Source organism: Balaenoptera musculus, chromosome 7, assembly GCF_009873245.2.
Source record: "Balaenoptera musculus isolate JJ_BM4_2016_0621 chromosome 7, mBalMus1.pri.v3, whole genome shotgun sequence".
NCBI lineage: Eukaryota > Metazoa > Chordata > Mammalia > Artiodactyla > Balaenopteridae > Balaenoptera > Balaenoptera musculus.
This window is the reverse complement of record NC_045791.1, coordinates 5640111-5879217: the sequence shown is the minus strand read 5'-3', so window position 1 is coordinate 5879217 and position 239107 is coordinate 5640111. Positions and strand designations below refer to the sequence as shown.

At 41.6% G+C, this 239107-nt stretch overlaps 4 protein-coding genes and 1 non-coding gene across 16 annotated transcripts; 2 read left to right on the top strand and 3 right to left on the bottom strand.

The window, feature by feature from the left end:
• The first annotated feature begins 19081 nt into the window (after positions 1–19081).
• Positions 19082–22431, top strand: SFT2D3 (SFT2 domain containing 3). The gene has a single exon (XM_036856930.1). It carries the CDS (start codon positions 19502–19504, stop codon positions 20156–20158), a length of 657 nt encoding a protein of 218 aa, XP_036712825.1. The 5' UTR covers positions 19082–19501; the 3' UTR covers positions 20159–22431.
• Positions 22432–23414: 983 nt separating this feature from the next.
• Positions 23415–122819, bottom strand: WDR33 (WD repeat domain 33). 7 transcript variants are annotated; one of them, XM_036858587.1, is made up of 23 exons: positions 122655–122794; positions 85363–85446; positions 82660–82886; positions 81342–81410; positions 80654–80758; positions 78320–78415; positions 77981–78132; positions 76212–76309; positions 43206–43332; positions 41794–41948; positions 41622–41700; positions 41084–41194; positions 40626–40720; positions 40326–40412; positions 39955–40094; positions 39159–39311; positions 37438–38523; positions 34205–34313; positions 30786–31224; positions 26213–26376; positions 26012–26104; positions 24834–25049; positions 23415–24066 (listed from the first exon to the last, which is right to left on the bottom strand). In XM_036858587.1, exons 3-23 carry the CDS (start codon positions 82861–82863, stop codon positions 23837–23839), a joined length of 4008 nt encoding a protein of 1335 aa, XP_036714482.1. In that variant the 5' UTR covers positions 82864–82886; positions 85363–85446; positions 122655–122794; the 3' UTR covers positions 23415–23836. The 7 variants fall into 7 exon arrangements, with proteins under 7 accessions (XP_036714482.1, XP_036714481.1, XP_036714483.1 ...); XM_036858586.1 differs by lacking the exon at positions 85363–85446 and having other exon boundaries at positions 122655–122807; XM_036858588.1 differs by lacking the exons at positions 26012–26104; positions 85363–85446.
• A 39621-nt stretch (positions 122820–162440) lies between these two features.
• POLR2D (RNA polymerase II subunit D) lies at positions 162441–172156 on the bottom strand. Its single transcript, XM_036858736.1, has 4 exons — positions 172048–172156; positions 169754–169934; positions 164765–164860; positions 162441–163636 (listed from the first exon to the last, which is right to left on the bottom strand). Exons 1-4 carry the CDS (start codon positions 172118–172120, stop codon positions 163558–163560), a joined length of 429 nt encoding a protein of 142 aa, XP_036714631.1. The 5' UTR covers positions 172121–172156; the 3' UTR covers positions 162441–163557.
• A 3211-nt stretch (positions 172157–175367) lies between these two features.
• Positions 175368–195924, bottom strand: AMMECR1L (AMMECR1 like). Of its 6 annotated transcripts, none has more exons than XR_005020638.1 (9): positions 195115–195401; positions 193493–193602; positions 185593–186037; positions 183438–183548; positions 183020–183134; positions 182255–182345; positions 180645–180741; positions 179442–179578; positions 178849–178960 (listed from the first exon to the last, which is right to left on the bottom strand). XR_005020638.1 is itself a non-coding variant. In XM_036858274.1 (9 exons), exons 3-8 carry the CDS (start codon positions 185997–185999, stop codon positions 179700–179702), a joined length of 849 nt encoding a protein of 282 aa, XP_036714169.1. In that variant the 5' UTR covers positions 186000–186037; positions 193493–193602; positions 195115–195401; the 3' UTR covers positions 178870–178960; positions 179674–179699. The 6 variants fall into 6 exon arrangements, 5 of the variants coding, with proteins under 5 accessions (XP_036714167.1, XP_036714166.1, XP_036714168.1 ...); XM_036858274.1 differs by lacking the exon at positions 179442–179578 and adding an exon at positions 179674–179727 and having other exon boundaries at positions 178870–178960; XM_036858272.1 differs by lacking the exons at positions 179442–179578; positions 195115–195401 and adding an exon at positions 195900–195924 and having other exon boundaries at positions 175368–178960.
• Positions 195925–207177: 11253 nt separating this feature from the next.
• Positions 207178–207250, top strand: TRNAG-CCC. The gene has a single exon. It is a non-coding gene; the product is annotated as a tRNA-Gly (tRNA).
• Positions 207251–239107: the final 31857 nt, after the last annotated feature.

The following is a 239107-nucleotide window of genomic DNA, read 5'->3' as shown; positions in this document are numbered from 1 at the left end:
AAGTGAACAGTGATTGCCCCAGCTTACTGCCTCAAGAGCGCTCCCAGGCCCGAGCCTGGAGAAAAGGAACCCAGGCAGAGCTGAGAGAACTCCCTTAAAGAGATGGAGCAGACGGGCTTCCCTGGTGGCGCAGTGGTTGAGAATCTGCCTGCCAGTGCAGGGGACGCGGGTTCGAGCCCTGGTCTGGGAAGATCCCACATGCCGCGGAGCAACTAGGCCCGTGAGCCATAACTACTGAGCCTGCGCATCTGGAGCCTGTGCTCCGCAACAAGAGAGGCCGCGATAGTGAGAGGCCCGCACACCGCGATGAAGAGTGACCCCCGCTTGCTGCAACTAGAGAAAGCCCTCGCACAGAAACGAAGACCCAACACAGCCAAAACTAACTAATTAATTAAAAAAAAAAAAAAGAGATGGAGCAGAGAGCCCAGGGAGACAGAGGCAGCTGGACTTCATGGGACTGGATCCTGGGAAGGAGAAGGTTGCACAGAGAGAGAACTCCGAAGACCAGAGGGTCCGCCTCAAGTACTCAGCTGAGTGTTGACAAGCACGTGCACGTGAGAAACTACTCCCTCAGGGAAATAGTGCGAGGAAACAGTGTCTGGCACCTTCACGGGGCCAAGAATAATGCCTATTTCCACCAGCCAGATTGAGAAATCCCAGGATGGAGGAACGTAAACTACCCAAACTGAACACAGAGGGATAGACTGAAAAAAATGTAGAGAACCCCAGGAACTTGTAACACTATTACAAAATGGTAAAATGTCGACACTAGTAGACTGTGCATAAGTTATGTATATATGACTTTTTAGAGCAAGTACTAAAAAATCTATACAAAGAGGTACACCAAAAAACGCTACAGGTAAATCAAAGTGGAATTCTAAAAATATGTTCAAGCGTAACATGGGGAGGCAGAATAAAAAGGAATGATACACACACAGCTTGGACATATCTCGAGAGTATTATGCTGAGTGAAAAAAAAAAGCCAGTCTTAAAGGATGACATCCTATGCAATTCATATAACATCTTTGAAATAACAAAGTTATGTCATAGAGAAGGAAAACAGTTTAGTGGTTGCCAGGGGTTAGGAATGGTTGGAGAGGGGGTAAGTGTGACTCTAAAGGAGTTTTCTGATCCATTAACATGGGTTGTCTCTCCATTTATTTAGATTTTATTTAATTTCACTGAACAATGTTTTGTAGTTTCCAGTGTACAAGCCTTGCCCTACTTTAGATAGTTTATTCCCAAGTATTTTATTCTTTTGGGTGTGATTGTAAATGCACTTGCTTTCTTAATTTCCTTTTCAGATATTTCCTTGTTAGTGTATAGAAATACAATTAAAATTTGTACACTGATCTTGTATCCGATAACCCTGTTGAACTTGTTTATTAATTCTAATAGTTTCATAGGGGATTCCTTAAGTTTTTCCACATAACAGATGTCATCTGCAAATATAGTTTAACTTCTTCCCTTCCAAACTTGATGCTTTTTATTTATTTTTCTTGCCTATTTTCCCTGGCTGGAACCTCCAGTACACTGTTGAATAGGAATCTTGTTCTTGCTCTTAGCCTGAAAGTATAGTCTTTCACCATTAAATATATTAGCTGTGTTTTGTAGACCTCTTTTATCATGCTGAGGAATTTCCCTGTCTTGTTTGGTTGTTATATATGTTTTATCGTGAAAGGGTGTTAGATTTTGTCAAATGCTTTTCTTGTATCTATTGAAAGGATCATGTTACTTTTGTCCTGTATTCTATTACTGTGGTGTGTTACATTGTTTGGTGTTCATATATTATTCCAATCTTGCATTCCTGGGATAAATCCTAGGGTAATGGTGTGTAATCCTCTGTACATGTTGCTAGATTTGGTTTGCTAGTAATCAGCTGAGGATTTTTGTGTATATTCATAAGATGTTTGTCTGTAGTTTTCTTTGTTTTTGTAATGTCTTTCTCTGGTTTTGATATCAAGTACCTGATCTCACAGTATGAGCTGGGAAGTGTCCCCTCCTCTTCTATTTTTGGAAGAGTTTTTGAAGGATTGGTGTTAATTCTTTAAACGTTTGGTAGAATTCCCCTGTAAAACTTCTGGTCCTGGGTTTTCCTTTGTGGGTAGCTTTTAAATTACTAATTCAATCTCTTTATTTGTTATGAGTCTTTTCAGATTTTCTATATTTCCTTGAGTTAGTTTTGGTAGTTTGTGTTTCTATGAACTTGTCCATTTCATCTAGATTATCTAATTTATTGGTATAGAACTGTTCATAGTATTCTTTTTTTAAATATTTATTTATTTGGTTGTGTGGGGTCTTAGTTGCGGCATGTGGGCTCCTTAGTTGAGGCTCACTGGCTCCTTACTTGCGGCTCACTGGCTCCTTAGTTGTGGCACGCAGGCTTCTTAGTTGTGGCATGCGAACTCTTAGTTGCGACATGAATGTGGGATCTAGTTCCCTGATCAGCAATCGAACCCGGGCCCCCTGCATTGGGAGCATGGAGTCTTATCCACTGCACCACCAGGGAAGTCCCCAGAGTATTCTCTCATAATCCTTTTATTTCTGTTAGCTTGATAGTGATTCCTTTCTCTCTTTTTTTTTTTTTTTTTTTAGTTGTGGCATGCAGACTCTTAGTTGCAGCCTACGGACTTTCTTAGTTGTGGCATGTGGACTTCTCAGTTGTGGCATGCATGTGGGATCTAGTTCCCTGACCAGGGATCAAACCCAGGCCCCCTGCATTGGGAGCATGGAGTCTTACCCACTGGACCACCAGAGAAGTCTTGTGATTCCTTTGTTTCATTTCTGATTTTAGTCATTTGTGTGTGCATGTGTGTGTGTGTGTGTGACAGTTTAGCTAAAGGTTTATCAGTTTTGCTGATCTTTGTAAAGAACCAGCTTTTGGTTTCATTGATTTTTTTTCCATTCTCTATTTATTTCCACTTTGCTTTATTTTGTTTCCTTCCTTCTGCTTGCATTGGGTTTAGTTTTCTCATCTGTTTCTAATTTCTTAAGGTGAAAAGATAGGTTATTGATTTCAGATCTTTCTTCTTTTTTAATGTACACTTTAACAGGTATAAATCTCCCTCTGAGCACTGCTTTTCCTTCATCCCATAAGTTTTTGTATATTTGTCTTCATTTTCATTCATCTCAATGTATTTTCTAATTTCCTTTGTGATCTATTCTTTGACCCTTTTGTTCTTTAGGACTATGTTAATTTCCACATATTTGTATATTTCCCAAATTTCCTTCTGTTATTGATTTCTAATTTCATTCCATGTCATCAGAGAACATATTTTGTATGATATTAGTCATCTTAGATATTTTGAGGTTTGTTTTATTGGCCTAGCATATGATCTATCCTGGAGAATGTTTCATGTGCCCACGAGAAGAATGTATATTTTGCTTTTTTTTTTTTTTGGCCACACCATGCAGCATGTGGGATCTTAGTTCCCTGACCAGTGATCAAACCCACACTCCTTGCATTGGAAGTGTGGAGTCTAAACCACTGGACTGCCAGGGAAACCCCTGTATTTTGCTTTTGTTAGGTGGAGTGGTCTGTAGATGTTTCCTTCCCTTCTCTGTGTTATTGTTATACATATTACATCCATATATATTATAAACCCAACAATAAATTCCTTACTTTACATAATCCTATGTCTTTTAAAGATTCTGTGAGAAGAAAGTGGAGTAATTATATATTCATAAAATTATACTAAACTTTTTTTAGCATTTCTGATTCTATTTTTCTTGTGGATTTGAGTTACCATCTGGTGTCATTACCTTATTCCAAAACAGCTTTGTTCCCACCTCCCTCCTCAGTGCTGTTATTGTCAGATAACATTTTGACAAAATGTTGACACATATTTCTATAAGTGAAAAGCCTAAGAATACAGTTATATACATATATCCTAGGTAATTACTTTTTAAACAAGAGAAGAAGGGAAATATGCAATTATACTGTCTTTTGAAATTATCCATCTTTACTGACACTTTGTTTTTCACATGGATTTGAATTACTATCTTGTGTCATTTGTTTTCAGTCTGAAGAACTTATTTTAGTATTTCTTATGTCAGGCTTGCTAGCAATATATTTTTTCAGCTTCCCTTAATTTTGAAATATTTTATGTTTTGAAAGACAGTTTTGCTGGATATAGAATTCTTGGTTGACAGGTTTTTAAGCATTTTGAATAACGTCTTCTGGCCTCCATTGTTTCTGATGAGATGTCAGCTGTCAATCTTATATGTGATGAATTGTTTTCCTCTTGCTGTTTTTTAAGATTTTCTCTTTATCTTTGACTTTCAATGTTGTGACTATGATATATCTCAACGTGGATCTCTTTATGTTTATCCTACTTGAAGTTCATTGTGCTTCTTGGATATACAGATTAATGCCTATGATCAAATTTGGGAAAATTTCAGCCATGACTCCTAATAATTTTTATGCCCCCTTTTCTCTCTTTTCTCCATTATGCATATGTTGGTGCACTTAATAGTGTCTCACATTAGTCTGAGGCTCTGATTATTTTTCTTGTTTTTCAGATTGCATTATCTCTATTGAATCCATCTTCAAGTTCACTGGTTCTTTCTTCTGACAACTCACATCTGTAGAAAACCCCAGTGAATTTTTCATTTTGGTTATTGTACCAGAATTTTCATCTCCAGAATTTTTATTTGGTTCTTCTATATAATTTCTCTTTATTGGTATTCTCTATCTGATGAGACATTGTCATCAAGTCTTCTTCTTCTTTCTTTTCTTTCTTTTTTTTTTGGCCATGCCACACGGCTTGTGGGATCTTAGTTCCTGGACCAGGGATTGAACCCAGGCCATGACAGTGAAAGAGCTGGGTCCTAGGGACTTCCCTGGTAGTCCAGTGGGTAAGACTCTGCACTCTGAATGCAGGGGGCCCGGCGTCGATCCCTGATCAGGGAACTAGATCCCACATGTATGCCGCAACTAAGAGTTTGCATGCCACAACTAAAGGTCCCGCGTGCCTCAACTAAGGAGCCTGCATGCTGCAACTAAGACCCAGCACAGCCTAAATAAATAAATAAATAAAAACCTGAGTCCTAATCACTGGACTGCCATTGAATTCCCAAGTCTTCTTTTAATTCTTTAAGCATGGTTTCCTTTAGTTCTTTGAAAATATTTATAATGGTTGCTTCTTTTCCTATGTATGGGTCACACTTTACTGTTTTTTGTGTGTGTCAAATAGTTTTTGTTGAAAACTGGATGTTTTAGATATTATACTAGCAACTCTGGATACCAATTCTCTCCATCCCCCAGGAATTGATGCTGTTCTTTGCTTGGTCATTTATTTGTTTAGTGACTTGCTGAACTAACTCTGTGAAGTCTATTTCCCCTGCAGTGTGAAGCTTCTGATGTCCCTACTCAGATTTTGTCTTGCTTTTATATTTTAGCCTGGCTTCCCAGGGGTCACCCCTGGGTCAGCATAAGCCACTTATTGGTCAATGGGTGTGCTTAAGCCCCCTTGAACAGTTATATTTTTTACCCTTTACCATTGGATCTATGTGTGGTTTGGATGCTGCTATCACAGCTTGAGGATTTTTTTTTTCTTGGCCTATGTTCAGCCAGAGACCAGTAGCTTGGATTGTCCCCCTCTGATCCCTCCTAAGAATGTTCAGCCTTGGCCATGCACACAGTCTTCCAAACTCCTTTAACTTCTATGTTAAAGCCTGACTTCCTAGGCATTGCCTCTGCATAAGAGTAGCTTATTGTTCAACTAGTGCTTGGTCAGAAGTTCTTCTTAAGGCCCTTGTGCCAATGAGGCTTCCACACTGTGCTGAGCTTTTGTGCAGACTGGAAAGTGTTTCCAAGACTGCTCACATCCTGCTGTGATTGCTCCTAAGCGGGTGAAGCCTAATGCTTGTATACAGACTTCCTGACACCCATGGTTGACTGTGATCCCTGGAGAATTTTTCTTGGCTGTCTCTTTCCCTGGTTTTCTCTATCAAACTTCTGGTTGCTCTGCCATTTTGCTTGTTGCTACTAGTATCATGGAGCTATGAGTGCCTTCTTAATCTCTCTCAACCAAAATCTCCCTTGTTTTCAACAACACCCTTAGCATGAAATTTTCCACCCTCTCCTCCAAATAAAATCAGTCCCCCTCGGACAGAGCTGGGAGCTCTTAGTCCTTATGGTCTGACTCTCCCCTGGAGAGAAACTCTGCACCACCGCACAGGATCTAGGCTTAGGGACAGCAACCCACTTATCCTAAACTGAACATGTCTTCTCTAAAAGTGGGCTGTGGGCTAAAAGTAGCTCCTGGTCTTCTTGGCTTGCCCCTCTTGGTGTGGAAGCTCCCCCCATAAGCAGTCTGGGGTGGGGATTGGGGGTGGCGATTGAGGTCCCAGGATTCTCAGCCTGTGCAGCTGGAGTAGAGCCTCTGCTCTACAGGGAGGGTCTGGGGGGAAGCCCTCCTCTTCTTGGTTGCACCAAGTAGGGTGCCTGGAATAGAGTTTCTGTAAGATGGAGCTGACAGAGGAGGGAGTGGGTTGTAGCTCAGTTGCCAAAGAAATCTTATTGAGATTTAGGTTTTCTTGAATGAATGTTTCTCCATTTGCTGTATGCCCTTAGGACAATTTCCAGAGACTTTTAATTATTGTTTTTAATAATTTTCTCCAGTTAAATGGTTGTTTTGTTGGGGGAAGAGTCCACCATGCCCTTCACTCCAACATTCCAGAAATAGATTCACTTCTGTGATTTTTTTTACTCTATTTTCATCCAGCAATGTTGAATGCATAGGCTTTATTGGTCTCTCAGCTATTGTGTGTATTTCTCTAGTCAAGACTGCCTGATAACTCAACCTGTAAGATGTCCTAGCAGTTTTTTCATATCTAATTTTAAAAGCTGGGAGAAATAAATCGTCTTCCAAATATTTAAATCATTCAATTCCTTTAAATTCAGAATTATCAGTCTTAAAGTGATAATGCAACTTAAGTGGCACAGTACTATTGAAAATGTTCTATTGCATAAGATACAACAAACTAAAGTAAGATTTTAACACTGTGGAAGACAAAATGCACTGGACAATTAAGGAGATGATTCTATTCAGCCTATTGCACTAGGGAAAAGGGTTCAAAGAAGTGGAAGGGGGTCTGGGACTTTATAGAGGCAGATAAACAAGGGAGTCATGAAAAAGGGTGGAGGCAGGTCCAATCTGCAAGCACAGGGTGATCCTTCACAATTAGCCATCTCCCAGAACGTCAGCGGGTCAATGTGGTTATTCCCCTCAAATTTCAGTTGTTGCTGAACTCAGAGGCAATCATAAACCTCCTGTGTAGGTGAAGAAGGGTCTAAGTGTTTATGTCTCAGGCATTCTTGTTGGTGTTTTGTAAAACCATTTGAACCATCTGTTGGAAGGTGGTGGCGAAGGTCAGTTCTTTTAGGGTCCTAGAGATCAGACTTCTTAAAAGAGGGAAACCTAAATGAAAAAGGGATAACATAAAAGCTGGATGAAAGTAAGAGCCCCAGACTGAACGCTGAAAGTACCTAGTCCAGCAGATTCTAAGAGGTCAGTGGAGGGAAATCTTTCAGCTATGCAGCGCACTGCTTATTGAGCTTCTTAAAGCCCCCTTGCTAGATGTCAATGCTTTTGGTGATGCTGTTCACAGTCTTGATTGCCTTCCACACAGGACATGTGTGACCCGAGCCTTTGGCCCACCTATCCAGAAATCCAGCTCATGAAATGTCTGCTGCAGCAATAACTCCTTCCAGGTTTGTAACAAGTCACCAGGTTTCTCCAGATCCTGGGGAAATGGCCAGGCAATCCAGAGACCCAACAGGGATCTGGCTGGTCAGGCTTCAGCCTTAGTGATGCCAAGTTGGGTGGGAAGGAGGAAAACTGGAAACATTCATTTGGAGGGTTGTTGCCAGATGCTGACACAAACTGGAAACACTGAAAATTTAGTAAGGTTTGACAATTTGGGAAAGGTAGCAGGGTCCAGTTCAATGTGCAAGTAGGTACCAAAACCGATTCTTCCAGTGGCAAGGAAGTCAATTAAATCTCTACCAGATAAGGGCTTCCCTGGTGGCACAGTGATTACAAATCCACCTGACAATGCAGGGGACACAGGTTCGAGCCCTGGTGTGGGAAGATTCCCACATGCTGTGGAGCAACTAAGCCCGTGCGCCACAACTACTGAGCCTGCGCTCTAGAGCCCATGAGCCACAACTACTGAACCCACATGCCACAACTACTGAAGCCCACGTGCCTAGAGCCCATGCTCTGCAACGAGAAGTCACCACAATGAGAAGCCTGCGCACCTCAAGGAAGAGTAGCCCCCGCTTGCCGCAACTAGAGAAAGCCCACGCACAGCAATAAAGACCCAACACAGCCAAAATAAATAAATAAATAAAATAATTTTTTTTAAAAAGACCTTTACCAGTTAAGACAAAGTTTGCACCTCCATCAGTTACCTACAATTTACAAAGGAAGTGCAAAGTGGCTCAAAGACAATGAACAGGGCTGGAATCTGAATACCTAGAAGAATGCGCAGTGCATAGTTTTCTACTGAAACACAATTTTTGCTCTCAGGTCTCTAATCTCAAAGATACACTAATCTTGCCTGCAAAATAAATCTGGTCTCATTAGATCTGTCCTGGTGTTTTCATAGATGCAGCAAAAATGGTAATTTACCTTAGGCCTTCCTAAGTTCGCTTTACTCGAAGTCTTCCTAAGGAATCTCAGAGTGCACTTTTTTTTTTGGCTGAGCTGGGTCTTTGTTGCTGTGCGTGGGCTTTCTCTAGTTGTGGCAAGCGGGGGTTACTCCTCATTGCAGTGCGCGGGCTTCTCACTGAGGTGGCTGCTCTTGTTGCGGAGAGTGGGTTTTAGTGGTTGCAGTACGCAGGGGCTCAGTAGTTGCAGCGCAGGGGCCCTAGGGCACGTGGGCTTCAGTAGTTGCAGCACGCGGGCTCAGTACTTGTGGTGCACGGGCTCAGTTGCTCCACACGGCATGTGGAATCTTCCCAGATCAGGGATCGAACCTGTGTCCCCTGAATTGGCAGGCGGATTCTTAACCTCTGCACCACCAGGGAAGTCCTCAGACTGCACTTTTAAAAAAGCTTCTTGAGGCTAGGAAACCAAGCAAAGAACTGCCACCAGATCTCACTGCAGTACCTATAGACTTAGGTGAATTCCTCTCTTCTCAAGGTTCCCAAGATACCTTAAGGTTCCTGGGCCTGCCAGGAAGCGACCTTCCTTACTCACCTGTAAGGCTAGGAGACCCGTAAGCCAGGAAACAGGCTGGTGTTCCAAAGAGGGTTTTGTAAGCATTGGCTCCATAAAGTCAACCTTAGCTTCTTAAAAGTGTCTGGTCATATCTGGTTAAATGATCATCATGCTCAAATACGATATTCCAGGCAAGGCTTTGGTTCCATAACCAATATTTCCAGCTACATCCATTAACAAGGAAGACAATCTTGCTGAATTTATGATAATAACTTATATTGCTATGAAAATAAGAGAACTCAGTAAGAGTTCCTACAGGTAGGAGTTCCTACCTGTATGGCTCAGGTAGGAAAAATAAGATATCATTTTATAAATTGCACATTTCTGTTTATAAAATCATAGTCTACTATATTGTTATGAGTTGCAGATAACTTCAAAGAACAGAGGAAGGAGTTCCTTATATATCCAAATAATTTTCAAAAGTTAAAGACTGGATGAGAGTTCATTACAAGAATAGTGCAATTGACAAGGAAATCTGGTTATTTCTGCAGCATGCAAAACAAGATAATTAAGTCAACCCCCCCAATTTAGATAAAATAATTATATACATAATTAGCCCTATTTTCAAAGAAGAATAAACAAGAACAAATGCTTTGTGATTTTCCAGGTATCCTCGGGGAAATTCAAAGACAGTTTTAGGTGTAAAAGATATCCTGAAGGAACATCATTCTCAAATACGACATTCCAGGTGAGATCTTGGAATTTTGTTATTTTATTATACATTTAGGATTCAATATGAGAACATAAAAATCAAAGTTATCAGATTTAAGATAGGAATCAAATCATGGGTGCCTGAGAAACAATATTTGGCTATTCATTTCAAAGTGACAATAAAACATTTAAAGAAAATAGACGGTAATATGATTGCAAAGAACCTTAGCCCATTCTTAAATGAGAAACTCTGTTTTCTATTATAAATAATCAAAGACATAATAAATGAATATAAACCAAAGAAGGCTATTCTGGTAAGATACAGAATTTTTGTTGTCTAGATAGATTAAATAACAGAATAAATGATCCTTTATGTTGTAGGTGAAGGTAATAAACAGTAAACCAAGGAAACAAGCCTATCAAATTAAGCAAACTTTGCCAAGATTTTAACTTTTCAAATTCAGGTATTATAAATCAAGGTGAATAAAATTCATTTCCAAACTTTGTCTTTCACTGCACTCTTTCATATTCTGGGACAAATGGACACTGTACTCTAGACCAATCTCAAGGTGTCTTAGCTCATTCAGGCTGCTATAACAAAATACCACAGACTACGTGGCTTACAAACAACAGGAATGTGTTTCTCACAGTTCTAGAGGCTGGAAGTCCAAGATCAAGCGCCAGTGTGGCATGGCGAGGGCCTTCGTCCGGGTGGCAGATTTCTCCTTACACATGCACATGACTGAAAAGGGTAGGGAGCTCCCTGGAGCCTCTTTTGTAAGAGCACTAATCCCACTCATGAGTTAAGCACCTCCCAAAGGCCCTACCTGCTAACACCATCATCTCTGGAGGACAGGATTTCAACATATGAATTCTAGGGGGGCATTTTCAGACCATAGCACTGGGGGTCCACATGGTCAGAACTAATTCTATAATATTACTAAGATATTAACGTGCAATGTGTTCATTGTTCCTACTGTCAAATGAATCAATGAGTAAGCATTTCAAAGTTTTCTCAGTTTCTGCTTCCAATATAGTAAATGTCAATAGTTACAACCACAGAGAAAGCTTTTCTCGGTCCTCAATAAGCTTGAAGAGTGCAGAAAGGGGAGGGAGACTAAAAAAAAAAAAAAAATCACTTCTTTAGGACAAAACTACTGTTTCCCTTGAAAAACAGATACATGAACTCAGTTGTGTTTCTCCAAAATTCTTTCTACTTAGTCTAAACCACATATTAATGATACTTTTTTTTTTTTCCTAATCCTTCATGGGTTAGGTTTTTTTTTTTTTTAAAGAGCTCCTGACTTTTTATTTATTTATTTATTTAATTTTTTTGGCTGTGTTGGGTCTTCGTTTCTGTGCGAGGGCTTTCTCTAGTTGTGGCAAGCGGGGGCCACTCTTCATCACGGTGCGCGGGCCTCTCACTATCGCGGCCTCTCTTGTTGCGGAGCACAGGCTCCAGACGCACAGGCTCAGTAGTTGTGGCTCACGGGCCTAGTTGCTCCGCGGCATGTGGGATCTTCCCAGACCAGGGCTCGAACCCGTGTCCCCTGCATTGGCAGGCAGATTCTCAACCACTGCGCCACCAGGGAAGCCCATATTAATGATACTTTTTACCAAAGTAACTAACTCCCAGTTGAGAGATAACAGGGCGGACAATTGTGCACTGTCTTGTCACACAGCAGCTCTTTATCGCAGACTAGCAGCGCTCATGAAGACACACACGACAGCTGTGTGTGGCCTTACACCTTACAGAATGAAAGAAATGAGCGGAAATGAGCATGTTCATTACAGACCCAAAGATCCAGCCCTCTGTAGCAAATAAAAATAAGAAGCAAAATTTAGGGAATTCCCTGGTGGTCCAGTGGTTAGGACTCGGCACTTTCACTGCCAGGGCCTGGGTTTGATCCCTGGTCAGGGAACTAAGGCAAGCTGTGTAGCAAATAAATAAATAAATAAATAACTTATGCTTAGTAACAATGTTTCAGCATTCTCTTACTTGGAGATGATCTAGGTATTTTTGCTTAATTAACTCAATTAAGGATTAAGTTACCTAAACATCTTGGCAATTATCTTCAAGAAAAGTAATTACTGTTGAAATAAAGTTTGTCAGAATAATGATTTGATTTGGTTAGATACAAACAGGTGTTTCATAATCTTCAACAGTTAGTGTAAGTAATGCTAGCTTATTTGATCACTAAACCTGCATAAATTTAAGAAGAATATACCCAAGTAGAATAAAAATGTAAGCACTTAATGGTCAGAGAAGACATAGCTGTTTTTATTAAACCAAAAATATTAAGCTAGTCTCATTTGCCTAAATAATGTGAACTTATTCTTAAAACATTTCTGAGTTAATTTCTGTAAGAATGTATTTTTTCTTTCTGTTCTTTGAAAGTATTAGAAGTTCAGTTTCCTTAACTTCTGGAAATTTTAAGAATATTGCATTTATAAGGTGCTTATTTCTAAGTCGATGAAAATAGAGCTCCTTTAATTTAAGCAATTTCATAATCTGATTTGGCAATACCACCCAGAGGTAGGAAAACATCACACACTCACATAATGAGAGGTAAAGGCCTTTCTGAATGACAGTCACAGACCAAGAGCTTATAGCTCCAATTCTAAAGTTTCAGCCCAGGGCAGCAGTCAACAGAGATGAACAGAATTCACTAGTCCACGTCAAAGAGCTGTTCTCTTCCCAGTGGATGCAAATCTTTAATTGATGAGTTCAGAGTAGATGAACTCGTCTTCTTTTACCCAACAGAGACCTGATCTCTATAACCCAAATGGTCAGACCGTGAAAGCAGGTGAGCGCTCAACAAGAATCAAAATAAAATCCTTCCTGGGCTACTGATGGACACAGTCCAGAGTACAGGAGCACAAGTCAGACATACCCTCGGTCCCAAATCTGCAGTCAGGAATGAAGAGGCTCCCCATGAGGGTGGAGGAGGCAGGGATCCAAGCACAGGCTTTGTTCCTGAACAAGTCACGGCACCAAAATGCACTGACAACTAAGGAGGTGGTTTCGCTCGGGCTGCGGTGCTGGGGAGACTGTTCGTTAATGAGCAATGTCTCAAACAGGAAGGAAGGGGTCTAGGGTGTTACAGAGGCAAGTGGAGAAGGGGTCATGGGGCTGAGGGGTGGGAGGGGGCCCTATCCCAGACACAAAGACTGGATCTGAGACACGGGGACCTCTCCACTGTCACTGCTCCCAGGAGCACAGGGCTCAGACAACGCTCAACGTGGTCAACATCCATAAAGCCGACGAAAAGGGAGCTTTTGTCATATTTTCTTTGCTAATGTATAGTTTTGCCCAGTTCTATGGAGTTGACTCCTGTCTTCCAGAGAACAACTCTGCTATACGTCAGTTTCCCTTTTCTGGGATTTTTTTTTTTTTGGCCGTACCGCGCGGCATACAGGATGTCAGTTCCCTGACCAGGGATTGAACCCGGGCCACCGCAGTGAAAGCCCAGAATCCTAACCACTCAAAAAGAAGGGAACTCCCTTTTTCAGCATCTTTAGATGTAGATGGTGCAACTGTAGGTTGAGAAAGCATGCCTTCTATTTTACAGTCAAAAATCCATCTTAAAATAAAAAAATCAGTATAAATACATTTTGTTTACTTGAGCATAAAATGTTAAATTCTAAATTAGTAACAGTTTTAGATAAAATGTAAATGTACAAAGGTTTTTGACACAATTTTTTTCAATAATACTGCAAAATAAGAAAACAATTTGCATGTACTTGTTGTTTTCACTTAAGTTCAAGGAAAACGTCAGGATTTCACAGGCTATTAATTGGACAATAATGAGATTACAGAGCTTGTGGCTGGTATACCAGAAGAGGCCTAGGAAGAGCACAGTACAAGTACTGAGACGAACTGAATTAACTGCTCCACAGTCACACATTCACACGCCCAAGGCCCTCCCTCAGCAAGTCCTAGAACACACACAAACACACACCTCCCGAGCGCCCCGCCCAGGGCCGCCTCCCGAGCGCTGGCCGCGCAGCCCACTGGGCTCTCCTCTGCTCCGGGCTGGCCATGCCTCTGGCAGCTCGGCGCCCCGGGGCTGTCCCAGCCGGGCCACGCCAACAGCCACACTGTCACGTCTCCTGCTCCCGTGTCCTGTCGGTGGGGGGCTGTGCTCCTGGTCCCCCGGCATCCTGTGATCTCAGGCCCCCACACAGATCACCCTGTTTCCTCCGTGCCCACCGAGCCTGGGGCAGAGGGAGAACTGTGGGCCCCTTCCAGGTGACCAGGTCCCACCTCCACCCTGGGGCTCTGAGTGGGAAACGACCCCCAAGGCCCAGTCTTTGGGATCAGTGGGCGGAGGGACAGGTGGGGAAGGTTAAACCAGCACCCTGACCACCGCCCCTCTGAGCCCTCTGCTGGGCTGCAGTCAGACCAAGCTGCAAGTGGCAAATAAGACGTCCTGATGAATCCTTTGACAGCAGCAAGAAGTGCGGCGCACCAGGGCAGCTATGGTCACGGCGGGGCCACAGAAAGGGCCCTCACCTCAGCCTGAGTCTCCCCTCAGCCCTCCTCTGGGACTCGGCAGTGCCAGCTTGCTGCCCCATGACACCCAACGAGGGCGCCGGTGCCCAGAGTGGCTACCCAAGGAAACAGCACAAGGATGTCTCTCAGGTTAAGCGTGCTGGACACACAAAGCCCTGCTCAACAGTGAGACACGCTGTGACGGGCCCTCATTACGCACGAGGAACTCCTGTGTACGACAGCCTGCTTCCCTGGTTTCCCCCAGGGGAGGGCCCCGACTTAGGTAGCCCTGCCATGGGGCAGGCAGTGAGGTCTGCAGAGCTGAGCTGAGAAAACACGGTTCTCAGATCAGACTGCTCTGCCAGAACCCCTGTGGAGGAACAAGCCATCCCAGCCCAGACACTGACTTTCACCAAAGCCTGACATTGCAGGCACTGTGGAACAAATGCCTCCGGTGCCCGCTGGTCACGGTGATAACCAAAATGCCCATGTTTCCAACGTGCTCCAAGCTGTGCTGTCGCTCCAAGCTGTGCTGTCCAATACAGAAGCCACTGGCCACATGTGGCTCTTATCAATTTGATCATATAATGATGCTATGTTATAATAAATTATATTTTATAAATTATGTTGATAATATAAGTTATAGTATAAATATAATTCATTATAAATAATGAATTAATTAAAATTTAAAATGAAGTTCTTCCAACTCACCAGCCACCTTTCAGATTGCTCAAACTACATGTGGCTAGTGGCTACAGAGCTGAACATTCACCAAGAATCTCTCCCCATCAAATTGCCAGTGGCATTTTTCACAGAACAAAAAATTATACAATTTGTATGGAAACACAAAAGACCCCGAATAGCCAAAGCAATCTTGAGAAAGAAAAACGGAGCTGGAAGAATCAGGCTCCCCAACTTCAGACTATATTACAAAGCTACAGTAATGAAGACAGTATGGTACTGGCACACAAACAGAAATATAAATCAATGGTACAAGACAGAAAGCCCAGAGACAAAACTACACACCTATGGTCACCTAATCTATGACAAAGGAGACAAAAATATACAATGGAGACAAGACAGCCTCTTCAATAAATGGTGTTGGGAAAACTGGACAACATGTAAATGAATGAAATTAGAACACTCCCTAACACCATACACAAAAGTAAACTCAAAGTGGATTAAAAACCTAAATGTAAGACTGGACACTATAAAACTCTTAGAGGAAAACATAGGCAGAACACTCAATGACATAAATCACAGCAAGATCTTTTATGACCCACCTCCTAGAGTAATGAAAATAAAAACAAAAATAAGCAAATGGGACCTAATGAAACTTAAAAGCTTTTGCAAAGCAAAGGAAACCAAAAACAAGATGAAAAGACAACCCACAGAATGGGAGAAAATATTTGCAAATGAAGAAAAGGACAAAGAATTAATCTCCAAAATATACAAACAGCTCATGCAGCTCAGTATCAAAAAACAAACAACCCAATCAAAAAATGGGCAGAAGACCTAAATAGACATTTCAGCAAAGAAGACATACAGATGGCCAAGAGGCACATGAAAAGATGCTCAACATCACTAATTATTAGAGAAATGCAAATCAAAACTACAATGAGGTATCACCTCACACGAGTTAGAATGGGCATCATCAGAAAATCTACAAACAATAAATGCTGGAGAGGGTGCGAAGAAAAGGGAACCCTCTTGCACTGTTGGTGGGAATGTAAGTTGGTACAGCCACTATGGAGAACAGTACGGAGGTTCCTTAAAAAAACTAAAAATAGAACTACCATATGATCCAGCAATTCCACTACTGGGCATATACCCTGAGAAAACCATAATTTAAAAAGACACATGTACCCCAATGTTCACTGCAGCACTATTTACAATAGCCAGGACGTGGAAACAATCTAAATGTCCATCGACAGATGAATGGATAAAGAAGATGTGGTACATATATATAATGGAATATTACTCAGCCATAAAGGGAAATGAAATTGGGTCATTTGTAGAGATGTGGATGAACCTAGTCTGTCATACAAAGTGAAGTCAGTCAGAAAGAGAAAAACAAATATCATATATTAACACATATATGTGGAATCTAGAAAAATGGTACAGATGAACCTATTTGCAGGGCAGGAATAGAAAGGCAGATGTAGAGAACAGACGTGTGGACATGGGAAGGGGAAAGGGGAGGGTGGGATGAATTGGGAGATTAGATTTGACATAAATATACTACCATGTGTAAAACAGATAGCTAGTGGGAACCTGCTGTATAGCACAGGGAGTTCAGCTCAGTGCTCTGTGATGACCTAGATGGGTGGGATGGGGGGTGGGAGGGAGGTCCAAGAGGTAGGGGAGATATGTATACATACAGCTGATTCACTTCACTGCACAGCAGAAACTAACACAACATTGTAAAGCAATTATACTCCAATTAAAAAAAAAAAACTCTCCCCATCCTCAAGCCAAACTTACTGCTTGGACTCTGGCTAGACTCCCTGCTCTAGGCACTCCTTGCCCATAAACACAGCCCAGCCCAAAACTCAACGGACTCCCTTGTTGCTGCTACAGTTTGCTTTTCCCGAAATGCAATGCCTCTGCTATTCCCGAATAAGTTCAATTTCTGGTAACTTAAGCTTGCCTCGGTTTACCCCTTTATTTAGGGTGATACACGTGAGATAACAAATTGGAATGTATTTTGAAAAAGCATACTGAAACCAAGCAGGACTCTTCCAGGGAGAGACCTCCCCACGTCTCCACTTCTTGTTTGTAGAAAAGCTTTAGCCTCCTAGGTGTTCCCCAAGTTCCAAAGAGCAAAGTGAGAAAATGAAGAAACAAAAGAAAGCAGTCAAGCCAGACAAAATAATAACAGTTTAGCCATAAAACAAAGTTGACGACCTTTAGTTCCTTCTCAAGGGCTGTAGATAATATCCTGAACCATACCCTTGAGCTGTTTTGCAGACACTAAAACATCCACTAGGTGGAGGAAGTTAACTGCATGCTCACCACCAGCACGTAGACCCCAGACCGGTTGGAACCAGAAGGTTGATGACTTGAGATTCCTGAAACATCACCCTCTTAACCTCACCATCAACCAGTCAGAGAACTGTGCACAAGCTGATCATACACCCTGTGACCCTCTCCCTCCCACTGTCTTTAAAAGCTCTTCCCTGAAAGCCACTGGGGAGTGCGGGTCCTCTGAGCATGGTGCTGGGCGCCCTGCAATAAACGCTGCGCTTTCCTCCACCACAATCCAGTGTCAGTGGATTGGCTTTGCTCATATCAGGCAAGTGGAACCAAGTTTGGTTCAGGATCAACAGTAACTGCCAAGATCCAACCAGGAAAACAGAAAGTATTAAGGGGAATTTAATGCGGGAAACAGGTTACACAGGTAACAGGGAGACTGAAAAGTCAGAGATGACAACAGCAGAAAGCCATTAATACCAACCTTTTCATAGAGGAGAGAACAAAGGGGTGTTACCAGCCCATCAGCAGGAGTTGCCCAGGGGAAGCCAGTACAGCCAAAAGCGGCAGACACGGGGGAAATACCCTGGGTTCACCTCCTGCAGTGCCTCCAAAGCCAGGGATACTGGAAACAGCCTAGAGAGGTCAGCCCTGCCTTCCACTCCCAGTACTTCTGGGGCAAGTAAGCCAAAGACTTGTACAAGAGTAGACTGCTGTATTACTTAACTGTATTGCACTTTACAGTACAAAAGGACTTCCACGCCACCATGTTCACGTTCACAACAGGCATTTATAAAGTCTAGCAAAATAGGTTTTTCAAACAATGGCTTCTACATCTACAAAAGAAGTATCTACAGGGGACTTCCCTGGTGGTGCAGTGGTTAAGACTCCACGCTCCCAAAGCAGGGGGCCCAGGTTCAATCCCTGGTCGGGGAGCTAGATCCCACACGCATGCCGCAATTAAGAGTTCGCAGGCCACAACTAAGGGGCCAGCAAGGGAGCCTGCAAGCCACAACTAACGAGCCCGACTGCTACAACTAAGACTCGGCACAACCAAATAAATAAAATATTTTTTTAAAAAAAGAAGTATCTACAAAGCCTTTCGGGCAGCTTTACTGTACACAAATTGACAGCTGTGTCAATCTGGTCAACATCTGTTTGTGTGCCTCTGCAGCAGCCTTGCAGGCCCCAGGAAAAGGGAGATGGAAGAGAACCTGTCTTCAAGTTGCTGGCACTGCCTTAAACCAATAAACTTTCACAACTAGGATAGATGAGAACTCAGAAAGAGTGCACCTAAGCGGGATAGGAGTAAATAGCAGGAAGTGCAGCTTGATCCAACGTCCGGGAATGGGAATTAGGTAGACACCAGAGGGGGCTGAAGCCCTGGCAGAGACCCGGAAAGTTGTGACCTACGTGACCACAGGCTGAGGACCTTCAAGGAGGCTCTGAAAAAGAGCAGGGCTGTGGGAGTCACCTCAGAACACCCAGAAGTGCGAGGAGCATGGAAAGGTGGGCCAAGGATACATGATAAGGGGCTTGAAAGACTCAAGAATATTGCCAGGCCTCTGCTGAAACGGGGAAGAGAAAAGAAGCCAATTGGTGGGAGTGGGGGGTTAACTCTTCTTCATCTCTGTAGCTTTCCCAAAGAAACCACCTAAGACCTGCAGTCTGAGCTTCTAAAAACATTAAATTTATTGACATAGATTGGTATGGTTTTAAGAAATATGTAGATCCCGTGTACCCTTTCCCCATTTTCCCCCAATAGCAACATCTTGAAAAGCTATAACACAGTATCACAAGATACTGACATCCATAAGATCAATACACGTTAACTTTCCTTCAAGTTCTATTATAACCACACCGACTCACGCCCCCCAACTAACTTTTAATGCTGCCATGATTTATCCAGGCCCTCACAGAGCCTACACCGGACACAGGACAAGGTCCGGGGCTAGCAGGGTAAACGCACAGGGACCAGCAGAGCCCCCAGCCCCGGCGCCAGCTGAGGCAGCTGCAGCCGCGGAGCCGCAGGCCCCGCCCCTTCCGCCGAAGCCGACCAACAGCCGACCGAGGGCCGAGCCGTCTTCCAACGGCGACCGAGCAAAACCGGAAGTGGGCGGCAGCCCTCCCCTCCCCAGAGCCCCCGCCCAAGATGGCGGACCTCCACCGCCAACTGCAGGAGTATCTGGCGCAGGGGAAAGCGGGCGGGCAGGGGGCCGCGGAGCCGCTGCTCGCCGCGGGAGAGGCGGAGGAGCCCACGACCGGGGCCGGGCCGGCGGGGGCGTGGCTCGGCCGCGCGGGCCTGCGCTGGACATGGGCGCGGAGCTCCGCGGAGCCGGCGACGGCGGCGGGACCGACGTGCATGCCGAGCGTGACGCGCTTTCAGCGGCTGGCGGCGAGCGGCGTGTGCCTGCTGCTGGCCGCGCTCTGCTTCGGCCTGGCCGCACTCTACGCGCCCGTGTTGCTGCTGCGCGCCCGCAAGTTCGCGCTGCTGTGGTCGCTGGGCTCGGCGCTGGCGCTAGCGGGCGGCACGCTCCTGCGAGGCGGTGCGGCGTGCGGACGCCTGCTGCGCGGCGAGGAGGCGCCGTCGCGGCCCGCGCTGCTCTACGTGGCCGCGCTGGGCGCTACGCTGTACGCGGCGCTGGGTCTGCGCAGCACGTTACTCACGGCGCTGGGCGCCTGCGCGCAGGTGGCCGCGCTGCTCGCCGTGCTGTTGGGACTGCTCCCCCGCGGCGCGGGCACCGCGCTGCGCCTGACGCTCGGGCGCCTGGGCCCGGGCGCCACTCTCGCCAAGGCGCTCCCCGTGTGAGAGGCCCGGGGCCCGCGCCGTCGGAAAGGACGCAGAGGCCGCCCCCGGGACGCGCCGTCGGGAAACCACACGCAGCCGGCCCAGGGGCCCTTCGCTCGCCAGGCCAAGGACTGCGCCCGCCGTTCCCAGAGCGCGCGGGGCAAAGGCTGCTCTTTTACTGTGCCAGCGAAATCTGTAAACTGAGCAGCTGTTGGAAAACTGAGACATGAGCTGTTTCGGAAGCTCCTCAAGTTCAGCGTTTTGTGCTATACTCGGCAGCAGGTGCTATGAGAACTAAATTTTGTCCTTGAGTTGGTGACATACTGTGAAGCATTTATGATAAATTGCTTTTGCGTTAACCGTGGTCTTAGATTACCCTCTGCTGAAAAAGAAAAAGAACACTAGCTCTTCCGTTTTAGTTAACTGCCCTTATTACTTTTCTCAGACTTCTGTTCCACGTTTTGTCACTTTAAAAAATCCAGTGGTAGACTGTAGTAGCTACAGTAAACTTGTTCTCTTCGGTTCTTGGAAATTATTTTTCCGTATTCTTCAATGTGAGTGGATCCATAAGAGTTATCAAAATAAATACCGACTTTAGCCACCGGAATTTTTAAAAGTACTTTAGTTAAGACGGTTTATCTCAGTTTTTTCTACTTTCAGTGGAGTTGTAAACATGGTGCCTTATAAAATTAAAGGAAAATTGGTTCTGTATTAGATGAGGAAAGCGATGGACCAAGAAGCATCCAGTAAGAAGTACCCAGTAAGGTGCATGTAAATGCTGTGAGAGGTCCGTGGGCAGAACCGAGCTAGGGGACTCCTGGGAGACAGACGATTCTACGTGCGGTTTCCCTATTTGATTGAAACCATGGATTTCTACAAGGCCTAATTTTTCATTCCTAATTTTATGATCTGCTTTTTAACTATAATTTACACTTTACAGTCTGATCTTCATGCAATGCAAGGTGCTTTTCATATCGTAATTGCCAAATTTCCTTCATTTTAGGTTTAGCACTTAACTTTTGTTTAGGACCTTATTACTTACCTTAATTTATTGCCAGCAAGTATGGGCTCAATATTCTGATGAGTCCAGAAAACTACACGTTTTCTCACTAGCTGTATATTAACTAGGAAGTGAACTATTTAAAATGTTTAAATCCTATGCCAGTGGTTCTCCGTTCACATGAGAATTACTTGAGGACTCAAACCTCAGATCAACTCAGTCTGTCTCTGCGGGGGTGGGGGTGGGAGCCAGGCATCAGCATTTTTTCTGAGCTCTCCAGATGATTCCTTTTCCAGCTAAGGTTGTGAACCACTTTTCTGTATGTTGGATTGCATGATTTGAAAATAACTGTCTCCTGGGGCTGGATTCCAGTGTTGCCGAAACTGGCTGTCAGGCAGCAGTAGAGCCTTGCCCCTTTGTCCGACCTCAAAATTTAGATTTTTATCAGTGTCCTAAGCCCTGTTCCAAGAAGTGGACACTAAAGTGACCAACATCCACACTGTAGACTTACCCCAGCCCCCCATATTCTCTAAGAATGCTGCCTTGTTCCCCTCTCAGTAAATAGGTTTACCTACCTCAAGAGGAACAACCAAGGGGGTGTTTGTAAAAGCAAATCCACTGTTTTCGGGGAGTGATTTATTTTTTGACTGGAAAACTTGTACCATTGGCTGCTCTTTCTACCCCCCTGTTAAATCTGCATTCTAGTTCTAAATTTCTCTACAGTTTGCATGGCTGAAGATTTCACAGTGTTGACTTTTATGTTCATGCTACTGTATTTTTAAAAATTGTTTTCCCAACATTTTTTCAAGAATTCACTGTTTGTTTGGAAATCTAAGCTTTTATAAAATTCAAAGCACAACATCTTGTATGTATTTTGACAGTGATACTTTAAAATGCATCACTTACTAAGTAATGCATTGAGTTTTCAGTTTTCTCTAAATGAATTCATCCTCAAAATGTGATCTGGTTATCTGCTTACTGAGGTACTGTGTTTTTCAAGTTAAAGCCTTGGAATGTTACGATAAAGTTCTTACCACATAAATCTCAGAAAAAAGGAGCCTAAATCTCTGTATGGGTTTGCTCTCTGGATCCCTTTTTAGCTTCTTAGAATTTGATTACAACTTCTTTTTAAGATATGCCAGTGGAGGGCAAATAAAGAATATCCTCAAACCTAAAGCAATCCTGAGTCTCCTAAACATGTGTTTAGAGCAAAGTGCTGATCAATAGGATGTTTTAAATCGCAAAGTAAAGAGAAAATCTCTTGTAGTCTCTAGGTTCTAACACCCTAAAAAAGCAGTGTGTGTGTGGTCAACATTTTATCTGCAGAGATAACTTAGCACTTACCATTTTTTAAATTAATGGAGAATCAGTTAGGAATTTTTTATATACTCTCCAACTGTGTCAGTATCCCTTTCCTAAGCAACTACTGACACTTTCCAGCACCACTAAATCTGTCAAGGAAACTTTTCTCCTATGCCAAACTGAAGCTGGCAAAGTAATGAGACGTTAGGGTGGCCACAGGACAGTCCTTTGAATAATAAAAGCTTTCTTTTTATAAAAACAAAGTAAGCGGTCAGTATACAAAGTATGCTGGGGTTATCTCAAACTGAACTTTTGGCTTTCAATTCAAACTGGGCCAAATGTTCCATTTATTTAAAACTAAAGGAATTTGTTGTGGATGAGAACTTCCTGGCTTTAAGTTGGAACAATCCTCTGCCTTAAAGATTGGTGTTTCCACATAGCTAGTGTGGAAGAGGAAGAAATTATTTAAGTTTTGCAAAACTGTTTTAAGAGATATTTTGATCCATTCCTTTTCAACTTAGAACAATTTGTGAAATGATTTACAGTATTCAGAAGGTATGTGTAGTTGATTTCTGGTTTATGTCAAGTTCCTCTCATCAGAAAAAGGCAATTCAAGTCTAAGGTGTGATTACTAGGAGATGCAGCCAAGGAAGACCCCTACTTGGACATCCAGATTTTTTTTCTCCGGTGTATAATTTTCCATCTGCCACAGTAGATCTAACTAATAATAAGGCTTTGAATCTCCTTCAAACCTTGTTATAGTTTTGAAGTATTTTTCACTCTACTACAAAAATATGTGTGACAGAATGGCTAGATAAGAATTTGTTTAAAAACAAAAAGTTCACAGATGACTTTAGATGACTTAGAGATTCCCATCAAGTATGCTCACAAATATAAGCAATAATTGTACACCCCTCAGCAGACCGGATGCAATGGAAGCTAAGGGTTTCCTTAAGGCAAGCACTTGACGACTAGTTGTTTTCTGTTAATTCTTGCGTAAATCACATTCTGTATTCATACAAAAACAACTTTTTCTCTGACAAACTGTACATATAGAAACAAATTTCCAATTGGACATGAACTTAAATTTGTGGAGGTTCCATGTCTTGTGACACTTTAAAAAAAAAAACAAAAAATTCCAGCTCTTATCTTCACAAGCCCACGTGGGATTTAGGGCAATTTGGGCGGACAGGACAAAACAAGGCCAGCTACTCTGGGTAGCCAGCTACTCTGGCAGCAGTCTCTTCACCTTGAAGACATCAGGGGCTCCTGGGATTCAGCTGCTCCAGAAAGAGTTCAGGGCTACACGGTGCAGGTTTCCTTTTGTTTCTCTTGGAAAGTCCACAGAAGTTCTTAAATACTGTCCAGAGAGGCCAAGGGGTATTGAGCCCCAACTTCTACCGACCCCTTCCACCCCCCCTTGAAGCTCCTCGCCTTGGCGGGCCAGAGTTCATGTTACTCCCTCTACCCCAGTTACTGCCACTCCGGCCCCCTCTAGAAGGGGTACCACTGCCTGGAGGGCCCCCAAAAGGTTCATCTCTGTGGTATCCATCATGGTGATCTCCATCCAAGGAGCTGGAACGTCCGGACTTTGGCACTCTCTGAGAAGGTCCAGGGCCCCCTCGGCCTGAAATGAAACAGTGGTTTTACATGTGACTTTTTTTTCCATCAGAGACTGTTAACAACTCCTGGTACAAACTTTTACTCTATGATGACAGACAGTGGAACACTTCTTTTTTTTAAAAAACAGAGTTCTGAGGACATGAGCACAGCCCTCAGAGCACTGAAAGCTGTGCCTCTGCTTTTCTGCACCACCATCTCACTCCTGCCCCCCCTGAAAAGAAAACCCTTTCCAGACCATACTCCCCAAAGTCTTTGTGACTCTGGGCATAAGCCGAATTCCTCCTGGGTTCAGACTAAAAAAAAAAAACCACAGAACCTGAGAGAGGACAATTCTTGCTGCCACTGGGGACACCCTTCAAGGGATCAGAGCAGCCACTACCAGAGAGCACATTTGCCAGTTAGAGCAAGAGTCTCACAGATCAGCAGAGAAAGCACCGGGGCAATATGAAAGAGCGCTGGAGTGGAAAATGCGAACAAACCAGAGATTCCTGGAAGCAAGGGGAGGAGAACTGCCTAGAGGCTCAGCTTGCAGTCACCCACCGAGAGCTCCCACTGGCTGTACCGCAGCTGGGAGCACGTGCCTTTGCACAGTCGAAGCCCTGGAGGGTAGAGTGGAGAAAGGACCCCCAGTACCCCAGTCGGGGACAGACAGAACAGGCACACACTGGGATGGGGCTGGCCTGGAGATGAGGCTTCCCGTGACCCCTGCAGCCTTCTCGGCAGGGCTGTGGCATCCGTAGATCCTGAGCTGAAATCACCGGCCTCACTTACCTTTGCCTCCTCGATCCTCAGAAGGACCCCCTGGGGCTTCCATTTCTCTATGCTCAGAGGTTCCTGGCCCATCATGCCAGGGGCGCTTTCGGGGTGGTAGGGATGCCATGTCCATGCCTTGGAGAGAAGAGGACCGCTCTCTGCTAGCCGGGGAATGCCCGTCGTGAGGGGGATGATCAGGGCGGGGAGCATCACGGAAGTGTTCATGACCTGGCCCTAATACAGAAAACACAGACCCAGAGGGCTAAGAGTCTGACCATCTCATTCTATTAAAGCACAGTGTGACTAAAAGCAGACAGGAATTATACTGTTAAGAATAAGTGGCAACCCGAAAACCAATATTCACTCATGCAAGAAACATTTCCTGAATACCTAGTCACGTCATGAGTACACAAAAAGGGTCAAGATTAGAAACCAACGTACCTCCTGAAACAAGAGGAGGCAGGGAAGGGCCAGAAAAGTGGTTCTCAGACTTTTTAGTTTCAGAGTGTCTTTACACTCTTAAAAATTATTGAGGATCGCAAAGAGAATTCATTTATGAGAGTTCTAACTACATTTGCCATGTCAGAAATGAAGACTGAGAAAACTTTAGTTCATTTAACTATATTTTCCAAAAACAAAACAATTTAGTGAAAAGAGTGGTATTTAGACAAATCTCTTTAATATCTGGCTCAGTAGGAGAAAGCTGGGTTCTCCCATCTGCTCCTGCATTCAGTCTACACTGTGGGTTGAAGATGTGGGTTGAAGACAATCCAGCCTGCCACGGAGAGGTGAGTCGCTAAAGAGAGAACCCAGGGGCTTCCCTGGTGGCGCAGTGGTTGAGAATCCGCCTGCCAATGCAGGGAACACGGGTTCGAGCCCCGGTCTGGGAAGATCCCACATGCCGCGGAGCAACTAGGCCCGTGAGCCATAACTACTGAGCCTGCGCGTCTGGAGCCTGTGCTCCGCAACAAGGGAGGCCGCGATAGTGACAGGCCCGCGCACCGCGATGAAGAGTGGCCCCCGCTTGCCACAACTAGAGAAAGCCCTCGCACAGAAACGAAGACCCAACACAGCCATAAATTAATTAATTAATTTAAAAAAAAAAAAGAGAGAACCCAGTGGAGCCCTGGGAGAGTCCTCAGACCACACTCTGTGAACTGTGGGACCCAAAGCCACAAGCAGCTCTGCTGCCTTACCTGGCTCTCTATTTCCATCCCAGGAGTCTGGTTTCCGACCTCCTTCAAAGCGAGGGAACTCATCAGGAGTGGGAAGTAAACCCTTCCTTCCTCCTACACAATAGAACACAGCAACGCCGCACTCACAGACTATTTCAGGGGTGTCCACAACAACCCACCTCTCCACCCCTGTCCTTCCCAGACCCGGGGTTCTCAGCTCACCTCGTGGGGTACCCCGACCTCGACCTCTGAGATCTCTTCCTCGGGCTGTTTCATCAGAAGCATCAAAATTCTCTTCTGGTCCAAAGTCTTCGGGACCAGGAAAACCATCCCTTCCTCTGGGGGGAGCACGGCCCTCATGTCTCGGGGGGGCTCCTCGTCTGAAGCTGTTAGGGAAAAACAACAGAATATCCACCTAATGGAACACCTTGTAGTCCTCAGTTCATGTTTCAAAGAAGCATAATGATGTGAGAAAATATGATACAATGTTAAATGGGAGAAAAACAAAATAAAAGTATGTATTTTTTTAAGTACCCATTTTACAATCCCAATATGGCACGTGAAAACAGGCAAGAGGGAAAAGTACCAGAATGTAGGGTTATTTTAACTTTGTTTTAGGCTTTTAGGAATAATAGCAGTGAGCATTTTTTAGGTGCTTATATCATGCCAAGTGCTTTACATGTATTATTTCATTTCATTTTATCCTCACAACCACCTTATGAAGCTGACACTATTACTTCCCTGGCAGTCCAGTGGTTAAGACTCCGTGCTTCCATGGCAGGGGGCATGGGTTCGATCCCTGGTCAGGGAACTAAGATCCCGCATGCCATGCAGCACACCAAAAAATGGAAAGAAAAAAAAAAAAAGAAAAGAAACTGACACTACTATTCTACCCATGTGTACATTGGGGCTCAGAGAGGTTAAGTCATTTACTTAAGGACACACAGTAAGTGTTGGGATTTGAACTCAGCCAGTCTTGACACCCAGCCCAGGCTCTTTACCATTGCCTCCCAAATACTTTTCATATTACCATTTATGTTTTTATAATGACTATTACTTATATAATCAGAAAAAAGGGGGGCACAGATTCATGCCTGCTAACTGTACCCAACTTGTTTTGGGGCATCTGCTCTGCCATCTGCCCCGACCCACCTCTACTCAGGGGCAGGCCTGGTGGCCATGAACTTCACCAATGGCCCCAGACCACAGCTGACTGGTGTACTGGTAGGGCCTCTGGCTTATGGGTAGCCCACCCGCTGGCAAGCTGGCAACCTGGTGCCTGGGCTGGTGGACAATTTCACCACCTCTCAGAAATCCTGGAACTGGGAAACTAAGTCAGCCAGGAGTGTTACTGAAGCAGGACCATTAATGAGGGGGTGCCAGAGCTGTAGCAGAAGCCTGTGGGGAAGCAGGAACAGGGGCCTGCCAGCAGGAAAGGTGCGTGAACACCCAAGAGATGCCATGGAAACGAGAAAGGATCAGAAGGGGGAAAGGGCCTGGGCCATCTGCATGAACTGCCTGCTCGTGGCTTCCTCTCAGGCCAGGCCTTCTGCTTTTTCCTGAGTTTCCACTCAGTTATATTTCACTCCAACATTTTATTTCGAAAAATTTCAAACTTAACAGTAAAGATGGAAGTATAGAGCAACAAATGCCCATACATCCTTCACTGCGATTAATTAATCAGTTCTTAAGATTCTGCCACATGAGCCTTTGTCTTTTCTCTATCCATCTATTTATAAATTCATTTTCTAAACCATTTCAAAACCAGTTGTGACGTGATGCTTCACCCCTAAATCCTTCAGTAAATTTCTTCTAAGAACAAGGACTTTCTCCTACATAATAACACTACCATCACTCTAAATAACATGTAATATTATTTAATATACAGTCCAACTTGAATTTCTCTTAAATTTCTCCAATTGTCCTCAAAACGTCCTTTTACAGTTGTCTTTATAGATTTCAGTCATCATCACACACTATTATTTAGTGGTCACGTCTCTGGTCTACCTTAATCTACAACTGTCCCCCTCCTGTGTTTTATCTTTCATGACCTCGACTTTACTTATTTTTTTTTTTTTAATTTTTACTGAGATAGGCCCCAACATTTTTGAAGGACCCATCCTTCGAAATGGATCGTTTTACAGAACGTTCCACAATGTGAATTCACGTGATTGCTTCCTCATGATTAGATTCCAGGTGAAACACTTCTCGCAAAACGTCTTATACCTTCACAGGGATGCCAGTCTGTCCCATTGTTTATGATGCAAAAGTGGTGTGGCAACAAAACTTCATTGTTGCAAAGGTACACTTCCTCCTTTGCAATTAAGTAATCTGTAGGGTGATACTTTGGCAGCATGGGAATATCCTGATTCTCCACAAATCTTTTGACTCAGTGGCTTTTAGCATCCACTGATGATCCTTGCCTGGATCAATTATGACACTGGGTGCTTAAAAGAAGTGGTTTTCTAATTCTATCGCCCCTCCTCCATTTATAACTTGGTGTTTTACTGTAAAAAGAGCTTTCCTTTTTTCACTCCACCGTTCCAGCTACTAGCTACCTTTTTAATACCCTTCTTGTCCTGAGGTAACTTAATGAGCCATGCTCCTGCAAGCAAAGGGGGTGTGACCCAGACGCTGGCTGAAATAACCACCTAAGGTGAGCGTGGAACTGACATGGGGAGGTAAGTGGGGCAGGAAGAGTATCCGCAGAGGGCACTACTGCCCTGAGACAGATTCGGGGAAGACTCCCCAAACACGGCAGGACTCTTTTCTTGTCCAGGCAGCCACTATACGACTGCCCTAGCTACAAAAGGACAGGGGGACTCTCATGTGCCCTCATTAGAAAACAGTTCCTGTTACGGACTGAACGTTTGCGTCCCCTGCACCAAATTCGTATGTTGAAGCCCTCTCCCCCGAGGTGGCTTTGGAAACGGGCCTTTGAGAGCTACTTAGGTTAGATGAGGTTCTGAGCCTGGGGCCCCAGGGTGGGCTTAGCGCCCTTGTAAGAAGAGATGCCGGCAAGAGCTTGCTCACTCTCTTTCCGTCATGCAAGGACAGAGGGAGACGGTGGCTGTCTGCAAGCCAGGAAGAGGAGCCCCACCAGAAACCCACCCTGCTGGGCCTGGATCTGGGACTTCCAACCTCCAGTACTGTGAGCAAATTGCTAGGCCTGGATCTGGGACTTCTAGCCTCCAGTACTGTGAGCAAATTGACTTCTGTTGTCTAAGCCCCCCAGTCCGTGGTATTTGTTACGGCAGCCCAAGCTGAGCAGCACACCTCCTAATGAACTGACCCCTGTCAAATACATCTCCCCCTTTAACAGATTCAATTTATTCAGCAGCTACTGAGCACCTACAGGGCGTCACCACTACTGCTCTAGTTTCTGAGGACCTGCCTTCAGGAAGCTACCGTGCTTCTGGGAGATACAAGTAATACAGAAATAAGTATACCACTTAATGTCAGGCAGTGCTAAGTGCTATGCAGAAATATAAAGCAGGGCAAAATAAAGGAACAGGAGGAGAGACCTAAGTGGAGTGAGCCACAAACATCTGGGAGACTGCGCTCCAGGCAAAGGAAAAAGCAAGCACAACGTGGACAGGACATGTTTGGCACATCTGAAGAGGAGCACAAGCTGGAAACAGCATACGAGTCTAGGTGTGGGTCTGTCACTGACAGATGAAATACGACAAACTGAAGCACAGTAAAATCTGAAACTTTGCACAAGATACAGAGATTCAAGAACTCAATGAAAGTTATGTTGATGCCAAAGCCATTGGAAACGAGGTTCCTACAGACTTGTGAACACTTGGATGTCACTGAGAGAGCTCTTAAATCTTTTTATTAAAAACTCCCCTCTGACAGCTGCTTCCTTTAACCCCTCTACCTCACCCTCCCTGGCCATTTCATCAGCCACTCTTTTCTAACACACACCGTGAGAACGGAGATTGCCAACCCTTACCTCAATGACCTGCAAGCGACAGGCATGAGAAGTATGACGGGAAAAGACACAGGAGAGAGGACTGAGGCAGGAAAGGCAGGAGTGCTGGACAGCACAGCTTGGGCACTGCAGTCGGACGGCCCAGGCCCGAAGCTGCTCTTCCACTTACCACCTATGGGGCCTTCCAAAGTCAAGAAACTGCTCTGACTCTCCGTGTCATCCCTTATCTGTAAATGCTGACGGTAACACCTGTCTCACAACTCACTCTAACAGTTAAATGAAGTAACATCTGGCACAAGGTAAATACTCAATTATTATCTCATTGATTATTCTGAGTCTCACTTGAGATTTCACTAATTCTTGTTTTTTTCCCCCTACTTCTATTCCTTTTGTTACCCCAAGCAAGTTGAGTGTTCAAGCCTGACCTCAACCTAATTTAATAGCAAGATTATTTTCCAGTTTAATTGGATTTTGTTAAGATCTTTAGGCAATTACACAGAAACTATCTACTCAATAATTCCTTTATTCTCAATCTAGATATCTGTCTCATATTTCGTCATTCTAACCAAGAGAACCTGGAGATTTCTATTCAAATCCAAGAAACTCTACAGTACACTGCCCACCTATCTGTTTAAAAGGACCAAGAAATAAGCAAAAAGAAAAAAGATTTCTGAATTGTAGAGACAAAAAAGAACCACATAAATGTTAAAGGCATATATATATTTTTAAGTCTAAACACAAAACCTAGAGGAGGGAGGGTACTCTCTCCCCAAGTGAGAGAGGAAAGAGACTTTTGTGGAGAGAACAGGTGGAAAGCTCCAGGGAAGAAGAAACGGACCCACGAAGTATCCATCCCACCTTTCTTCTCTGCGCCCTCGAAACCGTGGGTCCTCAGGATCCCGGGGGAAGCGTTCGTCTCCAGGTCTGCGGCCTTCCCACGCCCCTGGAGGGCCCCGGGCCGCGCCCCGGCCATCCCCCTCACTGAACTCCCTGTGATCAGGAGGAAACGGAGGCCCAGGGCCCCCACGCCTCCACTTCTCTTCTTGCGGTAAAGGTCCTCCTCGCCCCTCAAATTCACGTAACCGGTGGCCAAAGCGCTTGTCGGGGTGGAAGTCATCTGGTCTGCTGAAGTCATCGGGGAAGTCGGGGTGAGGGCCGCGCCTATCAGGGGGACCCCTGCAGTCCTGGCCGCCCCGGAAAGGACCCCTCTCGGGACCATGCTCGGGCCCGCTGCTCTGCTCGTGCCGTCTCTCTGACATTGGGCCCATGTGATGGTTCGGAGGACCACGTGAGTCACCTAAAGGAAACAAAAAACTGATTTTTACCTTATCTTCCAGGAATCCTGCCAACGTAGATCTGATTTTCAGCATCTTAAAATTTCAGAATGCATTCTTTTATTGAGAATGTTTTCCCTCTTTGGTTCCCAGCATACTTAGGAGACAAACGTCCCTAAGGCATCATATGATGAAAAGAACAAGGGCTCTGGGGGTGCAGATTTCATCACTCATTAGCTAAGCAACTCGACCTAGGGCAAATTATTAATCTCAAATGAGATCAGCAACTCAGTTGATGTGAAGATTCATTTAGCAAACACAAGAGAGCCTCACAGGCATAAGAACGAGCTTCCCTTCCTGCCCCCATTCCTTCAGTGTTTTTGTTGGGCCCACTCCCCATACCCAGGGAGAAGGCAACAGGGAAAATTCATGCTGAAAGTCGGGAAGCCAAGTACAAGGAATTCACCTCTGCATTTGTAAAAGCCCGCAAGCTCACCACAGGGCCACAGGCCTACACTGCCATGATGTCTCTCCTTTAACTCCTAGTTCATTTAACTTGATTTGTTAACTCATACTTTGATTCTTAACAAAATCCTCTGTAAGGTACATGGGAGCATGGGCCTCTCTAATAACAGCTTGGTGACCAAACAGCCTTGCTGTACTTCAGTTTCAGGGTTTATATAAACACTTTTTCTGTCCCTTTCTGTGAATGATATCCCTCGTCTATAATATCATCACCATTCTTTGCAGATAAGAGTTTGGAAACCCACTAAAGATTTTTTAAAAATATTTTAATATATGTAATATATTCAGAGTACTGAATAAAAATGGAAAGCGGCCAATTGCACTTAGTTTACTTTGAAGGGATTTGTTTTCCTGGCTACTGAATGATTATTGCAGCCATTGTAAATGTACACCTATTTTCTGTCAACATACAATTTAAATCAAATATTTTTTTTAAAGTAGATAGCAAAGGGACACTCTTGCTTCTAAAACAACTAACTTTTAAAAATGAAATTCCTCCACTTGCCCAGCTCATGCCTTTTACTGCGTTTCCCTGGCAATCAAGACGAACTTCCTTTCCTTACAGCACAGTCGGCCATAATCTTTACCCTTCTAACATCCTTCCTCTCTCATTTTTACTCATTTCTCATTTCAATTCCTCCTCACCATTCAACATGTTCAAAAAACTTGCAACTCTTAGTATAAAAATACACCACTAGAAGGACTCTCTCTTCTTTTAAGCTTTCTCTGTCCCCTCTACCTTCCCTTCTTTCCTTCCATTAAACCAGTCCTCTCCATGCTGAGGAAAGCGCCTTCGAAGTTGCCTCTTTGTTCAAATACCCCAGGCTTCTTTCCTCCTGGTAAACAGCCCCTCACTTCTCAGTGTGATCCTGCCGCTGATGGCTCCTTCTCTGACTTCATGTGGCTTGGACTTTGTGTGACCTCAGACACAGCAGACCTTTGACCTGAGGAAGCTGAACACATTCCATTCGAACTTACCTATGAATAATAATCCTCCCATTACCTCTATCTGCTTAAAAGTACCCTGGCTCCTCCAAAGAAAGAAACCCACCACTACAAATTAGAAGGGATGTGGCCCCTGGTGATGGGCGGCAGCATTGGTTAATCCAGTAAGGATGGCAGGGCCAGTTTCTCGGCTCTCCCTTCTCCCTTTGGTCCCTGGGAGGAGAAAGGAGGAATGTGGGGGGGGGGGGATGGTGAAGAGAAAAGGGGAAAAGCAAGGAAGAGAGGGAAGTAGGTGGAGACAGATACAAGGTCGGGGAGAGGGAGAGAGGCAGGCTCTCGGTTTGCTGATGTCTGTACCTTGTGGGAAACAGACTTCTTTTCTTAGGGTCCCCAAATCCAGAGCTTGGTTCTTGACGCTTTCTTTCTCTTTTTCCCTGTTGGCCACCACTTCCATACGATGAGACTAAAATAAACATTCTCCTAATTCCTTTACCTCTCCCTTTCCTACCTCTAGTAACTCATGTAAATTCAGGACTAAGCTTTAAATTCCCAAAGTCCGAGGGCTGAAAATGCTGACAAGGACTTTTCTTAGTCTGATCAAATGGGGGCAAGAAACCTAACATGTACCACAAGGTGCTGTGGGCTTAGCCAATTAAAAATGAAAAGGGGTCTAGTTCTTTGTAGTGACGTCTCCACAACGCTCATGATTCTCTGGCTTGCTCCCCCGTGAAAAGGCGCACTGAACGTACAACTCCATCCATCCATCCACACTCCCTCCCAGTCCCGCCCTGTAACTCTCCACCCAGTAGCTGCCCACTCACCACACTCCTGCTCCAGCTCCTCCTGCGCGTGTGAGAGCTGAACACCTCGGCAGAGCAGGGACTGCGGCTCCTGCGCGTGCCCCCTTCCAACCCTCAGGGGTGACTCAACTTCCACAGAGCCTCATATCTCAACACTGACAAGTCTCACCTCTGTGCTTGTCATACTATCAACAACCTGAGGCACAACACACTGGTACATGGCTTTCTTCTTTTCAAAGGGTACGGAACAATGTAACCAGCTAAAGAATGCAATATATGACACAATTTGAGGGGAGGAGGGGGTGATATTAAAAACACCGTCAAAATCTCTGAATTCTTTATCCCATCAAAAATTTAAACTGAGACAGTTCAGCTCTCTGGGAGGCTAAAAACATACGCTTGCGTTCCGTTAGCACACTGGGAACCACTCCCACTCCCAGGAGACGGACAAGGCCGGCCTGTGGCTCAGGCCCTGCTCTTGGTGGCTGTCCAGGGGTCTCACCGCCCACTTGTGGTGGCGAGGAGCTGCTTCCTCTGGGCAGGATCTGGGCTATAACTAAAGCGAGTCTACGAAAACGACATAAGACAAAGCTATGACCTGAGGTAACTAGGCTCTTAGTTTCCCTAGAGGTTCCAATGACCATTCTATCAATTACTTACCAGCAAAACCATTGTTAAGATTTACCCAAAGGAGATAGAAGATGACCTCCTTTTCAGCCAAGCAGATATTTACCTTTGTGAGGGCCAGGTCCTTGTCCAGGGTTAAGAGGGGGGAGGCGACCTTGTGCTCCCTGCTGCCCTAGGCCTGGTATCAGGGGTGGGGGGCCTGCGTTCTGTCCTTCCTGAAAAGATGTTTTTAAAGCGGGGGTGTGAAATCAAAGGCTTGTGCTTCATGAACAGCAATTGTATCATAATGTGACAAGCTAAAAACACTAGGTTGCCCCAAAACTTCCACGAGTAAATATATACCTAGTGACATTATAGCAAAATTGTCATTAAATTGGGGGAAAGGAGATACTTCTCTGACCATAATAAAAGGAAACACTTATATTTTAAACCTGCTGATAAGTTTTATTTAAAGCTAGATCTTTACTTGTAATGCCAAGCAAGAACCTCAGTGGAAAATCAGAAATCATAACATAAAACAACCACACTCTGCACAAAGGCGGAACTTCTAGCAAAAGTAAAGACCTGGAAACCCGCCAGGACAGGTAAACTCTGCTCTCGCATCCATGACCCCTTTCCAGCTATAGAAAATATCCATCCTCTCAAGAGGTTATGGGCAGGTTTAAAAGGCGGGGAGCAGGAGAATAAGAAAGGGGTTCCTGATGAGCAAGGTGTTCACACACTGCTTTCTCCTTTCACTCCCTAACCTCTACCGTCTAACTCCCCCGTGCTCAGCACCCACTGCTCTTTCCCAGCTACGTTACCCGGGACGTGGGTTCGTGGGCTCTTGCAGCTTCTGTCTGACGCAAACCTGCTGCTCTGCAACCCCAGCTTGTCCCCAGTCCTAATATTCTGTATTTTTACCTAGCCGTGTCTAAATTCAGATTCCCCACACTGCCCAGTGACCTTGGATCTGGTCTCCTGACAAACAAACAAATAATCAAATATATATCTAGTCATTCCTTCATATAAAAAATGCATTTAGTGACTGGACCTACCATGAGAATAGCAGAGTTTCAAAACCATCAACAGCAAAAGTGCTTTCACATTCCAAACTAGCTACAAGAAAGAGCAGCGTTGATCGGACTCATTTACAGCACTGCAGTTATAAATTGCCGTCATTAACTCAATACCAGTAATTTCCATATTCCTTTGTTTCTTGTCCCTTTTACTCAAGGGCAGCTCTTATCAACATCTTTCATGCTATTACTGTAACACCTGAAGGCAATTCCATTAAATTTAACCAATTAAAACAACTGGTTTAAAATAACTGACCTGGGGGACTTCCCTGGTGGCTCAGTGGTTAAGAATCTGCCTGCCAATGCAGGGGACACGGGGTCAGCCCTGGTCTGGGAAGATCCCACATGCCGCGGAGCAGCTAAGCCCTCACCACAACTGCTAAGCCTGCGCTCTAGAGACCGCGAGCCACAACTACCGAGCCCGCGTGCCACAACTACTGAAGCCCGCGCGCCTAGAGCCCGTGCTCCGCAACAAGAGAAGCCACCTCAATGAGAAGCCCGTGCACCGCAACAAGGAGTAGCCCCCGCTCGCTGCAGCTAGAGAAAGCCTGTGCACAGCAACGAAGACCCAAGGCAGCCAAAAATAATATATAAATAAATAAATAAATAAATAAATGAATGAATAAATAGCTGACCTGGTCAAAGTGAAGAAAGTCAGATATCAGTGTAAGAAATATAAGCAAAAAAAAGAAAAATACAAGCAAAGCTTTTTATCAGACAACTTCTGAGATGTGAAATGCCCTATAATATATTAATCCTCCATTCTCATGCCACCAATATTTCTATAGGTCAATTAAATTTTTAGAGCCATTTTGCTTTTCATGTATAAAATCTTTTACTATATGACACAATAAAAACTTATTAAATTGTCCCCAACAGACCTGTCCTCTGGAATATGACATGTTTATATAATTTCAGTCACAAGGTGATAGCTAAAGTTCATTATGTTTTTATCCTCCAAAATGAAAACTGTTCATTCACCAACATAAGGTTAGGTAGGTAACTATTACAAACACACACAAATATACTCTGTATTAATAAAACATATATTACTTTTAAGTCTTAGGACAGTTCTGGATGGTAAACCTAGATTTATTAAACATCCTAGATTCTGAAAAGTGCCCAATAAGCTCTGGAAATAAACTCAGATGCCATCAGATTCTTCATTGGTATGACATTTTTAAGTTCTGCTGAAGAGGAACATATAATCTAGTTATTTTAATTCAGTGAATCCAATGGCCACCTTCCCATTACAGACTCTCGGAGGTGTTGTGTGTTCTACACACAGCATCCACAGCAGGCCCTTCCACAGGAATCGAGTGCCTTGCAACACCAGCTCACTCAGTCACTCACTTACTTTTGGTCCACGACTGACTTCAAGGACACAAACCCAGTTGTTCATACCCAAATAATGCTTTCAGACTATGAAATTCAGAAAAATGTAAACACCACAGAGCCAAACAGTGTTCAATCCACTCACGCCCATGCAGTCTTCTGTAATTCAGCCCAAGCAAACTGAACTCTCATCATACCACCTCTCAAGCACAGCTCAGAAAATGGGTAAAAAAACTTGGCTGACAGTAACAGAATCCTCTAAAAAGGGCCAAGAAAATTTCTACAGAAATACTCCCTCCTGTAAATACTTTTAGATGTGAGCTAAAAAAACCAACTTGAACAGAACTTCATCCAAAGGGTCACCATTTGAAAATGCACAATTCTGGACTCAAGAGATCTCTAAAAGCATTCACTGAAATGAAAATAGTGAGACCATAGTCTGCAGTATACTCATGAGTTAAACAGCCCGCACTATCTTAGAAGTAGAGCCGGCAGGCAGATCCGCAGGCAGACAGGAGGTGGCTCAGTTGTCTGGCAAGCCCATGAAACACCAGCCTACGAAGGCAACAGCCCAGAAAACGGAGCAGGACAGGATCAGAGCCACCCATGCTCCCTCCTCACCCTCCTCAGGGCCACAGCTCTTTTGGGGCCCTGGGACAATTATGAACTGTATTCAACAGGGAGTTCACCTTTTCTGGAAGAACCTCTATTAAAAAAACATAGGTTGAGAAGTAAAGATTCATATTGCGATGTATTTGGTGTCTACTTAATTACTTTAAGTACTTAATTTCTTTCTTCAGCCATGATGCTATTCTCAAGCCACCATCACTACTTGAGAGATATCTATACCAGCTGTGACTGCCTTTCTCAGCATTTGGAAGTGCCACCTCAGTGCAGAGTGTATTTCCCCAAAGTGTAATGCCTACAAGTTGGAAAGAAATAATACCTGGTTGAAGGGGGCCCGGGGCCCATCACCTAGCAGAGCTGTTTTCTGCTGCTGGAATGGTATTGGCCCTTGAGATGGATGTGGCCCTCTTGCCGGGTTCTGCTGTCCCTGAGGTCCAGGGGGCCCTTGCATGCCACCCTGGGGTGGAGGTCCCAAAGAGCCCTGGGGCGGCCCCTGCTGACCTTGTGAGCCTGGAGGCCCTCGCAATTCCTGGGGAGGGCCCAGCATTGATCCTTGGGGCGGAGGCCCCTGCATGCCTCGCATCTCCTGAGGACCTCGCATCTCCTGAGGGCCATGTCCCAGCAGTCCACTTGGAGGATGAGGTCCTCTCATCTCTTGAGGCGGGTGGCCCAGCATCATCCCTTGGGGAGCAGGACCCTGGTTCTCTCGGGGGCCTGGAGGACCCTGCATTCCTCTTGGATTCAATCCCATCAGAGGTCCCTGAGACACAGGACCTTGGATCCCTTGAGACCCTGGCCCACCTTGCATCCCATGAGGATGGGGAGGTCCTTGCATTCCTCTGGGACCAGGTGGTCCCTGCATACCTTGAGTACCAGGTCCCTGAGGGCCCAAGTGACCCTGGGGACCAGGTGGGCCTTGGGGGCCTATGTGACCTTGTGGGCCAGGTGGGCCCTGAGGACCCATATGGCCTTGAGGACCAGAACTGCCCTGTGGTCCAGGTGGTCCTTGAGGTCCCAAAGGGCCATGAGGTCCAGGATGCCTTTGCATTCCTTGGGGCCCATGCATGTCCTGAGGCCTCGGCAACCCCTGGGGTGGGCCCTGGGGCCCTTGTGGTCCCATGAATCCTTGTGGCCCCCCACCTCCCTGATGCAGTGGAGGACCTTGTGGTCCCATTTGTCCTTGGGGTCCAGGGGGTCTAAACTGTCCCTGTGGACCTGGAGGCCCCATTTGAGCCATGTTCATTGGCATCTGCTGAGATGGATGAGGCTGTTGAAAACCTTGAGGGATCTGAGACATTGGACCTTGTCCTGGAAAGGGCTGGGGTCCCAGGAGAGGGGTGCCAGATGAAGGAGGAGGCTGAATTTGCTCAGCCTGTTTCTGTGCAAGTCTTTCAATTTTAAGTTGCTGGAAAGAAAGGAAGAAAAAGCATGCTGATAAAAATGCCAGAGCCCTTAAAGATGACAATATTGCTATCACTTATTTCGTTAGGGGAGCCTCAAAACAAACATAAGGTATTGATTGACCTCTAGAGTCCATATGATATTCAGATGTTCTGAAGGTACTCAGGCTTCCAGACTCTAGAATGCTTCTTTTTAGGTGCTGGGAAACAGCAGTCAGGACTATTTATATCCATCTTGATCAGGGAAAGCCCAACAATTTACTAGTGTTTTATCATTCTTGGTAGCTGCCAAAGGTAGGGAAAATAAGAACAAACCACCTGCTCTAGAGCTGACAGAAAAAAATTTTTTATCCATGGATAAGTAAGTGAATCCAAATTAAAACTATGTTGGTTTTATCTTGTCTATTAAAAAACGTATATTCAACTTAGTTCTACTTGCTGCTTGACTGATCTGGTTTTAAAAGTCTAAGAAACAGGATTCTTTTAGAAACTAGCTTCCTAATGCAGCAATAAGAAATGATATTGCTCATCAGACCCATCTGAGAGTCCCTTCCCTTCTCCTTAAGAGCATATCAATAAAAAAAACGTTAATCACTACTTTCTTAGATCATCTCGAATCCCCCAAAAGAGCGTCACACACCTCCAGAAGCTGTGGGTTAGTATACTGTAATGTGGCCATCTCTTGTTCGATTTCTGCTTGTGTTTTTTTCTTCTCTTCCAATTTAATGTCTTCTTTTCTGTCATTCAATACCTCATTCGGAGCAGGAATTGGAACTTTATTTTGCATCCAAGCCTTGGGAAAGAAGAGAATATTAAAGTATACTCTAAGTGTGTAAATTACAACGACAGAATGAGAAAGCCATTCTATAATGTCGTTGGCTCATTCCAATCTGGTGAATAACAAGTCGGCTCAGCTGGTAAACTATCTTTATTTCTAATACTAATTCTTAGTGACACAGGAATGGAGTCAGGCAAGCACATCACTAGGTAGAAATTGTTAAGCTGATAAAAGCTGCAAGATCTCACATGTTGTTAAGATGCAACACCTGCCTGCCTCTTCAAAAGGACACGTGTACTCTCTGTTGAGGGAACAAAGTGGAAGACAGACAGAATATGTTGAAGAGGGTCAACATACTCTCCCTGCTCCATGTCTCTTTTTTCCTTCTTCTGATAGCTTGGAATGCTAACAAGGAGGTGAGAATAAAAGAAGACCTAGAGAAGATTCATGACAAACTCAGGACTCACTGCAAAGCAACAGATGGGAACTATGTCTAATAATGCCTGAAATATGTGAAGAATGCTCAAAAAGTATCTGTAGTACAGAAATACCTTCAACAGATGAGATAATCCAAGAGAAACCTATTTCTGCACTTCAGTTAGACTTACCAAGCAGAGTCTCCCACCAAGTGGGCAGGGGCGCACTTCTAGTTACTCACCTGCTGAAACTGAGCAGGAATAGGTTTTGCATAAGGAACTTTCTTCTGAGGTACTTTTTTCTGATCCTTTTGCATCACCTCCTCCATTCCCCAATCTAAACCTGGAATTGTCATTTCAATTTCGTTTGATTCATCTTTCCCTGAAACCATAAAGAGAAGGAGTTAGCCAAGGAAATAAAAGAAAGTGGTCACTTCATCAATGAACACATTTTTGGAAGAACAGATTCTAAATATCATGCAGTTTACATCACTTTTATCAACAATTCTCAACATACATCCTTTTGGCATTTTCAACATAATTTAATATCATGATTATAAGAAATAGGTAAAATTACAGAAAAAGTAAAATTTATAGGTACAACTTCTCTTACCCATCTGTTCTTGTTCCATAGCTAATTTTAGTTGTTCTGGTATTCCCATCCCTGGAATTACTGCCAGGCTATTAGGTTCAAGGTCATCTATACATAGGAATACAGCCATTGTCAACAGAGATTTTATAAATGTATCACGCCAATAAAATTAACACTTTATAAAAATGAAAATTATTGCTGGCGATTTATAAATCCATAAACTATAAAACTAAAATTCGTTTTGCAAAATCTTCTCAACACCTAACAGTTTTATAACAGAATATCAGATTTCAAAGCCGGATAAACATGCAGGAACCTCACCGTATTCCACTCCATCTTCAGACATTCCAGGCAACAGGTTTAGATTGTATCGATCTCGCATTTTATCACCTGGTCGGTTTCGGGTCCAAAATTTGCTGTCAAAATAAAAGTATTTGGAGGGGGGAGGAGAGGAGCATGGTTTCGGTGTATTTCTGGGCACTTAACAGTACTTAGCAGTCCTCTGGCAAAAACAACAAAGTTTTACAAGGCCTTATTCTAAACATTTTTAATGTAGAAAGATATTTTTTAAATTAGAAGGCAAAACAAAATTCAAATAACAAAGTCATATTCAATACCCAATCTCCTTGTAAAATATGTATTTATAAACCACGACAAACATGTCCTTAAGAGTAAGTTAGAAAACAAATTAATACATTCCTATATGAATAAAATATACATTTATCTCCTGCTGCTCCATAAATACAGTAATTCCTTGTTATTTTTGACATAAAGCTTACCTAGTATGGTCATTTGAGCCTGAGCAGAGAATATGTCCAAGAGGATGCCAAGCCAGACTCCAAATCATTCCTTCATGGGCCATCTCCATCCCACCCACTTCTTTCTCTACCCTGTAATGGCACCACAGAAAGTAGTCTTTTTCACAAAAGTTACCCAACCCCTCCCCCACCAAAAAAGACATTTTCTTTTAGTGCAACACAAAGCTACCAAAGTCTGTTACTTTGAATCTGGTCAATTCCACATGTTTCAGAGGTACTGATTTGTCATCAGTAATATAGTCTTTTATCCAGAGAGTGCCTCAGAGGGGAAATGCTCCAGAAATGACCGCACCACAAGAAACAAGGAAGTTGGGTCATACTCTCCCTTCATGACTTCCATAGCCAAAAAGAGAGATGCTAAGTTTTCTATCCCAAACTGGGTTTACAGATACAGGACATATGAACACTCAGAAAAAATACAAAACACTATCATTTTTTTCAAGTTCAGGTGCTCTCTTCATAAAATTTACAATTTCTTTACATAGTAAGTGCCACATACCCGACATGCCAGAATAACAAAGAGCCATCAGACCCTCCACTGGCAAAAAGTCCTTCATGAACAGGATGCCAGGCCACAGCTGTAAACAAAAACACGGAGAAGGACAAAACTATTAGGATCTCGGAACACTACAGGTAATAGTCAAAATGAGAAGCATATCATAGCCGCTGACCTGTAGCTTCTTTCTTATGACCTCGGAAGACTTGAAGCTCTTCTTTCAGGTTTCGGATGTCGAAAAGTTTACAGAGGTGGTCACGTGATGCTGTGAGTAGCCAGTTACCGTTGAGATTTAATTTCACTTCCATTACTGTGTTTTTATGGGCATGACTACAAACAAAGTACCAAGAAAATAATCTGTCAGAATTCAAAACAAGTATAAATCAATATAATGGCCATTTTTCTTGAAAAGCACATGGCAGTCAAGATGGCAAGAAGTTTGGCCTAGAAGTAATAAAGCACGTAACATTATAGGACCATGGTTAAAAGTACACGTGAAAGAAATAGGTCAAAGACAGAAAGAAATAATGTTCATTATCTAAGCACAGCTTTCATTAACTAGTTAAAATAGTAGAACTTCAACTGGATAGAAAAGTGTATCTGTGAAGCAGGGGAAGCACCTGAACACATAAGTTAATATTCGATAAAGCTCATTAAATTTTAAAAATTCAATGAAGCTGCTCTCATTAAGTCAAAGCATTTCTAAGAAGGACACAAGATAGTCTGAGGGTTGATTTGAACTAAAGGCCCTGCAACCGCTGAGGCCTGCACAAGGCGCGTCTCGGAGGAGCACCCTTCACAAGGCGTTCTGCTTGGCTGTGGCCATTGGACTTGCGCAACAAGGCAGCCTGGCTCCGACCAGCTCACTCTGGGTATGGCTCAGTTCCCAAGCAGAGGGACCAGGATACAGCTGCTTAGTCAAAAAAAACGTTAACAACATATTCACAGAACTGTGAATGTTTACAGATAATTCAAAGAGAAAATTTTTTATGATGTGGCTGCATCATAACTAAATACCTCAGACAAAAAATGAGAACTGATTCAAATATGAAGGGAAAATTTCTCTATAAATAGATGTAGTGAGATGGAGAAAGCTGGCCTGTGTCTAACAAATGGCACACACGTCGGGACTTCCCTGGTGGTCCAGTGGTTAAGACTCCGCGCTTCCAAGGCAGGGGGCGCGGGTTTGATCCCTGGTCGGGGAATACGATCCCACGTGCCGCGCGGCCAAAAGTTAAAAAAAAAAAAAAAAAAAAAATGGCACACATATCAATTCCATACAGTGCCAAAATGTATTACGATGAGGAAACAGCAAGCTAGAACGGTAGTGATAACCACCTCCCCCACCCCCATGATTCCCAAATTAAATTTAGATGTATGTGGCAGAACAAACATCAAGCCTTATTTTATTAGGAATTTAGAGAGAAATCATATTTAATAAATAAGAAGCCTCTAGGGATAAGTCCATCTGTTGTCTACACTACTTTTTCAGGAATACATGAGAGGAAAAAAAAGCTAAAAGTTAAAGAATACAGGCAGCTTTGCTTCCCTTGGTTTAGGGACCAAGGTGGGGTTCCTATCACTTACAGTGTTGCAAGACTCTGCCCAGTCTTGGGATCCCAGAACTTGATTGGCTGTTGACTATCTTTACTTCCTGAAACAACTAACCCTTTTGTTGGATGCCAGTCTACACACTTCACATCAGCACCGTGCCCTGTCGGAAACAAGTTAAGATAAAAACCTAATCAGCATAGATATTTAAAACAGGACTCCATTCTAATTTAAACCAAAGTAGAGAAACCTATTAAATGTTTTGATCCTAGTACTCAGTCCTCTTAAACTTTCAAAAAAAATTCTCTTTGGTCTTTGTGTCTGGAAGACTTCCGGGTACAGCAACCCCTCCTCCTATGCCACAACGCACAGGGACCATTCCTCCTCTCCTGGAACTAAGCTCACCTTCTCACCTACTTGCTGGTAGGCCGGTCAAGATTTCTGGAAGCCCCTGTATATAAAGCTTTGCAAACTTTTCATGATCTTCTATGTATTGTCCTAATTATTAGAAACAACGCTTGTCATTCACTTTAGCTTTCCTGCTTTGAAGTAGTCCCTATAGATCAAAAGTCCTAAATTCAGATTCAGACACCACCACTTTCTAGATGTGACAATACGAAAAGTGTTCCATCTTTCTGATCCCATTTACTGAAATGCAGAATGGGAAAAATAATCCCTGCTTCACTCACACATATGTCAGATGAGATGACAATAAAAGCTCGTCTATCGAGTGCTCACTATATGACAGGCAGTGTATCGAGCACTTATAAGCACCACCTCTTTAAATCCTCTCAAAATCCTGAGAGAAGCTAGTCAACAATAACAGGAGCTGGAATCTGAACCCTGTCTGTAGGAATAGAGATAGTTCTCTTAACCACTGTGCTAGAGCATGAGGTTGCTTCAAAAACGCAACAGATTAACCGTTACTAAAAATTACTAAAGTGAAAATCAGAATTTACAAAACTGAAAAAAATGAGCATGATTTTCGAAAACTTGTTGCGGTACAAAAAGAGCCTCAAGAGTATTTTATATAGCAAACGCACTACGAAGCAGGTGAAGAGGGAGGTAAACGGCATTTGAAACAGCTCCTTCTCTAACCAGGATCAAATCCAGCTTCCATGGAGTATGAGGTGGGAAGCAGGAAGGATACAGAAGAATAGGAAAATAGGGAAGTAGGGAAGAAGGAAGAGATGGTTCTAGAGGCGCTGGAGAGTGAACGTGCACCACGCAGAAGGGAAATTCGCATCTCAAGTAGGCAAGGACTTATCTAAAGCTCATCCCAGTGCTGGCGCTCGCGAGATACCAACTCGCTGGAGAAGTTTGGCAACGTGTATTAAAAGCATGGAAAAAGTACATATCCTGCAACCCAGTAACTCCACATCTCAGAACTGATCATCAGGATACAATGGGTGTCCAAAAAAGATTGGCATATAACGATGTTGACGGATATAGTTTATTTTTAAATGCTCTTGAATAGGAAATATACTACAGAATAAATTTCAGCATGGCGTATGTGCTCAATGGAATATGATGCACCTATTATAAATGCTTCTATAGATAATTTAATGGCATGATTAAAATGTTCATGATACTAAGTTTATTAAAAAAAAACAAACACCAGTGTGTACAGCATTCCTGATGCCATCACTGTAGAAGGCAAACAAATTAATAACGAGTGACTGTGTGTGCACATCTATATAGAGAAAAAAAGGCAGGAAGTCTAGACACCAAGCTGTTATAATATTAAGCTGGATAGCAATTTTAAGGTGATTCTTATTTCTCTGTGTGTCTTCTGTTTTTATATTTCCTACAATAAATATATATTATTTTGTAACTAGGATCTGAAGGTGGGAAAGGGGAAAGAGGTCTCGTTGTTGCCTTAATTTTTTATTAAGAACTGAGGATGGAAAAATTGGACAGAAATATAATTCAGTCCCCCAGCCCCTTGCTTGCCTTAAGAACTTTTAATGTTATTAACCATTTTATCCTTAAAAGATATGGCCAGGGAATTTTAAAACTTTATGGGCCACTATCACCTGAAATTAAATATTATGTATAGATACGTATGTATTTTTACCAAATTTGAGTACAAAGTGCGTGAGAAAGTATTTTTAAAATGTGATGCACTATGCAAAAATGTTCATATTCTTAGCTGCCACCTCTACCCTCACCTTCTCCGGGACACTTTTATTACATAATGAAAGCTGAGCTTAGTTTAAAGAAGTATATGCAAGAACAAGAAAACTATCAACCCATAAGAAAGGAACAACAAAATGTATTTTAGCGGCTTCACTTTTGTTTTCGGAAGTTTTCTAAACTATTTAAGTAGAATTCAAACAAGTGAAAAATCCCATCCATCCCTTTCTGTTAAATGAATTTACCCATATCCATATATATCACTAATATACATCAAACTGATTGGAACTGATTCTTGGATGTTATTTTATTGGTCCCTGTCCCTAATAATAAAAATACTACTAGCAAACACATATACTCCTTATGTATGGTACTATTCTAAGCAAAGAATGTATACTGAGTCATCATTTTACATATGATTACAAAGCACAGAAAGGTTAAAAAAGTTGCCCACGATTATACAGATGATATGTGGCAGAGCAGACACCTGAATGCAGGGAACCGGCCCCGAGCCACTGCTCTTAATGCCTATTCTATACTGCCTGATTACATGTGAAAGGTTACTTTGAGAGTTACAGAAGGAAAACAAAAATATGTACCTTCCTATTTGCTTCTCTATGCATAAAGACTCACCAAAGGACGGTACATTGCAGACAGGGTACTGAAATAGAAGGGGGACTATTCAAACCTTTACATTATTTTACTTTTGAAAAATGTACATGTATTATCTACTTTAAAAAAATTAAATACAAATAAAATAATCTAAGAAAATATGTACAAAAAAGTATGTGCAGCTTGCTAACATTTGTGGCTTAAAAAGAGAGAGACACACAAACATACACAGAGCACACAATACATTTGCTTAAAAATGCATAAAATATGTCTGAAAGAATATGAAAGAATCTGATAATATTGACTGCCACCAAGAAGGGGAACTGGTACCCTTGTACCCTGGGAACAAGGGTAAGGAGAGTTCACTGTATATTATTTGGTAATTTTAAAATATTGAAACACATGAAATGATCTATTGAGAAAAAAATTCAATTAAAAAATTTTATTTACTAGATAACAGATTGATTACCTGTATGAAATCTTTACAAGCAGCATATGTCACTTCCGTAATTTATCATGAAAAAGAATAAACAGATTAAGCTGGCATAGAAGCAAATTGATATGCAACTGCTACCTTCTCCAGGGAAAAAAGTTACTGAATTCCCAATGAAGTGACAAAAACTATTTCAAATAATAAAATTCTACCCTCTCATGTCAATATGATACATTTAGATCCAGAAGAATCAGACTGATAGAAATCTCTCCTAAGAAAATAATTTTCAAGGATTTTTAAAAACTTTTATTTTTAAAATATGGTATTTGAAGCCTTGTTCGTAACAGTTAAAAAGTATAAAAAATTTTAGAAGTGGAATGACTAAATGAACTGTGCCACAGTCCCAAAACAAAAGAAACATACAACTACTACAATGAAGATTCTGGGAACAAAGAAAAACATGCTCATGAAATAAAGGGAACTTTTACAAGCAAACAACACAGGCACAACCTGTGCATATGCTATGAGAATGACTATAAAAATGTACACATATATTTGTAAAAACGTAGATACGAATAAGCAGGAAATGAAAAACATATTGGGATAGTGAGAACAAAGGTACAATTTTTCTATCCACATTTCCTCTAATGTTATACTGTGGTTTTAAGCATAAATAACATGGGTTAGATTTTTGTGTGTGTGTGTGAACTTTTTGATATGTTTTTAAAATGAGAAAAAAATGCAAGTTACTTAGCTAGGTAATGTCTTATCCGTCAAATTACCAAAAATTAATTTCGGTGACACCCAGTGTAAGTAAGTTACAGACACTCTTACACATAACTGGTTGGAAAGTAAATCAGTACGACTTTGCAGGGAGGCTTTTGGCCCTATCAAAATGTTAAGTGCTCACAACCTTTAATTCTGTAATCCCTCTGCTAGGAATTTACCCTATGTTTGTAGCTGTAAAAGCACACCAAGATTTATATACAAAGGTATTTATTACACCGTGTTTGAATTGTAAAACTGGAAACAACCTAAATATAAATCAATGAGGGGATATTTAGAAAAATTAAGATAAATCCATATAATTGAACCATATGGGTGTTAAAACTGAAGCTGAAACGGAATCTGGAGTGACAGAAGTGTTTTATGTCTTGATTATGGTGGTGGTTTCAAAAATGAAGCAGTGAGAAGGAACTTTCTGGAGGGACTGAAATGTTATATATCTTGATTATGGTGTATATATTTGTCAAAATTCATAGAACTGTACACCTAAAAAAAGGTAAATGTTACCATATGTAACTTACGCCTCAATAAACCTGACTTCTAAATAGTATAAGCAGAAAAGCAAGGTGTAATTTAGCCCCATTTGGAAAAAAGAAAACTTAAGCTGTTAAAAGTTTTTTAAGGAGAAGAAATGGTATGGGAATAAGAAGAAGGCATTTACTCTTCTGTACTGCTTGAAGTTTTTAACATGCACTTTTATTACTTTACTTAATGTCAACAGACTTTGGTTTCCCTCTATTCAAAACTCAAGGGACTGACTGACATCAATTAGCGCCTGTGTTTGTCAATACAGAACTAACCGGTGCCTGTGGTCCCGGGAAGATGTGCTTCAGAACCTCAGTGGGAATGAAAGTTTTCGTTGAAAGCTCTTGGACTTGCTATGGCTGAATTAAGTTTCAAGGATAATATGGGTTTTGTGACCTGGCATGCTATATATAAAAACTTAATCTTATATAAATTATTATCTCATAGAAAAATGACTGAGTCCCAAACACATGGCTTATCAATTTCAACCATTAACCCTAAAGAACACCTTTACAATAATTTTTATCATTTCAAAGGTCCAGAATTTCAGGATAGAACCATTCAAAGTTCTTTGTTATCCCCAAACATGAAAATTTCAAGACTGTAGTATTTGCAGTGCTGAAGCAATTAATACAGACTTAATGGAAAATTCATTCACGTGACAACTGTTTTTTATTGGCCTACTGACCTAGATATTTTAGTACTAAAAACATCTTGCTAATGGCTCAAGATTTTAGGACTGAAAACTTCTTGCCAATGAAAGACCAAGTATTTTTTAAAGTGGCATTTAAATGTTTCAGAATCAAGCCCATAAAAAATACAAAGATAAAACTCTCAACAACACCAAACCTCCTCCAGATACTATAGAGCCTAACACAGGAAAACGTGGAGCCCTGCAGGAGACTGACAGGAGTCTAAAGGTAGATTGTAGTAAACACATACAATCCTTAGTAGGATGGCAGAGCTTTAAGAAGCCAGAGACGTGGGCACAGAGTTACCAAGTAAAAACTCTAGGATCCCCAGGAAAGGTAACAAGTAGCTCGGCCATACTGCAACTAGAAATGGAGGCTATGCTTAAAGAAAGATTTCAGTATTGAGACTTGGAGGTACAACTACCAAATTCTAAAATATCCCAGTTGCAAATCATCAAATAAAAAACAAGACTGTCATGATATAGCTACACGTGACATTCCCTTTGAATGCTTATAAATATTTAAGAACTTAACCTTCGCTGTTCAATATAGTAGCTATTAGCCACCTGTGGCTATTTAAATGTTTTAATTTAGATTAAAAATTAGGTCGCTCTCAACAGCCACCTGTGACTAACAGCTAGCATACTGGACAGCAGAAACACAGAATATTTCCATCATCTCAAGAAGTCCTATTGGACAACACTGATTCAGACTGTAATTAGACATTTTTAAGAAAGTTTCTCCTTGAATTTCCATAATCATATTATTTTTATTCCCTATCTCAGTTACACAATGAATAGCAACAACAAAAAAATTACCTTCAATTAATACTTGAGCTAGGGAAGACCTACAAAGTTATACAGCCTTGTAATTTTTACAAGAGAAAACTGAGGCCTAAAAGGGTTTAGGCCAGTGGCCAGAGGTGGCCGGGACTGCCTTCTTCCCATTCCAATCTTCCCTTCACCTCACTAAATATAACATCCAAATGAAGCGGCAGAAGAGGTCCTTTTGTTTTGTTTCACTTATCAGTCAAATTTTGCTTGCTCAAATGTAACTGAGGAGGGTGTAGAAGGCAAACTTCTACACACCTTTCCATCTCTCAGAACTGTACAAGAAGAGAATTTAGGGGTAAAATCTAAAGATAAACACATAAAAAAGAATTACTTTTTAACTATCTGAGAAGTAACCAGATTGACTTCGAAGACCAGGGTCCTGTTAAATGTGGCAACCATGACCCAACTCCACCCAAAGAAATTCCAAATTAATCTAACCATACTGGGTTACTCTCAGAGCTTAAGCTTTGAGGGCAATGAGTTCTGCATCATTTCTTTGCTAGCTAAACATTCCCTCAGGGTCCTAGCTAAATGAATAGTGACAGAATTAGCATCTCTGGGAGACTGGTGGCACTGCTTTGGGGATTAACCTGTGTCTGACATGCCAGAATTGTTTAGCTTATTACTTCATAATAATTATTTGCAGAAAGCAACCATTAATTGTGCATTAGAATTTATACCAAATGGGGAGGTAAACAGTAATTTTACTTATTCCACTTGATTATACTTTCACACATTCATCTGTCTTTCACTTGTTCACTAATTCAAAATAAGTGTGCTCAATAGCAACATTTATTGGGTTCCTATTACGGGTGCTCAACCTCTAAAATATGTGATCACCAAATGAAATAGAATTGAACACTGGGGAAGTATCTGTGCAATCACACAGTCCAGGTACAATAACTTTCAAGAAAGTTAATACTTAGAATAAAAAAGTTTTCTGAATATAGACTGAAATTAAGCCAGCAAACAATGCAGGTTTTTTAGAGACCCTCTCCACAAAATAAAAACAGAAAAAAAACCTCTTTTAAAAACAATGTCACATGACTAAGCTTGAAATAGGAAGGTGCAGAATGCAAAAAAAAAAGATTTTTCCTAATGACAAAATGCTTAATGTGTTGCTGTTTTTAAAGGAGATCCTAGAAATATAATGCAGAGACTCCTTAATAAACCCTACAATTCTAAGAATAACAGGATAGATGGTTAGGTCCTTCGCTGTTTGGTGAACAGCTCTAGACTTACTTTTGTAGAAAGTGGAGTCTTCCTGTTGATTGATAATTTCCAATCTCAGAATCGTACAGTGCAGTGCAGTGAGGCTAGGAGCCAACAAGGGAACAAGGTCTGTTTTTGTACTCTTCCCTTATGGGGGGAGATCCCCTGGCCTCTGTGAAATTGTATGTAAACTCTGTGCCCCTGTGCATTTCTCAAGGACCTCATCTCTCCTCCACAACCTCGCCAGATCCCAAGGGACCTATTATCCTACACAGGTAAACAGCCCTGCCTTAAGACAATGCATATGCCCCCAAGGCTCGGGTGAACAGTCTGAAAATCAAGATACAGAGTTTTATTTGAAGGTCAGAAATAGTGTCCATTTTCCCATTTTATTTTTCCTGGATCAGACCATTATATGAACAAATCTTAAGGAAAATTTCTTTTATACATAGCTTACAAAAAGCACCAAGATTTTCTAATACAGGAAGGAAAAAAAGCAAACAAAATTTAAGCACCACCTTGTACAACATTAACAGCTGAAGAACTGTTATTCAAGAAAGTGTGTCAAACATTAACAAACTCAAGCTACTTCCAGCCACAAGAACATAAAATGTAACAGATCAGTTCAAGGCAAAGGGTATGTGTAGCCATGGTCCACAGCCAAACACTTCAGTAGGTCAGCGGAATCAAGAATTTAAAAAATTAAGGAGCATAAGTAACTTGTATGTTGGTCAATGAAGATGCAGTTTATTAACATTTTTACCTTCCTTTTTTGCAGAATGATTTTAAACTTGATCCAACACTGAACATCAACTGGAAGTAATTACTATCTTTGTCATTTAAATCTAGAAAGTTACATTAGTAAAAAACTATAAAATTAAATGGAAAATAAATTTTGGAAAGAGTACACCTCTAGGCAGTGTTTACACAAAGCATAGTCCAAGCAACAACAGCGCACAGAATCATGGGTGAAGGGTTTCGCTGGTCAAATAGCTGGGCAATGCTGAATTTTAAAAATTGACAAGTTTCTTTTCATGTCTGAGAGTTTTCAGTGCTTTCAATATGTATTACAAATCTGTAGGTGAAAATTTGACCACAAGCCTTTTTTTTCTCAGAATACTTCCAAGTCCCTCAAAAGACCAATCTGCGAAATTTTGAAATGCTAGCTTAGTATGTGGTCTGGCAATGATGAACCTAAATTCAGGTCAGCAGACACCTCTGGAGCAGGAGAGGAGCAACTAAAGGGACCTTTAACCATATCTGTAATGTGTGTAATGTGTACTTCTTTTTAAAATTCAGAAATAAGTATGGCAAAATGTAAGGATTTGACAGAGCCGAATGGTAACACAGAAAAGTGTTATGAAAAACAGTTAAACATACGGTGTCAGAAAAGCATCCAGTAGACAAATAAAAACAAACTCAAATGGCATAGGGGGTAGACACATCATAAATTTGCCCATCTTCTACTTAACTTAACATATTTAATTTGCGTATGCAAGTAAAATGGTTTCTATTTATTTGTACCATGTATTTACATGGTACTGACAAAGGCTGACCTAAATGAAATTGTCAAGTAGGTTAAAAATTGAAATTAAACATACATCTCATAAGATTAATGCCATGTAACTACTTCTGGCATAAAGTGAAAAGAATTATGAATATATGACTAAGTATATAATTTCTGAGTCCAATTAAAAATTTAAAGTATTCAAAAAAAGTACAAGGCTATTTTGTTGAATATTTATCCAAGCAGATTAAAGCAAAGGAATGCAACAACCAACTATTTTTTCAGCCTCATTGCTGTTGTACTCCCCCAGTTGCTGGATGTTAACAATCAATGTATCAAAGCACTTCAGCCATTTGTCTGCGATGGGAGATACTTGGTGTCCCACACAACGCAGAAACCAGCCACAAAGTCCTTTGTAAGAAAGGGTACACTGGTGTGTGCATGTGTGCGCATGTGTATGTGTCTGTGTGAGCACGTGCGTAATTAGTCAAAGTTCTCTAGTAAACATTTCTGCACACATTCATATTTCAATAGTAATATACAGATGATACAATATTCTTTTAAAGGATCAAGAAGAAAAGCATAGAGCCATTGCTTGAAAAATTAGAAAGAAAATGTAAACCCAAAAACTCCTTTAAAAGAATGAGCAGGGCTACCAGCAAGTGCAGTACCTCTGCGACATTAATAGTAAAGTCATTTAGTGCCAGCAGGTACCTTGGCCAAGAATGAAGAGAAGTCATGACTGAAACTCTAATAAAGAAAAAGCAAAACCACTTAGAATGATACTTTAGGGTACTTCTAGAGTAAGCCTTCCTTCTGAAAACAAGGTAAAAAATATGGTTCACCCAGTTGGCCATCTTAAGGAGACTTTTTCTAAGTTGAAGTTTAGATACATAAAAGCAACACATAATCTTGGTCAAAGTAGAATTAATTAACCCCATGGCAATCATGGCCATGCACAGCATCAACTGTACTTTGAATCTCTGAGTTTTGCCAGACTATTCTTGGGTATATCTGCACACTTGTGGTAAATGTGGTTCCCTATATAATCCTCTCCATCTACTACTATTCACCTCTTGGAAGAAAGGAAGGTAACAATGGCAAGGTTATAGAAATTTACCTGTACCAGAACAAAAGGGTTATGGGAACCCCTAAATACTGCTGGGGGTAAGTATATATCACATGATTCCCAGCACATTGTATAATTTCTACCTATAACTAAAACTTTTCCTACAAATGAATATTCTGATATGGCATTACACTCCAATTGGATCTTGATAATTATCTTCAATTCTGTTTCAAAGCAGAAATAAGATAATGGAGAAAACCTCAACTGGGAGCTGGTCCTATTGTCTAGTTTCCATCATAGTGAAAACATATTCCAATAAAATATTCATTAGCCCATAGTGATCTAAATAAATAATAAATAAGAGGGGGAGAAGAGCTGAATTTCTCATACGTGAAAATTCCAAATAACTTAGGTTCACCCTCAAGGACGTGGAGCATAATTCCCAACCCCTTTGGTGTGGGCTGTGCTTCACGACTTCCTTTCAGAGAGAACTGTATGGAGAGGGGGAGAAAGAGTAGCCTTTCACTGGAGAACTGTGACAAACACTGCTTCAACCTGCTGCCCAAAGTCAACCTCAAGTCATGTTGACAGTATACACCCTCTTGCTCTGACGTGATAAAAATGGCACTTCACCTCTGTGATCTACCTCCCCAAATCCCATAAAACCAAAACCAATCATGAGAAAAATATCAGCTAAAACCCAACTGAGGGCCATTCCACAACTACCATAATACTTCTCATCAAAACACTGGCAGCAAGAAGACAGAGGAACAAAATCTTGATAGTGCTAACATGGGGGAGAAACTTTGAATCTAGAATTCTGAATCCAGCCAAAGCCTCATTATAAATGAAATGAAGACGTATAATAAATTTTCAAAATTTTGCCCATAGATCTCAGAAAGAAAAAAAATTTTTGACCATTCTAGAAATGTGGAAACCAAGTAATACTGATTAGGAAATGTGAAAATCCAAGCCAGCTCAAATTAAACTTAACATATTATAAAGAATGCCATTATTTCCTCGTGGAGGTGTTTTAAAATCTGCCATCTTCTTGTACTTTGTTGAATGAATGAATGAATGTATGATGAAAAGCCCAGAGAAAAAAAAACAAAAAACCAAAACTGTGTCCTTAGGAAAAACAGATCAGTGTTTTATTTTGCCCTCCTCTCTGAGCAGCGTCGTGAAATCACAAAAATTCTCATCTCCACCTGCAATCTACTATATACTTCCTTCCCTCTGGAAGAAATAACCACAAGATAAAGTGAGCTTTGTCCAACAGGCGCATAGGTACAGTGTCAGAACAGTTTTATTTGGAATCAAGGAAAGGATATGTTAAATATAATTTAATTCACGTAGGTACTATGTTTAGTGCTCATGTGCTATACAGTGGCTATTAGTAAAAAGATTTGAAGTGAACTTGATCTGTTTAAACCTCAAATGTCATTTACCATCTTATATAATTTACTTAACCCTTGCTAAGCCTTTATATTTCCATGTGTAAAATGGACTACTCAATTATTGGGTTGTTTCAGGAATTAAATGAAATGTATGAAGCACTTAGCATCATGCCTAGCACACATTTTGAATAGTCAAATTTTAAAAAGTCTTATTTTGATCCAATCTCTGCCCTGAAAAAGCTCACCATAAGGACAGAGATTTCCATGTAGAACTAGTTATTCAGCAAGAGCTGTCACTACCATGAACAGAGTATGGGAAAGCAGAAAATGGCTCGATTTGAAAGTACTTCCCACAAGTGAGCCTTCTTAAGATTTCGCTAAATTTCAGTCTTCAAGTGACCCAAGAAAAAAAGAACACGGAGTTCTAATTACCAACATCCAACCTAAGTATTAGACTTGATCTAATGCCATTTCTCTCTGAGAACTGGAAAACCTACAATGGGGGCCATCATTGCCTTTATTATATTATTTTGACTGTGTTTTAAGTAACTAAGAAAGACAGGTAATACTTTTGATGACAGACGATACTGTTAATTCCACTAGACTAAATGGCAGTCTCCAATACTGAGATAAAACCAATCACTTTTTTAAAATATTTATTAAGTAAATATTTGAAAATTCTCTCTACATTTTTTTCTATTTTTATTAATATTAACACAATTCTAGGAAAAAAGAAACCTACGGGAAAAATACTAGGTTTAACTCAAGTGTCTTTCAGTTATTTTAATTGATCACTTACCTCTAAATTCCCCCAAATGCCATGGATTACCTTAAACTAGAAATACATGATTAAAAACTTAAATGTATAATATTTCTTAAGAAATGGAGAAATGATAGAAGTAGGAAGAATACCAGGAGGGATGTAAGGGAAACTGTCTCAAGGTCACTAATGTGAAGAAGGAATTGAGTCTTGGAATAAATCATGATTTTACTACTAAGTTAAATTATGTACGCAAGCCCCTTCCTAAATTACTTTGAAAGATTTACAGTGGATGCACTTATTTCCCACGACGGTCGCTGACCACAAACGTTATGAAAATTTCAAAAAACTTCAACCTAAATGTAGGCAATTCTCCAAAAATAGATGGGGCTCAGTGATGAATGAACCATAGCACAGAAATAAAACACAAAATACACAAAGGACTGCTGGGGCCTTAAAGACTCTAGGCTCCAGGACAGCTCAGTGACAAAGGCTGTGATGCTGTAATGAGGGTAATTACAGAACTCTCCACAGAGCAACTTGTCCAGGCCCCTCCTCCTGCCTTCCCATTTATATAGAACAGCTGCACTCAGCTAAAGCCAGACAACGGCTTTCTAAAACAAAGCAATAGTACGTCTGGGAAGAAATCCCAGAACAGGACTTAAGGCTGGAGGGAAAAGCAGCACAAAGCTTGTGCCAATGCCATACTCTGACCCTGGAGGAAGGAAAGGAGAAGGGAGAGGAGAGAAAGAAGGAAAGAGGAGGGGAGATGAGACAGGAGAGGAGGAGGAAAGGGGAGGGGGAAAGGGGAGAAAGAAAGGTAGTTCCATCCACCCAAGGGTGAAATAAACTGAGCACTGAATCTCAGAATACAACACACTTACTTTCTTACTTTGGCAATTGTGGCAGTTGCCCGTTTACTCCAAGACTGTCCTTCCCCACACAGCTCACTACACACGCGCTCACACACAAACACACACGCGCGCACACGTGCGCACACAGAGTCCACGGTGAGGTCTATCATCGAGCAGAGAGTCCTTTGGGCCAGTGGACTTACTCAACTGCAAAAGAAATGAAAAACAGCCACTTATACTAACCAACACAAATCTTCATTCAAATATTTGGCCAACCAAGGATCACTGGACATTTGAGAAAAATCAAACAGGAGGAAAGAGAAAGACCAGGAAAAAGAAACAGATTAAGTGATTCTAGGGAAAACAAATAGGAACAGACCCAACCAAACTAAACACACATACATACACACACACCTCGATTACTATGCTAAAAGTTTTAAAGGGTATATGCATTTCAAAAAAACAAACAAAACAGGCCACCATGAAAAATGAAAAGACCAGAGAACCACTAGGGGTCCTGGAAATTAAACACGGCAGTGGATAAAATAAAAATTTCATCAGAAGGGCTGAATAACAGATTGGGCATGATTGAAGATCATATTCTGGAAGATAAAATAGAAGAAATCTCCCAATACTTGGAGCAAAAGATGGAAACAGAAAATATGAAAGAGGTAATACACGGTAGATAGCTCCAAGAGGTCCAACATTCATATATCAAGTTCCATAATACAAGCAGAGACAGTACGAAATGATAATCAAAGAAGAAAAACCCTTTGACTAGAATAAAGATTTGAGATTGTAGATCAAAGTGAGCCAATGAAGATGAAGTTTAAAATCTTATACCTATACCCACAGTAAAAAAATAATAATAATAATAAAATAAGTCCACAGAAAAAAAGAGATCATTTAAAAAACATTCAGAAGGGAAAACTAGGTTACATACAAAATAATGAGAACTGGAATAGCATATGACTTCTCATCAGCAGAACTGACAGAACATAGTGGAAGCCTTCAAAATCCTGAGGGAAAAGAATTTCAAACCTAGAATCTGAAACCCAAACTATGAGTCAAGTATGATGGCAAATTATAGACCTCTCCAGACATCAGAATTTTGAAATTTACCTCTCAAGCACTGTTTCAGGGGGGTGGGGAGGGGGGGAGTATATTTTTAACTAAATTGAAAAACAAAAACAAAAACAAAACAGAGTGGACTTAACAGGGGAAGGCAAAGAAATCCCAGTATGACTGCAGTCACAGGCACAGAAGACAATCAGTCCAAATTAGAGTAGGAAGTCAGAGAACCAGGTGAAGAATATCTTCAAAAATAAAAATAAAATGCATTTACTATAATTGCAAAATTAAAATTTAAAAACTTGCTATGATAAAGGCTTTTAGTGCCATTAAGAAAGAAGGGAAAGTAATTACAAATTGTAAGAAAAACTAAAGCAAACTTAATTATGGCATTACTTTCAACAGTTTGTAGGACAACCGATTTAAGAAAACAGAGTCTCACTTGATCTTGATAATCTTCAAGTAGGACAACTTTTAACTGCCACAGAGTTTTATAAACCTGCTTGTACTACTTGTTTCTGAGATCAACAGGCTCATTCATATTCACAATTCTACTTATTGGTTTCATTTTTTTTTTAGAACTGAAACCTTGGTTAAAAATCCTTGGAGAGATAAAAGGGAGGTAAGTAGAAAAGATATTGAGGGGCACAGATTTCCTTAGGTAACATAATGGTGAGTCAAGGAACGCTGCCTAAAGTTGGTGGCCCCCAAAAATAAAGAACTAAGAACATTTAACGCTATATGGGAAACTATCAAAACAACTACAATTCATAACAAAGCCCAGAATGTAGAAGGCAAGGCTGGTGGTGTAAGTACTTGAAATTCTTCACCTTTCATGATAGGTAGTAAAGAGACACTGTGTCAGGTAGATATACCATGAAATATTTTAAATTCTGATGGTAACCACAGGAATAAACAAATTAGTTTAGAAGGATTATCCACATTCCATCCCTCTATGGTGCTGGAGAAAAGATTTTACCATATGTGCATTTTATTTATAAATTTTAAAAAATAAGCTTACATTTTTAAATGGTGGAAATTGCCTCAAATGTTAAGCCTACAGTATCTCTAGAATTTTTGGCTGGATCACAACATTCTTAAAGTTTATCGTTAATGACTCCAGGATGGTGAGGACAACTCAGAAGTATCTTCCAAAAGTTTGAATGGTCATGCTCTGATCCATCAAGTTTACTGCTAGGATTCTATCCTAAAGGAAAATTTACTTAAGTGGGAACAAATATAAAGGTACAATGAAGCTTAGTGCACAACTTTGTCTTTGTAAAACTTCTTGCAAATCCTAAATGTCTGTCATTGAGAATGGTAAAATAAGCTATGGTAGATACATGCTATGTAATATTATAGAGCAGTTACTTTAAAAAGACTGGAATAGTAATGAGACGGAAGAATGATCATGATATACTGTGTTGTGAGAAAAGCAAACAGCAGAAGAATATATGTAGTATAATCCCGTTTCAGTAGTTTTTTTTTTTAAAATATCTTTTTGTATATGCGTAAGAGTTGTAGAAACATTCACACCAAACTATTAATGGAATAGTGATGACCTCTGAATGTGAGATTGGAAACAGGGAGGGCAAGACACTGACTTGTTACTTCTAAGTGTTTGAACTTTTTATGAATGTTTATTACCCTTGTAAAAGGCAGAAAATTCTCAAGAAAACATCTTCAACATTAATCCTACCCAATTCTTTCCTTACCTTTCCACCCCTCCATTCCCCCAACACTGATGCATCATAATAGATCTCAGCCTTCCATATGGCACATGGTAGGAATGTGTGAATCCAGACATTACAATTCTCTCCAAATCTCACTTCCACGTGATACACAGAATATACTTGTCGTCATGCATGACTGATGAAAAAAAATGCATCTTAAAATGTTGCATGTGGTCTTCAGCTTGGTTGGTTAGGAAATGGTGCTGCTAATAAAGCCAAGGTTGCAAGTGATATCCACATATAGGTCAGTAATTGTTATGAAGTCAGCCTGCATTTGTACTCATCATCTGTCATCTTTCTGGTGACAGGACAAGGTGTGGAAAAATCAACATAAACCCATTTTAACTAGTGAGAACGCTTCTTAAAAGATACATACTGATAGTGGGCTTCAGTCTCTTGGTTGTATTCTGAACACAGCTGTGTACACGTATGACCGCAGTTTATACATTTCTTTGCCAGTCAACCACACTAAGTTGTGTCATCAGTGTTTCCCAGAGAGAGAATGCCGGTTAACCAGGTATCTGCAGCAACACCGCCTGTCTGTGCTCTGTGGGACCAATGTGATGTTGGGGTGTGTGGGACCACAAAGGTCTCAGTTTCTGGTCTTTAATTCTCATCTTCAGCCATCATTCCAAACACAAAATCAAAGTAATGTGGCAGAGTGAAGGTTTCTCAACCTTAACTGTGCTTGAAGAATGATTTTTCTTTTACTACTCATGTTTAGAAAAGGCAACTATATAAGGAGAAAATCAAAGACTGAAGAAAAACAGAATAAGAACTTATAATGTGACTGCATTGCTAGAAATGGAGTATGTGATTTGATCTAACTTGTCTATTTAAAATGCCCAAATAACGCACACCGCAGAGATATATCATTTTTTTGGCCATTATATCCTTTCAAGATATTATAAACCTAGTAAAAAGTAGCAATGGAAAGAAAATTCTGCTGCATCTATAGAATAACTTAGTATATCTTATATTCACCAAATAAGAATTTACCTAACTAGAACTCAAAAAAACAGCTAGTGATTCTCAGGAAAGATTCAAATGTATTATCTATTCAAAAACCAAACAAGCAAGCAACCAAAAAAAGGAACAGAACTTTGGGGACAGTGCATGGGGAATGGTGGGAGTGAATTATTGCCTTAAGGTAATGCTGTGATTCTGAGATGACAGTGGAAATAAAGTATGAGGACTTATATAAATAAAGCTTTAAAAAATAAGTCATAGTTCCATTTCAATATAATGTTATTTATTTAAATGTGGCTTACAATACAATTAATTTTATCAATGACACATCTAAACCTAAGAATCACTACTGAAATAGGATAATCATATATGACAATCCATCCCAATTCTTGATCTAGTAATCTCCTCTTAAATAAACCCTTTATAATATCTTTCCTAATCAATTCCGACTTCCTCTTAAACCAAATTAACTTAAATGTGTTACTTTCTTTACACCCTCCATGCTTTCTGCATCTTTCCTAGCACATATATGACTTAAGCAACATTTACTTCATGCCTGCAACATGAGAAGTGCCTTCTTCTGCGTACTTCTGGGACCCTCACAACAACCCTGTGAGGTAGGTACCATGAGCTCCGCTTTACAGAGGAGGAAGCGCATACTGAGAGAGACTGACCTGCCCAATAGCAGAGCTGGGATTCAAAGCCAGACCTGCTGCTCTCAGGTGAGTAATGTTTAAAGTACCCCAGACGAAAAAACAAAGATTGCCCAAGTAGAAACTATGACTGCAGCCAGAATTTTGGAGCAGCTGGAGAAGAGGTTCGACAACATTAATGATTTCTTCTTCCTTGTCACTTAACCACTGTAAACAGCAATTACACTATATTCTCCTATACTTTATTTTATTTTAAAAAAAAATTTTTTTTGGCCGTGCCACGTGGCATGCGGGATCTTAGTTCCCCAACCAGGGATTGAACCCGTGCCCCCTGCAGTGGAAGCACAGAGTCCTAACCACTGGACCACCAGGGAATTCCTGTATTCTATATTTTAAAGGTAGCAATACACAGAGAATTTACCCCTCCCTTTTTTATAGAAAAAAAAAATGACACATTACAAACAGACTTGCACTCATCATTGACTATAAAAAGACATAGTAAACTGGTACTATTTCACAACAACCCTTATGGTAAGTGGATAGTTACAAAGAAAACATAGATGCAAATCTACTGATTATAGTAAATAACAGGAAAAGTGAGTTTTGTGGGGATCATGAAAATGGGTTGCTGCCCAGATAGATTTAATTTCAAATTACAAAACCTTATCTGGGCACTTTAAATCAAGAGAATGTACCACAAACCTTTGTGCCTAAATTACATGAAGATGTATTCTGGCATCTACATTTGGCCCAAATCAACCATATTCTAATGCTACTACTGCTCTACTAAAAGCATCAAGAGTTCAAAAGTTTTGCAATCTAAATCCTTTCTTAAAGGTTTTTGAGATTCTCATAAACATTCAAAGCTATCATGAAGATTTCAATGACAAAATATGATTATATTCTTTATTTCTATAGGAAAATTCTATAGACCAATGGCAAAACTAGTAGTACCACATAAAGAGACTGGTTTGCCTATAGTGTGTCTTGCTTGTCTAATGGAGCTAGACATTTTGAATTCTCTAATCATGTGACACTATCCTAATGTGCTCTATACTTTTAATAAGTACCTATAGTCAAGTCTTAATTACAAACCTAAATTTTCTAGTATTAAAACTTACTCAGTTTTTACCAAATGACATAAAGATTCAGTATTAAGAATACTCCCAGTTTATTATTCAAGGTAAAGATTCAACAGAAGAAGCCTATCTTGCAGTTTCCTAGGAGACAAATTTTGTTCTGAAGACCTTCACATTAAAAAAAAATTATCTCCAGACTTGCATGAGCAGATGCTCCACAAATACATGATTTTTAAAAGCTACCACTTTCAAAATCACAAAAATGGTAAGAACTACCTCATTAATCATAGGGATATTTTTCTATGCACTATAATACAATAATACAGTGCTTACTTTAGTATATGAAATTAAGATACCATTAAAAGTGATGCTTTTAAACCAAAAATCTCCAACTATCACTTGTATTGCTCATGAAGACAAGAATAAGTGCTTGAATCCCCCCTCCATACCCAGGGCCTGGCACCTAGCTTGGCACACAGTGCACAGCAATTACTTAAATAAATGAATAAATATACATTTCTTTTCAGTGATCTTTGATGCACATGAATAAACTACAGAGTGGAGTTTCAAAACATGGTCCTTTTTTTTTGCCTTAAGTCAACCTGAGAGTTCATAAAGAATTTTACAATTATTATAATTATTAATTGTAAGGCTTTTTTAAACAGTGTTCATAAGTCTTAAAAACCTTTAAAATCCCTTTGGTGTACACTGCTATGTATTATATTAACAAAGACAACAGAGAAAATAAACAGTTGACTCTTCCCAGATCTAAAGAACTCCTAACGTATGAAAAACTAATTCCTAGACACTAAATTTAGTAAAATAAACCCTAAGCTCCCCAGAGAGATTAATGCAGCAAAACTGACTCATCTTATTTCTTAAAAAGGACATGGTTTTACCCACTAAAGGTACTCCGTGCTTTTCCAAAGTTTGCTTTACACCACTTCGCTTTTATGAAAGATCTACATTAGTACAGGCATACCTCCAAGGTATTGTGGGTTCGGTTCCAGACCACCACAATAAAGCAAATATTGCAATAAAGCAATTCACATGAATTTCTGGTTCCCCAGTACTTAAGCTATATTTACACATACTGTATCTATTAAGTGTGCAATAACAGTATGTCTTAAAAAAATGTACCTACCTTAAATAAAAAATAATGCTATTGGAAAATGGCGCTAATAGGCTTGCTTGAAACAGGATTGCCACAAACGTTCAATTTGTGAAAAATGCACTATCCGTGAAGTGCAACAAAACGAAGTACAATAAAACAAGGTATGCTTGTACCTGTTTTTGCTAACAGAAAGAAATCCAAAGAGAATTTCTGCTTTTACAAAAAAAGGCAAAAAGCATCTGTTTTGCAGCAAAACCGAGATAGAGGCAGTGGACACCCTGAGCAACAAGAGTGGCGCCACCAAGCGCCTTCCCTAGGAACTACACTCAGCATCTCAGCAGCAAGCCATGGTAGCCTGCGAGCACCTGCGCTTTATTTTGTGCATCCGCTGGCAAGCTGAGTCCTACTTTAGGATAGTGGGGGAAACCTGTAATTACTTCTAGCCAGCTGAAGACTGGCATGATTCCCAATTTCTCTGCTTTGTAAAAATATACCTGTCAGTATCACCGCAGCTTGTTCAAGTGACAGACCCAACAGGTCACTGCTATTAAATCCTGACCTCCCCCAGCTGGTCCCTACATAGTGAGAAGCCAGTTGGACTTAAATGCTATTGGGGGGCGGTGGGGGGGAAGCAGTTGCTGATCTCTGAGAACTAATCTGATGCTCACAGCTAAGCCTCCATGTTATTAAAAACTGATCCGACACTTACAGCTAAACCATTTTGTTCTCCTGTTGGACAATCTCACTAAACATCTGTATCAAATTAAGTCATTCTGAGATCACGATGACGTGAAACAAAAACAAGGTCCTGCACAACCTACAAAATACCAAACATCTCTCTTATGCTAAAAGAGTGATAGCCCTCACTTCTTTGAACCCTTACCTCAATTACCCAAAGTCCAAATCCTATAATATAATCTTTATAACATCCTCTTACTGAGATACCCCGTGGTTCCCTATAGTCTGTGTTCTTTGCTTAAGATGAGTAATAAATCCAATTTGTTCAACTACAGGTATGCTCCTGGTGGTCTCTGACGACAGGTACTTACACTTGTCAATACTAATGGTAGAATAAAATAGACTAAGTGTTCTGGGGTTACAAAATGACTCTAAAACATGCCTTATTAATACACATCTCGTAATTCACAGGGAGGGCAGCTTTGGATGATTTTGGTATAAGATTTCTTCCCTTTTGCTTTCAATGTCAAAACCATGCTAATATGTGTTGAAGAGTTCAGATAAAATAAAAAGCATTATTGCCAATCATACTGAGAAGGCATAGGAGAAGCCTATCTAGCCAAGATGATTCGGAGAATGAGCAGGAGTTCATCAAGAGTCAGTTCAATTGAAGGTATGCTCAAGTATCTGGGCTACACCCAGTTCAGAAGGATTTTTAAAAAAGGGTTCCAGGAAAATACTCAGCAATAATAAAACCAAAGGTATGTAAGGAAAAGGTGGAAGAAAATAACTCTTAAAAAAAAAAAAGTGCTCACCATAACTACTGGAAAATCTAGATAATAGGTTAGTATGAGAAGAAAATGAAGATTTTCATATGCACTTTTCCACTGAAAGATTTTTTTAGATGTGCAAAAAAATCTCCCACTTTACAGCTGAACATTACTTTTGTAAGAATTAATCACATCCAGACAGAGGTTAAAAAAACCAAGAATGCCAACTTAAAACAAACAAGTTTCTATAACACAAACAAATCTACTAGACACTAAAATCAGCATTTTGTCAAAAAAAATTTTTTTTAAAGCTAATCTATTCATAACTATATGTTTAACAGAAAAGTTAAAAACCAGAAGTCTTAAAGAACCTGAGGATAATAATTTTTAAAAAGCCCCTCTGGCCCAAAGAAAAAACAGAAAACATCTTTTAACTTGTCAACTATAAAATCCACTTTAAAAGAAAGAAAGAAAAAAAAAGAACTATGAAAAAAAAATCACCCATTCCTTACCTTCCAGATGTAACCGGAAGATTTTCATGTCTAAGGTTGGGGACATGGGTGAATGTATGCCTGTTCCCCTAGTGCCTACTGTGTCCTTCCAGGCCACAGAAGATGTAAGTTTGGAGTCTGAGATCCCAAACATGAAAGTCACTGTCTTCAAAGGCACATCATTTCCTAGGAACCTGCACTGTGGGGACACTTTGGGTGAGAGAAAACATTTTCACCACCACTGCCCTCTAACATGTAGCACACCAAGTGCTGCATATATTACAACCTGACTTCCCTTGTTATATAGGCATTACCATTCACTTTTTATGGATCATGAAAACCTGGTTATTCAACAAGTAGAAGGAGCAATGACTTAAACTCATCTTCTGATGCCATCATGCAGTTGAAAACCATGACTTCAATATATCAATAAAAAATGTTTAAAAGTTTGTTCAAAGACAATATATATTATACCATGTAATGTCTGTGTAATTTACAGTAGGAAAAGGAAGTCTGTGGTAAATGAGGTAATAAAAGACTTTAGGGAACAACGGGCTAAATATTCATAAGTTACATTTTACAGTAACCTCCTCCGTAAATCTCTTCTAAATTTATTTTTTTCAAGAAATGCAAATTTATTGCCTGCTGGATTTTAGCACATTTAATTCAAATGTGATTGTAAAATAACGATGAAGGAAACATCACAATATTGACTACTCTCTCTTTACAGTCCAGACCTTAACAACAGTGCCAAGCCTTGTCCTTCACAATCATCACAGTCCTTGGTGAGCCTCCTCCAGGACTGAAACTCTCCTCTACCCAACTGAGCCTTTCAAGCACCTATCATCTCACGGGCTTCAATCTCTAATATCCAATTCCCAAATCAGAACTGTGTCAGCATCTTATTTCCTCATGGTGGAAGGATAGCAGATTTTCCTTTTTTTAAAAAAAGTACAAAAGCAATTATACCCCTAAAAAAAAAAAAGGTACAAAATATAAAGTAAAAAACTACATTTAAAACACTTAATTCAAAAAGTTAAAGTATTTTATAGTAACATTTAATGATTTTTCTGCTAGAATTTAATAAACCAAACAAAATGCCTAGTGTACTCTTGAATCTTTGTTTTAATAAAGATTTTATTTTTACCCAGAAGACCCTTGGTGATTTACATTTGCATGGCACATTAAAACATTAAATCTGTAAAACTAAAAATGTCCTCAAAAGTTAGACTAAGCCACTTGAAAAAGATGTAAATGGAATAGTTTCCATAAATCTCTGAAAACTCAATTAAATGATCTGATTTGACCATTACAAAAAATATGTAAAATATTAATAACACCAAACTTCTGAAGTATTTCAAGACATTGAGGGCCTACAGAAAGAACATTAGAAGCGGGTGGTGTACTATATGACCTCAAGAAAGCAGCAGGATTTATGTTCAGAAATCATCAAACTTACAATGAATGCTCTTTAACTTCTAATACCTCCTGTAATAGCATCCTGTTTGCTCCTAGAATCACTTTATCAGTCGGGCCCATATCTGCTACATCCTATGTCAGGATCTAGATCCCACCCTGTAACAAACTCCACCAAAGACTTCTGGGCTAGAATAGGCTACACGCCCAGCCAGTCGGCTGTCAGCTGGCAAGCTGGATGCGATGGGGACAGAGGATGATCAGGAGGCTGAAACGGTTGATACTAGATTTCTATATTTAAGTCCTGTCTATTGTGACAAAAAATACGTGGAATACACTTTCCCCAAAACTCCTAACTTACTGCTTATCACATTCCTCATCAAAGATGACAAACAGAAATGACATTTTACCAGAGTTATCTATCACTAGCTCACCCAACTTTATTATATTGCTAAATGGAGTCTGAAGTTTAAAACTGTGATCAAATTCAGTCAATAGGGAAAAAAAACCTGTTCTTTCCTCAGAGAAAAATAAATGCTGTCCCAAGGAATCAGTCTAGACACCAATTACCACAATCTGCTGCAGTGTGATAAGCTGTGAAGACTGCTGGATTTCAGTTATTCAGCACTATGCTCACCATGGTACTAGGCCAATTTACAAACATGTGAAGAAATGAAAGAACTAGGGAACTGCTGAAAATGCTGCTTAAGGGACAAGATAATGCCTTGTAAATATATCAGCAAAAGAATCAAGCACAGCGTCTTGACCAGTAGGGAATCATTAAATATTCAATTCATCTAACAATTAAGATAGAATCTTTAAATGTTTCCACATGAGATCTTAAGATCTAAATTTCCCTTTACTCTTTGCCCAATTCTAAGCGCTGAATTTTTTATACCTGAAAACATTAGAAAATCATGACAACTCTGTTTAAACAAGTGCTCGTATTTATGGACTACCTGTAAATAAAAACTTGTACTACTGTAAAAACTAATGACAATGGCTGAAAAATATTTAAATGAGAAAAGTAGAATACACTTCTGAAATAACCATTTTAATCCTTAAATAGGCAGAGACAGGGAAACAGGCTCTGAAATTAGCTTTAGAAATGACATAATAGCTGGCATCCACTGAACACTCTTTTTTATGGCACTAGTTAAGTGCTTCTTATGAATTAACCCATTTATTTCTTGCAACTTAGTAGGTTGGTACTATTATTAATCCCCATTATACACATGAGGACACAACCACAGTAATGTGACTTACATAGCTGCTAACAGCTAAAACTGTGAATCACATTCAGATTGTGATTGTAGTAATACACAATACTATCTCTTTATACACTAACTTCTGTTATGTAGCAGGAAACTGGTAAAAGAAGCTAATCAGAAAAAATACTAAAACATTATTTTCAAAAGAGTACAGAAGCAAATCAAGGAAAGGAAATTAAGAAAGCTCCACACAAGGGAAAGTGAGATGATAGAAACCACAAAATGACAAAATAAAGAACAGTAGAAAAAAAGGAAAAATAACTTAATGAAAATATCTCTGGAAGTCTAAACTACCTAATAGAAGGCTTAGGTGGAAAAGAGGCAGGAAGGAATCTTTAGAGTGCTGAAAACACTCTGTATCTTGATCTAAGAGGTGGTTAGATGAGTGTGTAAATATGTAAAAATACATCATACCGTACACTTAGGATCTGTGTACTTTACTGTATATGTATATGTATAATATGATCTAAAAGTATAAATATTTTAAAATATTTTTTATAAGATTAGGTGGCTTTGAGGCTCCATTTATTACTTCAAGCAATAGGATTAATTAAATTATCTAATGTCTCACCAAAAATATTTTTAGAACAGAAGGTGGCAGTATCTCCTCATGGGATAATATCCCATCCACTTAACCCTTTGTAATGAATGTATCCACATGCTTGACTTTCAGGCTTTTGGGTCTGCCTTAAAACATGAAACTACAGTTAACAGACAACCTAATCCAGGTTAATTATTATCAAACAGAACCATCCTTCTGAAAAAGGAGTGCATTCTATAATCTCCGTAACAGTTGGCAAAGCTAAACATGGCACAACTTGAGCAAAGGAAAGCCTAACAGCTCACAGAATAGCCCATTCTCTTTTCAACAAAAAAATTCCATAATTAAATCCAAATATGATGTCCCCTTTATTCTAGACATATGTACAATAAATCCAATCCTACTTCCATACAAAAGCCTTTAAATATTTGAAAATGACAAAACTTTTCTTCAATCTCTCTTATCCAAGTTGAATCCTAAACTTCCCTTTACTCTTCCTCATGATTTCCAGATCCTTCTCCATTCTAATCATCTCCCGTCAATAATTAAGCCCCATCATTTTGAACATCACTTTTACAAATAGGGGAAGGCATGACACCTCAAGAATTCACACTTATCATCTAAAACCCATGATCGTTTTTATATGAACTCTCATAAACCAGTCTAATAAACTCCAGAATTGAGGTTGAAAACCTAAATACAGAACTTTACATTCATCTCTATTTAAAATTTAACATACTTTTCTATTAAGTTTAACATCACACTATCTTCTTGAATCCTGATGAGATTCAAGAAGTTCTCTCTAGATGAGAATTTCTGCTTGTAATTTTGAATTACCTGTAAATTTGCAAAGCAAGCCATCTTTAATAAAAAAATGTTAAAACAGGACAGAGGCCAAGTAAAGGATCTTGCAGCACTCTCTGCATAATTGCCTCACAGATAACAAACACCTAATGAAACTTTTTTGGAAATGACCAATCATGTAGCTATAAAGCCATGATCCTCTACCATGACTCACAGATGAATTCAAAAGACTGACTACGGTTTGACTACAGTTTCCTTGACCCCCTCCGGTAATTCTAGAAAAATAGGGTTGTATTAGCATGACCTCTTCCAAACCACCAGTTTTCAATGGAAGCAGTAATGTCCCTTAATGAGCATTTTGTAAACTTTTCTTCTCAGAGCCTGTATGCGTGTGCACTGGTGCCTTTTTAAAAAAGTTTTATGTGTAGCAGTTATTATCAATGAAGTTCATTTCAGAAGAGTAAGAGTTAAAACTATTTATTAGAAAAAGCAATTAATAGGCTTTACAGGACCAAGACCAGCTACTCTAACCTTTGATGACTCCTGGTATCAAAAATTACTTTTGTTTAATAATACATAAAAAGTTTCCGCCGCAGATAAAATATTGAGCTCCCAGGTATGAAGTTTCTTGGACTCACCTTTGTACTTTGGTTCTGCACTCATGTTGATTTCCCTCAGTATTTCCTAATTGTTTTACTGTGGTAGAATACTTATGGTTTCCACCTTTGACAAAACAAACCTGGAAACTGAGTGGGGATTCCCACAAGCTGTCAAAGGGAGATGCCAGGTGCAGAAAATACTCAAGGTTTAACTCTTGAACAGATAATTTAAAAAGGAGAAAAAAATACATACACAGCCTGAAAACAGCAACAACTTGGCCACTTTTAAAGCCACATATCCTAAACTGGATCTCTACATGATGTCCGCACTTTTGCCCACTCAGAACTATAGACAAAGGGGCATGCATGTGCCAGGGGAGGGCTCTAATAAAGCAGCACACTGGGCTATGGAGAAGCTCTACCTACCCCTGCTCAAAGGCACCTTGTGGTGGCTGGGCCTTCCTTGGGGTTCCCTAGAACCAGTGCAATAGTTAAAAACATCAAGTTAAAGCAGATACAGTTCACTGGGCTAACGCAAGTAACATGGTATTCTAAAATCATGCTAAGAAGGTAAACTTCTCTCAAAGAGAACTATATTAAATTATATTCAGCAGAAAAAAACATAAAGAGGCCTCAGCAGATTGATTTTGAGACATAATAGTGTGTTCTGGACAAATTAAGACTATTTTATGACACAATCTGTAAAAAAGGATAAATGACCAAGAAACTACCATTTCTTCCTTTAAATAGAAATTCTTCTTCTAGTCTCTTTATAACTAAAGAGATCACAGCATGGTAGGTGTTTCTTAGAAATTCCTGAGATATGATTTAAATCAAATTTTAAGATGGTTTTCAGATATATAATAAAAAAGTGAGTAAAGGGAAAAAAATGACTATGAAAAAAACAGTATTTGTTTTGGTACTTAATGCCCCTCATTGGCAAATAACTTGTTTGTGGTGATACCATATTTTAATCATATACTTTTATTAAAGGATCTACCCACTGAAAATGAAGAAGCCAAAAGGGTATTATATATTTATCTACTTTTATCAGCTCTTTCCAAAGCTCTGAATTTTAACTTTAAAAACTATCAAAAACTTGATTAGCTGAGAAGCTCTATAAGAGGGTAACTAATTCCTCGGCAAACAAATTTAAGCCTCACTCAAAATAAACTGAAGCAGACAATTACAGAATATTTACTAAATGCAAAGATGAAAACTGACTGCCTAGATTACAAGTCAGAGTGATTTGTTGCTGTCAAAAAACTGGAATCTTTATACACAAAAGAATGTCTGGAAATTACTCGACTCTTAATTATAACAGTGAATAAGACAGTAACAGTGTGTAGCACTGGCATCCCAAGAAAGCTAACATCTATTTTCAACAAGTTTTTGCCACATTTGTGCAATATCTTAAGTGTAGAGTTAGAAAGGACAAAGCCCAGCATAAAAATCTAAAACAATTCCTGTAAAACTGTGAATGGACTATATAAAATGAATATTTCAGGACACTACTACACTAATTTCTTCAAATAATTTGCTTTAGAAGTAAATATTAAGTCTTCTTCCCTCTCATGATATACCCAGATAGTTATTTATCAATACATAGGAGAACCTACCATGATCCAGTCTGTTCAGGAGAGCAGAGGGAAAAGAGCCTTAAATAAACGCTTCCTCAAAATAAGGAATCACAGATAAGAGAAAACAGGTGTCAATCAATATATATATATATGGGCCCACATGATTGTATGGATGATTATATAAGATGTGCCTGAAGTACTTTTAATATTAAAACATGCTATGTTAGTGGAAGGAGTTATTCTGCTATAGGCTATTTATTTTAAAGGAAGCTGGGTGTTTTGTTTTTTGTCTTGGAGAGAACAGAAAGGATTTTGTGGAATGTTCTGTACAAATACATTAGGTCCATTAATCATAAACTTCATGGTTTGCCAATTTTACTTTAAATAAGTAAAATTATTTCCAATGAAAAGCATCAGAGGGGACTTCCCTGGTGGTCCAGTGGCCCGCACTTCCAATGCAGGGGGCATGGATTCGATTCCTGGTAGGGGAACTACGATTCCACATGCCGCACAGCACGGCCAAAGAAAGAAAAAAAAAAAAATCAGAGATTTTTTTGAACACTCAGACTTTGTAAACATGTCTTTACACAGTTCAAAAACACACTTTTTGAACCAAAAGATCTTTGCAGAGGAGTTTCTCTCATTAAGAACCACAGCCAAATACAATCAGGCATGGATACACAGAGACTTAGTAAAAATACTAATAGTATTCTTTTTCATAAGCTGTGTGTACTCAGGGGTTCATTTCCTCTCCATGAGTGCTATATTTTAAAACTGAAAACAGATCTTACCTCCTGAGTAAGTCTCAGTACAGCTCCTTATGTCCATGTTCTATTTATATAACCTAGCTTATAACTCATTTGCAGTTTGAACTATTCATTCAGGTTTAATTTTTTTTGTTGTTAAATATACATTGAAAACCTATAGCCTATATGGACAGCTTTAAAGAAGAATGGTAAAATAAACTTGAGTACCTAAATTCTCTCTACCCACACTTCTCTCCTTTCCCCCCAAAAAACTCCACAATTCTGTCATCACAGCTCAGGAAGACATTATTACATCCATGCTGATGATATTTTTAAAACATAAAAGAGGCAGTTTAACATAATAAGAGCATGAACTCTGGAGTGAAATAACATGGGTTCAAATCTGAGCCTCACCTCTTACAAGTTATATTACCTTGGGGAGGTTTACTTAACTTTCCTGTACCTTGGTTACTGATTTGTAAACTGTGGAATAAACAGTATTTATCTCATAGGGTTACTGGTAAGATTAAATGAAGTACCAGTTACTGGTAAGATTAAACGAAGTACTTAAAATATGCCTGATACATAGTAAGTGTAATGTGTCAGCTATTGTTAAAACCAAGAAGGTAAAACAAAACTAAAGCATGCTAAAGCTGGTAAACTGGATTCTTTTTAAGTTATATATAATATACATGTTATATAACATATAATATATAATTATGCTTCTCATTAAAATTTACTCCGTATTCTTACTGATTCTACATTTTCAATGTTTCACATTTTCATTTTAGTCACAAGTGATCTGCTTCTAACTTTACACTGATAAAACTACACTTTTTTTTTTTTTTTAAACTACACTTCTAATACTCTCATGACTCTTCTCCCCTAATATCCAACAATATTGTTTGTGACAATATCTTACCTTTCCTACTAAACTTTAAGAAGCAGGAGGGGGGGCTTCCCTGGTGGCACAGTGGTTGAGAATCTGCCTGCCAATGCAGGGGACACGGGTTTGAGCCCTGGTCTGGGAAGATCCCACATGCCACGGAGCAACTAGGCCCGTGAGCCACAATTACTGAGCCTGCGCATCTGGAGCCTGTGCTCCGCAACAAGGGAGGCCGCGACAGTGAGAGGCACGCGCACCGCGATGAAGAGTGGCCCCCGCTTGCCACAACTAGAGAAAGCCCTCGCACAGTAACGAAGACCCAACACAGCCAAAAATAAATAAATAAAAATAAATAAATTAAAAAAAAAAAAAAAGCAGCAGGAGGGTAGGAGGTCATCATACTTTATTTTCTTTTAAATTTCTTCTACCTATGATAGCATGCATATAATATATGCTAATTAAATAAATGGATTTTAATGCCTCTATTTCTCTTGGAGTCAAGTGCATAAACACCTAGAGGCTCATTTAGACTCATGTATTCCTGGTGCTTAAATGTTATTTTAATCCCAGTCCATAATTTGAGTGCTGCAATTCATACTAGGAAAGGATAAATGTGTATAAATTATGCTGATTTGCATATGCTTTGGAAATGGGTGGACATATACATGGTGCTTCTCAATGTTGCAGTATATTCAATTTCACAAGTGTTTCCTTTTCCCATCTATGGACCAAACATTACAACTTCAAAATAGCAAATCTGGCAATAGATCGATGCTCATTTTTTGTTAAAAATACTGATTATTTTCTCTTGTGTAACTTCTTCTTTTTCCAAGAAGCATAAGAACAATCTCAGTAAGGACACTAAAAAGCAACTGTAAATTCTGCACTCACAGGGAACCTGTAAGCTTATAGCTGAAAGACTGCATTAAGAAGACATGAGAGCTGTCTTCAAATACTTAAAAGGGCTGCTTGCTACGTAGAAGAGTACAGACTTGATTTTTTGTGTTCCAGAAGGCAGGACAAGTTATAAGAAAGTGGGTTTCTGATATAAAGAAAGAACTTTCTGAAAATTAGAGCTACCTAAAATTGAAAAAGAGATTCATGTGCGGTAGGGAATACTGTATCACTAAAAATGTTTTGTGAGTAGAAAACTGGTTTTGGGGAATGATGTAGAAAAGTATCAGATAAAGAGTTGGACTACATGATCACAAACATTCCCTTCAATCAACATGTTCTTGGATTTTCTTAACTTAATCCCAAGTGATGGTCTGATGCACAACACTAACATGCCTCAGGAATATGCCTACCCGCCTGGCGTCACGCAGCCTATGTAGGCTACGTGAACATCACCCCCTTTCTATAGGGCAACTGACATTTTAGAGGCCGCCCTATTTGCTTAACTATGTGATCCACCTTTCTCTCTACGAACAGAACTAAATTAAGTTCACTTCAAATTTTATTTGAGGAATTTCATATCAACCCTTGAGACAAGTGGAGTTCCATCATCCCCTGATCCCCAAGCCACCAAGTGAAGAATAGGAAAATTATAACAACATTGGTTTCATTATTTTATAATCATCTCTAAAGTTCAGAAAATTTAGAAAAATGAGGAATGACAGAAAATGGATAATTGGAAAAACCCGTCTACTATACCAGATCCACTATCAGAACTACTACTTGGGTGGTATAATTAACTTGGCTTACTATATTTATACTTCTCATATACTCATTGAGGTACAAAGAAAAAAATCATGACCATAAAGCAAGTAGAATACTGTTTAAAGGAAGTAAAAAACATGAATAAGCTAGAATACAAATCCTAAAAGTACATGCAAGTTCATTATACTCTTGTGCATGTTCGAAATTTTCAGAGTGAAAACTTAAAAAGAACACCCACATAAAAAATAAAATTTAACTCTCAGTATACACATGATATTGGTGTATTTTTTAAGCTATAAGAAGAACAGGTAATGATTCAGCATCCACATTATCCAAATCCACCTGGACTCAAATCTGAAAATATTTAACTGCTAACTAATAACTCATGTACACTAAATTTCAGAAGAAAAGTTCTTAAGCACTATTTAGAAACTGAATATAACACTTCATTGGAGCTTGGGATTGAAAATGCTATTTTAGAGCAGCTTTTCTTCTTCTTCTTTATTTAATGCAAGATGCAGAGTGGTTTTGTATCAGACTTCACAGTTATTGTAGTCCTAGGTCACTGTAAAATTAATGGTTTTGATCCTTTAGAATTACTTTCAATAAATAAAATTATTTGGTTTCCTCTATATTTCTTAGGATTTTCAAAGCCTAGAAAAAGTTGCTTCCCTTATCACTGTTTAGTAGCTAAGACTTCCACTAATAGTGAGGAAAGATGCGACATTAGTGTAGCATTAGGCTCGTTGTCAAGTGACAGGATGCTAGTCCTGGCTCTGAACTTCTTTTACCTTGAACACGTCACTTAAGCCTTCTGGGTCATGGTGCTCATCCATATAGTAACTCAGATTAGATGATTTCAAAGGCTCCATCTAGTTCTGAAGCTGTACAATATTATGACCTCATTGTGAGGACACCCCTTCACTATGACAGGTGAAGGTACTATATCCTTACGCTAGCTATCACAATACATTGCTGTGGATAAAACCCACACAAAATGTGCAAAGCCAGGAATGTTCAAAAATTGTGATTAAAAAAAAAATACTGGCTTGAAATATGGGTTAAATATCAAGAATACTTAACTTCTTGTCTAGAAAGCATCGACACTATATGCTGTAAATAAAGCTCTGAAAAAGGTGTAAAAAACTTATAAGTCAACCAAGATAACTAACTCTGCCGACTCTTGAACAAAAAGGGCAATCTCTGAATAGTAATTGCTTGACACCCAATGTCTGTGGCACCCATTCTCCCACCCTGCATTTATGTGTCAGAGGAAGATGTTACGTTTATGGCATATTGGAATCAAGAGTATGCAACAGAATGTACGCCTTGTTAAATCAGTATAGGTTCAAATTAAGCACTTGAGAAAACTACCTTCCCAATTAATAATAATGAGATTTAGTTAAAAGTGTAAATGTTTTTTGTTTCAATGTTTGTACTGAATATATAAAACACACAGTTAATTTCCTTAACTTACTTTAACAGCACTGAATTCACATAAACGGTGTTGATGTACTGTGAGTATTTCAACAGCCCCACCTTAGGAAGTCTAAAACTAAGTTAATCCAAGTGAAAATACGGATTTCTTTTCTAGAATAGAGTAATTCATAGATGTTAGTTTATAATTATGAAATCAATAAAAGTAAGTAAAAATCCCTCCAAAGCTTAGTAACAAGTGGGCCATGTAGTACAAATGTGGTATACTGAAAAACCACCTCCTTTCAGAAATACCAATACTGAGAAGTGTAGCTAGTGAGACCTTGGTTAATGCATATTGTAAAAGGCCTGCCAGGAGAATGTGAGCTATATAAATAAAATTATCATGTCAGTATGTTGGTGAAAGCTATCCTGGGTACAAGGCAGGAAAAGGAATATAGCCCTAACGGATGCATACAGATAAGTAAGTAATTGGGAGGAGAGGGGAGAAGAAGGGGAACATGTGTATTTAATTTATAGTTCAAAGAATTCAAAGGTAATATTAGTAGTAAAAATCTACAAAAATGATTGTGAACCAGAGTTCAGTTTTCTTTAAAGAGCCTGACTGAGAGGGTGTATATGTAAAACAGTTGAATGAAGATGTAAGCTGGTATTGTGGTATTGTGATGATTTAAACCACAAATGCCTTCCCTATTTAAATATTCCAATCAGTACTGTTAGTACACGTACCTCGGAGAATTCTTTCCTCATGGCAACGAAGAAAGTCCCAGATTCTAACAGTGCCGTCATCAGAGCATGTAGCAAATTTATTATCCGTGGGTGAGAAACTGTTACATGAAGACACACAGCAGGGGAAAGAAGTCAGCATTTAACAGATTATCTGTGCTTCTCAGACAGGGAAAAATAAAAACACTGTGCTGCGTTATAAACAGGAGAGGGAAGTATCCACAGTGAAGAAGCCCTTAAAGAGAATGTTGTCAGCTAACAAATGTATCTCATCAAAAGAAGAATTCAACAGAGTAGCTGCTTCTTAGTTTTCAATCATCAATATTCAGAGAACTTTATGAGTGTATTATTAGTACTATTGTTACCCACACTCCCCAGTATAGTATTTCCTATGGTACCAACAGAAAACATGGAGCTGATTTAAGTGTAGAAACTAAACAAATTCTATCTTTGCAATATTCCTGTAAAGTCTCTTAAATCACATAGGAATACTGCTCAAAAAATTAGCATCAGCTTCTGCTTCAAACTCCATAGAAGTTTCAGACAGGCTGTTTAAAGACTGGTTGCTACACATCCCTACGTATGATGTTTCTGATTTATGTAAAAGGTCTGTGGAAAACGTTCACACCTTCTTCCAGGCAAGCTATCCCATGAATGTTGCACTTTTTGAAGAAAACTAACATGGGGACCTTCTGACTGTTTAAAGCCAAAGAATATGCTTGCAAAGGAGGAATCCATTTTTTTCCTCCCTGTAAAAGACCATCAAGTTTCTCATCTAAGAACTCCCCTGAACTTCTGAACCCTTTGCCTAAGAAAGGACCAACTGTGAAAACTCAACGTATGGTCAGGACAATAAGGCAAAGTCTTTGCAGAAGCGTGTTTATCCAATAACTTTTGTTAAGATTCTGAAAGTAGAAACAAGTGACTGCAGTGGATGATGTTTCTATAAAGATGTCAACCTCCTCCCACACGTGGGTGGCACAACCGTAAAGAATGCTGCTTAGCTTTATTCTGAGGCTGCAGCAATTCTTCAGGCTTGTTTTTGAAACTTTTTTTTTCCATTTCTACTATACATATCTCACTGATATGTAAAAATATACAACTCACTGAAAATATTTTAAACTCCCACTTATGATACATTTGCATTACTGATGTTATCAACAGTGAATCAGAAGGAAAGTCTTCTTGACATTGGTCTGCTTACAGTTTCAAAGCTTGAAAGAACCCACTCATTAATCCATTAATGTTTGCCACATCCAGAGTTACTTGTGAGAGTTTTTAGTCCTACTATACTTTCCTTTTGAAGTCGTGGCATAACCAAGCCAACCAGGTCTTCACTTAAGCCTTTTTTATCTTGCATTTTGTGTGAACTCTGAAGGTGTTTTCTGTAGGCTTTAGATTTTATTCAGTTGTATAATTAAAGACTGAATTCTTTATTTGGAATGAAATATTCTTGTCTTACATAGTAGGTAATAAAAATGAATAACGTATACACATTATTAACCATAAACGCAAAGAGAAAACCAGTGCAAAATGCGGCAGACAATACATCTCTAACATATTGCAAAGGCTGATACCGGGACAACACTACTTCAGAAAAGTGCCAGCAAAATGGTGAGTGTGTGAAAACAAAGAAAAATATTGTGTTTATAGGGTGCAGAAAGTTTCCCAGAATCTGACAGAGCCCATGCATCTCTGCACCCAGAATACACTTAGAGAATAATTTAACCATGACAATAGGGACTACAGAAAATGGTATATTGTGTATAAACCTGGCCTCTCTAATCGCCTCCTTATGTGCCTGGAACATCTTGACGTTGTTCATGTTCGACTGCCAATATTTCACATATCCTCCGTGGTCCGCTGTCAACATCCACATGTCATTATGTGACCAAGTCATGGCTCTCACTGGGCTATCGTGAGCCTGTGAAAACATAAAACATTTGTAAACATTATACAAAAGAATATATGACGGAAGCCTTTACAGGAGCATATATTAACTCATAACAATAATCTGTCCAATTTTAAGTTTAAAATGCCAAGACAGTAACTCTATATCAAGTTCTTTACAGTAACACAGGATGATGCTACCATCTGATGATTACTGTTACCTGTAATATTGTTTCAAAATTGAAAGTGAGTCCATTCCACAAGGTGAACTCTCCACTAGAGGCTCCAGTGACTAACCGTCTTCCTTCTGGAGTCCACTGGGGGGGAAAAAAAGACATTATACAAGGTCACGAATCCTCAACCTTAATTTTTAAAACACTTAGAAAGTCTTTATTTATAAAATATCCAATAATTGACATTAAGTGGACAATACTGACTTTCACTTAAGACTATAGCTCAGATTTATAAGCAAGTACTTTGTCAGAAAAGAACTTGTATTAACACAGTGCAAGGAAAGCTCTAGCACTTTAGCTCATTAAGTAAAAATAATAAGTGCATTTTAAATACCTGTTAAGTTACACACACCTAGGCACTCTAAACAGCATTTCAAAACAAAATACGCAAAGACCTAATTTTTCTAGAATACATGGCAGACCAACATAAATAAGATGGTCAGTCACCAGAAAAACTCAAAGACTAAATGTATAAAGGATTTGGTTTATTACAGCTGCTAGTGAACCAATTCAGGCAAAAAAGTTACCAGTGTCTTATGAAAAAACAGTATTACATTTAAGGACATCAAGGCTATCAAACTTTTCCTGGAAACTAAACGTACAATATATACATGTATATATATTTTTTTAAGTTCTTCGTTCACAGTATCAGGCAGTGACAGGTCTTATGCTAATCTAGTCTCCAAGAAAATGTAATACAACAGAGGCATGACAAACAGTACCCCAATATTTCAATGTCACAATTTGCACACTGAAGGGAATCTGTGATATATGCTTATCAACTCAAAATGCAACATATTTTTTCTTACTTTTATTTTCAAGTTTCTATGATAGATTACACGTTCATTTTCCTTAGATGTAAATACATGAAATATCAATACAACAATCCTATTAGTAAAAAGTGTGACACAGAGTTGAAAAATACAAGTGTGTTTATAGGATGAGATACATGAAATGAAGTCTGGTAAATTTCACAGATATATATGACAAGCCAGCCTTTTACTGTTTACCTGCAGATCATGATTTTGATTATTATTAATAAAATCCTCCTACTTTCCTAGTTTCTGTTATCTGCTATGGATCCCAACCCAGTAAATACTACAAGCAATCAAACTGTAGACACAGGACCCACAGTCTTTATGTCTTTAATACCTTGTAATTTGGACTTGCCTCTACTATGTGCAAATTTCTTAAGACCTTATAGCTTGATTCCCAAATGAGAAATTTACCCATCTAACAAGATACAGGACACAGAATGCTCAGATATTACTCATTCCAAAAAGGTTTTGTGTTATGCTAACAAGATATTAAAATTAGCTGCCATCATACTCCTTTTGCCAAATTCCCTGGCAAACAAAATTACACTACCTACTGGTTGGCTCTCCTAATACAAAAGCTATTCAAATAATGTTTCTTTACTAATGGTTTCTACTGTAATAGGCCTCTGAAGCAAACAGGAGGCCTGAGACTGACTACCACATTTGTATGGAGCTCAAGCCAGAGTCTCTTCCAGCCCCTCTCAGTTCTCCCGGCTGTCTATCACAACTCTCTAATAAGAAGACCTGCTTATTTTGCTCATTTGCCACAATGTTTGCCATGACTGTCTTTTCTCTGTCCCATTACTTTTTTCAATTCTTATTTGCTCCACTTTGACTATTAACTTTCCTACATTTCTGGACTTGATACACTGCTAACCAGCAAGTGCATTCTTACTAGCAAACCACAAAAAAATGATTATATCATTATCTATGGAAATATTAACAGGACGCCTGGGAGACAGAGATGGGAAGACTTTTTTTATTGCAAACCCCTTCAAATTTTAATAATTTGAACCATGTTAATATATTCTTTATTTTTAAATTATATTTTAAAAATTTTCGTGAAAATGTATAGAGTACCTACAATGTACCTTCATGGAGCTGACAATTATGGTCTACCACTGGTCTTCAGCTCTTCTTAGGTGTTTTCCTTCCTAGTAACCCTAAGAGTTTTCATTCGCCTTGAGATGCTGCTCTCTAAACAGTAACAAAACATTCCTATTCAAGAGCAAGTCAGACACCTGCTGCAATATATATATCCATGGCCAGCTCAGAGAGAACTCTATGGAAATTGCAACATGAAGAAAAGCAATCCAAAAGTACTACCTTACTAAATGCGGATATAGTGGATAAATGATTGGATATTTCAAAATAAAAATACAAGCAATACACTGATTTTTATCCCAGATATACATTTAAAATAATGTTTAATTTTCTTTGCAAATATATTTGCAGGCTAACTCAAGAGTTAATTTTTCCAAAAAATATCAAACAGAATACTTACCCTAACAACAAATACTGGACACTTTACTTTATTTGTTGACGTTCGAACAAACTTTGTTGTTACTGCATTCATAGGATTATTCAGCATCCCAATAGGTGGAACCAGCTACAAAAAAAGAAAATTGGGTTTAAAGATCACAAACAGGGCATAAACCAGGGACATGACAAGGTAATTACTTCAACATTTAAAGACAAATTCAGGACCACATAGGACTTTCAAAACACTATTATAATAGATTACAATTAGTCTATAGTAATTAAATGAAGAAAATGGAGATACAGGAAAGTTAAATGCCCATAATTACTAAATAAACAATAAAATCAAGTGCCAGATTTCCCCCAATTACTTCTCAAAGTTAACACAATTAAACACATTCATAACAAGCCAAGTTTAAAATTAACTTTCCTGTTACAGAGACTCTGAGGCAGTGCAATCTTTTGCTGGACACTGCTTTAAACCCCAAATCAAAAGTTCATCCGTCATCAGATTAAAAGGAAAATTTAAATTGAGATTTTAAAAAAAAAAACCCATGGTTTACACAGATATGTTATATTATCCCTTTAGGAATGTTTTATTTTAATTATAAAAATGTAAAAAGAAAAGTCCATGTTTGAATTAGAGATCCCATAGTTCAAATGTCCAAGCAAAGAGGTTTCTATTAAGCTAGCATGACATATCTTATACTTACATCATTATAATAACCGGCATCAGGCTGAATTGCCCGCATATCTCTCTGGTCTCTTTGCCATATTCTATTCTGTTAAAAATAAATAAATTAATCAATCAATCAATTAATATATGGTCTAATTATACTCAATTTGAAACGTAAGTAAATATTTACAAAATGCAAGCTGTCGTTAAATGGGGAAAAAAGAAGACTAAAACTTTTTCATTATGTTCTAAAACATAGATAATAGTGTGTATCTTAAGAGATTTCCCCTCTTATGACACTGACATTGCTTAGAATTTCCCTCCTTTCTTTACTCATATTATGCCCAACCAATCATCCAAGATGCTGCTGACCCCAACACATTCTCACTGACCATACCTCAGTAAACGGAAAAAGGGCAAGGGGTAGACAGACTTTCCCAATTCCTTCAAAATTCTCAGCACAAAACAATTCCTCTTATCTTGGTGTTGGTTTTCTTAATTCCTCCCAAACTTTCCTAGTCTAGTTTTCCAACTGAAACACCTGAAAAAGCCTAAATCTGTCTTTACCTCCGAATGAATATTTTTGCTATGTGCCTGCAACATACTAATTATGCCCAATATGCATACAGGTCTTTTAACAACTTGTCTCAGGTAATGAAAAGCAGACAAATTTTCTTCACAGGAGGCAGAGCAGACCAAAACCTGATTAACGTGGAGTTAGCAATGAAAAAAACAAATCACAGAGGCTTAAGACAAGAAAGGTTAAGACAAGTAAATAAAGAACTCAAAGGGGAGATATGTCAAGCTGACACAGGTTTAGGCAGACCCCTACACTGCCTTTCTTTGCCATGTCAGAGTTAGTTTCACCCTGTAAGACTATAGTAGGCGCTCAACCCTCTAAGTAAATACAGCCCTTTTCCCTGAGGGGCTTGGAGAGTCGTGTTCTGATGCCAGTGTCTTGGACATGCAAGTCACTATTCTGAACACATGTTCTAATACAAATATTCCTATGTTGGTAGTCTCTTAACATTTCATATACACTGTGGGTTTAACAAGTGTTTTAAAGTTGGCCTAGTTGGACAAAAGTACCCTCTTCTGAAATACAGTGTGAACCTTTAGAACAAAATCTATTTTTAAGTTGGAGTCTAATAATTTTTGAGATTATTCATGTACGCAAAGAGCAAAAAAAAAAAAAAAGTACTCTTTTTTTATTGAGGTGATTGGCCTCATTTGAAATTCTACTTCATCCTACTAATTCAAAAAACACAGGTATACTCATTACCCTGCATTATAAAAACTTTCTTCTTTTTAAGAAACCAAAGTTTGGTCATCTGAAGTACATTAACTGGACTTACCTCCAAATACTTAATTACAGATGGATTATAGTCTATGGTTTTTCGGTTTACTGCTTTTCTCATTCGTTTTCCATCAAAGGTAAGCTGTTGCATTGCTTGCTGCTGTGCAAAATCAGGTCGCTTATAAAATAGCTGTCGAGGTGCCTGGTGTTGGAACCTTGGCATATGGAAAAAACGAGGAGGAGAACCAATTTCTGTAGCCATGGTGATGTTTTCCTTCTAGGACACTAGGGTAAGGAAAAAGTACTGTCACTACAAATATATCAGCACTGTAACACTGCCTGAAAATATTTTTAAATGAACATTTTTTTACACTTCTTTTCCTTTTCCTAATATGCACCATTTTTAGCTTTTAGTCAACCTATTTCCAAAATGAACTATTAAATCTAATGGCAGAGACCAGTTACATATTTGAAAAAGGTCAATTCACAGAATAAATGCTAATAAGTATTTGTTGTAAAATTTAGCCTGACGGAAGGAAAAATCACTGTTTATAACAGCTTGGGGCAATTGTGTTGTGCACGTGTGGGGTGGGTAAATTGTGGAGGGTAAGGAAGGTAAAATCACTGAGAACTGTTCACATTTTTAAAATGAAGTTTTCATTAGATGTTTGATAGTAAAACACATCATTTTATCGTAAGACCCCCATTTTATACAAGAGTAACTAAAAAATTTTAAAACCTGACATTTTGTCCTTTTAAATTTCCTAGGACTAGTGTTGTAAAGTGGAATAAACTATCTTACTTCATATGAATGCTAAAAGTATGTATATCTAATTTCAGGCTCAAAGTAACTACCACAGAAACTTATTTCTCAGTATGTGGATTTACATATTTATAAGGCAATATTAAGCTAACATCTGAAGGAAAAAAACGTTAAGAGCTTACAGTTTTTCAACTTTAGTGTTCTCCAATTAAACTTACATTCCAAAAATACAAATATGCATGATTTAAAACCACATTTTCAAGCATATTTTAAAAATCAGACCATGGGAAAAAAAAAATCAGACCATGAAAAAACACATAAAGGGTGTTATAACCATTTTGGTATTTTTCTTTGAAAAAGAGGAATGATTACACTCTCCATTATTTTTCTATATTCTTACATTTGCCTTTCTTCATTCAAGACACTAAATAAAGGACCTGAAAATAAATCTGTGATTTCCTCTGGATGAAAATATTCTTAGTACTAGCTAATTCACCCATGTCCCTTTAGTATCTCCTGAAACCATTTAATAATAACAGAAAGGAAATGGGGCAGGAGGAGGGGTGGGGGTGGGGAGATAAGTCCTGACTCCCACAACACCAAAAGTAAACAGTGCAATTAAACCTGCATCTAATACATATTACTGCCACTACTCTGGAGCAATCCCAGAAGACTCCTGACAAATGTTCATCTGTAATGAGATGAGACACATTCTCAGTCTGTGTGTATATTAAATTAGAATGCATTTGCCTCAATAAGGTTGGTGAAGGAATCTGTTTATTCAGCTATCCCACGAATCCAACTAAGTTTCAGCATGCAGATTTCAATTAACGGCTTTAATTCAGATATCTACGCCAGTAATTCTAAAAGGATGCAGCTTTGAAAAGTGTATTTTAAAATTTCTATTTTTTTCACTTTATAATCATCAAATTTCTAATTTTATTAGAATAAAGTTATCCTAATAGTCTAGTTTCTAATATCATTGATACCAAATGAGAATAAAGATTTTTACATGTATCAAAAGAGGCTTAAAAATTATTCAGCCAAAAAAACAAGGGAATGAAGTGCTGACACATGCTACAACATGGATGAATCTCAAAAACACTACTCAAGGGGCTTCCCTGGTGGCGCAGTGGTTAAGAATCCGCCTGCCAATGCAGGGAACATGGGTTCGAGCTCTGGTCTGGGAAGATCCCACATGCCGTGGAGCAACTAAGCCCATGCGCCACAACTACTAGAGCTTGTGCTCTAGAGCCCGCAAGCCACAACTACTAAGCCTGAGTGCTGCAACTACTGAAGCCAGCGCGCCTAGAGCCCGTGCTCTGTAACAAGAGAAGCCACCGCAATGAGAAGCCTGCGCACCGCAACGAAGAGTAGCCCCCGCTCGCCGCAACTAGAGAAAGCCTGCGCACAGCAACAAAGACCCAACGCAGGCAAAAAAAAAAAAAAAAATTAAAAAGGTCCAGCATGAAGAAAATGAAAAAAAAATATTCTAAATCAAAATCCAGCCCTAAAACAAGAAAACCTCCTGACAATAACCAGTCTTCATAAATGCCTTACACACTTCAGCTTCACTTCTGCAAACCACTGTAATTTGTCCAAAGTCAAAACAGAGCCTCTTAGTGGCTGTTATGAGCTGAACTGTGTCCCCCCACAAATTCGTATGTTGAAGTCCTAACTTCCAGTACCTCAGAATGTGACTGCACTTGGAGATAAAGCCCTAACCCTTGTGACTGATATCCCAATAAGAGAAGGATATTAGGATGCAGGCATGCACAAAAGGAAGGCCATGTGAAAACATGGGAAGACGAAAGCCATCTACAAGCCAAGAAGAGAGGTCTCAGAAGAAACCAACCCCCTGCTCACACCTTAATCTCAGATTTCTAACTTCCAAAACTGTGAGAAAATTAATTTCTGTTGTTTAAGCCACCCAGTCTGTGGCACTTTGTCATGGCAACCCCAGCAAACCAACACAGAGGCAGAGGCAGAGCAAAATACCTGGACCTCCTGACTCTTCTTCAACTCTTCTTCCTTTGGGTTGCCAAAAGATTTCAGCAATAATGATATAACAGCTTTCGATGACTGAAACAGCAGAAAACTTGATATATGAGGTTGAAAAATGAATGACCCAGATAGAAAAACCATTAATAAAATCATTAAAACTATCCTTTTCAGGTTTCACTCAGGACTATACTTCAAGGAACTATATATATAACCAAATACAGAAAAAGAAATAAGAGCTTTATCTTTCATAAAAATAATTACTGTAATTTCTACTCACTGAAGTACTCACACTTGAGCTACACTAACAGAAGACAACAATTTAAACCACAGCATTTGTCCCCACATTAAATGTCCCCACAGCATATTCATCTCATATCTGGGGTAGAGTGGGAGGGAGGGAGATAGACGGGATGGGGTGGGGAGAAGGGTGCTGTAGGCAAGACAGAAACTGAGGCAGAATGAGCATAAGTAATTTGCGTATGATTATTAAATACATACTAACAACAGAACCAAATTGCTAAGGAAAAAAATCACCTGAAACATTGAATTCATCATGTCTTTCTCATACACACAAACCTTCAATGTTTCAAGAAATCAGCACAATTTTATCAAGTGCCTACTTTTTATTACACCTAGCATAGGGTACAACATATTGTCGTGATTCACTGAATATCACTTCTAAGGTCATAGAATAGATTTCATACTTTGTGTTTTTTGGTCCCCATCTCTATTTTTGGCAAATACAAAGACTCCTGAAGTCACAAAAGTCTGCAGCATATTCTTAGCCTTCAAGCTTGCAACTACTCTCCAAAATTGGGCAGGTCATGCCACTTCTCTGCATCTGTTTTTTCAACCTGGACGACAAGTCTAATGTAGATAACTTCAAAGATCCTTTTTGCTCAAAGATATTATTTTGTATGAAATATATTATTCTTTTAGCCAATGTACTGACTAGTCTGTTGAACAAACTGGAATACCCAGACGCGTTTGTGTATGCAAATCCATACAAGCATTATAATTCTGCTTCTTGTCCCAACTATTACAAAATAACCTTTTATAATCTTAGTCATGTGATACTACCAAGGTTATAAATGAAGATAGGGAAAAAACCACAAATGCTTTTTTTTTTTTAACAGCTTTACTGGGATGTAATTTACATACCATAATTTCAACGCTTTAATGTATACAATTCAGTGGTTCTTAGTGTAACCACTAAAAGACTTGTGTAACCATCACAACATCCAATTTTAGATTTCTGTCCCCCCACAAAAAAAACCCATTACACATTAACAATGTTTTCTCATTCTCCTCAACCCTCTCAGTCCTAGGCAATCACCAATCTACTTTCTGTCTCTACAGATTTGCTCTTCTGGGCATTTCATATAAATGGGACCATACAATATGTGATCTTTTGTGAGTGGCTGCTTTTACTTTACATAATGCTTTCATGGTTCATCCATGTTGTAACATGGATCAATATTTCATTCCTTTTTATAGCTGAGTGCTATTCTATTGTACAGATATTCCACATTTTGTTTATTCATTTGTCAGACTGACATTTGAATTTTTTCCACCTTTTGTTTGTATAAACATGCTTCTGTGAACATTCACGTACAAGCTTTTGTGCAGACCTAAGTTTTTATTTCTGTTAGGTATATATTTAGTAGTAGAACTGCTGGGTCATAGGGTAACTCTACGTTTAACATTTGGAGGAACTGTCAAGCTGTTTTGCAAAATGGCCACCCATTTTACATTCCCACCAACAATGTATGTGGGTTTCAATCTCTTGTCTTTTAGCCTAGCATGTCATCTATGCTGGAAAACATGTAGTTGAGAAGATGAGTATTTTACTGTTCAGCTGAGTGTTCTGTAGACATTTATTAGGTCTTGATAATTCACAGTGTTGTCCAAGTCTTCTATATCCTTGTTGATCTTCTGCCTAATTGTTCTATCCATTATTGACCGTGGAGTACTGAAGCCTCTACTTAATGTTGTGGAATTACCTATTTCTTCCTTCAATTCTTCGTGTATTTTGCTATTTTCTTCTCCATGTATTTTGGTTTTATCTTATTCAGGACACATATGTTAATAATTTTTGTATCTTCCCTTTTTTATCATAAAATGTCCCTTTTCATATCTAGTAATTTTTTGTTTGTTTTAAAGTCTATTTTTTCTGGTATTAGTATAGCCACTTCAGCATGCTTATGGTTGCTATTTGCATGATGTATATTTTTTCATCCTTTTACTTTGTACACATTAGACCTGTGAATCCAAGGAGCGTCTCCTACAGAAAACATTTTTTTAAACCCAGTTTGACAATATATGACTTTTGATTGTATTGTTTAATTCATTACATTTAGTTTTTATTATTGATACAGTAGGATTTATTTATGTTTAACATTTTACCTTTGGTTTTCTACGTCTCATGTTTTTGTTTTTTGTTATTGTTGTTGTTCCTCCATTTTCCTTTTTTTTTTTACATCATATTAATTTTATGATTAATAACATGATTGTCATGTTCTACCAAATAAACAAACAGACAACTTTTACATATGAATTGCCATTACAGCAAATCTCTAGATCACTTTGGGAAGAATTGATATATTTAAAATATTGATAGTCATTATTTACAAAGATATCTTTTTTTTAACATCTTTATTGGAGTATAATTGCTTTACAATGGTGTGTTAGTTTCTGCTTTATAACAAAGTGAATCAGTTATATATATACATATGTTCCCGTATCTCTTCCCTCTTGCATCTCCCTCCCTTCCACCCTCCCTATCCCACCCCTCTAGGTGGTCACAAAGCACCAAGCTGATCTTCCTGTGCTATGCGGCTGCTTCCCACTAGCTATCTATTTTACGTTTGGTAGTGTATATATGTCCATGCCACTCTCTCTGTCACAGCTTACCCTTCCCCCTCCCCATATCCTCAAGTCCATTCTCTAGTAGGTCTGTGTCTTTATTCCCGTCTTGCCCCTAGGTTCTTCATGACCTTTTTTTTTTTTTTTTCTTAGATTCCAAATATATGTGTTAGCATACTGTATTTGTTTTTCTCTTTCTGACTTACTTCACTCTGTATGACAGTCTCTAGGTCCATCCACCTCACTACAAATAACTCCATTTTGTTTCTTTTTATAGCTGAGTAATATTCCATTGTATACATGTGCCACATCTTCTTTATCCATTCATCTGTTGATGGACACTTAGGTTGCTTCCATGTCCTGGCTCTTGTAAACAGAGCTGCAATCAACATTTTGGTACATGACTCTTTTTGAATTATGGTTTTCTCAGGGTATATGCCCAGTAGTGCGATTGCTGGGTCGTATGGTAGCTCTATTTTTAGTTTTTTAAGGAACCTCCATACTGTTCTCCATAGTGGCTGTATCAATTTACATTCCCACCAACAGTGCAAGAGGGTTCCCTTTTTTCCACACCCTCTCCAGCATTTATTGTTTGTAGATTCTTTGATGATGGCCATTCTGACCAGTGAACCACAAATGCTTTTCTTAAAGAAAAGTCATTACAAGTTTCACATTGTAGAATTGTGCTAAACAATAACTCATTTTATTGAACCTAACTTCTAATTAAAGTAATAAAAACTCTATACTAGTAGTAACACAAGCTCAAAAATTAGAACAATAGCAGAATGAACAGAAAGAGATTTATGAGAGATGTAAGACTTAAATTGAAAATTATATAGCAAAACTTATTAATAATGAGCAGGCACCACCAAATTCACTGAGGCAGTTACTAGTTACTAGCTATGAATACATAAACTTAGGAACTGTTGAATTTGTTGAAAAATCCCTGTGACATGGGGAAGCATAACAAGAAATGTAATTCATTTCAAGAAGTAATCAGTGAGCACTAACTACTTGACAGGCTAAAGACAGAGACACACATAAAGTCTGTCCTCAAGACTGACAGTTTATCAGAACAGAAGAGCTCATAAAGAAAGCAATGTGAGAATACTACTACATTGAGAATCTACTATACTTGTTTACCAGGAACTATTCATAGGCAATAGGGATATAACACAGGATGCTTACTGCACAATTCAGCCTCAAGAAGTTTAAATTCAGGGTGGGGTGGGGGAAGGTTGGAGGAAAAGACAGGAAAGAAACAACAATAAGTAACATTCATTCATTCAGCACACCACATCCCGAATAATCTTTTCCCCAACCAAACATAATCCAAAATAATCTTCCCCAAGCAAACATTTCTGACTCCCTGAGAAAAATTTTACCATCACAGCCAATCTCCAAATAAAACACAGGGGGAAAGGTGTACAGTTGACTCTTGAACAATGCGGGGTTAACCTGAGTATAACTTATAGTCAGCCCTCCATATCCACGGTCCTTCGCAACTTCAGAGTCAACCATCAAATGGACCATGCAGTACTGTAGTATTTACTATTGAAAATCATTTGCGTCTAAGTGGACCTGCACAGATCAAACCCACATTGGTCAAGGGTCAAATGTATTTTTTATTGGAAAATAACACTGCTAAACCTTAACTAATTCCACAAATTCAATCCAAAATGAATTTACTAAATGCTTCACACAATTGAATAAAAATATCTTTACGATTCAGGAGGGTAGAACTGAAAAGAAACCTCCATGGCCTGAAAGTTCATCAATTGCTCTGAAGTAGTGCTTTTCCTTTAAACCAGAAGTCATATCCTATTGGTGGTTCCTGAAATCAATGTGGCTGACAACTAGCATTACTTTAATAATTTAAAAAATAGAACAGACAAGATTGAACCACACATTTTAAAGGAAAGAACTGCTTCTTAAAACTTGTTTTGGTTGTACATGTGTGTACACTAGGTCACAATGTAAAAAAGTATTTCCTTCCTGTTAATTTGTCAAAAGTGAAAGCAAATGGCTTAATGTTAACAAACCGTTCAGTGAAAACCAGAGTTTCTTATTTATGCTATCTTCTGCTTATGATGACTTAATTTCTGCTGCCACTGAGAATCCATAGCCAAAGAAGTTCAAATACAGCATCTGTCTAGTGTAGGTACAATGCCTGGCTACAGTAGCTATGGCACCAGAATCTGGTCGGACTATGAAATATAACAATTCTTACCGTGTCAACCACTAATCAGAGCTTTCTGATCAGAACATGAAAGCTTGTTTCCCCAAACTGAGAGGAAAGAATTCTAACCGAAAGCAAACTACTGATGCATTAAATAGCTAGGATAGCAAGTACAATTACTGAAGGGCTTTTAAAAATAACAGAAGATTTTAAGATCACCACCCTCATTAACACAAACCTGGTCCCCTAGGTCAGAACCTCAGCCTAGGAACCTCTACTGAAGATTATCACCAGACCATTAGGCCCTGAGATGGATAATCTACCCTAAAAGAGATCTGATACCTAATCTGCCATAGAACTTTGAGGGGATCTACACAAGTGGTAAAAAAGGCCAATAACAAAGTGATCAATATGTTCTCTCTTCAATGTCCAATCACTGATAAATATGAATCCTGAACAAATCAGGAGACATTATGTTGAGACCATTCCATCTTTTAAAGAATAAACTAGAAGGCAATTGTTTAAATAAGTAGTTTTTAAAAGTTCACGATTCTGTATCTTGTTGATGACTACATCTGACATTAAAGATCAACTTTACTTAACTCTCAGTGTAGGAGTTTTCCAACTTTTATTGCTTTCAGCCTCAGATTTACCTGCGTAATTCTTTGTAACTTGCGGTAAGCAGCTTTGGTTGTATACTTAGGTACAAGGGTACTGAAACATTTTAGTGGACACTGCACTCAACCAGTTTAATACATGTTACCTGATACTGTATTTGGGCTTTTACACTCAGTTTTCTGTGCCATTTCAAAAGCTAACTTTAATATTTAATGGACATGTGACCACAAATCTGACTGTCTACTCAATTGGAAAGTAACAACTCAATATTTCAAAAGTGTGATTCTGGGATAAGGAACCTGTACCATCAACGGTTTTCAATGGAGATAAAGTCAGTGGTTATTGGATATGTTTATTTCCCCTTGTCATTAGCATACAAAGAGGGTTTTCCATTCTTACACTTTTCAAACTTCATTGTAATTTATCAACTGTCTAAACCAATAAAAACTGGACAAACCAATTCTCACTGGATTAGTGAACTGCCTTTGTAAAAGTAAACAAAAACCAAGCCCCATTTAGATAAGGTAAGTAATCATAAAGTGACCTCCTAAATTAAAGATAAGGAATTCAAAGATTCAAGTGTGAGTTGAAGTCAGCAGTTCCTAAGGCCAGACTTTAAGGGTCTCATCTTCATTCTGATTTAACAGTACGGGATATGAACTGGGCAGCAGAGAGTTTTAAAAGCTCCCAGGTGATACCTTAGTGTGGCAAATTTTGGGAACCACTGGACAAAGTAACTTGGATAGCTTACTTCTGAAACAGTTTTTTTTTTTTTTTTTTTAGCTGCACCCTGCGGCTTGTGGGATCTTAGTTCCCCGACCAGGGATCGAACCCCGGCCACAGCAGTGAAAGCACCATGTCCTAACCACTGGACCACCAAGGAATTCAATGGAAGAGTTTCTTTATAGCAGCAAATTCTTAAACTTTTTATTTCAGGACCCCTTTACTCTTAAAAATTGAGGATTTCCCCCCAATTTTTGTTAATTGTGGTATTTATATCCATAGATACTTGCCATATTAGAAATTAAAACAGAAAAATCCAAAGTATTTATTAATTTAATTTAGAATGATGATAAACCTATTATAATAACTATTTTCCCTTCATCAGAAACAACTAGTGAGAGACTGGCATTGTTTTTTACATTTTTGCAAATCTCCTTAATGTCTAGCTTAACTGAAAACAGCTGGATTCTCATGTCTGCTTCTGCATTCAATCTGCCGCAATATGTTATTATTTAGGTTAGAGTACATGAAAAATATCTGGACCCACAGAGATATACATTCGGAAAAAGGAAGATTATTTTAATAGCCTCAGAAAATTAGGGGTATTCTTTGATATTCCAACAAAACTTGACAAGTGATAGTTTATTAAATATTAACTGTAATGCAGCCTCTGAAATCACATCAATAAGCTTTCTGTACTCTATTATATTAAAATACACTGGTTTATTTTGCACTTTGGAACTTTAAACCATGATTTTTCAACACCATGCACTGATCACTTGGAAAACACTGGTTCCACAAAATCAGGCATTTCATCTGTCACACTTCTTATAAAACATGTAATAATCACTTTGATTAAAATCAGCATTGATCTCATCATAAATACTATTAATTACTGGGAAACTCAACCTCACAGACACAAGTTTTCCAAAACTCTAATTCTTGCTTGAAAACTCAATTTTTATCACTGGCAACAAACACTAACAGTTGCTTTCCTTGAAGCAACAGTCTACTTACATTCATCTTCAAGAAAAATATTTAACATATACTCAAGAAGTCTGAATGCCATAGCTTGTCATTCTTTTCATTTAAATTTATTTAATATTTTTATATACTTTTAAAAATTACAGTTGATTTACAATATTGTGTTAACTTCTGCTGTAGAGCAAAGTGATTGAGTTATACATATGTATACATTTTTTTGTATATTCTTTTCCATTATGGTTTATCACAAGATATTGAATCTAGTTCTCTGTGCTATACTGTAGGACCTTGTTGTTTGTCAGTTCTACATGTAATGGTTTGCATATGCTAACCCCAAACTCCCACTCCATCTCTCCCCTTCCCCTCCTCCCCCTCTGGCAACCACAAGTCTGTTCTCTATGTCTGTGAATCTTTTTCTGTTTCATAGATAAGTTCATTTGTGTCATACTTTAGATTCCACACACGATAACATATGGTGTTTGTCTTCCTCTGTCTGATTTACTTCACTTAATATGATCATCTCTAAGTCCATCCATGTTGCTGCAAATGGCATTATTTCATTCTTTTTATGGCTGAGTAGCATTCCACTGTATATATGTACCACATCATCTTCATCCATTCATCTGTCGATGGACATTTAGGTTGTTTCCATGTCTTGGCTATTGTGAATAGTGCTGCTATGAACATAAGGGTGCATGTTACCTTTTGAATTATAATTTTAACTGGATACATGCTGAGGGGTGGGATTGCTGGATCATATGGCAACTCTATTTTTAGTTTTTTGAGGAACCTCCATACTGTTTTCCATAGTGGCTGCACCAATTTACATTCCCACCAAAGGTGTAGGAGGATTCCCTTTTCTCCACACTCTCCAGCATTTGTTATTTGTAGACGTTTTAATGATGGCCATTCTGACCGGTGTGAGGTGATATCTCATTGTAGTTTTGATTTGCATTTCTCTAATAATTAGCGATGTTGAGCATCTTTTCATGTGCCTGTTGGCCGTCTGTATGTCTTCTTTGGAGAAATGTCTATTTAAGTTTTCTGCCCATTTTTCAATTGGGTTTCTTTTTGTTGTTGAGTTGTATGAGCTGTTTGTATATTTTGGAAATTAATCCCTTGTCGGTCACATAGTTTACAAATATTTTCTCCCATTCCATAGGTTGTCTTTTTGTTTTGTTTCCTTTGCTGTGCAAAAGCTTGTAAGTTTGATGAGGTCACATTTGTTTATTTTGCTTTTATTTCTATTGCCTTGGGTGACTGACCTAAGAGAACACTGATACAATTTATGTTGAAGAATGTTTTGCCTATGTTCTCTTTTAGGAGATTACGGTGCCATGTCTTATACTTAAGGCTTTAAGCCATTTTGAATTTATTTTTGTGTATGGTGTGAGGGTGTGTTCTAACTTTATTCACTTACATGCAGCTGTCTGACTTTCCCAACACCACTTGCTGTAGAGACTATCTTTCTCCCATTGTATGTACTTGCCTCCTCTGACGAAAATTAACTGACCTTAGTTGTGTGGGTTTGTTTCTGAGTGGTCTTTTCTGTTTCATTGATCCAGATATCTGTTTTTGTGCCAATACCATGCTGTTTTGATTGCTGTAGCTTTTTAGTAGTCTCTGAAGTCTGGGAGGGTTATCCCTCCTGCCTTGTTCTTTTTCCTCAGGATTGCTTTGGCAATTCTGGGTCTTTTATGGTTCCATATAAACTTTAGGATTATTTGTTCTAGTTCTGTGAAAATGTAATGGGTAATTTGATAGGGATCACACTGAATCTGCAGATTGCTTTGGGCAGTATGGCCATTTTAACAATATTAATTCTTCCAATCCAAGAGCATGGGCTATCTTTCCATTTCTTTGAATCATCTTCAATTTCCTTTATTAGTTTTATAGTCCTCAGCATATAAGTCGTTCACCTCCTTGGGCAGGTTTATTCCTATACACTTTTATCTTCTAAAGCAGTTCTAGGTCCACAGCAAAAGTGAGCAGAAGGCACAGAGTTCCTGCGCACAGTCCCCCTCCCTCACAACATTCAGCATCAGACTGAAAGTTAAAATCAGTGTACCAATATTAACGCATCACCATCACCCAAAGCCCAAAGTTTATGTAAGGGTTCACTCTCGGTGTTGTACATCCTATGGGTTTTGAAAAATGTATTCAGATTGACTTCTTTCACACAGCAGTATGTATTTAAAGTCCCTCCAGGTCTTTTCCACAATAGCTTAGCTCATTTCTTTTTAGCACTGACTAACATTCCATTGTCTGGATGTACCACTCTTTGTTTATCCACTCACCTATAAAGTATATCTTGGTTACCTAAGTTTTGGCAATTAGTAATAAAGTTACTATAAACATTCACATGCAGGTTTTTTCTATGAATTTATTTTCAACTAATTTGGTTAAACACCAAGAAGTGCGATTACTGGATCCTCTGGTAAGAGTACACTTCATTTTGGGACTTCCCTGGTGGTCCAGTGGTTAAGACTCCACACTTCCAGTAGGGGACCTGGGTTCGATCCCTGGTCAGGGAACTAGATCCCACATGCCACAACTAAGGCCCAGCACAGCCAAATAAATAAATAAATATTTTTAGAAAAGAGTATACTTCATTTTGTAAAAAACTAACAAACTGTCCAAAGTGGCTGCACCATTTTGCATTTCCACCAGCAATGAATGAGACTTTGTGTTGCTCCACAGCCTCACCAGCATTTGGTGATGTCAGTGTTTTGGATTTTAGACATTCTAACAGGTGTGCAGTGGTATCTCGTTGCTTTAATTTGCAATTCCCTAATGATGTATGATGCTGGGCATCTTTCCATATTCGTATTTGTCACCTGTATATCTTCCTTGGAGAGGTGTCTGTTCAGATCTTTTGCCCGTTTTTTAAACTGAGTTCTACATTTTCTTATTGTTAAGTTTTAAGAGTTCTCTGCATATCCTGGGTAACAGTCTTTTATCAGATATGTCTTCTGCAAATATCTTCTCTCAGTCTGTGGCTTATCTTCTCATACTCTTGATTAATTTATTTTTAAAGTTACATGCAAGGGACTTCCCTGGTGGTTCAGTGGTTAAGAATCCGCCTGCCAATGCAGGGGACATGGGTTCGAGCCCTGCTCCGGGAAGACCCCACATGCCACGGAGCAACTAAGTCCGTGTGCCACAACTACTAAAGCCCGTGCTCTAGAGCCAGCGTGCCAAACTATTGAAGGCTGAGCACCTAGAGCCTATGCTCCACAACAAGAGAAACCACCGAAGTGAGAAGCCCACGCACCACAACAAAGAGTAGCCCCCGCTCGCCGCAACTAGAGAAAGCCCACGCACAGCAACGAAGACCCAACGCAGCCAAAAATAAATTTATTTAAAAAATAAAATAAAATAAATAAAATATACCTGTAAAAAAAAAAAGCTAAGTGCAGCAAAATTCACTTTTTGGTATACGTTTCTAAGTTTTAACAAATGCATAGAATCATGGAACAATCAAGATGTAGAACAGTTCCACCACCCCCATATACTTCTTCACACTGGCCCGCTGTTACAGATCTCCTACCACTACTCCTAGCCCTTGGCAACCATTGATCTGTTTCCTATCCCTGTACCTGTGTGTTGTTGTTGTTGTTTTTGGCCGCTAGGTACGGCATGCAGGATCTAACCTGCGACCCCTGCAGTGGAAGCATGGAGTCTTAACCACTGGACCACCAGGGAAGTCCCCTCATCATTGTAGTTTCTGTCTTTTACAGAATGTCATATAAATAGAATCATACATTGTATATAGACTTTTACGTCTGGCATTTTCTATTCAGCATAATACTTTAGAGATTTGCCAACGCTATTGCAAATTCCTTTTTTTACTGTTGAATTCTATAGACATACCACAACTGTTTATCCATTTACCAATTCAGGAACATTTGGATTTTTTGCCGTGCTTGGCAATTTGAACAAAATTGCTATAAACATTCACATGTAGTTTTTGTGTGACGTAACTTTTCATTTTTCATGGGTAAATATCTAGGATTGAAACTGCTGCGTCATGTTAAGTTTATGTTTAACTTTATGGAAAGCAGCCAAACTGTTTCCCAAAGTGGCTGTACCATTTTGCATTCCCAACAGCAATGCATAAAAGTTCCAGTTGCTCTACATCCTCACTTATACTTGGTATAGTCTACTAGGCGGAGGACATGGTTGTTTGTTTTGCTTTTCAGTCATTCTAATAGTAGAGAAGTAGTATCTTGTTGAGGTTTAATTTGCATTTCCCTAGTGACTAATGATGTAGAAGTCTTTTCAGATATTTATTTGTCACACATGTATCTTTGCCAGCAAAGCTTCTTTTCAAATCTTTTGCCTATTTTTAAATTGGATTTTCGTTTTTTGGGCCATGCCACATGGCTCACGGGATCTTAGTTCCCTGACCAGGGATTGAACCGAAGCCCTTGGCATTGAGAGCGTGGAGCCCTAATCACTGGACTGCCAGGGAACTCCCTCTGGTTATTTTCTTACTGTTGCGTTCTGAGAGTTCCTTCCATAATCTACACACAAAATCTTTATCAGATATGTGATTTGCAAACATTTTCTCTCAGTCTGTCACTTCTTTTCATTCTCTTCACCATTTCTTTCAGAGTAGAAGTTTTTCATCTTAATGCAATCAAACTTATCAACTGATTTCCTGCTTTCGATTATATCTAAGAAGTCTCTATCTAAGCCAAGGCTACAAAGACTTTCTCCTGTCTTCTCCTCTGTCAATTTTATTGTTTTACATTTTCCAATTGTACTGTAAATAATTATAAAAAAGACTCATCTTTTTTCTATTGAATTGTCTTTCACATTTTGTGGGGGGTCTACCTCAATATCTTGATTACCGTAACTGTAAAGAATATCTTGAAATCAGCCAGATCTCACATCAGATTCTCCAACTATGTTGTTTTTTATCAAGTGTTTTAGCAATCTGTGCTCCTTTGCCATTCTCTGATTTTTAAAAGCAGCTTATCATTGATTACCTACAAAAAATCTTTCTGGGATTCTGATCTGGTAGATCAATTTGAGGAGAAATAACACCTTAATGTTTAGTCTTCAAAACCACAAAAAGGTAAATTCTCTACAATTCCTTGGGCCTTCCTTAATTTCTTTAATCAGTTTTGTAGTTTTTGGCTCACACATCCTGTACACATTTTGCTAGACTTATATCTATTTTTTGGTGCTTTTTAAATGGTACCATTTTTTACATATTTCCATTGCTGTAATTCCAATTAATTGTATTTCCATACTGAAATACAATTAATTGTATACATTGTCTATATAACCTGAAATCTTGCTAAACTCACTTATTATTTCTAGAAGCTTTCCTGTAGACTTCTTGGGGTTTTCTGCACAATCATGTTATTTGCAAATAGGGGCAATTTTATTTCTTCCTTTCTGTTCTAAAAGCCCTTTGTATTTCTTTTTCTTGCCTTATTGCAGTGTTCTTAATTTTAGGGGAAAAAGCATTGTCTTTCACTATTAAGTATTCACTATTAAATATGACATTAGCTATAGACTTTTATAGATGCCCTTCATGAGTGAAAGAAAATCCCTTCCATTCCTAGTTTGTAAGAATTTTTAGCATGAAAGTATGAAGAACTGTATCAAATGCTTATTCTCTATCTACAAAGACTAGTATATTAATATGGTAAATTACACCAACTGATTTTCAAATGTTGAACAGCCTTTCATTTCCAGAATAAACCGCATTTATTGTGACGTATTATATACATTTTATAATTAGCTGTATTTGATACAGTCACTAATATTTTGTAACTCTTCCATCCATGTTCGTGAGGAGTATTGGTATAGTTTTACTTTCTTGTATATCTTTATCTGGTTTTGTATCAAGCCTCATATACTGAGTTGAGAAGTATTTCTTCTAATATCTCCTGGAAGAGACTATACAGAACTTGCATTATTTCCTCTTTTTTTTTGGCTGAGCAGCATGTGGGATCTTAGTTCCCTGACCAGGGATCAAACCCATGTCCCCTGCAGTGGAAGCACGGAGACTTAACCACTGGACCGCCAGGGAACTCCCATGTATTATTTCCTCCTTACGTGTTTGGTAAACGTCACCTGTGAACATCAAGTTTCTTCTTCTGAAAGGATTTTAACTATGAAATCAGTTTCTTTAAAAGATATAGGACTGGGACTTCCCTGGCGGTCCAGTGGTTAAGACTCTGTGCTTCCAATGCAGGGGGCGCAGGTTCAATCCCTGGTCAGGGAACTAGGATCCCACATGCCACGGAGCCAAAAAAAAAAAAAAAAGAGAGGGACTTCCCTAGTGGTCCAGTGGTAAATAGTCCACCTGCCAATGCAGGAGACACAGGTTCAACCCCTGGTTGGGGAACTAAGATCCCACATGTCGTGGGGGCAATTAAGCCTGCACACCACAATGAAGAGCCCTCACCGCAATGAAAGATCCCGTGTGCCTCAACAAAGATCCCGCATGCCACAACTAAGACCTGACACAGCCAAAAAAAAAAAAAAAACGAGCGAGAGAGAGACAGGACTATTCAGGTTATCTATTTCTTCTTGAGTGACTTTTAGTAGTTTGTGTTGTTGCAGGAATTGTTCATTTTCACTCAAGTTATTAAATTTTAGAGCACAGAATTTTCATATTATTCCCTTATTATAATTTTAATGTCTGTAAGCTGTGTAGTGATAGCCCTTCTTTCATTCCTGATGGTTAATTTGGGCGCCTCCTTCTCTATACTCTCCCCACCTCTCTCTGAACAGTCTGTCATTCTTTTAAGTAAAAAATGGGTTCCATAAAAATAAGTGAGTATTATCATTACATAATTGTCCCTCAAGAGAAATGACATACTTTTGTAAGTGAGAAAAAGCACTTTATCTACACTTCCCATTTCATCACACAGTACGTATTTGTCTCCTCAGGCTGCCGTAACAAACTATCACAGACTGAAAGACTGATTAAACAACAGAAATTTATTTTCTCACAGTTCTAGAAGCTGAAAATCTGAAATCACGGTACCAGCATAGTCAAGTTCTGGTGAGAGCTCTCTTCCTGGCTTGCCGATGTCCACCTTCTTGCTGTGTCCTCATAGGGCAGACAGAAAGAAACAGCAAGTTCTCTGGTGTCTCTTCTTATAAAGACACTAATCCCATCATGAAGACCCTACCTTCATGATTTCATCTAAACCTAATTGTCTCCCAAAGGCCCCATCTCCAAATCCTATCACTGGGAGTTAGTGTTCCAACATACAATTCTCACAGGGACACAATTCTGTCCACAGTACACTACACTGTATTTTAAAACACACATTCAAGTTTTAACATTTAAATAAATTAATTATTTTTACTGCTTGTCAATGACATTCTTTTTTTTTTTAATAAACAGATATTAATTTTTAATTATTTATTTATTTTTTATTTTTGGCTGTGTTGGGTCTTCGTTTCTGTGCAAGGGCTTTCTCTAGTTGCAGCAAGCGGGGGCCACTCTTCATCGCGGTGTGCGGGCCTCTCACTGTCGTGGCCTCTCTTGTTGCGGAGCACAGGCTCCAGACGCGCAGGCTCAGTAGTTGTGGCTCACGGGCCTAGTTGCTCCGCGGCATGTGGGATCTTCCCAGACCAGGGCTCAAACCCGTGTCCCCTGCATCAGCAGGCAGATTCTCAACCACTGCACCACCAGGGAAGCCCCAATGACATTCTTAAGTAAAATGCTTTTTTCATTTTAACTACCAGTGTGAGGTGACAGTAAACATACAATGACTACTAACACAGTTGGTACTACTGCCTTGAATCATGTTAAGGAGCCAGCATTTTTATCCATTATTGCTTTTACACCATAAGTGCAAATGTCAACACAGTAAAAAAGCCTAATAATATCTTAGCATTATTATAAAAATAGTCCTGGTCTCACCTTGAGAATTCACCACTGTCTTACAAAGTTAAGTTCAAATAACTACCACAGAAAAAATTTTTACAAACTGCAAAATTTATTAGGAATTTAAGATATTCACATAGTATTCACAATAGATACAACTAATGTTAAAAACTTGATCCATTCCTAAATCTTCCAAATTCACTGATGAAAATAATCAAGCTATGCTTTCATTTGATGAAGTAAACCTTAGAAGGAAATATAAAGTTCTATAGGATCTAAAAAAGAAGAAACTACCTTGGTTGGCTATCTTGGTTGTGATAAAACAAACAAAAAAAATAAATAAAGCAGGCCATTTGTAAGCTATAAGCACACTCATGTTTTTATAGGATTATATTAGTTACAGACAGATACACCAGAAATATTACCAGTGATGACCTCAGAAAGGGAATTAGATGACTTAGGACAAGAAATTTAGTTTATGTTCTCTTCCAGTTGTATAGAGTCATGTCTTATATTTAGATCTTTAAGCCATTTTTAGTTTATTTGTGTATATGATGTGATGGAATGTTCTAATTTCATTGTTTCACACATAGCTGTCCAGCTTTCCCAACACCACTTGAAGAGACTGTCTTTTCTCCATTGTATAGTCTAGCCTCCTTTGTCATAGATTAATTGACCACAGATGCATGTGTTTATTTCTCGGCTCTATTCTGTTCCATTGACCTATGTATGTGTTTTGGTGCCAATACCATGCTGTTTTGATTATTGTAGCTTTGTAACATAGTCTTAAGTCTGGAAAAGTTAGACCTCTAGCTTTGTTCTTTTTTCTCAGGATGACTTTGGCAATTCTGGGTCTTTTGTGGTCCCATATAATAATCCCATCTAGGATCATTTGTTCTAGTCCTGTGGAAAATGTCACTGATATTCTGATAGGGATTACACTAAATCTGTAGATTGCTTTGGGTAGTATGGCCATTTTAACAATATTAATTCTTCCAATCCAAGAACAAAGAATATCTTTCCATTTCTTTGAATCATCTTCAATTTCCTTCAACAGTGTTTTATAGTTTTTGGCATATAAGTCTTTCACCTCCTTCGTTAAATCTATTCCTAGGTGTTTAAGTTTTCTGACACAATTTTAAACAGGATTGGGTTTTTTTTTTCTTTCTGACATTTCATTATTAGTCTACAGAAACGCAACAGACTTCTGTATATTAGTCTTACGTCCCATTACCTTGTTGAACTCATTTATTAGTTCTAATAGTTTTTGTGTGGAGACCTTAGAATTCTCTATATAGAGTATCATGTCATCTGCAAATACTGACAGTTTTACTTCTTCCCTTCCAATTTGGATACCTTTTATTTCTTTTTCTTGTCTGATTGCTGTGGCTAGGACTTCCAACACTACGTTAAATAGAAGTGATAAGAGTGGGCATCCTTGTCTTGTTCCTGAATTTAGCAGGAAGACTAAACTCCTAGAAGAAAATATAGGCAAAACATTCTTTGACACAAATCGTAGCAATATTTTCTTCGATCAGTCTCCCACAGCAAAAGAAATAAAAGCAAAAATAAACAAATGGGACCTAATCAAACTTACAAACTTTTGCTCAGCAAAGGAAACCATCAAGAGCTTCCCTGGTGGCGCAGTGGTTGAGAATCTGCCTGCTAATGCAGGGGACACGCGTTCGAGCCCTGGTCTGGGAGGATCCCACATGCCTCGGAGCAACTGGGCCCGTGAGCCACAACTCCTGAGCCTGCGCGTCTGGAGCCTGTGCTCCGCAACAAGAGAGGCCACGATAGTGAGAGGCCCGTGCACCGCGATGAAGAGTGGCCCCCGCTTGCCACAACTAGAGGAAGCCCTCGCACAGAAACGAAGACCCAACACAGCCAAATAAATAAATAAATAAATAATAATTAAAGGTGCTAATAATTAAAAAAAAAAAAAAAAAAGGAAACCATCAACAAAGCAAAAAGACAACCTAGGAATGGGAGAAAATATTTACAACCCATGCGACCAACAAGGGATTAATTTCCAAAATATACAAACAGGTCATACAACTCAATATTGAAAACAAACAACCCCATCAAAAAAAATGGGCAGAAGATCTAAATAAACATTTCTCCAAAGAAGACATAGATGGCCAACAGGCACATGAAAAGATGCTCAACACTGCTAATTATTAGAGAAAAGCAAATCAAAACCATAATGAGGGGCTTCCCTGGTGGCACAGTGGTTAAGAATCTGCCTACCAATGCAGGAAACACAAGTTTGAGCCCTGGTCCAGGAAGATCTCACATGCTGCGGAACAACTAAGCCCGTGCGCCACAACTACTGAGCCTGCGCTCTAGAGCCCACAAGCCACAACTACTGAGCCCACGAGCCACAACCACTGAAGCCCACATGCCTAGAGCCTGTGCTCCGCAACGAGAAGCCACCACAATGAGAAGCCTGCACGTCGCGACCAAGAGTAGCCCCCGCTTGCCACAACTAGAGAAAGCCCGTGCGCAGCAATGAAGACCCAATGCAGCCAAAAATAAATAAATAAATAAATTTATTTTTTTAAAAAAACCCACAATGAGGTATCACCTCACACTGATCAGAATGGCCATCATCAAAAAGTCTACCAGAAAAAAAATCCTGGAGAGGATGTGGAGAAAAGGGATCCCTCCTACACTGTTGGTGGGAATGTAAATTGGTGCAGTCACTATAGAAAACAGTATGGAGGTTCCTTTCAAAACTAAAAACAGAGCTACCATATGATCCAGCAATTCCATTCTTGGGTATACATCTGGAAAAAATGAAAATTCTAATTCGAAAAGATACATGCCCCCCAATGTTCACAGCAGCACTATTTACAATAACCAAAACGTGGGTGCAACCCAAGTGCCCATCAACAGACAACTGGCTTAAGATGTGATAGAGTGCTCAATCATAAAAAAAAGAATGAAATATTGCCACTTGTAGTAACGTGGATGGACCTAAAAAATATTATGCTTAGTAAAATAAGTCAGATAAAGACAAATTCTGTATGATACACTTATATGTGGAATCTAAAAAGTAATACAAATGAATCTATATACTAAACAGAAATAGACTCAGACACAGAAAACAAATTTATGATTACCGAATTTATGGTTACCAAAGGGAGACGGGAAGGGACAAATTAGGAGTATGGGATTAACAGATACAAACTACTGTACATAAAATAGGTAAGCAATAAGGATTACTATATAGCATAGGGAATTATACCCAATATCTTGTAATAACCTATAATGGAATATTATCTGTGAAAAAAATTGAATTATTATGCTGTACACCTGAAACTAACACAATATTGTAAATCAGTTAAAAAAAAAGAAATTTAGTTAACACCTTTTGAATTTCAGACTATCTATATGTATTACCCCAAAAGTAAATGAAATTTGTTTCACAGTTAATATATAATGATTTCGTACATTAGAAACTCAATTTAAAACACTGTAAAATTTCACCCCCTCACTCAACTTGGGAAATAGAAGCCAGAATTGTTTTGTTTTTAAGAAAATCTTTTTCTATTCCATAGATGGTATGTGTATAATTTTTTTAAAGCAATAGGGGTCTGACTGGATCTCCTTTAATGACTGGATAGTATCAATTTATAAGTGACAAAAATATAAATTCAGTTGCTTATTCTATGTTGGATTAAGTTTTCAATCAAAAACCTGAGATAGTTCTCAGCTGGAAGGTCTGTTAAGACTGAAAGACAACATACATGTCATATATGTGATCAGTCCCTCCAAATGGAGAATTCAGTCCAGTATATTTCTGGAGAACTGACAATCAGCTTCATCATAACATTATTTTAAACAAATGAATAAGACACAAATCTAATATCTAGAGTCCATCTGAAACACTTTTAACCAAAATTAACTTAAAACAGGAAATACAACTTTCAAAACAACAGCTGTCCTTTCACATGTGCTTTAGCAATACTTTCTATTCCCAAACTGCAAGCTACTAATAATTTAAAAGCCTCTGGAGATTGATGGCTATCAGTACAAGGGGAGTAAGCTATAAAACACTGTGGAGGTTTCCCCCAAAATTAAAAACAGAATTACCATACGATCCAGCAATTCCACTTCTAGGTATTTATCCAAAGAAAACAAAAATACTAACTCACAAAGATATATGCACCCCACGTTCACTGCATTATTTATAACAGACAAGATACGGAAACAATGTGTCTATATATGTGTATACATTATAGACACATATATATGTATCAAAATTATTCTCAGCCATCAAAAAGAATGAAATCTTGCCATGTGTGACAACATGCATGAACCTTGAGGGCATCATGCTAAGTGAAATAAGTCAAAGACAAATATGTATGATCTCACTTACATGTGGAATCTAAAATACAAACAAACAAAAAACAGAACTCATGCAGAAAACAGATTGGTGGTTGCCAGAGGAGGGGGGTGTGCAGTAGGTGAAATGAGTGAAACGGGTCAAAAGGTACAAACTTCCAGTTATAAATGTCATGGGAATGTAATGAGTAACATGGTGACTACATTTAATAATACTATATTGCATACTTGAACGTTGCTAAGAGAGTAGATCTTAAAAGTTCTCATCATAAGAACAATAATTTGTAACTATGTAAGGTGACAGACATTAACTAGACTTATCTGGTGATAACTCTGCAATGTATACATAAATCAAATCATTATGTTGCACACCTGAAACTAATAAAATGCTATACGTCAATGATACCTCAACTTTTTCAGAGTTCAGAAAAAAAACAAAACAAAACTGAATAAGTGAAAACCATGCTGTACACAGTTTAACCTCTCCTTAATGACTATTAGAAGGCACTTGAAGATCCTGTTCCACCTCAGTGTCACGTTAATACGGACACTAATGATATTATATATACTGTGAGCCAAATCTGTATTACCTATTCATAATTTGCAGTTTTTAAGCCTTGGTCCACTGTGAAAACAATACATGGTAATGATAGATATCTGGGAAAAGAGGAGAAAGTAAAGAGAAGAGGGAGCAAGTAAATATAGTCAGCCCTCCATATCCACAGGTTCTACATCTGCAGACTCAACCAACTGTGGATGGGAATAAACCTTTTTTAATTCCAGAAAATTTCAAAAAACCTGAATTTGCCACACACCAATAACTATTTGCATAGCATTTTTCTTGCATTTACAACTATTCACACAGCATTTACATTGTATTAGTTATAAGTAATCTAGAGATAATTTAAATGTGTGTAGGTTATATGCAAATACTATGCCTTTTTATATTAGAGACCCCCACCTCCTCCAGGGGTCCTGGAACCAATCCCCCATAGATAGTGAGGGACAACTATATAGTACCATTGTTACTTGTTAATTGTATGTGAAATCATGGACTATACCTAAATTTTTACTCTTTTTTCCCCCCGTTAATAATTACAGCTTAAGAGTTTTGCATGTTACAAAACTATCTGCAAGTGTTTTTAACAACTTCCTAAATGTTCCATTAAATATAAGATGATTTACTTAAAATAGTAAAAATGTAGAAAGACCAAGCTGGTTTCTTGGGTACCAGTTTCTTAAGCAGTCCAAATCTAAGCTTAGAAGAAAAGTTTAGCATTAAGCACCTTTACCTTCATGGATAAGTTCCAGCTTGCTCTTGCCAAGAGAAGAGTGCTTGAGTTACAGAAAGCATAATTAGTTTGAAGAATTCAGCCTCACATATCAAAATAGATTTTGATATATAAATGAGTTTTGTGAGATGACGGCTGCCTCTATTCCTATAACCATTTCACCTGGACTGTCTAATCAGTCCTATGAATATATACCTAAACGTGGTTTTTTTGAAAACCAAATAGCTGCCTCATGACAATTAAGTACATGTTATTTATGGAGGAAAAAATATTAAATTTTGAATTGAGCATGTACGCTCCCTAGTCAATGACTTTAACTTAAATTGTATGTGTTTATAAAGCGTTCATTGTCCTACATCAGACTTATATTAAATAATTCCATCCACTTATGGAGGAGAGGATGTAGAAGAGGTAGAAGCTGGGCACTAGTTCATGTGCCTATGAGTCAGTAAAGATGGAAATAATGTCCAAGGTGGAGTTGGTTATTTTGAAATATAAAGATTATCATTGAGGTAAAAATTCTATTAACTGGAAGATCACAGGATATATCCATCATATTTTTCAAGACAGGTAGTTTTTCATGTGGGGCAAATAGGTAAAAATTATACTGTATGGTAATTGCAGTAAGGTTCTAAAGAAAGAAAAAACTGCAGAGAAATCTATGCAATAAATAATTTGTCCAGATTGGTTTTCATTTGGGCAAAGAAGTTCTGAAAAATCTGCAATGCAGTTTACTCATCAATTGAAAGTCCTCCAAAAACAGAACTATTGGGAAACCGTGGTATGTGGGGATGGAAAAGAAAAGCTCCCTTAGTTTTTTGGAGAGAATAACTTTAAAAAATACTTAAACACCTAAGTTTACTCGGTTCAGTTAAGATTAAAACTTGTTGATTTTAACACTGCTGTTACATCTAAAACAAACTTATGTAATATTCTGGGTAGAAAAAAAAAATTTATATATATATATATAATACAAACATGATTTACTCAGATGTCCCACTGTTGGACATTTGAATTGTTTTTAAGATATATCCTACTAAAATACAATACAAATGAACATATCTACGAAACAGAAACAGACTCAAAGACACAGACAACAGACTTGTGGTTGCCAGGGGGGAGGGGGTGGGGGAGGGAAAGATTGGGAGTTTGGGATTAGCAGATGCAAACTAGTATGTGTAGGATGGATAAACAACAACGTCTTATTGTATAACACTGGGAACTATATTCAATATCCTGTAATAAACCATAATGGAAGAGAATATATATGCACATATGTATGTATAACTGAGTCACTTTGCTGTACAGAAGAAATTAACACAACACGGTAAATCAACTATACTTCAATAAAATTAAAAAATAAAATAAAATACATCCTACTAAAATTCAAATCACACTGATCATCTTTGTACATAAAGCTTTTTCTGTAGAACCATTTATTTCCATCATAAGCAAGAGGAACTACTGAAGTCACTTTTTTTGATACTTTAGGTTTAAAAAAGAAAAATCACTTTTTCTTGGTTGTTTCTTTTTTAGTTTTCCTGATCATTAATAAGTTGAATACTTTTCCAGTTTTCAATTTTATTAACCAGTTTTTACTCCCACCAGTGTAAAACTCCCAGTTTTTAAAACCAGTGTAAAACTCCCAGTTTTACACTGTCTTTTCATGTCTTTCAAATACCATTTTGGGGAATAAATCTACATTTAGGTCTTTGTCGTTTGTCTCCTACATGATTAGGTTCAGGGAAAAAACTTTCAGTATGCATTTTAGTTGTTTGGATTCTGAACTTAAAAGGCATACTTTTTATACCTCTGGAGTTATTATTGTTTCCCTGTGCTCAAACTAGAGTGGATCCTCATTATTCAAAGATTCGGCATTTGCAAATTTGCCTAATAGTTAACTTTTTCTGTAGCCCCAAAATCGACATTTGTAGTCTTTGGCGGTCATTTGTACATCATATGCAGAGTTGAATCACCCAGAACTCAAGTTCCCAGCTGAGGTATAATCAGGCAATGCTCTGCCTTCTTGTTTCAGTTATCATACTGTAAACAAGTCTCCTTTTTGCAATCTATTGAGTGTCATGGTTTCCACATTTTTGTGCTTTTTGTTGATTTTGCTGCTTAAAATGCTCTCCATCCCCTCCCCGTCCCCAAGTGTTGTGCTTAAGTGCTGTCTAGTGTTCCTGAGTGCAAGAAAGCTGTGATGTGCCTTATGGATTAAATGCAGTTAGATACTAAAGCTGTAAACAACTAATGCTGTTCACCATGAGAACAATGTTAATGGATCAGCAATATACATTAACTAAGGCATCTTTTTTTTTTTTGGCTGTGTTGGGTCTTCGTTTCTGTGTGAGGGCTTTCTCCAGTTGCGGCGAGTGGGGGCCACTCTTCATTGCGGTAAGGCATCTTTAAACAGAAACACAGGGCTTCCCTGGTGGCTCAGTGGTTAAGAATCTGCCTGCCTATGCAGGGGCATGGGTTCGAGCCCTGCTCCGGGAAGATCCCACATGCTGCGGAGCAACTAGGCCCGTGCGCCACAACTACTGAGCCTGTGCTCTAGAGCCCGTGAGCCGCAACTACTGAGCCCACGTGCCACAACTACTTAAGCCCATGTGCCATAACTACTGAAGCTCACGCACCTAGAGCCCATGCTCTGCAACAAGAGAAGCCACCGCCAATGAGAAGCCTGTGCACCGCAAGGAAGAGAAGCTCCCGCTCGCCACTACTCGAGAAAGCCTACGCGCAGCAACGAAGACCCAACGCAGCCAAAAATAAATTAATCATAAAAAAAAAAATAACTATCCTTAAAAAAAAAAAAAAAAAGAAACACACATAAAATAAGGTTATGTTTTGGCTGACTGACTCAAATACTGTCACAGAGGCTAACAGGAATCTAAATTTTCTAGGAGCAATGGTTCAGTATTTGCTAGTTCAGTGTTTGTGGCAACTTTATAGAACATAACTACCAGGAATAACAAGAATCAACTGGAGTTGGCAGCACTTACTATGTGCCACGCAGGATCTTAGTTTCCCAACCAGGAACTGAACCCGGGCCCTCGGCAGTGAAAGCACAGAGTCCTAACCACTGGACCGCCAGGGAATTCCCTCTCATTCTCTCCTTTTAACTCTCCTTCAACTGAAGAACTCCTTCTTCAAGCTACATCTTAAAAGTAAGTTCAAGATAGACTGCAAAGTTGCACCACTCTAATACTATTCACAACTCCTCCACAGAACCCCTAAACCTTGGGGGAAGGGGATACTGAATCATTAGAGTGCAAAGAACAACAAACTATGGAATCTAGGACTCTATTTAAGGCTCTCCCATCCTGGAGAAATTTTTGACACCTCTGGGTCTTTGTTTCCTAGATCTCTAAAATGAAGAAACAGGATTAAGAACCATTAATACCACTCAATACTTAAAATGTGTAAAACACAAAGAGTGATTATGACTTATAATCTTATATTTGATATTCAAGGAAACTTCTGCAATTTTTAAACCATGTTACAACTAGCTGTGATTTCCAGAAATACCTTTATATGTTTATAAATTTCAGAGAACCATTCTATGATTTAATAGAGATCTACGTGGGCAACTAAAAAATCCTGTCTTGCAAAAAAGTCTTTCAGTTCAGTTCACAAGCATAACAGGCAACCAGAGAGGAATGACTAAATTACTTCTGCGTATTTATATCACGAAATTTTATATAATTAAAAATGTTTGAAATATTTTAAACAAATTGCACATGATCTAATACTAAGTGGAAAAATCAGATTATGAAAAAATTACAATTATCTTAAAAGAACTATACACTTTTGCTCAAAAGCCAAAAAATGGGAAGGAAAACATAACGAAGGTAATAAGAGCATGGACTTATGGTAATATTTTGTTGACTTTTTTTTTTTTTTATTTTTGGCTGCGTTGGGTCTTCATTGCTGCGCATGGGCTTTCTCTAGTTGCAGTGAGCAAGGGCTATGCTTCGTTGCGGTGCATGGGCTTCTCATTGCAGTGGCTTCTCTTGTTGAGGAGCACTGGCTCTAGGCACGTGGGCTTCAGTAGTTGTGGCACAAGGGCTCAGTACTTGTGGCTCGCAGGCTCTAGAGCACAAGGCTCAGTAGTTGTGGCGCACGGGCTCAGTTGCTCCGCAACATGTGGGATATTCCCGGACCAGGGATCGAACCCGTGTCCCCTGCACTAGCAGGCAAATTCTTAACCACTGTGCCACCAGGGAAGTCCCTTGTTGTCTTCTTTACACGGTGGGTTTTTCCAAGTTGTCCACAACAGACAAGAAGGTCTGTATAAGGAGCTAGGAGTAGTGTTTTTTTGTTTTTTGTTTTGAATGCTATTCTGAAATCTCTAAGTTTGCCAAACACTCTCACAACCTTTGTTGGCATATTCCTATACCAGTGTTCTTAATTACTTTTGTAAATTTATGCTTATTTATTACACTCAATTTATTCAGCAGTCTGCACTTCTAAAGTATATTATGCATAATCATGGAAAAGCATGTATCATACTGGTAAAAACCACGTATCTGCCTTTCTGTCTAAACTATAAATTCCTTGTAGGCAAGGACTGAATGTTTTTAATCTCTATATTCTCAGTGCCTTGCATACAGCCTAGCAGACATGAAAATGGTAATAAATATATGTTAAAATATATGCTAACAGAAAATCATCATCGGAACACCCATTAATAGTTGCTACAGACAGGGTCTACCAATGGATGCTAAAAATTTGAGAACGAACAGTATATTTACACAGTTTCCAAGGTACTTATTAACTACAAAAGAAAAAATATTAACTATACAGTGGAGAAGTACAGCGAACACAGTATTTGGTCATAGAACAAACAATAATTTTTGTGTTTCTGTATTACAGGTAATGAGCTAAGAGAATTTTCACCAAATTAAAAGGGTCTGTTTGCAATGGTCTAATTTAAAATACAGAATGTGTAGCATACACAAAATAAACATTTAGAGGTGAGAGAGCAACCCTTGAGACGTACAAAGATAAAGTCCATTCTCCAGAACAACTATAACAGAGAAAATGTAACAGCCCTCTTAACTGTCCACCAAGAGACATGCCTTCTGTATTAAGACTCTTCGACAGAGAAAGCAAATGGTGGTTTCAGCTAGTCTTAATCAGGTTGGCAGAGCACAGAGGCTTGATCTGCAACTGCGACACTGTAAGTCTCAAAAAAAAAAAAAGTATATATATAAGAAATAAAAGAGCAAAAAGACTGCTCCAGTTAAACATGTCCAAGGAGACAACCAAATGATTGTCTGGTTTGGGGAAAAAAAAAACAGCTATTAAAGACTGTTTGAATGTGGACCATATATTACATAATATTAGGAAATTATGGCTAATTTTCTTAGATGTGTTACTGCATGTTGATACTGCATGCTGAAGCGTCATTTGTCATGTATGCAATTACTCTCAAATGTATGTCTGTATGTATATAGAGACAGACTGTTACTGGTTGAATTACATCCCCTCAAAATTCACATGGTAAAGTCTTCACCACTACCACCACCCCGTACCTTACTGGGTAACAGGGTCGTTGCAGATATCATTAGTTAAGATGAAGTCATACCGGAGGTAGGGTGGGCCAGTAATTCAATATGATTGGTGTCTTTATAAAAAGGGGAAATTTGGACACATGTAAAGATTGGAGTTATGCTGGCACAGGCCAAGGAACTACCAAAAACTAGGTAAGAAAGGTCTGGAACAGATCTGTCCCTAGCACCTTCAGAGGGACCATGGCCCTGCTGACACCTTGATCTCAGACACCTAACCTCTAGAACTGTGAGACAATGAATGTCTATTGTTTAAGCCACTCAGTCTGTGGTATTTTGATATATCAGCCCTAGCAAGAAAATACAGCAAAACTATAACAAATGTTGAATTTAGGAGGCAAATAAATGGTATTCTCTTCAACTTTGTGTATATCTAAAATGTTTAATACTGTAGGGTAATGCCTTAGAATTATGTGAATATTCTGTTCTCTAGTAACCATTCATTTAACAGGCATTGATGAAACTTATCTGACCAAAAGGAGCTTTGTTTGTTTATCAACATTCACAAAATGACTTGCTGGGATTTTGATTGGGAGCATGTTCAATCTACAGATCAAGCTGGGAAGAACTGACATCTTGACAATATTGAATCTTCCTATCCACGTACTTTACATATTTTGCTATGAGAGAGAATGCCATGGGAAGAAACAAGAATGAGTTGGGGAGCACTGATGTGAAACAAAAGTTTCAAATCAACTAACTTATAAGGGTAATAAAAGAAAGTATACACCAAGTGGAGAAGGGGAAGAGGAGCAATTCCAGGCAGAGGAAACAGTAAGTAGAAGTAAAAGAGAACTACTTTTTGGGTTTTTGTTTTGAGATATAATTGACATACTGGGTTGGCCAAGAAGTTCGTTCAGGGTTTTTCCGTAACATCTGATGGGAAAACCTGAACGAACTTTTTTGGCCAACCCCACAACATTGCATTAGTTTTATTAGGTGTACTCAAGTTTTTAAAAAATGGTTCAAGGACAGGGTAGTGGGGAGAGGGAGCAGCAGAGGAAGAAGCTGAAAACCTGAGTTCGTATAGTGGGGCTAGATTCTGAAATGTCCATTATGCCAATCTACACACAAGAGTTTATATGTATCAAATAAAGCAGGAAGCCTTAACTGGAGTCTATGGATACATAAATGGGCAAAAGGATTTAAATGACCTCTCCACCTCACAATTCCATGCAGAATTCTAATATGGATATTCACATTTTTGATAATGGGAAGAAGTATAAAACTTTCATAAGATTCCTATGGGGTCCAAAAAGGACAGAAACCACTATTATAGGCAATGGTGAATCATCCCCAAATTAGTGATTTTAAATTCTTGTTGCTACTCATGCTACAGAATGACTCATCATTTACTGAGAAGCAACAAAACTCAAGAAGACAAAAACTATGATAAGGCTTCCCTGGTGGCACAGTGGTCAGGAATCCTCCTGCCAATGCAGGGGACGCAGGTTCGAGCCCTGGTGCGGGAGAATCCCACATGCCGCGGAGCAGCTAGGCCCATGTGCTGCAGCTGCTGAGCCTGCGCTCTAGAGCCGGTAAGCCACGGCTGCTGAGCCCGCATGCCACAACTACTGAGCCCGCGTGCCACAGCTGCTGAAGTTCACGTGCCTGGAGCTCATGCTCCGCAACAGGAGAGGCCACCGCAATGAGAGGCCCAGGTGCCGCGGCAAGGAGTGGCCCCTGCTCACCGCGGCTGGAGAGGGCCTGCAATCAGCAGTGAAGACCCAACGCAGCCAAAAACAAATAAATTTATTAAAAATTTTTAAAAAACTATAATAATGCAAGTGGTGGTTTGGTGTGAGAGAAACCACCATATTCACACACTAATACTGCACCTACTTTGACCAAGCAATCCCACTTCCATGAATTTATCCCTACACATGTGCTCACACAGGCACAAACACATATGCATAAGGTTATTCAATGGAGCACTGCTTTTAATAACAAAAGACGGGAAACCACCCATGTCTATTAAGTAGAGGACTAGTTAATCGTGGAATACCCATACTATATATATAAATTTTTAAACAGTTTGGCAGTTTTTTTTTTAATGTTGCGTATTTTATTTATTTTTTATTTATTTGTTTTGGCTGCATTGAGTCTTCGTTGCTGCGCGCGGGCTTTCTCTAGTTGTGGTGAGCGGGGGCACTCTTCCTTGCGGTGTGCGGGCTTCTCATTACGGTGGCTTCTTTCATTGCAGAGCACGGGCTCTAGGCACGTGGGCTTCAGTAACTGTGGCACTCGGGCTCAGTAATTGTAGCTCGCAGGCTCTACAGCACAGGCTCAGCAGTTGTGGTGCACGGGCTTAGTTGCTTCGCGGCATGTGGGATCTTCCCGGACCAGGGATCAAACCCGTGTCCCCTGCATTGGCAGGCGGATTCCTAACCACTGCGCCACCAGGGAAGTCCCCCCATACAATGTATATTATGCAACTACTGATACTATCAAGAAGGTAGTTCTATTTAGGATCTCCAAGATATACTGTTAAGTGAAAAAAAGTACAAAACAGTGTATAGACTACAATTGTGTAAGTGAAAAGCAACAAAAAAGGGACACATACACATCTGTAGTAAATACATTTGCTATATAGAACCCAAAACATCTATGGAAGAATTTACAACGAACTGATAACTACAGCTACTGGATATATGAAAAAGGATTAGAGAATAGCCATAGGGAAGAGATAGATCACTGTATATCCCCTTGTACTTTGTACTTTTTTTTTCTTTTTTGGTAATTTGTTTATAAATAAATGAATGAATAAATGCATAAAAATAAAACAACTTATAGAAGTAATGCTACTAAGTAGTGTTATGAACATAGGCACAGAACTAGAAATGACTACTCTGGGCACAAAACTGCTGTAAAAAACATAGTTGCAAATAAGCATTGTGGGTGGAAAATGTGGGTGAAAAAAAAACTCCCTCATACTATCAACTATAATTTGAGTACATAAAACACATGAGGGAGGCACCTTGCTACACACTTGGGCTGTGGTATGTGTGGATAAAATCTACCAAGAGGGAATTCCCTGGTGGTCCAGTGGTTAGGACTCCACGCTTCCCCTGCAGGGGGCACGGGTTCGATCCCTGGTCGGCGAACTAAGATCCCACAAGCCTTGCGGCGCGACCTGACTAATTAATTTTTTAAAAATCTACCAAGAAATATTCTGCCAAATCCTATGATTATCTGGCAGAGTTAAAGGCTGAAATCATTAGGTTACTAAAATAGAAACATACCAAAGTCCCAGTTTGATAATCAATTTTGAACAAAGCTAGATATGTCAAGTTCAGAACCACAAAATAATGTCACCACTTACTAACTGATGGAAGATTTCCCTATTTCAGACTTCTCTGGCTATGCAAACTTATAATTTTAGCTCTCTCCCAAAGACGCTGAACCAAAAAACTCTCCCAAGTTACACTATGAAATGTTCGGGGGTTTGTTTTTTGTTTGGTTTTTTTGTAAAGGTGGAGAAAAGAACACTAAACTGGTACTCAGGTGACCTGGATTCTTCCACTAACTGTGTGATTATGAACAAATTTAATCTCCCCAATCCTGTCTCTTTAAGGGTCTAGATCTGATGACTTCCAGAAGTAAAATAATTCTAAAATTTCAAGATTATACAGGGAGTAAGCAATGATTTTCCAGTTTCTTTCAGCTCATTTTAAAACTTGGCTTAACAACTAAATTGAATGTAAAAGCATTTAACAAAATACATAATCATTACCAAAGGAAGAATCCTAAAGAGATGGTCTTGAATATTTCAAATTTGTCAACAGCAAGATGAAACTGACAAACTTAAGACTCTGAGTGCCTCTTGATTTTGGAACAGTGGTTCTCAGTTTCTGGTTTTATTACCCACACTGGCCTAAAAGCCTAACTAGTTCCTCAGTCTTTGGCATTTGTGTCTTTACCCTATGACACATACTATCTTAGTTTGGTATTTCCCTCCAAACAAGTCAGTCTGGATTTCAAAAGTACAGTCAGTGATTATTAAAGATACAATCAGTGAGACTTAACCAAATACCTAAAAGTGAAATTTAAAAAATTTAACCAATGAAACATATATCTTTTTTTTTTTTAAGCAAAGGCTTTTTTTTTTTTTTTAACATTTTATTTATTTATTTATTTTATTTTTTGGCTGCGCCATGTGTTAGTTGTGGCACGCAGGATCTTTGTTGAGGCGTGCGGGATCTTTCGTTGCTTCGTGCAGGCTTTCTCTAGTTGTGGCGAGTGGGGGTTACTCTTTGTTGTGGTGTGTGGGCTTCTCATTGCAGTGGCTTCTCTTGTTGCAGAGCACGTGCTCTAGGCGCGTGGGCTTCAGTAGTTGTGGCACACGGGCTCAGTAGTTGTGGCGTACGAGCTCAGTTGCTCCGCAGCATGTGGGATCTTCCCAGACCAGGGATCGAACCCGTGTCCCCTGCATTGGCAGGCGGATTCTTAACCACTGCGCCACCAGGGAAGTCCCCTGGAATGATTTCTTGGATATATTGTTAGGAAAAAACAAAGTTCCCACACACGTAAATGGGACTAGATCAATCTTAAAAACTTTCGTGCAGTAAAGGACACAATCAACAGAATGAAAAGACAACCTACAGAATGGGAGAAAATATTTGCAAATCTGGTAAGGATTTATCAGATTTTATCAGAATATATAAAGAACTCCTACAACTCAGCAACAAAAAAAATCAAATAACTCACTTAAAATTTGGGCAAAGCGCTTGAAGAGACATTTCTCCAAAGATGATATACAAATGGCCAACAAGCATATGAAAAAGATGCTCAACATCATTAATCATCAGAGAAATGCAAATTGAAACCACAATGAAGTACTGTAACTTTTGAACACAGTTCTCTGTTCATTTTTAGTAGAATACATTCTAAGGAAAAAAAGGACTGAAAAGAAATCAACTGCACTCAGCAGGATGTAAACTGAAACTACTTTCTTTGTAGCAAATCCCAATAATAACGTTATAATATAAACTGATGATTTTTGAAAACACGTTTCCTAGCTCTGGCCACTGAAAGGAGCCTAGAAGCAAAGACACTCTAGTAACAGCACATATACTACCTAGCACCCAAATTTTAATTTATAAATATCATTCTCCATCAAAAGAAAGCAGAGTTTTTTGGAGAAATAGAAAAATATAAAAAACAAGAAGAAAGGAAAATACAAGAAAGACCTGGGTTATTCTGTTTTGCAAAAACCAAGAAAGCCCTCAGAGATTAATCAGGCTCAGTCAAAAAGAACATAAGAGGGAATTCCCTGGCGGTCCAATGTTTAGGACTCTGCACTTCTACTGCAAGGGCCAGGGACACAAGAACCAGCTCGAAGAGGGACTCACACTGGCCAAATCTGGAACAACTTAAGCATCAAAAACAATAACAGGGGCTTCCCCGGTGGCGCAGTGGTTAAGAATCCGCCTGCCAATGCAGGGGACACGGGTTCCAGCCCTGGTCCGGGAAGATCCCACATGCCACGGAGCAACTGAGCCCATGCTCCACAACTACGGAGCCTGCACTCTAGAGCCCAAGAGCCACAACTACTGAGCCCACGCGCCACAACTACTGAAGCCCACACACCTAGAACCCGTGCTCCACAACAAGAGAAGCCCCCGCAATGAGAAGCCCGTGCACTGCAACGAAGAGTAGCCCCTGCTCACCGCAACTAGAGAAAGCCCACGTGCAGCAACGAAGACCCAACGCAGCCAAACTTAAATAAACTTTTTAAAAAAACAGTAACAACTACAACATACCAAAAAACAGTATTAGTAATTCTCCAAAAACGAAAACAAAACTAATAGACTATACTCTAAAAAAAAGTCAGTCATTAAAGAAAAAAAGACCACAGAACTGGTCTTTATTAAAAACTAAAGAAATATGACAATCAAATACAATGTTCAATTTTAGGTTGGATCCTAAATGACAGGGGAGAAAAAACTCTGTAAGGGATGTTATTGAGACAACTGGAGAAACTGGAATATGAAATTTGAATATCAAATATTGTATCAATGTTAAGTGTGTAGAATTTGTTAATACTGTGGGTATTTAAGAGAATGGTGTTCTTAGGGGAAAGATGCATGGTGTCTGTGAAGGACTCCAGATGGTTCAGAAAAAATACATGGGCTGGCGGGAATTCCCAGGTAGCCCAGTGGTTAGGACTAGGTGCTTTCATTGCCGTGGCCTGGGTTCAATCCCTGGTTGGGGAACTAAGATCCCGCAAGCTGCTCAGCACGGCCAAAAAACACCAAAAACATGGGATGGGGAGAAAGAAGGGATGGAGGGAAGGAGGGATAAAGCAAATGTGACAGAAAGTTAACAAGTGGTGAACAGGGATGAAAAAGTATATGAGAGTTCTTTGTACTAATATTCCAACTCTTCTGTAAGTTCGTATTTATTTCAAAATTTAAAAGTTTAAGCAGAGGGACTTCCCTAGTGGCGCAGTGGATAAGACTCCGCGCTCCCAATGCAGGGGACCTGGGTTCAATCCCTGGTCAGGGAACTAGATCCCACATGCATGCCACAACTAAGAGTTAGCGTGCCGCTACTAAGGAGCCCACGTGCTGCAATTAAGGAGTTGGTGAGCGGCAACTAAGAAGTCCTCCTGCCGCAACTAAGACCCAGTGCAACCAAATAAATAAATAAATATTTTTTTGAAAGTTTAAAACATGAAAGAGGGGGAAGCTCTTTTTTTTTTTTTTACAGAAAACAGCTAATAAATGTAAAGAAATAACAGAGCCATGAGGAGAATTTTTGTAGAAAGTTCACTCATTTAATTTTTATAACCTCCAATTAAATAAATGACTAGGCCAACAATCATCAACCACCAGATGACAGGGAAAATGTATCTTTTCAATGAAGAAACCTGATGGACACCACACTAACCAAGTAAACAGCAGAGTAAACAATGGGGCAAACTAACATCTGGTAATCCTCACCACCTTATTGATCATAGAAACAGGAGAACCAGACATTCTGTCCTTCCTGATGTAATACAATGTAAATTACATATCATCATCTATGAAGTATTTTTGCCAAAAATATCTGACCCAAATTTAATCAAACCTCTCTAGATCTAACGTCCAGTTTATAGGAAATTTTTAAAATAGAGAAATAAGTTAAATGACATTTTAATCATTTAATCAGAAAATCCCAAATGTGGAACATTCTTTAAAAAGTCCATGCCAGAGACTTAATGCTAACTGTCTTAAGCATAATAATGGTTATTGTTTTTATACAGTCTTAGCGGGAGGCTAGTTTGCAATAAAAATACATAAAGTGTAGAAAAATGGCATTATTTTAAAGAGATCCATCCTGAGGTATTCAGGGGACAAACAGCATGATATCTGCGTTTAATTTCAATTGGTTGTTGAGGGGAGAGGTATACTGAGAACTAAAGCAAAATGGTTAAATGTTAGTAACAGATAAATCTAAATGAAAGGCAACAGGTGTTCACTGTGTTACTCTTTCAACTTTTCTGGATATTTGCAGTTTCTCCTAACATAAAAAGATACGAAAAAAGTTACCAGATTATCCCACATACAAATAAAGGGAATTTGCTCCTTAAAAGTATCTTACTAAGTGGGACAATAAATAGAGCAAGTGCCTATAACAAAGTCAGCCTTCAAGCACAGTTAGGCATTTGTCAACCCATCCAAGGATCTGTTCAAAACCGTTAAGGCATAGTGGCCGGTACTACACAAAGTAATGGAAGGCAGTCACGCAGACCTTAGGTTAACCGGAGAGACAGCTGTAAATAAATACATACTCACTGAAGACCTCATTAATGGGAAGAGATTTAGTTGGATGTTGAGGAATGGACAAGATATGCATAGTCTGAAAGAGGTCACCAGTAAGGGCCAAGAAGCAGAATAATAAACCAGGTCTGTGTGAAATATGGATCCCAGCAGAGTCATGAAGAAAATTTTTGTAGAAAAATCAATCATTCCTCCATTTTTATAATGCTTAGGCTTCATGAATACAAAAAATATATAAGGCTTTGAAGCATCTGCCTTCAAAGAGCTGACAAAGTAATGGAAAAGATACTGCTTCAATCAAAATACATTAAATAGAGATATACACAAAATTCTTTAACAACACAGGGAAAGGAGTAATTAGTTTACCAGCGGAATGAGATTATCAGTAAGTTTTCAATAAAGATATCTGAGTTAGTTTTTAAACAGTGAAAATGGGGAAGGTAGGAATGGGCAAGATGGATGAAGGGGAGCCAAAAGGTACAAACTTCCAATTCTAAAATAAATAAGTTATAAGGATGTAACATATGACATCCTGACTACAGTTAATAACACTATACTGCATATTTAAAAGTTTCTGAGTAGATCTTAAAAGTTCTCATCACAAGAAAACAAAATTGTAATTATGTATGGTGATGGACTTATTGCGATGATCATTTTGCAATATACACTAATAGCTAATCATTATGTTGTACACCTGAAACTAATACCTCAATTAAAAAAAAAGTGACCTCATCAATTAAAGTCACAAAGAAAAATGCCAAAAATTACTGAATGCTTACTATGTACTAGACACTTTTTTACCTTTGAAATAAGTACTATAATTAACATTTTCATATATAAGAAAACTGAAGTTCAGAGAGTGTAAATGACCAAATGTAGAAAAGCTAGTTAGTGGTGAGCCTGGCATTCAAACCTAGGTTTGTCTACTGCTAAAACCGTGGCCTTTACAATACTACCCAGCTCTGGGAATTTACAAGCACTCAAGTTATGAACATAAGGTACAATACAAACGTTATAAAGTCAGTCACTACCAGAAAATACTAAAATGTTCTAGGGCCAGAAAGGATGAGAGTAATGTACAGATTTTCCAATACTATACATATTTAAGAGTCTCAGAAAAACTTCCACTATTCCAAAAGAAAAAGTTTCAGCACAAGCAAAAGTTTCAACACAAATAAAATCCTGGAATAATGTTTGGCAGAAAACTAGGACAATCTGGAATCTTAAACAACAAATCTGGAATGCTTAAACAACTGGTAAGTTTATGACATTTAATTAAACATACTTTGATAATGAAGATTTCTAATCTGCAGGCTCTAGCTAATTAATACTACTTTATCTAAAAGTCCTTTTTTTTTTTTTTTTTTTTTTAAGCAAGCTCAAAAGGATTACATAAATAGATTCTTAAGTGAAAAGCTTTCACTGATATCTTTGTCAATATATTTGTTACACTTAAAAAGCTTTACTTTACCTTACCTTCTTCTTTCTTATTCTGAAATATGAAACAGTTCGAACTTCAGCAATAATCAAATAGCACGTTTTTCCCAAAGTAGTGTGAAAAATATACGAACTTATTACTTAGCAAAGAGAGCTTTGAATAAGCACCTTAAATGGTTACTAAAAGTATAATTAAAGCCTTAGGTCGGGGTAAAACTGTGATGGCAAAATCCGTCGTTTTAGTATTTTTCACCAACCTAAGAATGCAGGTTAAGCCATCAACTTCAGGGATAAGTATTTATTTTTTTCCTAAAGCACTGTGATGTAAGGCCAACTTTCTATGAAAATTCTTCCCCCATATACACAAAGATAAAAATTTTCCCTAAACTTCAAGAAAAAAGGCCAAATACGGAACTAGACGCCTCAACACAAACTCAAACCGATACAGTATTTTGCCGCCTTCTAGGCAAGGAGACCAATTAAAAAGTGCAAAGGTTATGGTTATAAAAGACAGGCGTCAAAAGCAATTAAGATTAGGAACAGAAAAATGCCATCAGGGGAAGAATGAACATGTTTCCTTTTAACTAACAGTCTCTAATAAAAGTTTTGTTTAAACAGATCTACCACTGCATCACGTTCACAGGCAAAAAATGCTGCGTGTACTGAATCTCCAGAGTGTACTTGAAAGTCAACTCAGTGCTCCCAAGAGGTATTCCTTTTAACATAGGCTTTTTGTTCATACTCGTCTTCGAAAGTTCCCAAACAGTCAACTTCATGTCATCTGTGTGGGAATTACTTCAAAACATTCTTGACAGTCTTTCTACAAATAATCCGTGCTTTTCTGACTTGATTTAAACAGGTCCAATTACGGAATTCCCTATCGACCCGCCTCCTTCTCCTTTCTCCGGAAGGACCACCAACCACTAGGGTTTACAACCAAGTAACCACAGTTTTTTCCTTTCCGTAAAAAAAAGAGAATGCCTTCTAAGAACCTAAATATCTAGTTGCCAGAAGTCTTAAAATCGGAGACGTGCATGGAGTTCTTAAGAGACACTTGCAGGGACCATGATCTAAACCAAACAAAATACAAATGTAGATATTCCAAAGGAGCAGGGGATTTTTGCCTGTCAAGCTGTGAACTTATCCCTGTTAAAATACCGACTTCCAGCCACGATAATAACGAGGCTAAACCTTCCGCCGTTTTACAGGTTTCGCATTAACTAACTTCCCATGACCCCTTCACCCAACCACTCAAAACCACACTCCATTCCACTCTCGGCCCAACCCCTTCCACTCCCGCCCCAAATTCCAGTTTTAACGCGCTTCCCTCCTCCAAACTTCCCAGTTTTCTCCGTGGCCTTACCCTACCTACGTCTTCTCGTCGCCACCGGTCCCCAGTCAGGGCCTTAGTCCTACCATGCCCGCCTTTCCCGGTCTGCCTCAAGCCTCTAGCCCCGTCCCCTAAGGCCCGAACCCGCCTCAAAGAGCCCTCGGGAGATCGATCCTCCCAGCTCTTCCAACCCATCCCCAGGCACCCCCCCAGGCCCCCAAAGCACGCAACGGCCGAGCTTGAAAATGGCGGAGAGTGCCGCCGCCTGCTGCAGGCGAGCGGTCCCGTGCCGCCGCCGCACTCACCCTGTGGCGCTGAGCAGAGCTCCTAATGACTAGCGAGCGAAATGTTCGTCTTCACAGTCAGGAATGTCTCTCCTGTCTGCCCTCCTCCCTCCCCTCTCAATCCCACTCCTCCAAAAGAGCAGCCGCCATCTTCCCCTATGAGCCACCGAGCGCACGCGCTGCGTCATCACGCACCGGCGTACGCTTCTACGTCACGCGCGCCGGGGCCGCCGGGCTCCCTAGGGCTCAATCTGCGCCTGTGCATAGGTGAGAGGCGGGGCCTGACCGGAACCCCACGCGGCTTCGCTGAGCGACTCCTTTGTTCCAGCTGAGACGAGGTCGGCGCCGCCGCCGGAGGAGGGACCGGGAGAGGGTGGCGCTGCCGTACTTTTTTCACATTGTGAGCTAACCCTGATGCTCTCAGAAGTACCCTGTTTTCGAAAATTTGAATGAGAAATTTGTTCGGGGGCGGTGCTGCAGTTGCTAACTCTGTTTATTCATCCGTGGAATTGGGGGTCCGGCCTGACAGTATCTTAAGAATTTGAAGGAAAGCGCCGAGCTGAGTCAAGCTCACAGAGTTCGCGCGTTCCCAGCGCCTCTGAGTTATCGCCTTTCCTCACTGAGAGTGGAGACCAAGTTATAAAAACTGAGCCCTAGGGTGCGACCACTTTGGTAAACTGTTTCCAGTACTAACACTAAGCATACCCTCCCCTTGAGACTCAGCAGTTCCCTTCCAAGAGGACTGAGTGCATGCGTCCACCAAAGGCTTGCACGGGAACGTTCATAGCAGCTTTTTTTGTGATAACCAAACACTGGTAACCCCAATGTCCATCAGCAGTTGTACTGGTAAATAAATTGTGGTGTGGTCATGCAGTGGGCTACTACGTAGCGACAGGAAATTCAGGCATACCTCGGAGGTACTGCGTGTTCAGTTCCAGACCACCGTAATAAAGCCAATATTGCAGTAAAGTGAGTCACGATTTTTTTTTGATTTCTCAGTGCATATAAGTTTATGTTTGCACTGTACTGTAGTCTATTAAGTGTGCAATAGCACTAAGTCTAAAAGATATACCTTAATTTCAAAATGCTTTATTGCTGAAATATGCTAACCATCATCTGACAATGCAGGGTTGCCACGAACCTTCAATTTGTAGGAAAAAAATGCAATATCTGTGAAGCGCAATAAAACAAGTTATGCCTGTAGTTACTGATAAATGCAACAAACCGGATGAATATCACAGATACTGTTAAATCAGGCACAAAAGAGGACACGGATGATTCCACTTATATGAAGTTCAGAATACAACTTCAAAACAAGTTGTCTTCTAACTTTAGGAAAGTAATTCGGCAGTATGAATCAAGAATCTTAAAATATTTATTACTTTTGCCTCTAATTCCTCTTCTAAGAATCTATTCTAAGGATAGTCTCAGAAGTGTGAAATATATATATATACAAAACTTCATTTAAGTATTATTGATGATAGGAAAAAAAAAAGGAAGCAACTTAAATTTCCGATAGCAGGGAATGGCTAAATAATAGCAGAGTATCTGTACATTACAGAGTATCTATACAAAGTTTTTATGATGATATCAGAAATGCTTATTATCTGACTTTAGTGGAACATGAATATGAAGAACTGTAAGTATGTGTATGTAATGAGAAATAACCTAAGGAAATAATATGGTGGGATTAAGGATGACTATTTTCTTCAAATACATGTGTTCTGTTTTTGTAATCACTGAGGGGGAAAGGGTGTGTTTTTTTACAGCAGTAACAGGTTACTGACATGGTATGTTAAATTATTATTAAATGCATCTATTTGTTAACAATTACAGTTTACAAATTCCTGTTGATTGATTAACATCATACGTCATTTAGGAATTCTTTCTCTTTCCATTTTTTGGACTAGATTTGGAAGTTCACTGGGCATTATTAACAAATATCAGAACCCCACACCTCCCCAGGTGCCAAGAGTTTAATCTTCATTCCTTCAATTCCAGGGAGGCAGGGATTATCATAAACTTGGAAGCAACAAGCAAAGATTTAGGAAAGGAAGGATTTTATTCCAGGGTAGTGTTAAAAAACAAAATTCGACTGAGTAAATTTTAAAGATCTTATTGGCTTTGTTCAATGATTCATGAATCAGGCAGCATCCAATCTAACAGATGGAAAGGAGCTCCAAGGAGAGTATAGGCAGAAGGGTGCAGGAGCAAGGAAGTTCTACTAGCAAAAAGTAGATTGGTCACTTTGCTTTAAGGGCTGGGGTTATCAGGCAGGTTACTTAACTAGAGCTGATTACGAGATTCCTGATTGACTGGTTTAAGATTGCATTTCTGGGAGAGCCGAAACTGTAATTAAGTCTCAGTTTGATGAGGTGGGGCTTAGCATAAGTGACTCCTTTTGGGGCCTGTTGTCGTGTTTTTATCAATTCCCCCCACACACTTTTTTATTTTCTTTTTCTTGGCCATGCCATGTGACTTATAAATATATGTATGTAATGAGAAATAACCTCTTAATTCCCTGACCAGAGATCAAACCCATGTCCCCTGCTTTGGGAGCACAGAGTCTTAACGCCTGGACCTCCTGGACCTCTCTGTGGTGTTTACAGGTCATTACATTGGGTTCACGTTATTTAAGTCAGTCATTCTCTTTGTTCCTTTTCTGATGTTCTAGTTTTAGGTAGATCTTTTGCTCTCTGGTTAGTGATTGCAAACATGCATTTGAAGGTTTTGAGAGAATACCAAGCCCCAGGAAGACTACTGTGATTATCATAAGCAGGATAATACCCAATATCTGGCATGTACTTTGGAGCCATGGTCCCCAAGACCCAAATCAATCAGAATCAAATAAGTCAGAGAAAGACCCCATTGAAGGAGTCACTCTCTTAAGACAACTGGCTTGTTCGCTGATCTTATGTAGCTGAGTCTCAGCTTCTTCAGAAGTGTCAATCCAAGTGTAACAAGTGGTGTTAGCCATAGCACAAACACCTCCTTGCTCAGTTAAAAGATAACCAAGGGTTATTCTATTATCAAAAACAACTTCAGCCAGAGAGTCTAGGGATTTTTGTTGGGCAGCTATTGCTTTAGCAGCAGATTTTACAGTACAAGAGTTAAGGAGGGGCTTCCCTGGTGGCGCAGTGGTTGGGAATCTGCCTGCCAATGCAAGGGACACAGGTTCGAGCCCTGGCCCGGGAAGATCCCACATGCCACGGAGCGACTAAGCCCGTGTGCCGCAACTGCTGAGCCTGAGCTCTAGAGCCTGCAAGCCACAACTACTGAGCCCACGTGCCACAACTGCTGAAGCCTATGCACCTGGAGCCCGTGGTCCGCAACAAGGAGTGGCCCCTGCTCACTGCAACTGGAGAAAAGCCCGCGCAAAGCAACGAAGACCCAAAAGTAAATAAAATAAATAAAAAACAAAAAAAACCCTCCCCCCAAAAAAAAAAGTTAATGAAAGGTTCCTGATCACAGCCTCATTTGCACTTACTCCTAATCAAGGGAGTAGGGACCTGCCAAAGGAAGTGAATTTTGAATCATAAATGCCTCCTGGTAATTCCATTTGGGTCTGTGGCTCAAGACTGAAAAGGTGATAGCCATGGAGCTCAGTAAAATTTAAGCGTCTGTAAACTACACAGGCAGTTCTCTTAATCCATTCTGATGATCTCTGTCTTGTAATTGATGTTTTAAGGCCATCCATATTTAAAGTGATTATTGAGATAGTTGGATTAACATATACCATATTTCTAACTATTTTCTATCCTTTGCCCCTGTTCTTTTTTTTGTCTTCCACTCTTTTAAACTATTTTTTGCCTCTCTGGTTTTAATCAAAATGTGATTCCATTTTTTCTCTTCTCTTAGCATATCAGTAGTACTTCTTTTAAAATTTTTTAAATGGTTTTCCTAGAATTAACAATCTAAATTTACAACTAGGGCTTCCCTGGTGGCGCAGTGGTTGGGAGTCTGCCTGCCAATGCAGGGGACACGGGTTCGAGCCCTGGTCTGGGAAGATCCCACATGCCGCGGAGCAACTAGGCCCCTGAGCCACAATTACTGAGCCTGCGCGTCTGGAGCCTGTGCTCTGCAACGGGAGAGGCCGCGATACTGAGAGGCCCGCGCACTGCGATGAAGAGCGGCCCCCGTTTGCCGCAACTAGAGAAAGCCCTCGCACAGAAACGAAGACCCAACACAGCCATAAATAAATTAATTAATTAGTTAAATTTAAAAATAAATAAATAAGTAAATATACAACTAACCTAAACTCACTTTCAAATAACACTGTATTTCTTTTTCTTTTTTAATATTTATTTATTCATTTGGCTGTGCTGGGTCTTAGCTGCGGCAGGCGGGATCTTCGTTGCCACGTGCGGGATCTTTTGATCTTTAGTTTCAGCGTGCAGGAACACCAGTTGTGTCATGCAGGATCCAGTTCCCTGACTAGGGATTGAACCCAGGCCCCCTGCATTGGGAGCGTGGAGCCTTAGCCAGTGGACCACCAGGGAAGTCCCAACACTGTATTTCTTCATGGTTATGTAGGTATCTTATAACAGAGTTTTCCCAGTTCCTCCCTTCCATCCCTTATAAAATTTCTCTCATACATTTCACTTATCCATAAACTATTATCACCAAATGTATTTTTGCAATTATTAATTTGAACACAGTGAATCTTTTAGATAAATTAAGAATAAGAAAAGTAAAAACTAAAAAATATTTTATTTTGGGACTTCCCTGGCGGTCCAGTGGTTAGGACTGCACACTTCCACTGCAAGGGGCACGGATTCAATCCCTGGTCGGGGAACTAAGATCCCACATAGCCACAAGGCGCTGCCAAAAAAAAAAATTTTTATTTTACCTTCATTTATACCTTCTCTAACACTCTTCCTTTCTTTATGTAGCCCTAGGTTCCTGACCTACATCATTTTCTTTCTCAGAAGAACTTCCTTTAACATTTCTTGCAAGGCAGGTCTACTGGAGACAAATTCAGTTTCTATTTATCTTAGAGTCTGTATTTCATCATCACTTTTGAAAGAAAAATTTGATAGATACAGAATTCTAGGTTGGTGGGACTTCCCTGGTGGCGCAGTGGTTAAGAACCCGCCTGCCAATGCAGGGGACACGGGTTCAAGCCCTAGGCTGGGAAGATCCCACATGCCACGGAGCAACTAAGCCCATGTGCCACAACTACTGAGCCTGCGCTCTAGAGCCCGCAAGCCACAACTACTGAGCCCACGTGCCACAGCTACTGAAGCCTGCACGCCTAGAGCCCATGCTCCGCAACAAAGACAAGCCACCGCAATGAGTAGCCCGTGCACTGCATGAAAAGTAGCTCCTGCTCGCCACAACTAGAGAAAGCCCACGGGCAGCAACAAAAACCCAATGCAGCCAAAAATAAATAAATAAATAAATGTATTAAAAGAATTCTAGGTTGGTGGGGTGTTTTTTTCTTTCAACACTTTAAATATTTCACTCCACTCTGCTTGCTTGCATGGTTTCTGAAGAGAAATTCAATATATTTCTTATACTAGTTTCTCTACACGTAAGATTTTTTCCTTCTGCCTTCTTTCAGGGTTTTCTTTTTGTCTTTGATTTTCTTAAGTTTGAATACGATATACAAAGGTATTGATCACTTGGTGTTTATTCTGCTTGGTGTTCTCTGGGATTCCTGTGGTTTGATGTATGTTAAATAAAAGTTTCCAGCCGTTATCAAGTATTTCTTTTCTTTCTTTCTTTCCTTCTTTATTGTTTTATTTCTTTCTTCTTGTATCCCCTTTACACAGATGTTACCCCTTTTATAATTGTCCCACAGTTCCTGGATATTCTTTTCTACTTTATTCAGTCTTTTCTCTCTCTCACTCTCTTTTTTTTTTTAGTTTGAAAAGTTTCTATTGATACATCTTCAAGCTCACTGATTCTTTCCTCAGTCATATCTAGCCTATTCATGAGTTCATCAAAACATTCTCCATTTCTGTTAGTGTTTTTTATTTCTACCGTTTCCTCTTAGAATTTCCATCTCCTTGCTTACACTGCCCATCATGTTCTTGCATGTTGTTCAATTTTCCGTTGGAGCTCTTAGCATATGAATTACACTCATTTTATTGTTTACTTTTAATTTATTTATTTACTTATTTTTGGCTGTGTTGGGTCTTTGTTGCTGCATGTGGGCTTTCTCTAGTTGCAGGGAGCGGGGGCTACTCTTCGTTGTGGTGCGCAGGCTTCTCATTGCGGTGGCTTCTCTTGTTGCGGAGCACAGGCTCTAGGCATGCAGGCTTCAGTAGTTGTGGCTCGCGGGCTCTAGGGCACAGGCTCAGTAGTTGTGGTGCCCGGGCTTAGTTGCCCTGCAGCATGTGGGATCTTCCTGGACCAGGGCTGGAACCCGTGTCCCCTGCATTGGCAGGCAGATTCTTAACCACTGTGTCACCAGGGAAGCGCAAATTACACTTACTTTAAATTTCCAGTCTAATATTCCGGAATCTCTGTCATATTCCAGTCTGCTTCTGATGCTTGCTCTGTCCCTTCAAATTGTCGGGGGAGAAGGTGGTTGCCTTTTAGTATGCCTTGTAATTTTTGGTTGAAAGCTGGACATGATTAGTGTATTGGGTAAAAAATACACCAAACTGAGGTAAATAGGGCTTTAATGTAAGTTTTTTATGTTCTAGGAGTTAAACCATGTTTACTCTTTGCTGCTAGTCATAGGTGTCAGAAGCAATCATTTTCTCTGGGGTGCTTTGTTTTTTGCAGGTTTTTGTTGTTGTTGTTGTTTATTTTGTCTTCCCTGTTCTTTTTGTGATGATAGTTTGCCCCATGACCTCACCTCTATGATGGATTTAGGAAGAATTGTTGATTTTCAGTTTGTTCAGCTTCTCTTCTTCTTGTGATGGCAGGCGTAATGATCTCTAATCTCCATACATATTGGACCACAAACTGGAAGTCTTTTAATCTTTTATAATTAAAATGAACTAATTTTAGCTTCTTTCCCCTTCATCCCTATTTTTGGAAAACCAAAGAGATGTAATTCAGGGAGTCGTTTTACTTTTTTAAAGCAGGATGTCACAAACTGCTCAGGGATATGTCACATCCTAGAAATAAAGCTTTCCTTGCTTGTGCTGGCTCAGAAGCTTTAATGCCAGGCCCATTCCCTTTAGGTGAGATTTGTATGTAGGTAATTTGCCTAGGACTTTAAAAGCAAAAAAGTAAAAAAAGAAATTGCTACATTAGAAAAGACTAAACGTGTAGGGTGTGGACTCCTGGTGTATCTTCAGGATGATCCAGGCCCTCCAGGTCAGAAAGGGGGGTGACAATTCCAACAGGCAACAATGAGCCTCTCTCTTTATCCCCCCCACCCCCGCCCCCGGCCTGTCTTATCCTGGACTTGCACTGAGCTTTAAACTCAAAGTACACTTTTTTCTCTTTTTTTGCTGCACCACACGACTTGCGGGACCTTAGTTCCCCGACCAGGGATCAAACCCGGCTCCCAGGCAGTGGAAGCCCAGAGTCCTAACCACTGGACCACCGGGGAATTCCCAAAATGTACTTTTAATATTCAGAAATTGGTCAGTCTTTCTAGTCATCAAGTTGTGCCACTCTCCACACCTGCTGAGCTGGGCCACAAGAAACTTTAAACAGGTCTGACTTCCCGATCATGACTCATACAAGTCAGTGCTTTCCACACGGTCTACAGAGTACAGACATGTGAGAATTATGCAAAGCAACAAGACTAAGGCTTAATTATAAGTTTCAGAGAAGACCCAAGGGTTCTGGGAGAAAAATGGTGAGGGGAGGAATCTACTGTAGGCAGTAGGAGGGGTCCCGCCTGCTCCGTGGCTGGAGGGGACAGGACAGGACAAGGACCTCTTACAGACAACAGCCTCAAACTACCCACCTTAGGGGAAAACTGCAGAGTACGGGATGGGAATGCTGTTTCTCTGGGCACCCAGTTTGTTCCAGGATCACAGAGGTCAGGCCTACATGTGTGTATCACATTGAAATGGGGCCCATACGAGGTCCAGCCTGGGAGGAAGGCAGACACTGACTACTTCTCCAGGAAGCTATTCAGTCAGGCCAGCGTTCGCCTCTTAGACCCCAAGGGAGTGACTGGATCCCGACCTGGAGGAAAATGATTTGGCTGGCCCAATGGTTTTGTGTCCCACCCTGGACAGGTGATAAGGGAGCCATAACAGCAAGGTTGCCCGTCCTTGTGCCCACTGCGGAGGCAGGGCTCCTAGGGGTTGAGACCGGGATGGACCTGTCCCTAAAGGCAACCTTGCTGGCAGTGGTACTGGGCCCTTGGCTGGAAGGATGGCGGCTCTACTGGGGCATGCCCCTGGGAATGTGACTTAAGATAGGGGCAGTAGTGCCTCCAAACGCAGGGCTATTCCTAGTGCTGGGTCCTGGGCTCACCATGGGTGCTCTGACCAGGGGGCCCCAGGCATTCAGTCCCACACTTCCCCCATAGCAGTGTGTTGTAGCCAGCAACCCTCCACCCCTCGCCTTGTCTCTGCTATAGTGCTGAGTGCTCCAAAGGGGCAGCTTAGATCTGGGGTAAAGCCCGTAGGTGCTACTGAAACCCTCAACCTGAAGGGAGCCGGGCTTGTGATGCCAAACTCCCGGCAGGTGCTGGCCCCCAGTGCCTGGGTGGGGCTGAGGGGCAGAGTCTGCCCAGGTAATTGACCATAGAGCACTTGGGGGCCTGCTTCTGGGACACAGCTTGGGAATATGTGAGCCAAGAATGGGCGTGGGTGCACGGAACCGGCCGGCGCAAAGGTCCTGGAGGGATGGCTTCTGTGCAGAGGACGCACGAGGACCTGAGGCAGCACAGGTGCAGATTCACCTCGGACCCTCTGGCGCTTCCCAGGCCTGGGGTCTGAGGGTTGGAGGTGTTTTTCTTGAGGGTGATGAGCTTATTGACAGGGCAGTGGCCCCTTCTCCCCTAGCCGGGCCCCAGAGCTGTCAGGGAACTAACTGTACAGGACAGAGTCCCCGGTCCCCACCTAGTAGAGGGGGAACTCTGGAAAGCAGGGTTCCTGGTTTAGCAGCTCCTACCCGAGGTGGCAGCTTTGGGATCAGCAACTCTGTCCTCCTGCCCTTTCCCTTGGTGCCCATACCACCCATATCCTGCTGCGGGGGGCAGCTGAAGTGGCATCCAGGGCAGGCTGGGAGGGACATATATACCATATATATTTCCCAGTGTCTGTGGGAGGGTAGGAGCCTGACTTTGATGGTTACTAAATAGCACACACAGATGTCCTAATCACAGAGAAAAACCACTGCCAACTCAGGAAAAACTCAATGTGCTGGACACACCCCATAGATCAACCTCACCTCACACTTAAAACTCTCCTCCTCCTGCCTTTGGGTTCAGAGAAGCTGAGCTCAGACTGAGTTCTGGTCTCTCTTCCTTATTGCAGTAGTCTTGAGTAACATCTTCCTTGCCTGTTTAACATTCTTGGGTGCAATTTTTGTTTTGACAAAAGTAAAATGTAAGCCTTACAGCAATATAGATTCTTTTACTCTTTGTTTTTTATGTTATAGTTGTTGTATTACATCAACACGAATTGGACCCCACCCTCTGAGATTCTGGTATAATTTTTAAATTCAGAAGTCATGCATATATTACAAGAATTTAAGAAGAGAAAAAAAATAGACTGTCTCATTCATCCAGATACTACCGCTTCTGTTGCTTTTCCTTTATCCCTGAAGTTCCAACTTCACAAACTCTTGTGTCATTTCACTTCAGCCTGAAGAAATTTCTTTCACATCATTTTATATCTAGTTAATCATCAGATATGATTAACGCTTCTAGTTTTCTTTCACGTTCATCAGCCTTTGTTTTGCCTTCAGTGGTAAGGATATCTTTGCTGCATATAATGTCCTGGGTTGGTAGTTTTTTCTTTCAGTACTTTAAAGATATTATTACAATCTTTCCTGGCCTCTGTTTTCTGATAAGAAATTACAGGCCTTTGAATTGATATTCTTTTATGGATAATGTGTCATTTTTCTCTGACTGCTTTCAAGATTTTTTCTTCACCTTTGATTTTTAGCAGATTGACTATGTGTTAGAGTGAAGGTTTTCTGAGCTTCCTAGATCTCTGTTTTACATATTTGTGAAGTTTTTTTTGCCATTTTCCCCTCATATATTTTCTTCTGCACTAACTTCCTTCCTCCAGGAACTCCAGTGGAATGGAAATTATAACTTATTTTCTAAATGAAGTACAGTCGATTTATAGTGTTACATCTGTTTCAGGTGTACAGCATAGTGATTCAGGTCTGGGTTTTTTTTTTTGCAGATTATATTCAATTATAGGTTATTACAAGATATTGGGTATTAATTCCCTGTGCTATACAGTAAATCCTTGTTGTTCATCTATTTTACATACAGTAGTTTGTATCTGTTAATCCCATTACTCCTAATTAGTTCTCCCCCCTGGCTTGCGTAACCATAAGTTTGTTTTCTATGTCTGTGAGTCTGTTTCTGTTTTGTATATAGATTCATTTGTATTATTTTTTAAATTCCATGTATAAGCGATATCATATAGAATTTGTCTTTCTCTGACTTATTTCATTAAGCATAATATTCTCTAGGTCCATCCATGTTGCTGCAAATGGCAATATTCATTCTTTTTTATAGCTTTATATATATTTATGTATGCCATATAAATTTATATGCCATATAAATTTATTTATTTTATTTTTATTTTTGGCTGCATTGGGTCTTTGTTGCTGCGTGTGGGCTTTCTCTCGTTGCGGAGAGCAGGGGCCACTCTTCATTGCAGTGCATGGGCCTCTCATTGCGGTGGCTTCTCCCGTTGCAGAGCACGGGCTCCAGGCGCGCGGGCTTCAGTAGTTGTGGCTCGCAGGCTCTAGAGCACAGGCTCAGTAGTTGTGGCGCAGGGGCTTAGCTGCTCCGCGGTATGTGGGATCTTCCCAGACCAGGGCTCGAACCCATGTCCGCTTCATTGGCAGGTGGATTCCTAACCACTGTGCCACCAAGGAAGCCCACACCATATCTTCTTAAGCCAATCGTCTGTTGATAAGCACTTTGGTTGTTTCCATGTCTTGGCTGTTGTAAATTGTGCTGCTATGAACATTGAGGTGCATGTGTCTGTTTGAATTAGAGTGTTCCATTTTTCTGATATATACCCAGTAGTGGGATTGCTGGATCACATGGTAAATCTATTTTTAGTTTTATAAGGAACCTCCATACTGTTCTCCATAGTGGCTGTATCAATTTACACTCCCACCAACAGTGTAAGAGGGTTCCCTTTTCTCCACACCCTCTCCAGCATTTATTATTTGTAGACTGTTTGATGACGGCCATTCTGACGGGTGTATGGTGATACCTCACTGTGGTTTTGATTTGCATTTCTCTAATAATTAGCAATGTTGAGCGTCTTTTCATGTGCCTGTTGGCCATCTGTATGTATGTCTTCTTTGGTGAAATGTCTATTTAGGTCTTCTGCCCAATTTTTGATGGGGTTGTTTGTTTTTTTGATATTGAGTTGTATGAGCTGTTTGTATATTTTGGAAATTAATCCCTTATCAGTTGCATCATTTGCAAATATTTTCTCCTATTCTGTAGGGTGTCTTCATTTTGTTTATGGTTTCCTTTGCTGTGCAAAAGCTTTTAGGTTGATTAGGTCCCATTTGTTTATTTTTGCTTTTATTTCTTTTGCCTTGGGAGACTGATCTAAGAAAATATTGCTAATGATTTGTGTCAGAGAATGTTTTGCCTATGTTCTCTTCTAGGAGTTTTATGGTGTCATGTCTTATATTTAAGTCTTTAAGCCATTTTGAGTTTATTTTTGTGCATGGTGTGAGGGTGTGTTCTAACTTCATTGGTTTACATGCAGCTGTCCAGCTTTCCCAACACCACTTGCTGAAGAGACTGTCTTCTCAACTGTCCCTTTTCTCATAAGTCAAATAAATACAGTTCTTCCACAACTACTGAAGCCCGCACGCCTAGAGCCCGTGCTCCACAACAAGAGAAGCCACCGCAATGAGAAGCCCGCACACGGCAATGAAGAGTAGCCCCCCTCGCCGCAACTAGAGAAAGCCCGCACAGCAACAGAGACCCGACGCAGCCAAAAACAAAGTAAGAAATAAATAAATGTATATAAAAAAATACAGTTCTAGATTATTTTCTTGTATATGATCAATCAAAATGCCATGAGGGGAATGTAAAAGTCTACTCAGAGTTGAGACTTATTTCTAGTAAAGTGATTGTTGTCCCAGAAATAGGGATTGTGAAACAGTTTTGTCCATTTAGAACTCTGTGTGAACATTTTTTTGATAGCGATGGTATTTTTTCCTGGCTTCTTGAGGTATATTTAGCATACAGTACTGCGCATATTTGAAGTTTATGATTTGATCAATTTTGACATACGTACTGCAGTATAATAATGATTATATCTGATCTCTGGCCCTGGTTTCTGGCACAGAACTTCAGAAATCCTTGGAATTTCCTGAGTGGTGGGATTGCCTTTGTTTTGCCCATGAGGTGGCTCACTGTGGGTCCCTAGATAGCTTCAGGCTGGGAGTGTAAGAAAAAAACTTGTGCACTATTAGATGCAGTTGGTATGAGCCAAACTTTGGGCGAAACTGACTTCCGGGGAGGGGAGGGGGCTGGAGATTGAGTTCAGTCACTCGGCCAATGATTTAATTAATCATGCCTCCATAATGAAACCCCAGCAAAACCTCTGGGCACCGTGCTCAGTGGAACATCCAAGTGGTGAGCCCATTGATGTGCTGGGAGGGTGATGGTAGGACTCCACAGGGAGAGGGCACGGGAGCTCTGCCTTCAGAAGCCTTGTAGGCCTTACCTATGTGCATCCTTCCTAAGAAAGTGCCATTGTAAGTACAGTATAGTGCTTTCTTTAGTTCTATGAATTATTTCCAGGGAATCATTGAACCTGCAGGGTTATGGGAACCCCTAAGTACACAGCCAGTCAGTCAGAAGCATGGGGGGCCTAGAGATCCCCAAATTGCATCTGGTGCTTGATGTTAGAACGGTCTTATGGACCTGGTGCTCACTCCGTGTGGTGAGCAACAGAATCACGTGCTGTCCACCCAGCTGAGGGAAACAGAGCACTTGGGCTCAGAAATGTGGGAGTCCCTAGAAGGACCCTGACTCACTGAAACATGTGTTTTGGGAAGAACAAGGATGAAAGGTGGGGAATGAGGATCCTTTGATTCCTGGGTGGCCCAATGTCACTTGTGGTTAGAATGGCCAGTGTGCTACAAGTTAACAGTAGAATTTAGAGATGAAGGACTCAGCTCCTGGGGTTTTGGCTCACTGGATGCATAAGGAATTGTAAGAGAATAAGAAAAAAGCTAAGTATCCAGTCCCTTCATTATTGTCATTTGTAATAGCTAAAATGAAATTAAAATAGAGCGCTGGGTCAGGTCTGGATGCCGGCCAAGCTCAGGTTTCAGCCGGTCTGACCTACAGCCACTGGCCTCAGAGCTTTCCCAAAAGGAAGAATTAGGCTTGGACAACAGACAGTACCTCTGAGACCTCTGGTCATGCAAATGTAGTCCAAGTTGGGGAGATGGCCAAACCAATAAATTAGTGGAACCAGGAGGTAAGAGTGTGAAGGAGTTGTCTCATTGTGTGGATTGGTATCGCCAGCTTCCCGAAGAACCCCTGTTGAAATGGAATGTGAGAGGGACTGATTTGGGGGCTGCGTCTTTGGTTTTGAGTACTGCAGAGTGGAAGAGAGTGTTTGGGTTGATACAGGACCCACGTATCACCATGGAGCCATCACAGACGGCTGTGCGTGATTCAGACACACCACAGGTTATTCCTGAGAAAACAGCTCGCCTGGTGGACTGGATAAAAGCCACTGTAAAAATGTGCTGACCCTGAGAAGGGGGACTATCTGACTCCTCCTGCGAATGCCAAGTGGTCCATCTCAGATGAAGGAGCTGATATGCTTTGCATACACGCCATGCTGGACTGGCTTTATGATAATCAGGATTTGAATGCACAGAATATGCCCCTTATGCAGGGCGTTGGCCAGTGCTGTGATTAAAGGGCCCCTTCTGCATGGGCCCACTGTGGAGACTTACTGCTGCAAAATCGAACAATGGCCCCACTGGTCCTCTGGGGGAACTAGGAGGATGCAGGTGAACTTTTGGTACATTGGTGGGCCTGCTCATGCATTACTTTTACCCAGCTATGCAAGGGAGCGTTTGGACGCCAGGCTAATAACCAGTGTTCCAATGAACTCTTATTTGTCTCTACGTTTTGTATCTCCCACGATTTGAGCATTTCTAGGGCTTGTGGTGATAATGATGTCAAATAGCACTAAACTATCTCCTCAGTTCTTACTTGTTTTGGACCAGACGCTAAGGAATAGTCCCAGCAGTGGCAGAGGTTGACGAAGTTGCCCTTCTTCTTGCCTCTAAACTCTCAGAATCTGCCAACTGACCGGAAGCATCTAAACTTTCTATGTGCTTTTTGCACATTCCCAGAATGACTGATGTGAAAAATTCAGAAAATACCAATTGTGGATGAGGCTGGGCAGCAATCAAACCAATCAAATGCTCTTCCACAGCCAGTGTGAGCATCAGGTATGCACTCCATCTGGAAAGCTCTTGATCAGTATCCACTAAGGGTGAACATAAGCATCCCTGTGTCCTGGATACCAGCAGAAATGCACACATATGTTCCCAGAAGACATTTACAGGAAGGTACTTAGCAGCATGATTCTTACATTTCCCAAAGGTGTAAACTACCCAAACCCTCGTAACCGTAGAATGTGTAAACCAGTTCTAGCATATTTCAGCAAGCATATGCTATACCTTCATAGGGAAAAATGATCCTTAAAATAGACAATTATATGAGTGAATCTCACAAAATGTACAGCAAGTGAAGCCAGACACAAAAGGAATCAGGATTTCCTTTATTTGCACGTGGTTGACAATGGTGACCCTGGGGGAAGAGGTTCATAAATGCATTGAGCTGTACAATCATGTTATGAAAGATTTTTTGGTATGTTTATAATACTTCAATTAAAAGTTTAAAAAACAATATGTTGGGGCTTCCCTGGTGGCGCAGTAGTTGAGAATATGCCCGCCAATGCAGGGGACACGGGTTCGAGCCCTGGTCTGGGAGGATCCCACATGCCACGGAGCAACTAAGCCCGTGCGCCACAACTACTGAGGCTGCGCGTCTGGAGCCTGTGCTCCGCAACAAGAGAGGCCGCAACAGTGAGAGGCCTGCGCACTGCGATGAAGAGTGGCCCCCGCTCGCCGAAACTGGAGAAAACCCTCGCACAGAAACGAAGACCCAACACAGCCAAAAATAAATAAATACATAAATAAATTTATTAAAAAAAATATGTTTCAAACATACTATGAAAATCTCATCAGTGACACCTTTGATTAGGTCCCATTTGTTTATTTTGGCTTTTATTTATATTGCCTTGGGAGACTGACCTAAGAAAACATTGATACAATTTATGTCAGAGAATGTTTTACCTATGTTCTCTTCTAGGAGCTTTATGGTGTCTTGTCTTATATTTAGGTCTTTAAGCCATTTTGAGTTTATTTTTGTGTATGGGGTGAGGGTGTGTTCTAACTTCACTGATTTACATGCAGCTCTCCAACTTTCCCGACACCACTTGCTGAAGAGACTTTCTTTTACCCATCGTATATTCTTGCCTCCTTTGTCAAAGACTAATTGTCCATAGGTGTGTGGGTTTATTTCTGGACTTTCTATTCTGTTCCATTGATCTATATGTCTGTTTTTGTGCCAGTACCACACTATTTTAATTACTGTAGCTTTGTAGTATTGTCTGAAGTCTGGGAGGTTTATGCCTCCTGCTTTGTACTGTTTACTCAGGATTGCTTTGGCAATTCTTGGTCTTTTATGGTTCCATATAAATTTTAGCATTATTTGTTCTAGTTCTGTGAAAAATGTAATGGGTAATTTGATAGGGATTGCATTAAATCTGTAGATTGCTTTGGGTAGTATGGACATTTTAACAATATTAATTCTTCCAATCCAAGAGCGTGGGATATCTTTCCATTTCTTTGAATCATCTTCAGTTTCCTTTATTAATGTTTTATAGTTCTCAGCATATGTCTTTCACCTCCTTGGTGAGGTTTATTCCTAAGGTTTGTTTGTTTGTTTGTTTGTTTCGGGGAGGTGAAGTAGAAAAGGATAGCTTTATTACTTTGTCAGGCAAAGGGGGACACAGTGGGCTCCTGCCTCGAAAAACTATGTGTCCCCTAAGTATTTTTTTATGCAGTTTTAAAAGGGATTGTTTGTTTACATTCCCTTTCTGATATTTCATTGCTAGTATAAAGAAATGAAACTGATTTCTATATGTTAATCTTGTATCCTGTTACCTTGCTGAATTTGTTTATCAGTTCTAGTAGTTTTTGTGTGGAGTCTTTAGGATTTTCTGTATATATTATCATGTCATCTGTGTATAATGAAAATTTTACCTCTTCCCTTCCAATTTGGCAACACTTTATTTCTTTTTCTTGTCTGATTGCTGTGGCTAGGACTTCCAATACTATGTTGAATAGAAGTGGTGACAGTAGGCATCCTTGTCTTGTTCCAGAATTTAGCAGGAAGGCTTTCAGCTTTTCACCATTGAGTATTATGTTGGCTGTGTGTTTGTCATAAATGGCTTTTATTGTGTTGAGATATGTTCCCTCTATACCCACTTTGGTGAGAGTTTTTATCATGAATGCTTTTTCTGCATCTATTGAGATGATCATGTGGTTTTTGTCTTTTCTTTTGTTGATGTGGTAGAAAGCATTCTTTTCTTTATGCATCATGTTTGCTAATGTCCCAGTGGCCAGAGCAAGTCACATGATCAAAGCTGGAGTTAGTGTGGGAGGGCAACACCACAGGGCACAGCTAGTTGGAGGAGTATAATTTACAGACAGTTTTTACAATCTGCTATTGTATCCCTGGCAGAGATACAGGGAAGAGCAAATGCAAAGTGATGAGGTTCGTAATAGTAGTAGTAGTAGTAGTGGTAGCAAACAATTATTTGCACATAATAGGAGATCAAAACATGTGATATTAAAAATTCTCATTATATAGATGAGGTTCAGAGAAGTTGATTAAGTTACCCAGGGTCACACAGCTAATTAGTAGAAGAGCAAGAATTTGCACCCAATGCTGTCTGATTCCAAAGCTCATTTTCATGGCTGCGATCCTCTTCAGGCTTGCCAGGACAGGTTATTAGTTCTACCAATACAGATTGATAGGAGCCTTAATTTGCATTGCAAGCCCTGTTTTTTCCCTTCGTGCGTCCCCTCATTGTTGTGAGACAATGAGAATGCCTGGCCACGTTTTAAAAGCTAGCCAACTATTCTTATTCTCACTCGTATCCCAGATTGAGGGCAACTGAGTCAGGCACAAAGTAGAAATCATAATTTGTTCAAATAAGATACCCACCCACATCAATAAAGACCAGGTGGAGAGTCTCAGCTTCCACAATGGTCAGGCTGTAATGGGGCGCCCCTAAACCCCTTCTGGTGGGGAGGCAGTTGGTCGTTGTGTCAGAGGGACTCAGAACTTTCATCACTGCCAGGAAATGAGGAAGCCCTCCATTCCCTGACGTCAGTAGAGTTTGGAGAGAGCCCGGATTTCTACCCCCACCCAGCAGTAAAAAGATGGGCCACCCTCTCCCCACTAGGGTGGTGTCAGAGGAGGCTTTCACCACCACAGGGTGGCAATGAGGCCACTCTCTCTACCCTTGGTGTCAGTGGAGGTCACATGGGGAACACTCATGGAGTGATCACACATGGAGATACTCATACACATCCCTATCACTGGAGCCCTAACGGGTAGCTGGAACCCCACCCACCCCTTCCACACTGGCCAGCAGTAAGGAAAACCTTGGCATTTGGGGGTTAGTGGAGGCCAAGTGGGAAACCTGGTGTCCACACTCACTGGCAGTAATGAGGCAGGACCCTTTCCTCCTTGATCAGGGTCAGAAAATCCAGCTAAAACAGAACATTTAAATAAGATCCGGAGTTTCATTACATAATACTCAAAATGTCCAGGTTTCAGCACATAATTACTCATCACACCAAGAACCAGGAAGATCTCAAATGGACTGAACAATGACAATCAATAGATGCCATCCCCAGACTTCCCTGGTGGCCCAGTGGTTAAGACTCCGCACTTCCACTGCAGGGGCCGCGGGTTCAATACCTGGTCAGGGAAGTTCCGCATGCTACAGGGTGCGTCCCTCCCCCCAAAAAATAGATGCCATCCCTGATATGACAGGGGTGTTGAATTAGCTGACAAAATTTTACATCAGCCATCGTAAAAATGTTCAAAAGAGCAATTAAGACTATGCTTGACATTATATTCTAGAGACTGAGGCATTTTCTCAGGAGTTTCTTCCTTCTTTGTATAGCCGAATCCAGTTAGCTGCAGTGTTAATTCTTTCACGGCAACAGATACACACATGCCCATCGCTTTCAAATCACTAGTAATGTACATACTGGCACATATGGTGAAAAGAAAGCAGACTTTGGACCACTCTCACAGCTATTTTGAATTTAATGGGCAGAATATGTCATAAAATAAAGATACTAGAAAATCAATTTGATGGAGAAACACTTGGGCCAGATAAACTTTGCCACATATGTACACTACAGATACCAAATTTTTTCTATTACTTATGAATAAACCAAATTATAAAATTTTAGGGAATTCCCTGGTGTTCCAGTGGTTAGGACTCCGTGCAGTAACTGCTGAGGTTCAATCCCTGGTTGGGGAACTAAGGTCCCGCAAGCCTGGAGGCACAGCCAAAAAGGAAAAAAAAAATTTTTTTTAATTTCTAAATGACAACAATAAAAAACAACATGCTTGAAACAAATGAAAAAAAAAGTCTCAGCAAAGAAAGAGAAGATATAATGAAGAACCAAATGGAGATTTTAGAACTAAAAAATATAATAATGAAAAAAAATTAATGGATGGGCTCAAGAGCAGGATAAAGGGGACAGAAGAATATGTCAATGAACTTGAAGACAGAGCAATAGAAATTATTCAATCAGAATAACAGAAAGGAGACTAAACAAAAATGAACAGAGCCTCAGGGACCTGTGGGACTGTAACAAGATTTAATGTTCACACCATCAGAGTCTAGGAAGGGGAAAAGAAAGAAGGCAGGGCTGAAAAAGTACTAATATAATAATAATAATGGCTGAAAATTTCCCGTATTTAAAAAGACACAAACCTATAGATCCAAAAAGTTCAGTGAAGTTCAAGCTGAACAATCCAAAGAAACCCACACCAAGACACATCACAGTCAAATTTCTGAGAACTAATGACAGAGAAAATATTCTGGAAAGAGAAATTACACGTTACCTATGGGGGAAAACAATTAGAGGGACAGTGAATTTCTCATCAAAAATTATGGAAACCAGAAGAAAGTGTCACACCATTTGTTAAGTACTACTAAAAGAAAAGAATGGTCAACCCATAATCCTAATCCAGTGAAATATCCTTCAGGAATGTAGGGGAAGTGGAGACATTCTCAGATGAAGGAAAGGAAGAATAAAAGTGCTTTATTCGCAGATGATGTGATTCTCCCTCTCTCTCTCCTCCCAAATTTCTCTCCCAAATTTCTATGTCCATGGTTTCTCCTTTATTCTCCTCTTTCCCATTCTGTAATAATCAGCCTTACTTTAGAACAAACTTACTTTCTTTTCCCTTAGCAAAAATGCATCTCCATTCCTAATACCTTTTCTTACCAATACATTCTGCTTTCATCTTGCACACAGAGATGTTTCCTTTGTTATTTCTAGTAGTTTTAACTACATATATTAGAGTATTTTTGCCCTTAAAAACCTTTATTTCTAGTGACAATTAAGAAGTAAACATTGTGAACTGTTACTGGCTAGTTTATGAATACATGTCATAATTTCTAGAACTATATTCTTTCTCATAGTAAATTCTCCAGTGTCGCACAAAACATGCTTAATGATAAACCCAAATATCATTAGTTCTTCTGTAATATGAAAACAAAAGTGAATAAACCTATGTTCAGTAATTAATGTTTCAGTATTTTATGTTATTTGAAAATGATCTTGGGACTTCCCTGGCAGTCCAGTGGTTAAGACTCCGCACTTGCACTGCAGGGGGTGCAGGTTCGACCCCTGGTCAGGTAACTAAGATCCCACATGTCGTGTGGTACGGCCAAAAAAAAAAAAAAAAAAAAAAAAGAAAATAATCTAGATATTCAATGAATATCCATCATTTAACTTATCTCAGTATAACCTTAAGGTTTCAAGTAATCAAAAACTTTTTGGAAACTATTTTTAAGTATGCATATCATAAAGCACAATTATTGTTGCAAAATTCATTTATAAACTTCTACCTACATCTATTTAATCCACTTGTTCTTAACAATTATGTTTAGATTATTCATGAAACTGTCATAAGACATTAAACAGCTAACTATCATCTTGTTATCTTTCTTTTTTTAAAAATATTTATTCATTTATTTGGTTGCGCTGGGTCTTAGTTGCAGCTCGCTGGATCTTCATTGCCGCGCTTGGGATCTTTGTTGTGGCATGTGGGATCTTTTAGTTGCAGCATGTGGACACTTAGTTGCAGCATGTGGGATCTAGTTCCCTGACTGGGGCTCGAACCTGGGTCCCCTGCATTGGGAGCGGGGAGCCTTAGCCACTGGACCACCAGGGAAGTCCCTTAAGTTATCTTTCTTACTGACAAATTCTGTAACATAAATAACATGAGCTTATTTAACTTTTGGTAAACCTAGGTAGAATGAAAGTATTATATTTAATGCTGATAACTCTTAAGGATATGCCTGTTTTAATTAAACCAACAAACGTAACTTTTATTTATTAAAGATTTATCCTATGTGAAATAAAATTCATATTTTACGGCAAGACAAGAAAGATTTAACCATAGATATTTTCTCTGCCTTTTGGCCTCCTCTCTCCCCACTGTTGTGCATTGTGTACCTGCATTGTACAGGTACAATGTGCATCGACCAGACCTCCCCATTGGCCGGAATACCTGCTTAACCATAAAGAACATTCTCCTAGCATCAACAAGACAACTCCTTAAAAGATAACACTCCTTCTTGATCTTGTAATGGGCCATGATGACGCTTAGATCTGGATTGTGTAAGCTATTAATAATATGTCATTTAGGCGGCTTCCCTGGTGGCGCAGTGGTTGGGAGTCTGCCTGCCAATGCAGGGGACACAGGTTCGATCCCTGGTCCGGTAAGGTCCCACGTGCCGTGGAGCAACTAAGCCCGTGCACCACAACTTCTGAGCCTGCGCTCTAGAGCCCGCAAGCCACAACTACTGAGCCCGCGTGCCACAACTTCTGAAGCCCGCACACCTAGAGCCCGTGCTCCGCAACAAGAGAAGCCACTGCGGTGAGAAGCCTGCACAACACAACGAAGAGTAGCCCCCGATCGCCACAACTAGAGAAAGCCCGCGCACAGCAACTAAGAGCCAACAACGAAGACCCAATGCAGCCATAAATAAATAAATAAATAAATTTATTTTTTAAAAAAATATGTCATTTAAAGTACAGACCTCTGTCTCAAAAAACTTATATAACTGTGCTTTGGTTTCTAATGGGCAGGACAGTTCTCAGAGCTTTCTGAGATGCTAGTCCCGGGTTATAATCCTCAATATGGCTCTAATAAAATTTTCCATTTCTTTCTTACATTGACTGATTAATTTTTTGTCGACACCTGGGTCACGTGAACTTGAAAAAAAGCCCATTTGGATTAGGTTTTGTATTTCTGAGTGTATATTTGATTTACATAGGGTTTGTTTGTTTTTAAGCTAATTAAATAGAGCTCTTTACCAATTAACTTTAGTGTTTCCATTAGAAGGTAGAAAAACATCATACATCTATAACATATACATATACAGACATACATAAACATACAGACAGAAACAGAGATCTTAGAGTTTAAAAAACTTAGCCATGAGATAGGAATAACAATGCAAAACTCACTAGTTTATAAAAGAATAGTTGGATCCAAATTGTGTCTCTGGTCGGTGGAATAAGTTAAGGTTACTTACTCAGATGACTTAAATTTTTTACTAATGATTGTGGACAAGATACTTCAGATTTTTCATTTGCCTAGTTTCCAAATAAAATTTTCCCATTTTTTGTTCTTTCCTTCCAGTAAGAATTACCTCCCTGAAGTTTGCATTTCAAAGACATGGCCCTCAGTTCCTAGAGCAAACCAGATAGAACCTTTACATCTCAAAGGTACAGAGAAGGAATGTAAGTTCCTCCAAGAAGGACTTTTATTTCCTAAATCCAGAATTTTACAATACCTACAAGCCTTTTGAGGTGAATAGGGGAGGTTTGGTTCAAAGGATAGGTAGGCTTTGAATTACTTCTAGAGCTGCATTTCTGTTCTTGTAAAGACTCAATTTATAAAATGACTGAATGTCCTTAAGGGGGAACGGGAGGGAAGAGGGAGCTAGATGACAGGAATTGGCTAGGTGTTAGGTAAATAAGAGCTCATGATGCTATTCTGTTTTTGTGTATATTTGAAACTTTCTTTAATAAAAGGTTGGACAATTGCCTTATTAATTTGGGGGGAATAGGTAATACATGCAAATGGCACAAAATTCAAGTTACAAAAGGGAAAACAGTGAAAAGGTAATCACTTTCTCCCTGGTCACATCTCTGGAGGCAGCCACACACAGTTTCTTATGTGTCTTTCCAAAGATGAAACAGCACACCTCAGATGGTACTTGAACCCACAATCTCTGGCTTAGGAGGGGACTTGAACCCCCAACCTCCCAGCTGAAACCCCACACCTCGTCTCACGACTTAATGAAGCTCAGGCTGTTTATGTCTCAAGGCAGAAAGAATTCAGCGAGAGGCAAAGCCATAAGCAAGAAGTAGATTTATTAATACAGGATGCTCGCTCGTGAAGGTTACAAGCGGGAAGGCAAGGGAGCTCTGCCCTGAGAACTAAGTGGGAAAGCAGGTTTATTTAGGGAGATACACACTCTATATACAGAGTGTGGTCCATCTCAAAAGGCGAAGAGTGGCCCTGGGAGAAGCACACTCCACAGAGAGAGTGCGGCCCATCTCAAAAGGCCAGAGCAGCCCCGAAATATGTGGTGGTGAGTTTTTATAGGCTGGGTAATTTCACAGACTAATGAGTGGGAGGTTTATTCCAACTGTTTCAGGGAAGGGGCGGGAATTCCAGAAATTGGGCCACCGCCCACTTTTTGGCCTTTTATGGTCAGCCTTGGAACTGCCATTGCACCTGTGGGTGTATCATTTAACTAATATATTACAATGAGAGTATAATGAGGCTCAAGGTCCACTGGAAGTCGAATCTTCTGCCATCTTGGGCCTAGTTAGTTCTAACGAGTTTTTGTCGTATCATCAATGGCTATGTCCTTTTATTTTTAAATTTTATTTATTTATTTATATTTTTGGCTACACCATGCGGCATACGGGATCTTAGTTCCCCAACCAGGGATTGAACCCGTGCCCCCTGCAGTGGAAGTGTGGAGTCCTAACCACTGGACCACCAGGGAAGTCCCTATATCCTTCTTTTAAGGGTTGTGCCCTGCCCCCTTCCCTCCTGTCTCACATATATGAAAATATTATATAAATGTACTTTTTTTCCTACACAAGAAGGATATTATACAAACGTTCCTTATCTTGCTTCTCTTGTGGCTATATGTCTTGGCACTTTTCATTTCACATAGACTAAGGATAGACATATCCTTAGTCTCGGCTTCTCAGTTTTCTGTTGTATGATTGAACAATCATTTATTTTATGAGTCCTCCACTGATGGCACTTAGGTTACTTTTAATCTTTTGCTAATACAACTAATGCTGCAACAGCCATTGTTGTATGTTCTTTATACATCTGAACACAGCTCCATATATCACCTCCAACTGGATTAAAGTAGACTCTTTCTAGAGATTCTTCTGGATAATGCAGAGTTCTCCCTACTTTTGAGAGGCCGAGATAGCAAGTCTGCTCAACCCAGCAACAATAACAAATCAGAAGCAGAACTAACTAAAGTGCCTGAATTAAAGACCAAAGACAATGCATATAATTCCTTTAAATACACAGTTCTTTTTTTAAAATTTATTTATTTATGGCTGCGTTGGGTCTTTGTTGCTGTGTGCGGGCTTTCTCTGGTTGCAGTGAGCGAGGGCTACTCTTCGTTGCGGTGTGTGGTCTTCTCATTGCAGTGGCTTCTCTTGTTGCAGAGCACGGGCTCTCCGTGCCCGGGCTTCAGTAGTTGTGGCACGCGGGCTCAGTAGTTGTGACGCACGGGCTTAGTTGCTCCGTGGCATGTGGGATCTTCCCGGAGCAGGGCTCGAACCCGTGTCCCCTGCATTGGCAGGCGGATTCTTAACCACTGCGCCACCAGAGAAGTCCAAAAACAGAGTTCTGATGCTTCGAGAAAACAAAAATTTGTGTTAGAATATTGTACACACAACTGCACGTTTGGCCTTACAAAGCATGCTGGGGGAGAAAAAGAACACGGGACCCCAGGTCAACAGGCCTGCGTCAGAATCCTGGCTCTGTCCCACAGTGAGCTGACGTTGGGCTCCACTGCCTCCGCTGCAATGCCTGTTAGAGGATTTTAGGAGCATTTGGCAAATTCAGTCCCCAGCCCAGGGTTTGCCCTCGGCTTTGGACCTATGCAAATGTTACTATTATAGCTTCATCCTATTTGTGTCCTGAATATTTTCTATCACCAGAAATCCCATGAGTCACATAGTCCTGGATTCAGAGAGTTTCTGGAGTTCACATCTCACCTCTGTAATTTACTGGCTGCATGATATTGATTTTCCTGAGTTTCAGTTTCTTCTTTGGAAAAATGGAATGTTTTCATGGACTGTTCAAAATCAATTGCCAATCTCATCTCCATTGCTCTCATTCTAGCCCAGGTACAGGCAGACTGTGCCTGCAGTCTAGCTGAGAACGGCTTTACATTTTTAAGGGGTTAAAAAAAAAGAAAGATGAGGAATCTGCAATGGAGAGCATATGTAACCCACAACGCCTGAAACAGTCTCTGACCCTTTACAGAAAGTGTGTTGACCTCTGCTCTCATCCAAGCCATGTTTGCCAGGACTATTGGGGTCACCTCCTAACTGTTCTCCCTGCTCCCCTTTCTCATCTCAGTTTCCCCTCCCACCCGACTCCAATCCATTGTCTACCCTGCAGCCTGAAAGATCTGCTTAAAACAAAACCCAGATATTATGTCTCCCCACTTGAAGCCTCCAGATGACTTCCCAACGCGCAGAGTATAAAATCCAAACCCCTCACTCCAATCTCGGCTCCTGCTAGATTTTCCCTAATCGTTTTTTGTTTTGTTTTTTTAATTGATTTATTTTATTTATTTATTTTTGGCTGCATTAGGTCTTCGCTGCTGCGCCCAGGCTTCCTCCAGTCACAGCGAGCGGGGGCCCCTCCTCATTGTGGTGCGTGGGCCTCCCACTGCGGCGGCCTCTCCTGTCGTGGAGCACGGGCTCCAGGCGCACAGGCTTCAGTAGTTGTGGCTCGCGGGCCCCAGATCGCAGGCTCAGTAGTTGTGGCGCACGCACAGGCTTAGTTGCTCCGCGGCATGTGGGATCCTCCTGGACCAGGGCTCGAACCCGTGTCCCCTGCATTGGCAGGCAGACTCTCAACCACTGCGCCACCAGGGAAGCCCCTCCCCTAATTGTTGAAGCTCCAGCTTGTTTTCTGTGTACCCACACCCCTGTCCCCGTCCCCGTGCCTTTCCGCTTTGCATCCTCTCTCCTGATCCGGAACTCCTTTTCCTCCTAGATTTCCCCATCCTTGGCAGCTCAAATAGCATCTCCTCAAAGAGGCCAACCCCAAGCACCATATCTAATCTAGCACATGTTCGCAGGCTAATCTGCTTCGCTGCTTTTCTCATCTGTCTCTCCCCACTAGAATGTAGACTCCAAGAGAGCTGGAACCTTCTCATCTGGCTCTCCTTTTTGAATCCCAGTGTATTTGGTGGGTGCTCAATAAAATGTGTTAAATAAATGAATGATCAGGTATTGAGAAGGTTATAAGAGCACTGGTGAGCATTAGAGTATAAGGGCCTGTCTCGGAGTGTTTTTAAAAATTCCCCAAGGGTTGTGTTGAAGTTTCGATAAGATCTATAAAACACTTAGCGTCTAGCCGCAAACACCTGTGCTCAAGGGCAGTCTGCCTCGCTCCTTCTCTATTTTGAATGCAAATAAACCCGGGAGTTACAAGACGTCTGTGAGTAGGCGTGTGTGAGACAGAGACAGAAAGAGAGAGAGATTCAGCTGAGGTTACCCCAGGGTCATACCAGTTTCTAAAATACTGAAATACTTCCATAAGGAACGTCCAACCACACCCATCTCCCCAGGACCTCATCATGATCTGGCAATTAGAGGGTTACTGCCTGACAACACCCAGGCCATAGGCCTCTAGGTTGTTAAATATGTATATATATATATATATTTTTTTTTGAATAAATTTATTTTAATTTTTTTTATTTTTGGCTGCTTGGGGTCTTCGTTGCTGTGCACGGGCTTTCTCTAGTTGTGGCGAGCGGGGGCTACTCTTCGCTGCAGTGCGCGGGCTTCTCATTGTGGTGGCTTCTCTTGTTGCAGAGCACGGGCTCTAGGCGAGTGGGCTTCAGTAGCTATGGCACGTGGGCTCAGTAGTTGTGGCTCACAGGCTCTAGAGCGCAGGCTCAGTAGTTGTGGCGCATGGGCTTAGTTGCTCCGTGGCATGTGGGATCTTCCCGGACCAGGGCTCAAACCCGTGTCCCCTGCATTGGCAGGCGGATTCTTAACCACTGCGCCACCAGGGAAGTCCCTTAAATATATATTTTAAAAAAATTTTTATTGGAGTATAGTTGATTTACAATGTTGTGTTAGTTTCAGGTGTACAGCAAAGTGAATTAGTTATACATATACATATATACACTCTTTTTAAGATTCTTTTCCCATATAGGGCATTACAGAGTATTGAGTAGAGTTCCCTGTGCTATACAGTAGGTCCTTATTATCTATTTTATATATAGTTATCTATTTTATAAAATAGTTACCTATTTTATATGTAGTAGTGTGTTATAGTTATCTATTTTATATATAGTAGTTATCTATTTTATATATAGTACTGTGTATATGTTTTTTAAAAATATTTTTATTATTAAAAAAAATTCTTTTTAGTTAAATATTTTTAAAACCACCCTGCTTATTGAAAATTAGAAACCGGCAGAAGCAAGCTACTGAGAAAGTGAGTTCTGACTAGATGCTGAAAATAATAACAGTGTTACCAGGGGACTTCCCTGGTGGTCCAGTGGTTGACTCGGCACTCCCAATGCAGGGGGCCCGAGTTAGATCCCTGGTCGGGGAGCTAGATCCCACATGCAGGCCGCAACTAAGAGTTCACATGCCACAACTAAGGAGCCTGTGAGCCACAACTAAGGAGTCCGCCTGCCACAACTGAGACCCAGTGCAACCAAATAAATAAATAAATACTTTAAAAAAACAAACAGTTTTACCCAAAGCTGCCTCTGTGCAGTCTTATATAGGAAGGCAAGCTATTGTTATTATTATTAAAACTAGCCCATTTTTTTCCACCAAGAACAGGACATATTGATAATGATTTTTCTACTTCACAGAGGCATATACAACTGCCAGCCTCTTCATCTGATACTGAAATGCAAATAGAGTTGTTGAAAGCTGTGAGGTGGAGAGCTGTGGTTTCCCCAGCTGTGAATTTGCAGGAAAACGGAAGTGTGTGTCAGGCTGGCCCCAGAAGGGGCAGCTTTGGAACCATGCTGAAGCCTTTTCGGGAGCCCTGAGCGTAGCTGAGGCCGGTTGCCCCACTCTATCCAGGGGTCAGCAGGGGTCAGCAGGCCTGCGCATCCTGGGTTCGCATGTCCACACAGGGAAGGAGAGGTGGGCATTTGGCACTTCCCTGTCCACGCTGAAGTACACTGACCTGGGTGAGAAGGCAAGTTCAGCTCTCCAATGTCCCCTAAGGAAGTATAAATGTTTACCTCTTTTGTGTCTGTTTACTCAAGTATCTAATTTTTACTTTAAATCAAACCAAAACGATTTTTTTTTTTTGACCGCGCCGTGTGGCATGTGGGATCTTAGTTCACCGACCAGGGGTCCAACCCATGCCCCCTGTAGTGGAAGCATGGAGTCTTAACCACTGGACCTCCAGGGAAGTCACTCAAAAAGATTTTTAAGTTTTATTGAGATGTAATTGGCACAAAACATTGTACTAGTTTATGGTATATAACATGATCTGATATATGTGTATATTACAAAATGATCACCGCAATAAGTTTAGTTAACATCCGTCACCTTACATAGTTACAATATTTTTGCCAGTGGTGAGAACTTTTAAGATCTACTCTCTTAGCAACTTTCCAATGTATATCACAGTGTTGTTAACTGTAGTCACCAAGCTGTACATTGTATACCCAGGACTTATAACTGGAAGTTTGTACCTTTTGCCCAACTTCACCCATTTCCCCCACTCCCAACCCCCCACCTGTGGCAACCACCCATCCGTTCTGTTTCTATGAGTTTGGTTTTTTTTAGATTCCACATATAACTGAGATCACGTGGTATTTGTCTTTCTCTGTCTGACTTATTTCACTTCGCATAATGCCCTCAAGCTCCATCCAAATCAAAATATTTTGGTCATAAACCATTTAGCTCCTGAAAAAAGCTCACCTGTTTAATAGGTGAGTAATATTCCATGAACAAGTGACCATAACATACTCTGCCTTTTCTCTACTGGAAAAAGAGTGAGAATCAGCTCTGGATGGAGAGCTTTTTCTGTGCTCAAGATATTTGTTTTGTTTTCTTTTCTTTTTGGAGAAATGAAAGTTTGTGTTTTCAGCAACATGGAGGGACCTAGAGATTATCACACTAAGTGAAGCAAGCCAGACAGAGAAAGACAAACATGACGTCACTTATACGTGGAGTCCAAAAAAATGATACAAATGAACCCATTCACAAAACAGAAACAGACCCACTGACATAGAAAACAAACCCACGGCCACCAAGCGGGAAAGGGGGGAGGGGATAAATTAGGAGCTTGGGATTAAAACATACACACCACCATACATGGAGGAGATAACCAACAAGGACCCACTGTACAGCACAGCGAACTATACTCAGTATCTCGTAATAACCTATGATGGAAAGCATCACTAGAGGCACCTCGGCGAATCTCGCCTGGGACGAGCTGGGACTGCGGGGCACCGGCTCAGTGGCAGCTTTGCACACATCCTGGCCGTGCGCCGCCTCGGCACGCTTGAGGATGGCAGTGATGTGGCCCGCCACAGTCACACCCAGCTCATTCATGACTTCCTTGTTGACATGCAGCAGCGTGCTCTTCTGGATCCTATTGTCCACAAACATCACAGCGTAATTGACAGCAGGTCCTGGGGGAAAGCCGGCTTCCTTAAAGAACTGGATCCACTCGGAAGTGGCCATAGTCCCTGCGACCACTGGCCCCCTGGCCTTCATGCTGCTCCCTGGAGCTAGCTGTGGGACCTTGGCAAGTGACTTCACCAGTCGGGCCTCAGTGTCCCCACTAGAAGCCTTTAAGTACCGGCAATCCTCCCACTACAGCTGCAGAATTCCCTGCTGGACTCAATTTCCTCTCTCCACCACTAAAAGCCCGTCTCCAGCGCTGACTTCTGCCCTCCGGGCCCACGCCCACTAGTGCCACCCGCCCTCCCTCCTGACGGTGCCCGAGATATTTGGTATACAAGATAATTTTCAGAAATGGAATCACAGGCAGCGTATGAACATTTTTCTGGCACTTGATCAGTTTTGGGGGATGCTTTTGTTTATATAACTGGCCAGGAATGTCTCCCCTCATCTGTGAATACCACCTCCACCTGCCTGCCCCCTGCAACCATGTAGCTCCTTGCGGAGCTGCAATGTTTTGTTTTTTTTTTAAATAAATTTATTTATTTACGAATTTATTTTTGGCTGCGTTGGGTCTTTGTTGCTGCGCGCGGGCTTTCTCTAGTTGCGGTGAGCGGGGGCTACTCTTCGTTGCGGTGTGAGGGCTTCTCACTGTGGTGGCTTGTCTTGTTGCGGAGCACGGGCTCTAGGTGCACACGCGGGCTTCAGTAGTTGTGGTTCGCAGGCTCTCGAGCGCAGGCTCAGTAGTTGTGGCGCACGGGCTCAGTTGCTCCGCAGCATGTGGGATCATCCCCGACCAGGGATGAAACCTGTGTCCCCTGCATTTGCAGGCGGATTCTTAACCACTGCACCACCAGGGAAGCCCCTGCAGTGTTTTTATAGATTCCTGTCTCCATGACCACCTCCAGGGTGGGCACCAGACATAAAGCAGGTTATGCAAAGCCCTTCCCTGGGATTTCTGAGTCTGGGTCCAAACAGAGCCTGATCCCAACCCCTCCTGGGTGGCAGAAGGTCAAGATAATGAAACCCATGAGCAGTTAGAAGCCTGTTCTCTGCTACATGGAAGAAGGTAGGCAGGAACAAGAGAGCAGAGTTGATATAAAGAAACAAGCAGAGGGGGACTTCCCTGGTGGTGCAGGGGTTAAGAATCCGCCTGCCAATGCAGGGGACATGGGTTCGAGCCCTGGTCGGGGATGATCCCACATGCCGCGGAACAACTAAGCCCGTGCATCACAACTACTGAGCCTGCACTCTAGAGCCCGCGAGCCACAACTACTGAGCCCATGTGTCACAACTACTGAAGCCTGCGTGCCTAGAGCCCGTGCTCCGCAACAAGAGAGGCCACCGCAATGAGAAGCCCGTGCACCGCAATGAAGCGTAGCCCCCGCTCGCCACAACTAGAGAAAGCCTGCGCACAGCAACAAACACCCAACGCAGCCAAAAATAAATAAATAAGTTTATATTTAAAAAAAAAAAAAAAGCAGAGGGACTTCCCTGGTGGTCCAGTGGCTAAGACTTCACGCTCCCAATGCAGGGGCCCAAGTCTGATCCCTGGTCAGAGAACTAGATCCCACATGCCGAAACTGAGTGTTTGCATGCCGCAGCTAAGACCCGGCGCAGCCGAATAAATAAATATTAAAAGAAAAGAAAAGAAAAGAAAGAAACAAGCAGAGACCAAGAGGAGACTCATGGCATCTGTGTTCCTGCTCTTCCTGAGGCTTGGAAGTTCAATTTCATTTCAATGAAGCCATTACCCTATTAAGAAGTCCCCCTTTTTGTACTTTGGTTGGGTTTCTAGCACTTGTAGTAGCTTTGCATGGACAGCCTTAGGGCTTTCAAGACGACTGACTACATTCATCCCCCTGGTTCTTCAACCTGCCACTCTCCAAAATGACTATTTCATACCTTGTCTTCTCTCAAACCTCCCTCTCTGGTAAATCACCTGTTCATTGCACTAGCACTGTCAAGTTCATGAAATGTTCCGTATAAAGCTTGGAGACATGGATATGTGCTGACACGAACACACACTGTGGATAAAGCAGAGTGAGGCCCGCTAGTCACACTGATACCTGTATTGAAAGGAACCCAGAGACACTTGTCTTGGCAGAACCAAGTCTAGGAGCCTACAGGGCTGCCCTCTGGGTCCCCGTGCTCTGCCTTCTTTCTTTCTTTTTTTTTTTTTAAATAAATTTATTTATTTATTTTTGGCTGCATTGGGTCTTCGTTGCTGCACACAGACTTTTCTCTAGCTGCGGTGAGCGGGGGTTACTCTTTGTTGCGGTGCACGGGCTTCTCATTGCGGTGGCTTCTCTTGTTGTGGAGCACGGGCTTTAGGCGCACTGGCTTCAGTAGTTGTGGCACGTGGGCTCAGTAGTTGTGGCACACGGGCTTAGTTGCTCCGTGCATGTGGGATCTTCCTGGACCAGGGCTCGAACCCGTGTCCCCTGCATTGGCAGGCGGATTCTTTTTTTTTTTTTTTTTTTTTTAATTTTATTTATTTATGGCTGTGTTGGGTCTTCGTTTCTGTGCTAGGGCTTTCTCTAGTTGTGGCAAGCGGGCGCCACTCTTCATCGCTGTGCGCAGGCCTCTCACTATCGCGGCCTCTCTTGTTGCGGAGCACAGGCTCCAGACGCGCAGGCTCAGTAGTTGTGGCTCACGGGCCCAGCCACTCCGCGGCATGTGGGATCTTCCCAGACCAGGGCTCGAACCCGTGTCCCCTGCATTGGCAGGCAGACTCTCAACCAGTGCGCCACCAGGGAAGCCCGGCAGGCGGATTCTTAACCACTGCACCACCAGGGAAGTCCGCCGTCTTTCTTATTAAAGCAGGTGAACCATCTCTGCACCTACCCCCCCTCGCGGCTTAGCCACCGGGACCGTTTCCTCTCTCTTCCTCGTGGGCTTTGCTCCTGAGTGCTCCATCCAGGGAGCAAATCTCAGCCCCTGGATCCTTCCCATCAACAGACAAACATGCACAAGGATCTTCCAGCTCAGAAAGAGCCTGTCTTGACGCCCCCCTACCCCGCCAGCTCCCTCTCCACAGCTGTTTCCCTTCATGCAGCCTCCTCCCCCTGCTCTATACAGCCACGCACCGCCCCTGCCGGGGCGTACCCCATTTTCCGTTTCTCCCGAGCTCCTCTCCACCTCAGGGCCGTTCCGCTTTGTATTCTCTCTGCCCGACACGTTCTCACAGGGCTGTGTCTCACTCACCTTTCAGGCACCTTAGAGAAGCCTCTGACCAACCAACCTGAAGTCGTCGTCCTGGTCAGTCAGTTGTTACCCGTTTTCTTTTCTTCATGCGTTCATCACTACTGGAAATGATCTTGTTTATTTCATCACCTCCCCTTACTAGACTGGGAGCTTCCTGAAAGGATCTCGTTAGCCTTGCTCATCTCTGTATCCTTGGAGCCTGGAACGGTGTCTGAGAGCTAATAGATGTTCAGTGTATATTTACCCAACTAATGAAGGCCACGTGGAATGTAGCTGAGATCAAGTGAAACATAAGCAGCTAAACCTGCAGGGAGTGTAAGGGAGTTTCGGTAGAGGAGAGGAAGGCTAAGCCGACTGTGGAAGGACAAGACACCATCTGTCAAGTGGACCAGAGGGGAAGGACATTCTAAGCAGAGGGAGCAGCACGTGCTGCTCGAGAGACGCAACGCTGGTTGGTGTCTGGACCCTCAAGAAGTTCACTGTGGCTGAGCTGTGGAAGGACTGGTGGAATATTAAATTATCTCATGTTTGTGTTCACATGCCTGCCTGCTGTCTGGATAGAATACGCCTGTCATCACCACCACTACCAAAAAAAAAAAAAAAAAAAATGTACAAGTGAGCTTCCAGGAAAGCAAGGGAAATCTCCAGGGGTAAGAAAAAAATTGGGAGGGGACTTCCCTGGTGGTGCAGTGGTTAAGAATCTGCCTGCCAATGCAGGGGACACGGGTTCGATCCCTGGTCCGGGAAGATCCCACATGCCGCGAAGCAACTAAGCCCGTGCACCACAACTACTGAGCCTGCGCTCTAGAGCCCACGAGCCACAACTACTGAGCCTGTGCGCCACAACTACTGAAGTGCGTGCACCTAGAGCCCGTGCTCCACAACAAGAGAAGCCACCGCAATGAGAAGCCCACGCACTACAATGAAGAGTAGCCCCCGCTCGCCGCAACTAGAGAAAGCCCATGCACACAGCAACAAAGACCCAACGCAACCAAAAATAAATAAATTAATTAATTAAAACAAAAATTGGGAACTGAAAGCCAGAGTGACGTTCCAAGTGACGCGACAGCAACCTTGGCTGGGGTCAGAGAGGTGGCATGAGGTCTGATTAGCTAGAGGCTTCAGGCTCCAGGGGGCTGGGCCCCCTCCATAAAGCCAGGAACTTGAAAGGCTGTCACTTCAGTAAAAGATAGGTTCTGCCCAGACACCCAGGAAGCCAAGGATGCTTGTCATTATTCATGGCTCCAGGTTAAAAAAAAAGTCTCATCTGAGGAATCAAACCCTGAAACTTGTGCCACATATGGGTTTGAATTCAGATTTACACTACACGTTCCATGTTGTAGGAATCCCTAAGCTGAGAAATTATTGGAAGAAATATTCCCAGGCTATTGATACTACAGGCCTGGGAGCAGTGCAGACCCCTCTGTTAGAAACACTCCTACAAACAAACGCAGGCACATTTCCATAGTAAAAGCAATCCCCATTAAAGATCAAAATAATTACAAAACAAATGGAGAACAAGAACTTGAGATAACCAGTCTGAAAGAGAATATAAATTAAATATGTCTTAAGTTATGAAAGAAGAAATAGAAACCATGATGAAAGAACAAGACACTATGGAAAAAAGAATACGCTGATTTGGAAACGAGTTGAAATACATGAAATAGAAAACTATAGTCAAATAAGAATCAGTGGACAGGGCTGGGGAGGGTGGGAATAGGAGAGGGGAAGTGACTGATAATGGTACAAGTTTCTCTTTGAAATGATGAAATGTTCTACACTTAGACTGTTGTGATGGCTTCACAGTTCTGTGAATATACTAAAGACCATTAATTTGTAAACTTTAAATGAGTGAACTTTAATGGTATGTAAATTATACTTCAAAAAAGCTGTTAAAAAAAACCTCTGTGGGTAATTCCCTGGCGGTCCAGTGCCCCAGGGTTGGATCCCTGGTTGAGGAACCAAGATCCCAAAAGCTGCACGGCACAGCCAAAAAAAAAAAAAAAAAAATCAAGAGGGAGAGAGGAGGGAGCATGGAAAAGAAGGTGCAGTTAAAGTGGCAACAACTAAGAACTGCCCCAAACCACAGAGGACATGAATCCACAGGCAGAAGCAACACAATTCCCAAAGAGAGTAAATAAAACTGAATCTATTCCTAGACAGCTTGTAGTGAAATTATAAAACACAAAAAACAAGAAGGAAATCATGAAAGCAATTAGAAACAACAGATTATTTACACAGGAACGTTAAGACTGTCAGAAATCTTACCAGCAACAAATAGCATCCTCAAAGTACTCTGGAAAGTTAATGAATATTTAAAGAATATGGAATTCTACAACTACTACTCAAAATCAGGGTGAAGGACATATTTGGCCAAAGAAAGGCTGAGAATGTTTACTCTCGTACTCTTATTCAAAGAACTACCAAAGGAACATCTTTGTGAAAAAGAAAACTGAACCCAGGAGGAAGGGAAGATGCATAGATGCAACAATGAGCAAATAAGTTGGTAAAAATATGGATAAATCTCTGCATTGACTGTAAAACATTGTGTGTGTGTGTGTGTGTGTGTGTGTGTGTGTGTGTGTGTGTTGGGGGTAATTAAAATCAGAGTCAAACTAAAGTCCTGGACAAAAAAAAAAAAAAACAGCATAAAGAGAGGTGGGAGTGTGTGCTCAGGGGTGATTTTGTTGGTCCTTTATTTTTAAATTTTTATTTATTTTTATTTTTGGCTGCGTTGGGTCTTTGTTGCTGGGTGTGGGCTTTCTCTAGTTGCGGTGAGCGGGGGCTGCTCTTTGTTGTGGTGCGCAGCTTCTCATTGCGGTGGCTTCTCTTGTTGCGGAGCATGAGCTCTAGGTGCTCAGCCTTCAGTAGTTGCAGCACCCAGGCTCAGTAGTTGTGGCTCACGGGCTCTAGAGCACAGGCTCAGTAGTTCTGGCACATGGACTTAGTTGCTCCGCAGCATGTGGGATAGTCCCGGACCAGGGAGCGAACTCATGTTCCCTGCATTGGCAGGCGGATTCTTAACCACTGAGCCACCAGGGAAGTCCTGATTTTGTGGTCCTTGTATTACTCAGGAGTGTAAAGACTTTAAACACAAAGTATGTTTTTATTTGTCCCACTGAGGCAGCACTCTGAAAGCTGGCATTCTTTCTTGTCTCTGTATCCTCATGTGTACAGAGTAGCAACTGACACAAAGAAGTTGCTCACTACATGTAAATTGAGGGCATTCTTTTGTACATTTTTTTCTTATAAATTTATTTTATTTATTTATTTTTGGCTGCATTGGGTCTTTGTTGCTGCACACAGGCTTTCTCTAGTTGCGGTGAGTGGTGGCTTCTCTTGTTGTGGAGCACGGGCTTCAGTAGTTGTGGCTCGCGGGCTCAGTAGTTGTGGCGCACGGGCGTAGTTGCTCCGCGGCATGTGGGATCTTCCCGGACCAGGCTCGAACCCGTGTCCCCCGCATTGGCAGGTGGATTCTTAACCACTGTGCCACCAGGGAAGCCTCTTTTGTACATTTTTAATGAGAAAAACATCACCTCATTTGAGATACCTTTGAAAACTAATTAGGGTGAACATTTCCCTGTTAATTTGGTAATTGGATGTAACTTGTGTCTGTATGCTTTGTCCTTTTTGAAATTGGGGTCCTAAGATTTTAAAATTTATTTTAAAAATCTCTTTATAAATATCTTCACCCTTTGCTCGTCTTCTCTGCTATAAATTCTCTCAACTGCCTTTTTAGTGATTTTACACAATTTAAAATTTTTATGTAATCAAGTCTTCCGTCTTTTTTATTTCTTCTATCATTAAGTTTAGAAAGTGTTGCTTGTCAAATATCTTCTAATTTCAATTGCCTTTGAATATGGAGAACTGTTAAGTTCCCTATTAACAAGGGGAATGTATTTAGGACACATGGAGCCATGGGCTGGTGTTGATATGGCTCAGGAGATAGAGGTTAGTTTGAATTTAAAAGGACATCAGTCTGTGAACCCAGGAGTATCCTGTGCCTGGACCATATTTATTAGTAGAATTACAAAATATATCAGAAGGCTTAAAAGGTAATAAACCTTGGAGTTTTGTTTTTTAAATTCAACGTACAAGTTATCAGCCTACTGAAAAGGCAGAATTAATTAGGAAAGAGGTTCTCACCACAAGATGAGGCATTCATCTTTTCACTATTCCCAAATGTTTCCTTAAAACAGCCTTCATAATTTTGTCCACGAGCATGAGTACTAAAGAGGCAGATTTTTAAAAAGAGAATTTGTATTATACACAAAAATTGGACTCAGTGATGCACAGAAAGTGATATACATCTTTAGACTTCCGAACTCTGGGGACCCAATTTGGATTGATGGTCTCCCATTATTACTGCTGCTCCTGTGAGCAGTCAATCTTGCTGTAATGCTCTCAGTGGTTTGCAGGACATTTGTGTTGGGAGCTAAGAGCTGTGTTCCCCACTACAGTAGCCACTAGCTACATGTGACTATCTAAATTTTTAAATTTAAAACTTAAATAAAATTTAAGGTTCATGGGACTTCCCTGGTGGTCCGGTGGTTAAGACTCCCAGTGCAGGGGGCTTGGGTTCGATCCCTGGTCAGGGAACTAGATCCCGCAAGCTGCAACGAAGAGTCCACATGCTGTAACTAAGACCCGGCGAAGCATGCATGCATGCATAAATAAAAGCTGCTTGCAAAGAAGGCTCAAGCACAGCCAGTTCTGTAAATGCCTCTATCCCAATTGAGAGAGCTAGAAAGTTGACTGAATGGAAAGTAGCCTATGTGACCAAATCTTTGTGTTGCTGTCTACTGAAGTTCAGTTCCTCAATCCAGTGACACTAGCCTCAAGTGCTCCAGGGCCACCTGTGGCAGGCAGCCACCGCACTGGACAGTGCAGATACGGAATATTCCTACCTTGCAGGAAGTTCTGCTGGGCAGCTTTGCCTTGTCTTCCAAAATTCCCAGGTGTCTTCTGGGCTGCTTCCCCACCTCCCCGCCGTCTCACAAAGCCCTCTCCTCCAACTGTATTATTTCAGGCACATTCTTGTTCTCCCTGCACTCCGAGTCGACCTTCGGCAAACGGGGGCAGTGTATTTACTCAACACTCACTACTCAGCACCCCCTGGGAGCCACGCAAAGGGAGCGAGGCGCACAGAGCCCAAGTCTGAATGTGATTCCAGTAGACGGACCTGCCTTCACCCTGCTGTCGCCACTCACACTCTCTGCCTGTTTAGTCCCAAACTGCCCTCCTGCTGCTGCTGAAGGAACAGGCACGGAGAGCCACAGGCAGACACATTACCGATCACTGTTTAGGGCCTGAACTCTGTCTAGGCCCGCTTTTCACCCAGGGGTTGCAAACGGGTATTTTCGTCCAGCAACTTGAGGGCAGTAGCCACATGTATTTCTTCAGTATTTCTCCTAAGTGTCAGTTTAGATCCTTTATGACGATTGATTTTATATACTAAATTATACCAACACTGGGACTGACTACTGGCCCAGAACCCTCCTCAGGAGAAGTTTTAACTGAATATTAAGTTATCAGGAAATTCCTGTCAATATTCCCAAGTGCAACAGTTGTACTTAACAGAGGAAAGTGTATTTTTAAAATGCATGCTTAAATTTTCAATGAAGTGTCATGCTGTCTGCTTTCACATGCTTCCTAGAAAAATATAATAAAGCAAATATGATAAACATTATCTGTTAAATGCAGGTGAAAAACATAGGTATGGCCAATGCACTAATCTTTCAGCTTTTCTGTGCTTAAAATTTTTCACAATAAAAAATTGAAAAAATGTCACCCCACTGGCATATCCTGTGGGCTTCAATGCTTTGGGTTTTTGTTTGTTTTTTTAGTTCATTCCTTTACATTGCTAAAAAGTATTCCACTGTATGGCTGTATCAGACCACTAACTGGTGGACATGGGAATTGTTTCCAGCTTTCGGCTATTATGAATAATGCTGCAATGATTATTCGCACAGAAGTCTTTGTGTAGGCTTCAATGGTTTTAGAAATAAGCTGAAAACAATAATTTTTAATAAGAATGGCTTGTGCTCCAGCCCCATCCAGTAATGCTGTTTTTCAAGACTCAAGTTTAATACATTTTTATAAAACCAAGATGATGAGAGCTTTCAGAAAAGCTTTTCTGGTTAATTTAGCTTTCTGGTGAAGTGAGTGAGGCTTTGACAACATGACATCTTTGTTTTGAATTCTGCTTTTGCAAACAGTGCAGTGAGTCTCACGATGTTTCACAGATGATTAAAGGTTTTGCAGGGCCTCCTGTTCACTGCGCAGCGAGCTGCCGTCCAGGGCTAGACAGAACCCTGACCAGCAGAAGGCAGACCAGGCTTAGAGTCTGTAACGTGGCATGAGGCTGCCTTTACGTGGGATCCCCCGGCGTGAGTTGTTTTACACTGCTTCTACTTGCCTTACTGCCTGCCATTTATTAGTGCCTAACTATATGCCAGGCACTTTACACAGTTTACTACTCCCAGGTGGCTCACAGGCGGGCACCCCGTGGAGATGGCAGCACCGCCCTGCTCCTGCCACCCAGCACACGTGCCTGGATTACAGCTCGGGTCTGCCGTCCAGGCCTGTTCTTTTTGTTCCACTGCCTGGTGCCAACCATGGAACTGACTCTCTTAAAAGATAATTCTGCAGACTTTGAGTAGGCAGTTGGGTTTGTTTTCATAGTCTGATACCAGTACCAGTGGGTATGCTACCAATTCCTTGCACTAATTTTTTTTCTTTTCTTCTTTTTTTTTGGGGGGGGGGGGGCTGTGCCACATGGCTTGTGGGATCTTAGTTCCTTGACCAGGAATCGAACCAGGGCCCTCGGCAGTGAAGGTGCAGAGTCCTAACTACTGGACCGCCAGGGAAGTCCCCCTTGCACTTATTTCTACAAAGCAAGCTGACTAATAACAGCTAACATTTACTGGGGTATAGTGTATGTCAGACACCAATAGGCTTTTTTTTTTTTTTTTTTTTCAATAGGCTCTTTTTAATAATTTTCTCATTCAATCTTCATCATCTGTGGAACAGAAACTATTATCCACATTTTACAATTGAGAACACTGAGTCTCAAAGAAGTAAAGTTGCCCAAGGATGAAAAGATTATTTCCTCAAATACTTCTTTAATTGAGGTATGAATGACATTTCCTTCAAATAATGATCAAGAATATTGGGGACTCAGAAACCATGTCATTTCAGAAACTGAAAGACTTTATTAAAGAAATTTTATTTTTGCCTTAGTCAGCAGCTGACATAAAACGACCTTGACTTTTAAAGCCAACTTTGTTCTTTCCCCAGCCTTTTCTCTGGACCATGAATTCACTTGGAGCCAACAAGTGCCTCAAAGAAAAATCCCCAAACTGTGAAGAAAACAGGCATATTTCCCTTCAGAAAATTCAGAGCCACAGTGTTTAGTAATTAAAGTGTTTTCTCCGCAACTAGCCTCAGATGGAGTGACGCCACTGTAGTGGCTCGGGAAGTGGCAGGCTCCCTCCTTCCACGTCTCCTCCATTGCAGAACACCTGCTGCTAAGCAGGAGGCCAGAGGTTTGGACCCGATGCCCCATATGAGGACACTGTGAAGTGCTCACTCCTTCACATGTGGCCCAGGAAGGAAAAATCTGAATTTGGGAGTGACAAAGTAAGTGCTTAAAGACCACTTACTCCAAATCTATGCTGCGCAGCAATTCAGGAAGAAAGGCCCAGAACTTGTCCATCTCACGGCGATGTGCCCCACAGCGCTCAGCAGTCACCCGCACGTGTAACTACTCTCCGCGGCAGCCTCTTCCCTGTCTCCTGGGTTAAGCACAATGACGCCAAGGCGCTATCATCCTCTCTTTAAGAATCTCAAACAACGATACAGGTCTCGTTTAATTGCTCCTTTTGCATTTAGGTGAGACTGTTTCCCATACCAGTTTTACATGTCCTAGTACAGCTTCAAAAACAACGAACACACTGAAATTAAAACATGAAATATTAGGAATCAAAAATAACACCAGGGCCAAAGACCGTGATGTGAGGCGGCCAGTGGCGTGGCCGAGACGCACGTCGCCCCGCCTCACCCTCCCCAGAGGCAAGCGCGCGCAGCCGCGGCCAGGCCTCGCCAAGGTTACGCGGGTCAGCGGCGTCCCACAGTCGAGCCGGAAACAGCAACCTAAACCAAGACCAAGCACTGGGTCGCTCTGTCCAAAGGGAGCCCAGGTGTCTCGTGCAACAGACTTTCCGTGCACGGCAGCCCTGGATGCTGGGCCAGCGGTGCCGCGCCGGGGGTGTGACGTGGCTCCCCCAGCAGCAGGGACGCCTGGAGATCAGTACTGAAAGCTGCGCTTGGTCTGGATGTCATCAAGAATCTGCTGCAGCTCCTCGTCTTCAAACCGCCCCTCCAGGCTACAGGGAGAAAACCAAAAGCAGTGAGGCTGCAGCGCCTGACTGTTCCCCGCCCTCTTCTTTCGTGCCTGCTAATCTCGGAGCTCCACCGGCCCACCTCCCCACTTACCCCTAAACGCCGACACCTGTACATTTCAACTCATTTCTTTCCTTTAAAAAACATTATGAAGTATTTCAAACATATAAAAGGTACAGAAAATAAGCTAATTTGAAAAGTTATCCCCACTTGATTCCCCCCCTTTTTTTTTTGCCACACCGTGTGGCTTGCAAGATCTTAGTTCCCCGACCAGGGATTGAACCCGAGCCCCCTGCAGTGGAAGCTCGGAGTCCTAACCACTGGACCACCAGGCAATTCCCTCCCTCCTGGATTCTTTAATAAATATGACAGACACAAATCGATGGCTCTGGGTGTGCTCCCCTATTCCAATTCCCTTTCTTCCTTCCCCAGAAGTAACCATTATCCTAAATTTGGTATTCATCATCCCTACATGCACTTTTATATGAATATTTACTATAGTACATGTAAATGTGTCGACAAGCAATGTGCAGTGCTGGTTTTAAACTGTAAGAAATGGCACTGTACTGTATGTATCCTTCTGCAATTTTGTCACGCAAAGTTCAATGTGGCGCTTGTTGACATTACTCCACGTTGTCCAGGTTCACTAGTTTTTCACTGCTACATAATAAACACTGTATGCTCATACAATGATTTATTTCTCCAGTCTTCATTGTTGTCCAGTTTCTGCTGTCACTAACAATGCAGCAATAAACATGGGAATACATGTCTTCTTTTAAACTACGTATGCGTTGCTTTTAGGACACGTACCCAGGAATGAATTTTGGGGTCATGGGGTATATTCATCTTTAGCTTTACTGGATGTAGCCAAACTGCTCTCCAAAGTGACCGTACTAATTGGCACTCCTATCATCAGTGTACCAGAGTTTCAGCTGTTTCACATTTTTGCCAACAATCGGTGTGCTATAAAACCACCAATCTCATTACAAAGGCACTCATTCAACGTTGGTGATATCTATCTAGATTTTAAATGCACACAGCTTTTAGACACAGTAATTCTACTTGTAACAATTTATCCAATACACACAGAGCTTTTCACGACCAGTCCTAACCTTGGGATCAGAGCCTTGGACTCCTCAGCAGTCTCTGGACAAAGGTTGGCTAAACAGGCCAACTCAAACTTATGAAGCTTCTTCTGGAGCAGCAAGCTGATCACAGGGAAGAAAATCAAGACAAACAAACAAAATCAAACAAGGATGAATAGGGAAAAGGGCATCAAACGTAGCTAGCAAGGAAGAGGAAAAATAAAGCACTTGCAATCTTCCCATTATGGTTAAGTTTGCTGCAAAATCCCACTTTCAAATCACTTCCTGTTCCTCTTGCTGGAGAACAGGAAGCTACAACGAAACCAGGCAGAGACAGTGAAAGCAAGGCGAGCACACCACTGCAGAGAATGCCTGCGATGGTAACTTCTGAGAAACTGCTATCCGCCTCGAGGACTACACGACCTTTCCCCCAAGAGTTTATTCTGTTGCTCTCTGCTCTTCCTACCACTGTTCTTTGCTTCCTTTGTTATTAATTTTATGTCAAACACATGATGTCAGATGTCCCCAATCTACCAGGCATTATTGACTTGAAGAAAATTCCCTTTTAAATGTATCTAAAAAATAAACAAATACAAGCATGTCTTACTTTGTACAAATCTATGTATAAACTGCATCTTACTTTAAATGCACTTCTAGTTCAAACTGTAAAAAAGAACATCAATACAAATCATATCCTGGGTTCTCACACATCGACTTCTTAAAACAGAGGTCGTCCATGGTAAATCTGGTTTCAGAGAGGACCTTAATTATCTGTTCAGAAACAAACATTTTCTGTCCTTACCACTCGATTACAAGCCTATTAGTTATTGTACAAAATTGAGAAAATAAACACAGAAAAATGAAAGTCACTACCTAAACAAAATCAATGTTACCATCTTAGTATGCCATTCCAAACGGCTTTCTATGTTTTAGAATACAAACTGACTCATTCTGTTTTGTAACTTTTCGTCACCTAATAAAGCTATTTTCATTTTGTAAAGAAAATACTGTAAACTTAGTTACACAGGCAGAGGTTCATAATGTAGTGTATGTATTATACGGAGGGATTTGTTGTAAAATGAACACCTGCTCATTTATAAAAAATACCAAAAAACTCCCCACAAAACCCCAACATGGGAAAATAACCTGAAATTCTACCCAGAAATAACCAGTGCTAACATTTTTGTGGAGAGTCCACCCCCCCTTTACATAATTAGAAACAAATAAACAAACAAAACAAAACAAAACCCCACAAGGATTTATAACAAATGTTATTCTGTAACTGGCCTTTTTTCACTCAACAATACAGAAGCTGTTTTCCATATTAGTACACACATAACTTTACCTTGAACATGGCATTGCACTGAAAGGTTGTGCCATAAATTTATATACCAAATTTCCTGCTGTTGAACATTTCTGTTGTTTCCAATTATTCATCATTTAAAATAATGCATTCTAAACATCATTGTAAATGTATACTTCCTTGTGCACTTGATTGATTACTGTGTGCTTTAAAGATAAATTCCTGGAAGCAGAATTATTCAGTCAAAGGATACGATATAACTGGATGGCTTCTTTCTGAGAGACAGTGCCCTAAAAGGGCTTTACCAATATACACTACACTTCCACCAGCAATAAAAGATGGTGCCTGTTTCTCCTACTTCTTACACTAGGTTTCCCATTCTTTATTTTTTTTTGGCCACGTCAGGTCTTCGTTGCAGCACGCAGGATCTTCGTGGCAGCGTCTTTCGTTGTGGCACGTGGGCTCTCGTTGCAGCATGTGGGCTTCTCTCTAGCTGTGGCATGCTGGTTTTTCTCTCTCTAGTTGTGGCGCACAGGCTCCAGGGCACATGGGCTCTGTAGTTTGCAACACGCGGGCTTCTCTCTAGTTGAGGCACATGGGCTCAGTAGTTGCGGCGTGCAGGCTCAGTAGTTGTGCCGCACGGGCTTAGCTGCCCCGTGGCATGTGGGATCTTAGTTCCCTGACCAGGGGTCGAACCCGCGTCCCCTGCATTGGAAGGCGGATTCTTTAACACTGGACCACCAGGGAAGTCCCAGGTTTCCCATTCTTTTTAAACCTACTTAGCTATTTTAGCATTTCTTTGAGTTCCTTGAAGATGAACATTATTTCATTTGAATTAGATAGTCATTTGAAGTTCTGATATAAATCAAGCCATTAGAGACTAATAAATCCATTTTTATAAACTGGGTGTCATCTCTTAATTACTTGTTAGAGCTCTTAACATTAAGGATATCAATCCTTTTCCCAGTTTATTCATACTTAGATTTTACTTATGGCACTTTATTTAAAGACATTTACGTAAATTCATTTACTTACTCAACTAAACATTATTTAGTGCCCACAATGATGAATATGCTCAAGTCCTCGCCTTGCAAAGCTTACAGTCAGCTACAGTCCATCAAGCTTCCCCTCATTTAAAGTCCTGCTAACCACCCAAACCTGTATATTCACCCAAGTTATCACAGAGCACTTCTATGCAGCATAGTTTATATTTAAGTCCTTAATTCCTTCAGAAATTATTTTGGTATAAGGTATACAGAGTTACAACTTCATTTAAAAGTATCTTCCCAGTAACTTACAGTGCCATCTTTCCCATATACTGGACTCATATAAAACATAATAGATTTGGATTTGTATCTGTTCCTGAATTTTCTATTCTGCTCCAATCATCTATCTATTCTCATGCCAAAGTATCACTATTTTCATTACTGTCACTTTTTAATGTATTTTAACAGCTTGTAGGGCAAACTCCCCTTCCTTTTTCTTTTTAGAAGTTTTTCTGGGGCTTCCCTGGTGGCGCAGTGGTTAAGAATCCGCCTGCCAATGCAGGGGACATGGTTTCAAGCCCTGGTCCGGGAGGATCCCACATGCCACGGAGCAACTACGTCTGTGAGCCATAACTACTGAGCCCGTGTGCCACAACTACTGAGCCCACGTGCCTAGAGCCCAAGAGCCACAACTACTGAGTCCACGCGCCTAGAGCCCACACGCGGCAACAAGAGAAGCCACCGCAATGAGAAGCCCGCGCACCGCAACGAAGAGTAGCCCTCGCTTGCCACGACTAGAGAAAGCCCGCGCACGGCAACAAAGACCCAACACAGTCGAAAATAAATAAATATATTTATTAAAAAAAAAAAAAAGTTTTTCTGACCATTCTTACAAATTTAAGATCTTGAGGGGGGGCATTCGTTAATTAACTTATTATTATTTATTTTTCACAGCAGAGGATATATTTTTCTTGGCGCCGCTTAGGTAGCCTGTGCTGCTCACTGGTAGGATTCAGGTGACTGGTGCCTTGCCTCAGCCACTGTATGTTTATTTATGATGACCTATTACCACCTCATCTTAATTGAATTATATGACAAATTATGCTTTATCAGTGGAATAACAGTAACAGCCACAAAACAAATTACAGATGTTCAAGGTGGTATAACAATGAATGCACTGTCATCCAAAATCCTACTTACAAAGTTCCGAGCATATGAGAATATATATCAATTACCTTGAGGATTTAGGATGGCACTAAATGTATACATTAATTTGAGGAGAAATGACATTTTTACAGTATTAATACCTCTTATTCGTGAATGTTTAAGTCCACCTTCATTTGTTCAAGTCATCTTTTTGGTTCAACACTTTGCAGTTTTGTATGTAATCTTTTCCCCATGCATACACCCACACTTTTCAGAACAGGCTATACTTCATATACAGCTTTATCACTTCATTTTCTGCACACCTAAATTATGTGAACATCCTTCAATTTCATTTTCTATCATAATTTTCAGTGACAATATAGTAGTCCATCAAATGGATTTAGCACAATTTATTTAATTACTGTTGAATATTTAGTTTTTTTTAAACTGTGACTATTATTAACAGCTCTCTGAAGAATATGTGCACATATGCATCTTTTTGTCCACTTGCTTTTCCTTAGGACAGTACTTCTCAAATATTTCACCAGAGTAGAGCAAACAAGTACCCACAACTAACTCAGGGGCATAGGCACAAATGACTTTCTGCAACTGCAAGGATTTGAGTCTCATGATTTATTTCAAGAATTCAGGGACTTCCCTGGTGGTCCAATGGTTAAGACTCCGAGCTCCCAATGCAGAGGGCACGGGTTCGATTGATCCCTGGTCAGGAAACTAATATCTCGCATGCCGCGTGGTGCAGCCAAAATAAATAATAATAAAAATAAATACAACTAAAGTATTAGAAAAAAGAGTTCATATTATTTGTTTTACTTCACAATATACTGGTATCTGTTTGCTTTAACGCAGAAATGTTTTAAACCATACCAACAAGTAACACTGATGACACCCAGTTTATAAAAATCGACTTCTCTAGTGGCTCAAATTATATCAGAACTTCAAATGATTATCTAATTCACATGAGATAATGTTCATCTTCGAAGAAATCAAAGAAATGCTAAAACAGCTCTTGTTTTCCCTGGGGCCTCCTATGTACCACAGCACCTCACTGTTTCCCAGAGCACATCCAACCAATTTGAGAAGCAATGCCTTAGGAAAAAATGCTAAAAGCTGGTCACCTTTTGAATGGTAAAGCAAAGATCCAGAAAGAATGCTCCTGATTTATATTTATTAACATAGCAAGATCTCTAGGACATATCAGGGAAATAATAAATAAATAAGCCCACTTTATTAAAAAAAAGAAAAAAAGCAAAATAAAACAATGCTGTGTGTTTATGGTGTGTATGCCAATGTATGGAACAAGCTCTGGAGGGCTAACAACAAACTTCTGACAGTAGTCACTCTGCAGGGAGGTAACTGGGATTTGGGGTACAGCAAAAGGTGGCCAAGGAAGATTTTGACCATATAAGCTATTTCAAAATTTTGACAAAGACATTATTTTACTTACATTAATCGTACAGATGATGCCCACGGGGTGGTGGGGAGGAGCAGGGAGGTGGCGACAGCATTCTACGTGCAGATGTCTAACAGTTTGGATTAATAAAACTTTCTTTCAGCACTCACCTACGTACACTGGCAATGGTCTCTCTGTTTTTGAAACGACTGAAACGGGCTGTGTAGTTTAAAGTTTTCATGAAGACCTCAGAAAGTTCCTGTTCATCCTCTGCACTCTCATTTTGTTGCTTTCGATGCTCCAGAAGCATATGAACTTCTGAATTTAGAAGTGTCTCAGCTGTTTCAAACTCTATTTGTGAGAAGCATAAATGTCAGCTGAAAATATTCCTCCAAAAGTCAGTCTAAACGCTCCTTTTGCCTTTGAGACTATCAGCAAGTCTCTGTCCCTGCAGAAATCCAGAGGCTTCATATCCCACAACTGTACAGTACTTCTCAGGTTTTTTGTTTTGTTTTGTTTTGTTTTATTTTGCCATGCTGCATGGCTTGCGGGCTCTTAGTTCCCCAACCAGGGATTGAACTCGGGGCCCCCGGCAGTGAGAGTGCGGAGTCCTAACCACTGGACTGCCAGGGAATTTCTAACTGTACAGTATTTAAAAAACAAACAAAAACCTGAATAAAAAGTACCTAGACAAAACCTAAATATGAAAAACTGGTTTAATTTATCATGAAATTAAGAAAACCATCTTCCTCTTAGTTATTACACCATAAAAAAGAAAACAAACATATATTTCCATTATGCCCAAAACTTCCATGAAGCTATCCTATGGAAGGAAGTATTTCACCTTGAGTCTATAAAATACAATACTAGAAGCAACCTATATGTCTATCAACAGATAAATAGTATTATGGTACAACCATTAAGTACTACCTAGCCCTTTGAAAGAATAGAACAGTTCTACACAATGTATCATCAAATTTTTAAAAAGCTGTATGACTTCTATAGCATAATTCTATTTTTGCAAAGAATAAAGTGTATAAGTATATATTTATAAAGGAGCACAGTGTGGAAGCATAAGCACTAAACTATTTACAGTCGTTTCCTCTGGGTGAAAAGGTGTGGAATTTCACGTTTTACTGTGGATATAGTCATTTTTTTTAAAAAGGAGGGTACTGTTAAGGTTTCCCCCACTTACTTTGTGTTTTCCAGTACCTGTAAGATATGATACTTTAAAATCTTAAGCTTTCTACTTATTTTGGGGTTTTAAATTACAAATTAAGCACATCACACTGCAAAGAGGAAGTTCTCTGATAGCAAAATGTGCTTCACTCCCAGCCATCTGACAAAGATTCTCTCCCTGACCAAATTCCTGTGCGCCCTCTTCTCGCCAAGGACTCAACTCTGGTCCACAGAAACTTGACGAGGGCTTCCCTGGTGGCGCAGTGGTTAAGAATCCGCCTGCCAATGCAGGGGACAAGGGTTCGATCCCTGGTCTGGGAAGATCCCACATGCCGCGGAGTAACTAAGCCTGTGTGCTACAGCTCTTGAGCCCACGTGCCACAACTACTGGAGCCCACGTGCCACAACTACTGTAGCCCGCGCGCCTAGAACCCGTGCTCCGCAACAAGAGAAGCCACCGCAATGAGAAGCCCGCGCACCGCAACGAAGAGCAGCCCCCGCTCGTCACAGCTAGAGAAAGCCCACATGCAGCAACGAAGACCCAACGCAGCCAAAAATAAATAAAAATAAAATAAATGCATTAAAAACACTAAAACACTAACAAGATTTCTAATAGCTCCAGGCCGCATCCCTGGGATGACTCTAGCTCTTTACAGCGGCTGTTTATGAAAACTGAAGGCTGCCAAAATAACTTACTGTTTGTTCCAGCCAACACCTGAAGACAGGGCCCCTGTCTCCCAGCCCAGAGCGAGGGGTGTGGGAGGGTAGGAGTTAACGGCCAGTTAACAAATCCAAAGGGGTTTCAAATGGACCAACCCCCCGCTTCCCGCTTTTCGTAACTTTTCACTTCCCCGACCCTACTGAGGCCCCGCTCACTCCCCTCCTTATTCCTTCATTCTCCCTTTTAAATGCCCAGTCACCTCTACAGATCGAAGTTTAGATGAGTCCACGCTTGACTCTCTTTCTTATTGCAATAGTATATTACTGAATAAAATCTGTCCTTTCCCCTTTAGTGCCGGCTTTGTCTTTGACACATCCCTCCAGCACTTCGCAGCTTATCAGATAAAACAAACTACTTAAACAGAAGCAAGAGGCCGCCCAGGGGCGGTGTGGAGTTGGGCGCCGACGGCTCCAGGGCTGCAGCCGTGGACTCCGGCTGGCCCGCTCCCGCGGTACCTTGCCCTGCCGTCCCGCATCCCGCTCCTCCCTGCCCTTCGCCGCGCCTGCCCAGGCCTGCGGCGACCACGCAGGACCACGGGGACAGTCCGGCAGCCCCAGGCCGCACCTTTGGGAAAGATGAGCTGTGAGGCGTCCTCCTCTACGTCGCCAGCCCGCGGATCACTGCCAGCAGCCGCCATCGTCTTGCCGCGCACCGCAGCCCACGCCGCCGGAAACGGAAGCGCCGAGCCGCGGCCACGGAAGGGGCGTGGTCTTGGGGACGGGGCGGGGCTCCATTGGGGATGGGCGGGCCACGGTGGGTGGGCGGGGCCTCGGTGGGTGGGCGGGACCCCGACGGGGCGGGTGGGGCCGAGGGACTTGCAGCGGCCTTGAGCTTCCCTTAAGGAAGCGGCGACGGGCCTGAACCGCGGGGTCGCGGGGGTTCCCGGAAGGCCGAGGAGCGTCTTGCGCTGGCCGCTTCCGGAGAAACCGTCCTTCTCTTCTCCAGAACGCCCTTCGCCGCGCGTCGTAGGGACTGGTCACTTGGCCTTTCTGAGCCTCAGCTAACTCACCGGTGAAGTGTGGATGAGGATACCAGCTTCCCAGGGCGTAGGGAAGGATTAGATGAGATGCAGGAACGCGCTGACCGACCCAAGGAACTGTCGTTGATGGGAAGCTGGGTAGGTGACTCCGAAAACATACAATGTAATTTCTTACAATGCCTTAAGCATTTAAAATGTTTGATTTGTAGTGGATTTTTTCCAATACTTCTCAACATGTGGATAGTGATATTGAGAGGCCTGTTGGAACATTTGGATGATACTTAGAAAAGTAAGCAGGGGCTTTTCTGGTGGCGCAGTGGTTAAGAATCCGCCTGACAATGCAGGGCACACGGGTTCAATCCCTGGGATCCCTGGTCCGGGAACATCCCACATGCCGCGGAGCAACTAAGCCCGTGCGCCACAACTACTGAGCCTGCGCTCTAGAGGCCATGAGCCACAACTACTGCGCCTGCGTGCCACAACTACTGAAGCCCGCATGCCTCAACTACTGAAGCCCACGTGCCTAGAGCCCATGCTCCGCAAGAAGAGAAGCCACCGCAGCGAGAAGCCTGCACACCCGCAACGAAGAGTAGCCCCCGCTTGCTGCAACTAGAGAAAGCCCGCCGGCAGCAACGAAGACCCAATGCAGCCAAAAATAAATAAATAAATAAATAAATTTAAAAAAAGATAAGTAAGCAAATGAAAAAGTTTCCAGCTTGAGAGAAAACAGATGGCTGTACAATGAAGGAAATAATCACAGTACACTACTTGGCTCAGGAGTGAGCCACGTTTAGGTATCATGTGAGCTCTGTTAACAGAAAATGAATGAGGATATTACCGGACGAGAATATGTACCCGTATTCCTTTGATTTATAGATATAATTTTCACAAAGTTAATTTGCCTTGTATCTGTATTTCCAGAAGAAATGTATCTGGTGAATTAATGGCAGGTTATATAGTATCGTTAGAGCTTACTACCGCCTTGAAGGGCTTTCCTACACAGTTCATTACAGCTGTGGACCGATGTCCCGAGGAGTCTGGGGACATGCAGCAGCTGGGTGTGGGAAATGGTCCTGAACTCAGCGTAGGCCTCTTTCTCTCATCTGTCCATCCAACAGGGCTTTACAGAGCAACTACTACTTACTGGACTTACATGGGCTGCCCCCAGGGCTAGCCGGATACCCAACACACACAGCAGGAGAGAAGTCAACAGGTGAAGAGAGAAGAAAGGAGAATAACAAATAATACATAGTGATGTTTCATAGGTTGGTTTGTCCACATTTTCGTTCAGGAAAACCATCATAAATACTTAAGTGCAAAGCCCTGAGGTTAAAAAGATGAATCAGTCCTAGAGCTGTCCCCAAAAGGAGCTCACTAAGAGTAGCTGATGCAAGATCTGGACTTATTTTCCATCATAAAAGACAGAAGGTGGCAAGGGGTATGAGGGATATGGAAGGATACAGAGAAAGAGGTCATTATGCTCCACAAGAGCTACTATGGTTCTTTGTACTGTATTGGCTCAGGGTCAAGTTCTTCAACCAGGCCAGTGAGTGCCTTTCAAAGGCAGATATTCAAGCCAAGGTCACAGACCCTAGATTGATCTGGAAGCAGCTTTAGAGCACTTCCTCCACCCTCAGTCTCACAAGAACCATCGATCTCTGACCACATGGCTTAGTTCACGTTTCAGACAACAGAATGAGTTTAAAATGGCAAATTTTGTGTTATGTATATTTTACCACCACCAAAAACAAAAAAAACAATATGGAATTCCATGCTGTTTAATTGCAAATACGGTATACCTATCTCTAGAACTATAATTGCTCTTGAAGGAACAGAATTCCTCTCACACACCCCAGAGTTATTACCAAAGTCTGTTTGGTAATACCAAACTATTACCAGTTGTTGTGATCTATTTCCAAAATTATCATCTAACCCTGACAGCGTATACCTGTGGCCAAGTTGTAAGGGCTTCAGAACTGGGTATGTTAAAAAAATTTTTTTACATCCTTACAAATAAAAATTTAAACCAAAGACTAACAATATCAGCATATGAATGTTTGTAAGGTTTGAAAAATTATTCCTTGCCTTTCTCTCCAAACACGCCTCATCCTTTCTGGGCCGTCCAAAAGCAAGAAACTTTCCTTTAGGTCAGACCACACCAACGTCCCAGGGTCTTTGTTTGGGTTAGTTAACCTCACCAAATGACATCTTAAATTTGAGCATCCCCCCCACCCCCGAGTTCAGGTTGTAGCTTTCTGGGCAAGGTCAGTTTCACTGGAGAACCTAATGAGAACTATGAACCTTCTTTCTAGAAAAATCCAAATTTTAAAGGGTTCACAAACCTTAGTTCAGAAAAGTTGGCTCTAATAAGCCAATGGCATTACTACCAACCACAAAAAAAAATAAATAAATAAAAGTGCAAGGTTATTGGGTATCATGAACACCACACAAAAACATGCAGGCTGAATAAATATGATCTGGTTGGCTGTCTTTAAAAATAAAATGACTAGGGGCTTCCCTGGTGGCGCAGTGATTGGGAGTCTGCCTGCCAGTGCAGGGGACACAGGTTCCAGCCCTGGTCCGGGAGGATCCCACGTGCCACGGAGCAACTAAGCCCGTGCGCCACAACTACTGAGCCTGCGCTCTGGAGCCCGCGTGCCACAAGTGCTGAGGCCCACGCTCCTGGAGCCTGTACTCCACAACGGAAGAAGCCACCACAATGAGAAGCCCGCGTGCCGCAACTAGAGAAGAGCCCTCGCGCAGCAATGAAGACCCAACGCAGCCAAAATTAAATAAATAAATAAATAAATAAAATTAAAAAAAATAAAATAAAAAAATAAAATGACTAAAATAATAATCAAATTACTATTACTACTATTCAAAAAAAAAAAGGCAAGACAAAGAACAATTTTTACCCATTATGATTTATTCTCTACAATACTTTGTTAAAGAGTTCAATGATTTGCACTCAGAAGTTATATAGCCAAGAGGCAACCAAGTGTAATACAAAGAATTGGTCTAAAGTCTTTGCACTGAAGGCCATACAAAGTCTGTTGCTTCAGGGAAGTAAGAATGAAAATAAACAAAAAGAACAAATAGCTCCCTAGGCTCCAGAATCTCAATAGAAAATAACGTCAACAGTTAGTGAAATTTTAGGTGTTAACATATCATGGAAAACAGATCTTGTGCAAATATTAAAATTAACACCCAGGACTTTTGTACAGATGATATTTATTATAAACAATAAAATATATGTAATGTCTCAACTACAAACCTTTCATGTTGAAAGGGTCTCTAACATGAGTTGCTTTAATATCATGAAGCGAAAAAGTTTAAGAACCTCACAGTGTAAACAATCCAACACCGACGAACTCTAGTGATCAGACATTCTCTTTTAGTTAATGGAGAACAAAGACAATTCGAAATTACAGAGAGAATGTCCTAGCTGTGGGTATTATGAGACAAGCCAACCTTCCAGACCAAAAGGCACTCACAGCTAGGGAGGAAACGAACTCCGAACCAAAGCAGCCAAGGTGGGCTGGTTCCTTGAAAGCAGTGGTTACTGTTCAGCTTGAGCAGCCCAGGGACAAAGGAAACACCGAGCAGAAAACCTTCCCTTCTCTTTAAACCCACCACTCCCACTCCGTGGACTGGCCACCCTCATCACTGCTGTGGTCAAGCACGTGGAAGGCAGGTCAGTTCCAGTTCGGAGCTGTCATCTCCCTACGCAAAGCTGCCACGTGGATGATCCAGACTTGGTATTTTTCCTGAGAGCCACCTGCCGTACATCTTCAGGAGGTGACCTTGACCGTGTACTTCCAGACCACTTCCTGACTAGACCCCATTCAGGACAGACACTGAGAGTGCCATGCCTGACGAGGCCAAACAGTTTTCCTCGGTCGACTCCCGAGTCCCCTCGCCCAGGCAGGAGGACCTCGAGCATCTCCACTGCTGGACGTGGATGGGGGCGTGAGGGAATGTGCAGGGAGTTGGGCTTCTTCACTCCAGAAAGTGAAGAGAGCCCACGGAGCCCTCGTCAGTGTGGTGCTGGGCTTCAGGAGCCCGATTCTCGTGCACTGATTTTTTTTTCCCTCCATTTCCTGGGTTTTAAAATTTTCTGTTCATTTTCTTAAATGGCAGGTATCCTACCCCACCCTCAATAAAATAAAAAACATACTATACGTTGGGGAAGACAAATAGGGCAACATTTCTACGAGAAAAAACGGGCTTGAAAGAGCATGGCACTGAAGATGCTTGCATGACCAGTCTCACTGAGCGTGCTCAGGGGTGAAAGTTTAGCACCATTTTTTTTGCTTTTTTTAAACTTTAGAAATTAAACACAACTTTCAACATAGAAGACTTGAACAGGAATGAGTGTAGCCCTATGTAGCAATACTGTTGTACAAATTGGAGGTGGGCGGTTTAGTCCAGAGCTGCTGACCACCCTGACATCGATCCATGGCACCTAAGAGTAACTGCCGTCACATTTATTTGCAACAAGACATTTATTATTCTCAGCAGCAGGAAATCACGAGACAATCCCTTCCTCTTCGGAAGCCTGTTTTCATGAACACCGCGAGGGAAACGCGGCGGCGTGCAGGAGCCCAGCCCGCGCATCCAGACGTCAGCCGGCACTCCCCTTGCCCGTTCCACACCCTCGCCCACAGCAGAGGACGGTGCCGAGCTCACCGGCTCACCCTCACCCATCTCTTCAAGAAACGAGACAGCCACGCCTAGAAGAGCACGTGTGTCGTTCCTTAGACTGTGCCCCTGCTCCCCCTCCCCCGTTCCTGGCAGAAGAAAACTCCAAAGACCCTTTGACTTGAACATCTGCCCATTTCGGAAAGCCACACCACTACCACATAAACATTAAAAATAAATTAAATCAAAACACTGTGTTCACTGGGTTGACACCCAATCCACGTCAAGAGTTCTCTAAACACGTTGTTGAAAACCAGTGTATCACCCGTAGGGTCCTTTCTTCCAACTGGCCACCTCTTCCTGTGAATCATTTCAGCAGTGCTTCTGTGACCGTGTTTTCAAAGCGTCTTCCAAGTCCCCAACTTCTGTGAACTTTGCCACCACATGAGTGAAGAATAGGCAAGAGGGAGGAGAAACTTGCTGACAGGTATTTGGAATCAGCAACAACGAGAAAGGGAAATATGCCACATGAAAAGTATGAATGACCTAGAATAAAATGAGCTATTTGGAACTCTGCCATGGTGGGGTGAAGATTCCCGGCATGTTAGGCAAGATAAAGATTCACCTTGTTTAATGACACAGCTTTGTTCTCAAGTCCTGTAAGGACTGTAAGAGCAACAGTTTTCCCACTTCTCCAGGCAAACTAGAAAAAGGAACTCCTCTGCTTACAGGTCTCTCAGGATGTTTGCCTGAACAGAAAAACAGCTTAGAGACCCTGGATTCTCTCCTATGCCGACGTGCCCTTCTAGAGGCCAACCCAAGTGCTTGTGTGAACACCTGTGCCCTCTGAGAACCTAGATCCAGCTATAGGCACTGCCACCAGTAGAGGGGTGAGGTAGCCGGGTGGTAAGGAAGAGGCCTCTCCCTCGACACTGCTCACGGCGATGCCGTCAGGACCTCCCGCGGGCATCCCAGTACATTCCTCCGCGGGCTACACCACAGCGCTCTGTTCAGTACCAGGAGACTCAATGCAGAAAGAGTGCCAGAAAATCCAACTGAGAGTGGGATGAGAATTAAAACCTTTGAGGCTAACTGAGCGATGAGATCTGCAACGCCATCCAAAGGGCTTCCGATCTTGAGGTGGGTCTCTTGTCCAGGAGCCGCAAAGGACTCATGGTGCCCACGTTCGACCCTAACATGGCGTCCACTTACGAAGCATGGAGGTTGAGATCAACTCGTGGTATGCAATACACTGGAAGTTTAAAAAAAGGAATTTAAAACAACCTAAAAACGTTTCTTGTTGGTCTCCGTTGCCCAGACTGCCAGGGGAATACACCTACTCGCTCTGGGGAGGCTGCAGGGGTGTGTGTGGGCTAAGCCTTCATGGACCATCAATTCCAGCTTCCACTGAGTGGCCAACACACAGGCAGCAAATCACCAGCGGCACCTGCAGCCAAGGTCTTCTGAACCCACACGGAATTCTCACTAGTCATGGAGGAGCCCCAATCCAACGGAACCCCATACTGAGGAAAGGCTGAGATAAGGCTTGGGCCCCTCAAGTTCTGTTTCATTCGATGTAACCCCGCCCCCCTCAGTCGGCTGGAGGCAGACTTGGCAACGGAAGCTAGCATCATAAAATGGTGCAGTAATAAAAGTAACTGGACCAGGAAGAGGAGGCATCTGCTCCGATGATGTCATAGCCACTGGTGGCCACGGGGGGGTGGGACTGGTCATGCAGCCGCGTGTCAGGAGTAATGATTGTAGAGGGGCGGGGCATGAAGAGTGCCATTCTGGAAACAGTGCTGTCGAGAAGCAATATACTCTGCATAACTGATTGTCACCTTCTCACTTCGGTACCTGTGTAAGGAAACAGGAAAGGGTATTAGGAACCCCAAACACTTCATTTTGCAGTCACGCAGCAGAGAAAACCAAAAGCTTATTCCACAGTTTGAAAGAATAAAATGGAAGACCGAGAGCAATCTTACTTACAGAAAATGAAAGACAGCACAAGAAAACAGTGTTGTTATTACAAATGAACAAGATGAAAAAGCACAATCACAATTCACCCCTGAGAATCTGTTTTCTGCACATCCCACCTTTAAACACTTCATATGCTTTATCACCAGGCTGCTCTTAAGCAATCTGCTACTAGGGTCTGGGTGAAGAATTTCAAGGTCAGATTACATGGGTAGCAGACTGGAAGATGGCTGCACCAGTGCCCAGTGTACAGTGCATATCTACTTTCAGGTTAAAACGTGATAAACTGGACAGAAACGCAACCTCAACTTGCAGGAAAGCAACAAACAAGTTATTTATAAACTAAAAGGGGCACAGATACCTAATTCTGGGTCAAATTCTGACGAAGCAGGTTAAAAGATCCTGGGGCTATAGAGGATGGGTCTCACTTTCCAGATGAATATGCCATATCATATCACAGGGTCATCAGAACAGAATTCATAGCACTTTGGCCTCGCTCTGGAAAGAGCCATGAGTCAGGATGCGAAGCATGGGGTGTTACAAACCTACGGAGCCTGCTACAGACCACAGGAGCTGGGTGTGACAATCCTTACCCAGAGCCATCTCTTTCCCACTGTAATCACTCCTCCACTGCAAGGTGATTATTCCTGAATTTTGACAGGGAAATGGCTGTTCAAATAAATTATAATAATAATGATAATAATAATGCTTTGTATTTGAAGATTTTTCTTTTTTTTTGGAATCCAAAGCATTTCAAAGACACGGGGTTATCTTCCAAATAGACCTGTGAGGTTACGATATTGATTATTCAGCATTTTACAGATGAACAGGCCGACAGAGGTCCACAGAAACCCCACAGAAGCTAAACCTTTCAGTGTTTCCGACTTCAGTAGGGATGGGGAGAGGACCGACATCTACCGACCACCTACAATGTGGCCTGGCCCTGGACTAGAGCTTCTGCATGCATGACCTTACCACACCCTGAAACAACCCCAAGGCATTACCATTCACCTCTTACGGACAGGAAATTTTTTTTTTCTGCTCAGAGAGGTGGAAAGACTGGCCCAGGTCACACAGCTAGCAAGTGGTGGAGCTGCGATTCAGAGTCCAGCCCATGCATATTTTCCTACACTAGGCAGCCTCCCCATACAAGTATTAGCCCCAGACAGGCAGAGGCGTTTCCTTGGAATTATTCCATCAACAGGCCACCTGACTACATGTGATGACTTCAGCTGACCCTGGACTTCTGTACTGAGAGCTTTTTCTCCTGCCTTCAGCCTTCCCGCTCAGCCTCCCAGCAAGTGGGCCTGACAGACACACCCACGACCTGCTCAGCGGCGACCCTGCTCCCACGGTGCTAGCAGCTTAGCCGTGGGCACGCCCAGCATGCTGGGGAGTCTCCGCCTGTGCTGCCACTGCTTCCTCGGAGCTTCTGCCTCACCCATACTTCTTTGGTTTAGAGACATTAACAGAGAAAATGTTTCTCTTCCCCTGTCTGTCAAAAGTATCCTCCATCCAACCCCAACTGAATTAAAATAACAAGGGAAATAAGACAGCGGCTTACCTGGTGAGTTTGATGGTTTTTCTGAATTCACTGGTAATTGGAGCCTTAAAGCCACCTTTCCTGAGCAAGGAGTCTATCGTCTGGATCTGATCCCAGTCTGAGGAGAAGGCAGGCACACTGAGGTCAGCGCACAGTGACACAAGAATGGGCTGTGCTCTGACACCACAGTGACAGGACAGGAGGAGCCAGGTCTGCTGCGAGCAGAGCAAGCCTGGGCACTGCCCCACGTCCCTGGAGCCCCGTCTGCCTCACTGGCAGTCCAAGGAGAATCCGAGATGTGAGATGACGCCCAACACACGTCACTAACGGCTGTCCCCAGGCCCCCTGCTTCTGAGTCTTTCCTGTCAGATATGATCCCAGTATAACTATCTAGGAGCAAACACGGTCCCAGCGTAGACCAGCCTGTTGGCCTAGTGCTGTAACCAGGGCTGTTCTGGGAGAAGAGAGAATTCATACTCTGCGCTTGTATTCCTTCGTGTGACCTTCCTTCGTTTCGATGATTTCTAGGAGTCGTTTTCTACTACAGAGACTTGACAGCAGGAAGGAAACTATTCCTTTAGGAAGGATGGGAAGGTGTTCACACATCTACCATTGTGTTGTTCTTGAAACATTTTCAACAGATATAACCAAATATATCAAATTGAAAACCAAAGAGAACCCCCTAAATTATTGCAGTAGGTGCCTTGATTTTTTTAATTTTCCCAACCAGTTTTCAAATGGCAAAAGTGCTTGATTATTTACCTATATTATCATCACATCTCACTATTAGGAAATAACTCCTGGTGTGCCTCCTTGGACAGAAATGCCAGATTTATGATCTCAGTGAAGTGGTTAAAAGGCTTCCTCCTTTTTATGCCATATCCTCACCGCTTTTGAAAAAGTTTAAACACAACCACGATGGGAACCAACAAGGCAAGCCCTCTCCACATAATTAGTTCACTGATATACTGAACCGGATATTTTTCTCTATTCCAGGTTCACACCTAACAAATACATATTATTTTCAAAAAACAGACCAGCTCCAAGAAAGAAAGAAAACTGGGTCATACACCAGACTGCACGAGCACCATTTTAAGGTATTCTTCTAACTATGCTTTGAAAGAGAAAACCTGCCCAACCCATTTCCTACCTTTCATGTCCCACTGTTAAGAACTAAGTACCTACTGAGTTCTTTAAAAAAACAGGAGAGATTATGTTCTGCATTCTTCCAATTATAACACTGTGTAGTAACTCACGACCAAAAGGTCAAAACCCACTAATACGGGCAACCTCCCTTTACAATGAACTCCATAATATGACCAAGTTGATTGCTGGAATTTTCCTACGATTAACCACTGCAGTTTTGGGGGCCAAGAAATACTACTACTCACTGAAAGTACGTGAAACGAGCGGCTGGGCACGGGAAGTCTTTACCCCTCTTCTCTTCCCAGCTCCTACATCTTTTGGGGAGGCTCTCATTCTTTCAGGACTTGATAGATACGGGGAGAGGAAGAAAGGCACCCATTCTCAGTTACAGTTGGGCTGAAAGGCAGCACACTCCGCTTTCCTGCCCGTTACTTGGCAACACTGTGAACAGTATCATTCACGGAAATTCCATGTCTCCAACTCACCTTGTTCCTTTGCAACCTCAGGTAAATATGTGGCTGTACGTTTGACGCCTTTTTCATTGATGAATTCAATTCGAATCCCATGGACCCCAACCTACAAAAACACACAACCAGTAAATGGCATTTACTCACTCTAGCGGAACTTCAATTATCCTCATATAAATCGACACTGTCCCCTGACCAGCTTGACCCAGGGCTGAGAAAAGGGGAGGCTCTTGCCTTTCATGACTCACTCTCTCTCTCAGGCATGGAAGCCAAAGAAACTGCTGCTTTAGGGAAAGTGAGAGTCTACCTGCAGCCACCTCTCTGAGAGTACGGAGGCTACAGAAATAAATTCTCTGAACAGTTCATCCGAAGATCTTGAATATTCCACCTTTAATCTACTCCAGTCAAAGAACATGCCACAGGGTTTTGATCTGGGTTCCTGACTCTTCACACATGGGCTCACATGGATAACAACTTTTATCCAAGGGCTTACCACGAAGAATCAGGAATGTTCTCCTTTATCCCCATTCCTATTTCTTATTAGACATGGGAAAAGGATGTGGACCAGAGTAGACTGGGAAGAACGGGAGAAGAAAGGCTTCCCATTTCCTCCTACTTCTAATACCGTAGCACCTCTTCTGTCACCCAAGTTGCCTACAATTCCTTCCAAACTCAGCTTTCACATTCTCATACCCTCGCTCAATGAAGGAGATACATTACCATGTACTAACCCGAACCCAAATGCAACGAGAGATGCAGAGTTCCAAATGCGGCTGTTCTCACCTCCCAGTCCAGGTAATCACTGGCATCCTCAAAGTTAGTAAGGAGGGAGACAGAGCAGAAAAGTTTAGGCAGCTCCTCTCGGGTCAGGGGGGGGAACCGGCTGTCCTTAAGTGCACTGGAGAGGACAGAAAACATAAGTGAGGCTGCTCCGGAGCCGGGAGCCGACATCACGTGCCGGACGCTGACGGCTCTCGAGCGCCGCGGAGAACATCCACTATCCATCAGCCCGCACATGCTGAGAACAACCTGAGGCCGCTGACTGCCTGTACTTGGACCGGTAAGTGGCTCACCAGGTGAATGCCCCTACACTTCCTGATCATCCGAAAGAGAACACTCGGACTTCACCACTCAGAAGAGGCAGGCAGTTCTTTTCCATTTTGGCCAATAATCTACCAGTCTTACGTGCGGTCGCCATTACCTGGTTAGCGTGTATTCCCTGAGTCCTGAATGAAGATTCATGGCTGAGAAGGTCCCAATGCAGCCACGAAGCCGCTTGTCCCGCCCTGTCTTCCACGTCACAAAGAGCGGGCTGAAAGAGCAAGCACACGTCAGTCAGGGAAGAAGAAAACCTCGGCTCTAGCCCTGTTCGTCTGTTCTTCCCCTCAAGGATGGTGTTCTGACGCGGGCTGTCTGAAAGGCTCTGCCCTCTCTGCCCTCTCGGAGCCGCGCGGCCCCGGGGCGTAAATGGAGAGGAAATCGCCGCGAGGCACGAGAAGAAAGGCCCCTGCTCACAGCCTCACTCCACTCTAGCACCACGTGGACGTGCCGTTTTCTTCTTCCTCTGCCCGGGACTCAACTCTTTCTTCTTCTAGTTCTCCATGTCTTTCTCCTCTTGTTTACTCTCTTTTCATGTGTCTACGCTCCCAGTTCCACCTTCACGAAGACACACGGGGCCTGCACACCTTCTCCGCTCAACCCCGCATCGTGCCCATCATTATTTCTGCCTCTCCTGCTCGTAAATTGCAGAAAAAAAGAAAAAGTCTCCTCAAGACAGCTTATTCTTGGGGACTTCCCCGGCAGTCCGGGGTCAGGACTCGGCGCTTTCACTGCCGAGGGCTCGGGTTCGATCCCTGCTGGGGAAACGAGGATCCCGCAAGCCAAGTGGCGCCGCTAAGATAAAATAAAAAGCTTATTCTTAGCAGAAATTAACCACTTTCTAGGCCCAAGTCATGCTGCATTAGGCTACATCCGATCGACGCTGACAGATGTTTTAGGCAGAGGTTACAGGGCTGTCCCCTCTTCCTGAAATTCCTCCATATTCCTATGCCCTTACCTCTTTGATTCTTGAGTTAACACTTCTCAAAAGCAACTTAAATTTTTTAAGTTATCTAACTTTGATCATTATTACAAAGCAGGATCTCCCACCTACCCATCTTTTCCTTCCAGTAAAACACTTGAACACCACCGGCCAAAGTTAATGTTCCAAAACCTGCTCAAAAACCCTTCAAGAATTCCACTGTCTCCACACCCTACAATGCTGCGGCCACCACCTACTCTTCCAAACCCATGTCCCTCTCCTGCAAGGGACACACCTGATCCCACTCAGATCAAGGCTTAGACTCTCCACCGACTTAGTCAGGATTTTTCTGTTCACGGTATCGCACGGCAATACTTCCCTAAAGAGTGAGCACATTTTTCTCTGCATTTCTTCTCCTCTGACACAATCACAGGAGTAACTTCCTCTCCACCTCTGCCCAGACGGTGTGTGAACACTATTTAGCTTCTGTGTGTGATCTGCCAACTCAAGTCTTCCGAGAGCAAGGACTTTTTCTTCATACTCCTCCATTCCCTGCCCAGTGGGGCTACGCACCGCCTCAGTATGGCATTAACAGTCGAGGAATGATGATCAGTCAGTGAATGCTCTAAAAGCATCTCCTAAAAAAATAAAAATAAAAAAGCAGCAGTGCTCTTTAAAGCCACCTCAAAGCTGCTTCCAATTGAGAAAGAAAGCATTGGCATGAGCATCTTCACTTGACTTTCCCCTTTACACATATTCCTTATTAAAGTCATTGACACCTCGAGGGGACCTGGGACAAATAACAGAGTCGTGAACTAGAAACAGTAAAGCAAATTCTGACATTGCTGGTGGGGTGCCGGCAGCCCCATGGGACTGACAGTGAACCAAGTGAGGGGACCCCTGTTAGGAGCATCTCAGCTCCCACTAAATGAGCTCCTAGTCTCCCACCTGGCACCCAGACACTGGCAGGTCACTTGGGCTTCAACGGTGCTCGGGTCCACAATGGTGTGATGGTGTGACTTCTCCACGTGAGAGGTTAGATGACCTACCCACTGCCATTTGAACCAACAGAAGACCAAGAACGAAACCCTCCTGATTCCCGGCACATTACTTTGACAAGCCAACCGCTCCTGCAGACACAGCCTAGTACCCTTCCATTACTGAGCCCAGTGAGTGTTCTAGACATTGGCTGCACATTTCTCAGCATCCTATTCCCATCAACCTTTGCCCAAATCGTGTTAAGCTTTTTATAAGGAGCAGACTCTCTCAAGAGAATGCCCCCGACAGAGGCGTCACGCCTTCCTCACCGCCCCCGACGCGCGGCCGCTTTACTCACTAGGGGTCATTGGTGAACCTAGGGAGGCGCGGCTGTGGGAAGCCGTACAGGTGACAGTAGAGGACGTCGAAGCAGTAGCAGCACATCTCTGCGGTCACCACCAGATTCTTGGTGACGTTGGCAGTTCCATTGGGCCGGGGGAGAGGGCTCAGCGCTCCCGATGCGGGGTTCATCCGTGTGATGGGAGGGTTTCCAGGTCCCAGAGTCAAGTCCGACACGTTCTCGCGACCGTTGCCGCCGTCCACATGCTGGTGGTTCTGAAGAGGCCCCGCACTGGAGCCGGGGACGGCTGCGGACTGGCTCCCGTGGCCGTGCGTCCCACCTGCAGACAGCTTAGGCTTCTTAACCCCACAACAGCCTGCTGCCAGCTTGGGCTCCAGTGGGGGGACGCAGCGTCTTTTTCCCATCCTGAACCGGTGCTTGAGGTCTGGAATGCTGCGGAACCCTAACCCAGAAGAGAACATGCAAGCGTTAACTCAAATGGTTAGCTGCAAGGAGAACACAAAATTCAAAGAGAAAGGGTCTCCGTGCAGAGGGTAGGAGTCATCAAATTCTTTCTTGCCCAGGTCACACTGGTTGCAAAGGGTGGCCGACCAGTGGGCTAGAAGAGACCCTGAGCTCCAGACCGAAGGCGCCTAACCTCTTCCTCGGGGGGAGCTATTTTCCATTTTCCATAAAGGTCGTCATCACCACGGACGGAGGCAGGCCACAGGCAGCCCCCTCTTGCCCGGACTCCCTGGGCAGAAAGAAGGGTCGGGTGGCAGCCAGCATGCAGCTGAATGGGGACGTTTCCAGGCCGACTGCAAGGCTGCACTTGACCTGCCAGGCTCCTCATCGGGATGCTCTCTCTACCTCTGTAGAGGCTCCAAAGGGAACCACCCTGTTTTTAAAGAACCCAGAGGAACTTCCACGCTTCTCCTTGGCAACCACATCCTTTCCGCAGTTTCCTCATCACTAACCTCGGTTTATCTGTGTAACTTTAGCCCCGGACCTCTGTGAAGACGAAAGGCGGCGGCTGTTCTGACGAGAGCGCGCTCGCTGCCGCCGGGCTCCCCTCCCGCCTGTCCGTCCTCACAGCTGTCCGGCACAGCCTCGCTCATTTTCTCCGGCTCTCCTCTGAACTCACTCCAAGTTCTACACTTCTGTCCTGTCAAGGCCCCGTTCAAAAAAAGCTACGACCTAGCAGAAACCCTTCTTCACACAAATGACCCAAGCTTCACAGCCCTTTTGTGAGGTAGCTATTTCTGCCCTGTCATAGCAAGGCAGACAGATGCAAAGCCATCAGCTTAACAAAATGTGGCATCAGATGGGCCAGGAAACCGGAGAGCCCCAACTGATTAAGGGGAGGAAGGAATCTTTTTCCACTAAATTCTTTTTCTTAAAAAGCCTAAGGTAAAGATATATAGCTATAACATGACCAAGATCCTTTCTGCTGTCTGTGTCTGTAATCAGCAGCCTCAGGCAAAGAGATCCTAGTTATTTCAATGTCGATAATACCAAAGTTTGTAAAATTCTGCTGACTTGAGAAAAGTACACTTTGTTTTTCCTCAAGTCATTACCTGTTAGCTGTAGCCCTCCCACTGAAAAAAAATATATAATTCCTACCTAAAATTTTCCCTGTGGTTTGAACACGTAGCACACAATTGCCTTTTAGGCACTGCTCTACTGTATAGTATTTTGATTGTAACTTCTACAACCTTTTACATCCAATTAGATATGCACGTACCCGTTTGCAATGCCGTAATTTCTACAAAAACCACCTGCCACTTTAGGTTGAATGAGACACAAAAATTTCACAAATATTGCTTATGGTCTTGATATATGCTGATCCCTAACAAACACACATTTTTGTATCTAAGACAGTTCTTCGGAAGATGAAAGTTGTCTCTAGCAGAGGAATAACAGCTTGCCTGCTTCAATGTCTGGCCTGAAACAGGGGCTTCTTTTTGAGAAAGCCTCATGCACTTGATGCAGTAAAACCTCCAGCGACTAGATTATTTCTGAGCACGGATATCACTGCCTCGTTCGGACTGTTAAGAAAGGGAGCAGAAGATCTCGGTTAAAAATGCCGCCTCCAGAGCCAAATGGCCTGGGCTCAAATCCTGACTCCTCCAGGATTAACCTCTCTCTGCCTCAGTTCCCTCAAACTGGGAATAACAAGAGCACGTGCCTCATGGGGCTGTTGGGAGAACTGAGTTTAATGTGTGTCAGCTGCTTCCATACAGCGTCTGGCATAAAGTCAGCTGCTCTTATTGTCTGGGCTTATCATCTGCTCCCACCAGGAAGGAAACTCCCGGAAGGCCAGGACTTCGCTGGGCACTCAGGGCTTAGAGCACCGAACAGGTGCTCTTTAAACAGGATTTCACTGAATCCTCAAAACCACTCAGCAAGGAGGACAACATTACCGTCATTTTATGAAGGAGGAAACTTAGGTTTAACGAGCAAGATAATCTGCCCAAAGCCAGGCTGTCGCTAAGTGGCAGAGTCAGGATTTGGACCACAATCCATCTGTAAGACTCCAAAGCCTGGGTCTTCCCACCAAGCCACAAAGAAGAATGAGGCCTGCCAATAATATCCATTGGATTCAGTCCCTTTCCTAAGGGCATGATTTAAAAAAAAAAAAAAAAAAAAATCAAGGGTATACTAAAAACTAAAAGAATAGTTTGCAAAATCTTGCCAACAAAAATGGAGCAGGGAAAAACAAAAATCAAAACCTAAGCCCAAAGCCAGTATCTCCGCCATCCCCCTGACAATCATCAGTACCACTGCCATTGTCCCTTGACTCCACAAGGGATGGCACTGCCCTCTGAGCTCTTACCTGACTTTCCACCTTGTGCATAACTGTGTGCAGGGGGTTTAGGACACGTGTTGAATGAAGCAGAGGGACCATCTCTCGAGAGCTAGAGTTTTAACAGCACCAACAGGGCCCTGAGGCTCTGCCTCTAGAGAGTCCCAAAATTCAAAGAGGCAAAGACGAGGGATAAAATAGGTTAAAAAAAGAAATCTTTCCTCATTCTCCTTACACCAAAGCACAACTGAAGGAAGGGAGAAATGTCATGAGATAGTGGCAACTCAGGTGTTTCTCTGCAGGTGCTATCAGCTACCTGACTGTGAAACATCCTACAACAGAGCAATAGAAGGGATTTTCAAACCATGCCAAGGCAGGTGAGCTCAAGCCTAGGAAGGTTCTGCCTACATATCACGTACAATCACCGATCTGCAGTGGGGCATGATCACAACTGACACCAAGAGAATACATTTAACAATTCCCCCTCCCCAACTATGATTTGTAATCAGTAGAACCCACCAAAATCTTGTGGTTCCTTAGGCCCGAGCTTTCTCTGGAGGCCACTAAGCAAACAATTCAACCGATATTCTCAATTAGTGACCAAAGGCAGAGTTAGAGACTTTCTGCCTCAAAAACATATTAGAAGGCATTTCTTTAAAAATTTGTTCCATAAATTTAAATCTATAGAAAATTTCAAACATATACAAAGTAAATTAGTGTAATGAACCCAATACCCAGCTTTAACAATTTTCAACAAAGGGCCAATCTTATTTCATCTGCAGCCTACTTACTCCATCTCCCCACCTCCTACTGAATTTTTAAGGTTTGTTTTTCAAAGGGGCCAATATTTTACCTATCTGTCAGCGTCAAGCAAATGTTAAGTGAACGACAGTTAAGACTGTGAAGGTGCTGGTAGTGAGTACTTTCACTTACCATGTCAACCTCAACCTATCAATTTCATCAAGTTTCTCTTTAAAGTGAGACTCTTCTAACCCCACTCCAACAAAGTGGGCATCTCACCACAACTAAGTGTCCCAGGCTCGGCTCCCGGGACTGTCCTACAATGACCAAAGACACATTCATTTCTCCAGCCGCTCGGCTTCTGAGGGCACAGTGTGAGATCCCTCAGAATAATAGCATTTCAGTACAACAGACTAACCTGCTGTCCGACCAGCTAAAAACAAATACCCCAATGGCATATTCTACCTCTTCTAGGACTGTGTGCATTTGTTCTCACTCTTCCCCCAAACCTCATAAAAACTACCAGCAATGGTATACTGATCATAGTAGGAGTAAATAAATGTTACTCCTGTCAAGCTGGTTCATCTGAAGTAATTGGAATCAGGCAAAAACCCTTGCTCTGTAAACACATATATCACTAAGACCCTTCGGAGCCTTCAGTTGGTTACTCTTTCAAAGCTAAACTCAAGGGCCACTTTAAGGGCCAACGGTAGTGATGTCATTTTCCTACTGTCTGTCCACTTTAGAACGAACAATGAGAAAGAACTAGTTAAAACTGGATTTCCACCAGATGGAGACAATACCCATACTTCCACAAAAAGCTGGAGGAAATAACAGGAATCACTGTTTTACCTCTTAAGACCGCCTAACCTACCAAGTGTCAAATGAAGTAAAGTTGCTCTCAGTGTTGAAAAAGTCACCACACCCTTTACCTGACACGCAGTACTCAAGGGGTCCTGGCCTTCACAAGGGTGCACAACAAAGGCACCTCTCCGGCCCCCTCTGTTGGAAAGCTGAGCAGTACATTGTTGATCGGGGCCGAGTGGCCTACAAAGCCACTTAAATTCCAGCCAGCAATGAACTCACCAACACCTTTAGTCTCAGAGGCCAAGCTGCATTTGTGTTTTTTCTCTCGCAACACCTAACACAGTGCCTTGCACGTGGTGCACACACCAACAATCTTATCTACAGATCTCCCAGCAATTCCATTTAAGCTAGCCTTTCTAATAAAAAGAATATTTATGGCACAACCTGACCTTTAGATACTCTTGTTTCACTGTGAGGTGCTGACTGTTGAGTGTGTCAGAAGCGGAAAGTGACCAAAATACAAGTATCTATTATTATCAACAATGTCAACTCAGGGAATTCCCTGGCGGTCCAGTGGTTAGGACCCGGCGCTATCACGGCTGGGGCCTGGGTTCGATCCCTGGCTGGGGTCCTAAGATCCCGCAAGCCTCGTGGTGCGGCCAAAAAAAAAACAAAAACAAAAACCAAAAAAAAGCAAAACACAACGTCAACTCTACTCAGCCCAAACCAAGGAACGGTTTAATTCATAGCAAGATGGAGAGCCAACGTGGACAATTCATTCTAAAAAACACGTCAAATATCCCCTACATTAACTTCTTGGTTTGGTTTATGGTGGTAGCTGTCTTCTTGGCTAAAACACAGTAACTGGTCAGTCCTAGACTTGGCCGCGGGTGCTGTTAACCGTAGGTTGCTCAAGGCTTTCCTTCCAAAGGACACACCTAGTTTCTAAACTGCACTTGAAAAGAATTTTCTTTTCTTTTTGAAAGATGGGGCGCTTTAAGAGCTACCCAAGGGAGCATTATTTGTCTGGAGGGCAATTTACGATTTCAGGGGTTAATACACAACTATACTCCAATAAAAATTTTAAAAAAAGGAGTTAATACAAATGATGTCTCATAAATTGCTGATGTTATAAACATAAACAAGGTGTGGAGACCAGTACTGAGGGGAGGACGTGAGGACACCCTGACAGACGTGGCTGGCTGGGCAGGAGGGCCTTCCTTCCCTCCCTTGCTGGGGGTCCCTTCCAAGGCTCCTAAGTCCACTGAAAACAACAAGCTGGTGCCTTCCCAGAGCAGCTCCCATCTTCAGAGGACACAGCCCAGGCTTTGGGGTTACTGTCTAGGCTCAAATCCCAAATCTGACTTACCAGGTACAAACTCAGGCAGGCTGTCACGTCTCTGTGGACCTGGGCTCCTGCTACCACAGAGAGCTAGTTGTGAGCAATTCACTAAGACATGAAAAGCATCTAGCAGTTCTCTGGCACAGAACTACTATTTATTAAAGCATCTGCTACTACTAATATTAGGACTACCTTTACCGATAAAAGTAGGGTTGGTTATATAAATAACATAGGTCTGAGTTCTTACAATTTCTAGAGCGATAAATGTCCTCATAATAAAATTCTATTAAGAACTACCATGTAGGCTCAAAGACATTATTTTAAAAAAATTTTTATTGGAGTATAGTTGATTTACAATGTCATGTTAGTTTCAGATGTAGAGCAAAGTGAATCAGTTATACATATACATATATCCACTTTTTTTTTTTTTTAGATTCTTTTCCCATATAGGTCATTACAGAGTATTGAGTAGACTTCCCTGTGCTATACAGTAGGTTCTTACTAGTTATCTGTTTTACATATAGTAGTGGGTGTATGTCCATCCCAATCTCCCAATTTATCCCTCCCCCCCTTCTCCCCTGGTAACCATAAGTTTGTGTTCTACATCCGTGACTCTACTTCTGTTTTGTAAATACATTAAAAGATCATATTATTAACATGGGGTTATTACTCTAATGACCTTGACGCTTTTCCTCTTTGGAGAGCCGTGCTTCTAATAAGTCATCCACTGCTTTTTTCATTGTGAGATGCCAAAAAATATAAGGAGTATTGGGCTGAGGGTTGTGCACAGTTCTGTTCTACAAGGGTCCTCTTTTAAGCTTGCAGCCATACACCAAAAAGAAACTAAATTTGCTAAATATGCTGTTATTACAGAAATCTTGATATATATTGAGTACTAACAGAACTACTGAGTCAAAGTAGTTAGATTTCCAACAATAACCAGATTAAAACATCTAGAAAAGCCTGGAGGTGGAAAAAAAAAATATAGAGTCACCTTTTGAAGCCTCAAAACAGCCTATGCGGAGGCATGACCTTATAACAAAGGAAACAGATTTGGAAGGTAGGCAAAAAGCAAAGAAAAAAGGGGTCTCTGCATTTTCTTCTGTTATTATTTACTGTCCGGATGTCTATTCAAACCAAGCTTTATGCAGAAGGGAACAGGCTGCTGTTTCCTTTGTGACACAGAGTTGAACTGGAATTCAATTTAATAATTATTTGAGCAGTGAAACGGCACCTGAGCTATAATTCTGGCCTACTTATTATGGAACTATTCCAAGAAACAGTCAGATGCAAGACCCGCAAACATTCTGGTCATCATTTCAAATAATCATTTCTACACGAAAGCACATCATACACACATACACATCCAAAACATTTGCTGTGTGAAAATTTTCCCTGCGAAAAATGAATCTACCTATACAATTGCTTTTAAAATTTACAGATTTAGAAAAATACACAGTACCATACACTTTCATGTCAACTTAGCTTAAGGAAAAACATGGCTACAAGGAGTCAAATGCTTTGTTTTCTTTTTAGATCCCCTCCCTTTACTATGTGAGCTACGGCAGGGTGCCAGATCCTTCTGGGCCTCGGTTCTTTCATTTGTAAAATGAAAATATTTGTCCTCTGCCTTCCTCACAGAGTGGCTGTGAGCCTCCAGTAAGATGCGAAGCACTCTGGAAAACTCTCTTACAAGTGTTTGCATACCATTATTAACAAACTTGAGGGGAACGCAGCAGTAATAAAAAATTTTCCAGAACTTGGTTTACGTGTAGACTTTTAATTATTTTTAAGAAAACAGTTATCACCCTAGCAGATTCAGGGCAAAATGCTCCAAAAATCTCTGAAGATTATACCCACGTGGAAGACACCCAATAATTGACCTTGACAGGAACTGCATTAACCTACAAGTTATGATCTTGTCTTTAAAAAATGCATAATTTGGGAAGGGGTGGGAGGCGGACCTTATGTACACGAAGGGTAAGTGTAATACTACACCACCATCTAGGTCACTCTAATGGGATTATGGAAAATAATCTTGTCTTTACATATAAAGAAAGCAAGTGGAAGGGTTCATCAGCTTTAGGACACCCTCATGGAAGCAGAATAACAGAAGTGAACAAAGTAAACCTACATCCTAAAGTCCTAGCACAGGCCTAAAACGAAAAAGGAGAGCAAAAGCAACAAAATTCTAGTCTAAGTATGTCCAAGGTAATACTCACTGAAAGCAGAAAGTTTGTATTGCCAGGGGAACAGCTATAACAGAGGAGGGGAGCTATTTTGTCTGTGAAATGAATTTTCTTCCTTCCGATTCCATTCCTTCTTCCTGTACCTAAGATGGAAATGCAGGTGCAGTGAATGAACAAAATCAAGGCAGTGCCGAGGTAAGAGATGGTTTCTGAAAAACTACAACTCAACAGAGCAATTTCTAGAAAGAAGAAAAAAAAGCGAAGGAACAGGCTTTAATTCAAAACATTTCAAAATCTAGATACAAGGCAGCAAGGGCAGCCCCATGCACAAAATCACCTCATCCCTGGTGCCGTCACCAAGAAGGGTGAGCAAGGAGGAGCAAAGGTTTTATTGAACCTGAACATAAAACACACATTAAAACTTCCTCCACCACTAATTTAGACCAAAACTTGTTCTCAGGCCACGATACACCATTTCAAGGTTCTCCACTGGTTTCAGAATACAAACAGATTCCCAAATCCTCTGCAAAGATGGTGCTGAAGGATTACTGGACAGCATGCCAGGGTCCTGAGGCCAGGCCATCTTGTTATCCCAGGTGGAGACGATAACTGTAGGTAAGAGTCACCCATCGTACTCTTCGGCTGGCATAAATCTCTTCGTAATCTCTTTACCAACTCTCCCCACCACCCCCAGAAGTAGAGATGTGAGTTATTCCCAAAGATGTAAACAGGAGACTCCAGGCCCCACCCACTCTATCCTCGGAGAGGGCAGTGAAAGAGGATAGGCCCAGAGGGATAAGGGTGAGGGAGTGTGGCAAAGTGAGGAGTTCAGATCAGGACAGCGGATGGAGGAGGGCGAGGAATGAAGGGCGAAGCTCACAGCCTGGGAAGGAGGGAGGCATAAAACCCACAAGAGTGTCAGGTGGAGGGATGATGGAAACGGGGGCTCTGGGTGGATAAGGAAGGACAGAATGAGGGTGGGGTTAGGAAGAAAGAGAAGAAGAGGCGAAAGCATGCGTGTGAAAAGAGAGTTCAGCAAGGAAAGGGCGAGATACAGGGGGGAGAGGAGAGGCCAGAGCGGGGAGGGACCAAACAGGCAGAGAGAAAGGTGAATGGTAATGAAAAGGGGGTGGAAGGAGAGCGCGGGGCGCCGGGAGTAGTGGTGGGACGACCCAGCGACTGGTAGGGCAGCGAGGGCCGAGCCGCGGGGGTGGAATCCAGACGTCGGGCGGGGGAGGGGGCGGTGGGACTGGGGGCGAGGGCCGCCAGGCGGCGCCGGAGACCACCAAACTTTACACGACCCGAGACTGCTTCCTGGAGGGAGTGCAGAAAGGAGCTGGAGCCTCGCCCGGCCTCGCCTAGCGGCCCGGGCGCAGGGGCGCCCGCCCACCCCCCTCCCCAGCACGCCTCCTGACCCCCCTGCGCCCGGCGGGCACACGCGGCCCGCAGGCCCCGCCTGCCGCCTCCTTTCACCGCCGCCCGGGAGCTCCCCCCAACGCTGTCCCGGGACCCTCTCCCCGAACCCGGGGGGACCCGCTCCCCGGCCCCTCCGGTCGCTCCGGGGTGAGGAGGCCCGGCGCGCACGGCGGCAGCTGGAGGGAGGCCGGCCCGGCGGGCACGGGGGAGGAGGGAGCGGCGCAGACCGAGTTTCCCACCTTTCCTCCTGGCCCAGACGCAGCCGGGGCAGACGGGACCTCTCGCGCTCTGCCTCCTCCTCCTGCTTCATGGAGCCATGCACCTGGGTGGGGGCTCCCGAGAGAAGCGGGCCGCGGACGGGCCAGACGCGCGGCGCGGGCGGGGCGGGGCCAAGAAGGCCAGCGGGGGGCGGGCGGAGGAGGAAGCGGCGGGGCGGCGGTAGCGGTAGGAAAGAACTGCTAAAGGTATTCCCCGGGGCAGCTGGAGGACTGAGCCGAGCCGGGACCCGAGTCTTCCGGTATCCCAGCAGCCACCGGAGGCAGTGAGGTAATGGAGGAAGAATGTAGGGAGTCCTCCAGTGGTCCACACGCCCTCTAGCGAGTCGCCAAAACCATAGAGACTAGGGAGCCACCGGAGCACCACCCCGCTACTGTCACGTGGCCTGACTCGGCGCACTTTATTGGCTGGCGCCTACTCTACGGGATTGTATTTAGGAGGCTGCTTCCCAGTCTTTGGGCCGAGTCCCCGGCAGTTGGAATAAAGAGGGGCGGGCAGCGAGGCACCGGGAGGAGCCCGGCCGGCTGGTTTCCCCCCTCCACCCCCAGGTCGCTGAGCGGGCCGGCCGGCGCAGTGCACGCCGGGCCGCCTTGGCTTCTGCGAGCGAGCGCAGAGCGCGCCGGGAGTTGTAGTGCGGCCGGCAGGGCGGCATTGTCCGCGACGCGGCCCAGGTGCCGGCTGGGCACGCCAGCCGGGGTGTCCCGGCTTCGCTGCTCCGCCGTCTCCCGCGTTAGGACCCAACACTCACCTGCCCACGGCTTTTCTTCCCGAGCGCCCACGGTCGCGTCGCTTCCCCCGACCGGGCCGCAGCCTTCGAAAGCAGCCAGGAAGGCGCAGCTCAGACCAGCTTTAAATGCAGCTGACCCACTGGTTCCGGCCCGGCCCGCGGGGAGGTGTTCCAGGCTCGGCCTCCAGGCCAGCCTCCTCGTGGACGGGAAGGGGCAGACTACACCCGGGTGGTGCCAGGAGCCCACCTCTCTGACTTGACCCCGTGCGTCCCCAGCCTGGAGACGACTCAGGTGGAATTACCCACAGTACAGGCTTAATTCAATAGGTCGACTAAACCCATTTCTTAGCACTATAGCAGGGCAAGAGCCTCAAACACAGCACTACAAAAAACCCCAGTTTTTAAAAATTAGGAGTAAATCATTTTACTTTCAAATACTTGCTATTTGATTTGACGACTTAGCGTTTTTATTTTAATTACAGACGGATTTGCCCTAAAAGTCTTTTATTTCTGCCCTGCTCCCTCACCCTAACCACTCCAAACAAACCGTTTAGGCCCTGCAGTAAAGGCATGCCCTATTTTGAAGTATTGCCAGTCTTGTTAAGAACACACACGCAACCCCACAGTTTTGTTTATGCACAAAGGAATCCTTAACGTGTTTGTCTTCAAGGAGCAAAGAAAAGTACCTAGTAAAAAATGCAAATCATATCTAACAGTGAAGCTTTCCAGCAAAACCCTTCTGCTCTGGAATGCATAATGTACTAAAGCATAATAAGATCTACTACGACAAGACTTTCAGCATAATTACCTGTAGGCAGCAAACACCGAGAGTGATTGGTGCCTCTTGGACCTGGGACTCACAGAGAACCTGGCAAAGCACAGCAGTGGAAGAAAGAGACAATGATGCCTTCCAGAACGGGAGGTCGATTTTTTTTAAAGCCATCTATAGCAGTCTTCATAATTCCTGTCACAGTCTTGATGAGCTTATCTGCTGTTGAGGCCCACATTGGCCGGTTTCTAACCTCTGTCGGCCTCAAAAACTACAAATTAGATGATCACATGGCCTAGAGCCAGAAATGCAGGAGGCAGCAAGCCAGAGTTCATGTTTGTTTCTGAATTAGAAGACCAAATCCTGACTTTAAATAATCAGAATAAATTTCACGTAGTGAAGGTCTTTCCAGCTGAAAGTCTTAAAACATGGCATCTGGAAAAGGGCCTTAGGCTATTGCTCCCAGGGTGGTACTATGTTGTCATTAAACAGCCCACAGATAAGGGAGTTATTGCTCCCTGGTTATCAGGCTGCCAGGAGGTAAATGATGGAACCAAGTTGGATTTGAAATACTCTCAAAACAAAAACAAACCTTGCCTTGAGCTGTCAAACGGCATTTTACTGAGAAGTGGGACCCACACACTGCTGCTGTTGTTTACTGACGCCAAAAGGCAAAGGGTCAGGACTTTAAAAAGTCACTTTGGGGTCACCTCACATCAGCAAGCAACAGTGAACCGGTGCAAAAAATAAACAGAGTGAACTTAGGAACAAGAGAAAGAAATGAGGGCAATTTATGCCATAAATATGGAAGGGGCTGGGTCTTATTTTCTCATTTTCTGCACATAATACAGAAGCCTGGTACATAGTAGACATACAATAATTATGCGTAGCCTGAATGATTAAGTGAAGAAGAAAGACAGCAAGCAGTGGGAAAATAATACAATTGGGAAAGGGGAACTGCAGGAAAGCTAAGTGGCTCAAGCGCTCTGCATGGTCCTGAAATGTCACCCCAATCTGCTGTGATATAGCTGTGCCACTCTATCAAGATACCCCAAAACAAATCATCTGCCTCCCTGAAGCATAGCTTTCCATCATTTCTTACCTTGAATGCTTAAGAATATATGGTAATGGAAGGGTTTCCCTGGTGGCGCCAGTGGTTAAGAATCCGCCTGCCAATGCAGGGGACACGGGTTCGAGCCCTGGTCCAGGAAGAGCCCACATGCCGCGGAGCAACTAAGCCCATACGCCACAACTACTGAGCCTGCGTGCCACAGCTACTGAAGCCTGCGTGCCTAGAGCCTGAGCTCTGCAACAAGAGAAGCCACTGCAATGAGAAGCCCACGCACCACAACAAAGAGTAGCCACACAACTAGAGAAAGCCCACGTGCAGCAACGAAGACCCAACAACGAAGACCCAGTGCAGCCAAAAATAAATAAATAAATAAACTTATAAAAAAAAAAAAAAAAAAAGAGAAAGAATGGAATCAGACTGCATCGTTCAAATTCCAGCCCTGCCATGAATACCTGTGACCCGAGGGCAAGTTCGTATGTCAGTAAAATGGGGATTGTAGCAGTCCCTAACTCAGAGTCGTTATGAGATTTAAATAAGTTTATACATATAAAGCTATGATAAGGTTAGCATGTCAAAAAATGCTACATAACTGTGAGCCTCATTAGTAGGGTGTTGAATAAGCATGAAATAAGCCTGCACACCAAACATATACATTCTTTTGGATGTGCACCTTGGATGGGCAATGCATTCATGCACCAAGGGCATTTACCAGCCTGTGGCAATGAAATTAGATTTCACAGGATATATTGATAGGTGTTATAGATTTCATTTGTCCCATTTTCCAGACTGACATGAGTCTGGTCTTGGTAGGAGATACAAAGTCTGCCTCTGTGCTCTGGCCTCCACAAGAGTGCCTGTCTCCTGTGTATCCTCTACAGGATAAGTCCATTTGGACAATTAAAAGAGAAGATGAATACTTACCTGATTAAAATAAATCTTTATCTGTATATACAAATGTCTACGTGAGTATTTCAGAAATGTGTAGTTTAAATAAACTGATAAGACTCACAGTATTTTGTTTGTGGTAGAGTTAAACCATATTACTCTGAGAAGATGTGTTTTTAGACTTTGTATGTCACTTGGGTACACAATTCATCAAAAAGTTTCTAAGCTTCTACTAGCATTATTGGTGGAATAAATGAAACCAAGTTGGAAAGCTCAAGTCACACATCCATTTATTTTATAAATACTTTTAATGTCTAGTCTGTACTGAGAATTTTGTACTGGTTTTTATTGAGAGATACACATGTAGAATGCGCGACTCTTAAGTGTACAGCTCGGCGAATTCTTCCATTAGTATACATATGTGTAACTGCCATACAAATTAAGACGTAGAAATTTCCAGCAGCCCAGAATGCTTCCATGAGCCTCCGCCCAGGTATTAATCTCCCTTCAAAAGATAACCATTATTCTGACTGCTATCATCATGGAATGGTTTTGCTTGCTCCTGAATGTCAGAGAAATGGCCTCGTACAGTATGGATTCTTTTGTGTCTAGTTTCTTTTGCTCAACATTATGTGCTAGGAATTCATCACTTTGGTTCTGTGCAGCTGTAGTTCACTATTTTTCTTTGCTGCATAGACTACTATGCCATTCAATACATACTGAATGAATATGCCACAATTTGTCTCTCCAGCATTATTTTAAAACAATCTTGTCCCCTTCTACAAGTCTAGCGATTTAAGATTTTTTTACAAAATCTCCTGGGTTTTTTTTTTTTTTTTTTTTTTGGCAACCTCAGTGTAGTTCATCCTTAAATGGCAAATCCTAAAAATGGCTATTGTATCCGTCAGGACCCAGTCGGGAAGGAGGTAAGTCAGCAATACATCTTCACTTGTCTAGCCTCAGGGTTATGTCACCTCTCCTCACTGTCGTCATCATGCCAGCAGAGAACTTAATCTTCCTGACATTCCACAGAACATCACACTGATCCGTTACATTCATGACATCTTGCTGCACAGACTGAGGAGCAGGAAGTGGCAAGTACCTCAGAGGCATTAGAAACTCACATGTGCTCCAGGAGGTAGGAAGTAACCCCTAATCCTGGTAATGAGTATCCTATCAGTTAAGATCCAGGAAATAGAAACTTTCCTTTGAAATACTATAGGCGTTTCAAACCAAAGGGATGGGCCACCACCAGCTGGTGCTGGATTGAGAGACGGTTGCAGCTGGTGCTCGGGCCTTTGACAGTAGCTGAAGATGATGAGAAGGGATGCTCATCTCCCCTGCCACCTTCCGGTCTCCCACCAGCGCCTCCCATTGGCAGAACCTGAAAAGAAATCAGACAGCAAGGGCGTCTGGGAAATGTAGTTTTTATAGACTCCAGTCCTATCATCGCAGAACAGAATAGAGAAAGGCAGGCTTGGCCTAAACAATAGTAGGTAAATAATGGTACAGCCATCGCTTCAAGTTTCCACCAAAATAAGACTGCCCTCTGGTTTTTCTGAGAATATGCCAGTAGCAGTTCCTTCAGGTTTGTGTTGAAACCTTAGACGTTTGGGGCCTTATCCCAGTAATGCTGAAAGCTGGCACCGTCCTGAACTGTCTAGCACCTTAGGGCTTGCTGACTTTCCTGAACTTCTAGCTCCTAAAGCTGCAGTGCTTAGGTACACAGGAGGGGAAGGAAAGGGCCAGAGGTCAGATATACTTTCCCTTCTTCGCCCTGAGGTCAGTGGGACACATTCCAAAAGTCAATGCGTTACAAGTGTTACAAGGAGTCTCTTAATATAATTACTTTGTGTTTCTCAGAGATGGAAACAAATGAGAGCAATTGAAGACTACCATCTTTTTTTCCTTCACTGTTCTGTTAGGAGATCTTTACATGCAGACATGATGGGGGAAAATGAGACTGAATAAACAGTTAACATCTAACAAATACAAAAGTAAAGGTAGGAGACGGGGACCCAGAAGGAAGGAGCTGGTGAGAAGCCACAAGCCAAGAGACTGATTTGTGCTCAGGAAGATTGCAATTAGCTTGGGGTTTGCTCAGGGAAAGCAGAAGTAACCACGTTGAACGGAAATCACTGAACAGACACAGAGGGATAGAAAACATTCAGTCACTGAGGGTGCACACCGAGGCAGAGTAAAAGCAGCTCAGTATGCCTGAAAGCGTCACGAACCCTTGCTCACTGACCCCTGTCCCTCACTGCCCAGCAGAATTCATGCAGCCTTTCCAGCTGAAGCTACGCAGCTGGTGTGCTGAACATGTCAAAGCATGAAGTACCACATCGCTACAGCACTGGACACAAATGTGTTCGTCCAAAAGAGTGGATACATGAGTGAATTTCAAAGGCCATAAATATTTTCTTACTTCTCAGGGCAGGGATCTTAACTGATGAAGAAACAGTTCCTAAGCTTTAGAGCCTCAGGACCCTGGCACACGTTTCTCCAGAGAAAGAGAGAGCCCAGACATCTCAATGCGTGATTATTTTTCTTCCAAATTACACAATGCTGTAGGAAGGAGGATGCAGGGAGAACAGTAAAGGAGGCCAAGGATGGGGAGGGGAACAGAGCATCTCTGCTCAGGGAGGCAGGAGAGGACAGACGTGTGCACAAGTGGGCACACCCCGGGCCCACCTATTCCCCGTGTTGGTTGGGAGTGAATATGGTATTTTCAGCCTCTAAACACAGACGTATTTTTGACTCCGCACCTTGACAGGACAACAATAGCGCAGCTTCTGCCGGCAGCCTGATTTAGATACAAGATCTCCTCTACATATTCCTATCTCTTGCCTACTCAGAGAGAGGGCTTCAAAATCCCCCCCCATCAGAACTGAGTTTTCCCCTACATGTGAACTCTAAAAACAAACAAACAAAAAAGCTCATAGAAAAATAGATCAGACTTGTGATTACCAGAGGCAGGAGTGTGGGAGGAGGGGGAATTGGAAGAATGTGGTCAAAAAGCACAAGCGTCCAGCTATAAGACACATAGTATTGGGGATATAATGCACAACACGATGACTATAGTTAACACTATATGTATGTATGATATAAAGGAACATTGTTAAGAGTAAGTCCTGGGCTTCCCTGGTGGCGCAGTCGTTAAGAATCCGCCTGCCAATGCAGGGAACACGGGTTTGAGCCCTGGGCCGGGAAGATCCCACATGCCGCGGAGCAACTGAGCCCGTGTGCCACAACTACTGAGCCTGCGCTCTAGAGCCCGCGAGCCACAACTGCTGAGTCCACGTGCCACAACTACTGAAGCCCACGCACCTAGAGCCCATGCTCTGCAACAAGAGAAGCCACCGCAATGAGAAGCCCGCGCACTGCAACAAAGAGTAGCCCCCGCTCTCCACAACTAGAGAAAGCCCGCACACAGCAACGAAGACCCAACGCAGCCAAAAATAAATAAATAAAATAAATAAATTTTAAAAAAATGTTTAAAAAAAAAAAAGAGTAAGTCCTAAGAGTTCTCATCACAAAGAGAATTTCTTTTTTCTTTTCTTTTATTGTATCTATATGAGGTGATGGATGTTAGCTGAACCTATTGTGGTCATCATTTCACAATATATGTAAATCAAACCATCATGCAGTACACCTTAAACTAATACAGTGATGTATGTCCATTATTTGTCAATAAAACTGGAAGAAAAAAAAAAAGAGAGACTGTGGTATTGGCTGAGGGACCAACACATAGATTACAGAATAGAGAAGGCAGAGATCACCTACTGGTTATCCAGTATTGCCAACTGGCTTCTGACAAAAAAGTGAGAAAGCAGTTCAGTGGAGGAAAAGAGAGTCTTTTCAACAAATGGTGCCGGAGTAATTAGATATCCTTAGGCAAACAAAACAAAACAAAAAATATGAAAAGAAAAAAAAAAAAGAATCTTGGCTTAACGTCGCAACTTGTACCTGATATTAAGGCTGTTTTACCTGATATTAACTCAAAATGGATCACAGACTTTAAAGTGTAAAATGCTAAAACTTTTAGAAGAAGCAAACAGCAGAAAATCTTCAAGATCTAAGGCTTGGTGAACAGTTCTCAGACATGAAAACCAGAAGCATCATCCATAAAAGAAAAAAATGATAAGTTGGTTTCATAGAAACATTTTCTCCGTGAAAGACCCTCTCAAAGAGGACAAAAAGACAAGCTACAGAATGGGAGAAAATATTTGCAGATCACATATCCAATAAAGGACTCATACCTAGAATATATAAAGAACTCTCAAAACTTCACTGTAAAAAACATACACTCCAATTAGGAAATGGGCAAAATGTATGAATAAACTTTTCACTGAAGAGGATATACGGAAGGAAAATAAGCACATGAAAAGATGTTCAGTATCACTGGCCACTGGGCGAATTAAGACCACACTAGCCACGGCATGTGGGATCTCAGTCCCCAGAGGGGGGGATCTAACCCTTGCCCCCTGCGGTGGAAGCATCTTAACCACTGGACCGCCAGCAAAGTCCCCACCCTGGGATGTGCTTACACACCTATCAGAGGAGCTGAAATAAAAAGTAGTGCTAAAAAAAAAAAAAAAAAAGTAGTGCTTATACAAAATGCTGGTGAGGACGGCAATGTAAAATGGTACGACCACTTTGGAAATAGTTCGGCAGTTTCTTAAAAGCTAAACACATACTTACCATATGATCTGACAACTGCAGCAGTAGACATTTATTCTAGAGATGTAAAAAGTTATGTCCTCACAAAAACCCTTCTACTATTGTCATAGCAGCTTTATTTGCACTAGCCTAAATCTAGAATACTGCTCAGTCGTAAAAATGAACAAACTCTGGCTGACCAGCCCTGCCCAGAGGGAGCTTGAGGCTCAGGACCTGGGGGCCGTGGGCTCTGAGACCCCAAGGAGCACACCTTTACCACACTTCAGCCCAGCCTTCAGGTCGGCTCAGCTTCCAGCTTCACTGCAAGGTCAGGATGGAACTAGGCCTGGCATCTCATCCTCCTCGTCCCAGTGAGTGGTCAGGCCTGACCCCATGATCTAATTCAGGCCAAAGGCAGTTGCCGAGCAAGAGTGGCGGCTTGCCTTTCTCCTGGCACTGCCAGCTGGGGTCTTGCCACCTTGTAGCTCATGACCTGGAGGAGCTGGGAAGAAACCAGGCTGATTGTATCATCTGAGCCTCTGACACAGTCCATGCCTGGAGGTAAAGCTGCCCCCAGACTCATCACTTATGTGTGCCAATAAATGATGTCTTCTATTAAAAGAATAGGCAAAATATAAAGTGTCCCTGGAACAGGTCACATGGCACGAGACAACAAAAATGCCTCTGCCTGAACGCGAGGGTAGCTGAAATCCTCAAGTCCGCAGGAAAGAAGAGTACGTTAGGGAAGAATTATTGTGCGTCCCCCGAGCTCCATCTTCCATCCTCACAGAAACGGAAGATTCTAAAGAAATCAGAAGATTTTTGCAGGAGCTGTCACCCCGTTTTCTGACCCTGTTTTGTATCAGTCTCATTAAGGAATAAATTTCCACTTCCATCAGTGGAGCCAGGATTGGCTCTAAAGAGTAAAGACTCAAAAGACGGGTAACAAACAGGCAAGGTGTAATGCTTCTTCCGTCCCCGAGAGCCAGGACTGGAGTGTGTATGTGGGGTGATGCTGACCCAGGAGAGGCCACAATTTCTCACACTCCAGACTTCACCGGAGAAGCGACACGAACGTGGTTTTAGCAGCTGCAAGGAAACTGGTCCTTCTTTGTTAGCCTTCACTTCTCTCAGCCGGTGCCGAGGAAACGGCAGGCTCCAGAGGCCTGGTTATTGGTCCTGTCTATCCGAGGGGCTGGCCATTGCACCCTCCCTGGGACAGGTCCACGGGAGGGTGCAACGGCCCCCTGATTTTCTTTTCTTAATTTTCAATTTTATTTGTTTATTTTTTGGACGCACTGCGAGGCTTGCAGGATGTTAATTCCCAGACCAGGGATAGAACCCGTGCCCTCGGCAGTGAAAACGCAGAGTCCTAACCTCTGGACCGCCAGGGAATTCCTGAGCTGATCCTGATTTTTAGCAAGAAGAGTGAGACATTGAGGAGATGGGGCCCAGGTAAGGTACAAGTAACCCACCAATCCTCTGAGCTCAAAATCAATCCACCTCCCCTACAGGAAACTTTGTACTGGTCCCAGATTTCACACTACGGTATTATAACAAGCTGTATTAGCCAACTTTATCATTAGGACCCAGAGACTTCAACAATTTTGGCAGAAAATTACTCCCAAATTCTCATCACAAAGTGACACTTTTGTGAGATATTTCAGGAACCTTGGCAGGAAGCAGGAACTGCCTCAAGATGTCTGAACTAAACACCTTTTCAAATAATTGTGAAGGAAGTGATGTTTAAAAATAAATTACAATAGAAGAGGTGCCATGGACTGAATGTTTGTGTCCCTCCAAAATCTGTTCGTGGAAGCTCCGCATCCCGTCTCCCACGCCTTGCCCTCTGCAACTCTTCCATTTGGCTGTTCCTGAGATGTATCCTTTATAATAAGCCAGTAAACATGAGTAAAGTGTTTTCCTGAGTTCTGTGAGTCATTCTAGTGAGTATTGAAACTGAGGAGGGGCTGGGGGAACCCCTGATCTGCAGCTGGTCTGTCAGAAGTAGGGGTGGCCCCCCAGGACCTGCAATTGGCATCTGAAACGGGGGCTGGGTTAGGTCTTGTGGAACTGACTTCTTACACCAGCGGGGTCTGCCGCTAACCTGGGTAGTTAGGGTCAGAACTGGATTGACTTGAATTGTTGGACGTCTAGCTGGTGTCAGAGAGTGTCTGAGGGTTGGTTTCAGAACCACAGGTACAGGTGGCCTTTTCTCTGGCTCCAAAAGGAGACATCTGTGGGGAAGGAGCCTGGGTGGGCAGGCCTACTCGTGTATCTAGTACATATCAGATGCTTGGTACCTGTAGAAGAAATGTTGATTTAAAATAAGTATTGCTGAAATGCCTTGCAATGTGGAACATTCAGCGTATTCTAGTAAAAGTTGTAGGGGACTTCTCTGGTGGTCCAGTGGTTGAGAATCCGACCGCCAGTGCGGGAGATGCGGGTTTGATCCCCGGTCGGGGAACTTGGATCCCACGTGCCGCAGGACAACTAGGCCCGAGCACCGCGACTACTGAGCACTCTAGAGCCCGTGCGCCACAACTAGGGAGCCCACGTGTCACAACGAAAGATCCTGTGTGCCTCAACTAAGACCCCACGCAGCCAAATACATTAATTAATTTATTAAAAAAAAAGTTGTAGGACATTTACCAAAGGTTCCGATTTGAAATTATGATCTGTGCCTTTCACTTTGAACTTAGTCCCATGTGACAGGCGAGGCCTGGCTTATCAATTTCTTTCTGAGTTTATAGAATATAAAACCTGTATTTTAAAAAAATGCTGTTTCATTAATTATTTGCAACCTTCTCCAAATCAGACACGAAGATCTTCATGTGAGGGAATTCCCTGGAGGTCCAGTGGTTAGGGCTCTGAGCTTCCGCTGCTGGGCACCCGGGTTCAGTCCCTGGTTGGGAACTAAGATCCCGTAAGCCGCACAGCATGGCCAAAGAAAACAAAAAGTCATCGGGCTTCCCTGGTGGCGCAGTGGTTAAGAATCCGCCTGCCAATGCAGGGGACACAGGTTCGAGCCCTGGTCCAGGAAGATCCCACATGCCGTGGAGCGACTAAGCCCATGTGCCACAACTACTGAGCCTGCACTCTAGAGCCTGAGAGCCACAACTACCGAGCTCGCGTGCCACAGCTGCTGGGGCCTGCATGCCTAGAGCCCATGCTCTACAACAAGAGAAGCCACCACAATGAGAAGTCCATGCAGCACAACGAAGAGCAACCCCTGCTCGCCACAACTAGAGGAAACCCACGTGCAGCAACGAAGACCCAATGCAGTGAAAAATGAATAAATAAATAAATTTATTTAAAAAAAATCCTCATGTGAGCTGCATAGAGATACATGTGTTAACCAGAGAGAGGGTGGATGGGCAGGAGGGAGGAAGGGAAGACACACTGTTTTGTTTCTTGATCAGCTGTGATCACACAGGTGTGTTCATTTTGTGAAAGTCCACTGGGCTGTTTACTTAGGATTTATGTACTTTTCTGTATGGACTTGCTACTTAAAAAATAAATGAGGGACTTCCCTGGTGGCACAGTGGTTAAGAATCCGCCTGCCAAGGCAGGGGACATGGGTTCAACCCCTGGTCTGGGAAGATCCTGCATGCCGCAGAGCAACTAAGCCCGTGTGCCACAACTACTGAGCCTGAGCTCTAGAGCCTGCATGCCGCAACTACTGAGCCCATGGGCCACAACTACTGAAGCCCGCGTGCCTAGAGTCCAAGCTCCACAACAAGAGAAGCCACCGCAATGAGAAGCACAAGCACCGCAATGAAGAGTAGTCCCCTCTCTCCGCAACTAGAGAAAAGCCCGCGCGCAGCAATGAAGACCCAATGCAGCCAAAAATAAACAAATAAAATAAATAAATTTATTAAAAAAATACAGTTTAAAAACAAATGACAGGGACTTCCCTGGTGGTCCAGTGGGTAAGACTCTGCACTCCCAATGCAGGGGGCCCAGGTTCGAGCCCTGGTCGGGGAACTAAATCCCGCACGCGTGCCACAACTAAGAAGTCCGCATGCCCCAACTAAAGATCCCCCATGCCGCAACAAAGGTCCCATGTGCCACAACTAAGACCTGGCACAGCCAAAATAAATAAATAAATAATTTTTAAAAATTGACACTATTCAACTAAGAAGTTCAAATCCTCTTAGAACTGTGAAGATTAAGAGATCACATATGTAAGGCACCTGACAATTTTTAGCACACAGGACACACTTGTTAGAGTTTATGTGCCAGCTCTGCTCCTTAGATGAAAGGCCAGGTGAATATGCAAATGACCAAAGTGGGTGAGGAATGGATCACCAGTCCATGACAAAGAGTAGGATGGGGCTTCCCTGGTGGCGCAGTGGTTGAGAATCTGCCTGCTAATGCAGGGGACACGGGTTCGAGCCCTGGTCTGGGAAGATCCCACATGCCACGGAGCAACTAGGCCCGTGAGCCACAACTACTGAGCCTGCGCGTCTGGAGCCTGTGCTCCGCAATAAGAGAGGCCGCGATAGTGAGAGGCCCGCGCATCGTGATGAAGAGTGGTCCCCGCTTGCCGCAACTAGAGAAAGCCCTCGCACAGAAACGAAGACCCAACACAGCCATAAATAAATAAATAAATTAATTAAATTTAAAAAAAAAAAAAAAAGAGTAGGATGTTCACAGAGCAAAGTGCACAGATTTGTGGTTTGCATTTAGCTCCTCCACCTACCAAGCAGGTCACTTGACCTCTCTGAGCCTTAGCTTTCTCCTCTGATTGATAACTGCCCAACAGGTGAGCTGCCACGGTTAAATGACATACATAAAGGCCCTGTCCTGGCGCTCTACCTGTGCACACACAGTTGCGCTCAGTAAGCAGTAAGCATGATGGTGATTGTTATCAAGTCCAAGCTCATGCTGCTTGCTGTACAACAGGAAAATAAATCGAGATTCAACTCATTGGGGCAAGGAATGGTGACTTTACTTGGAAAGCCAGCAGACCAAGAAGATGATGGACTCGTGTCCCAAAGAACCACCTTGACTAAGTTAGAATTCAGGCTTGTTTTATACTAAAAGGGGAGGGAGTAAAGTCAAACATTTCCTGGTTCTGGTCAGTCTCCAGAGGGGATGTGTTTCTTCTTTCCTGCAGTCATTCACAGGTGGACCTGGTTGGGATGTTTCCTTTATTTAATATCTAAATAAAGATATTTTAGATTAACGCTCATTACCTGGGAGGCAAGGTTCCCAGAGATGGGCCATTATGTATAATTTAAGCTTTTAGGCCACACCCCTTTAGTGATTAACTTGTGATAGAATACAATTTTTTTTTAAAAAAAATAAATTTATTTATTTATTTATTTTATCTGCCTGTGTTGGGTCTTCGCTGCTGTGCACAGGCTTTCTCTAGTTGCGGCAAGTGGGGGCTACTCTTTGTTGTGGTGCACAGGCTTCTCCTTACAGTGGCTTCTCTTGTTGTGGAACACAGGCTCTAGACACACGGGCTTCAGTAGTTGTGGCACGCAGGCTCAGTAGTTGCGGCTCATGGGCTCTAGAGCGCAGGCTCAGTAGTTGTTGTGGCACGTGGGCTTCAGTAGTTGTTGTGGCACGTGGGCTTCAGTAGTTGTTGTGGCACGCGGGCTCAGTAGTTGTGGCTCACGGGCTCTAGAGCGCAGGCTCAGTAGTTGTTGTGGTGCACGGGCTTAGTTGCTCCGCGGCATGTGGGATCTTCCTGGACCAGGGCTTGAACTCACGTCCCCTGCCTGGGCAGGCGTATTCTTAACCACTGTGCCACCAGGGAAGCCCCTGATTCTTCCGTTACGTGATGACTGGGAAACCTTGCATGCAAAGCCCTCACACTACTGCAGTCTGCACCATGGACGTGCAGGCAGCTTGAGATACAGATTCTCCAATGGCCATGAACCCCTAAGCTTTTATTGGTTGAAGCTTTCAACGTTGCTCTAGAAAGTGAAGCTTTCCAAGAAACGCTGTTCACAATCTACCTTCAAGGAAATCATCTGCAGGTGCAGCTGCTTCGTCCATGCATTAAGCTCATTGCTGGTAATGGCTGTGACAAGACCATCGTGCCAAACACAGTGACCTTAGAAAATGTAAGCTAATGGCAGTTTTATGTTTTATGGAAGCTTTTCCTGTCTATTCACTGCCAACAAGAGCCAATTCTGGCCTCTCTGGCCTGCATCTCAGCCTGGACATTTTAGGAAACTCAGCAGGAAATTACATCAGGGCAGATTAAAATGGCTCTTGGGTATCCTGTGAATCTTAGGAGGTAAAGTCATCCAACTAAAGCCTGTGGAAATATGATATGTATATTAACACGCACAAGGACTTCCCTGGCGGTCCAGTGGTTAGGACTCTGTGCTTCCACTGCAGGGGCACAGGTTCAATCCCTGGTCGGGGAACTAAGATCCCACATGCCACATGCTGCGGCCAAAAACTAAATAAACATTTGGAAAAAAGAAAAACACGCACAGTGTTAATTGCCACCACTTACTCAGGCCCCACTATGCGACACATGATGGTAGACATGTCCACACATCACTCCCGTAACAGCAAATTCCAGGATTTACTTAACCACCAAGGTGAGGAGGAGTCTCATTTCCTACAGCCCCTATGCTCTCCCATGTCACTTTGGCCCTGCAATGACTAAAAGGCCATACATCATCGTGTTCTAGGTATACGAGGTCCACATTATACTCTCATAGTATCTGTACATCAAAGATCAAAAATGAGTAGATGGGATTGGCTTCTCTGGTGGTGCAGTGGTTGGGAATCCACCTGCCAGTGCAGGGGACACGGGTTCGAGCCCTGGTCCGGGAAGATCCCACATGCCGCGGAGCAACTAAGCCCGTGAGCCACAACTACTGAGCCTGCGCTCTAGAGCCCACGAGCCACTATTACTGAGCCCATGTGCCGCAACTACTGAAGCCCATGTGCCTAGAGCCCATGCTCTGCAACAAGAGAAGCCACTGCAATGAGAAGCCTGCGCACCACAACGAAGAGTAGCCCCGGCTCGCTGCAACTAGAGAAAGCCCACGCACAGCAACGAAGACCCAATGCAGCCATAGTAAATAAATAAATATATATATGTATATATACATATATACATATATATATATATATATGTATATATGTATATATACATATATATACATAAAAGAATGAGTAGATGGGGCTTCCCTGGTGGCGCAGTGCTTAAGAATCGGCCTACCAATGCAGGGGACACGGGTTTGATCCCTGGCCCAGGAAGATCCCACAAGCCAAGGAGCAACTAAGCCCGTGCACCACAACTACTGAGCCTGCACTCTAGAGCCTGAGAACCACAGCTACAGAAGCCCGTGCACTCTAGGTTCTGTGTACTGTAACTACTGAAGCCCGCATGTCTAGAGCCCATGCTTGCAACAAGAGAAGCCACCGCAGTGAGTAGGCCCCAGTCACCACAACTAGAGAAGGCCCGCGCACAGCAATGAAGACTCAACGTAGCCAAAAATTAAAAAAAAAAAAAGAATGAGTAGATGTGTCTAAGGCTAAGAGGCAGACAATTGTGCTGCGGAGGGAGTGTCATTTGAGTGCTGCCCATGGGCGCCTGCATCCTGTCTTTGCAGACCTGCTCTTTCAAAGGAGTGGGGCCTGTGGACTGGTGACCTGAGCAAAAAGGGGGAAAGAAAGGTGCTCAGAAGGCGTGTCATCTTGCTGCTGTGCAAATGGGAAATTCAGAAAAAATGTTCCTGAATGTTCTGGGGGAAAAGACTTGTTTGGTTAACTTCAAGGCCCATGTTAACTTGCATGAATGTTTCATACCCAGGCATAAGAGAACTTAGTGTATAAAAAGAGGGCAAATGAGGAGCTTAGCTTTTGTTTGTTTTGTTTTTTCTTGAAATGAGATGGTAACATCAAGGCACAATTATAGACTAATCACAAATCAATAAGAAAAAGACACACACACACACACACAAAACCCAAAAGAAAAATTGGCCATAATATGAATAGGCAATGAATAACATAAACAATGCAAATGGCTAATAAACATAAGTAAAAATGATTGATCCTCCTGGCAGTTAGGAAAATGTAAATTAGAATATTTTCCCACCGTCGACTGGTACAATGTAATACTACTGACACTTGCCAGTGTCAGGGAGTGTGGACAAGTGGGGAGTGGTGATGCAGCCCTGTGGGAAAGTGACTTGGTGGTGATCTCGGCGTGGGGGTGGGGGTGGGAGGAGGTGGCTGGAAGAAGGGCCTCGGTCTTTGTCTTCTTTGAGGAAAGAATTCAGCAGAGAGACAGAGATTGTGAAACAGATCATAATCTGAGTACGTGTGGAAAAGCACACCGGCAAACTCAGGAGTGAGTTGCACGCAGTAGGGGTGTTTTGATCTCTTACACGGGGGCAGTTTTCCTGGTTGTCTCTGGCCAATCATCTTGCGTGTGCCCATATTTGGTCTGACTCAGGGTCCTTCCTGGCAGGTGCACGCATCTCTCAGCCACGATGGATTCCAGCACGAAGGTTTCTAGGGGTTGGCAGGACATATTATGGGCTGGTGGCTCCTCTCTCCTTTGGTCCCTCCGGAGACTGAGGACATTCTCTGTGCATGTGTCGGGCTGGGAAATCCCCTTGACCCCGAAAATGAGGAAAATGTGGTCGCTTTGTCTTCCACTCAGTCAGGGCCCAATGCTCCTGCTAGTATCTTATCTTGAAGCGTCAGCAGGAGACGGGTTGCAGTCGCTCAGCCTGGGGCCCATCGATCTCCTACCTCAGCAGCACCTACCAAAATCCAACCTTAGTCCTGTTTTCATTAGCCTACAGACACTGTGATATATTTCTATACATACCTGTATTTCTCTGTATGCATATATATTTGCATGCCACAGATTGGGAAAAAAAAATAGAAGGATGTATGGCAACTGTTAGCAGTTTCCTCTGGAGAACTACATTTTGTCACCACTCCATTTCTAGGTATCACGCACATGTGCACAAAAACGTGAATACAAGGTGCTGCAGCATCGTTTACAACGCAAAAAAGAATTTTTTACCACCTAATTTCATCACTAGGGAAACTGAGTCCAGAGTGCACTAGGGTGCATTCATATAAGGAAAACCACGTGGTTGGGAAAAAGAGCCTGGTGGAACTTCACACCAGCAAAGACTACTCTCTAAGACACTGTGAAGGGAAAAAACCAGCGACCTACTTGGTCCCATTTCATCACCGTCAAATCGCTGTGATGTGTCTCTGTACACGTTTATCTATCTGCATGTGACTCTATGGAAAAAAAGACAGGAGGCATAGACACAACTGTTAACAGTGGTTCCCCTGGAGAGGAAAGGAAGATGTGGAAGGGCAGGGGGAGAAGTGAACGGGCTCTTGTTTTCTTTCCTTTCCGTGACTCTGCCCGAAAGCAGAGGGGACAAACGAACCAACGTGGATTTCTCACATCAGTGGGGGGGGGGGGCCCACTCTCACCGGACCTGCTAGCCAATGTTGCATTGAAAGTTTTTACCCCCTTAACAAGGATAAAGTATTACTACTATAAATCAACACGTCAAAGTTTAATAAAATGTCTGGAATTGATGTTAATTTTTATTAAAATAAGGAAATAGAAATATTTCTAAAAGGAGAGAAGGAAATGCAAAGCTTGAATATCGGTCTTGTTAGCTGTAACCACACATATCTGTTATCTGTTATAGAAAGGAAATGTAACCCAAGGGTTAGAAATTATCCAATCCAAATATTTCATTTTACAGATAAGGAAACTGAGGCCCCAAAGGGTAGAGTGACATGCCCCTGCCACAACTGAGTTGCCAGCCCCATCAGAGCACCATCAAAGTCTCCAAACCACCAGGCTATTCCAAGGTATGAGAAGCTGTCTTTCTGTGATTTGTTACATTGCAGGGGCCTTGCTGCATGTTGAGATTAGACCCTCCAGCAAGAGGCCCGGAGGGTGGGGAGGAAGGAGCCCTGGAGGACGTGCGCCCCTCCCACCGTGTCCGGAACCTTTAGGTCCCTGGCGCCAGTGGACAGGGCGTTTGAGGTCATTCCTGTCCCCAAACCCTGGACACGACCATAGGTCAACATGCTTAGGCCTTTGGAAAATGCTTCTTTGAGGAGGAGAGACCTAGGGGGAAGGGAGTGAAGCACTGAATAAATTTAATAGGATTTAGGCCCTAATCTGTTATTCCCCAAGGCAAAATTTAACCACCTCTTACTGGCAAGAGGCTGATCTCTTTTCTTCCTACACAATCACTTTCAAAAGCTGAAAATGAGAATAACAAACTTGTTTGAACCTTAAAAAACATCTGAGCAAAATAGCTGTTTTATGTGTACTTTTTAAAAATGACAGTTTTTTTTTTTAATTTATTTATTTTATTTTTGGCTGTGTTGGGTCTTCGTTTCTGTGCGAGGGCTTTCTCTAGTTGTGGCAAGCGAGGGCCACTCTTCATCGCGGTGCGCGGGCCTCTCACTATCGCGGCCTCTCTTGTTGCGGAGCACAGGCTCCAGACGCGCAGGCTCAGTAGTTGTGGCTCACGGGCCTAGTCGCTCCGCGGCATGTGGGATCTTCCCAGACCAGGGCTCGAACTCGTGTCCCCTGCATTAGCAGGCAGACTCTCAACCACTGCGCCACCAGGGAAGCCCCCTAAAAATGACAGTTTTTAAAGAGATCTAATTCATAGACCACAAAACTGACTTTTTTACAGGGTACAATTCCGTGCTTATTAGTATATTCAGAATTGTACAACCATCACAATTTGCTTTAGGATATTTTAATCACCCGAATGAAACCCCACACCCTTTACAGCCACTTCCCATCCTTCCTCTCCCCAGGCCCTGGTAACCACTGAGTGCCTTTCTTTCTCTATGGATTTGCCTCTTCTGGACAGGACCATTCAAATGAATGGAATTATACAATCTGTGGTCTTTGTGATCAGCTTCTTTCATTTCACCTAATGTTTTCAAGGTCTCTCCATGTGTCAGTACTTCATTCCTTCTATGGTTGAATAATAATCCATTATATGGATATACTGCATTCTGTTTATCCCCTCGTGAGATGATGGACATTTGAATAATTTCCACACACCCCCCCTTTTTTTTAAAGGTAGAGATTTTTTTAAAAATTAATTAATTAATTATAATTATTTTGGACTGCATTGGTCTTCGTTGCTGCGCGGGTGCTTTCTCTAGTTGCGGCGAGGCGGGGCTACTCTTCGTTGCGGTTCACAGGCTTCTCATTGCGGTGGCTTCTCTTGTTGCGGAGCACAGGCTTCTCATTGCGGTGGCTTCTCTTGTTGCGGAGCACGGGCTCTAGGTGCACGGGCTTCAGTAGTTGTGGCTCACGGGCTCAGTAGTTGTGGCTCTTGGGCTCTAGAGCGCAGGCTCAGTAGTTGTGGCGCAAGGGCTTAGTTGCTCTGCGGCATGTGGCATCTTCCTGGACCAGGGCTCGAACCCGTCTCCCCTGCATTGGCAGACAGATTCTTAACCACTGCACCACCAGGGAAGCCCTAATTTCCCCTTTTGGGCTATTATGAATAATGCTGCTGTAAACATTTGTGTACATGTATCTTTGTGGGCATGTGTTTTCATCCCACTTCACGTAGAGTGGAATTGCTGTTTCATATGGTAACTCTAGGTTTAGCATTTTGAGGAACTGCCAGACTGTTTTCCAGAATGGCTGCATCATTTTACATTCTCACCCACAATGTATGAGCCCTCAATTACTCCATATCCTCAGCAATACTTGTTACTGTCCGTCTTTTTATTTATTTTTTAAACAGATTTTTTTATATTTTAGTTTTTTAATTTTAAAAAATTTTTGGCTGTGTTGGGTCTTTGTTGCTGCGCGCAGGCTTTCTGTAGTTGAGGCGAGTGGGGGCTACTTTTCGTTGCGGTGCGCGGGCTTCCCACTGCGGTGGCTTCTCGTTGCGGAGCACGGGCTCTAGGCGCACGGGCTTTAGTAGTTGCAGTGCGCGGATTCAGTAGTTGTGGCGCACGGGCTTAGTTGCTCCACGGCATGTGGGATCTTCCCAGACCAGGGCTCGAACCCGTGTTCCCTGCACTGGCAGGCGGATTCTTAACCACTGCGCCACCAGGGAAGTCCCTATTGTCCGTCTTTTTAAATGAGAGCCATCCTACTGGGCATGAAGTGGTATCTCATTGTGGTTTTGATTTGCATTCCCTTAATATCTTTTAATGTATATAGCTTTGATTTGCAGGTCTTTTTTTGGAGAAATATCTGTACAAATCCTTTCCCATGTTTTAATTGGGTTGTCTTTTTATTGAGTTGTAAGTATTCTTTATATACTCTGGATACAAGTCAGATAAGTGATTTGCAAATATTCTCTCCCAGTCTGTGGGTCGTGGACGCTCTTTTTGTAGCTGGAAACGGCATGGCACCTCACTTTCCTTCACAAAATCATTTGGCAGTTAGCTGCAGTTTAGTACTTGAGAAATTGTTCCTCTCAGCCTGAAGTGCTGGCAGAGCTACAGGTAGTGTTCAATTACTGATGGAAGAAACGCCTAAAGTCCTCAGTTTTGAGAAAGAAATGGGGCATGTGTGGAAGCGCCCTTGCATATTTGAAAGAATGCATTATTTCTTTTCTTCTTGTCCTTAAAGGAAATATAGGTCTCGGAAAAGCGAAACTATCAAGGGTAATTCTGGTAGGAGCCCCGTTTGGGGACTGGGGGTAAAATCTTTTATGCCCAGCCCACAAATTTGGCTTTTCTATCATGAGACTTATTCACTCGGCACAGAACAAGTGAATGAGAAATGGGCATTTTCCCAGCCACCTAACTGCCGTATACGTAACAGTACCCTGCCAGTCAGGGTTCTCTATCTCAAATGAAAAAAATCCACCCAGGCTGCTTTGAGAAGGTGAAGAATGTGTGGAAAGACATGGACATCTTTGGAAAGAATCAACTGGGTTCCAAGGCCGTGCAAGGAGAACCACAGTCAGGACTATCTTCCCACAGGACCTGCGAGGACAGTAAGGCTGCCGCTGACCGGTACGAGATCCCAAAGCTCCCCCAGGGACAGGGCTGTGGGCACTGGCGCCCCAGGAAAGGGGAAGCCTTTCAAAACCACTAGAGGTGAGGAGTCCCTGCTACTCCTGACCCTTAGTGATGTATCTTAGTGATGTATTCAAGGCCATGGATGGCACTTCTAGAGCTTGCCCGTATCCAGTCTTTCCCTCTCTGCCAGGGACAGCTGAAGTCACGCTCTCCTGTTCCCTTGCAGTTAAGACAGGGCAATGGACTGGGAGTCAAAGTGACAGGTGTCACTTCTGTTTTTGTTTGTTTGTGTTTTTCTTTTCTCTTCTTTGGCCGTGCAGCGTGGCATGGGGGACCTTAGTTCCCTGACCAGGGATTGAACCTGCACCCCGTGCAGTGGAAGCGAAGCAGCCTAATCACTGGACCGCCAGGGAATTCCCAACTTCTGGGCTAACGCATTTTATTGCCTGTGTGAACCCCGCTCAGCAGGCTATTCCCTGGGGTGTTGACAGTGAGGGCCAGGTGTTCCCAGCCTTGCAGCTACAGGACAGTGACCCTCTGTTGTTCCGGGCCTCCAGGTGACAGTGTGGAGCGGAGCCCCGGACAACCAGTGTTGGGTGTGGAACGTTGGCACAGAACACCTGCACCGTTGAGCCACTGAGATGACACAGTTGTTTGTTCCTGTGGGACAAAAAGCAGTCTAACCTCTGCTCACCACCTGAAAAATACATACAAACAACAAAGTCAAAAGGCAGAAGGAGGGGAACAGGAAGGAAGTTTAACATTTTTCTCCTCATCTCTAAAAGACAGGAGTCAATGATCCTCCTTTGTTTATAATATTTATGAGACAGGCTTGGACCTGGGACCCTTTGCTGCAGTGCTTGCACCTGAACAGAAGGTCTCCTGGAGCAACAAAATACAAAGGAACTATAAGGGACTAAAAGTAACTGCGTGCATTCATGTGCAGTTGGGGCAAATTCTGGACAAGATGCAAACAGACCAGAAATCCCAACTGCCACTTCTGAGGATCCGGGAGTAAAAGCAGGGGGTCGGGAGCAAAAGCAGGGTACCGCGCATGCCCCCTGCACACAACACCACCAAAGGGGTGGGCAAACCACCTCAGCCACCCCTCCCACCGACCCCTGGACACACCCCTACCCTCACCCCACATAAGGAACCAGCTCGCTCCTGCTGAGTGAGTGAGCAAGCAAGGGAACCTGTTGTGTGTTCTCGCTCCCAAGTCCTTGCCTGAATTTCTTGTCTGGCCTCTGATCAATTTCTATTGATTAATTAAGGCGGCCAAGAACCCTGGTCAGTAACATTTACATTTTATTTCAAATCATATTTCCCCCACTGTTTAATCATGGTTCTAATTTTAACCTGATTCCACTTTCACCTTCAGTCCTTTTACCTTGACTCCTCTGTTGTTGAATTCTTTCATTTGAATCTTTCTTATTTAGCTAGATTTCATTTTGGGTAGCTTTTTCAGCAGTCCGTCTGTTCCTCTTGTATTTAAAGAGATATCTTCACGGTGTATAAAATTCTTAGGTCAATCTTTCCCTTAGAATTTTGTAGGCATTGCCCTGTAGTTTTCTGTTATTGCATTTGGCATGGAGAAGTCTAATGTTTGACCCCTTGAAGAAACTTGCTTTTTAAAAAAAAAAACAGCTTTATTGAGATATAAATACATACCATAAAATTCATCTGTTTAAAGTGTACAATTTGATGGATTTTAGTATATGTACAGTTTTGCAACAATCACCCTAGTCTAATTTTGGAAAATTCTCGTTGCTCAAAGAGAAACCTCCTCTCCCGTCGCAGTCACCCATTCCCTCCTCTCTCCGGCCCCTGGCAACCATTGCTCTGTGATGGATTTGCCTAATCTGGACATTTCATATGTATATGGACTTATGCAATATTTGGTCTTTTGTGTCTGGCTTCTTTCACTTAGCATAATGTTTTCGGTCAAATAATATTCCACTGTACGGATGATGGATGGACATATCACATTTTGTTTATCCATTCATCAGTTGATGGATATGTGGGTTGTTTCTACTTTTAGGCTATTATGAATAATGGTGTTATGAACATTCATATACAAGTTTTTGTGTGGACATATGTTTCAGTTCTTTTGAGTGTGTACCTAGAAGTGGAATTGCTGTATCACATGATAATACTATGTTTAACATTTTGATAAATTGCCAGAACATTTTCCATAGTGGCTGCACCATTTTACATTCCAACCTGCAATATATGAGGGTTCCAATTTCTTCACATTGTGGACAAAACTTGTTATTGTCATCTTATTTATTATAGTAATCCTAAAGGGTGTGCATTTGTATCTTAATCTGGTGTTGATTTGCAAAACTAATGATGTTAGGTATTTTTCATGTGCTTACTGGCCATTTATGTATCTTCTTTGAATAAATGTTTATTTAAATCCTTTGCCCATTTAAAAATTTGCTTTATTTATCTTATTATTGAGTTGTAAGAGTTCTTTAAATACTCTAGATACAAGTCCCTTAGCAGAGACAAGATTTACAAACATATTCTCCCATTCTGAGGATTTCCTTTTCACTTTCTTGATGGTGTTATTTGAAGCACAAAAGTTTTAAATTTTGATAAAGTTCAAATAATTTTTTTTTCATTTATCACTTGTGCATTTGGTCTTGTTTCTAGGAAGTTATTGCCTAACTCAATGTGTTGCAGGAAGGGGGACCTCTCCAGGGCCTGAGAGTGGGCTCTTGTCTAATACTCGGAAATGAATTGTCTGAGGAGACACACGTGCTGACAAAGCAAGAGACATTATTGGGAAGGGGTGCCCAGGTGGAGAGCAGGAGGCTAAGGGAACCCAGGAGAGCTGCTCTGCCACATGGCTCGCAGTCTCAGGTTTTATGGTGATGGGGTTAGTTTCCGGGTTGTCTCTGGCTGAGCATCTTGCTTGGTCCATATTTGGTCTGACTCAGGGTCCTTCCTGGTGGCGCGCACATCCCTCAGCCAAGGTGGATTCCAGTGAGAGGATTCTGGGAAGTTGGTAGGACATATGGACTGGCATCTCCTCTCTCTTTTGACCTTTCCCGAATTCTTCCAGTTGGTGGTAGCTTGTTAGTTCCACGTTCTTTACCAGGACCTCCTGTTGTAAGAGAACTCTTGCAGGTGGCTACTATCTGGCCTGGCCAGGATGGGCAGTTTCGGTTAGTGGTTCCCCTAACAACTGTGCTGTTTGCTTCTCAGACAAAGCAAGAGACTTTGGCAGAGAGCAGCAGGGTAATTCCTTACCTAGAGATTCTTCATCTCTGACCAAAGTAGCTAAATATTCATCACTGTCTGAATATTGGCCCTTCGGAACTATCTTAAAGGCTTTGCACAGAATATTCTATTTCATCATCTCATCAACACCTCGGAAATAGAAATTATTATTATCCCAGTTTAACTGATGTGACAATAGAGGCTTAGAGATGTTAATTAGCTTTCCCAGGGGTAATTGAAGAAATGCAGGAAACAAAATCCTACTTGGTGCCTTTATTGCCCTCCACTTCCCTCTCCAAGCCCCTTGAAGAATTCCCATGACTCTTTTTTTAAAAAATTAATTAATTAATTAATTTATTTATTTTTGACTGCGTTGGGTCTTTGTTGCTGTGTGCGGGCTCTCTCTAGTTGTGGCGAGCGGGGGCTGCTCTTCATTGTGGTACACGGGCTTCTCCTTGCGGTGGCTTCTCTTGTTGCGGAGCACAGGCTCTTGGTGCACGGGCTTCAGTAGCTGTGGCTCATGGGCTCAGTAGTTGTGGCTCGCGGGCTCTAGAGCACAGGCTCAGTAGTTGTGGCACACGGGCTTAGTTGCTCTGCGGCACGTGGGATCTTCCCGGACCAGGGATCAAACCCGTGTCCCCTGCATTGGCAGGCGGATTCTTAACCACTGCGCCACCAGGGAAATCCAGAATTCCCATGACTCTTACGGATAAGTGAAAATTATGTAGCTGGGCGTACAAGACCCCGAGCCTTGGGCTCTGGCACATTTGTGGTTTTCTCTCTCGTTATTACTTCCCCTTGCACCCTGCCCTTCTGCTTTGCCATTTGTTGCTTTTTCCTTTTTCTGCAGACTATTTATCCTTTATGATTTATGGGATTTCTTCCCTATGTATTCTATCTCTAATCTACAAACTTTTTAACCTGCCCACATTCATTTGGTTCAATGTTGTCTCTCCCTCCAGACTATACGTTCCTGGAAGGCAGAGACTGTCTGATTCATCTTTATGCCCCGATAGAGTCACTCAGGGCTTAATAAATATTTGTTCAATTCAATTTCAAGATCTAGTTCAATTGCTAACCTCATTCTGTCACTCCTATCCTGTGACGATTTCCTTCTCTAAACACTGAAAGCACTTTTGTTTTATGTACCTGATTTACCGCTTAGCACATGCTGCTGTCTATTGCTGCCTTTCTTTTTGATGTAAACAGTCTGCAAAAAAACAGCCAGAAAGTACAAACATGCTTTGCTCTATCTGTCCTCAAACTTAACCCTAGACCTTGTTCACATTAGAAACTCAAGACAAAAGAGAGCAGCATGTTTTCCAAAATGCAATTGTTACACACAAAAAATTTTTAAAAAAAATCAACTTGTGTTAGGTAGAAGTCTAGGATGGCCTCCAAGTTTCCTTCCCCTTGGTGTGCACGACCTTCTTCTTGCCTTGAGTGTGAGTGGGACTTGTGTATATGATGGGATTTTACGTTCATAATTTGATTTCATCATATGGCAAAACTGAAGGGATTTTGCTGATGTGATTAAGGTCCCTAATCAATCAACTTTAGGTTAATTAAAAGGGAGATCATCCTGGGTGTCCTGACCTAATCAGGGAGCCCTTTAAGAGAGGCTTAAGACACTCCTTTGGGCCTTGAAGAAGCAAGCCACCAGGAGTTCCACAGGAATGAATTCTGCCAAAAAGCATGTGAGCCTGGAAGAGGACTCAGATGAGATCCCAGCCCTGGATGATACCATAATTGTTGCCTTTGAGACCCTGATCAGGCTCCTGATTATGTGTCCTGAGCTCCTGAATCATGGAAACCGTATGTATCAAGGTTCTCCAGAGAAACAGAACCAATAGGATGTATAGAGATATACATAAGAGGAAATTTATTATAGCAATTTGCTCACGTGGTTATGGAGGCTAAGTTTCCCACAATCTCCTGTGTGCAAACTGGAGAAACAAGAAAGCTGGTGGTATAATTCAGGTTGGTATAATAAGGAGGACATACTCATGACAATCAGAGTCCTCATTTCTGTAATGGGTTGTGTGGTTGTAGATGGTACTTATACCTGCCTTCTTCTACTATCCATTCTGTATTCACTTTGCCTTCAGCAAGCACCTCAGCTGGTCATGGTTCTTTACCTGGTAGGGTGACTCAAACCTTCATTCTTGAAGGGTCTGGGCCATAAGTAGTCCTGCCTGGATTGAGTTGTTGTGGTTTTCCGTTGACCTTAATCACAGGGCATGGAAATACTAAGAGATGCCCTAAGGTATCTTCTGTATTCCAGATATACTCTTCTTTACCTCCATTGTGGACTAGTAGTCCAATTTCACCATGGTCATCAAGATCAATCACCAGAGAAACTCCCTGCCTTGCCTGTTGATTCAGAGGCATGAGGAATGCAAAGTGGCCTGGTGGCAGTCTTCACTTTCAGTTCAGTGGAATCATTGTTGTGTCTCCTGGTGGAAGCATTCCTCCTGTTGGAAGCAAGACCTCTAAGCCAGCAGAACAAAGTCACAGGAATTGGAAGCAAAAATTTTGTTAGGGGGTCACTAAGGGTAATAGTGAGTGGTACCACTACCATTTGTACTCCTTGATTCCTAGACCTGTGAGTCCTGGCTATCAGAGAAACAGCACCATATATTGGACACTGATTCAGAGAATATATAGAGAGGTTCTGGAGAACCTTGACCCAGCCCTGAAAGGTATTGCCACCTAGCTGGTGCTGTAACCGAGTCTTCAAAAGGCCATTCCAGATACAAGTAGAGATTATCATACTAAGCAAAATGTCAGAAAGAGAAAGACAAATACCACATGATATCACTTATATGTGGAATCTAAAATATGACACAAATGAACCTATCTATGAAACAGAAACAGAATAACAGACATAGAGAACAGACTTGTGGTTGCCAAGGTGGAGGGGTTTGGGGGAGGAATAAAGTGGGAGATTGGGGTTAGCAGGTGTAAGCTTCTATATATAGAATGGATAAAAAACAGGGTCCTATTGTATAGCACAGGGAACTATATTCAATATCCTATGATAAACCATAATGGAAAAGAATATTAAAAAAATGATGTATATATATGTATAACTGAATCATTTTGCTGTACAGCAGTAATTAACACATTGTAAATCAACTATACTTCAATTAAAAAAATAATAATAATAAAAGAAAAGAAAAAAAGGCCATTCCACCATTCTATCAAGTCAGCTGCTTCAGGCTAGTGGAAGATATGGTAAGACCAGTGACTTCTGTGAGCATGGGCCCGTTGCCACACTTATTTTGCCGTGAAGTGCATTCCTCGATCTGAAGCAATGCTGTGTAGAATACGATAACAGTGGATAAGGCATTCTGTAAGTCCGCGGATGGTAGTTTTGGCAGAAGCATTGCATGTAGGGAAGGCAAATCCATAGCCAGAGTGTCTATTACAGTAAGAACAAAATGTTGCCCCTCCCATGATGGAAGCAGTCCAATGTAATCAACCTGCCACCAGGTGGCTGGCAGATCACCCCAGGGGATGGTGTCACATGGGGGCTCAGTGTTGATCCCTGCTGCTGGTAGCAGAGCAAGGCTGGCCTTGATGAGTGGAAGCCCATGCGTAAGCTCCATCCCTGCCACCATGGCCACTTTGTTCATGAGCTCGTTGGGAGATGACAGAGGTGGCTGGGGAGAGAGGCTGACTGGTATCCAAAGGACAGGTTATCCTATCCCCTTGATTATTAAAATCCTCCTCTGCTGAGGTCATCTTTTGGTGAACATTCACATAGGACACAAATATAGTCTTATCCAGAGAGGTCTATTCACATACATCTTCCCCAAGTTTCTTTGTCACCAAAGAAATTCATATTCCTTCCAAGTCCCTGACCATCCAACCAAATCATTGGCCACAGCCATGAATGGGTATATAATCCCACATCTGGCCATTTCTCCTGCCAAGAAAGTGAACAGCCAGGTGCACTGTCTGAAGTTTTGCCCGCTGGGAAGATTTACCATCACCACTGTCCTTCAGGGATGTCCCAGAAAGGGACTATTGTGCAGCTGTCCACTTTTGGGTGGTGCCTGCATATCATGTAGAACCATTTGTAAACCAGACCTGAGTCTTTTTTCCTCTGTCAACTGATTGTAGGGAACTCCTCATGAGGCCAAGAGTACAGGCTGGGAGAGAGATGGCAATGTAAGAGGAATGGGGACCATTGGCATTTGGGCCACTTCTTCATGTAACTTACCTGTGTCCTCAGGGCCTGCCCAGACCCAATCACATATATGTACCACCATCATGTGACGATGGAGCATTGCCATGCACACCCAACTTTATGGCTCGGTGGGTCAGATAACACTTAGTTCACGTTGCGTAGCTCAGGTCATACGGTAATTTGGTGGCCCATGGTCAAGCATGCAGTCTCTACTAAGGCCCAGTAGCAGGCCAAGAGCTATTTCTCAAAAGGAGAGTAGTTATCCATGGAGGATGGCAGGGTCTCGCTCCAAAATCCTAAAGGCCTGTGACACGATTCACATACAGGAGCCTGCCAAAGGCTCCGGACAGCATCCTTGTCCACCGCTGACACTCGAGCACCACTGGATGTGATGGGTCATAGGGCCCAAGTGGCAGAGAAGCTTGCACAGCAGCTGGACCAGTTGTAGAACCTTCTCTTGTTCTGGGCTCCAGTCGAAACCAGCAGCTTTGGGGTCACTCAGCAAATGGGCTGAAGTAACACACTCAAATGAGGACTATGTTGCCTCCAATATACAGAGGCTCACCAGGCATTGCCTCTTTCTTGGTTATAGGAGAGGCCTATCCTTCAACATAGAAGGCATATCTTGACATGTTGCACACAACTGTGTGCAATGTCACTGAGGTAGGAGGTCCCTGAATTTTACTTGGCTTTCCTTCTCATCCTCTGACACGTGTCTTACCAATAAGTCTAAAGTAGTGCCTACTTCCTGCTTACAAGGTCTAATCAGCATAGTGTCACCAACGTGATGGACCAATGTGACATCCTGTGAAAGGGAAAGGTGATCAAGATCCCTGTGGACTAAACTGTAACATAGCGTGGAGAGTTGATATACCCCTCCGGTAGGACAGTGAAGGCTGAAAGCAAGCTGCTCTGGGGAGCTTTATGGACAAGTGAGGAGGAAAAGGCCAGGTCAATAGCTGCATACCAGGGACCAGGAGATGTGTAAATTTGCTCAAGCCATGCAACCATATCCACTACAGCAGCTTCAGTTGGAGTCACCACTTAGTTGTTCATGATAATCCACTCTCATTCTCCAAGATCCATCAGTCTTCTGCACAGGCCACATAGGAGAGTTGAATGGGGATGTGATGGAAATCACAACCCCTTCAACTTTCAAGTCCTTGATAGTGGTGCTAACCTCTGCAATCCCTGCAGGAATGGGGTATTGCTTTGACTTCTTATTTTCTTAGGAAGAGGCAGTTTTAATGACTTCCATTTGGCCTTTCCCACTACAATAGCCCTCACTCTGAAGGTCAGGGAACCAATGTGGGGATTCTGCCAGCTGCTAAGTATGTCTATTCCAATTCTGCATTCTGGAACTGGGGAAATAACCACAAGATGAGCTTGGGGACCTACTGGGCCCACTGTGAGATGGACCTGAGCTAAAACTCCATTGATGACCAGAACCCCATAAGCTCCTACTCTGACTGGAGGGCACATGACATTTTTGGGTCTCTTGAAATCAATGCCTAGTCACAGCCAGTGTCCCTGAAAGGTCTGGTTATTCCCTGTTCCCCAGTGCATAGATATTCTGGTAAAAGTGGTAAAAGGCTGTAGGTCCCTTTGGGGAAGGCTGGGAGAAAGATTAACAGTATACATTTTTGGTAGTGTACTGGGGTCCTTCCTCAAGGGGACCCAGACTCCCCTTCATTCAAAAGGTTCTGGATCTGTCAACTGGCTCAAGTTTGGGAATTGATTGAGGGGGTGTGACTCTCTAGTTTTATAATTTGAGCTAGACTTCTGTTCACTTGACCTAGAACTTTTCTGCTTATACAGATTAAGAATCTAGTAGGCTTCCTATCTATTTCATGTCTAGTAACCCCATGATTAACTAGCCAACACCATAGGTCTGAGTCCTATGGCGAGTCAAAATATTCAGATTGCTGCTTTGACTCTGCTGTCCACTGCGGTAACTATGCCTGCCTGGCCTCTGGTGTTACGAAGCCAGAAAAGCACTCCTTTGGGCCTTGAAGAGGCAAGCCATCATGTGTTCAATAGGAAATTAATTACGCTGAAAAAACATGTGAGACTGGAAGAGGACTCAGATGATATCCAGCCCTGGTGGATACCATGATTGCATCCTCGTGAAACCCTGCCCAGGGTTGCAGCTATGCTTTGCTGGGTTCCTGAAGCATGGACACTGAAATAATAAATATTGTTGTTTTGTATTTGTGGTAACTTATTACACAGCATGGAAAACTATGAGAATATGGATAAATGTAATGAGAAGAAAAAGCAGGGATGATTCACACCCTGAATGCAATAATTGTAGCAACCTGATAGCCACAAATCCCTGAGAGTGCTTTAAAAATACCAATCATGGGAATTCTCTGGCGGTGCAGTGGTTAGGACTCTGCACTTTCACTGTCGAGCGTGCAGGTTCAGACCCTGGTCGGGGAACTAAGATCCCGCAAGCTTCACGGCCAAAAAAAAAAAAAAAAAAAAAAGGTAAATAAAGTAAAATAAAATAAAATAAAAATACCAATCACATGCTATTAAAATGGTAGAAGTTAACTTATAAGTGAGCCTTTTAAAACACTGGTATGCTAGTTTGAATGAAAAGATTATATACACTTTCTTTGTAAAGTTTCCACTTCCTCTTTGTAAAACAAAAAGGTAAACTATATGTGAATCCAGAATTTTATTAAGAGAGGGCTTCCCTGGTGGCGCAGTGGTTGAGAATCTGCCTGCCAATGCAGGGGACACGGGTTCGAGCCCTGGTCTGGGAAGATCCCACATGCCGCGGAGCAACTAGGCCCGTGAGCCACAATTACTGAGCCTGCGCGTCTGGAGCCTGTGCTCCGCAACAAGAGAGGCCGCGATAATGAGAGGCCCGCGCACCGTGATGAAGAGTGGCCCCCACTTGCCACAACTAGAGAAAGCCCTTGCACAGAAACGAAGACCCAACACAGCCATTAAATAAATAAATAAATAAAATTAAAAAAAAGAGTATGCGTTGCTTATCTAAAATGTATACTTAAAAAAAAAAAGAATTTTATTAAGAGAATTTTATTAAGGTCAGTCAAACTGACATTCAATTATAAAAGGCGTGGACAAACAATTACTGATACACCAGAACTGAAGGAATATTGTACCTCTGAGGCCTTCTTGAGGAACTCACCGGAGAACAAGTTTCAAACAACAAAATGGAGACATTGACATAAGGACTGGTGGTAAACACTAAATATATAGTTATTTCTAGAACTAATACCAATTGAAGATTACAAGGGAGAGTAGTATGCTCCCTACTGTCGACATGCTCTGATATTGTAGGTATAGTACAACTATTTAAAAAATGAGGGAGGGACTTCCCTGGTGGTCCAGTGGTTAAGACTCCGTGCTTCCAACGCAGGGGGTGCGGGTTCGATCCCTGGTTGGGGAACTAAGATCTCACATGCCGCATGGCCAAAAATTTTTATTTTTTTAATTAAAAAAAAATTTTTTTTAACAATAAAAAATAAGGGGAGGGCTTCCCTGGTGGCAGAGTGGTTAAGAATCCACCTGCCAATGCACGGGACACGGGTTCGAGCCCTGGCCCGGGAAGATCCCACATGCCGTGGAGCAACTAAGCCCGTGTGCCACAGCTCTTGAGCCTGTGCTCTAGAGCCAGTGAGCCACAATGACTGAAGCCCGCATGCCACAACTACTGAAGCCTGCGTGCCTAGAACCCGTGCTCCACAACAAGAGAAGCCACCGCAGTGAGAAGCCTGCATATTGCAATGAAGAGTAGCCCCCGCTCGCTGCAACTAGAGAAACCCGTGCTCAGCAATGAAGACTCAATGCAGCCAAAAATAAATAAATAAATAAATATATAAAATAAAATAAAATAATGAGGGGAGAGCCTTCAAGGAGTTGAAGCTTAATTTTGCATCGCTTGAATGTGGGCTATACTTAGTGACTTGCTTCCAAAGAGTAGTTTATGGAAAGGAGGTGGGAAAGTGTAATTAATCACTACACTTAAATATGCATTTGTATATCTGTCTATTGAAAAGTCCTAGAAACAATTACATACCCAATAGCAATAATCATGCCCCACTGCCTAGATTGTGATGTTTAAACACCACTTCCTAGTAATTGAAACTAGAGGTTCTTAGAGAAATGACCAATTTGAGAAGCAGGAAATATACAAGATGCGTTTAGAACATCTTGCCACACCAGAGAGCAAGATCATAACAAAAAGAATCAGGAGTCAAGCTGAAGATGCTCCTACTGGCTGCTAACATTATAAAAAGAGATAATTAGGTAGTAAGTAACTCCTGTTGAAAGAATACAACATCACACATAGTCCTACCAAAATAAAAAATCAAAAATGAACAGATCAAGACTCTGGATCCAGAGGACAGAGAATCACGTTTAACTATACTATTAAGTACAATTGGCAAAAATCAGACTGTGGGGAAAGGATTGAGTTCCTTAACAAACAAATTCTAAGAAAAAAACAACAGGAAGGCCACCTTTGACTAAAGATTTAAAAGGCATATCAACAATGGAATATTAGCCATAAAAAGAAATGAAATTGAGTTATTTGTAGTGAGGTGGATGGACCTAGAATCTGTCATAGAGTGAAGTAAGTCAGAAAGAGAAAACAAATACCATATGCTAACACATATAAAAGGAATCTAAAAAAAAAAAAAAAGGTTCTGATGAACCTAGGGGCAGGACAGGAATAAAGACGCAGATGTAGATAATGGACTTGAGGACAGGGGGAGGGGGAAGGGTAAGATGGGATGAAGTAAGAGAGTAGCACGGACATATATACACTACCAAATGTAAAGTAGATAGCTAGTGGGAAGCAGCTGTATCGCATGGGGAGATCAGCTTGGTACTCTGTGACCACCTAGAGGGGTGGGATAGGGAGGGTGGGAGGAAAAACAAGAGGGAGGGGATATGGGGATATATGTATACATATAGCTGATTCACTTTGCTATACAGCAGAGACTAACACAACATTGTAAAGCAATTATACTCCAATAAAGGTGTTAAAAATAAAAGGCGTATCAAAGACAATAAGAAAACAGGCAAGATGAACTGTAATGTTTAGATAGACATGATTGGTTATTAAAATCATAGAGAAATGTAAAACTATGATTACAATAAATGTCAAGATAGAGGAGTCCATTAATACCAGAGTTGATTTACTAAGATAAATCACATTTTGGGCCATAAAACACGTGTTAGCAAATTTATAGAACAGAAATCATACAATGAATGTTTTCAGACCACAGTGAAATTAAACTAGAAACCAATAACAGGAAGATAACTGGAAAATTCCAAAATATTTGGGAATTAAACAACATACTTCTAAATAACACATGGGTCAAAGGAGTTTCAAGAGAAATTAAATATTTTTTGAACTAAATGAAATTGAAAATACAAATTTTCAAAATTTGTAAGATGAAGTGAAAGCAGTGTTTTTTTTTGTTTGTTTGTTTTGATGTGGACCATTAAAAAAATATATATAATATTTATTTATTTTTTGGCTGCGCTGGGTCTTAGCTGCAGCACACAGGATCTTCATTGGTTGGGGAACTAGATCCCACATGCTGCAACTGGGAGTGTGCATGCTGCAACTAAGAAAACAGTGTTTAGAAGTAACTTTATGGCCCTAAATACATAAAGTAAAAAACGAAGAAAGGGGCTTCCCTGGTGGCGCAGTGGTTGGGAATCTGCCTGCTAATGCAGGGGACACGGGTTCGAGCCCTGGTCTGGGAAGATCCCACATGCCGTGGAGCGGCTGGGCCCGTGAGCCACAGCTGCTGAGCCTGCGCGTCTGGAGCCTGTGCCCCGCAACGGGAGGGGCCGCGATGGTGAGAGGCCCGCGCACCGCGATGAAGAGTGGCCCCCGCTTGCCGCAACTGGAGAAAGCCCTCGCACGAACCGAAGACCCAGCACAGCCGAAAATAAATAAATAAATAAAAATAAAAGTAGCTATAAAATTAAAAAAAAAAAAAAAAAAACGAAGAAAGATTGAAGATCAATAATCTAAGCTCCCACTTTAGGGATGGCTATTTAAACCTAAAACAAGCATAGAAATTATAAAAATCACAACAGAAATCAATGAAATTGAAAACAGGAAATCAACAGACAAAATCAACAAAAACCAAAAGTTGGTTCTTTAAAAATATTGACAAAACTCTAGCTAGACCAACCAAGGAAAAACAGAAGTCACAAGTTACTACTATCAGACATTGAAGAGAGGACTTTACTATTGACATTACAGGAATAAAAAGCATAGAGGAATACTAGAAACAACTGTATGCCAACAAATTAGATAACTTAGATGAAATGAACAAATTCTTAGAAAGACACAAACTACCAAAACTGACTCATGAAGAAACAGAAAATCCAAATAGATCTATAAGAAATAAACAAATTGAATTAGTAATCAAAAAACTTCCCACAAAGAAAATCCTAGGACCAAGTGACTTCACTGGTGAATTCTAAAAAACGTTAAGGAAGAATTAATACAAACCCTTCACAAATTCTTCCAAAAGAAAGGACAGCAGGGAACACTTCCCACCTCATTCTGAGGCCTATATAACTCTAATACAAAAATAGACAAAGACATCACACACAAAAAGAAATGCACAGAACAATATCTTTAATGAATATATACTAAAAAAACTTTAAAAAATTAGCAAATCAAGTACATTACTAAAAAGGATTATACATCATGACCAAATGGGATATATCCAAAGAAACACAAAGTTGATTTAATATCTGAAAATCAATTAATGTAATACACTACACATCAATAGGATAAAGGACAAAAACCACATGATCATCTCAATAGATGTGGAAAAAGAATTTGACAAAATGCAACACAGTTTCATGATTAAAAAAACACTCAACAAAGTAGGAATAGAAGGGAACTTAATCTCATACAGGGCATCTATGAAAAACTCATATTCAACACCATACTTAATGGTGAAAGACTAAATGCTTTTCCCCTAAGATCAGGAACAAGACAAGGATGTTTTCTCTCACCACATACGTTCAATATTTACTGAAAGAGGGAAGGAAGGGAGGGAGGGAGGAAGGAAGAAAGGAAGGAAGGAAGGAAGGAAGGAAGGAAGGAAGGAAGGAAGGAAGGAAGGAAGGAAGGAAGGGAGGAAGGAAGGGGGGGAGGGATGAATGAATAAAAGGTGTGGAAGGAAGGAATAAATGATGTCCAGACTGGAAAGAAAGAAGGAAAACTATCTCTCTTTGCATATGACAGGATCTTGATCTTGTATATATAAAATTCTAAGGAATACAGTAAAAAACTGTCAGAAGAAATAAACAAGTTTAGCAAGTTTGTGGGAACACACAAAATCCAAACTGTATATAGACAACTTCAAATTGTATTGTAGTGACATCAGGAAAGATGGCAGAGTAGAAAGCTCCAGGAATCTATCCCTCCACTGACCCATCAGATTGCCAGGAACTGTCTGAAGCAACTACATGGTACAGCCAGTAGAGTAGAACACTTGCACCATCCAAGAGACAGTTGGATGAAGAGGCTGGTAAACTTTTGTCTGTTTCAGCTTCAGTGAGATGGTGGCTGCTATTCCTCAGCCTTAAGCCCTGGAGCAGGCAGCTACGGAAACAGCAGCCTACACACACTCTTGGTGTGGCTTGCTGGACCCAGAGTGGGTCATAAGGACTTTGCCCTCCAAAAGATGGGGTTGTGGGTTCTGATTTGATAAATGAGCAGCAGCCACGGAGGTGGGCCATCGTTTCAACCCATGGGCTGATGGGCCTCCCAGACAAGAGAGAGTTTAAAGAGATAGGTTTTTTTCTCTCTTTTGAGAGCCATTTAAGGAAATCTTTGTCAGTACACTGGCTGACTGTAGAGACAACAGAAGGGAAACTTCAGTGAACATACACAACAAAGAATATATACTTTGCAAAAAATAGTACGGAAAAGCTACAGAAGGATGGTTCCAGCCATCAACAAAGAAAACTCAGCAATCCCTGATGAGTGGGAGTATTAGATTTCCAGAGAGTTACCACAACATGATGCTCAGAGTATCCACTTCTCAACAAAAAACACAAAACATACAAAGAAATAGAGAAGTATGGTCCAGTCACAGGAAGTAAAGAGTCTGTAGAAACTATCCCTGGGGAAGCCCAGATATTAGAATTATTAATCAAAGGTGTTACAGCGACTATTTTAAATGTTAATCAGCTAAAGGAAACCATGAACAAAGAACTGAAGGAAATTAGTAAGGTGACATCTGAACAAAATGAGAATATCAATAAAGAGATGGAAACTATAAAGGGCAATGAAAAAGAAATTCTGGATCTGAAAAGTACAATAACTGAAATGAAAAACAGAGGGATTCAAAAGTAGATCAGAACAAGTAGAAGAATCAATGAATTTGAAGATTAGATAATAAGAAATTAACCAATCTGAGGATAAAAATAATGAGGAAAAAATAATGAAGAAAAGTGAACAGAGTCTAAGGGACCTGTGGGATACCATTAAGCAGAACAACATATACATTATAGGAATCCCAGAAAGAGAAGACAGAAAGGGGCAGAAGAAATACTTGAAGAAATAATGGCCAAAACTTCCCAAATCTGATGAAAGATATGAATACACACCTCCAAGAAGCTCAACAAACCTAAAACAGGGTAAACTTAAAGAGATCCACATCTTTTTAAGGAATACATTATAGTCAAATTGCTAAAACTCAAAGACAAAGAGAGAATCTTGAAAGCAGCAAGACAGAAGTGACTCCTCATGTACAAAGGATCTTCAGTAAGGTTAACAGCAGATTTCTCATCTGAAGGCATGAAAATCAAAAGGCAATGGGATGACATTCTTAAAATACTGAAATAAAAAAACTGTCACCTAAGAATTCTATATCTGGCAAAACTATCTTTCAAGAATGAAGAAGAAATTAAGACATTTCCAGATAAACAAAAGCTGAGGATGCTCATTACCAGTATATTTCCCTTACAAGAAATCCTAAAATGGGGACTTCCCTGGTGGCCCAGTGGTAAAGACTCCACTCTCCCAATGCAGGGGGCCCGGGTTTGATCCTTGGTGAGGGAACTATATCCCGCATGCTGCAATGAAAAGACCTGGTGCAGCCAAATAAATAAATAAATATTAAAAAAAAAAAAGAAATCCTAAAATGAGTTATTCAGACTGAAATGAAAGAACACTAGACAGTAACTCAAAGACATAAGAAAATATTAAAAAACAGTAGTGAAGATAACTTCATGAAGGTAAATAAAAAGCCAGTATTACTGTACTTTGGGTTTAGTTTATATTTATAATATCTCCCTTTTCTTTTACATACATACATATATATATATGTGTGTGTATATATATATGTGTGTGTGTGTGTGTGTGTGTATTTTTTTTTTTGTGGCTGTGTTGGGTCTTCGTTGCTGTGTGCAGACTTTCTCTAGTTGCGGCGAGCAGGGGCTACTCTTCATTGTGGTGTGTGGGCTTCTCCCTGAGGTGGCTCCTCTTATTGCGGCACGCAGGCTTCAGTAGTTGTGGCAAGTGGGCTCAGTAGTTGTGGCTCGCAGGCTCTAGAGCGCAGGCTCAGTAGTTGGGGTTTGCAGGCTCAGTTGCTCCTCGGCATGTGGGTTCTTCCTGGACCAGGGATCAAACCCGTGTCCCCTGCACTGGCAGGCAGATTCTTAACCACTGCGCCACCAGGGAAGTCCCAATGTCTCCCTTTTCATATATGATTTAAAAGAAACATGCATAAAATAATTATAAATCTATGATAACGGGTATATAATGTATAAAGATGTAATCTGTGACAATAATAACATAAAGAGGGACAGGAGGAGATATACAGGAGCAAAGCATTTGTATACTATGAGAACTATTATTCAAAGCATATTATCATAATTTTATGATGTTAGTTGTAATCCCCATGGTAACTCCCAAGAAAATAACTTTTAAAATATACAGAAAAAGAAAGAAGGGAATCAAAATGGTACACTGCAAAAAACTAACTTACTACAAAAATGGCGGTAATGGAGGAAATGAGGAATAAAAAACATGGAAGATACACAGAAAATAGCTAAATGACAGAAGTAAACCCTTCTTTATCAGTAATCACATTAAATGTAAGTGCTTTGGACTGGACATTTGTGTCCTCCCAAAGTTCATCTGTTGAAATCCTAACCTCTAATGTATTAGGAGGTGGGGCTTTTGGGAGGTAATTAGGTCATGAGGTGGAATCTTCATGAATGGGATTAGTGTCCTTATAAGATGAGACACGAGAGAGATTGCTTCCTCTCTGCTCTCCCCCATGTGAGGATACAACAAGAAGACAGTCACTGCAAATCAGTAAGAGTGGTCTCACCAGTCATCAGGCATGCCGGCACCCTGATCTTGGACTTCCCAGCCTCCAAAACTGTGAGAAATAAGTTTGTTGTTTAAGCCACCCAGTCTATGGTATTCTGTTACAGCAGCCTGAATTAAGATAACATGTAAGTGGTAAAGAGATTGAATTAGTAATGAAAAACCTCACAACAAAGAAAATCCCAGAACCAGATGGCTTCACTGGTGAATTATACCAAACGTTTAAAAAAGAATCAATACCAATTATTCACAAATTCTTTCAACAAACTGAAGAAGAGGAAAACACTTTCTAACTCACTCTATGAAGCCAGAATTACTTTGATACCAAAACTATACAAAGGCACTACAAGAAAAGAAACAACAGATGAAAATCTTTATGAATATAGATGCAAACACCCAACAGAATACTAGCAAGCCAAATTCAGCAGCATATGAAAAAGACCATCCCATGACCAAGTGGGATTTATTCCTGGAACGCAAGTATGGTTTGACATATTAAAATTAACCAATGTAGTAAATCACATTATTAGAAAGAAGGAATAAAACCACATGATCATTCCAATTGTTGCAGGAAAAGCATTTAATAAAACTCAATATAAAAACACTCAATAAACCAGGAATAGCAGGGAAATTCCTGAACACGATAAAAGTCATATGTGGAAAACCCACAGCTAACATCATACTTAACTGTGAAAGACTGAGAGCTTTTCCTCTAAGATCAGGAACAAGGCAACAGTGCCACCTTTCACCACTTCCATTCAACATGGTTCTGGAATTTCAAACCAGAGCAATTAGGCAAGAAAAACAAAAGCCATCCAAATTGGAAAGGAAGAAGTAAAGTTCTCTCTGTATGCATATGTTATGATTTGACATGTAAAAAAACTTAATGATTCCACAAAAAACTGTTAGAGCTAATAATTTCAGCAAACCTGAAGGATACATACAAAATCAACACACAAAAATCAGTTGTATTTCTATATACCTGCAATGAACAAGACAAAAGCAAATTGTAAAAGCAATTCAATTTACAATAGCATCAAAAAGAATAAAGTACTTTGCAATGTAAAATGATGCAGCCACTGTGGAAAGTAGTTTGGTGGTTCCTCAGAAAGCTAAACACAGAATTATCATATGATTCAGAAATTCCACTCCTAGATACATATCCAGAGGAACTGAAACCAGGCACTTGAACAGAGACTTATATGCCAATTTTCGTTATAGCATTATTTATAATAGGCAAAATTTATAAACAATCCAAGTGTTCACCAGTAGATAAATGGATAGAATAAAATGTGCTATGTACATATAACAGAATATTATTCTGACATAAAAAGGAAAGAAGTTCTGATGCCTGCTACAACCTGGATGAACCTTGAAAAGCTCATGTTGAGCAAAATAATGCAGACACAAAAGGACAAATATTGTATGATTCCATTTACATGAGGCACCTAAAAATAGGCAAATCCACAGAGACAGAAAATAGTTTCGAGATTACCAGTGGTTGGGGAAGGGGGAATGAGGAGTTACTGCTTAATGGTTACAAAGAGGTAATGAAAACATTTTGGAAATAGTCGTGGTAAAGTTTTCATAATATTGTGAATGTAATTAATGCCACTGAACTGTATAGTTAAAATGGCAAATTTTACGTTATGTATTTCTTACTACAATTAAAAAATTAATAATGTAATATATCAAAAACCAATGAATTATACACTTTAAATGCGTGAGCTGTATGGTATGTGAATTATATTTGTCAAGCTGTTTCAAAATAAATAATAAGTACAATATTTAAAAAATCAATTGTATCTATACAGTAGCAATAAGCAAACAAAAAATGAAACCAAGAAAGCTGTTCCAACTACTCAGCCATAAAAAAGAATAAAATTTTGCCATTTGCAACAACATGGATGGACTTGGAAAGTATTATGCTTAGTGAAATAAGCCAGACAAAGACAAATACTGTATGATATCACTTACATGTGAAATCTAAAAAATAAAACGAACTAGTGAATATAGCAAAAAACGAAAACAGACTCACAGACATAGAGAACAAACTAATGGTTACCAGTGGGGAGAGGGAAGAGGGAAGAGGGGGGCAAGATAGGAGTAGGGGGTTAAGAGATAGAAACTATTATGTATAAAATAAATAGGCTACAAGGATATATTGTACAACACAGGGAATATAGCCAATATTTTATAAGTGTATGAAGAATAACCTTTAAAAATTGTAAACCATTATGCTGTACACCTGAATACTGTAAATCAATTATACCTCAATAAAAAATTATAAAATAAAAAAATAAAGCTAATCAAAGGGGCCTGCCACAAATATTTTTGCTACATAGACCAGCCCACAACATTTTTCTTACACTTACTAATGCCAGCAATTATGTGTCAATGGCAGGAAGCTGTGATGACATGAAGAATCTACTACAGTAAGGATTATGTCTTATTAAAATTTGTAATAACCAAGGGGCACAGGGGCAGAAAAGAAACTGTCTTCCTCTGGGCCTGACTGTATTTCTGCTTGAATGTGTTAAGTGAGTTGTATAATAAATTAACAATAGTTAATATTAAAAAAATAAAGCTATTCCATTTACAGTAGCATGAAAATAATAAAAGTTAGGAGTTTGACAAATGAAAAACTTTTACTCTGAATATTATAGAACAATTGGAAGAATTTAAATTAGAACTAAATAAATTCTAAAATCAGTCCAGGTACACAGATCAGAAAACTTCATATTAAGGGGGGCAAATTTTTCCAAATTTACCTATAGATTCAACACAATACCTATAAAAATCCCAAATGACTTCTTTGCAGAAATTGACAGGCTGTTCATAAACTCACCTGGAAATGCAAGGGGCCCAGGACAGCCAGAACAATATGGAAAAACAGTTCCAAAGTGTAGAACTCACAATTTCAAAACTTATGGCAAAGTTTTAGTAAACAAGACAGTGTGGTAGTGGCCTAAGGCTAGACCAAGGAATAGAATTGAGAATCCAGAAATAAGCCTTCACAAATACAACTCACTTATCTTTGACAGATTGCCAGGACAATTCAATGGTGAAAGAATAGTCTTTTCAACAAATGGTGGTGGGAAAACTGGCTAGGCATGTGCAAAAGAATGAAGTTGGATGAAAGTCCTAGAAGAGAACATAGGCAAAACATTCTCTGACATAAATCATAGCAATGTTTTCTTAGCTCAGTCTCCCAAGGCAATAGAAATAAAAGTAAAAATAAACAAATGAGATCTTACAAATCAAACTTACAAGCCTTTGTAGAGCAAAGGAAACCATAAACAATACAAAAAGACAACCTATGGACTAGGAGAAAATATTTGCAAACAATGTGACCGACAAGGGCTTAATTTCCAAAACGTACAAACAGCTAATACAATTCAATAACAAAAAAACAAATAACTCCATCAAAAAATGGGCAGAAGACCTAAATAGGCATTTCTCCAAAGAAGACATACAGATGGCCAACAGGCACAGGAAAAGATGCTCAACATTGCTAATTATTAGATAAATGCATATCAAAACTATAATGAGGTACCAACTCACACTGGTAGGAATGGCCATCATTAAAAAGTCTACAAATAACAAATGCTGGACAGGGTGTGGAGGGTGTGGGTGTGTACACTGTCGGTGGGAATGTAAATTAGTGCAGCCGCTATGGAAAACTGTATGGAGGTTCCTCAAAAAACTAAAAATAGAGTTGCCATATGATCCTGCAATCCCACTGCTGGGTATATACCTGGAGAAAACTATAATTCAAAAAGATACATGCATCCCAATGTTTACAGCAGCACTATTTACAATAGCCAAGACATGGAAACAACCTAAATGTCCATCAGCAGATGAATGGATAAAGAAAATGTGGTATATACCACAATTCCACAATGGAATATTACTCAGCCATTAAAAAAGAATGAAATAATGCCATTTGCAGCAACATGGATGGACCTAGAGATTTTCATAATAAGTGAAGTAAGTCAGGCAAAGAAAGACAAATACCATATGGTATCACTTTTATGTGGAATCTAAAATATGACACAAATGAACTTATCTACAAAAGAGAAACAGACTCACAGACAAAGAGAACAAACTTGTGGTTGTGAAGGGGGAGGGATGGATTGGGAGTTTGGGATTAGCAGATGCAAACTATTATACATAGAATGGATAAACAACAAGGTCCTACTGTATAGCACAGGGAACGATATTCAATATCCTATGGTAAACCATAACGGAAAAAAATCTGAAAAAGAATATATGTATGTATAATTGAATCTCTTTGCTCTACAGTAGAAATTAACATAACATTGTAAAACAACTATACTTCAATAAAAAAAAAAGAATGGAGTTGGACTCCCTACGTCACATCAGATGCAAAAATTAACTCAAAACAGATTAAACTCCTAAACAGGAGTAATGGTTATAGGGTGCAGGGCTTGTTTTGGGGACAATGAAAATACTCTAAAATTGACTGTGGTGATGGATGCACAACTCTGTGAATATAGTAAAAGTCACTGAATTTCACACTTCAAGTAGGTGAATTGTACGTTATGTGAGTTATATCTCAAATATTTAAAAAAATGAAATGAAAGATTATCACTACTGTACCTACAGACATGGAAAGAATAATAAAGGAATACTAGGAACAACTCCATGCCCACAAATAACTTAGACGAAATGCTCCAATTCCTTGAAAGACAGAAACTACCAACACTCACACAAGGAGAGAGACAATCTGAGTAGGCCTATGTCTATTTAAAGAATTGGATCAATTAATCATTTCCCAAAAAAGAAAGTACCAGGTCCAGATGTTTTTACTGCTGAATTTGACCAAACATTTGAGGAAGAAATTGTACCAATTCTCTACAATCCCCTCCCAAAAAGAGAACAGAGAGAACATTCCCTAACTCATTCTATTACCAAGACACTGAAACCATACTTAAGGCATGTAAGAAAAAGAAAGCACAGACCAGTATCTCTCATGAACACAGATGCAACTAAGTGTTGGCAAACTGAATCTAACTATGTGTAAAAAGAATTATACACCATACCCAAGTGG

Excerpts from the sequence above, each read along its gene's own strand:
- SFT2D3 (XM_036856930.1), top strand. The coding sequence starts at position 19,502 with ATGGCGGACCTCCACCGCCAACTGCAGGAGTATCTGGCGCAGGGGAAA.
- WDR33 (XM_036858586.1), bottom strand. The coding sequence starts at position 82,863 with ATGGCTACAGAAATTGGTTCTCCTCCTCGTTTTTTCCATATGCCAAGG. Across the intron at positions 41,949-43,205 it reads GGGCAGAGTCTTGCAACACT|TCATGCCCATAAAAACACAG; the intron begins GTAAGTGATAGG and ends CTTTGTTTGTAG. Across the intron at positions 34,314-37,437 it reads CCCGGGCCCCCTTCAACCAG|GAAGGACAGAACGCAGGCCC; the intron begins GTATTATTTCTT and ends ACATCTTTTCAG.
- AMMECR1L (XM_036858272.1), bottom strand. The coding sequence starts at position 185,999 with ATGGGAAAAAGACGCTGCGTCCCCCCACTGGAGCCCAAGCTGGCAGCA. Across the intron at positions 183,135-183,437 it reads AGGGAATACACGCTAACCAG|TGCACTTAAGGACAGCCGGT; the intron begins GTAATGGCGACC and ends TGTCCTCTCCAG. Across the intron at positions 178,961-180,644 it reads AAAACCATCAAACTCACCAG|GTACCGAAGTGAGAAGGTGA; the intron begins GTAAGCCGCTGT and ends TTCCTTACACAG.
- POLR2D (XM_036858736.1), bottom strand. The coding sequence starts at position 172,120 with ATGGCGGCTGCTGGCAGTGATCCGCGGGCTGGCGACGTAGAGGAGGAC. Across the intron at positions 169,935-172,047 it reads ACAGCTCATCTTTCCCAAAG|AGTTTGAAACAGCTGAGACA; the intron begins GTGCGGCCTGGG and ends TCTCACAAATAG. Across the intron at positions 163,637-164,764 it reads TCCAAGGCTCTGATCCCAAG|CCTGGAGGGGCGGTTTGAAG; the intron begins GTTAGGACTGGT and ends TTCTCCCTGTAG.